This window comes from Rhinoraja longicauda, chromosome 5, assembly GCF_053455715.1.
Source record: "Rhinoraja longicauda isolate Sanriku21f chromosome 5, sRhiLon1.1, whole genome shotgun sequence".
NCBI lineage: Eukaryota > Metazoa > Chordata > Chondrichthyes > Rajiformes > Arhynchobatidae > Rhinoraja > Rhinoraja longicauda.
Window position 1 is genome coordinate 67918665 of NC_135957.1, and position 288358 is coordinate 68207022.

Consider the following 288358-nt stretch of genomic DNA (forward strand, 5'->3'; position numbering starts at 1 on the left):
CCCTTGACGTGTAAAGCAGTGATTCCAGACCTAAATCTATGCACCATTATTCTGTCTGCAAACAATCTTTTCAAAGCTGTAGCATCTTCCTTTCATAAATTATTTTAGGATGAATAAATGTTCGGTACCCATCCATTAAAACTGTTAGCATATATTTCAAACACAAGCAGATTGTAGAGAAATTACTTTTTCTTTGGCTAAACATTTGGCATCTGTGCTTTTGAGGTCAGCCACTATCCACTTCCTTGGTACAGTGGGTTCTCTTGAATGTTGCACTCAATGAAGCCTAAATTATATTTTTCCCTTGGTTTATCCATTACTGCTGATTATTCCCTCATTTACTTCCTTTTTTTAATCTGATAATTTTCTTATTGAAGGTGTTGACTTCTTGGTGTGGGTGGCAGTCTTGGCCTAACTATTGAGTATTCTTCCTGTGTGAGCTCAGGAGTGCAGTGTTAGTTAAGTTCATTCATTCTCAGGGAGCAGCGTACTGAGTCCAAATACCCACATAGTTTTGTGTTGTTTTAAGATTGAATATCAAAGTGAAAATCAGGGTATCGTGCCAGACACCAAAAAGTTTGAAAAATGTGAAATAACTTGATACAACAGGGAAAACTGATTAGATGCTGTTAAGTTTGAGTTTTAAAAGCTAGATTGTTTAAGGACCAACTGATGCAAAGATCTATTTTGGTTCAAAGTATTGGTAAAGATTGAGTTTAAGTCAGAAGCAGTGGATTTAGTTTTAATTTAACTGTGGCACGAAGGACCGCCCTGAAGTGATAAGTTGTATTTTAAAAGGTGTTGAATGTATGTCCTCTGACATCAGTCTGAAGAAGGGTCTCGACCCGAAAACTCACCCTTTCCTTTTCTCCAGAGATGCTGCTTGTTGCTGAGTTACTCCAGCATTTTGTGTCTACCTTTGAATGTATGTCCCCTGTTTTGAATGAGGGTTTCCATTAACTTAGTATGGCCTCAAAGCAGTTTTATGGTTTTTGAGGTGATGTTATTAAGGAAAATGAAGATTTCTTTACAGTTAAAGACATCAAATAAATGATAACAGCAGTACTTGAGCCACTGGACAGAATGATGGTCCTGAAATTGTGTTTTTTACTCTTGAGCTATAATGGATCCAACTTCACATGATATGACACTTTGCTCTCTATTGACTTTGAAGATTGAAAGTAACTCAATTTTTTGCCACACCAATCCACTTCCTTTTGCAACAAGAGAAGTTACTCTAATTCATCAAATAATTAATGTTTAACTAATATTAGGTTGGTAGCTTCTTTGTGAGGTAGAGTCATAGAGTTATTGAGCCATACAATGTGGAAACAGGCCCCTCGGCCCAACTTGCCCACATCGAACAACATATCCCATCTACACTAGTCCCCCTGCCAGCTTTTGGCCCATATCCCTCCAAAGCGAGCCTATGCATGTACCTGTCCAAATGCTTCTTAAATTTTGCGATAATACTTGCCTCAAACAATTACAAAGTTCTGGTTAAGCAATTTAAAAACGATATTGTCTTGAATACGTTTGCATTGATTTTCTGAAATTATTCATGCCCCTAAACGCTAATTTATGCTGAAGGGTGGAGCAAGATGTGTTGGTGCACAGATAACTACACAAGAGGAAATTGTGTAGTTTCAGTGCTTAGTCGGGAATGTGGGGATGGGGCTCCAATAAATGTAAGGGAGTTAGATGCTGAACCATCAGAATCTCTTACGGCGGTATAGTAGATTATGGTAGTCTATATGTTTGGAATAAGTAGGTCAGAGCAGGGTAATCACATTACCAGTTGCAGGAGATGGATCATTAAAGCAAGGTAGTGGAAGTTAGGTAGGCGTAGGTGCAATTCAGCATGCATGTTTACAAAGACAACCTCACATTCTTGGTCACTTCCACATCCTTGTTTCAACCTCACCTTCCCTGGACCTGTCTCCATATAACCATATAACCATATAACAATTACAGCACGGAAACAGGCCCGTTCGGCCCTACCAGTCCATGCCGACCACTTTCTCTGACCTAGTCTCATCTACCTTTCTCTGACCTGTCTCACCCTCAGTCCTTCTCATCCATGAATCACATCTCTTTGAGGTCTCTTGCTCTTCCTGTCTCCTCACCCCCTCAATGATCTGTATTCACCAGGCAGTGATAATTGACGTTATATAAAATTTGGGTGCATTTCCTCTACAATTGCGTTACACAGGAAAGACGAGGTTTGAAATTGGGCAATGTAAGAAAGGACAATAGTTTCGTTTTTTCCTCAGTTTTGCGGAATTTAGCTGCAGGAAATTGTTTTTTGTAAAGATTAAACTGAATGAATTTAGCTCAATAGTAAAGGGAAGTGTCATGCTGAAGATTTGGCTAATCAGATATTGGGATATCCCCAAGAGAAGCAAGAAATTATCATGTAGCATACAATGTGTATACATTTACATTATAGTGTTCTACCAAGTATCACTGAGAGCAAGTCTAATGAGAATCATCGCTAATGTTTGTGGTCTGAGTCTGAAGTTCTGGCCAGCACAAGTGTCTTTGAAGAAGTTATGCGTTCCTTTTAATTTCCTTGATAATATAAGAAACCAATGACCAAAAGTATTCATTCATAAAATCTATCTAGTTTTGTGCACGCTATATGACATATTAGTCTCTCCTGCTATATGTCTGGTTATTATTTGAACGGGTTAATTCATGCCATATGAAGCTAGTTTTTAGCCAAGCAGAGGCACACCTTATAGAGAGCGACCTACCAACCAAATGGATGGACCAATACCAGAAAACAGGCGTTTTATTTTAATATAAAACAGAAACACATCATTTTATTCTTGGAGATCATTAAATCAGGAAAATAAGTTAAGACAAAGTTAGAATACTAATGGGGGAAAGTGAATAAAGGAAAACAGAAGACACAGGAGCAGAAGGTGATTTTATTTTATTTTAATTAAGATTAAATGTTTACTTTGGTTGTTAAAATCAGAAAGAACAAAGAGATCCCTGCCAGTGGATACTTTGATACTTTAAGTCAGTGGCCTGGAATTCCTTGGAAACTTTTGACAGTTTAGCAGCATGAGAATTCATTTTGTCAATTTTATGCACAAAGAAAGGAAATTCACACTGAAGTGATGTGTTGATTTTTATTTAACATCCAAATTATAACAGACCTTGGTATTTATTTAATAAAATCTCTATAAACCCCTCTACCTCTGATTAAGATAATCCGTACACCATGCATGAAACAGAATACTAGAGATTTCTGTGATAGTTCTACACATGTTGGGAGCCACGACCGCCCAGACGTGCAGCGGCAGCGTCTTCGCCCGCCCCGGATCGCGGGGCTTGGGTCGGCCCGCTGCGAACCTTTCACCGTCCGGCGCGGCCTGGAACCTGGCAACTTCAACAGCCTGACCACGGGAGAAGACGGCAGGGGAAGAGAAAATACATTCTGGCCTTCCATCACAGTGAGGAGGTGACTGGAGGAGACTCACTGTGATGGATGTGTTCTTTTATTGTTTTGTGTTGGTTTGTGGCTGTGTGTGTAATTGCTTATTTTATTGCTCTTACTGTTGGACTGTGGGTGACGAAATCTTGTCCAAAAGACTTGGGGTTTTTTGGATGACAATAAAGATGATTCTAATTCTAATTCTAATTCTAATTCTGTAAATATAGACACAAACGTTTGACTACAGCAATAGAAAATACTATATTTCTGTTTATTTTAGGCCAATTTCTTAAAAGTTTTATTTCATAACTCCTCACAAACCAATTGCATTTTGAATTTTTTATGAAATGTGTACTTAAGTTAATCCGATGAGTCCAAAAGAATGTTAAGAGGGAATATGATCTTATTTGCAACTTTCTGTTGATCCTGGCTGGTTTACATTGACTTCAGTTTGTTTTTATGCACCAATATGTTTGAATCAGGTTCAAAGGAATTTCTTGGCTTTTATACCAGACAGTAAGAGTGATATATATGTTGGAATAAATTTTAGCAGTACTTTCTGGATACAGACTTCAACAAATTTCTGGATCATGGATCACAACTCATTAGTGTATGCTTCACTGGGTTGAAAATATCTAGACCAGGACAACATTCACACTAATAATTGCAAAATAACGCTCCCAGTGCACAAGTTTCAGGCAATAATCGTTTTCAAAAAGAATTGAGTCAGCTGAGCCAATTCACAAAAACATTACCATTGCCAAGCTCTCTAAACATCTCTAAGCCTCTTGGTCCTTATCGTTCACCTTCAACATACCTGGAGGAAACACATAAATACTGTACCTACAAGAGGAGGTAAGTAACTGGGCATTATGTTGTAAAAATGAATCATCCCTTGACTCAACAATATCTTTCATAAGTTCATACGTTATAGGAGCAGATTTAGGCCATTCGGTCTGACAAGTCTACTCCACCATTCAATCATGGTTGATCTATCTATCTTTCTATCTCAACTCCATTCTCCTGTCTTCTCCCCATAACCCTGACACCTGTATTAATCAAGAATCTATCAATCTCTGCCTTAAAAATATCCAATGACCTGGCCTCCGCAACCTCAGTGCAAAGAATTCCACGGATTCACCACCTTCTGACTAAACAAATTCCTCCTCATCTCCTTCCTGAAAGTACGTACTTTTATTCTGAGGCTATGGCCTCTGGTCCTAGACACTTCCGCTAGTGGAAACATCCCCTCCACATCTACTCCATCCAGGCCATCATTATTTAGTAAGTTTCAATGAGGTCTCCCCTCATCCTTCTAAACTCCAGTGAGTACAGGCCCAGTGTCATCAATCGCTCATCATATGTTAACCCACTCATTCCTGGGATCGTTCTCGTAAACCTCCTCTGGACCCTTTCCAATGCCAGGACATCCTTCCTCAGATATGGGGCACAGAACTGTTCACAATACTACAAATGCGGTGTAACCAGTGCCTTATAAAGCCCCGGCATTACATCCCTGTTTTTATATACTAGCCCTCGCAAAATAAATGGTAACATTGCAATTGCCTTCCTTACTACCACTTCGACTTGCAAATTAACTTTGTGTGAATGCCACACCAGCACGCCCAAGTCCCTTTGCACCTCCTGCGATCTTTCTTCCATCTAAAAAGCATAGCAGAAGTGTCATGGAATGCCATCATTATTATTATTATTATTATTATTATTATTTCTTCCTCCCTCTTCCTCTTCCTCTTCCTCTTCCTCTTCCTCTTCCTCTTCCTCTTCCTCTTCCTCTTCCTCTTCCTCTTCCTCTTCCTCTTCCTCTTCCTCTTCTTCCTCCTCTTCCTCTTCTTCATCCTCTTCCTCTTCCTCTTCTTCCTCTTCTTCATCCTCTTTTCCTCCTCCTCCTTTCCTCCTCCTCCTCCTCCTCCTCCTCCTCCTCCTCCTCCTCCTCCTCCTCCTCCTCCTCCTCCTCCTCCTCCTCCTCCTCCTCCTCCTCCTCCTCCTCCTCCTCCTCTTCCTCTTCCTCTTCCTCTTCCTCTTGATCAAGATGGCCGCGCCGTTGTGTTTGGCTGCCTGTCGTCGCTCACCTGGAGATCGTAGTGTTCTTCGAGCCACTTTAGTTTACGACCGCCGAACCCTCCTGTTGATCCGACCCTCCGTCGTCGACTTCTTCAGTCCAGGTCCCGGACAAAGTTTCTTCCAGCGATCGCTCCTCGATCAACTCCCGGTAGATGTGTGGGCCCACCCTTACATCCACCGCCGCACGCACCGCGCTAGGAGGCGGGGTAATCGCGCGGGAACTTTCGAAAATTTAAAAAACCTCGCCCGCGCTCATCCAACAGCGGCCTACCTCGCCCAGCGCTGCGAAGTCGGACCTGGTCGACCTTACAGCTCCATCCACCGGCGCTCCCTCGAGCTCAGGTATGCCGCTCTTCGACCGATCATCCCGGTCCCTGGACTGCCGGCCCGTGGGCTCCCAGCAAGGCCATCTGTGAAGCGCAGCGGCGTGGTCTCCCTGAACCTCCGCCCGCTGGCGTGGGAGCCGCTACCGGACCGAAGCTCACCTGTTGTCCCTACTGTCCCTACTAAAGTGGCCCTGATCAACGTAAGATCCCTCCAAAACAAGACTTTCATCCTCAACGACTTCTTCATCACCCGTGGATTGGACTTCCTACTGCTCACAGAATCCTGGCTTAACCCTGGTGAGCTTGCTCCACTCGTGGAACTCTGTCCTGATAACTGTCACTTCTTCACCTCGCCTAGGCTCTCCGGACGCGGTGGGGGCTTAGCCACTGTGTTTAAGAAACATTTCAACTGCCGCCTCCTGAACGCTGATCATTTCTCCAGTTTCGAGGTGCAACTAATTAAAGTAGGCCTAGCCTACCCCCTCTTAATTGTTCTTGTGTATCGCCCTCCAAAAATGCATAAGGACTTCATCACCCAATTTGCTGATCTGATTTCTAGCATTTTGCCCAAATTTGACCGGATCATGATTCTTGGTGACTTTAATATTCATGTTTGCTGTCCCACTAAGCCTCTTGTGAGTGAATTTATGCACCTGGTTGAGTCCTTCAATCTGACTCTTCACACCACGGGACCCACTCACAAGTTAGGCCATACTCTCGACCTAGTGTTATCGTCCGGATTCCCAATCAACAACATTGAAACTACTGAAGCCTGTCTATCGGACCACAGCGCTATCATTTTTGACGCATCTCTGCCTTTATCTCCCACAAAATCTCATCTCCCTGTTCGCTACTCCCGCGACATAAATTCATTGACTGCCAGTAAATTCTCCGAGGCTCTCACAGCTGCCCCCAACATCTGCACTATTGAGGCCTCTCCCCCCCATCTCAGCACTGAGGATCTCGCCTCTTTATTTAATATCACTTGCTCTTCCATCCTGGATTCTATCGCTCCCCTTAAAATGAAAAAGCCTAAGCCCAAAGGTCGGCCGTGGCTCAATGACACCACCAAAGCCCTAAGAAGGGAGTGCAGAAAATCAGAAAGGAGATGGAAATGTGACAAGCTTCAAATTTCCTTCGAAATTCTGAGAAACAATCTTCTCAAATACCAGGAAGCAGTAAAGTCTGCTAGAGCACAATACTTCTCCGACCTTATTTCGAAAAACTCTCATAACTCCAAGGTCCTATTTAGAACAATTACCTCTGTCATATGTCCCGCCCCCAGTACCAGCTTAGTTGGGTCCCCTGCTAAGTGCGAAGAATTCGCTAAATTTTTCACCAACAAAGTTGAGAATATTAGAATGAACATTTCCCCTCCCACCCGTGACCTAGCTGTCTCACTAGTCTGTTCATCTAAATTGGACTGCTTCCAACCCGTCACTCTATCCTCCCTTGCAAAGCTTGTCTCCACTATGAAACCTGCAACCTGCCCCCTTGATCCTGCCCCCACTGCCCTTCTGAAGGATGTCATTGCAATAGCTGGTCCCAGCATCCTCTCTATTATCAACAGTTCTCTGGCCACTGGCACTGTTCCAACCAGTTTCAAGCACGCGGTGGTCCAGCCCCTACTGAAAAAACCTAACCTAGACCCCACCTTGCCTAGCAACTACAGACCCATTTCCAAACTGCCATTCCTGTCAAAAGTCATTGAAAAGGCAATCCTTAACCAATTAGTGCCCTACCTGCACCAAAACACCATCCTGGAAAGTTTCCAGTCAGGTTTCAGAGCCCACCACAGCACAGAGTCTGCCTTGTTGAAGGTACACAACGACCTGCTTCTCGCCATCGACACCGGCGACTGTGCAATCCTGCTCCTTCTCGACCTCAGCGCAGCATTCGATACAGTGGACCACACCATCCTTATTGACCGTCTCCGGTACGCGGTTGGCATTGATGGCACTGCCCTGAGCTGGTTCGCTTCGTACCTCAAAGATAGGAGTTTCGCCATCAACATAGGCAGTTATTCCTCTGCTCCAGCTAGCCTCTCCTGCGGAGTTCCACAAGGCTCCATCCTAGGCCCCATTCTCTTCTCTCTATACATGCTCCCCCTTGGCCAAATCATTCAAAGGCACGGCATTTCTTTCCACTGCTATGCCGATGACACTCAGCTTTACCTCCCCCTGAAACCCAACAACCAGTCAAATTTAAACAGCCTCTCACACTGCCTTGAGGACATAAAATGTTGGATGGCACAGAACTTCCTCCAATTAAATGAGAGCAAGTCTGAGGTCATCCTATTCGGCCCCCCCGACTCCATCAAATTGATAACAGGCAGTCTTGGAAGCCTATCCTGCCTAGTCAAACCGCATGTCAAAAACCTCGGCATGATATTTGACTCTGCATTAAAATTTGATAAGCAAGTCAACGCTGTGGTAAAAGCCAGCTTCTTCCAACTTCGAACCATAGCTAAAATCAAACCTTTCCTCAAATTCGACGACACAGAAAAAATCATTCACGCTTTCATTTCCTCCCGCCTAGACTACTGCAACTCCCTATACACTGGGATCAGCCAATCTTCCCTGTCCCGCCTGCAACTGGTCCAAAACGCCGCAGCGAGACTCCTGACGGGTACCCGTAAAAGGGACCACATCACCCCGATTCTGGCCTCTCTCCACTGGCTCCCTGTACGGTACAGAATCAACTTCAAGCTCCTCCTATTCACGTATAAAGCCCTAAATGGACACTCCCCCCCCTACATCAAAAATCTTCTAACCCCCCTCTCTAACTCCAGGTCCCTCAGATCGGCCGACTTGGGGCTATTCACTATCCCGCGGTCTAGGCTTAAACTCAGGGGTGACCGCGCTTTTGCGGTTGCAGCTCCTAGACTGTGGAACAGCATCCCTCTCCCGATCAGAACTGCCCCCTCCATCGACTCCTTTAAGTCCAGGCTCAAAACATATTTCTACTCCCTAGCGTTTGAGGCTCATTGAGGAGGCGCTGTGAACTGTTTGCGTGCTACTGTATGTTTTCATTTTTTTTCTATTGGAACCTAATCAAATGTACAGCACTTTGGTCAACGTGGGTTGTTTTTAAATGTGCTATACAAATAAAATTGACTTGACTTGACTTGACTCTTCCTCCTCCTCCTCTCCCCTCCCCTTTGGTATGATAAAGACTTACATCCACACTGGTTTCATGGGAGAATAATTTGTAAGATATGGAAATGGGGGACTCTTCCAGGGATAGGGCAATTGGTTGCTGATGGAGGAGGCGGGTGGGTAGTTTGCAGGGTGGTCTTTTCATTACTGCTCTCAATGCAGAGTCTCAAGTATCTCAATCTTGTAGGTGACTGGACCTTCTCTACCATGGGCCTGATATTCACAGAGGGTTGAAGCACATCTTTCAATCTGGTCCTCCGCTTGCTTAGGAATCTCTTCACATTGCAGAATTCGATATAGAGTGCCTGCTTTGTTAATGGAGCACAAATAAATATCCCTTTCCAATGCATATGATTAAGTGTAATTAGGATCCTGATACTAGGGACGCTGGCCTCAGCGAGGATACCTCAGCGTTGGTTCACTTGCCCCCTGTGGCCAGACTTGAGGATCGGGGACATGGTTAGCTTTTTGGCTGTTAGGTCTTATTGAATTGGTTTGGTGTGTAGCTGGAGCTAGGTGTTTGGATGTGGTTAGTTATGCTGTTGCCGATGGTGCTTGGAAATGTGGTTAGATGCAAGGTGCCAACCAGGGACTGAGAAAGGGGCATGAGGCTCGGGACATGGAAACTGGATTGTAATTGGGACTGTGGGAAGAAAATGTGGGTGAGACGCGAGGACAGAGGCTATGGCCAAGGGCCCCTGTGCCTGGATCCACATGTGTGGACTTGAGTCAGTAAATGTGCACCTGGCTTGGCAGCACCTGTACTTGTGCCAGGTGCCTGAGCATTGGAATCCATACAGAAGTGTCTCCAGTTGTCTTGGTCTCTCTTACCACTCAGTGAAGTCCATCGTAGCAAAAGAGTGCATACATTACCACATGCAAAAGGAACGCAGGGAACTTGATAAGTGCAGTTCTGTGACACACATGAAGCTTAATCTCATCCTTTATAAAGCAATCCACTCAAATGACACCCCATCCAACATGTTAACGATGACTTCCCCGTACAGGGTGCCAGGGGTTATGGGGAGAATGCTGGAGAATGGGGTTAAGATGGAAAGATAATTCAGACATGATTGAACGGTGGAGTAGACTTGATGAGCCGAATGGCCTAATTCTGCTCTTATCACTTATGTACCACTGGCACACTTTAGCCACAACACATGCTTCCTGCACAATGACTTATTGGGAGCGGCACAGTGCACAGTGGTAGAGTTGCTGCTTTACCGAACCAGACACCTGCGTTTGATCCTGACTACAGGTGATGTCTGTATAGAGTTTGTATGTTCTCCCTGTGACCACATGGGATTCCTCTGGGTGTTCTGGTTTCCTCCCACACTTCAAAGACACACGGGTTGATAGGTTAATTGGCTTTGGAAAAAATTGTAAATTGTCCCTTGTGCGCAGGATAGTGCTAGGTGCACAGGGGTGATTGCTGGTCGGCATGGACGCGGTGGGCCAAAGGGTCTGTTTCCACACTGTATCGCTAAAGTCTAAAGTCTAACGTATAACGATCGAGTTTCTTCAGCAGCACCTGGAACGCCCACAATCTCTCTCAGCTTACCGTCACCCACTATCCCAACGTGGAAATATTTCACCAAACCTTCATTGTTGCTGAGTCCACAAGGTCTGGAATTCCCTCCTGAGTAACATTAATGGAATAATCTCAACCAAAGATACTAGAGGAACAAGATAGACCACTTGACCCTAAAAAACGTAGTACGTCATGCCGCCATTTTAGTAGGCAGGAACCTGCAGAAACATTTAAAGAGAAAAATAACAAAAATCTGTGAATTGATAGATGAGATATTTTCTGCATTTTAATGGTATCATCACACATACTGTTCCCCCAAAACACTGATTACACTGCGAGAGGCACAGTGTGTTTTGCCTACTAAAATGGCGGACGTTACGCTCCTTTGCGTACTACACTTCAGTGTAGGCGATTTCAATGGAGTGGTCCATCTTGTTCCTCTGGTATCTTTGATCTCAACACACGGACTGCTGTGATTCACAGAAGTGGCTCAGCACCATGTTCCGACGACCAGTAAAGAGTGTACAATAAATGTTACACTTTCCAGTAATGCAGAAGAACTAAAAAGGTAAATTAAATGAAACAGCTGAAAAACCCCCAAAATATTGAGATTGCAAGTGCATAACTACTCGTAGATTTTTTAGGAGGCAATTAAATCCCATGGCTTATAAAAATCAAATGGTTCTAAATCTACTAGTATTTTGTCTTTGGCCAAACAAGGGGTAGGGGGACAGAAACTATAAATGTGGAATTATATGCTTTTATATTTATATGAGAAGTGTTCTCTTGTAACCTTTATGAAAAAGTTCTAAATTAATATAATGAGACTCAGCTCACCTCCTGAGGAGGTAATTTCTTTTTAAAGGAGGTACGGATAGTTTGGATGCATAATGGCGAACATTTACCTGGTAGACAAAGCAGGGAAGGGTTTTCAGTTTAAATCAGACATTGGAACATGCAAGTTAGTTTGCTGAGCCTGTATTACTGATGCTGAGCTAGGTACTGGTCAGAGTCCGTCTACCCTGCTGGGATGGTTTAGAATAAGACCCAGGCTGTCCTTTATTCAAATGGAGACTCACACAGCAGGAGAGCTGAAATTCTGTCTCAGCCTCAGGCACAACATATGCTACTTCCCATCACTTTAATAGAAATTTGTTCCAGAGGAAGAACTAGACTAATGTATGTTATGCAAAATCACCTTAATATAAATGCAATGGACTGCAAAAGGACCATCTTATAATGACAGAAATAAATATGTTTATGGAGTGAAACAAACATTTATCTAATAGTCATCAAATAGAAAATGATTATTAGCATTTATTTCACATTTTTTAGATGATATAGGATTTAAAGCAAATTTTCAAGATCTATGAAGGAGGCAGGATTAATAATCAGTATTAGGAAATTTATTTATTTTAATCCATTATTGTGAATACTTTCAAAAATAAAATACAAAGGAGAGACTTCAACACTCTGTCCGATGTATACTAAACTATTCTGAAACAATGCCCAGGGATTGACAAAATACACATGTATAATAAGCTAAGAACGGCAAGACACTGCAGAAGCTTGAATCTTGAACAAAATAAAACAAACTGCTGGAGGAAATCAACGGATTGGGCAGCATCTGTGGAGGGAAATGTACAGGTCCATCTTGTTCCTCTAGTATCTTTGATCTCAACACACGGACTGCTGTGATTCACAGAAGTGGCTCAGGACCCTTCTTCTGACTGATGGAGTGGAAGGGTCAGAGCTGGTGGGGAAAAAGGTGCGGGGAAGGATGGGCTAGAGGTGGCGAGTGATAGATGGATCCAGATAAGGAAGAGTTCATTGGCAGATGAGTCAGGTGGGGGAGAGAAGGACGGAGGTACAGGTGGGGGAGAGAAGGATGGAAATAGTATCCAAGGATGGAGATGAAGTGGAGACGGGATGCAAATGGTGGAATCTGCTAAGAATGGAAGGTGGGGAGTGAAATATTGAACCAGATGTCAGGATGGTGGGATGAAGAAAAATGGGGCACTTGGAGGAGGGCACGATGGGTGATGAGATGATGAAGGAGGAGAAGGGGTTGAGGGAAGTTTTGTGTTTGTGTGTGTGTGCGTACATGCGTGCGCCTGTGGGTGTGAGCGGTGCCGAAATAGATCAGAAGGTGGATTACTTGAAATCGGAGGACTCAATGTTCATCATCATATATATACAGCCAGAAACAGGCCTTTTTTCGGCCCTCCAAGTCCGTGCCGCCCAGTGATCCCCGTACATTAACACTATCCTACACCCACTAGGGACAATTTTTACATTTACCCAGCCAATTAACCTACATACCTGTACGTCTTTGGAGTGTGGGAGGAAACCGAAGATCTCGGAGTAAACCCACGCAGGTCACGGGGAGAACGTACAAACTCCTTACAGTGTAGCACCCGTAGTCAGGATCGAACCTGAGTCTCCGGCGCTGCATTCGCTGTAAAGCAGCAACTCTACCGCTGCGCTACCATGTTCATGCCATTGGGCTAGATTATGAAGTGCTGTTCATACAATTTGCATGTGTGGCCTCACTCTGGCAGAGGAGGATGCCCAGGACAGAAAGATGGTTTTGGGAATGGGAAGGGAAATTGAAATGGCTATTAACTGGAAGCTTGAGATTGCCTCGGTGGACAGACCACATGTATTCGGTGAAGTGGTCAACTAGTCTACCCTTGGTCTCACTTATGTAGAGAAGGCCATATCGACAGCACCCAATGCAATAGATGAGTTTGGAGGAGATGTATGTAAACCTCTGTTTCAGCCGGAAAGGCTGTTTAGGTCCCTGAATGGAAGTGAGGCAGGAGGTGTGGGGGCAGGGTATTGCGCCTCCTGTGGTTGCAGGGGAATGTCCCTGGGGAGGCAGAGGTGAGTAATCCAAGGCGTAACAGAGAGAGTAGTCTCTGCGGAAAGTAGAGACGGGAACAACTGTCAGTTGGATTGCATTGAACCTGGCAGGAATGTCAGGGAAAGATGTGTTTCATGCTGAGGCTGTTGGGCCGAAAGGTGAGGACGCGGGGACTATATCCTTGTTCAATCTGGAGGGAGGGAGGGAGGGACGAGAGCAGCATTGCAGGAAATGGAGGGAACATGGATGTGGCCTCTCTCCACAACTGCAGGGGGAAAACATGGTTCGTGAAGAAAGGGGGCATCTCTGAAGTTCCACAGAAGTGAAGACATCCCTGCAAGAGACAGGGTAGGAAGCGATGTGGTCAAGGTAGCTGTAGTCATCAGTGGATTTGTAGTGGAGGTCTGTGGATAATCTATCTCGGCAGATGGAGAGAGATCTAGAAATGGGAGAAAGGTGTCGGAGTTTGTCCAAGTGAAATTGAGGGCAGTGTGGAAGATGGTGATGAATTTGATGAAATTAGTGACTTCCGCGTGGGTGCTGAAGGCAGCCCCAATGCAATTGTCAATGTAGCAAAGAGAGAGTTGGTGAAAGGTGCCAGGGTATATTTGGAGCAGAGTGTTCAATGTAGCCAATGAAAAAAACAGGTGTAGCTGAGGCCCATGTGAGCGTTTGTTGATTTGGAAAAAAAAAAAGGAATCAAATGAAACGTTGTTGAGGGTGAGGCCAAGTACCACCAGATGGAGAAGAGAATTAGTTGTTGGTACATGTGGCATGGGAATGAAATAGCCTTTGGAAACATTATTACTTTGCTTCATCTAACATACATAGTGGAACATATATTGGTACAGATTTTGCAACAAAAAAATAATGCTGAGGCAAATGGCATTTTGTATTATTAATGAACAAATCTGTTCGCATGTTCCAACGACCATTTATGGCCAATTGTTATGTGAGTTACCGTGCTGTGCATGAGGATTCGCGGTAACAATATCCTATTGAAAGTTTCTGTATTAAAACATATCAAAAGTGATATTTGCACAGTAACCACTCCTGGAAAGAGCTGAAACTCCTGGAAAGAGCTGATCCTTCCAAGTATCAGTGATTTTTAATTTACTTCCAAAAACCTCTCTGTCACCATAATTTGGTCTTTGTCCTGTAAATTTTAGTTATTCCTTGGAAATTTAAAAACAATAATGGCACAATTAAAAATAAACATTTTCCTTTGGCTCTCCTAATCCCTTTCCAACTTTCTTTCCATCTCTTCAAAATAATTTGTCAGTATATTAATTGTAATTTACATTTTCTGTCCCAAATAATTTGCGATCCATTTAAAAATCCTCATTTATATTGATTTAGGAAATGCATACTTCCTTTTCCTACTCAGATAGATTCCTGGATTACTTGTGGAGGATCCTGTACTTTTTAGAACATCTCTTGATTGCAAATTCCAATACAGAAGACCACTGGCACTCTGAGGTCAACTACAGGTTATATTAATGGCTTCCATAATTTGTTTCCTGTTATCCTTAAATTCAAGACTTTTCACTACACTGTTTTAACATTTTAAGCCAAATGTTCATTTATGTCATTTTTTAGGACAGAGATGATTGTCATAATGACACAATTATTTGGGAAATTAAGAAATAAAAATGCACACAGGAATGCACATGTGCTTTCCTTTGCAATGATGTCAGCATGGTCGATATTCCCTGCTCCGCCCACAAAAACGATGTACGAAGTTTTATGCAATGTTGTGGACAAACAAGAGAAAGCAGCGTAACGCTAGAGCTGCTGCCTTACAGCGGCAGAGACCTGGGTTCGATCCTGACTACGGGTGCTGTCTGCACGGAGTTTGTAAATTCTCCCTGTGATCGGATGCTCCGGTTGTCTTCCACATTCCAAACATGGACAGGTTTGTAGGTTAATTGAGTTTGGTAAAATTGTAAATTGTCAGTAGTGTGTAAAATACTATTAGTGTATGGGGTCATTGCTGGTCAGTGCAGGTCCGGTGGGTGAATCCAAATAGATTTCACCTCTGCTGCTGTTGTACAGGGCATTGGTGAGACCACACCTGGAGTATTGCGTACAGTTTTGGTCTCCTAATCTGAGGAAAGACATTCTTGCCATAGAGGGAGCACAGAGAAGGTTCACCAGATTGATTCCTGGGATGGCAGGACTTTCATATGAAGAAAGACTGGATAGACTCGGCTTGTACTCACTGGAATTTAGAAGATTGAGGGGGGATCTTATAGAAACTTACAAAATTCTTAAGGGGTTGGACAGGCTAGATGCAGGAAGATTGTTCCCGATGTTGGGGAAGTCCAGAACAAGGGGTCACAGTTTAAGGATAAGGGGGAAGTCTTTTAGGACCGAGATGAGAAAGTTTTTTTTCACACAGAGAGTGGTGAATCTGTGGAATTCTCTGCCACAGAAGGTAGTTGAGGCCAGTTCATTGGCTATATTTAAGAGGGAGTTAGATGTGGCCCTTGTGGCTAAAGGGATCAGGGGGTATGGAGAGAAGGCAGGTGGGAGGAGTTGGCTGTGCCTAACGGCTGCGGCTCTCTGGCAGTCTGTTTGTCTTTTTTTCTTCTTTTTTGGTTTGTGTCGGTGTTGGGATGGTTTTTGTTTCTGTTTTTGGTTGTGTATGTGTGGTGGGGGGGTGGGGTGTGGGTGTGGGGTGTGGGGGTGGGGTGGGGCGGGGGAAACCTTTCTTTTATTAGGTCTCTTCCCCGGGGCGCAGCTCACCCGCGGGGCCTTCCATCGCCGGCGCGGCTCGGCTGCGGGACTTAACATCGCCAGCGCGGCTCGGCCGCGGGACGTTTCAGTGCCCTGTGCGGCTCGGCCGCTGGACTTAACATCGACAGCGCGGCTCGGCCGCGGGACGTTTCGGTGCCCGGCGCGGCTTGGCCGCTGGACTTAACATCGCCAGCGCGGCTCGGCCGCGGGACATTTCAGTGCCCGTTGCAGCTCGGCAGCTGGACTTAACATCGCCCGGTGCGGCTCGGCCGCGGGACGTTTCAGTGCCCGGTGCGACTCGGCCGCGGGACGTTTCAGTGCCCGGTGCGGCTCGGCCGCGGGACGTTTCGGTGCCCGGTGCGGCTCGGCCGCGGGACATTTCGGTGCCCGGTGCGGCTCGGCCGCTGGACTTAACATCGCCCGGTGCGGCCGCGGGACGTTTCGGTGCCCAGGGCGGCTCGGCCGCGGGGCCTTGCGGGGGCTGTGCGTGTCGTTTGCCTCGGTAGGGGTCGAGCTGCCTGTCCGTGGGTGCGGGGGGAAGAGAGGGGAAGTTTTGTTGCCTCCATCACAGTGAGGGGGTGTTTGGAGTCACTGTGATGGATGTTTGTGTTGGGGTCGGGTGTCCTGTGTTCTTTTCTTTTTTGCTGTGTTTTGTGTGACTGCTGAAATTTTGTTCGGTGTAAAAAGCCGAGTGACAATAAAGTGTTGTTATGTTATGTTATGTTATGGGATACTGAGTTGGATGATCAGCCATGATCATATTGAATGGCGGTGCAGGTTCGAAGGGCTGAATGGCCTACTCCTGCACCTATTTTCTATGTTTCTATGTTTCTATGTCTATAGCTGAAACCCTCTAATCTGGTAATTCTGGTAAACCTCATTCTGATAAACCTCCATTGCACTCTCCCAAAATCTGAAATATTAAGAAAGAGTGCTGGAAATACTCAGTGGATCCTAAAGACACCTGGATGTTTTGCCTCTTCATGTGCTGATTCCAACTCATTTTTTGCATAAAATTAAGATGACAGAAATAGGTTTACAGAGCTGCTTAGTGAACAAGGGTCCTAATAATCACATTGATTCTCTGTTATTGTTAAATTAAATTTTAACGGAGTCAAGTTTCACTAACAGTTTAGTAAGCAGAAAAGGTAGATAATGAATTATTACTCACCTGATTTTTAGATTTGCAAAAGATGTGTAGCCTGTCCCATCTGCTTGTTATCCAAATAAAATTCAAACTCAAGCTGCTTTCCCTGTATTTCACCATGGTATTTCCTCATTTGTCTTCCATCATATTCTGAAAGTGTTTAATCTTTTCGCAGTTCTCTTTAATTTATTTTGGCAGTTGGCTGCCATATGTCCCAACTGATTACGTATATGATCATAAAAGGAAAATTGTATTCAAAATATTTGACATTGGAGATGAACAAAGTTTGATCCTGTCATCACTAAAATCAGTCGAAATGCATTTTCTGGCAATTGAAACCAGTAGCTGAAAGTGTGGTAGATGTTTTCCTTCTTCAGAGTTGGAGGCAGTAATAACTTCTCCATCCTTTGCCACAGAAGGCTGTGGAGGCTAAGTCAAAGCTTTTCTTTTAAGGCGGAGATTGACAAATTCGTGATTAGTTCAGTTTAGTTTAGTTAAGAAATACAAAGCCGAAACAAGCCCTTCGGCCCAGCAATCCCCACACATTAACACTATCCACATTAATACTAGGGACAATTTACATTTGTACCAACCCAATTACCCTACAAACCTGTATGTCTTTGCTGTGAGGGAGGAAACCGAAGATCTCGGAGAAAACCCACGTGGTCATGGGGAGAACGTACAAACTCTGCACAAGCGGCACCCACAGTGGGGACCGAACTCGGGTCTCGAGCGCTGCAAGTGCTGTAGGGCAGCAACTCTACCGCTGCGTCTGTGCCGCCCATAGTACGGGTGCCAGGGATTATGGGGAGAAGGCAGGAGAATGGGGTTGAGAGGGAAAGATACATCAGCCGTGATTGAACGGTGGAGTAGACTTGATCGGCCAAATGGCCTAATTCTGCTCCTTTCACTTATGAATTTATGAAACTAGCACCACCAAAGAAAAATAAAGCAGCAATGTTGTGGGAAAACCAATACTCAGAGATTGCAGGCACAGCCACAGGTATTGTGTATCACCACTTCCTTATCGAGTTAGAATCATATATATATATATATATATATATATATCCTGTCACTTATAGTAATGACAGAAGGCCATTCAGCCCATTGGATCAATGCCAGTCAACTCCCTACCAACTGTCTTCAGTTCTCCTGCTACCCACCAACACCAGGGGTAATTTATCATGGACAATTAACCCTCCCAGCATTTGGGAGAAAAATTCTGAAAAAACTCATGCAGTCACAGAAAAACATGCAACCTCCACAGAAACAGCACCGGAGGCCAGGAATGAACCCTAACTGCTGGAGCTATGCAGCAGCATTCTATCTGCTACACCATTGTACTGCCTTAATCATGAATCATCAAAGAATGAAAGGCCTGGACATTCAATGTGGACATTTAAAGGATGTTTCCAGTGGTGGGAGGGTCTAGGACCAGAGGGCACAACCTCAGAGTAAAAGTGTGCACCTTTTAAATGCAGATGAGGAGGGATTTCTTTAACTAGAAGATGGTGAATCTGTGGAATTCATTGCCGCAGACGTCTTTGAAGGCCAAATCACTGGATATTTTTAAAGGGGAGAATGATCGCTTCTTGATGAGTAAGGGTTTCAAAGGTTATGGTGAGAAGGCAGGAAAATAGGGTTGAGAGAGAAAAATAGATCTTCTTCTTGCGTTTGAGGCAGCAGAAATTATGTAACACCCTCCAGGTGCTGTAGCCAGTGCAATGTGCTGTTGTCAAGGGCCGTGAGGTTTACCCCTCCACCAGGGGGACGGAGGACAGTGCAGTCGAAAATGACGTGCTGCGCTGCTTGCTGGTCTGCTCTACACACGCAGGCTGCTGATGGACGATCAGCAATCAGAAAATAGATCAGCAATGATCGAATAGCAGAGCAGATTCAATGGACTGAATGGCCTAATTCTGCTCCTATATCTTATGGTCTGACTCCCAATAACTTGCACCGTTGTGAGAACACCTTCACCATGATGACAGCAGATGTTCAAGAAGAAGGCCTGGTTTCAGCCCCACAGAGTAGGGATGAACAGAAAATGTGGGCCTGCCAACATTGTTTATATTTCAATAGCTAATAGTGGTTGAAACTGATCTTCCTCAGTACCTTTTGGTTAGTTGTGGTGAGGAAACACGGAGTCTTGAATCTGCTCGGGTGGGCTTTTTAATTAAAATGATTTAATGTTTCTATCATATCTTACAAATGTGAAAAGCAAAAAAACACTTAACCGTTTCCCAGTAAAAGCTGAAACAAAGTACCTTTGGACAATAAAACAGCATTAACCTCCATAAAAGTTCAGCTTAAAAGGATATGAAAGTGGATGAGGGTCACTAATACAGCAAATTATATTAAGAGGACCATAACATGCTGTCTAAGCATGATTCTGATGACAGACCAGTATTACCTTTTTGTAACGCACTGCTGAAAAAACAAACTCCCACTTGAACCTTGTATTTTAAAAGGAAATCCCATGCTGGGCAGAGCTCAATCAGAGGAAGTTCTAATAATTTTCTCCTGGATCCCTGCCCACCATAATCAGGCTAATTAAAACCAGAAACCACATTGGCATGGAACAGTGTTTGGCTTCTTAAAAACAAATGGCTCGCAAAGTGGAGGTACTTGTAATGAGCGTGGGTAAAGTATTTATTCTTGGCCACTTTCTTTGTGTCAATTTCTAGGAAGCCAGATTTCAGCCAGCACTCATGCTGAGGAATTGAAGTAACATTTTAACAGTACAAATTAATCTGCTGCTATCCAAGGGCAGGGAAGGTTCACACAATACAACTCAGCAGCAGATGAGCTTGTTACAGGTTAGAGTTATATCTTAATTCTACAAATATTTGAATAGAACTTTGGATTGAATGGGAAGATCGTTTTTTTCCCATCTTTTTATTCTACAAAACAGTTTCATTACCCAATTTGCGAAATAGTTTAAGCCTGCTGTTAACAACATGCCTTTTATTTTGTACAGCATGATTAATGCAATGAAATTTCCAAAGGTGTTTTTGCACGAGGTTTATTTTAGCATTACGCATTGTATAACATGTTTTATTGAGCACTTTATTTTCCATTGCTGTAAAGTATTTGGAGAAGTTCTGGATAGGTGTAAAATGTCCTGAGACCATTTTTTCAATCATTCCATCCTACTAAAATTATACACTTCTTTTTCATGATAAATGTGACTGGTTTGTGTCATAGAGTCATAGAGTCTTACAATGCCCAAACAGGCCCTTTGGCCCAAATTGGCCACACCGACCAAGATGCCCCATCTATGCTCGTCTCACCTGTCTGCGTTTTGGCCCATATCCCTCAAAACCTGTCCTTTCCATGTACCTGTCTAAATGTGTCTCAAACATTGCTATAGTACCTGCCTCAACTACCTCCTCTGGCAGCTTGTTCCATATACTCACCACCCTTCGTATGAAAAAGTTACCGCTCAGGTTACTATTAAATCTTTCCCCCTCACATTAAACCTCACCATGATTTGTTTCATGGATACTTTTTCGTGAGAGATGGTGTCACTTGGGGATGAGCATTCTCTACTGATGGTGATGACGTAGCCTGGAATAGTGATCATCATTTGGAAGCATGGAAGCAGAAAAATTGGCCAGTGAGAAAGAACAGTTGCCTTAATATACACATACGCCTAGAACAGAGCAGCTAATTTTGCACCTAGCTTCTAAGTGCCTATATTATCCATTCATTGTGTTTTAAAACATTTAATCAATAGTGCTTCTGCTTATGAGCAACAGTCTGCATTGACACGATGATGGTTACATTTCACGGCTAGAACGGTGGAAAGAGCTCCATGATATTTAGCATCTTAAATAACATACAGGGGTCCTGCAGAGTCATGACATGATTGAGAAACAATTTGAAAATCATTTGCATCAGTAAACAGTATCTCTCCACATCTTTTTTATTCAATGTGTTACTTATGCAATCCAGTTAAAACCAAAGAAGTTGGAAGGACTGTGCAGCATGTGCTTAGCACATTTGCATTTACTCAGCATTGGCATGAACCTTTCCACAGACACTAATTAATACTGGCAATATTTAAACTAAATGACTAAAACAGAAGCATACTTGATAACTATTAAACAGCAGCGACTCAACCGACTCCAGATAAGGTCAAATCTAATCAGAATGTAATTTGAATTCAAGATCCTACTGTTCCATTCTATTTCATTTTGATGCCATTGAATTGGATTCCCAAACCAAGCATGAAATGGTTCACATTTATGCTTTTTTTTAATGCTCAGTACACTATAATTAACTTCTGGCTAAGTTTCGTCTGGAGGCAAAAGTAAACTTTAGTGGTCAAATAACTTTTCTTCAAGAAATATTCCTCAGATGTTGTCAATATTTAGTTAAGTTGAAATGTTAACTTATTGGTTTCTTCTGTGAACACTTATTAATAATGGAATGAATTCAATGTTCATGCCATTGCGCTGTGTAGATGTTGGTTTACACCACAGATTGACACAAAATGCTGGAGTAACACAGCGGGACAGGCAGCATCTCTGGAGAGAAGGAATGGGTGATGTTTCAGGTCAAGACCCTTCAACAGCCATTGGGCTGTTGGCTACCTAAATGGAGTATGAGGTGCTGACACGAGAAATTGGAGATGCTGGAATCTTGAGCAAAACAGCAGGTCAGGCAGCATCTGTGGAAGTGGTGGACAGACAAAGTTTTGACCCTTCTTAACCCTTTTTCAGTCTGGAGTATGAAATGCTTCTCTTCTTGTTTGCATTGGGCCTCACCATGGCAGCGGAGAAGGCTGGGGATAAACAGTTCGATGTGGGATTGGGAAGAGAAGCTGAAATTAAATGTGACCAAAAGCTCAGTATTTCCAATGCAGATGCAGCCCATTTGCTCCGCAAAATGGTTGCCTGAATGAAATAAACCAATGTGGAAGAGGTGTACATGAATCTTTGCCTCACCTGGAAGGACTGTTCAGGCCCCATGATATTGGTAAGGGAGAAGGAGCAGGGTCAAGTGGTTATAGGGGGGATGTACCTATCACATACCAGCCTTTGTCTCATCGTTCCATCTTACTTCCATATACCAGCTTTCATGCCTCTAACATTTCCCATCCTGAATCCAATCAAGGCCAAGTCAATGGACATCTGTAAGGTGGAGATTGACAGATTTGTAAGGGTGTCAAGGGTTATGGGCTGAAGACAGCAGATTGAGGTTGAGAGGGAAAGATAGATCAGCCATGATTGAATGGCGGAGTAGACTTGATGGCCCCAATGGCCTAATTCTGAACCTAGAACTTATGTAGACCAATTGTGTAGATGGAGGGACTGTCGTATGAGGAAAGATTGGAAAGACCAGGCTTGTATTCACTGAAGTTTAGAAGGATGAGATGGGATCTTAGAAACATAGACATAGAAACATAGAAAATAGGTGCAGGAGTAGGCCATTCGGCCCTTCGAGCCTGCACCGCCATTCAATATGATCATGGCTGATCATCCAACTCAGTATCCTGTACCTGCCTTCTCTCCATACCCCCTGATCCCTTTAACCACAAGGGCCACATCTAACTCCCTCTTAAATGTAGCCAATGAACTGGCCTCAACTACTTTCTGTGGCAAAGAACCTTATAGAGACATATAAAATTAAAAGAGGACTAGACAAGCTAGATGCAGGAAAAATGTTCCCAATGTTGGGGGAGTCCAGAACCAGGGGACACAGTCTAAGAATAAAGGGGAGGCCATTTAAAACTGAGGTGAGAAGAATTTTTTTTCTCCCAGAGAGTTGTGAATTTGTGGAATTCTCTGCTACAGATGGCAGTGGAAGGCAATTCACTGGATGAATTTAAAAGAGAGTTAGATAGAGCTCTAGGGACTAGTGGAATCAAGGGATATGGGGAGAAGGCAGGCACAGGTTACTGATTGCAGATGATCAGCCATGATCACAATGAATGGCAGTGCTGGCTCGAAGGGCCAAATGGCCTCCTCCTGCACCTATTTTCTATGTTTCTATGTTTCTATGTTAATTAGATAACAATATATTCTGGCTTTACCCGTGATGAGCAAATACAATAAATTGTTGAAAAAAAAATCTTCTTGATAATTTCTATTGACAGCACTTGATGCCGTACTTTAAAAAAATAAAATAATTTTATTCTTTGAAATGTTTCTTTGTCTGCCTCAGTCAAATTTTGTTTGATGTTGCTCCTGTAAAGCATGTTAGTATAGTTTAGTATGCCTATTGTTCTATTAAAACTGCAAGTCATTGCTATGTGGATGAAATGCTCATTTGCAATATATATCAGTCCTGACCAAATAGTTGGCATGGCATGCAGATGCCAGGTGCAGCTTGCTGCAGAGAAGCAGAAGGGAAGCATTTATTGCTGGGGAACTCAGGGAACTTTGGTGTTTAAGCAGGATTACGTCGGAGAAACACGAGGGAGTAGAGATATGAGAAATTGGAGATGAAATAATGTTTCCCTCCCCCTGTCCACTGGTTCAATGTTTCAATGCTACTTTATCATCACATGTACATAATTACAGTGAAATTCCATTGTTGCATACAGTTCAGTGAAAATCTGGCTATATGTAGGCACAATCAAGGAAGGACAATAGTAGATAACACTGAGAGTACACAGGATCACCACTTTTCCAGTGTTATTTCATGTGGTTCAAGTCCAAAGTTGTTAAAAATGTAGAGTCGTAACTTGGCAATAAAGGCCTGTTGTCCCGGCGGCTGTACTGGGTCGGAGTTGTTGTTCTCCAAAGCAATATCATTGGAACCGAGGTGCACACTACAGCTAATTCTTGTTGAAAATGGCAGAGTTGTGAATCTGTGGATTTCTCTGTCACAGAAGGCAGTGGAGGCCAATTCACTGGATGTTTTTAAGAGAGAGTTAGATATGGCTCTTAGGGCTTATGGAATCAAGAGATATGGGGACAAAGCAGGAACAGGGTACTAATTCTGGGTGATCAGCCATGATCATATTGAATGGTGGTGCTGGCTCGAAGGGCCAAATGGCCTACTCCTGCACCTACTTTCTATGTTTCTATGATCCTAAATACTGTTTCAAACACTGGGAAATAAATCACTTTGACTGATAGAGCAAAGTTAATTGGCTAACTCTAAACATGCATTTTGGTATTTGTCCTATGACCTATTAGAATAAAAAAATGAGAGAGACCTGGCAGCCGCCTGAATTGGAATCATTTATTGAAAGCATGTTGATTAATGTAGCATTGTTCAAGGCAAAGACAGGACTCCGAAAATTGCTTACTAACCACCAAGATGAGAATGATCAGAATATTATTTGCGGTCAGATCTCAAAGCGATATTGGTCCTAATAACAAGTGAACTTTCTAAACTTCTGTACATTGCTGTAAGATTTTTAACATAACTCTCAATCGGCAGACAAGATCTATGTTTGGAAATTCCTCCATAGAATACCAACCCTAACAATACAACTGTGTCAACTAATTATCAGCTCAAACCCTATGCAGAACAAGAGGTCATAACATTTGACCCAGCAGGGTCTATAGCATGAGATAAACCAACCAAATGTTCAAATGGAACAATAAAGCCTAATATCGGATCAAAGTTTTTCATGTGTTTAATGCTTAGAAAATGTGTTACCTGCACTGATATATAGACCTGTCCTGTAAGTGAGAGATACATCTTTTCAATTTTGAGAACGACTTGAAATTCAAGAACAACTTGAATAAAACCTATATGTCTAACACAACGAATGCCAGCGATGCCAGTACAGACACAGATGTGATGCCAAACTTTAAATATTATAGAGCTGCAGTTTCCTGAGCAATTAATATACGAGGGTTTTAAAATCCCAGTAGCATGTGGCCGAGCTAGAGCACAGGATGGCATTCATGTCGCTGCCTCACAGAAACAGGAACTAACTTTTGTGCCGTTCAAAGCAGGAGATTCAATTTGATGTCTCAGGGGGATCCACTCTTGTAATTTGTAAATAGATTTAATGTTTTGCAGTTCAAAAAATAATTTTAAAACTCCTTGTTAAAAAGGTGTGAGTGTATGAACAACAGTGCAGTCACAGGAGTTGCACTGGGTTTTCTTAAACTTTTATTTGCGTTATGCTTTATTCTAATCTTGCTTTGTTTAGTGCTTTATTTAGCTGAAGTGTACTGGCAGTTGTTGCCTGTTCTGAAGGGAACAGCCAGTGTGCAGCTATTCCTACACAAATACTGTCTGAATTTGGACGTGCCCACCATGAGTGCAGGACTTGCAGAATGACAGACGTTATCACATCTGCTACTGTGCACTGTTGGATTCATGGTGGAGTTCTGTCTTGCTGAGATTCTTCCGCATGCATGTGGGAAATCCATCTCTTTGTTCCTATGTCATTCAGACCTGGCATAGAATGAAAGATACCTTTCAGTTCAAGGGAATTCTCATCCTGGAAGATCAGGATAGAGTTTATTTAATAATGAAATAACATATGTTATATAAATTCCCATTTACATTCCCACGCTATTCCCTTTATCATGTATCTGTACACTATGGATGGCTCAATTGTAATCATGTATTCTCTTTCCGCTGACTGATTAGCGTTTTTCCGCTGTACAATAAACTAAACTGAAATTCAGACTCAATAAATTTGTATATATTTTGGTATATGTTTTAATTTGTTTATTTTTAACAAAATAATTTAAACACTTCAGTAATTTTCATTACTTTTAGCAGCTTTTAAACACTGGTTAGTCTGCAGCTGGAATGTTGTGCATAACTCTGCTCACCTCAGTGCATTAATAACTTGGATGAAGGGATTAAAAGTACCATTAGCAAATTTGCAGATGGTACAAAGCTGGGTGGTAGTGTGAACTGTGAGGAAGATGCTATGAGGTTGCAGGGTGACTTGGACAGGTTGTGTGAGTGGGCGGATGCATGGCAGATGCAGTTTAATGTGGATAAGTGTGAGGCTATCCACTTTGGTGGTAAGAATAGGAAGGCAGATTATTATCTGAATGGTGTCAAGTTAGGAAAAGGGGACGTACAACGAGATCTAGGTGTCCTAGTGCATCAGTCACTGAAAGGAAGCATGCAGGTACAGCAGGCAGTGAAGAAAGCCAATGGAATGTTGGCCTTCATAACAAGAGAAGTTGAGTATAGGAGCAAAGAGGTCCTTCTGCAGTTGTACAGGGCCCTAGTGAGACCGCACCTGGAGTACTGTGTGCAGTTTTGGTCTCCAAACTTGAGGAAGGATATTCTGGCTATTGAGGGCATGCAGCGTAGGTTTACTAGGTTAATTCCCGGAATGGCGGGACTGTCATATATTGAAAGACTGGAGCGACTAGGCTTGTATACACTGGAATTTAGAAGGATGAGAGGGGATCTTATCAAAACATATAAGATTATTAAGGGGTTGGACACGTTAGAGGCAAGAAACGTTGGGGGAGACCAGAACCAGGGGCCACAGTTTAAGAATAAGGGGTATGCCATTTAGAAGGGAGATGAGGAAAAGCTTTTTCAGTCAGAGAGTTGTAAATCTGTGGAATTCTCTGCCTCAGAAGGCAGTGGAGGCCAATTCTCTGAATGCATTCAAGAGAGAGCTAGATAGAGCTCTTAAGGATAGCGGAGTCAGGGGGTATGGGGAGAAGGCAGGAACAGGGTACTGATTGAGAATGATCAGCCATGATCACATTGAATGGTGGTGCTGGCTCGAAGGGCCGAATGGCCTCCTCCTGCACCTATTGTTTATTGTCTATTGTCAACAGGATGTGGGATAAGGAGTGCAGATTACATTCATCAGGATGTTGCCCAGAATGGTGGACTTTGATATAAGAAGAGATTGGATAAGCTACGTTTGTTATCACTGCAACAAAAGAGGCAGAAGGGTCACCTTATAGGTTATGAGGACATAGATAGGGTAAATGGTCAATTCGTTACCTAGGATGAGGAAGTCTAAAACTAGAGGTGTTGGTTTAATGTGAGAGGGGAGAAATCAAAAGTGGCCTGATTTTCAGACAGTGTGGTAGACAAATGGGATACGTTGCCAGAGGAAGTGCTGGAAGCAGATACAATTACAATGTTTAAAAGGCATTTTGACAAATACTTGGTGTCAGGGGTTATGGGGAGAAGGCAGGAGAATGGGGTGGATTGGGAAAGATATATTAGGTATGATTGAATGGCGGAGTAGTCTTGATGGGCCGAATGGCCTAATTCTGCTCCTATACCTTATGAACTTATGAACATGAAATACTTTGATGGGAAAGGAGTACAGGGATATCAGCCCAATATTGGCGAATTAAATTAATGTAGATCAGCACTTGGTTGGCACAGACAAGTTTGGCCAATGGGCTTAATCTATGCTAAGCTACTCTATGATTCTGTGATGAGAACAGGTATCCTAGACAGTGAAGATGGTTATCAAGACTAACAGCAAGATCTTGATCTGATGAGCAAGTGGTCCAAGGAATGGCATAGAGTTTAATTCAGTTAAGTGTGAGGTGTTGCATTTTGGGAAGTCAAACAAGGGTAGGAACTCTATAGTAGGGCCCTGGAGAGTGTTGTAGAACAGAGGGATCCAGGAGCACAAGTGCATAGTTCCCTGAAAGTGGCGTAGCAGCTGGATATGGTGGTGAAGAAAGCTTTTGGCTCGCTGACCTTCATTGGTCAGGGAAATGAGTATAGAAGTTGGGTTGATATGTTACAGTTGTACAGGATGCTGGTTAGATTGCACTTAAATCTGAAGAAGAGACCCCAGCTGAAACATTGCCCATTTATTTTCTCCAGAGATGCTGCGTGATCCGTTCAGTTACTCCAGCACTTTGAGTCCTTTTGTGTAAACCAGCATCTGCAGTTCCTTGTTACTGCACTCGGAGTATTGTGCTCAATTTTGGTCACCCATAGGAATCCAGGAAAAAGTGCTCGAAGAATTACAAGGATGGCGCCAGAACTTGAGGGCCTGAGTTATAGGGATAGGAAGCTGAGGATTGGTCTTGCAGAGGTGTATAACATAGTGTGGGGAATAGATAGGTAAATGCACCGAGTCTTTTATTTTCAGGCTAGGGGAATCATGAACTTGAAGGAAGATAGACATAAAAAGCTGGAGTAACTCAGCAGGACAGGCAGCATCTCTGGAGAGAAGGAATGGGTGACGTTTCGGGTTGAGACCCTTCTTCAGACTAGAAGGCATTGGTTTATGGTGAGAGGGGAAATATTTAATAGAACCTGACGAGCAACTTTCCACATGGAGGGTGGTGGGTATGTGGAATGAACTGCCAGAGGAGATAGTTGAAGTGGGTACAATAACACCATTTAAAAGACATTTGGACAGGTACATGGATAGGAAAGGTTTAGAGGGATATGGATCAAATGTAGGCAAATGGGACTAGTGTAGATGGGGCATCTGGGTTGGCATGGACAAGTTGGGCCATTAGGCCTATTCCCATGCCATATGACTCTATGTCTCAAAGATGCTATGACTCTATATTACTCCAGTGATTCCCTTGTAAACCAAAGGAACAGCACCCCATCTTCCAACTGGGCAAGTTACAATTCTTATGGCACTTGTTGTATGTGAAATAGACCATTCATTTACCTTGTGTATCCACAGGTAATTCACAATAGGATATGCCACAATTAGCTATCGGTCTGAAGAAGGGTCTCGACCCAAGACGTCACCCATTCCTTTTCTCCCAAGATGCTGCCTGACCCGCTGAGTTACTCCAGCATTTTGTGTCTACCTTCGATTTAAACCAGCATCTGCAGGTTTTTTTCCTAGCTATTTGTTATATTGGCTTTAATGTTTACAAGTTCCTTTCTTAATTTTTGACTGAAAAGCCAGACTTGAGGCTCTAATCGCTGCTAAAGGTGCCTCAACAAAGTACCGAATAAAGGGTCTGGATACTTATGTAAATGTGATATTTCAGTTATTTCTTTTTAATTACTTTGCAAAAGTTTCTGAACACCAGTTTTTGCCTTTTTATTATGGGGTATTGCGTGTAGATTGATAACAAAAAAATAATAATTTAATCCATTTTAAAATAAGGCTGTAACATAGCAAAATGTGGAAAACGTGAAGCGGTCTGAATACTTTCTGAATGCACTGTAAGTCATAGAGTCATAGAGGTTTAGACTTTAGACTTCAGAGATACATTGTGGAAACAGGTCCTTCGGTCCACCGAGTCCAGCAATCACCCCATACCCTAACACTATCCTACAGACAAGGGACAATTTACAGAAGCCAATTAACCTCCAAACATGTACATCAACATGGAAACCAGAGCACCTGGAGAAAACCTATGCTGCCACAGGGAGAACATGCAAACTCTATACAGGCAATACCCATTTACCAGCTGCTCCACTGTGCTGCCCTTGTTGTCATTTCACTGTTGTTTGGTATGCTACTGATATAGAAAGACATGAAAGAGCAGTTCCAAAAGTCCTGCAGGCTGCCCAACACTTTCCAAATTTACAGAGGGAAACAAAGATAACGAAGTGTGCTAGCTCCAGCATTTTGCCTCTGAGATGCTCATTCAATGGGTGTCCAGTAGTGAGTTGTCATTGTAGACCCGACTGGTCACACAGGGTGGGGGTGGCCAGAGACTTAGGGAAACAGGCAAAGGCATGGTCATCCACAAGGAAGCTACTGCCACAGTCTCCAGAGACCTTACATGGACCTCCCTGATGAGCAATGTAATTCTGTGCTTCTATTGTTATGGAGAGATGTAAGATTCTATTGGAATTTCTTAGACATGGATACATAGCTAAACTGCGCTCTCCTTGGAGACTGAGATCACATTGTCTCAATTTCCCACCATAGTATCATTACAAGCATATGCACACTATTTCTATGCATCTCTCAACTGTTCACCATTGCACCAGAGAGTCCAGCTGGGGCCTTTATTTGTGAAGAACCGATTTCAATTATTTCGATTTTAGTGAGTAACAGATGGCATCTCAAGCACAGTGGATTTGTTAGCACAGCTGGCTTCCCATGAGTACAGACAGCCATTGACTCTACTCCTGTACCTACAAGGACTCCCATTAATAACTCACCTGGGCCCGCGCGTAGTTATGGATCACAAGGAAAAATATATATTTCTGAATTTATTAATGTTTTATTTCGAGGAAAGACACAACTTTGGCATCCTGTGGCAGTCTGCACTGCTGATAATTTTTAGTTACCAGGACTCATTCCAACTTACAATTCACAACCTCATTAACAACTATGCAAAACGGAAAATACCATTGGATACCTGAAGGTGAGATTTCACTACCTTCATCAGTCTAGGGCCACTCTTAAAATACCCACCAAATGTATGCAGACACCGTTATCAGGTGAGGCATGTTGCACTATCTGGTCAACCGGAATGGTACACAAATTGCATTGCTTTACAATTGTTCAACCAAAAAGCTAACAAACGTGAAAATACCTGCTTCTACCATACCCTCATACAGTCCATTGCAGTTATCGACCCTTCTTTGGGTGAAAAATATATGACCATGTCCGCCATCAGTCTCCTACCCCTTTCTTCTCTGAATATGGCACACAAATTGCCAGGGGATATGCAAATTGTATGAAGTCCCATCAAAATTCAGGCAACTTCCGTTTTATTCCTTGGTTCTGGGTGTGAATCACGCAAATGCAGCTTCAAGCTGAACTTTGTAATTTTTTTGAGGCAGATGTCATTGGACATGATTGTTAAAAGCAATCAAGTGTTAGTGCAACAAAACAATTTCTGGGCAGATGCTACATTATATTCGTAACATGTCCAAATTTACCTATTGTTCAATGGTGCTCAAAACAGAATGCATTGCCCTAAAACTTTGCTAAATATTAAAATATTAAAATATCAGGTCGTTGCTTAGGCTAGATCAAGGACTTCACTGGCATTTCTATAGCTCTATAGCTCTGAAAGGCGGCACTGAACGGCACCTTTGTTTTGAGGTTTATTAATGACACTATTTTGGACAAATATCTAACCATCCAAATATGTGTATTCAATCAGCACTGTTAAGTCATTGGGCAATAGTTACTGGTGCCACGCACCAGCATTGGTCATTCAGAGATGTGGCACTTTGAGGATGACCAAAATGAGAGTTGTGTTGCTGTGGTCACATTAGAAAGAAGATTTTTTTTTTAGATTTAGAGAGATACAGCGCGGAAACAGGCCCTTCGGCCCACCGAGTCCGCGCTGCCCAGCGATCCCCGCACATTAACACTATCCTACACACACTAGGGACAATTTTTACATTTACCCAGTCAATTAACCTACATACCTGTATGTCTTTGGAGTGTGGGAGGAAACCGAAGATCTTGGAGAAAACCCACGCAGGTCACGGGGAGAACGTACAAACTCCGTACAGACGGCGCCCGTAGTCAGGATCGAACCTGAGACTCCGGCGCTGCATTAGGTTATCAAATCAGATTGAGTAAGACCCAAGTACTTGAACTTGAACATTTACCTGGTTAATTGTATTTCTTGTCGAGACTTCATCAGACGGCAGAAGGGTCTCAACCCAAAACGTCACCTATTCCTTTTCTCCAGGGATGCTGCCTGACCCATTGAGCTATTCCAGCATTTTGTGTCTATCTTTGGTGCAAAACAGCATCTGCAGTTACTTCCTAGACTAATTGTATTTCTTGCTATGCTGCCTGGAAATGAGTTGTGTATTCTTAACTTCTTGATTATTTAAAACCAAAGTAACAAGAAAAAGTGATTCTTGAATATTTCTGCCTGGGTGATGCAGTGGAGCGTTAGAGTTACTGCCTTACAGCACCAGAGACTTGGGTTCAATCCTGACTACAGGTGCTGTCTTTCCAGAGTTTGTACGTTTTCCCTGTGACCGTGTGGGATTTCCCCGGGTGCTCTGGTTTCCCCCACATTCCAAAGATGTATAAGTTTGTAGGTTAATTGGCTTCTGTAAATTGTAAATTGTCCCAAGTGTATTAGATTGTGCTAGTGTACGCAACGATCACTGGTCGTCATGGAGTCAGCGGGCCGAAAGGCCTGTTTCCACATTGTATCTCTAGAGTCTCTAAAGACAGGAGAATTATTAGGTTTTAAGATTATATTTATTATTGTCACGTGTGCCTAGGTACAATGAAAAGTGTTTTTTTGCTAACTAACCAAATCAGATGACATAGAAACATAGAAACATAGAAAACAGGTGCAGGAGTAGGCCATTTGGTCCTTTGAGCCAGCACCGCCATTCAATATGATCATGGCTGATCATCCAAAATCAGTACCCCGATCCTGTTACCTCCCCATATCCCTTGATTCCGTTAGTCCTAAGAGCTATATCTAACTCTCACTTTCCACCATAACAGTATATATAAAAACCATCATGAAAGGATGTTTCTCTCATGATACGTTGCTGAGATACAAAATGATCTTGTTTAGGAAGGAAAGGGTGGAAGGAATGAAAGGGAGCATTTATAAATCTCTCCATGCATCATATAATTTATTCACATACAGGCCAAATCTCTGGTTAATTTGTTCTGCCAACACAAGTCTGGTGGAGTGGGATTGAAGGCAACGTCTCTTGTGAAGATTGCTGGCACCATTCTGGAAGTTGGTCAGGATAAGCATCTCATGCCTGTAAGTGCACTGCTCCCAACAAAGACCAGAATGTTCACCTTCCTTGATGTAACAGATGTGGGCAGGAAGACGACAGCAATACATGCTGATCCCAATAGTTCAGCTCACCAAAAAGACATTGGCTCATGTTCCCAATTCTCCTCCTTTTCAACTGTTTGGAGCTGCCTTCAGGACTGATAATCTGCTTCCTCTGGCAGGTTTCTCTCTCTGAGTCCTTGCAATAGGCTTTGCAAATTTAGTTTATAAAACTGTCTTTCCCTAATCCACTGCCAAATTACTTTGCAATTCTGCTGAGTAAACATCTGTCTTTGCCTTCCCCATGCTATTTCAGGATCTAACTGACTCCTAATTGCAGTTTACAAGCAATTAAGAGGATCAGTATCTTCCCTTTCATCATATGGTACACCGTGCAGGAGAGAACTCCCATAGTTTTGCTCACACACTGTAAACAGAGTACTGTGAGCTTTTAATATCCCAACTTAAACCACAAATAGTCTGGAAGTAAACTTTTTGGAGTATCATGATTGCATTAAGGCAGATTATTTATCAAATGCATGCACAGAGTATTAACTGTTTAGACATTAGGCCCATTTATTAAATGAAGACCATATATGGTAATGCACAGAAATGGTATTTACACATCTTTAATTTAAGAATGAGAGTAGCAAAGATTTATGCATGAACTTGACAAAAAACTCTGAAACAAACACCAATTGCACTCACTTCCAATTTTAATGCAGGTGTAGCAATCCACTCTCAGGAAACAGGTTAGTCATTTAAATATTATGTGAAGACTGCCTGCCTTGACTCTATTAGTTATTCTATTCACAAACATCAGCGGTTGTGTTTCTGAATGCCTCACAATCTCAAGAGCTGGAGATTATGATTAATGGCGGCACAGTCACGCAGCGGTAGAGTTGCTTACAGCGAATGCAGCGCCGGAGACCCGGGTTCAATCCTGACTACGGGTGCTGTCTGTGTGGAGTTTGTATGTTCTCCCCGTGACCTACGTGGGATTTTTTCCAAGATCTTCAGTTTCCTCCCGCACTCCAAAGACGTACAGGTTTGTAGGTTAATTGGCTTGATAAATGTAAAAATTGTCCCTTGTGGGTGTAGGATAGTGTTAATATGCGGGGATCACTGGTCGGTGCAGACCCGGTGGGCCGAAGGGCCTGTTTCCACGCTGTATCTCTAAACTAAACTAAACTAAACTAAAATTATTTACCAAGGAGGTGATGAAGTGTTTCTTTCAGACATAGCGAGCTACCTATGGACACTGTGTCCCGCACCATCATTCATACTTACTCTTCACAAATCAACGGCAATAGCAAAACACTCTACAATTCAACGTCCAGAACCAACTTCACCTGCGGAGGCTGTGGGAGGATCTGCCTGTCAAGGATAGGCCTAGGCAGCCGTAGCTGAACATGTAACCACAGATTAATTATTCCCCTCTCCAAACAGGACAAAGTCAAAGCCGTACCATCACCTCTCACAGATACATGGATACCAATCCCACTCGCCACCCAAATATCATCTGCCTTTCCGACCCCGTCTTTGCTGTTTGGTAACCCAAAATACAATTGGGAAATATTATAATTGGCCAACTATTTCAACCGGCTTTGGAATTGTGATCCCCCTTCTGGAATTAGGACCATTCCCATGTTGTTATCAATTCTGATAATGGTTAACCTTACCAATACTCCCAACTACAATCATACTCACCCATCCCTACCTGTTCTCTCAAGAGATCGCCATCTGTTTTCTACATGAAAATTCATTAGCCAGTCAATCGTTTTGTCCGAGGACAGGATCTGCAATCCTTTGAGGACAAATGTTATATTGTATTTCCCACTACCTCACCCTATCCACCCTTCATCAAATCCTCCCCCACCCGCTTCCCCATTACTCACCTGTGCCACCATGCAGAACCCATTTCCAGGTAAACTTTTGGGCCAGTATTTTGATATATATCATAATTAAGCAATATTTATCTTTTTAGCATTGAATTGTTTTTCTCTTGACACCAGTATAATACAACTGATATATTTTTAAACCTCTGGCAGTGAAACATTGATATTTAAAGGATAATGAATGGAAACAGAACTGCAGATTGTGAAGAGGAGATTTTTTTCCGACTAGAAGCAGCTCGGAACATGGTTGAAGAACCCAAATATTTAACTGTTAAAAAAATCATTGGCTTATAATTGCCTAATAATCATTGTTTCCCACAATAATTTTAACTACAGAACAGAAGGTGCACAATTAAAGATTCTTGGGCTCATTGCCCATATCAGCAAGAACAGCTGGTCAGCTACCCCTGTCATTCTTTGCCTTTGCAGGAGAACCAAGGATGATCAGGCTGCATTAATTATGGTATAAATGCACTTGGCAAACAATCACGTAGATAGAGAAGTAACCACAGCCACCACTTTGCTTTTAGTATTCTAGCCAGGCAACGTATTGGTAGGAATATTTCAACAATGAAATGCGTTTGTTTTGATTATATATGAAAAGTGCAATTGGTGCCAACTGCAGAGATGGTTTAGGAAAAAAAACTGGAGATGCTGGTTTAAATCGAAGGTAGACACAAAATGCTGGAGTAACTCAGCGGGTCAGGCAGCATCTCAGGAGAGAAAGAATAGGTGATGTTTCGGGTCGAGATTCTCCTTCGGACTGATGTCAGGGGAGGGAGCGGGACAAAGATAGGATGTAGTCAGAGAGAGGAAGACTGGCAGGAGAACTGGGAAGAGGAGGAGCTAGAGAGGGGAAGCAGGGACTATCAGAAGTGGGAGAAGTCAATGTTCAAGCCGCTGGGGTGTAAACTGCCCAAGCGAAATATGAGGTGCTGTTCCTCCAATTTGTGCTGGGCGTCACTCTGACAATGGTGGAGGCCCAGGACAGGAAGGTCAGATTGGGAATGGGAGGGGGAGTTGATGTGCTGAGCCACCAGGAGATTAGGTTGGTTGAGACGGACTGAGCGGAGGTGTTGAGCGAAACGATTGCCGAGCCTGCGCCTTGTGTCGCCAATGTAGAGACGTTGACATCTGGAACAGCGGATACAATTGATGAGGTTGGAGGAGGTGCAGGTGAACCTCTGCCTCACTTAGACAGATTGTTTGGGTCCTTGGATGGAGTCGAGGGGGGAGGTAAAGGGACAGGTGTTGCATCTCCTGCAGTTGCTGGGGAAAGTACCTGGGGAGGGGGCGGTTTGGGCGGGAAGGGACGAGTAGACTAGGGAGTTACGGAGGGAACGGTCTCTGCGGAAAGTAGAAAGGGGTGGAGATGGGAAGATGTGGCCAGTGGTGGGATCCCGTTGGAGGTGGAGGATAATTTGTTGTATCCGACGGCTGATGGGGTGTAAGGTGAGGACAAGGGGGACTCTATCCTTGTTACGAATAGGGGAGGGGGAGCAAGAGTGGAGCTGAGAGATATTGAGGAGATCCTAGTGAGAGCCTCATCTATAATGGAAGAGGGGAACTCCTGTTTCCTAAAGAATGAGGACGTCTTCGATGCCCCAGTATGGAACACCTCATCCTGGGCGCAGATGCGGCGTAAGTGGAGGAATTGGGAGTAGGGGATAGAGTTTTTACAGAAAACAGGGTGGGAAGAAGTGTGGTCAAGATAGCTATGGGAGTCAGTGGGTTTGTAGTAGATGTCGGTCACTAGTCTGTCTCCTGTGATGGAGATGGTCAGATCCAGAAACGGTAGGGAGATGTCGGAGATGATCAAGTATATTTAAGAGCAGGATGGAAATTAGTGGTGAAATTAATGAAGTCAGTGAGTTCTGCATGGGTACAAGAGGTGGCACTAATGCAGTCGTCAATGTAGAGTTCGGGGATAGGGCCAGTGTACGTCTGGAACAGGGATTGTTCGATGTACCCTACAAAGAGGCAGGCATAGCTGGGGCCCATGCGAGTGCCCATAGTTATGCCATGGGTTTGGAGGAAGTGGGAGGAGTCAAATAAGTTGTTGAGGGTAAGACCCAGCTCTGCTTGGTGGAGCAGAGTATTGGTAGATGGAAATTGGCTGGTTCTGCGGCCGAGGAAGAAACAGAGGCTTCAAGACCATCCTGGTGGGGGATGGTGTAGAGTGACTGGACATCCATAGTAAAAGTGAGGGAGTGGGTGTTGTGATATTGCTGGGACTACTTTGTGTATCCAAGGACTACTTTGTATGCCTGTGTATATAAATGATTGGTGTGATTAGGCGGTCACTCTGGATCCAGGCGGCCTTGGAATGAACAGCCTGGAGTAAAGCTCCACCATGATAACATCATAAACATGTGTACTCGTGGTCCGTCCAGAGTCACAACAAAGGTACAACAGGTACCGGACCACGAAGAACAACATGGTGGCAGCGGCTTGGTGATTCGCCTAGGGAGGGAATGAAGCATGCCCGAGCAGAAAAGGTTAAAAAGAAGAAAAAAAAGCAAAACAAAAGAAATGTTTCCAGCTCGGTACGGGACGTTTGGAGTGCATCCCGACAGAGCCAGTGTGAGTTGGTATAGTTACCTGCTCAGTAGTCGGCGCCGAGTTGCCGACGTGACGCTGCAAGCTGCTGGGGGCGGTGCGTGTAGGCCCACATCGCGCCCCAGCACCTGTGTAGGCCCGAGATTAGAAGCCTGCGACTGCTTCGCGGGGGAGAGACCGGGAGACCCGACACACACGGAGATGTGCGGTGACCGGGGAAGACCGACACCCATGGAGGTGTGCGGCAACAGGGGAAGACCGGGAGACCCGACACACACGGAGATGTGCGGTGACCGGGGAAGACCGGGAGACCCGACACACACGGATATGTGCGGTGACCGGGGAAGACCGGGAGACCCGACACACACGGAGATGTGCGGTGACCGGGGAAGACCGACACCCATGGAGGTGTGCGGCAACCGGAGGAGACCGGGAGACCCGACACACACGGAGATGTGCGGTGACCGGGGAAGACCGACACCCATGGAGGTGTGCGGCGACCGGGAGAGCCCCGGGGGAGGCTGACATCCACGGAGGTGTGCGGCGACCGGGAGACCCGACACCCACGATGTGCGGTGACCGGAAAGACTGGGAGACCCGACACCCACGGAGGTGTGCGGTGACCGGGGAAGACCGACACCCATGGAGGTGTGCGGCGACCGGTAAGACCGACACCCACGGAGGTGTGCGGCGACCGGGGGAGGCTGACACCCACGGAGGTGTGCGGCGACCGGGAGAGCCCCGGAGGAGACCGACACCCACGGAGGTGTGCGGCGACCGGAGGGGGTCGGCGACCGGAGGGACCGACCACCCGCGGAGGTGCGGCGGCCGGTAAGGCCGAGGCACTAAATACTCACCCAGGCGCGTCGACCGTAGAGTCGGGACGGCCCTGGGCCCGAGGCAGCGGCAGCGCGTTGGAATTGCGCGGCAGCTGCCAGGAGCACCTGTGGGCGGAGCTGGGGAGCACCTGTGGGCGGGGCCAGCGGCAGCGCGTTCGAAAAGTTGAGCGACAGCTGCCGGGGAGCACCTGTGGGCGGGGCCAGAGCGCATTGCAGCGGAGGCGCGATCGCACCGCAATTACAGCAGTGCCAGCCCAGCAGTGCCAACCCAGCAGTGGGAGCCCAGCAGTGGGAGCCCAGCAGTGCCAGCCCAGCAGTGCCAGCCCAGCAGTGGGAGCCCAGCAGTGCCAGCCCAGCAGTGCCAGCCCAGCAGTGCCAACCCAGCAGTGGGAGCCCAGCAGTGCCAGCCCAGCAGTGGGAGCCCAGCAGTGCCAACCCAGCAGTGGGAGCCCAGCAGTGGGAGCCCAGCAGTGCCAACCCAGCAGTGGGAGCCCAGCAGTGCCAGCCCAGCAGTGGGAGGCCAGCAGTGGCAGGCAAATCATTGGTGGTGGAGCATCTAGAGCCTACACTACGTATGATCTACACTGCACGTCTTCTTGAGGGGAAGATATGGAACAAAATGAATATTTTGTGTTTAATGACCTGTGTAGTGATCTGTGTACTGCAAGCTTAATGTATTATATTTGATGCTTTTTGTATATATGTATATATCTGTGGAGTGACCACACGGAGATGAGTGACCACCCGGAGTGAGTGACCACACGGAGTGAGTGACCACACGGAGATGGTGACCACCCGGCGATGAGTGAAATTCCGCAGAGGAGTGACCACTGTAAGGGGTTTCTGCGCCGAGCTTTCGCCCGACCTTAGGTCCCCGTGCCTTGCTCTGATCCCTTGACCAGGCCGCGCACACTGGTTCCCCGTGAGTGGTTCGACCCACTCACCCCCTACGGTTCTAGACACTGGACTTAGATGCAGGAGCGTTTATAGTGCAGAAAAATTCAACCAGACCAGATTTGAAGACCAGGGTTTAAATGGAAAAGGCTTTTATTGAGCGCTTGGGACTATTGTCCATGAATACTTATACACATTTCTAAACGACATATAATAATAATAATAATATTCATTTATTGTCATTGCAACGAGTACAACGAAATTTAAAAATAGCCAATCCTGACGGTGCGTACAAACATATATGCAATAAATGCAAAAACAAATAAATACATAAATACAATTATATTAAGTACAAGATTTTTTAACGGTGTTGCCTAGTGCAAAGGTAGTGTTCAGTTCTCGTATGGCCCTGGGGTAAAAACTGTTCTTAAGTCTGTTTGTTCGGGATTTGATCGACCTGAAACGTCGACCAGAGGGCAGATGAACAAACAGACGGTGGCCGGGGTGGGATGGATCTTTTATTATTTTGCCTGCTCTACTGAGGCAGCGTAGGCTGAACAGGTGCTCCAGGGAGGGCAGTGAGCAGCCGATGATCTTCTGGGCCATCGTGATGGCCCTCTGAAGGGCCATCCTGTCCTTTTCTGAGCAGCTGCATCACTACACGAATACTTAGACACAGTTCTAAACGACATATGCATCACTACACGAATACTTAGACACAGTTCTACTAGACATTTCTTGGCTGTAAGATGGGGAACGTACGACACATCGCAAAATTGACCAACACATATTCATGTACACACCCACGTTTATTCAAACCACCCTCCCCTCTACACTAAACTATGTCCAGGATAGGCAGGATCGGGGTACATGCTCACCATGGGGGCTATTACTGGGGTTACTGGCTGTCCGTGCTGCTTCTCCGCTGCTTTCCGTGAGGGTCGTGCTTGTCCCCTGAGTTTCTTCCTTCCGTTTCTTGCGTTCCTTGCAGGTTTTCTTGCAGTATTTCTTCTCGAGTTGCGTGCTGGTTCCTCTCTCTTGCACTTCGCTTCTTCTTGCCTGTCTTTTCTTCCTCCTGCATCCGTTTGACTTCCAGTATTTCTTCTTGAAGTATTTCTTCTTGCCTTTAAAACCCAAAAGTCGTGGCCAGTTATACTATTCTGACCCGTCCTATCTCCCGCCAGATCTCGGGATCTCTTTGTTTAAAAGATATGTATTGAGTTTTCCCTTTGATCTGCGCTTATGTCCGGGGGTACCGGGGATGGCCAGACGGTGTTAATTGGTATTTCGTTGCGAGGTGATGGGTTTAACTGGTTTCCCATCACCTACCAGGTAGTTTTCTATGGGCTATTGTGCCCCCTCAACGAGATTAACTGTGTAGGTCGGCTTGGGGCATTGTGAGTATGCTGATGTCAGTGCCCCAGTGTCTGGACTTCGACCTGGTTTCGCAGGTTTCTGCATGGCCAATATCCATCCATTGTTCTGGCCGTGGCTTTGCAGAAACCTAGAGACTGGGCTGTAAGGTTTTTGCTTTTTGTGGCTGGTCACGAGGTCCTGCTGCCATCTTAGGACCCATGGATTGTGACATCCCCTGGTAAACTGACCGCAGCCTTTCTCCGCTATCAGCCCCAGTCTCCCGTTTAAAATGTCCAAACTGCAGCTCTTTGGTTTGGTGTTGCTTGCAGAATGAGGGAAAACTTCTCAAATCTTACACCACCATGATGGCGGGAAAAAAAAGCAATTGTGTTTAGTTGTGCTATTGGTTTTGTTTGCAAAAAGCAATGGTGTTTTGGTTTTGTTTGTTAAATATATTTTAGCCCTCGAATGGTAAAGAATTTTTAAAATATAAGACAAGGGGGATGTTGTAATATATAAGACAAGGGGGATGTTGTGATATTGCTGGGACTACTTTGTGTATCCAAGGACTACTTTGTATGCCTGTGCATATAAGTGATTGGTGTGATTAGGCGGTCACTCTGGATGCAGGTGGCCACGGAATAAACAGCCTGGAGAGGAGCTCCAGCAATGTAACCTTTTACACAAGTGTACTTGTGGTCCTTCCAGAGTCACCAAAGGTACAACAGGTACCGGACCACGAAGTACAACAGTGGGGGCCTGGAAAACGGAAGTTATTGAGGAGCATGTGAGGTGTCTTGGACATAGGTAGGGAGGGATCAGACCAGGGGGAATAGGATGGAGTTGAGGTAGGTGGAAATTAATTCGGTGGGACATGAACAGGCAGAAACAATGGGTCTGCCAGGGCAGTTCTGTTTGTGGATTTTGGGGAGAAGGTAAAAATGGGCTGGGCGGGGCTGGGAACTATAAGGTTGGAGGCTTTAGGGGGCAGAGAGCTGGAAGAGATGAGATCAGTAATGGTGTTGGAGATTAAGGCCTGATGCTCGTGTTTGGGGTCATGGCCCAAGGATAAGTAGGAGGATTCTGAGAGTTGTCCTCTGGCCTCAGTCCGGTAGAGGTCAGCGCACCAGACTACCACGGCACCTCCCTTGTCGGCGGGTTCGATAACTAAGTCACGGTTGCTGCAGAGTGAGCGGAGAGGTGTATGTTCAGGAAGGGAGAGGTTAGAGTAAGTCAGGAGAGTGGAGAATTTGAGGCGGTTGATGTCCTGCCGGCAGTTAGTAATGAAAAGGTTTAATGAAGGTAGAGGGCCAGCCGGGGGAGTCTAAGAGGAGGGGTTCCGCTGGAGACGGGAGAAGGGGTTATCACTGGGTGGCGAGGACTCCTTCCCATGGAAAAAGGGCGGAAGAAGAGCTCTATATCATGGCGGACCCGGAACTCGTTGAGGCAGAGATGGTTTGTTGGTGTTAAATATTAAACATGGAAAATATGACTGGCAATGCTGCTGTCTGAAACCTTGACTTTAAGATTTCATTCACGTTTAATGTTAGTTTATCTTCTGTTTAAACCTATGCCTCAATCTTTCAATTTTAGAAGTGAATTGTGTTCAATTACTGAAGAAACAAAGATCTTGCTGGAATCTTGAGCAAAACACAAAGTGCTTGAGTAACTCAACGGGTCAGGCCGCATCGCAGGGGAACATGCCAACGTGAGTCTGAAGAAGGGTCTTGACCCAAAACTTTGCCTATCCACGTGCTCGCCCCTAATAAACATCTTATTTCAGACAATAACCATTAATTCTTTTGTATTATAATCTTGAATTCTTTCATACTATGATCTCGATATCAGTTAAAAAATACAAATGTTCTTACAACAAAAGCCTTTGCTGTAAGAAGACAATACATTAATTTTACGAATACCTTTATTTAAGGATTGATGTAATAAGACTATGGCAGGGGAAGGTGCTAGGTGTGTTTTTGTTAGAAATTTAAGCATTGCTGTGCTCAGAGTTTCAACTGTGGTTTGTGATCACAGAATTATAGTGGAATTGCATCATATGGTTTTCAGAGAGTTGGGTGGCATGACAATAATGTGCAGAGTAGGCAGTACTGGAATCCTTATGCAATATCTGCTTAATGCCTGCCTTGAACCATGGGAACACATCCATCCTGCTCACACACTGAAAACCACACACAGCAAAACTGATTGGAGCAACAGGAATTGTTGTTCCCCTCCCCTACCCACTCCAAAATGACTGCCTACACTGCTTTACAAGATCCTCAATTACAACAGTGTCCTCATTTACTAGATAGTTTATGGAATGGTGGGCAAGAGGCCATCTTTTTTTTTCCAGACCGATTTACATTCTTCCATAGAAATTATAATTTATAATTTATAATTTGTGAGAAAAACATTTTCTTACATAGCCTGTAAAAATTATAGATCTTACTAATGTCCATCTTCTGATCACGATCGCCACCTTCACCGTCTGCAATATCACCTATTTTAGAGTCATCTGAAAACGTCCTAATCGTGCCTTGTACATTCTCATCCAAATCTCACTGATCGCTGAGGCACAGCACTAGTCACGGGCTCGTGCTCGCCAATTTGTGCTCGGCAAATTCCCCCAACAACAATGCAATGATGACAAGATGATCAGTTTTCCTGATACTAATTCTGGAATCAGGTTGGGACACCAGGGATAATCTCCTGCTCTTAGAAATAGTGCGTCGTGATGTTTTACGTCCAATCTGACAGAGGAGAAGGGATCATATTGTAATGCCTAATTCAAAAGGAACTGTGAAGATATACATTTTAGAGGGAAAAAGTAAGTAAAACAATACAATCTAAATAGTATAATTTTAAATGAGATGTGGGAATTGGGAAATCTGGAATGTAGATGCATAAATCACTGAAGATGGCAAGAGACTTGGGAAGGCTGGCTGTTAAACTGCATATGGGGATCTCTGGTTTTATCAGTGGATGAACAGAATATAAAAATAATAAAATGTTATGTGTAGACTTTATCAAAGATTGGTTAAGTTTCACAGAGAATGATGCACTCAATGTGGATGTTACTGAGGAAATTTAGAAAGTATGTTTGGGATTTACTAGAATAGGAAGATAAAGAACCACATGGAGAAGCTGTATTGGTTGTGATTGCTTTCTTAAAGCAGAGTTCAAGAACTTAAATGATAGATTATTCAAAAATAATGAACTGTTTTTTTTGTTGAGCAAATGAGAAATTGTTCCTGATGGCAGATGATGTGGGTTACAGCCGACCAAAATTTAAGGTGATTGATGAAAGAAACACGGGTAATGTGAGAAAAACATTTTCTTACATAGCCTGTCCATTGCTTCCAGAGATGCTGCCTGACCTGCTGAGTTCCTCCAGCACACTGTGTTTTGCTCAAGATTCCCGAATCTCCCAGTTCTTTATTTGCTTCTTGCACAGTGTGGTGAAGCCATATTCAATCTCAACATTTAAAAGAGAACTGGGCTGGTACTGAAGAGAAATTGCAGCACAGAACACCACAGGGGATCTTTTTTTCCCTGTGGCTTTCACACTGTACAACTCCTCCCCCTTCTGTTGTGGGGTAGACTGAACCCCCCCCCAATCTTTGCACATTGCCTATCCTGGACTTTCCATTCATTATTTTAATTTCATGTTTCATGCATCTTGTTGTGCTTTATGACTGTTGGCAGACCAATTTCCCCCCTGGGATAAATAAAGTTATATCGTATCGTATCGTATTATATCATAAATTACATAGGAGTAAGTGGAAACCTGTGAAGTGGGATTAATTGGACAGCTCTACCTAACAAGAACATTAGGCTAAAAAATGATTTTTGATGGTGCTGTGGTTCTATGATTTGAACGTGTATTGTATATAGCTAATTTAAGTTCAAAATATTGTACCATGTCCTTTCATTTTGGGTGAGAGGAACAATATTCAAAAGTATGTGATTTGGATTGATGAAATTACCTGTATATACTGTTATCCTTTTGTAACCAAGTAATAGTCAAGCAAAGATTACTATTCAAGGCCTCATATGTAACACCTCAGGAAACCCAGATGAGTAAATACTTCTCTGGTACACTAAAGAGTCATTAGAACAGTAAACACACTTACAAGATTACAAGAGCAATACATGAATGCATGTTCTTTATTCTGCCAATTGCAACCAAGTACAATTATTATTGGATACTAATAAAGTCAGAAGTAATAGGAGCAGAATTGGGCCATTCAGCCAGTCTACTCTACCATTCAATTCAACGTATAAGATTATTAAGGGGTTGGACACGTTAGAGGCAGGAAACATGTTCCCAATGTTGGGGGAGTCCAGAACAAGGGGCCACAGTTTAAGAATAAGGGGTAGGCCATTTAGAACTGAGATGAGGAAAAACTTTTTCAGTCAGAGAGTTGTGAATCTGTGGAATTCTCTGCCTCAGAAGGCAGTGGAGGCCAATTCTCTGAATGCATTCAAGAGAGAGCTAGATAGAGCTCTTAAGGATAGCGGAGTCAGGGGGTATGGGGAGAAGGCAGGAACGGGGTACTGATTGAGAATGATCAGCCATAATCACATTGAATGGCGGTGCTGGCTTGAAGGGCTGAATGGCCTCCTCCTGCACCTATTGTCTATTGTCTATAGCTGATCCATCTTTCCCTCCTAACCCCTTTCTCCAAAAAGGAGAATAATGTGATCTTCTATAATGTCATCCATATTTCAAAGAGGAAACAACGAATAAGATAGAGAGATGTAAATGTTTATTATAATAAATCATATAATCCACCTCGTCCACTTTTATATGGATTCCTCATACTAACTCATGCAAAATTTAGTTTGTTGGACCCTGAGGCAGTGTAGTGAGTGAGCCAGAATACTCACTGCCAGCACTGTGGACAAGCACTCCTGAATCATGAGGAGTTTACAAGAATCTCTTTTCTCAGCAATCTTCTTGGATCCAAAACATTAAAAGCACAATCCTTCACTGTTCGCTGGTTGCATTTTGTTCTTTTCATACCAGGCTGCTCTCTATTGGACTTGCATTGCATAGCATGCATTACCTGTACATTATTATGTACAAAGAAGTACATCTTCTCTGGAGCAGTCTTTTGTTTCTTTTCACGCTCTATTATATTAGAAGATAAGAAATAGCAGCAGGAGTAGATCCATGGATCTGTGTGCTTGCTCCACCAAGCAATACACTCATAGCAGATCTTTTCCCTCAGTGCCCCTCTGCTTTATTACCCCCATAACTCTTGATTCCCTTAGTCCATCTTTCACTCAGAGGGTCGCACGTTTATGGAACGAACTGCCAGAGGAAGCAGTTGAGGCAGGTACAATAACAACATTTCAACAGGTACCGGGGTTATGAAAGGTTTGGATGGATGTGCACCAGGCAATGGGCAAATGTCTTAGCCTAGATGGAGCATCCTGGATGACATAGACGAGTTGCCCAAAGTTTTATCTGGAAACCATAAATCAACGAAATCTTTCACGGTCAAATAGTTTGCCAACATTTAAAATGATGAAGGTTTGCTTTTATGATCTAATGTATTTAATCTATAATTTATTAAATGACAGCTAATGACATATCATTAATAATCACTTGCTTAGCTACAATAGCTGGGGAGTGCTCAGTACTTCTCTCTTACATCAATCATAGATACATTATCATACAGTCATATCTTTGATCAGACTTTACTGGCCTTATCTTGCACCAAACGTTATTCCCTTATCATATAACTGTACAATGTGAATGGCTCGATTGTAATCATGTTTTGCCTTTCCGCTGACTGATTAGCACACAACAAAAGCTTTTCACTGTACCTCGGTACACATGACAATAAACTGAACTAAACTACCTTCAATGAAGGAAGACATAAAATTAATACAGAACCAAATGTAGTTCCAATTAAGGATGGTAAGAACTGGAAGTAAATAAAGTTCACTTTCTACACTGAATGTTAAGAAATTGCTATGATGCCAGCAATTTGCTCAGTGCAAGACCATAACCCGAATTACAGGGTTGCTGGGAAGCTGCAGATTAAAAGGTCCACTGCATCAGTGATAATTTGATCCAATTAGATGTTTGACTACTTCACCTATACATATAGAACTCCCTGGGGTCTTGAATAAAGAGTGTCCTATAAATGTCAGCTGTAAACCAGAATTTAGCAGCATCATTTCATGGCTCGTATTCATGATCTTTAAGTACCATGTGCAACTCCCCTTCTATCAGCACATGCGATTAATGAACAGGGAATGTGTAACAGTGGCTTTGAGGAAAAGTTAATGGTTTCGAATGGTCAGGTCCCTTTAAAAAGTATTTGTCAGCAGGTTTTGCTGATGGTTCTGGTTGATTATTGAGGAGCTGAACTAATAGGCACTCTCAAAATATGCCTTCATTAGCAGTTCCATCTTTACACATGAAAGATGGCCAATAACGTGGAAATACGTTAATCTTTACTAAATGCTGTGAGGTAACTTTTCGCTTTAAGTAGCTTTACATTGGGCAGGGACACAGAAACTGAAGGCAAAATATTTTAGTAGCGTCACCTAACTGAAAACTGTGCTGAAGTAAGGGATTTCAGTCATGTACAGTCTAGAGAATTAACTTCCTTGACACTTTTCTCAAGAACTTTCTTTCCAGCTTTAGAGATACAGTGTGGAAACAGGCCCTTCAGCCCACTGATCACACACACTAGTTCTATCCTACTGGGGACGATTTACAGAGGCCAATTAACTTTCAAACCTGCAGGTTTTTGGAATGTGGGAGGAAACAGGAGCACTCGGAGAAAATCCACGTGGTCACAGGGAGAATGTGCAAACTCCATTCAGATGGTACCCGTAGTCAGGATCGAACCCGGGTCTCTGGCGCTGTAAGGCAGCAACTCTACCACTGCAGTACTGTGCCGCTCTGGGTCATGAAGGACATACTTGTGACTGGCCTCCCTGCCTGCTGTAAACGTTCTGTGATCCTGTGATCTCTTCTGATGATCTAAGACCTTACTGCAGCATTCGACACAAGGTTCCATTGTATAATGGCTATTTGAGACAGTTGGTGGATATGAAACCATGCACACTTGCAAGTGTATATATCTAAAAATAGTAAAGCAATGTAGTGAACATTTATTTATTGATAATCAGATCATCTGCCTTTTTGATGATATTGAGGAAGCGATCAGTATAGGCCAGAAGAATCAAAGAAGGCCCACGGCAGAAGCAACACCATATTCTCAAAATCTCTGTAAAGCGTCTTTGAGTATATGAAAAGCGCTATATAAATAAAATGCATTATTATTATTATTATTATTATATTGAGCCAAATTTCAAGGAGGAAGCAACAAATAGACAATAGACAATAGGTGCAGGAGCAGGCCATTTGGCCTTTTGAGCCAGCACCGCCATTCAATGTGATCATGGCTGATCATGCACAATCAGTACCCCGTTTCTGCCTTCTCCCCATACCCCCTGACTCCGCTATCCTTAAGAGCTCTATCTAGCTCTCTCTTGAATGCATTCAGAGAATTGGCCTCCACTGCCTTCTGAGGCAGAGAATTCCACAGAATCACAACTCTCTGACTGAAAAGGTTTTTCCTCATCTCTGTTCTAAATGGCCTACCCCTTATTCTTAAACTGTAGCCCCTGGTTCTGGACTCCCCCAACATTGGGAACATGTTTCCTGCCTCTAACGTGTCCAACCCCTTAATAATCTTATATGTTTCGATAAGATAAGATCCCCTAAGAGATTAGAGAGAGATGTAAGTGTTTATTATTATTATTCAATTGTATAATCCACCTCGTCCACTTTTATATGGACTACCCATACTAAGTCATGCAAACGCTGGTTAGTTGGACCCTGAGGCAGTGGAGTTAGTGAGCCCGATTACTTACCACCAACACTGTGGTTTACATGAACCTCTTTTCTCAGCAATCTTTTTGGATCCGAAACATTAAAAGCGCAATCCTTTACTGTTGCATCTTGTACTTTTCAGACCAGGCTGCTCCCTGTTGGACTTGCAAGAATCAAAGAAGACCCACAGCAGAATAAACACCATATTGAGCCAAATTGGTGATTGAGCCACACCTCGTGCAATGTGGATATATCTGGTGAGATGAAGTGAGATCCGATGGTGAATAAACCTGAGGCCATAATCTGCAACTCCCCACCAGCCATTGGCAGTTCCTGTCTCCAGATAAAACATTTGATGTAGCTTTGTCAAATGTTTTTATGTCCTTGAAACTCAGAGGCATTGAAAGACTCCCAGAAGATGGGGTGGCACAGTGACAGAGTTGGTAAAGCGACTGCATCACAGCACTGGAGATCCAGGTTTGATCCTGACCTCATGATTGATGGTCAGTATGGATTTGCTGGGCTGAAGGTCCTGTTTCCATGCTATCGCTAAACCAAACTCATCTGAACTAAAAAGAATATGTGAAAGTAATTTTAAAAAGTTTCTTAACCACGTAAAAAGGAATATTCTTCTGTCGAAAGAGAAATACAAATAATGGAGACACAAAAGACTGCTAATGCTCGAATCGGGACAGAAAACAACTGTCCAGATGAAGGGTCTCCACTCCAAACATTGACTGTCCATTTCCCTCCAGAGTTGCTCCTGACACGCTGAGTCCAACATTGTTAATGTTTCAGATCAAAGATCCTTAGTCGGTTAGAAAATAGAACATACAACACAAGAACATGCCCTTCGACCCACGATGTCTGTGCTTGAACATGATGACAAGACCAATTCATATCTGCCTGCGAGTAATCCATATCCCTCCATTCCCATACATCCATATGTTTATATTTCTATCCAAAGCTCTCTTAAATGTAGTCTGTTCAGGCACTCACCACCCACAGTGCAAATCAAAACATTAGCAAAATATGTAAAAAATGAAATGACAAATCACCTTTCCCCCCAGCAAAAACCAAGTTCCAACATTTAACTCTGCATAGAATCCAGCGACAGAGTTGCACCGCTCTGTCCGTAAGTTTGAGACGTATCGCAAGCGTGTACAAGACTGAGATCTACTTGCTGAACCCTTCTGCTGTTTCCTTGTCTCTCACACTGCCAGGCTCACTCAACACAGTTCAATACCATTTGTAATTATTATATATACATATGGTCTGCAAGTATGACTTTTTGGCACGTTAAATTTTGTTTAAATGGTCATAGGTATTCTTTATAAATATAATTATTTCATTGTGGTGTTATCATTAGTTGACTGCATTAGTTAACTTAGTTTTAGTTTGTGGGAGGGAACCGGACCACCCTGAGAAAACCCACACGGTCCCAGGGAATACCTACAAACCATACAGAAAGCATCCGTAGTTAGGATTGATTCCAGTCTCTGGTGCTGTAAGGCAACAACTCTTCTGCTGCGTTACTGTGCCGCCCAATCTATGCATGAGCAGCAGCAAAAGCCAATTTCAGATATCTTTCGTATGAACTCTTGTTATTTTAATGACCTACTGCAACCGCACGAGATGCAACACCTGTCCCTTTACCTCCCCCCTCAACTCCATCCAAGGACCCAAACAGTCTTTCCACGTGAGACAGAGGTTTACCTGCAACCTCAAAAATATTCTTACCTCCTCCAACCTCATCTATTGCATCCTCTGCTCCAGATGTCAACTTATTTACATCGGCGAAACCAAACGCAGGCTCGGCGATCGCTTCGCTCAACACCTGCGCTCAGTCCGCGTTAACCAATCTGATCTCCCGGTGGCTGAGCACTTCAACTACTCCTCCCATTCCCAGTCTGACCTTTCTGTCATGGGCCTCCTCCAGTGCTATAGTGAGTCCCACCAGAAATTGGAGGAACAGCACCTCATATCTCGCCTGGGCAGCTTGCAGCCCAGTGGTATGAACATTGACTTCTCCAACTTTAGATAGTTCCTCTGTCCCTCTCCCTCCCCCTTCCCAGTTCTCCCACTGTCTTCCTGTCTCCACCTATATCCTTCCTTTGTCCCGCCCCCCTGACATCAGTCTGAAGAAGGGTCTCGACCCGAAACGTCGCCCATTCCTTCTCTCCTGAGATGCTGCCTGACCGGCTGAGTTACTCCAGCATTTTGTAAATAAATACCTTCGATTTGTACCAGCATCTGCAGTTATTTTCTTACTGGACTGGTTGCGCTGATAGTCAACTGGGGATATGCATCTCCACTGTCAGTGTTTCTTTTGAAGATTTTTCAATGAAGTTCACCAGTAGAAATTAAAAAAAATCTTTCCTTCATATACGTATAACACTCTGCGATGTATCATATTTCTTCATAATGGAAAGCTGTTCTGCGTGTCTGGGAAACATTATTTGATGATTTCCATATCCATTTGAGTTTGATCACAATATATTGGAATTGACTAAAACATTTGACCTTTGGTAATGTCAGCACCAAAGGTTACAATACCAAAGTTACAGAGATTAAACACTCTTCTGATGTGATCTTTTGATTCCTAACCTGAGATATTCCAGATGGAATAAAACAAGTGGTTACGCAAGACAAGAGCTTTAGCAATGTTTTGGTATTCACTGCTGTGAGTGAGTGTCATGCTCATATCATTTTGTACTCATAAAACATATTTATTTAAAATCATGGACAAATAATTGTATTTGAAGATGAGTGCAATGGCATTCAGGATAATATTTCAGGAATTGATTCTATGGGTCACAGGTCTGAATTGTAACACTTCCTGATATTCACATGCAGTAGTGGAACAATGGGTGACATTTCCTTCTGAAACTTTAATCACTAATAATTTCCAGGGCATCGGCGTAGCCTTATTTTAAGGATGATCCAATCCTATGAACATCACAACTGATTTTTCACTGTCTAAACAGGACTGGACTTGTGGGGTGAATTTCCGTACAGATTCCCTCCCCTGTTGTAACATGAACTGAAGAGTTTCAAGTAACCTGGGTAATATATGGAAGTGGAGCAGATATTATTTTAAGCCAAAATAAGACACAAAGCGTTGGAGCAACTCAGTGGGTCAGGCGGCATCTCCGAAGATCATCAATAGGTGACGTGTTTGGATTGGGATCCTTCTTCCGACTGATTATACCAGGGGGAGTGAAAGCTGGAGGAGAGGTAGGGTTAGGACAAAGCTAAGCAAGTGATAGATGGACACAGGTGAGGGGGAATTATTTGGAGATGGACAGAGATGAAAAGAAGACAAAAGGCTGTGAGATAAGTAGAGAAACGACATGACTTGTGAAGCCGGAGGAAAGGATATATATGGAAAAGGAGAAGGGCAGGACAAAGGCGACACAAGGGTACTGGGAGAAGTGGGTATGCATCCAAGTGCGGCACAGGGAACAGAGGAAAAAAGTGGGTGGGCTTGGCTTGTTACCTAAAATTGGAGAATTCATTGTTCATACCATTGGATTGTAAACTATCCAAGGAGAATATGAGTGTAAGAAAATAACTGCAGATGCTGGTACAAATCGAAGGTATTTATTCACAAAGTGCTGGAGTAACTCAGCAGGTCAAGCAGCATCTCAGGAGAGAAGGAATGGGTGCCGTTTCGGGTCGAGACCCTTCTTCAGACTGATGTCAGGGGGGCGGGACAAAGGAAGGATATAGGTGGATAAAGGAAGATAGTGGGAGATCCGGGAAGGGGGAGGGGAAGAGAGGGACAGAGGAACTATCTAAAGTTGGAGAAGTCAATGTTCATACTACTGGGCTGCAAGCTGCCCAGGCGAAATATGAGGTGCTTTTCCTCCAATTTCCGGTGGGCCTCACTATGGCACTGGAGGAGGCCCATGACAGAAAGGTCATACTGGGAATGGGAGGGGGAGTTGAAGTGCTCAGCCACCGGTAGATCAAGTTGGTTAAGGCGGACTGAGCGAAGGTATTGGGCGAAGCGATCGCCGAGCCTTCGTTTGGTTTCGCCGATGTAAAGAAGTTGACATCTAGAGCAGCGGATGCAATAGATGAGGTTGGAGGAGGTGCAGGTGAACCTCTGTCTCACCTGGAAAGACTGTTTAGGTCCTTGGATGGAGTTGAGGGGGGAGGTAAAGGGACAGGTGTTGCATCTCCTGCGGTTGCAGGGGAAAGTGCCCGGGGATGGGGTGGTTTGCGTAGGAAGGGACGAGTGGACCAGGGAGTTACGGAGGGAACGATCTCTGCTGTTATTCCTGTTGTCCCTTCTTCTGGCGTCACATTTCACAACTTTTCTCACAGCCTTTTATCTCCTTTTCATCTGTGGCCTTTGTCCATCCATCTGTTATTCAAGCCCCTCTCACCTGCATCTACCTATTGTTTTATTCACAAAATGCTGGAGTAACTCAGCAGGTCAGGCAGCATCTCGGGAGAGAAGGAATGGGTGATGTTTCGGGTCAAGACCCTTCTTCAGACTGATATGAGAAGCTGCAGCTTTATTGTCCTGCTCTGCAGAAAAAAAACGCAACCGGTGCTCAGATGCCGTAAAAATCCTTTAATTGGTATTAGTTTATTATTTTAGTTTATTTCAGAGATACAGCATGGAAACAGGCCCTTCGGCCCACTGAGTCCACACCGACCACGATCTCCGCACATAAATACTAGCCCACGCACACACTAGGGACAATTTACACTTACACCAAGTCAATTAATCTACAAACCTGTGCATCTTTGGAGTGTGGGAGGAAACCGAAGATCTCGGAGAAAACATTTGCGGTCGCGGGGTGAACGTGCAAACTCTGTTCAGACAGTACCCATTGTCGGGATCAAACCTGGGTCTCTGGCGCTGTAAGCTCTGTAAGGCAGCAACTCTACTGCTGTGCCACCATTGCCACATGTACTGAGATACAATTTTCCAACCTATCAAGGTAAATCATACCCACACATAAGTGCTACGGGTAATGCAAAGAAGGAAATAAACAAAGTTCAGAGTACGGTGTTTGCAGCTACAGAGTAAGTGCAGATAATAAAAAGGTGCAAGTACCACAACTAGGTAGATTGGAAGATCGGGAATTCATCCCTAGCATAGGAGAAGTGTTTTCAAGAGTCCGATAACACCCAGGAAGAGGCCCTTATGCCTTATATACATTGGCTATGGGAAAAGCTGTTCTTGAGGCCCTTATGCCTTATATACATCTGCTTTGGGATAGGTCCTCCTATCTACACTTTTTATGACCATTGTTTTGTATACCTCCTACAGGATTACCTTCATCTGTCCTCAGATACCTCCTACAGGATCTGTCCTCAGATCCAGCTCAACCAGTCCTTCATAAATGAAACGTTCTATACCAGGCAACACCCTGGTAAACATTTGCATCCTTTGCAACCTCTCCAGTGAAATCTGGTCCTTCCTATTGTGTGGTAACTATGCACAGTGCTCCAGGTGTGAAGTTACAAAGTTGCACCATAACCTTGCTGCTTTTACATGCCCAAGCAGGCAAATGAATGCAAATATCTTGTCCATCTTCTTCACCACCTTATTGCACTGCACAGCCAATTTCAGGAATTCTTATATTTTCACATTGATATCCCACTGTTTCCCAACACTCTCAAAGACCCTTTCATTCACTGTGTGTGACCTACCCTTATTAATCCCTCCCAAAATGCATCTTCTTGCCCAATTGAATTCATCTGCCATTGCTCTGGCATCTCACAAAATCAATAACATCCTGTCGCCTATGGCTAACTTCTCGCAACCAACATCACAACAGTCTGAAGAAGGGTCTCGACCATTCTCATCACCCATTCTTTCTCTCCAGAGATGCTGCCTGTCCCGTTGAGTTACTCCTGCAATTTGTGTCTATCTTCAGTGTAGACCAGTATCTGCAGTTCGTCCCTACACATTACTGATTGTTGCCTTAACTCAAGCGTTCTCCTCTTGCTCATCTCTAGAGTTCATTGCTCTGGCTTTGGTTTAACTGGCTAGACCTTCTTTCTGGAGTTGTTCCTAAACCTATCCACTTCATTGACTCTCATTTCTCCTTCCCTGTTTGCTTAGCCTTTGGTGATCTACCCTTATTTCTGGTTCTTAGATTAATGTCAAAGTTTGTTTGATATTGGTTCAGTGGAGTACCTTGGGCATTTAGCTGTTGTTGAATTAAAGGCCGCTATCATGGTAGTTACGATTCATTCATTTTGCAAGGGATCATAATCAAAATTACTTGAAAACAATCTAATGACTAGGAGGATGGCTGTAGGCACATCAGTACAATCCATTGCCTCCTTGAAGAACTTGAGATCAGAAGGAATATAATGAAGCATGTACTGATGTTTAGCATTATTTATTTTACAGAACTTAGCGTCAACATTCTCCAAAGCTTCAGACATTCTGAGCAATGCCACAAATTCTGCTATCAATTGGAAAAAAAGCTATTCCAAATTAAGCTGTGAATAATTTTAGTCTGAATAGGAGTTTTTAATGTGAAGCATAACATAAACGTCATCCATAAATTGCAAAAAGAATCAGTAATCAGTCGACGTCTATCAAATAACCTTTCAAAATCAGGTTTCTCAGGGATGTTTGTGGCATTTAACACATGACACACTCCTTTCACATACTCCAACCAAATAAAGCATCACTCTCCTTACTCTTTATGATGCATCAGAACCATTGAATCCAGCAGTATTTCATACTATATACATTAATTTGGCAGTGTACCGTATACTATTCAGCGATGCAGCATTATTATGTGATGATACGGTTTTTTATTATGCGATGATTGTAAATCAATCCTTGTAAATATGCCATATTAGATTGTTGCTGCTATTTGGGTTTGATAGATTAAATGTAAAGGCTAGCACACCAGCTGGGGATGAGACAAGAATTAACTGCTACAGTTATATCATTGTCAATAATATATTGAGTAAGTACTTCAGGTGATCCTTTTTCAATCTAAAGAGGGTAAGATGGTGGCACTGACAACCTCAGGGAGTGAGCAATGGACTGGAAAGGAATAGAAGTATATTCTAAAAATAAAAACAGGAGAGTAGACGCTAGATGGGTAGAAATAAAAAATATGAAAATGCAGAAAAAACAACAAATCGGGAAGTATCTCTGGAAAGGGAAGTACTGTAGTGATTAAAGTGCAGGAAGGAATTACAGATGCTGGTTTACACCCAAGATGTTACATCTTAACAGCAGGGGGACAAACATTCTGGCAGGCAGGTTTGCTAGTGTGACACCTGTGGCTTTAAACTAAGTAGTGGGGGAGAGGGGTTGACAAATTGTGAATATGAAGATGAGGTAAAAAAAAGGGAATACAGGAGATATTGCAAAAGACTCTCGGAAGAATGGGAACAGAAGTTCTAGAGGGGAAAAGAAATGAAGGGCAGGGCCAATTGTGACCGATGTGAGAGGGGAGGTGAATACAGAAGTTAAAGTGTTGTACTTAAATGCGCGTAGTATAAAAAATAAAGTGGATGAGCTTGAGGCTCAGTTAGTCATGGGCAAGTATGATGTTGTAGGGATCACTGAGACATGGCTACAAGAGGACCAGGGCTGGGAACTGAATATTCAGGGGTACACAACGTATAGAAAAGACAGACAGGTGGGCAGAGGGGGTGGGGTTGCTCTGATGGTAAGGAATGATATTCATTCCCTTGCAAGGGGTGACATAGAATCAGGAGATGTTGAATCAGTATGGATAGAAATGAGAAATTGAAAGGGTAAAAAGACCCTAATGGGAGTTATCTATAGGCCCCCAAACAGTAGCCTCGACATAGGGTGCAAGTTGAATCAGGAGAAAAAATTGGCGTGTCAAAAATGTAATGCTACGGTGGTTATGGGAGATTTCAACATGCAGGTAGACTGGGAAAATCAGGTTGGAAATGGACCCCAGGAAAGAGAGTTTGTAGAGTGCCTTCGAGATGGATTCTTAGAACAGCTTGTACTGGAGCCTACCAGGGAGAAGGCAATTCTGGATTTAGTGTTGTGTAATGATCCTGATCTGATAAGGGGACTAGAGGTAAAAGAGCCATTAGGAGGCAGTGATCACAACATGATAAGTTTTACTCTGCAAATGGAAAGGCAGAAGGGAAAATCGGAAGTGTCAGTATTACAGTATAGCAAAGGGGATTACAGAGGCATGAGGCGGGAGCTGGCCAAAATTGACTGGAAGGAGGCCCTAGCAGGGAAGACGGTAGAACAGCAATGGCAGGTATTCCTGGGAATAATGCAGAGGTTGCAGGATCAATTTATTCCAAAGAGGTGGAAAGACTAAGGGGAGTAAGAGACACCTGTGGCTGACGAGGGAAGTCAGGGACAGCATAAACATTAAGGAGAGGAAGTATAACATAGCAAAGAAGAGTGGGAAGACAGAGGATTGGGACTCTTTTAAAGAGCAACAAAAGTTAACTAAAAAGGCAATACGGGGAGAAAAGATGAGGTACGAGGGTAAACTAGCCAATAATATAAAGGAGGATAGCAAAAGTTTTTTTAGGTACGTGAAGAGGAAAAAAATAGTCAAGGCAAATGTGGGTCCCTTGAAGACAGAAACAGGGGAATTTATTATGGGGAACAAAGAAATGGCAGACGAGTTAAACCGTTACTTTGGATCTGTCTTCACTGAGGAAGATACACACAATCTCCCAAATGTTCTAGGGGCCGGAGAACCTAGGGTGATGGAGGAACTGAAGGAAATCCACATTAGGCAGGAAATGGTTTTGGGTAGACTGATGGGACTGAAGGCTGATAAATCCCCAGGGCCTGATGGTCTGCATCCCAGGGTACTTAAGGAGGTGGCTCTAGAAATAGTGGAAGCATTGGAGATCATTTTTCAATGTTCTATAGATTCAGGATCAGTTCCTGTGGATTGGAGGATAGCAAATGTTATCCCACTTTTTAAGAAAGGAGGGAGAGAGAAAACGGGTAATTATAGACCAGTTAGTCTGACATCAGTGGTGGGGAAGATGCTGGAGTCAATTATAAAAGACGAAATTGCTGAGCATTTGAATAGCAGTAACGGGATCATTCCGAGTCAGCATGGATTTACGAAGGGGAAATCATGCTTGACAAATCTACTAGAATTTTTTGAGGATGTAACTAGGAAAATTGACAGGGGAGAGTCAGTGGATGTGGTGTACCTCGACTTTCAGAAAGCCTTCGACAAGGTCCCACATAGGGGATTAGTGGGCAAAATTAGGGCACATAGTATTGGGGGTAGGGTACTGACATGGATAGAAAATTGGTTGACAGACAGAAAGCAAAGAGTGGGGATAAATGGGGCCTTTTCGGAATGGCAGGCAGTGACCAGTGGGGTACCACAAGGTTCGGTGCTGGGACCCCAGCTATTTACAATATACTCTAATGACTTAGACGAAGGGATTAAAAGTACCATTAGCAAATTTGCAGATGATACTAAGTTGGGGGGTAGTGTGAATTGTGAGGAAGATGCAATAAGGCTGCAGGGTGACTTGGACAGGTTGTGTGAGTGGGCGGATACATGGCAGATGCAGTTTAATGTAGATAAGTGTGAGGTTATTCACTTTGGAAGTAAGAATAGAAAGGCAGATTATTATCTGAATGGTGTCAAGTTAGGAGGAGGGGGAGTTCAACGAGATCTGGGTGTCCTAGTGCATCAGTCAATGAAAGGAAGCATGCAGGTACAGCAGGCAGTGAAGAAAGCCAATGGAATGTTGGCCTTCATAACAAGAGGAGTTGAGTATAGGAGCAAAGAGGTCCTTCTACAGTTGTACCGGGCCCTGGTGAGACCGCACCTGGAGTACTGTGTGCAGTTTTGGTCTCCAAATTTGAGGAAGGATATTCTTGCTATGGAGGGCGTGCAGCATAGGTTCACTAGGTTAATTCCCGGAATGGCGGGACTGTCGTATGTTGAAAGGCTGGAGCGATTGGGCTTGTATACACTGGAATTTAGAAGGATGAGGGGGAATCTTATTGAAACATATAAGATAATTAGGGGATTGGACACATTAAAGGCAGGAAACATGTTCCCAATGTTGGGGGAGTCCAGAACAAGGGGCCACAGTTTAAGAATAAGGGGTAGGCCATTTAGAACGGAGATGAGGCAGAACGTTTTCAGTCAGAGAGTGGTGAAGTGTGGAATTCTCTGCCTCAGAAGGCAGTGGAGGCCAGTTCGTTGGATGCTTTCAAGAGAGAGCTGGATAGAGCTCTTAAGGAAAGCGGAGTGAGGGGGTATGGGGAGAAGGCAGGAACGGGGTACTGATTGAGAGTGATCAGCCATGATCGCATTGAATGGCGGTGCTGGCTCGAAGGGCTGAATGGCCTACTCCTGCACCTATTGTCTATTGTCTATTGTCTATTGAAATGCTGGAGTAACTCAGCGGGTCAGGCAGCATCTCTGGATAGAAGTAATGAGTGATGTTTCGGGTGGAGACCCTTCTTCAAATTAAAATAAATTGCATTTTATTTGGTTCATCCAAGGCAACACTCGATTGGTTTTGGTAGGAGCCCATTCCTCCACACATTTTCTTATGAAGTTATTATAAATGTTCAAATTATAACAATTCATAATTTTGTTTATTATTTTTTAAAATAATTTAAATCCAATTCAAAACAATTGTTGCCCGAACCTTTCACGATCTACCTGTCTCAGACCTGGTCGGACTCATTTTCTGTATTGTGGAGGGCTGCAGGCCGCAGAATGGTGGCCTCTGTTAAATGGATTCCATGGTACTGCTCCAAATGAGTGAAGCCATGGGATTAACCTTGGAGACTGAGTAAGTGTAGCAGGTTGTATTGAGCATGATGTGGCTCATTATAAATGCAGCTAAATGTGTCAGCTGCCATATAGGGCTTGAAGCTTGATAAAGGCTCGCGCCTCAAAGCAGTTGCATTTGAAATTGTTATTTTGATAGTCAAAGTCTTTGCTGTTGACACTTTTTAATCATTTGGCTGTGCAGGTTGGCATGGTACTTTGTGCCAGGGCAAAATGCTTAAGCTGTGGTGCAATGAGATTGATGTCACTCCCCAGGTATCATTTTTATTAAGAAATAAAAATTAATCCAGCAGTGTATGGGGATTTTTCAAAATTATCAAACCTGTCAAGGACAAAAATATGAGGGAAGGTAATCTGCAAATCATCATGAAATCTGTAGGAGTCATGAGAATTAAATCCACGTACTTAAATGATTTTTTACAAATTTACATTTTCTTTCATTTCCTTCTAATTTTATACTTAGCCCTTTGGGGACAAAAGAGCATTTGAAAACCAAAATTATTTCTTTTTGGAAATTAAATAAAAAAATCTCTCCAAATGCCATGAAATAAAAATTGTTTTATGGCATTTAAGTAGCTTAATTTTATTTTGCAATATTAAAATTACAAATGTATAGAAAAAGTGTGAGGTATGTTGGGTTTATAATGTTTTGATATGACTCATGCAGCAAACATGTTGGAATTCAAACAATCTATGATAGTCTTTCCAAAACCAATTTATGCTGATGTTTTCTGAAAATATCATTAACATATGAAAGAACCTCTAACAGCTATCATAAACTATCTAAAAATCTATGTAAACGAGCAAGGGGGAAGAAGTCTCCATGACTCTATGACTGGAGATTGTATTTTAGTGTTATCCTTACTATCTTAATGATACTGTGAAAAAGTTTGAAATTTTCTGACTATTTCTCATTTAAAAAGATACTCTGAAAGATGCTTCTTTTCTTCATAATGTGACAAATTCTGACGTCACTAAGAGAAAATCAAAAATATACAGTTCAGGTCTCAGCTGGGAGAATTTAAAAAGTATTTGTTGTAATATCCTCAGACACATTAGCATCCATCTCTACAATTCATTGTGCTCATTCAGAATGGATGAAAAGGAAGGAAATTCCTAAACTGTTTTTTGCATGGTGAAAATGTGACCATCTCAATGGGCTAGACACAAGGAATTACAGATGCTAGTTTCCAAAAAAAGGCACAGACTGCTAGCGTAACACAGCAGATCAGGCAGCATTCATGGAGAACATAGGAAGACGATGTTTTGGGCTGCGACCCTTCTTCAGACTGATTGTGGTGGGGGGTAAAATACTGGAATGATCTAACTGGATGCCGCAAATATAACTCAGGAACCAAGCAAATTATCAAAGGAAGTGTGTGTTGGTGTAAAGTAGGCATGGAACACCTACATAGAGTCAGAGAGTCATAGAATCATAGAGTGATACAGCATGGAAACATGCCCTTTGGCCCAACTTGCCCAAACCGGCCAACATTTCCCAGCTACACTAGTCCCACCTGCCTGCATTTGGCCGGTATCCCCCAAAAAGTGTCCTATCCAAGTACCTGCCTAACTGTTTCATAAATGTTGGGATAGTCCCAGCCTCAACTACTTTCCCTGCCAGCTTGTTCCATATCCCCACCAGCCTTTGTGTGAAAAAGGTACCCCTCAGATTCCTATTAAATCTTTTCCCCTTTACCTTAAACCTGTGTCCTCTTGTCCTCGATTCGCCTACTCTGGACAAGAGACTCTGTGCATCCACCCAATCTATTACTCTCATGATTTTATACACATTGAATATTCTTTGAGAAAGCTTTACCAGTTGTGAAGCATTGGCATTGCTGCAATGAACATGATAAGAAAATCCATGTTGGGGAAAGACCAACCAATAGATAAAGCATTAGATTTCTTCCTCTGAATCGAAAGGATTGCAGACTCGGGAGGCAGGATTTTCCATTTGCTTACACTGTATCAACAATTACTCTTAATAGTTCTGCTGATGTGGTCACATCACATTATCAAGGTGTATTTTCCTTGATTTCACAGAGAATGCTGGCAGTTCTGTGTTTGAACATGGCATTTCCCACTTAAGTGCCACCAAGTTTTGGTTGCCTGCATATGTGCATATGTGAATATATATGTCTTGAGCTCGAAGTTTACTCCTTGCAAGTGTCTTCTTGACTAGGCTCTGCAGTTGGAATAGCTCTGACAGATAAAACCATTAATTTGAAATAGTGGAGAGTTTCTAATTAGCATCATAGAATCATAGACACAAAGAGTCTCCTAAAACCCCTAAACCCCCTCCCTGCTCTCCCCCTCTCCCCACTCTAGTTCAGGTGCAACCTGTCCTTCTTGTGCAGGGCGCCTCTGCTTCAAAAGAGATCCCATGATTCCAAAAATCTAAATCCCCACCCTCTGCACCAACTCCTCATCCACACATTCACCTGTCCTATCTTCCTGTACTTGCCCTCACTGGCATGTGGCATTCAGAGTAGTCCAGAGTTCGCTATCCTTGAGGTCCTGCTTTTTGAACTTTTGCCTAATTCCTTATATTCACGTTGCAGGACCACCTCTATGTCCTTTGTGCCAATGTGCACAACATCTTCTGGCTGCTCACCATCCCCTTTGAGAATATTCTGCAGCTATTCCGAGGTACCAGGGAGGCAACACACCATTCCCGAGTCTTGTTTGCTACCACAGAATCTCCTATACCCCCCCCCCACTGCCTATCGAGTTTTCTATCATTATAGCCCTGTCTAATTTCATCCTACACTACTGAGTCTCAGAACCAAGCCAACAGACGATTCTATGTTAATTAGAACTTCCGGGGATAAGCGTGGGATTAGCCATTTTCAAAAATTACTTCAACCATCCAAATTGAGTAGCCCAAATGGAGAAATGGCTTTCTGTGTGATATCTGTGACTCCACTACTCTGAATTCAATTGTATGACATTAAATAGATAATGAAAATCTCACCTCATGCTCATGTCCATGGGAGATTTTATGGTCAGAAGATTAAATATGTATTTCATTCCAGCAGAACCAAATTAAACTTGTTTTCCATGTCTCTGTTTATTGATGGAACCAGATGTTAAATCCATTTTAAAACAGGACACAAAAATATATGAAATTATACCAAATTGTCTTTAATTTGAAATTGGTTAGGAAGATAACAGCAGATGCTGGTACAAATCACAGGTATCACAAAATGCTAGAGTAACTCAGCAGGTCAGGCAGCATCTAGGAGAGAGGGAATGGGTGACGTTTCGGGTCGAGACGCTTCTTTAGACTGAAGAAGAGTCTCGACCCGAAACGTCACCCATTCCCACTCTCCTAGATGCTGCCTTATCTGCTGAGTTGCTCCAGCATTTTGTGATACCTTAATTGAAATTGGTGTATTTTAGCATTTATTATAGATATAATTCTACCCATAAAGGTAGCCGCAAGTAACACAAACAATATGAATGTTACACATAGATGTCACAGTGTTAATCCCAAAATATTGTATTATGACTGGTTGATTTTGAGAAGGAATTTACCAGTGATAGATTGCTAATTTGGTGCCTTAAAAGTTTGAGTCAAATGAAATACTTGCCCTCAAGACTTTTCGTTTCAAGTTTACTTAATGTTTTGAAATATCTTTGTACAGGTGGATAAACAAAGTTTAACATACTTGGCTAAAATTTCATGAGAATTAATCTGACATGTGTTGAATATGAAATTTGTTTTATACAAAACACATAGCTACTTAACTCCAAGAAAGTGGCAACAAGAAGAACCAGTTTTAAGCAGCCACATAGTTTTTATAATCCTTGTAGGCTTGCTGAATATAAATCTGTTCACTTTATAGCAGTGTTGGATGCATGTATAAAATGGGAGCTGTGTTCTTCCTACATTTCTGGAATGTTTTTATTTGCTGCTCATTTTAATAACAACTTTAGTGTAGTTTAAAGACACTGCCCTTCAGTATCTTTCAAGGAAAGATGCCCTTTCAAGCAAACAGGCCCTTCATCTCACTGAGTCCTTGGTGATCATTGATCATTCGATCACCCTAGGTCTATGCTATCCCACATTCTCATCCACTCCTTATACATTAGGGGTAATTTGCAGAGGCCAATTATCCTACAGTCCCGCACGTCTTTGGAATGTGGTAGGATACCGGAGCACTCTGATGAAATTCACGTGGTCACAGGGAGAACGTGCAAACTCCACACTGAGAGCACTTGAGAATCAAACCTGGGTCTCTGGTGCTGTGAGGCAGTAGTTCTATCAGCTGCATCACTGTGCCGCCCACCTTTTGACAAATCTGAGACTGTTCATTACAAGAAGGCATGGGTTTCATCAATATTTAAATTATCCATTCATTTTATTCCTTGATGTTGCTAGCAAATCTAGCATTTATTTTCTATCCAAAATTGCCCTTGGAAAGGTGATGGTGATCCACTTTCTTGAGTCCTTCCGGTAAACATTGCTGTTCAGTAATAGAGTTCCAGAATTCAGAATTAGTGCCTTTGAAATGACAGTGAAACACGTACAAGTCAATGTAGTGGGCACATTGAAGAGGAACCTGGAGGTGCTGGCATTCTCGGGTCCCTGATGACCTTGTTTGTTAGGGTGAGAGAGGACGTGGGTTTGTGAGGTCCCTTTGGAGCTGCCTCAGTGAGTAACTGCAAAGCATCTTGTAGCTTGTACTATCCACAGAATGACTCTGGCTCCCAGTATCCCATTAGTCTCAATCTTCAACCTACTCCCTCTCCAACCTCTCTTTCTTTAGCCTCCAATACTTTTCCAATGAAGCCCAAGGTAAGCTGAAGAAACAGCTCCTGATCTTTCTTTAATTTGGACTTACAGGATACAGCGCGGAAACAGTGCCTTCAGCCCATCGAGTCCTAGCCGACCATCGATCACCCCGTACACTAATTACACACGCTGGGGACACTTTTGTAACTTTCCAGAGCTAGTTAACCCACAAACCTATTCATTTCTGTAGTGTGGGAGGAAACCGGAGCTCCCGGAGAAAATTCATGCGGTCATGGAGAGAATGTACAAAAATGTACAGACGGTACCCGTAGTCAGGATCGAACATGGGTCTCTGGTGTTGTAAGGCAGCAACTCTACGCTGCACCACTGTGCCACCCTAAACTTGGCATATTGTAGCCGTCTGGAATTAACTCAGTTAATCAACCAATTCTGTTTTGTATCACCCATTTCCAGCATTCAGTGATCGCTTTTCTTCAGATTTAATTTTTCTGCTAGTTTCTCTTCCACCTGTACCAGCCTCTTTTGGCTGGCGGCACCACATTTCACGCTATTTAATCATTCCTGGTCTTCAATCTATTACAAGCATTTTTTTTTTTTTTGTCTCTACACATTTCCCTTTTCAGTAATTTAACACTTGTTTAAATTCTAACCTTTTCTTGTTTCAATGAAAGGTCGTCAACCTGAAATGTTAAATCTGTTTCTCTCTCCACAGGCAAACCTACCGACTTGCTATGCATTTTAAGTATTCTCTTTCTTTATTCCATGTAGTCTAACATTTCTATTATTTTTTTTATATGTGACAAATGATAACAAGGAGCAATGTGCTCAGACGATATCCAGGTAAGTTTATATATTAAGTTTCATGTTTTGATGCATTGACGCGAGTTTTGATTCCTCTTGCAAACTTAAACTGCAAAAAGTGGAACTCAGAAGGAAGATAAGGAATGTCCTCCAATTTTCAGATGAAAACCTTGGGGCTTTCCAGTCCTAGTTTCCACTTCCTCTTCCATGACCACAATTGTCCCATCCATTCCATTCTCCCACACAGAGCTGTGGTTCTCACTGACCACAGGTAGCAATTCTCACCGCCTACTGGTGCAGGTAGGGCTGAATCAATTAAATGAGGCCCATGAGTAAACATTTTCCAGGCATCACAGTGTGACTGCACACTCTGTGTCTCCCCATAAGACCATAAGATGTAGTCACAAAATATAATCTTAGTCCTTTTTTGGGCTTTTTGCATTCATTTTGCATTTGCCACTCCAATTCTCCATCTCTGCTAAGAATGGCACAGTGGTGCAAGTGTGGCAGAGTGACGCAGCGGTAGAGTTGCTGCCTTAGAGCGCCCAGAGTCCCGCATTTGATCCTGACTATGGGTGCATATCTGTACGGAGTTTGTGCATTCTCCCTGTGAACCATGTGGGTTTTCTCCGGGTGCTCCGGTTTCCTCCCACACTCCAAAGACGTACAGATTTGTAGGTTAATTGACTACAATGAGTTGTAAAATTGTCACTAATGTGTATAGGTTAGTGTACAGTGTAATCGCTGGTCGCTGGCCGGGGCGAACTTGGTGGGCCAAAGGGTCTGCTTCCATGCTGCATCTCTGAAGGCTAAAGTCAAGCTCCTACTTATTTCATGTTATTGGTGGTAATAATACTGGGAAGCTACTGTAGATAGCTAGTGAAAGCAGACTGGGAAGCATTGGGTCATTTCAAGAGGGATCTACCAGTTGTCCTAGAAACATAGAAAACACGTGCAGGAGGAGGCCACTTGGCCCTTCGAGCCAGCACTGCCATTCATTGTGATCATGGCTGATCATCCACAATCAGTAACCTGTGCCTGCCTTCTCTCCAATCCCTTGATTCCACTAGTCCCTCGAGCTCTATCTAACTCTCTTTTAAATTCATCCAGTGAATTTGTCTCCACTGCCTTCTATGGCAGAGAATTCCACAAATTCACAACTCTCTGCGAGAAAAAGTTTCTTCTCTCCTCAGCTTTAAATGGCCTCCCCTTTATTCTTAGACTGTGTCCCCTGGTTCTGGACTCCCCCAACATTGGGAACATTTTTCCTGCATCTAGCTTGTCTAGTCCTTTTACGATTTTATACGTCTCTATAAGATCCCCTCTCATCCTTCTAACTCCAGTGTATACAGGCCTGATGATCATTCCACAGCAGAGGCCAAAATCTATGTTTTAAGTGAACCTTTCAACGGAGAAAGTGCCAAGTTTATTGCTGGGCAGCATCCTTCCTAATACAGACACAAAAAGCTGGAGTAACTCAACGGGTCAGGCAGCATCTCGGGAGAAAAGGTAAAGGTGACCCGAAGAAGGATCTCGATCCAAAATATCACCTATTCCTTTTCTCCAGAGATACTGCCTGACCCGCTGAGTTACACCAGCTTTTTGTGTCTATCTTCAGTGTAAACCAGCATCTGCAGTTTCTTCCTACATCCTTCCTAAAAAAACCATGGTAGGATGTCCCTATTACAGGATCACCCTTTAGTCTGAGCTCTGCTGTTTATTTCCAGTGGTTTGGCCAATCAAGGAGAATCAATTCATGGGTCACGACAGCAAGAAAATGAAATGAAAATCAAAATAACCCACAAATGCTGGAAATCAGAAATTAAAATGGAAAATTCTGGAAACACTCCACAGGTCAATCTGTAGCTACGGAAAGAGAAACAGAGTTTATATTGCACGGCAAAGACTCTTTGCTAAAAAAATGAATGGTGGCAATGACTAGACAGAAAAAAACATTACTTATTGTGGCATTTCTATCCACTAACAATCAAAAACAAATTCTGTCCTTATCCAGCATAGGCGACACATCTTCCATTCTCATTCATGAATTTGACTAGAAACAGGATGCTAAACAATATTAACCTGAGCAGCATATCAAGTACACTTGTAACCCTTAAACTGCTCCTTCTTCTCCATTTGTGAGTAGTTTTGAGCCTCATATCTGAGGAGTGAGTAATCTGGTGGCATTGAAGAGGGTCCAGAAGAGGTTTACCTATGATAAGTGTTTGATGGCACCGGGCCAATACTCGCTGGTGTGAAGAAGGATGAGGGGGGATCTCATTAAAACTTACTGAATAGTGAAAGGCCTGGATAGATGTATGCAGAGAGAATGTTTCCACTAGTGGGAAAGTGTAGGTCCAGAGGATACTTGGGATAAAAGGACGTACCTTTAGAAAGGAGACGAGAAGGAATTTCTTTAGTTGGAGGGTGGTGACTCTGAGGAATTCATTGTCACAGGCCGCAATGGAGGCCATGTCATTGGACATTTTAAAAGCGGAAATTGACAAATTCTTGATTAGTAAGGGTGTCAACTGTTATGGGGAGAAGGCCAGAGAATGGGGTTGTGAAGGAAAGATAGATCAGCCACGATTGAATGGCGGAGAAGACTCGATGGGCCGAATGGCCCAATTCTGCTCCCATGACTCATAAGTTCTGTACTTATTTGATAAAATCAGCAGATGGTCATGTTCAAATTGGGGATCTTTCTCATCAGCATGACTCCGCAGTCTGCCAAGTAATTCACGTCTCTCCCGAGCCATTAGTAGTTTGCGCTGATTAATTTCCATCAGCGTTGGAATTTTATGTGATTTCTCCAGTAGCTTTTGTGAGAGATAAGGGTGTAACTGGCAATTTTATCGTTAGTTATTAACCCCCTGCCCATGGTATTTCAGGTCCAATACAAGGTGGTTCCTAGTAAAACCCGTACATTAAAAGGTAAATTTTTAATTAATAGCTCATAAAAATTGTTTATTCTACTGTACAGACACATGGATAATCTTCTTCATTGAAACACTCAGAAGCTTAATTACAAAAGTATTTACCATATATTTATTTCATATTCACCACATTGAGGTTGATAAAGCTCATCTCGTTTTTAATGTTTACTAGACCAAGTGGACCCGTTGGGCCCAAACCTCTCCTGCATTGGTGCAGCACCCTCTCCTTCCCCCACCCCCTCCCCTCTCCACCACACCCCCTCCCCTCTCTCCCCCCTCCTCCCTCCCCCTCCCTCCTTCCCTCCCCCACCCCTCCCCTCCTCCCTCCACCCTCCCCCTCAACCCCCCTCCCTCCCTCCTACCCTCCCCTTCCCCCCTCACCATCCCCTCCCCTTCCCCTCCCCCCTTCACCCCCTCCCTCCCCCTCCCTCCCCCCTTTCCCCCCCATCCCTTCCCCTCCCCCTCACCATTCCCCTCAACTCCCCTTATCCTCCCTCCTCCCCCTTCCTCCCTCCCCCCTCCCTTCACCACCCCCCCCCCTCCCTCCCTCCTTCCCTCCCTCCCTCCCTCCCTCCCTAGGAGATAGATTTAAACTTTAAAATGTGAATAACTAAAAATATAACAACAATTTCAATGAAACTTCTTCCATTAGCACCTCAGGGATGAAGGTGAGTAAGGTGGGCCTAAAATTGTTGCGCTATTGTGTAACATTTTGGCTGTAGTTCAGGAACAAACAAACGAGAGTTTTAGTATATAGATGACTCAGGTTAAAATACCACGTTACATCCTATATTTTATGAACATTGAAGCTTTATGCTGACTTCAATCCAAATAATGCTTGATTTAAAATGCAATGGCATTGTAAAATAGTTCAACGCACAATAGAAGGTGTGCCCAATAGCTGTCTCTCAGTGCACATCATAACTGAAGAATGTTCCCAAAAAATAAATACAACTTGGGCCAACCTTTTATTACTCTGTTCATTAAAGCTATTGATTTGTTCTGCAATACTCCAGTGACCAAGGTTTGTGAAATTAAAGCTATTGTACATGGAATTGCAAATAATTTACACCTCATAAATAGGCCATTTCCTTAACCATTCTATGACAGGGCTTATATTTCTAAAACAACTTTATTTCCAGTCCATTTGTTTAACTGATTGGCATAGCCTTTTGATGCTTTCTTCCTGATCCGACTTTCCTTTAAATGTACCTTTAGTGTTTGCATCAGCACTTTACCGTGGGAAATTTATGACACCTCAGCCCATTGTGTCCAAGTCATGAAAATGTACCTTCAAACCTAATTCAACCTTCCAGCATGTACAGGAAGGAATTGCAGATGCTGGTTTATACTGAAGATAGACTCAAAAAGCTGGAGTAGCTCAGCAAAAAGGAATAGGTAACGTTTTGGGTCGGAACCCTTCATCAGACATCCAGACTTCATTTGGCCTGAATAACTGTATCCCAGACTCTTAGTTATAACTAATACTTTCAATTTCTATACATTTGTTGGTGGAAGCCTCGAGGACACCTCATACTGTTGAATAGGAAGAAAGGAATAGACTGAATAATTTTGGAGAAGTCAACATAACATTTACATTGATGAAATTACTGGAAATATTTCCGAGCGGCAGCATAAATCCATGTTTAGAGTTAATCAATGATATTCAGCAAGGATTTATTTGGCTTAGGTTAAAATTGTAAATTGTCCCTAATGTGTAGTGTGTGCTAATGTAACAGGGATCTCTGGTCTGCGCTGACTCGGTGAGTCGAAGGACCATTGTGTTGTATCTCTAAACTCAAAATGGTCTGGCTTGGCGAATTATTTCACGTGAGCAAGAACTGACTATGCTGGGATTGATATTTGTGAAACAAAGCAGACTAAAATGGTGACTTATTTCTCTCGGAGAAATGTGCTCAGCTTGGAACATATTTTTAAGTTAACCAGTGGAAGAATTAAAGGGGTTTGAGTAAAGAATTTGCTTAACCTAAGTGATAGTGGTATTCTGCAGTTGGAACATTAGTTTGTGCAGAGTGCCAGAAGTTGACTGCTTCTATCGATCAAACCACAGCTAGAAATTCAGCCCTACACAGCAGGTTTTAAAAAAATTAGTTAAAATGTACCCTTTTTGTTCAAATTGCTGATTAGTTTTCCAATGGTTTAGGGAGAGGGAAGTTGAGACAGGGTCTCATTGAGGAAGGGTCTCGACCCGAAACGTCACCCATTCCTTCTCTCCAGAGATGCTGCCTGTCCCGCTGAGTTACTCCAGCATTTTGTGTCTACCTTCGAAGTTGAGACAGGCCCTGAATTTACACTTGAAGAGTTGTGACTACAAGGTTATCAAACGAGATAACTGGAAAGTGAGAGTGACCTGAAGTGTACCATTTCTGTCCAGTATATAGTTGATGGGCCAAATACAATGGCTTCCTATGATGCCATGAATCCTAATGATTCCATTATGCAAAGAGTTGGAACTGGACCTGAGATCTGGTGATGTATATATTTTTTCCACACTGGTTAATCCATATACAACACTTAGTATCCAACAAGGACAGATTCCCCCTTGTCCTTACTTTCCACCCCATCAGCAGTCACAGCTTTACTCCAAGATATCCCACATCGCTGCTCTTGCTCCCCCTTCCCCCTCCGTCGCATGCAGCATATAATCCTCCAACTCTTTCACCACCTCCAAAGGGATCCCCCACTACTGGCCACTTCTTCCCATCTCCACCCCTTTCTGCTTTCCACAGAGACCATTCCCTCCCTGGTCAACTCATCCCTTCCCACCCAAATCAACCCCTCCCGTGGTACTTTCCCCTGCAACCGCTGGAGATGCAACACCTGTCCCATTTACCTCCCCCCTCGACTCCATCCAAGGACCTCAACAGTCTTTTTAGATGAGGCAGAGGTTCACTTGCACCTCCTCCAACCTCATCTACTGTATCCGCTGTTCCAGGTGTCAACGTCTGTACATCGGCGAGGCCAAGCGTAGGCTCGGCGATCGTTTCGCTGAACACCTCCGCTCAGTCCACTTTAACCTACCTGATCTCCCGTTTGCTCAGCATTTTAACTCCCCCTCCCATTCCCAATCTGACATTTTTGTCCTGGGCCTCCTCCATTGTCAGAGTGAGGACCAGCGCAAATTGGAGGAACAGCACCTTATATTTCGCTTGGGTAGCCTACACCCCAGTGGTATGAACATTGACTTCTCTAACTTCAAATAGTCCTTGCGTTCCCTCTCTCTCCATCCCCTCCCCCTTCCCAGTTCTCCCGCCAGTCTTATTGTCTCCGACTACATTCTATCTCTGTTCCACCCACTCCCCTGATATCAGTCTGAAAAAGGGTCTCGATCCGAAAAGTCACCCATTCCTTTTCTCCAGAGATGCTGCCTGTCCCGCTGAGTTACTCCAGCATTTTGTGTCTACCTTTGATTTAAACCAGCGTCTGCAGTTCTTTCCAACACTTAGTTCTAGATATCAATCACCAAATTCGCCAGCTGTTACCATGGATGCAAGCCCATGCGGCACAGAGTATGAAAAATCATTTAATTCCAGAAATTAAAATAATAGACTATGTATCTGACCTATTTGTGGTTCACTGGTGGAATGAAATCAAATCGGGCCTGTTTGGTGCCACATTAAACACCTTAATAGATGCATTGTAATCCAATACTGTTGTTGGGTATGAAGCAGTAAACTCCTGGCCTGTGCACATTGAATTGTTATGGATGGCTCACTGCTTGCTAAACAAGGACCTGCAGATTCCATTCATCCATGGGAAGCAAGTTAGTCCATTATATTGTGCTGCTACCAAAGCATCTTTCCCTGGATGATTAATGTAAATGGTAACTGAAGATTTTTCTTGAGGCTAAACATTACTGGGCAGCTTTAACATTGGTAAACACTGTCAGGGTGCACACACAATACCAGAAATAGAATGATCCAGCAGGTCCATTGTACTTCCGTTTCTGTGAGACAGTGTTTTTGCACTGCAACACTGTGCAAAGGATGTGTCATTATATTGGAAGACAATCAATTTAAGGAATGACTTGAATTTCGGCAAGAGGTGCAGGATCATTTCACTAAAGTTGGCTTGAGCAATTTGGTTGCTGTAGTTTAACTGAAATCATTCAAACTGTAGCAACCAAGCCCCTAGGCTGAATAACAGACTGCATTTAAATTTTCAAAAGCAAAATACTGCAGACTCTTGCAAACTGAAATAAAATGTTAATGTTCGTAAAAAAAGCTAATATATATTGGGTAGGTGGACAGATTCGTATATGCATGTTTAAGAGGTCATGTCAATACGGATCTGCCAATGTGACTCAGGCCTTCAAGCACATACACCTTTAAAGCAATTATCAGTATCAACTTCCACCGATAAAAAACACACACACGGGATGATCAGAACTGGTTTGACATGCATTATTAATAGAAAAAAGAGCTGCTACTAATGCAGTCGCGAAAATGCTTCTGAACCTTAGCATGTGCAGCCTGAATGACACGATGCAAATGCAAATGAAACAAGATGATGAATGCATTTAGTTCCACTCCCCCTCACCCCCCTCACCTCCCACCGCCCCCCCCCCCTCACACACACACACACAAACCTTCACCTCATTCTCTCCACAACCAGCTTCAAAAGGACATGTATTGGTACATTGTTTTGGTTTTGTGGATACACTTTGTCAACGGCTTTGAAATGAGTAATAGATTAATCAATTACTTGGGATTAAATGTGGTGATGAAACATAAAGACTCCACAAGCGGACTTTTTTTTTCATTTTTGTGAGAAACATTATAATTATTGTTTGAAAGTCAAGCATCCTCATCATCCACAAAGTGTATGAATCATCAAGTCACTTCAAATCCTATCTAATCTGAATGGCAGGGCGTGAAATATAATCTTTCTTTTGTCAGTAGAGCTTTTTGATGCGGTAAAACAACAACGCCCTTTGCAAATAGCTTCCTTAACAACAAGGCCTTCATTTCTCAAGCATAAAAGATAGATTTGCACAGTGCCAAAAATATTTGCTTTGTACACGGCGCAGTTACTTGGCATACAAATTATTGGGTTCCAGAAATCACGCGAGAGGGATTTGTCAAAAACTGTACTGGCCCTACCCTTGAAGAATCATTAAAGATGAGCAACAGGTACTTGTGCAAAGATATTATTCACCCATTCAACCTCAAACACGTCAATACCTGGCACGTTTGGCATTCACAGTATGGCCAGACATTCCGATCTGACCAGATTCTGGCTTTGCTTCAAAGGCACAAAGTATTGCATCGCTGAAAACCACAGATGATGGATGCATAGAGCACTGATTCTTCCTTATGATATTCTAAATGCAATGGGGTACTTGTTACCAGTGTGCACTGTGGACGGCTCGAATGTAATCATGTGCAGTCTTTCCGTTGACTGGTTAACACGCAACAAAAGCTCTTCACTCTACCTCGATACACGTGACAATAAGCTAAACTAAACTTAAAAAAATGTCAACTCTGGATGTAGTAGGAGACAGGAAGACTAGTGGGAGAACTGGGAAGGGGAGGGGAAAGAGAGGGACAGAGGAACTATCTGAAGTTAGAGAAGTCAATGTTCATACCGCTGGGGTGTAAACTGCCCAAGCGAAATATGAGATGCTGTTCCTCCAATTTGCGCTGGGCCTCACTATGACAATGGAGGAGGCCCAGGACAGAAAGGTCAGATTGGGAATGGGAGGGGGAGTTGAAGTGCTGTGCCACCAGGAGATCAGGTTGGTTAAGGCGGACTGAGCAGAGGTGTTGAGCGAAGATTTGTGCTGGAAACCACTGCTGTTTGTAATAGATATACAAATGGCTTGGACATCAATGCAGATAGGTTGGTTAATAAGTTTGCAGATATTGGCAAAGTTGGTGGAGTTGCAGACAGTGAGGAGAGGTGTCAAAGTGTACAGCTGGATATAGATCAGCAACCAAAATGGGTGGCGATATGGCAGATGGAATTTAATCTGAGCAAATGTGAGGTGTTGCACTTTGAGAGGTCATATGTGAGGTGAAAGTGTACGATTAATGGCAAGACCCTGAACTGCAATGATATATAGATGGTTCTCGGGGTACAATTCCCTGGCTAGCTGAAAGTGGTAACAAAATATAGAGTGGTAAAGAGGTCATATGGTATGCTTGACATTATTGGTCCGTGTATTGAGTACAGGAGTCAGGAAGTTATGTTGCAGCTTTGTGCCAATTTGGTTAGGCTGCAATTGAGGCATTGTGTACAATTCTGGTCACCCCCATTACAGGAAGAATGTGAAGGCTTTGGAGAGGGTACAGAAGAGGTTAACCGGAATGATGCCTGATTTAAAGGGTATTATCTATCAGGGGAGTTTGGAAAACTTGAATTTATTTCTTTGGAACACCTTAGGGTGAGGGGAGGCCTGATTGAAGTGTAAAGAAGTATGAGAGTCATGGATACAATAAAGAGTCAGAACCTCTTTCCCAGTGTGGAAATGTCAAGGACTAGAAAACCTCACTTTAAGGTGAGAGGGGCAAAGTATAAAGGAAATGTGTGGTGCAAGCTTTATACCCAGAGGGAGGTGGGTGCTTGGAATGCTCTGCCAGGGGTGGTGGTGGAGACCGATATAATGGTAGCATTTAAGAGGCTTTTAGATAGGCACATTGATATGCAGAGAATGGAGGGAGATGGAGCACGTGCCAAGAAAGGGGATTGGTTTATAGACAATAGACAATAGACAATAGGTGCAGGAGTAGGCCATTCGGCCTCTCGAGCCAGCACCGCCATTCAATATGATCATGGCTGATCATTCTCAATCAGTACCCCGTTCCTGCCTTCTCCCCATACCCCTTGACTCTGCGATCCTTAAGAGCTCTATCTAGCTCTCTCTTGAATGCATTCAGAGAATTGGCCTCCACTGCCTTCTGAGGCAGAGAATTCCACAGATTCACAACTCTCTGACTGAAAAAGTTTTTCCTCATCTCCGTTCTAAATGGCCTACCCCTTATTCTTAAACTGTGGCCCCTTGTTCTGGACTCCACCAACATTGGGAACATGTTTCCTGCCTCTAACATGTCCAACCCCTTAATAATCCTATTTTTGTCGATAAGATCCCCTCTCATCCTTCTAAATTCCAGTGTATACAAGCCTAGTCGCTCCAGTCTTTCAACATATGACAGTCCCGCCATTCCGGGAATTAACCTAGTAAACCTACGCTGCACGCCCTCAATAGCAAGAATATCCTTCCTCAAATTTGGAGACCAAAACTGCACACAATGCTCCAGGTGCGGTCTCACTAGGGCCCTGTACACCTGCAGAAGGACCTCTTTGCTCCTATACTCAACTCCTCTTGTTATGAAGGCCAACATTCCATTGGCTTTCTTCACTTTAAATTGGTCATGGACATTGTAGACCAGAGGGGCTATAGTTGTGTAGGAAAGAACTGCAGATGCTCGTTTAAATCGAAGGTAGATACAAAACGCTGGAGTAATTCAGCGGGACAGGCAGAATCTCTGGAGCGAAGGAATGGGTGATGTTTCGGGTCGAGACCCTTCTTCAGACCTATAGTAATGCTGTACTGTTCTATGTTCTATGTTCTAAGATGATTTTAAATTGTTGACATGATTGCCGAGTCTATGCTTGATCTCACCGACGTAGAGGAGGCCACATCACAGATATGCTATTTTCCCGGGGAAGAACAAGCTCTTCATGGGTGACGTTTCGGGTTGGAAGGGTGACCCGAAACATCACCCATTCCTTCTCTCCAGAGATGCTGCCTGTCCCGCTGAGTTACTCCAGCACTTTGTGTATCTTCGGTTTAAACTTGCATCTGCTGTTCCATCCTACACAAAAGACTCACCATTCTTTGTGACGATACCACAGAAGGCCAAGAGATCAACTGGAGGAAAACATGGTCATTTAAATACTGATCTTTAGTCAGAGGATGGATTTCATTGCCACAAAAGGCATAGATAGATAGATTGTTGATTAGTACAGCTGTCAGTGGTTATGGGGGAAAGGCAGAAGAATGGGGTTGAGAGGGAGAGATAGATCAGCCACGATTGAATAGCGGAATAGACTGGATGGGCCGAATGACCTAATTCTGCACCTATCACTTATGAACCTATGGTACCCAAGGTGAGTATGAACCTTTGTGACAGAATTCAGAACTCTCATAGCAGGAATCAGCCATCCGGTGTTGCGTTGGACGCTGAGGTACTGCATGATGGCTAAATGAAGCAGGTGATGCCTCCCCACAGTGGGAAGGTTGAGTTCTTCATTCCAGGTAGCAAGTTGGACTCCTGGAAAATCAAAGCAACCACTTTAGTCTGGTGTGTCACTGCCACAACTAGTGGATATTCACTCTTTACACATTAGAGATAGTGTGGAAACAGGCCTTTCAGTCCAGCGAGTCCGCACAGACCAGCAATCGGCTCATGCACACACAAAGGACAATTTACAATTTTTACCAAAGTCAATTAATCTACCAACCTGTACTTCTTTGGAATGTGGGAGGAAAGCGGAGCTTTTGAAGAAAACCCATGCCGTCACGGGGAGAACGTACAAACTGCATACAGACAGCACCCGTAGTCAGGATCGAACCAGGGTATCTGGCGCTGTAAGGCACCAAGTCTACTGCTGCCCCACTGTGCCACCCACTCTATTAAAATATTAATTAGAGCAGTTACCACACTTCAAAAGGATTGCATTGTTTGGATAATACCCTGGGACATCATGCGTAATTGCAAATAGTTCTTTTTTCTTACCTAAGTTCATGGATAAGAACATGGTTAGGAAAAGTTTAAAAGGATCTGGGCCAAACGCAAATAGATGGAGCTCATGTAGATGGGGCATCTTGGTTTACATGGACAAGTTGGGCACTCCCCCCACTCCATCCTCTCCCCCCCCTCCCTCCTCTTCCCCCCTCCTTCCTCTCCCCCCTCCCTCTACCCCTCCCTCCCCACCTCCTCCTCCCTGCACCCCTCTCCCCTCCCTAGGAGATAGATTTAAACTTTAAAATGTGAATAACTTTTAAAAATACAACACCTATTTCAATGAAACTTCTTCCAATAAGACCACGGGACAACGGTAAGGTGGACCTAAAATTGTTGCGCTATCGTGTACCGTTTTGGCTGTAGTTGAGGAACAAACAAGCAAACAAGAGTTTTTGTATAAAGACTTTATTTGCTGCTGATCTGCTAAAGATAACCACCCTTAAAAACTCCCCCAAACCTCCCCTGCATTAACTGAAATTGAGTTAAAGTTGTTTTAAAGAACCCCACTCATGCACTCCATGCCCCCTCCACCCCCTTTATCCCCCATCCCTTCACCTGATCAATATCTATCTCTTTTTAACATCATTTCAAGAGAGAGGAAGACCACTGAGGTCATGCAGACCTCTGAACCCGTCCGAATTTGGCAGAAAGCTTCCGCCTTCTTATTTCATTTCCGCCATTCCGATTTCGCCTCACATTTTTCCGGAAAACACATGCCTTGACACTTGCCCCACCGCTCGCCCCACCCCGCCTCGCCCAGCCTCTTGCCTGGCCTTGCCGCTCGCCCGGCGTCGCCAGTCCAGGCCGGGCCTCACCGTTCACCGGGCCTCTCCTCGCCGCTACGCTCGCTAGGCCGGGCCTCGAAGCTGGCCGGGCCTCGGCTCACCTCGCCGCTTGCCGGGCCCCGCGTCGCCACTTGCCGGGTCTCGCCTCGCCGCCCGCTGGGCCTCGCCGTCCGCCGGGCCTCGCCTCGCCACGCGCCAGGCCTCTCCGCTCAGCGGGCCTCACCTCGGCTCGCCGGGCCTCGCCTCGCCGCCTGCTGGGCCTCAGCACTTGCCGGGCCTTACCTCGCCGCTCACCGGGACTCGCCTCGCCGCCCGCTGGGCCTCGCTGTCCGCTGGGCCTCGCCTCGCCTCGCCACGCGCCAGGCCTCTCCGCTCAGCGGGCCTCACCTCGGCTCGCCGGGCCTCGCCTCGCCGCCCGCTGGGCCTCAGCACTTGCCGGGCCTTACCTTGTCGCTCACCGGGACTCGCCTTGCCGCTCGCCGGGACTCGCCTCGCCGGGCCTCGCCTCTCGCTGGGCCTCGCCTCGCCGGGCCTCGCCTAGCCGCTCCCCAGGCCTCGCCTCGCCGCTCCCCGGGCCTCGCCTCGCCGCCCCCGGGCCTTGCCTCGTCGCTCCCCGAGCCTCGCCTCGCCTCGCTGGGCCTCGCCTCGCTGCTACCCGGGCCTCGCCTCGCCGCTTCCTGGGCCTTGACTCGCCACTCCCCGGGCCTCGCTTCGCCGCTCCCCGGGCATCGCCTCGCCTCACCGCCCGCCGGGTCTCGCCTCGCTGTCCGCCGGGCTATTGTGATTTGCTGTTGAAGACCAATGAAGCAAGTATGTCTTAAATGAAATTTGGTAAGTGCAGTTTTAAATGAAACTCTTTCTTCATAACTTAGTCATACATTTTATGATCATTGTTCTTTTGTTCAATATCAAGAGAATTGGGATGTGTACGGAAAAACGAAAATAGAAAAACCAAAACAAAACAATTTTTTCTTTGTTGTAAAAAGTATTTCTGTTCAATAACCTTTCTATAAATACCAGAATATACTCATGATAGGCCTGACATTGTACATGTAGTCCAAGAGCTACAGACTGTTGGAAATAATAGTCGTTTTTCACACATGAATGTAGCGCAACGCGTATGCGCATTTGGCGTGCATACTTATTTTTGCTGAAAATTTGCATTACGTGCAGTTTGATGTAAAATTCTGAATTTTGGACATCAAAATGATGAATTTGTAAAACCAAATGTTGGGAGGTCTGTTCATGAACCATACTGTGACCACACCTCTCCATGTTGGAAGAATGGAAGAAGCAGAAAGAGATTCCCAATGCCGTTTATCGAAAGCACAAGGTGTGGAGATGAGTCACATCCTCTGTACAGGAGACAATCTCCGGATATGGGAGGATTTCAGGGACATCAAGAAGGACATCGGGATCAACCTATTACTTCTGAATGGGTGGTGCCCTGCAATGCTCAACTCTTGAAGTTGTTCAAATGTCAAATCAACGTAGATATATGCTCCTCTGTAAAGAAAGAAAAAAGTGTGATTCTTTTTTAAATAAAAAAGTGTGATTTTCCCCCACATCACAATGGCAACCCAATGAGGTGGGCCCAACTGGTCCACTTGGTCTAGTGTTATATTAAAACAAAATTTCACTTTTTAATCTTTCAAAATCACTTAAAAAAAAAAAAATTCTCTCCCTTTGGCCGTCACCGCCTTTGCGGTGGTGCAAACGACAGGGACCCGTAGCGAGCCGCCACTCATTTCCGGACATGTGATCGCGCGTTTTCAATGCATTTAGACTTACGTGTGCAGAATCCAACGGCTCCAAACGGGATGGGGTGGATAAGTGGGGAGGAGGAGGGGAGGGGGGGGGCTGTATGGGGGGAGTGGGAGGGGGTGGGGGGAGTATGGGGGAGGGGGAGTGGGGGGATGGGAAGAGTGGGTTGGGGGAGTGGGGGACAAGTGGGGGTTGGAGGGAGGGGAGGGGGAGTGGGGGTGGGTGGGAGCGGGGAGGGGAAGGGTGGGGGAAGTGGGTGTGGGAGTGGGGATGGGGTGGAGTCGGGGTGGGGGTAGGGTGCTAGACCAATGCAGGAGAGACTTTGGGTCCACGGCTCACTCTGTCTGCAGCACTGGCAGCATGGGGCCAAGGTGAGTGGCACCCTCTCCCCTTCCCTGTCTCCCCTCGCCCGCCCAGGAGAGGCCCGCAGGGGAGATTTGGTCCCAATGGGTCCACTTGGTCTAGTATATTTCAAATGTCACTGTCATATCTGCTTCCACCAGTTTCTCAGGCAGTGGGTAGCGCAGCGGTAGAGTTGCTGCTTTACAGCGAATGCAGCGCCGGAGACTCAGGTTCGATCCTGACTACGGGTGCTGCACTGTAAGGAGTTTGTACGTTCTCCCCGTGACCTGCGTGGGTTTACTCCGAGATCTTCGGTTTCCTCCCACACTCCAAAGACGTACAGGTATGTAGGTTAATTGGCTGGGTAAATGTAAAAATTGTCCCTAGTGGGTGTAGGATAGTGTTAATGTACGGGGATCACTGGGCGGCACGGACTTGGAGGGCCGTAATGGCCTGTTTCCGGCTGTATGTATATGATATGATATGATATTTCAGGCAGCTACCAATCTCTGTATAAAAAACTTGCCTCACATATCTTTCCCCCTCTCACCATAAAGCTATGTCCTCTAGTATTTGACACTTCCACCATGGGAAAAAAATGACTCTCTACCCTCTCTAAGTCTTCCTGAAATTTATAAACTCAGCCTCCATCACTCCAGAGTAAACAACCCGAGTTTGCCCAAGTTTGTTGGAAAATGACCACGTATTTTTTAATTTATTATTTGTATTTATCTGACTTTATTCATATATTCATTTTGTTTAGCATTTATTGTGGTCCTATCACAAGAGTTAAAAGGTATATGGGCTGATCTTATTAGAACATTGCAATAAGCTATACAGTAAGATCTTGAAATCCACACCCTAAGATCCCAAAGGAGCATAGCAGGATGCATGTTTCTGGTAGCGGGAGAACCTCGAACGAAAGGATATACTTACAAAATTAAAGATGGTCATTTAAACTTGAGATGTGTAGGAATTTTTACACAGGAGGTCGTGAATCTTTCAAATACTCTAATCTGAAGGTTATTGGAGGGAGCATAATTGACCGAGAAGAAAGATTAGGGAATTGCAGACTTGGGGAACAAGCAAAGAAGAAGACATGAATCTTGGGGTAGATTAGCTGTGATCACATTTAGAGGGACTGCGTGAAGGGCCAAAATGAAGAAACTTTATTCCTCTTTTAGTCTAAACCTTGAAATGTAATCTGTTCATTACCTCCACAGATGCTGCCAGACTCGGTGAGATCCTGCAGCACTTTGTGTTTTGCTCAAGTTCCCAGCATCTGCAGTTTCTTGTGTCTCTGATTTTTTTTAAAGTTCTGTGTTAAAGCTGACTGCATACAATTGCCCAGTTGGAAGGCAAACATTAAAATATCAAAACAAGGCATCCTTTTTCTCCAGAGATGCTGCCTGACCCACTGAGTTACTCCAGCACTTTGTGTCTATCAAAATAAACTGGTTGTTCTAGCAATGTATCTCGGAACTTATTATTTGAAATTATCTGATCCCGTTCATTTATTCATTTTATGCAACATCCTCTGTTGGTGGGTACATATGTATAAACTTCCTGCTGTCATTGCCTTTGGATATGACGATGATGCCATTGCTGGGAGTGAAGAAAGCCTTGTGGCTGCATCATTCTTCCAATCCTTTAGAATGGTCTTGGTAAGAAATCTCCTGCAATCCCCTTCAAGCATTTTGCAACAGGAGAACAGCTAAGTCTCTTGGGCAAATGAAGTCTTTTAAAGAGAATTCCATGCAACTATTTATAAATGTGCATTATTTTTGAGTCGCAAATCGCTCAGTAATGATGTCAGCGCCTTTGTTTGATCATCTGTTAAATGTGCATTTAGGCTTGGAAGGCTACACATGAAAGGTATTTCCTCTGTGGAAATGAGATGATCTCATTTAAAAGTATAAAATTCTTGAGGTCTTCAAAGTGTGGAAGTTGAAGGATTTTCTTTGGCTGGAGAGTCTAGAACTAAAGGGGAAAACCTAAGGATGCTGATTTCGCACTGGGATAGAATAAATTTATTTGATTAGAAACCAATGAATCTTTGGCGCACTCTACCCTGGAGCATCTTGAATACTCAACCAAGACTCTTTGCTATAAGCATTGCTAAAAGTAATGGGTAGACTGTCCTGTTAAATAATTATGTAACTCAAATGGAGGCACAAGCAGAAATACACACTGGAAAATATTTCCACCTCATTTACAACGTGCAAGAGGAAATAACAATTCGGAAGAACAATAGTAGATATTATTTTTGGACATTGCCACAATCTTCAAAGGGTTAAAAATGTGTGCCCAATAAATACATTTCTACAGGTCTAATAGAAATATCTATAAAAGCAATGGGAGCAGAAATTAGCTCTCCTCAATAGAGATTAACAAACAGATGCTGAGTCGATGTGACACATCTGTCACTGCAGAGCTAAGGAAAACAGGTCAAGGTTATTAGGAGCAGAGTACAGCACCGGCTTATCCCCGCAGGCAACTGTATACGTGGACGCAGTCCCTTCACTACACTAATATTTTTCTGGTAATATTGTTAGCTTGACTGTTGTGATGTTACTGCATTTTGGATGAAATTTATCTGTACATATTCTATTATTTATGTCTGTATTTATTTCTTTAAATATACTGTTTTTCAGGACAGCCTATTAAAACTGAATGCATGTCAATCACATCTTTTCACTCAGAAACGAATAATTCATTAAAGCATGTGATTAATCCAGAATTTTGGATTTAAATTCTGCATGGTTGAATTTTCAACGTGTTTTTTTTTCTGCACAATTCGTTTAAACAATGTTGGGAGCTGGTCAAACATCAATACAAGTCAAATTTGATGAGCTGTTGGATTTCAAGGCATATTGATTTGGTAAATTGCAGATGCAGTAGGATCCAAGCAATAAATAAGATCAACAAGATAAAACATATAGGGGTACTGCATTGTAAATGTAATATTTTAACCAGTTGGGGAGAAGAAATACTGCTCCAAGTTCATTAAAATGAATATCAAAAATAGGTAGAAAAAAATTGTTTTGTTTTATTATAACTGTAGAGTGTTAGTGTCATAGAGAGTCATATGTTCTTACAGCGTGGAAACAGGCCCTTCAGCCCAACTTGTCCCAACAACTCTAGTCCCACTTGCCCGCATTTGGCGCACATCTCTCTAGACCTGTCCAATCCACGTACCACAGTTTAAGAATAAGGGGTAGGCCATTTAGAACTGAGATGAGGAAAAACTTTTTCAGTCAGAGAGTTGTGAATCTGTGGAATTCTCTGCCTCAGAAGGCAGTGGAGGCCAATTCTCTGAATGCATTCAAGAGAGAGCTGGATAGAGCTCTTAAGGATAGCGGAGTCAGGGGGTATGGGGAGAAGGCAGGAATGGGGTACTGATTGGGAATGATCAGCCATGATCACATTGAATGGCGGTGCTGGCTTGAAGGGCCGAATGGCCTCCTCCTGCGCCTATTGTCTATTGTCTATTGTCTAAATGATTCTTAAATTTTGAGATAGTATCTGCATCAACTACCTCTTCTGGCAGCTCATTCCATACACCTACCGCCCTTTGCATGAAAAAGTAACCCCTCAGAATCTTATTAAATGTTTCTCCCCTCGCCTTAAACCTATGTCCTCTGGTTCTCAATTCCCCAACTTTGGGCAAGAAACTCTATGTGCCCACCTGGTCTACTCCTCTCATGATTTTATACACTTCTCTGAAGCAGATACATAGAAATTGGGCAAATTATATATATATTCTGGAAATCAAATCAAAAGCACAAACCTATGAGAATGCAGTTAAGGACAGTCAAGACCTGAAGACAAAAGTCGCAATCTTTTCCACCTGATAACAGAATAAAAATGGATAGTGTAAAACCCTGCACCATTGACAATAGTGTTGTTGATTCATTCCAAACATCAGGTGGGGCTATAATGACATTATTAGAATCATGAAGCATGGAAACAGGCCATTCGGCCCAACTTGTTCATGCCGACCTTGATGCCCCATCCATGCTAGTCCCATTTGCCCTCGTTTGCACATATCCCTCTAAACCGTTCCTATCCATGTACTTGTCCCAGGGTCTTTTAAATGCCATTATAGTATCTGCCTTAACTATCTCCTCTGGCAGCTCATTCCATCTACCACCCTCTGGATGAAGAAGTTGCTCTCAGGTTTATATTAAGTCTTGGCCCTCTTACCTTACCAGAACATATGTGTTCCTTTGGTAGACACAAAATGCTGGGGTAAATCAGCGAGACAGGCAGCATCTCTGGAGAGAAGGAATGGGTAACATGTCGGGTCGAGACCCTTCTTCAGTTATGTCTTCCTTTTTTTGATTCCCCCACCCTGGGTAAAAGAATCTGTGCATTCATCCTCATGATTTTATACACCTCTATTAGATCAAATATCAGCCTCTTGCGCTTAATGAAATAAAGTCCTAGCCTGCCCAATCTCTCCCTGTAGCTCAGGCCCTCAAGTCCTGGCAACATCATTGTAAACCTTCTGTGCACTCTTTCCAGTTTAAAGACATCATTGTTGTTATGACATTATTATTGGTATAAATAGCAATTTCCACCTTTACTGGCATCAATTGAAACCTAAGGCAACAATGTACACTTATTATGAAGAAGCTCAGAGGAACCAATGTACATCATATTTATTTATACATTTCTTCCCTATCAGAAGGGACCCAATACTTATAAAAACAGAGGGTCTGGAGTTTTGGAAGTGAGAAGAACATTCTCAGATGTCTTTGCTAGTTAGTGTTTTGTTTTGCCAAATATATATCTGTTAATATGTAATGGGTGCATCAGGGATGTTGGTTTGGCAACAGCTAATTTTTCATCTTCCTCGGTGAGGCATGGCAGATTGGTATCCAAGCTAGCTGCTGCCACGGCAAGTCGTGTAGGAAAAAAACTGCAGATGCTGGTACAAATCAAAGGTATCACAAAATGCTGGAGTAACTCAGTGGGTCAGGCAACATCTCAGGAGAGAAGAAATGGGTGATGTTTCGGGTCGAGACCCTTCTTCAGACTGATGTCAGGGGAGGGGGCGGGACAAAGATAGGATGTAGTTGGAGACAGGAAAACAGTGGGAGAACTGGAAAGGGGGAGGGGAAAGAGAGGGACAGAGGAACTATCTAACTATCTGAAGTTAGAGAAGTCAATGTTCATACCGCAGGGGTGTAAGCTGCCTAAGCAAAATATGAGATGCTGTTGCTCCAATTTGCAGTGGGCCTCAATATGACAATGGAGGAGACCCATGACAGAAAGGTCAGACTTGGAGTGGGAGGGGGAGTTGAAGTGCTCAGCCACTGGGACATCAGGTTGGTTAAGGCGGACTGAGCGAAGGAGTCGAGCGAAACGATCGCCGAGCCTGCGTTTGGTCTAGCCGATGTAGAGAAGTTGCTGCCACAGCAAGGTCACTTACCTCTGGACAACAAAAAGACCTGATGTCCTTGGATTCAGCTCAGTTCAGTTTATTGTCACGTCTGTACAGTGAAAAGTTAAAGGGTCAGTTCCTGTGCTGTACTGTTCTATGTTCTATCCCTTTGGCTTCACAAATGGTGCCTGACCAGTTGAGTTCTTCCAGCAACTTGTTGTTTGATGTTGTTCAAGGATACCCACTAGTTCTGTTTTTGAAACTGTGTCATTAAATATGCTTTGCAGGATATATTTTTAACCGCATTAGAGAGAGATTTCTAACACCATTCCAATGCTGAAAAAAAACGGTGCAGATAAATTTCTTGGACAGAGTGTCAGTTTATAATCCCACCCGAGGAATGTGCAGTATTGAAATTGCAACCGAGATTCATACTCAAATCCCTGAAATGAGTCGGAAAGAATCGAAAGTCTTCTTACAGACATGGCCCAATGTGGCATAATTTGACGCAGGGTCTCGACCCAAAAAATCAACAATACCTTTCTCCTCTCAGATTCTACTCAACCTGCTGAGTTCCTCCCTTTTTTTGGTTCCAGATTCTAGCATTAACTGCGTCTTATGTCTCCTGTGGCATAATTTGTCTGTGGACACCCTTGTCTAGACACTTATATTTCTATGAACATGATGATACGTTTTTATGTGGTTTCCCTACTATATTGCTCTGTGTTCTCATGGGCTTTAATCTGAAGCATAGAAAGTATTGAATTCCAAGAGGAGGAAACAGTGAACTCATATTTTATTGACAGCACTGTTCTTGTTTGTATTATTTTGTGTTGGCGGCAAAACCTTTGATATCCTGATAACTTTTATAAAACCACAGCTGGGTTATCATTGATTGCAGTTCTCCAGAATTCTGCAACCTTTGGTCTTCAAAGTGGACTTGTCCAGGCTAACCAAGATGTCTCCCTGAACGTGTCCAATTTGATTGCATTTGCCCCATATCCATGTAAACTCTCCTATCCATGTAGATGTCTAAATGTCTTTTCAAGTGCTTTCCAATCTCAGGACATTATATTAAGTATAATGCTATCACATCTGTTGTGATAGCACATTGTACAGTGAAAACAGAGAGTAAAACTATCACTGAGAAAATTGAGGGTTCAGGTGGTGTTGATATATCTTACATTTGGTCATTGCAGATAACGACCTGGATCCATTAGTTTGAGTAGGGAATTGAAAGAAACATAGAAAATAGGTGCAGGAGTAGAACATTTGGCTTTCAAGCCAGCACTGTCATTCAATATGATCATGGCTGATCATCCAAAATCAGTACCCCATTCCTGCTTTTTTCCCATATCCCTTGATTCCATTAGCCCTAAAAGCTAAATCTAACTCTCTCTTGAAACCATCCAGTGAATTGGCCTCCACTGCCTTCTGTGGCAGAGATTTCCACAGATTCACAACTCTCTGGGTGAAAAAGTTTTTCCTCATCTCAGTCCTAAATGGCCGACCTCTTATTCTTAAACTGTGACTCCTGGTTCTGGACTCACCAAACATCGGGAACAAAAGAAGACCTCATAGTTGCATTTACCAGGTTTGATTGCCCGTGTTGGGGTTCTCAACAATATTCCAGGTCTTTTACCTCTGAGGTTTTACTATTACCGAACAAAGCCAATGTCAAAATTTAGCATTGGTAAAATACATTGGAGCACTGTGCGAAATGGGCAAACACAATACAGAATCCACATAGTTTTTTTTCAAGATAAGGGAATCAAGAACTAGATGGCATATATTTAAAGTGGGAGGGAAAAGATTGAATTGTAATCTGAGGGGCAGCTTTATCACACAGGGAGTTGTGGGTATATGGAACAAACTATCAGAAGACGTAGTTGTGGCAGGTACAATAACGAGATTTAAAAGACATTTAGACAAGTGCGTGGATATGATAGGTTTAGATGAGTAAGGGCCAAACAAGGGGAAATAGGACGAGCTGAGATAGGATCAAAGGCCCTGTTTCAATGCAATATGACTGTGGCTCTATGACAGTTAAGTGTAGTTCCGATGCAATTAATCTACCGTATTTTTTTTTAAGGTGTGGTGTAGTTGTTAGGGTTGGGAAAGGGATGCTGAGCAGAATTTATATTTGAATCCTCAGTGATATGACTTTCTATTTAGTTACTCACCATTGAAATAGGTAGAGCCGAAAACAAATAGGACAACAATAGATCAGGAGCCTTGCGATATTCGTAAGTATAATAATAATTTTAGAGATGTGCCAATCAATGTGAAGCCGAAAGGTATGTAGCTTGTACTTATAGTGTAAGAAAATAACTGCAGATGCTGGTACAAATCGAAGGTATTTATTCACAAAATGCTGGAGTAACTCAGCAGATCAGGCAGCATCTCAGGAGAGAAGAAATGGGCGATGTTTCAGGTGGAGACCCTTCTTCAGACTTTCTGAGTCACAGTCATCTTTCTGAGGGTTAAGTCCATGAGTCCCGATGAGCCCATACCAGGTCCCATTCTCCCTAGTGAACATTAACAACACAGGTTACAACTCCTATTAGTATGGGTGAAAATTCTCACAGGAACACAAAGTTCATCCTCTAATATAGAAACATAGAAAATAGGTGCAGGAGTAGGCCATTCGGCCCTTCGAGCCTGCACCGCCATTCAATATGATCATGGCTGATCATCCAGCTCAGTAACCTGTACCTGCCTTCTCTCCATACCCCCTGATCCCTTTAGCCACAAGGGCCACATCTAACTCCCTCTTAAATAAAGCCAATGAACTGGCCTCAACTACCTTCTGTGGCAGAGAATTCCACAGACTCACCACTCTCTGTGTGAAGAAATGTTTTCTCATCTCGGTCCTAAAAGACTTCCCCCTTATCCTTAAGCTGTGACCCCTGGTTCTGGACTTCCCCAACATCAATAGACAATAGACAATAGACAATAGGTGCAGGAGTAGGCCATTCAGCCCTTCGAGCCAGCACCGCCATTCAATGCGATCATGGCTGATCACTCTCAATCAGTACCCCGTTCCTGCCTTCTCCCCATACCCCCTCACTCCGCTATCCTTAAGAGCTCTATCCAGCTCTCTCCTGAAAGCATCCAACGAACTGGCCTCCACTGCCTTCTGAGGCAGAGAATTCCACACCTTCACCACCCTCTGACTGAAAAAGTTCTTCCTCATCTCCGTTCTAAATGGCCTACCCCTTATTCTCAAACTGTGGCCCCTTGTTCTGGACTCCCCCAACATTGGGAACATGTTATCTGCCTCTAATGTGTCCAATCCCCTAATTATCTTATATGTTTCAATAAGATCCCCCCTCATCCTTCTAAATTCCAGTGTATACAAGCCCAATCGCTCCAGCCTTTCAACATACGACAGTCCCGCCATTCCGGGAATTAACCTAGTGAACCTACGCTGCACGCCCTCCATAACAAGAATATCCTTCCTCAAATTCGGAGACCAAAACTGCACACAGTACTCCAGGTGCGGTCTCACCAGGGCCCGGTACAACTGCAGAAGGACCTCTTTGCTCCTATACTCAACTCCTCTTGTTACGAAGGCCAACATTCCATTGGCTTTCTTCACTGCCTGCTGAACCTGCATGCTTCCTTTCATTGACTGATGCACTAGGACACCCAGATCTCGTTGAACTCCCCTTCCTCCTAACTTGACACCATTCAGATAATAATCTGCCTTTCTATTCTTACTTCCAAAGTGAATAACCTCACACTTATCTACATTAAACTGCATCTGCCATGTATCCGCCCACTCACACAACCTGTCCAAGTCACCCTGCAGCCTTATTGCATCTTCCTCACAATTCACACTACTCCCCAACTTAGTATCATCTGCAAATTTGCTAATGGTACTTTTAATCCCTTCGTCTAAGTCATTAATGTATATCGTAAATAGCTGGGGTCCCAGCACCGAACCTTGCGGTACCCCACTGGTCACTGCCTGCCATTCCGAAAGGGACCCATTTATCCCCACTCTTTGCTTTCTGTCTGTCAACCAATTTTCTATCCATGTCAGTACCCTACCCCCAATACCATGTGCCCTAATTTTGCCCACTAATCTCCTATGTGGGACCTTGTCGAAGGCTTTCTGAAAGTCGAGGTACACCACATCCACTGACTCTCCCTTGTCAATTTTCCTAGTTACATCCTCAAAAAATTCCAGTAGATTTGTCAAGCATGATTTCCCCTTCGTAAATCCATGCTGACTCGGAATGATCCCGTTACTGCTATCCAAATGCTCAGCAATTTCGTCTTTTATAATTGACTCCAGCATCTTCCCCACCACTGATGTCAGACTAACTGGTCTATAATTACCCGTTTTCTCTCTCCCTCCTTTCTTAAAAAGTGGGATAACATTTGCTATTCTCCAATCCACAGGAACTGATCCTGAATCTATAGAACATTGAAAAATGATCTCCAATGCTTCCACTATTTCTAGAGCCACCTCCTTAAGTACTCTGGGATGCAGACCATCAGGCCCTGGGGATTTATCAGCCTTCAGTCCCATCAGTCTACCCAAAACCATTTCCTGCCTAATGTGGATTTCCTTCAGTTCCTCCATCACCCTAGGTTCTCCGGCCCCTAGAACATTTGGGAGATTGTGTGTATCTTCCTCAGTGAAGACAGATCCAAAGTAACGGTTTAACTCGTCTGCCATTTCTTTGTTCCCCATAATAAATTCCCCTGCTTCTGTCTTCAAGGGACCCACATTTGCCGCATCTAGCCTCTCCAACCCCTCAAGAATTTTATATGTTTCTATAAGATCCCCCCTCAATCTTCTAAATTCCAGCGAGTATAAGCCTAGTCTATCCAGTCTTTCTTCATATGAAAGTCCTGCCATCCCAGGGATCAATCTGGTGAACCTTCTCTGTACTCCCTCTAAGGCTATAATGTCTTTCCTCAGATTAGGAGACCAAAACTGTACACAATACTCCAGGTGCGGTCTCACCAAGGCCCTGTACAACTGCAGCAGAACCTCCCTGCTCCTATACTCAAATCCTCTTGCTATGAATGCTAATATGTAACATGGCCATGGAAATAGCACCATTTGTTAGAAGAATTGGAAGAAATGAGAAGGGACATACCATCAAAGCAAGTAAGGGGATTAAAGAAGGGGGAAATGAAAGCTGCAAAATGAAGTTGTGGAAAATGTAGGAAATATAAATTTATGGTGTGGGAAGGGGAAGAGAATGTCTTTGACCTGATCAAGTAGCACGTTGGGGCGATCAAACACAAGTGAAAAGTATGCAGTAAGTGGCAAGGGTCTTCAGAGTAATGATGTACGGAGGAATCTTGGAGTGCAATTCCATAGCTCATTAAAAGTGGCAACACAAGTTATCAGGATGATAAACAAGGTGTGAGTATGCTTGCCTTCAATTTTGGGGGTAGTTAGTATAGAAGTTAGCAAATCGTATTGCGGCTGCATAAAACTTTGGTTGGGTTACATTTGGAGTAGTGTGTGCAGTTCTGGTTGCCACACTAATGGGAGGATTTGGGGAAGATGCAGAAAACACACATCAGAATGTTGCCTGGATTAGTGTATTAACAATAAGGTGAGGATTGTTTCATCTGGACCTTAGGAGATTGAGTTATGACATCGCCGAAGTTTATAAATATATAAGAGGCGTAGATATGGTAGATATATATTTTTAACATGGTGGAAATGTCAAGTAGTAGAGAGTAAACGTTTAAGGTGAAAGAAGAAAAGTTTAAAGATGTGCATGGTAAGTTTTTTTTACATAAAGTTGTAGTTGTCACAAATACTCTGCAAGGGGAAGTGGTAGAAGCTGATACATTGTTTAAAAGGCATTTAGATAGTCAAATGGCCAGGCTGGAAATAAAGGAATACAGGTCATAAGGTCATGTGATAGGAGCAGAATTAGGCCATTTGGCCCATCAAGTCTTCTCCGCCATTCAATCATGGCTGATGTATCTCTCCCTGTGAACCCCATTGTCCTGCCTTCTCCCCATAACCCCCTGACACCTGTATTAACCAAGAATCTATCTATCATTGCCTTAAAAAAATATCTATTGACTTGGCCTCCATAGCCTTCTGTGGCAAAAAAATCCACAGATTCACCACATGAATATAGATCATGTGCAGATCGAATGGATTTGATAGATTGGACATGGTGGGTCAAAGTTAACAGTTTCTGTGCTGTACTGTTTTCTGTTCTATGTTCTTTGTTAGTAAAGCTGGGTACAACAGGTAGCATGGGCCTGATGGGCTGAACAGTCAGTTTCAGTATATCAAGGGGTGAAGAGTCAGTTATCCAGAGAACCTCAAAGTGCTTGGTGCAAGGAAATGAAGGAACAAGATTGACATTTTACAAATTAATTATTTTTCTTTAGGTTAACCAAAGTGCAGGTGATTTATATTTAAAAAGTCAAAATCACTTTTCCAGGGTGATAAACTATTCTTAGTTTTGACTGACTGCTAATATTGTAGCAATAGGCTGAAGAAGACCTTATGTTTTTTGAATAGTCGACCTGATTGCATTCTTGTGCTGCCTGAGATGAGGAAAATATATTGAGGGAATAGGGAGGTGAAAGAAAAATGTGTGACCTGTGGTGGGGAGAGATGGCAGAAGAGGTGGGAGAAGGAGGAGGTGGAAGAGGGGAAAGGAATGAGTTGATGGGGTGCGTGGAGTTGAAAAAAAGGTGTGCATGGACAGTGAGAGAAAAGCTGGCTGGATGAGAAGGGGAGGGGTGGTGCTCTGAAGTCAGAGAATTCCATGTTCATGCCATAGAGTCATAGCTTCACACATCACAGAAATGGGCCCTTTGGCCCAACTTGCCCATGTCGATCAAGATGCCCCATCTACACTACTCCCCACTCCCACCTGCCCGCATTTGGATCATATCCCTCTAAATTTTCCCTATTCATGAATCTATTCAAATGTCTTTTGAATGTTGTTATATTACCTGCCTTAACTACCTTCTATCGTAGCTCGTTCCATATACCCACCACCCGCTGTGTGGAAAAAGCTGCTCCTCAGGTTCCTATTGAATCTTTCCCCTCTAATCTTATACCTATGTCCTCTGGTTCATGATTCTTCCACTCTGGGTAAAATGCTCTGTGCATTCAACCTATCTATTCCCCTCATGATTTTCAACCACCTCATTGACCCACCTGCCCGTATTTGAATCATATCCCTCTAAATGTTCCCTATTCATGAATCTGTTCAAATGTCTTTTGAATGTTGTTATAATACCTGCCTTAACTACCTCCTATGGTAGCTCGTTCCATATACCCACCACCCGCCGTGTGGAAAAAGCTGCTCCTCAGGTTCCTATTGAATCTTTCCCCTCTAATCTTATACCTATGTCCCCTGGTTCATGATTCTTCTACTCTGGGTAAAATACTCTGTGCATTCAACCTATCTATTCCCCTCATGATTTTCAACCACCTCATTGGCCTACCCTCCCAGGAATAATGATCTAGCTTGCAAAACCTCTCCTTAGAGCTCAGTCCCTCAAAGCTTGGCAATATCCACATAAATCTTCTTTGTACTCTCTCCAGCTTAACAACAATCTTCCAATAACAAGGTAACCGAAACTGAACGCAATACTCCTAATGCAGCCTCATCAACATAAGGTAGTGGGCAACCCCAGTGAAATATATGAATTCCAGTTTGCATGTGGCCTCCCTCTGGTGAAGGACAAAAGGACACAAAGTGCTAAAGTAACTTAGCCGTTCAGGCAGCATCTCCGGAGAACATGGATAGGTAACATTTTGGGTCATGCCCTTTTATTTTTGTCCACAGCAATGATAACAAAAAAATACATTTAGTTACAAAATTAAATTCCTACATAATTTTACATTCGTTCGGTTTAAAATATAACAAATATGCTAATTTTGCTGCACATCTATATGCTCAATATCATTTCAGTGTGATGTCTAGTCTTTTGCTGAAAGACCTGGCAGCTTGATATAGCATGATTTAATAAAATGATTGTATGAAACTTCTGAAAGAGTTTAAAATGAAATCCACGGGATCAATTGAATTATTATCTCATGAAACGAATGTAGCAAAATTGGTTTGAGCTAAACCAACATTACTTTGTTGTGAGGATAAGCAGATTATGTGGGAAGGGAAAACAGTTTTAGCTAGTTAGGCGTATTCATGAAACCAACAAAAACATACAGAATCAATAAATTCTAGTGTGAAAATAATCTGATTGCAAAGTACTTAGAAAACATCACACAGAACATCATGTAAAACATTGAGAAGGCAATAATCTGTCATGGCTCAATCCTTGAAATCAACAAGAAAGTAAAACATAGACAAGTACTGATGTGGGGGGGGGGGGGAGGATAGAGGCTGGGAGCTGATGGTGTCTTGATGTGCGCATGCAGTCATACAGTCAGATCCATAGAGTCATACAGCATGGAAACAAGCCCTTCATCCTAACTCACCCACACTGGCCAACATGTTCCATCTACACTAGCCCCACCTGTCTGCATTTGGCCCTTACCTCTTTAAACCTGTCCTATCCATGTACCTGTCCAAATGTTTCTTAAACATTGCTGTAGCACCTGCCTCAACTACCTCCTCCGGCAGCTCGTTCCATACACCAACCACGTTTTGTGTGAAAAAGATACCCCTCAGGTTCCTATTAAATCTTTCCCCCCCTCATCTTAAACATACTCTGGTCTTGAATCCTCTACTCTGGGCAAGAGACTCTATGCGTCTATTCGATCTATTCCTCCCATGATTTTGTACACATTGGCAGTCTGCCATCCACCAAAACATTAACAAATTGTGTCCATTCTGTTCTTTTAATATACTTCAAAGTAAATGTTTAATAGATGCTGCCTTTAAAGGGTCTACTTTCATTTTTTCAATGAACATATTTGATACTTTTTGTTTAATTTTGCAATTATTTTTTCTCATAGACAATTAGCTTTAACAATTATTGCCAGAAATTTAGAAGCTCTTTTGTTAATTAATACCAGGAAAGAGGTTTCACATTGCTTTCACATATCTGTGAAAACTAAATGGACACCAGTCCAAAAAGCTTATATCAGTGGAAGTGAAAAAGTAAAGTACAAAAGCAATGGTCTTAACTGTACTTCTAAAGGCAAGGAAGGAAATGGAGGGCAGTTGAGTTAGAAACATAGAAACATAAAAATAGGTGTAGGAGTAGGCCATTCGGCTCTTCGAGGCAGCACCGCCATTTGATATGATCATGGCTGATCATCCAAAATTCCTGCTTTCTCCCCATATCCCTTGATTCCATTAGCCCTAAGAGCAACATATAACTCTCTCTTGAAAACATCCAGTGAATTGACCACTGCCTTCTGTGGCAGAGAATTCCATAGATTCACAACTCTCTGGGTAAAAAAGTTTTTCCTCATCTCAATGGCCTCCCCCTTATTCTTCAGGGCCTGTCCCACTTTAGGCGATTTTAGGGTGACTGCCGGCGACTGTCAAAGTCGTAGCAGATCGCCAAACTTTTCTTTTACCCGATGACAATGACCACGACAATGCCGAGTCAGGTCGAGATTACAGCGTCCTCGGAAACATCGCGAAATTCCCACGCTGTCAATGGTTCTCCAGCGTTCTAATTTTCGCTGAAATCACTGACAAGTCGGTAAGTACTTGAGAGTTTTGAACTATAACATCTTGTATGGGTTACTTAAAAACCAAGCTTCACTGTAACAAGGCATAAACTGGATTTATTTCCAGTTTATTAATAGCAGTATTAAAAAAATTAGTGGTTAAGTGGATTTTTGTGAAAAGAGTGTGGGCATTCTTTGAAAATGTACGGGAGATGTATATCTGGTTTCTGGGTTGCATATCTGGGTTGGGAGCCCACTTTAAATGTAATGGCTGAGGGCCATAAACATCGTGAAAATTCACATGCTTACCTGACCGTCAAACTGTCGCCTCCAATCTACCTGTCAAATGTCCTGAAGGTAAATAAATTGGTTAAACACAAGCATTTTATGGTATTTGAAAATGACTTTACTTATTTTAATATAATGTGCTTCTAAATGCATCTAAGAGAACCTAGCAAACCTGGGGACAGCATGCGACAGCGCCCGCAATAAGCAACGATACCTGGCGACAAGCCAGCTGTCGCTGAGAAATTTCACTCCGGATGATTTCTCAGCGATGCGCTGAGATCCACTACGATTCTTGGAAGATTCCTCATGATCATGCCCGTGACACCCCGGCGAACTGTCGGTGACAGCCTAGTCGCTGGCAGTTGCCTTAAAATCGCCTAAAGTGGGACAGGCCCTTTAAACTGTGATCCCTGGTTCTGGACACCCCCAACATTGGGAACATTTTTCCTACATCTAGCCTGTCCAATTCCTTAAGAATATTATATGTTTCTATATGATCCCCTCTCATCCTTCTAAATTCCAGAGAATTCCAGAGTTACAGGATGTTTAGACAATAGACAATAGGTGCAGGAGGAGGCCATTCGGCCCTTCGAGCCAGCACCGCCATTCAATGTGATCATGGCTGATCATTCTGAATCAGTACCCCGTTCCTGCCTTCTCCCCATACCCCCTGACTCCGCTATCCTTAAGAGCTCTATCCAGCTCTCTCTTGAATGCATTCAGAGAATTGGCCTCCGCTGCCTTCTGAGGCAGAGAATTCCACAGATTCACAACTCTCTGACTGAAAAAGTTTTTCCTCATCTCAGTTCTAAATGGCCTACCCATTACTCTTAAACTGTGGCCCCTTGTTCTGGACTCCCCCAACATTGGGAACATGTTTCTTGCCTCTAACGTGTCCAACCCCTTAATAATCTTATACGTTGCGATAAGATCTCCTCTCATCCTTCTAAATTCCAGTGTATACAAGCCTAATCGCTCCAGTCTTTCAACATATGACAGTCCCGCCATTCCGGGAATTAACCTAGTAAACCTACGCTGCACGCCCTCAATAGCAAGAATATCCTTCCTCAAATTTGGAGACCAAAACTGCGCACAGTACTCCAGGCACGGTCTCACTAGGGCCCTGTACAACTGCAGAAGGACCTCTTTGCTCCTATACTCAACTCCTCTTGTTATGAAGGCCAACATTCCATTGGCTTTCTTCACTGCCTGCAGAGGCAGAGTAAGAAGAGAAGAATCACAGCAGAAGCGGTCAGGTGAATTGAGTGGATGAGAAGGGTTGTGGTACTGATGGGGGTTACTAAGATAGGAAGAAGTCACAGAGCATGCTGTTTTGGAGACTGGAAACCAACAGTTTTCAGGCAAGAAAGGTTAATAGGTTGGTACAATTAGGTGAAGAAATAGAAGGAACTTGTTGTATTGAATGTGCTAACATTTTGTAATGTGGATATTTGGATGCTGGATGGAAAAGATAAACAGTTGACTGCTGATGTTGGAATCTGGTGCGAAAAAATAAACTGCCGGAAGTACTTAGTGGGTCAAGCAGCATCTGTGGAGACAAAGTGATGGTGGATGGTTCAGGTCAAGACTTTGCATTAGATGCTGATTGACCCATTGAGTTCTTCCAGCAGTTTATTTTTTTGCTGAATATTTCAAGAGTGCGGGTGAAGGTGGCAAAACTTAGTTAAAATTTACAAGGTCATCTGTAGAGGGAGAACTAACCAGGTACCAGATAGACAATAATTGGAGTCAAAAGATCAGCTCAGGATTGAATAAAATGTTACGCATGTAAATAGTTGTGTTCAGGTTTGCACAGTGGTAGGAATGGAATGGATTTGATAATGGATGTGTAGAGCTTGTGGTAGGGATTGTTTTGGTCATCCTAAAATTTCAATGTAGGAAAATCAAGCTTTCCCAAATCTCCATGTCAGAGAAAATTCAGGCAGCATTGAAACAAATCTGAGCAAGTCATAGAGTCGTAGAGTCATGCAGCATGGAAACAAGCCCTTCGGCCCAACTTGTCCACACCGACCAACATGTCCCATCTGCACAAGCTCCATCTGCCTGGGTTTGACCTATATCCCTCTAAACCTACCCTATCCATGTTTCTTAAACATTGCAAAAGTATCTGCCTCAATTACCTCCTCTGGCAGCCTCTTCCAACCTCTTCCAGCCTCTTCCTTTGTGTAAAGAAAGTTCCTATTAAATCTTTCCCTCCTCACCTTAAACCTATATCCCCTGGTTCTCGATTTCCCCTACTTTGGGCAAGAGACTCTGTGTGTTTACCCGATCTATTCCTCTCATGATTTTGTACACCTGTATAAGATTTCCCCTCATCCCCTCAGAATTAGGCCATTTGGCTCATCAAGTCCACTCTGCCATTCAATCAGAGCTGATCTATGTTTCCCTCCCAAATCCATTCTCCTGCCTTCTCCCGATAACCCCCTCAGCCTTACTAATTCAAGCATGGATTGCCTTCAGCAAGCAGAGGAGAGATATGACCTATTCCCCCTTGCTCTACCAGGTCAATATCCCCAGCAGTGAGATCTTAATCGTCCTCACTTGGCTCAAATTGTCTGGTCACATTGTTCACACGACACTCAAACCATTAAAAAAGGCACAAAGTGATTCAGGCAGCATCTGTGGAAGGGAAAGGACAGTCAATGTTTGAGGTTCAGACCATTCATCTGGTCTGAAAGAAGGGAGAGGAAATAGCAAGTAAGAGGTTTCAGCCTGGGCTTGGGGAAATAGGGTAGTTTATAAGGTTATAGACCAGTTCTCATTTGGGATCTTGGATGAGACTACAGACTACAGACAATGGCTGATGGAAATGCTTGACATGTTGTTGTGCCTTTCTGAAAGCAGGCATCTGAAAGCAAAGTACCATTTCACAGACAGTAGTTTAGTTTTGTTTAGAAGTACATGTGGAAACCGGTCCTTCAGCCCACTGAGTCCGCACCGACCAGCGATCCCCCCACGTTAACAATACCCTACACACACTAGGGACAATTTTACAGTTATACCAAGCCAATAAACCTGCTTTGGAGTGTTGGAGTAATCCAAAGATCTCGCAGAAAACCCACGCAGATCACAGGGAGAGCGTACAGACTCTGTATGTCAGCACCCATAGTCAGGATCAAATTTGGGTCTCTGGTGCAGTAAGGCAGCAACTCTACCGCTACGCAACTGTGCCATACGTAAAGATATTTATCTGATTCCATTGATAGTGAGTTTATAAAATTATGTCTCCTTTATATTAGCAGAAATGCTTGCACTCACAAATGCAGCATTGCATTATATGGGCAAGTCAATTCATGTCGGGATAATTGAGAATGCAGGTACAATGAAAAATCTTGTTTGCAGCAGCAGCACAGGCTTAGAAAAAGGCAAAAAATCAAATTGTATATAAATTATTCATAAATCACACCTAATCCTTTCAGAATGCCAGAATGATTCAAAGTTCCTTTGAAATGTTAAACAAAAATGTAGATTCTATAATTACTCAGCAAGTTGTGTAATTACTCAGCAAGGACCTGTTGTTTTCAGGCCCAACAGCCTTCTTAGCAGAGAGGAGGGGCCAGAGAAGCAGGTACAGATTTCCTTTGATTAAGAAGGAAAAGAGGGATAATCCAGGAAATTACAGGAAGAATAGTGACATATAAGTGGTAGGGAAACAATTAATATTCTTAAAGATTGGATTTGTTCACATTTGAAAATGAATGAGCTAGTTAGGAACAGCCACTGTTTCTAATGCAAGGCAGGTCATGTCTTACAAACTTGACCTTTTTTGAAAAGATGACAAAGATAATTGGTGAGTTTAGGACAGTAGATGTTGTCTGCATGGACTTTAGTAGCACAATTGGTAGAGGACTAACGTGCATGGGATCCATGGAGTCTTGGTTGTTTGGACTCAGAACTGACACCCACAGAAGACAGACAGTAATGGTGGAAGGGTGTTATTCTGGCTGGAGACCTGAGACTGGTGGTGTTCTGAAGGGATTAGTGCTGTGATCTCTATTGCTTGTGATTTATATTCTTGACATGGGCAAAAATGCAATGGTTTGGTCAGTAACTTGCATATGATTAATTAAAGGCTCAATTCGACCAAGCGGATGTTGGGTGACCGTGTTAGGGTGTGACTACAAGCCAAAATCAGGGGGCATTCTCTAGCAATGACGTATCTCTTCCAGATGAGCTCAATGCCTTTTACGCTTACAATAGACAATAGACAATAGACAATAGGTGCAGGAGGAGGCCATTCGGCCCTTTGAGCCAGCACCGCCATTCAATGTGATCATGGCTGATCAGTCTCAATCAGTACCCCATTCCTGCCTTCTCCCCATACCCCCTGACTCCGCTATCCTTAAGAGCTCTATCTAGCTCTCTCTTGAATGCATTTACGTTGAAAAGGCAAACAAAGTTCCATGTAGGTGTGCCCCGCATTGCCCACAGGCTCTTGGTGGCAGAAGTCAACTCTAACTCTCAGAGACCAGCCTGGTCGAATGGAGACTCTGGATGAGTTTTGAAATCGGGCACCAATCAACTGGCCACAGTCTTCACCAACAGCCTTCACTTTAACAGTCTTCTCTGTGCCCATCTGCTTCAAGCAAACATACCTACAACACACCCACACACACACACAAACAAGTGCGTGTAGGCGCACAGGCACAGCAAACTTAACCACTGCCTCATCTTCTCACTTCTTAATCTGTCCACACTCTGCAAGAAAAATAAAGAGACCTGTTTTAATAATTACTGTCCGATATCTCCACATTGACCACAATGAAGTGCTTTGAAAGACTGGTAATCCCCCACATCTGCACCAGTCTTTTGGAAAATCTCGATCTCCTGCAACTTGCACACAAGAAAAATGGAGGACCCATCTGCCTTGCATTATGTTTGACTCTGGATCACCTTGACAATAAGAACACTTATGTCAGGATGCTAGTCACTGACCACACATCAGTCTTCGACATCATCACACTGAAAAAGCTGAATCCTAAACCTCTGGACCTTTTGTCTTGGGCCATCAATCTGCAACTGTCTTCTGGGCTTCCTGACCGGCAGACCTTAGTTGCTTAGAATTGGTTGTAACATTTACTCCAGCCTGACCCTCAACATTAGAGCTGCTCAAGATATCTACTCATTACGTTGGTCTACTGCATGTACATCCATTGCTATGTGGCCAAATGCAATGCTAACTTGATCTTTAAGTTCACCAATGATACCGCTGTTGTCAGTTGGGCCAACAACAATAATGAGATGAAGTACAGAAAAGAGATTGAGAATCTTGTGTCATGGCATCAGGCCAACAATCTAACCCTTAACATCAGCAAGGCTTAAGATGGTTAAGACCCCTGTCCTCATCAATGGGACTCCGATAGAGATGGTTGACAGTTCCTTGGCATCAATATCATCCGTAACCTAACCTAATCCCTTTACACTGATGCGATGATCAAGAAACCGTGACAGCATATTTATCATCTTCGGCCTCTTAGAAAATTTGATGTATCGATCAGGAATCTCGAAATTTTATAGAGGCCCTTTAGCAAGTATTCTGATGGGATGCATCTCCCCCATCAGGGAAAGGCAAGTGCTCTATTGTTGACTGCCTGAAGCTGCAGACAGTGGTGAACATAGCAAGGCCCTACACGGACATCTCACTTCCTTCCATCTTCACGTTGCATTGCATCAGGAAGTGTGGAAGTATCATCAAGGATGCCTGCCGCCCTGGCCAGATGCAGGAGCTTGAAAGCTCAGATGTCCATATTGAGAAGTTTCTACCCTACTGCAATCAGACTCCTGAAAAAATCATCTCTTTCAAAACCCTTCTCCAAGAGCTGCCACGTAATTCTTTAACATTTGGTTATTCTGTTTTTGCACTTCGGTATATTGTTTTACACTCCTTCAGATTGCACTAAAATCTTGCATCATTCTGTTGCTTTGAATTCGTCGTATTTTTAATTGTTGTATTTATCATCACTGTGTGAATACTGTTTATTCTGTGAGCTTCAAGTGAACAAGAAATTTAATTGAACCTTCCTGTATATGACAATAAACGAAACTGAACTGAATCCAATCTAATTTCTTTATTTGTCTAATAAACACCAGCCTTTTTTTTTCAAAGATGAGGAAAGATAGATGCTGGTATATAAATACCACCACACTGCAGTCTGCGATGAACTAATATAATTTGCCCTGTTCTGAATCAGACTTCACACATCCCTGCAGATCTTCTTCAAACTGTAACTGTTGACACCCTGCAGGCCTCTGTGCCATTGTGTATGTCAGTCTAGTTTGGTAGATCGTCCTTCTTATTCCCAGGGAGTAATTCTGCTATCCAGCAGACTGTACACTAGATTTCCATGTACCTCAGCCAGAGAGATATATTGTTTCCACATGAAGGAATGTCACCCTCATGTGGAGAATTGGAAACATATTCAGAAAATATCAGCTGATATTGCTTTGGTCAGAGGTAGCAGTTTAAAAATCAAATATAGAAAATGAATGTTCTACATTAAAAATATATATTTTAGCGTCTTATAGGATATTAGGTGCTAAAACAACATTAAGCATATTAAGTACTATAATAAAATTTAAAAGACCTTTGGACAGCTACAGGGATAGGTGGGGTTTAGAGGGTTGTGAGCCAAATGCGGGCAGGTGGGATTACTGTGGATAGGGAATATTGGTCAGTATGGGCAAGTTGGGTGGAAGGGCCTGTTTCCGTGCTGTATGATTCTATGATGCTATTCCTGGTGATCAGATTGCAAAGATAAATAACTCTGCACACATTTTGTTAGATTAGATAATGAGTTTAGGAAAAATAAATCATTGCTTATTCTGTCAAGTAGATGTGCTCTATCTGTTTTGTTGTGGCCTTGCCTAAAAATATAGCTTGCAAAGAGAGGAACATAACGCAAACTCGGGGTGAAGTCATCAAGTGCAGGTGAACGTGCAATCTCTGCTTCGGCAGCTCCACAGGATTGAGAAGGAGTTGCTTCCACTCTGGTTTTGTGGGTTCTGGGGTGCAAATGAGGCTAATGTTGAACCCCCAGCGTCTTTCATAGATGGGTTTAGTTTAGTTTGGTTTATTGTCATGTGTAGTGAGGTACAGAGAAAAGCTTTTTATTGCGTGCTATCTAGTCAGCGAAAATACTATACTTGATTACAATCGAGCTGTTCACAGTGTATAGATACAGGATAAAGGGAATAACATTTAGTGCAAGATAAGTCCAGTAAAATCCGATTAAGGATGGTCCGAGGGACTCCAATGAGGTAGATGATCGCTCAGGACTGCTCTCTAGTTGGTGATAGGATGGTTCAGTTGCCTGATAACAGCTGGGAAGAAACTGCCCCTGAATCTGGTGGTGTGTGTTTTCACACTTCTGTACCTCTTGCCTGATGGGAGAGAGGAGAAGAGGGTGAGACTGGTCCTTGATTCTGCTGGTGGCCTTGCCGATGGGAGAGTATATAGATTGCGAGGTGAACTGCTCCTTCTCCCAATAACATAGGGCATCGCCGATGCAAGGCTACGAGGTCTCAATATTATCTCAAATGTTGCTTCTCCAATGAGATGAGGAAAAACTTTTTTAGTCAGAGAGTTGTGAATCTGTGGAATTCTCTGCCTCAGAGGGCAGTGGAGGCCAATTCTCTGAATACATTCAAGAGAGAGCTAGATAGAGCTCTTAAGGATAGCGGAGTCAGGGGGTATGGGGAGAAAGCAGGAACGGGGTACTGATTGAGAATGATCAGCCATGATCACATTGAATGGCGGTGCTGGCTCGAAGGGTCGAATGGCCTACTCTTGCACCTATTGTCTATTGTCTATTGTCTATTGAGTGGATCATGGGTCACTAATTAAGGCAAGAAGTAGCTAATATAGGCCAAGATTTCGAATAACCAACATTAAAAAAAAAGTTTTAATTCAGACAAGGTTCATGTAATTTTATTTCAACATCAGAACAGATATGAATATAAGGACAGAGAAAAATAGGAATTAGAAGCAAGAGTAGACTGTTCAATCCCTCCCTTGGTCTTCCATTCAATAAGATTACGGACCCCCTACCTCAATTCTCTTCAATTCCTTCGGGAATTCAAACATCTATTGATCTCAGTCCTGAATGCACTCATCAACTGAAGGATTACAGCCCTGTGGGTTAGAAAATTCCAAACATTCCCAACTCTTCTGATGAATGAAATTTCTCCTCATCTCAGTCATAAATATCTGGTCCCTTCATCCAGGGACCATACTCAAGTTCACAGGTTATAGGAGTAGAATTAGACCATAAATATCTGGTCCCTTTATCCAGGGACCGTACTCAAGTTCACAAGTTATTGGAGTAGAATTAGGCCATTCGGCCCATCAAGTCTACTCTGCCATTCTATCATGGCTGATCTCTGCCTCCTAATCCTGTTTTCCTGCTTTCTGCCCATAACCCTTGACACCTGTACTCTTTAGTTCCAGAATCTCTGTCCACGTGTAGAATATCATTTCATTGTCTCATTGTCAGTTTTTGTGTATTCCTGCTGATAAATCGGTGATTTATCCTCCTCAGTAGCAGGTTCTTCACGAACTGAAGCTCTTATTGTAAGCATTCGGTAAAATTTGTTCTTGAAGCCTTGGGGCTTTTGTTCATTCCATTGGGTTGGTCATTTGTCTCAGTACGCTGTGATAAATTTAAATCCTCAGTTGCATTTGCTTGCTTGCCATTAACTTATACAAAGTTATATTCTTCATTTATAAATTGTCACACATTTTGCTGAAATTACCCATGGACTAATTCTTGCTGCCTTTTTGTTACAATACCTCTTTTAATTTATTTGTTTCAAAATGTGAATTTTAATTTACCTTTATTTCAATGTACTATTATTTGGGGAAAAAAGGGAAATAAAAGTAATCACATACCAAGAGGAACTTAGCATTAGTTCATGAAACCTTCCGTATGGCTGATATAAAAACAGAAAATGCTGGAAATGCTCAACAGTTTAGGCTGCATCCTTGGGAGGTCAGACAGGGATAACATTTTAGATTGAAGGTGTTCATCAGAAGAATATGGCTATTCCACACTTTCCACATTGTAGAACTGCATCAGAATCTATCTATCTATCTAAATATCTATCTATCTAAATATCTATCTATCTATTTATCTATTTATCTATTTATCTATTTATCTATTTATCTATTTATCTATTTATCTATTTATCTATTTATCTATTTATCTATCTATCTATCTATCTATCTATCTATCTATCTATCTATCTATCTATCTATCTATCTATCTATCTATCTATCTATCTATCTATCTATCTATCTATCTATCTATCTATCTATCTATCTATCTATCTATCTATCTATCTATCTATCTATCTATCTATCTATCTATCTATCTACCTATCTACCTATCTACCTATCTATCTATCTATCTATCTATCTATCTATCTATCTATCTATCTATCTATCTATCTATCTATCTATCTATCTATCTATCTATCTATCTATCTATCTATCTATCTATCTATCTATCTATCTATCTATCTAGTGCAGCGGTAGAGTTGCTGCCTTTCAGCACTTGCAACGCTTGCAGCGCTGGAGTCCCGGGTTCCATCCCAACTATGGGTGCTGTCCGTACGGAGTTTGTACGTTCTCCCCGTGACCGCGTGGCTTTTATCCGAGATATTCAGTTTCCTCTCACACTACAAAGACGTACAGGTTTGGAGGTTAATTGGCTTGGTATAAATGTAAAATTGCCCCTTGTATGTGTAGGATAGTGTTAATGTGCGGGGATTGGACTCAGTGTGACGAAGGGCCTGTTCTGCGCCATTTCTCTAAAAACTAAAACTTATCAATACTGCCACTGACTATCAGCTAAAAATGAACCCTACTCCCACTGGACATCTGCTTCACATCTGTGGGGAAATGTATTAACTGCAGGTTCAGCCCAATAGTCCGACAAAATCCACTTCAAAGCAAGGAAAATGACCTCAAATATATACAGAGAAACATATATATGAACGTCTATTCTAAAATAAAGGCTATTCTATATATATAGCTGAAAAAGCGTCTCGACCCGAAACGTCACCCATTCCTTCTCTCCAGAGATGCTGCCTGACCCGCTGAGTTACTCCAGCTTTTTGTGTCTATCTTCGGTTTAAACCAGCATCTGCAGTTCCTTCTCACATATATATAGCTGGAGCTGACACGTAGCATGGAATCACTGCCAATGGCCCCTGTTTGTTCACTCGTACCTGGACCGATGTACGGCTGATTTTTGCAGCCCTCTGCACCTATGAGTTCTGAGATCTAAACGATGATGATGTCTCAGGCAGATCCCAAAGGTCTTGGTTCATGACCCTGGGGGCAGAGCTTCGCCTTGTGTCAAAGCTATCACATTTATGATATTCAGATGCATAAAGTAAAATACAGCACAAAAACAGTCCTTTAGGCCCAACTCAGCAATACAGACAATATGCCCATCTAAGCTAGTCCCATTTGCGTGTGTTTAGCCCATATTCCATGTACCACGATAAAGCTATTACAACTGAAGCAAATAATTTTAAAGTAAAATGTATAAAAATATGCATAAAATCATGCAGGAATAATTAAAACATTTAACTGAAGCAAGAGATTCAACAACGTAATTTAGGTCCCTGTTTGTTCTGAACCTGCAGGGTTAGATTCTTCACTGAAATGAGTGAATATTCAGATCCAATGTCTTGGTGATGGATCTGAGAATAAGTTCCAACATGATGCTGAAGAATTGTAACAAAATTGGGGAATCTGCCTCTGGACTCCTTTGGGAGCCTGGAATGTACTTCACTTTGTTTAAAAACAGATGTGTGAGCACTGATGCATCACTTGTACCTCTTCTAACTTTGTCTATTGTATTTATGCTCATGAAGTGGTCTCCTCCGCATTGGACACCAAGTGCAGACTAGGTGACTACTTTACCGAGCACCTGCACTCTGAATGCCATGGGGACAATGAGCTCTCAGGTTCCAAGCCATTTTAATTCCCATTCCCATTTCCACACCGACCTGCCTGTTCCATGGCCTCCTCCACTGCCAGAGTGAGACCAAACGCAAACTAGATGAACAGCACCTTGTGTTTCACCTGGGCAGTCTGCAAACTAACTGCAACCCAATTTCATGCTCCTCTCTCCCTAATTATCTGTTTTAACCAGGCCCTCACACAAATACCCTTCTTTGCATCCCGAACGACCAGTTTCTTCTCACCCAATTCCTTTCCCCCCTCCCACGCACACTACCTGTCCATCGCCCACTCACTTCTTACACTGGGTCAATCCCCCAACAGTCCCCATCAGCAAACTCTACCTCCCTGACAGAGACAAAAAGCTGGAGTAACTCAGTGGGTCAGGCAGCATCTCTGGAGAGAAGGAATGGGTGATGTTTCGGGTCGAGACGCTTTTTCAGCTATATATATAGAATAGCCTTTATTTTAGAATAGACGTTTCGGGTCGAGGCAATTCTTCAGACTGGTTAGGGATAAGGGAAACAAGAGATATAGACGATGATGTAGAGCGATAAAGAGATGATGTAGAGAGTAGAAAAACCTACCTCCCTGATTTAGTTCCAGGCTTCACCTTCCTTTCATATCAGGCTTCATCATCTGCAGCTCTTTAGTTGCCCAGCATATCGCCTCCCAGTCTCTGTTGCGATTTCCACCTTTCCCTCACCTGGATTAACCTACTGTTTGCCAGCTCTTATCCCACCTCTGCTCCTCAAATCTTTATTCTGGCTATCTCCTCTTTACTGTTTCAGCACAAAAGAAGGGTGCCTACCTCAAAAGGTGGGCTGTCTATTCCCCCCCCCCCCCCACCCCCCCCATCCCCCCCCACACCCCCCCCCTTATAGATATTTCCTGACTTTAGACATAGACTTTAGAGAAATAGCGTGGAAACAAACCTTTCAGCCCACCGAGTCTGCGCCGAACACCAATCACTCCATACACCAGCACTAGCACACTAGGGACAATTTACTTTTTTTTACAGAAGCCAATTAACCTACAAACCTCTATGTCTTTGAAGTGTGGGAGGAAACCGGAGCACTGGGAGAAAGCTCACACAGTCAGGGAGAGCGTACAAACTCCATATAGACAGCACCATAGTCATGATCAAACCCGGGTCTCTGTAAGGCAGCAACTCTACCTTTGCACTGGCTGCCTCGCCTACAGTCTGTCTGTTCTTTCTTTTATTTTTTGTTATTTTAAGTATGTGTTAAAGAGTATATTATAGTGTTCCTTGTTTTTTTAATGTGGCGGTGGGGGGTGGCTGGGGGACTTACCATCGTGGAGTTTGCGATCCCTTTGCTGGGGATCGACTGTGGAGAGCTCCAACCGTGGGCCTGTGGACTTTAACATCGTGGAGCCCGCGGTCCCTGGTTAGAGACCGATTCGGGAGCTCCAAGCCATGGAGAGTTTCAACCGTCCCGACGAGAGGATTTCGATCACCCCGACACGAGGGCTTCGGATCGCCAGCTGCAGGAGCTTTGATGGCCCCGACTGCGGATGGTTCGACAGCCCCGACCGCGGGAGAATAAAGAGGAAGGAGATTGAACTTTATTACCTTCCATCACAGTGAGGAATGTGGGGAGCTGCTGTGGTGGATGTTTATGTTAACTTTTATTTTATGTGGCTGTGTGTCTTGTTGCTTTTCACTTAGTATGGCTGTATGGTAACTCAAATTTCACTGTACCTTAATTGGTACATGTGACAATAAACTGACCTTGAAAGCTTGAAACCAATGCCGACCTGTTGAGTTCCGAGAGCAGATTATTTATTCCCAGTACTATTTACTGAACTCTCAATTATCGCTGACCACAGTCTCTGTGGCAACTGTCTAATATTGGTTGGCATTATCTCCCCAAACCCACTGAGCCAATTACCACAATTTTCCACCAATCCATTGTGAAGATGATAACTGTGTGCCAACTGCTCCTATAAGAATGTGGGAACATATTAGTGAATCTGTTGCAATATGGGAGAGGGCCCTTTTGGTTTGAACAGCTAGGAAATTGTAAGATGTGAGTGCGTGTTGATGTGACTATCTTTAATCAGACTTTACTGGACTTTATCTTGCACTAAACACTATTCCCTTTATCCTGCATCTGCACACTGTGGACAGCCTAATTGTAATCATGTATAGTCTTTTTGCTGGCTGGATAGCATGCGACAAATAGCTTTTCACTGTACATGTGCCAAAATTAAACTAAAGTAAAGCAAACTAAACTAAACTAAATAGTAAGTGTGTGATAGTGTGGTGGGGAACATTGATGTTAGATATAAATTGTGATTGACAGAGGTTGTTTTAAGATTAGTGATGGGGTTGTAATGCTTGCATTTGAACAAGAGTTATATAATGCAGTTATTGTAACGTGAAGTTTGTTGATGTGCTCAATGACGACATTTTATGTTATAGAACATTTGTCAGCATTATAATAAAGAGCACAACTGATGGTGGGGAGGGCACTTTCATCGGGATATTGAGGAGGAAGCAAGAAATTTAGCTGAGCGTTGCATTGGATGCAAATGGTGCAGATTAGCTGAGTATCGTGATTTCAATGCATATTTTCCAGCATTTTTTTTTACATCTTCTTAAGCTCTTAGCTAGATATGAAAACAAGATTTTATGATTAGTATATGTCACTGCCAGAGACCAAAACTATTTCAGAAATGTTTTTCAGGTTTTCACCTGAATACAAAATGTAGTCTTAATTTCAAACAAAATATTACTTTATTCATCCGTTAAAAAATGTCCTACATGCTAAATCATTATTATTTGCTTTCTAAAATCAACATAGTTTCCTGTAAGGCATATTTTGCTTTGAAGACCAATGGTATTTATGCTAAATATTTGTCATTGCTCCAGTATTTAAGATGTCTCAAGTTCCAGAATTCCAGAACCGTCAGTGTTGAAAATCCTTACTTTCAGTGAACAATGCACTTGCTAAGATTCCGTACTTTAAGAGGTGGAAGAAGTCAGGATAATCAGATTTTAAGTGTCTGAGACAAAACACAAAACACAATTTTTAATAGACCAGGATCACTGCTTAGATGTCCAGAAAGGACAAAGCTACACCATTTCCAAACACCCGACATCTTAAAGAATGTGCGGTTCCAAAACAGATAGACTTCCATATGGTAGCCAGCCAAGACAGTAATATTGTTAAATATTTCTCTGCGCTTGTTTGGATATAATTTACTTCCTAAATTTACTAAAGAGTAAACGTCACTGAAGAGAGTCACAGAGAAAATTGAAAAAATAAGACAATGTGATCCTGGAATCCTGCCCAACTAGGGAAAGTAAATGTGGAGCAACAATGCTTTAGTGTATTATGGGGATATTCTTTGTAACACTGTCTAGTTTGGCTTCACAAATCAGAGATGATGAAATCATGAAGAAATGTGTCCAAATTATTGGCAGGCAGTTTTGTAATATTAGAAACTGCTGCACTGACTTTGTAAGAATTCAAAAGTGTTGAATGACACAGAATGAAAAGCCGTGAAATTCTAAACCGTCTGGTCGTGGTTGTTTTGTTTTCATTTCCAGGATTAATGTGTGGCTGAAAAATATCTCTAATTGACATCAGCAGTAAACCTTCTTAAGTTTTTATAGATAATCAGATTTTGGAAGATTTTTTTGTTTGCATGTGTTTGGAGTTTAATAAATTTTAATATTCCAATTAATATCTTTCCAAGAGAGCAGTATTGTCTGACATGATGTGAGAAACAAAACAAATCAAAAGGAAAAGTGGTGATGTAGATAGATTTACCAGGCAATTTCAGGACACACATTGACCATATCACCCCTATATCAATGGGGGAACTGAACTAGGGCGGCACGGTAGCGCAGCGGTAGAGTTGCTGCTTTACAGCGAATGCAGCGCCGGAGACTCAGGTTCGATCCTGACTACGGGTGCTGCACTGTAAGGAGTTTGTACGTTCTCCCCGTGACCTGCGTGGGTTTTCTCCGAGATCTTCGGTTTCCTCCCACACTCCAAAGACGTACAGGTTAATTGGCTGGGTAAATGTAAAAATTGTCCCTAGTGGGTGTAGGATAGTGTTAATGTACAGGGATCACTGGGCCTGTTTCCGGCTGTATATATATGATATGATATGATATGAAGTTATGTTCCCAATGATTCAGTGGAAACCAATGGTAAGAGCAGAACTTCTCTGGTTGATTGATTGTTTAATGATGTTATTATCTTAAAACTAATTGCACTTTTTAGAGGAAAGATGCAGCCGGCAATTGAAGGTGCACAAGTATAAAATAATGAAGGTGTAAATCCAAAATTAAACAGAAAATATCGTGGGGAAAGTTTAGTTTAATTTAGTTTAGTTTAGCTTAGTTTAGAGATACAGCATGGAAACAGGCCCTTTGGCCCACCGAGTCCACACTGACCAGCGATCCCCGCACATTAACACTGTTCTACACACACTAGGGACATGTTTTTTTTAACATTTGCACCAAGCCAATTAACCTACAAACCTGTACATCTTTGGAGTGTGGGTGGAAACCGAAGATCTTGGAGAAAACCCACGCAGGTCACAGGGAGAATGTATAAATTCGGTACAGACAAGCACCCGTAGACAGGATTGAACCCGGGTCTCTAGCGCTGTAAGGCAGTAGCTCTACCGCTACACCACCGTGCCGCCCGTCAGAAACAGTGTCAACTGCCTAGAAATTCTTCCTCAACATATAGCACTTTATAGAAGTGCTAATGTTTAGCACTTTATGCCACTATTTAGAGCTTTTAGCACTAACAACAGAGGATGTTTCCCAGGAAATATTCGGTTCAGTGACCTTTCTGGTGAAAATATTGAGGAGGAAGTCATTGATCTGGAATATTAATTCCTTTTCTCATTTCACAGATATTTGCTGAACTACTATTTCCAACATTTCAAAATGTTCTGTTTTCATCATTGAAATGGTACATTAGTTCTGTTATAATTAATATTTGAAATATTTATAACCGTAAATAACACTTTGGATTATTAAAATGACTTTAACTAAATAGCTGCCTGAAAAGTCCAATTTGTTGGATGCAGAACTGATAAACAAGCTCTTTCATATGTAGGCAATTTTCCTAATAGATGCATTAGGATGATGCGTAATTGTGATAGGATGCTGGTTAATGGTTCAGCTGAGGATAACCAATTGCATTTAAACTAATACATTTGCAACTCAGGCCCATGGAGTCTAATAAAGGCCCTGCAGGAAGTGAAATGTTGCATCTCATTGGTCTGTTTTGGTTAGCTACTAACAAAGTCAAAAGTATACTCAAAGCTTGAATTTATTGAACCTGAGGAAAATCACGACAGATGATGCTGACCTAGAATCTTCTAAAAAAGTTACGAAAGACATCTGCACCCAGAGATGTTTTTCCCCTAGGGCAAGGAGTTGGATGCATTGTGCTCTTCCATTAAGAGTAAATGTGAGCTCATTTTGACTTGAACTTATTGATGGCATTACGTTAAAAATGCTGGTGAATTGACTCAGAAAGATTGCTCCTGACTTGTGAGCATGATAATAGATTCGATATTAGATTTTTAGATTTTTTTTAGATTTAGAGATACAGCGCAGAAACAGGCCCTTCAGCCCACCGGGTCCACACCGCCCAGCGATCCCCACACACTAACACTATCCTACACCCACTAGGGACAATTTAAATTTTTTTTTTTTTTTTTTTACATTTGCCCAGCCAATTAACCTACATACCTGTACGTCTTTGGAGCATGGAAGGAAACCGAAGATCTCAGAGAAAACCCACACAGGTCACGGTGAGAACGTACAAACTCCGTACAGATGACACCCGTACTCAGGATCGAACCTGAGTCTCCGGCGCTGCATTCGCTGTTAGGCAGCAACTCTACCGCTGCGCCACCGTGCCGCCCACCCATGCGACTAAATAAATTAAACTAAATAAATAAATTAAACATTGTCTTCAAAAATATTGGTGGTTTTCATAAAAGTAATCTGAAGGAAGCAGTTTAAAGCTGTAGTTTCCTTACAAACATTTTTTTTTAGATGAATAGTTAAATGTTATTATTCCCATTAATACAGCTGATGTCAATTTGAATTATGTTGCAAGGTGTCATTATATAGAGTCTGGGTGATGTGATGTGTCAGCGTGTTCAAACATCCAGACATTCACTGGGATGTAATGAAGTATCCACGCTGTCGCAGCTCCTCGCCAGTTTCTGCCACCAAATTACTGCACAGCTCTCAGCCAAGTTGGATTGGGTGGAGTTGAGTTTAGTGTAGAGATACAGCATGTAAACCGGCCCGTCAGCCCACCGAGTCCACCCAGAACAATGATCACCCGTGCGCTGGTTCTATCCTACAAACTAGGGACAATGAACTGAAGCCAATTAACCGACAAACCTTTGGAATGTGGGAAGAACCCAGGGAAAACACACACGGTCACGAGGAGTACGTACAAACTACGTCGAGACGGAGGCAAGCAGACGTTTAGAGGAATATGGACCAAGCGCAGGCGGGTGGGACTAGTGTAGCTGGGACATGTTGGCCAGTGTGGGCAAGTTGGGCGGAAGAGCCAACACTATGTCACTCTATGACTCTATGACACTACGAGACAGCACCCATAGTCAGGATCGAACCAGCGTCTCTGGAGCTGTAAAGCATTAACTCTACTGTTGCGCCACTGTGCTGGTGGGGTGTGGGGTAGGGGAGGGTTGTCGGTGATGGAAGCTGAGGAAGGCAAATGAAGTTAGTCACTCAGAGTGGTGATTACATTCCATCTGCTGTTGCTGTCCCAATTTACTCAGTGATAGATATCATTATATCGCTAAGATACCTTCCTCACTATCAACTTCACCACCTGTTTTCATGTCAATTCATTATTACAGCCTATTTTCAGGTCAAATATAATGTGTTTCCATAAAAATCACTCCACATTTAAATTTCTGTGCATGGTCTGAATTACCGAATTGAGGTGGAAAAGTTACATGAGCAAAGGGAAAATACTTAGAGAAGGGCCACACATACTGCTTACTGCTTGGATAAAGACTGCATTTCTATAAAGTGGTCTCTTGGTGAGTTAAGGAAGAAAGTGTAGAAACATAGAAACATTAAAATAGGTGCAGGAGTAGGCCAATCAGCCCTTTGAGCCATGCCTGATCATCTAAAATCAGTACCCCGTTCCTGCTTTCCCCCCAAATCCTAGATTCCTTTAGCCCTAAGAGCTAAATCTAACTCTCTTAAAAACATCCAGTGAATTGGTCTCCACTGCCTTCTGTGGCAGAGAATTCCACAGATTCACAACTCTCTGGGTGAAAGAGTTTTTCCTCATCTCAGCGGCCTACCCCTGATTCTTAAACTGTGACAGCAATCTAAAATCAATATAAGAGAAAATATATTTTAGGAGGATCATGGTCAAATTTATTTCTGATTTTTAAAACAATTTAAAGAACAATTTTTTTCATTTAAAATTGTAATGTACTGATAAACACTTCCTGATTATTAAGTTACATTGCTTTAATTTCTGGGGAATATAGGATTTTTCTTTCTGAGATTTTTTTTCCATCTACTTCTATTTTTTTTTTCTCTGGATGTAAGCTAAGACACAGTGACATGAAGAAGAAAGCAGATCCTTTGTGCAATCTCCATAATTTATACAGCAGCAAAATCATTTTCTTTAACTTTCAAAAAACGAACTTGACCTCATGTTCTTCACAACATTCTGCTCTTTTTATATTGACTATTTTCTTGCTTCAGAAACGTTTTCAAAAATGCTGACACTTTGACAGCTAACAAAGTTTATACGTTCTCCCCGTGACCTGCGTGGGTTTTCTCCGAGATCTTCGGTTTCCTCCAACACTCCAAAGACGTACAGGTTTGTAGGTTAATTGGCTTGGTGTAAATGTAAAAATTGGCCCCTAGTGTGTTGTGTGTGTAGGATAGTGTTAATTGCGGGGATCGTTGGTCAGCACAGACCCGGTGGTCCGAAGGGCCTGTTTCCGCGCTGTATCTAAAAACTAAAGCAAAGAAGAGGGTAGTACATAGTGCAGTCTATTTAGTACAAAGAACATGGGACATTGAACCATTCAGCAGAGCAACTGGCCCTTCGGTCCACAATGCCAGTGCCAATCCTGATGCCGACCAACTCACATCTTCCTGCACATAATCCATACACCTTCATTCCCTGAATATCCATGTGCCTATCCAAAAATCTCTTAAGCACCACTATTGCACCTGTCTCCATCACCACCCCTGGCCACATGTTCCAGGCAATCACAACCTTCTCTGTTAAATTACTTGCCCTGCACATCTCCTTTAAACTTTACCCCTTCTCACCTTAAAGCTCTGCTCTTCAGGATTTGACATTTCTACCGTGGGAAATTTAAATTGGTGGTGTTGCTGGCTCTCTGGGCTTTTTGGTATGTTTTGAGCATGTGTTTTGCATCTGATGAGGCCTGGCCACCACTCTCTGAGCAGCTTGAGAGAGACTATGTCCTATGACATTAGGCCTGTGCAAGATAGGTCTTGTGCACCCACATTATGTATGATCAGGTGAGGAGTGGACATGGGCACCAACTGTGGGTAGTTGACTGGTTATAGCAAAGCATGGATTAATTAAAATTAGGATCAAGATACCAATAACAGTGGTGGTCACAAAAATCACATTCTTGTAAACCGAATGTGTTGATTGGTGCACTAACAGCTGTAACAGCGCCACCTTTGGTTGGAGGATAGTAAATGATTGAATAAACCACAGTACAGCTGTGCAGTCATGTTCCGGTCAGCAGAGAGTTAACTTGTTATTCTGTGTCTGAGCTCAAGATATCACAAATTGGCGACGAGAGTGGGATCGTCGATTGTGTAGATAAGGAATTCTACAGAGGCACAGAGAAGGTTGTATAACTTTTGGTGTCAAGGAAAGCTGGAAATCGGGTCACAAAGTTGAATTCTGTGAGACTGTTAAAAAAAATTTTTTTTAATCCAAAATGGCGGTGACCAGTGGATATATCGGAAGATTGGATGAGTTCCAGCAAAGCCGGGAAACGTTCAGTGCATACATCGAACGTTTAGAGATGTTTTTTGCTGCAAATAACATCACTGAAGTAGAAGTTTCTGATGCAGAATCAAGACGGTTGAATGAAGCAACTCAAACTAGGAAAAGAGCAATTTTTCTCACTGAAATGGGTCCCGATGTTTATGATACAGTAAAGAATTTATTAGCTCCAGCCAAACCAAAGGACACACCTTTGAAGGATATTCTGAAGAAGTTAACAGAACATTATGACCCTAAGCCCTTAGAAATAGCTGAAAGCTATCGTTTTGGAAAGAGATGCCAACTTCCAGAGGAGGATATTAGTAATTTTATCGTGACACTCAAGAGGTTATCAATTCATTATAATTTTGGAAATTTCCAAGACCAGGCACTAAGAGACCGTTTCGTGTGTGGACTGAGAAGTGAGCGGATCCGAAGTAAGCTGATGACGGTGTATGACCTGACCTTTGAAACAGCTTGTAAAACTGCTTTGTCAATGGATATGGCAGAAAGGGGTTCTAGAGAAGTCAGGACAACTTCTAAACAACCAGCGGAAGAGTTGAACAAGCTGCAATCCAGCAAACTAAAGACGGATAAGTCGACAAAGACGTCAGAGAATCGTTATCCATGGAAGGGTAGCAAGACGACTGCAAAGTCATGCTATCGCTGTTTGGGCTCACATCTAGCACAGTCTTATCCGTTCTTCAAGGCAGAGTGTTATGCGTGTCACAAGATGGGACACCTAGCGAAGGCTTGTCGAAAGGCTAAGCAGAAAAAAGGTTCAACAACAAGTAAGCTGCAATCTGTGGATCAACTGCAGGCAGAGGAAGAGCTTCTCGATATATACACCATCTGCAGCAATGAGCTAGTAAACCGGAAGACAAAGAATGTGTCCGTGCAAGTCCAGTTGAATGGAGCTCATGTTAGCATGGAAGTCGACACAGGAGCATCTGTGAGTGTGATTCCAGAATTTGTGTATCGGGAGAAGCTGAGTCAAATTCCTTTGGAAACGAAGCGAATCGACGAGTCAGATAATTGGGTTACCACTCAAGTACAAGTACCAGATGAACCAGAAATGATAAAAGAAGGTACAAAAGTTAGTGAGAGTTTGAATCAGCCTGAAAATGGAGGTTCAAGTGGGGTTGACAGTCAAACAAAATTGACTGATGGACTGGAATCTATGAATGTTGGTTAAAAGGAAGGCTTGACTCGATTAAAAATGAGTCCAGGTGGTTCTAAACAGTCAGAATCTTTTGGTCAGGGAAGATATCCAGAAAGAAGGAGAAACCCAGTGGTTAGGTTAAATTTGTGAAGTTATTTCCTGAAATGCACATATCATTGTATAACAGGTATAACAGGTATAACAGCTTTATTTGTCGTTCGGCACCGAAGTACCGAACGAAACTACATAGCAGTCATAGAAAAAAAGAACACAAGACACATAACCCCAACACAAACGTCCATCACAGTGACTCCAAACACCCCCTCACTGTGATGGAGGCAACAAAACTTCCACTCTCTTCCCCACGCCCACGGACAGACAGCTCGTCCCCGACCGACCCGCACAGTCCCCGCACCGGGCGCTGAAACGTCCCGCGGCCGAACCGGGCGATGAAAGGCCCGCGACCAAGCCTTGCGCAGCTAAGTCCAGTGGCCGAGCCGCACCGGGCGATGTAAAGTCCCGTGGTCGAGCCGCACCAGCGATGAAAAGACCCGCAGCCGAGCCGCACCGGGCGATGTTAAGTCCAGTGGCCGAGCCGCACCGGGCGATGTTAAGTCCCGCAGTCGAGCCGCACCAGCGATGAAAAGACCCGCAGCCGAGCCGCACCAGGCGATGTTAAGTCCCGCAGCCGAGCTGCACCGGGCGATGTTAAGTCCCGCAGTCGAGCCGCACCAGCGATGTAAAGTCCCGCAGTCGAGCCGCACCAGCGATGTAAAGTCCCGCGGCCAAGCCGCACCGGGCACTGTTAAGTCCAGCGGCCAAGCCGCACCGGGCGATGTAAAGTCCAGCGGCCAAGCCGCACCGGGCGATGTTAGGCCCCGCAGCCGAGCCGCACCCCGCGCCGTGAGGAAGAGAAAAGTCCCCCCCCCCCCCCCCCACACCACCACCCCCTCCCACACATACACAACCAAAAAAATATATAAAAACCATCCCAACACCGACACACAACAAAAAAAAAAGGAAAAAAGACGAACAGACTGCTGGTCAGCCGCTGCCGTTAGGAGCCGCCACTTCCGGATCAAATATGCATGATGCCCTCATTTTATTCAGGTTATATAAAAGTAACCTATCAGACAAGATTGTAATAATTTCATACCGTTGGTTATATTCAAAACAAAATGTTCACAAGGAAATATTTTTTTTATAATTAGGGTGGAAGGAGTTGTAGTAGCGCCACCTTTGGTTGGAGGATTGTAAATGCTGTTAAGCATTGTTAAGCTGTGCAGTCATGTTCCGGTCAGCAGTGAGTTAACTTGTTATTCTGTGTCTGAGCTCAAGATATCACAACAGCAACCTCTAGTAGCACGAATTGAGCCATTCGACCTTTCATTAGTTGTGCTAGCCAAAAAGAGAATTATTTTTCCCAATTCTTAGTTGAAACCTTGTAGTTACAGCTCTTCGGGTGGTCTTTCCAATACTTTTTAAATATGGTAAGAGCATTGGTCTCCACCAAACCACAGCTACCTGTAAGTGAAAGAATTTTCTCAAGTTCCTTCTAACCTTTTTCCAATGTAATTAAATTTACATCCCCAAGTCATTGACCTCCCTGCTGAGAGAAATAGATTTTTCCTTTTCATCTTGTCAAGTTAAATGCTCTCTCAGTCTCCTCTGCTAAAACAAATGGCCTAGATACTCTCCCCTCATAAGAATAACTCTCCATTTCTGGCAATGATCCCATCCTTTGCACTTATGTAGTGCTGTTGCATCCTGCAGTGTCGTGACCACAGCTCTATTCTAGCTGCGGTCTAACCTATTTTATATGTCGTGGTATGATTTCAATCTTCTTGTATTCAATGCAAAATCTGTTTGGGTTTATATTAGAACAGAGAACTGTTCATTAGCTGATTTCTCTAGAAGCCAAAAACACCCGTTTCCTATAGTGGGTCGTATTGTCTAAGTGCAATTGCTATAATTCTTTAATCTTCTTGACTAATCAACCCCTAAAACATAATTAAACTAATGGAATGTAGACTACATCAGTCATTAATTAATGCATGAAACATTTTATTATTATTACTATCTTAAAAAATGCTTTAAATAAATATGAGAACATTTGCGTAAAGTCGGATTTTTGTATGTCAGGCTACTTTTAATCCAGGGAGCCCATGTGTTTGCATCTGCTTTCACAGCAACCTTATCTATTTGGTTTCGGCCTTCATGGATCTGCGGACATGCATTCCAAGACCTATCTGTTCCTCTATACTTTTTGGTCTACTGTTTATCATAAGTTATCTAAGTTGGTTTTCCCTCCTCAAGTACATGACCTCACTGTAGTGTAAACTCGAGACTGCAGAAATACAACAAGGAAACACACCTTTCGGCCCACCAAGTCCACGCCGACCAGTGATCAACCATACACGAGCTCTATCCGACACACTAGGGACAATTTTCAAAGCCAATTAACCTACAAAGCTGTAAGCCTTTGGAGTGTGGGAGATAACAGGAACACCTGGAGAAAACCTATGCAGGTCATGGGGCGAACGGACAAACTCCATACAGACAGCACCCGTAGTCAGGATTGAACCCGGGCCTCTAGCAGTGTAAGGCAGCAACTCTACCGCTGTGCCACTGTGCCACTCTAGGAGTACATTTGCTGCTTTTATGCCTTCCATTTATATCCTTTTGCAAACTACTCATTTTGATCGATTGGGGACAATGAGGAACTGGCACAGAAGATGAGTTGGGGCTTGGGGTACACAACCATGAACATATTGAAGGGTCGGGCACTGCATGTAAGGTCAGGTGGTTAACTTCTGCTCCTCGTTTCTAATATTCTTGTTTTCATTTTACACCTTTCAGATTATTCACCACACAGCCAGTTTTGGTATTATCTGAAAACTTAAATATGGCTTCTAAATGTAAGTGCAATGTATTGACATAGTTTAGAGATACAGAACAGGAACAGGCCCTTCGGCCCACTGAGTCCACACCATCCGTCAATCACCCGTTCACACAGGGGGGCGAGTTTTACAGAAGCCAATTAACCTACAAACCTGTACGTCTTTGGGGTGTGGTGGGAAACCAGAGCAGCCAGAGAAAGCCCACACGGTCACGTACAAACTCCGCACAGACAGCATCATATCATATCATATCATATATATACAGCCGGAAACAGGCCTTTTCGGCCCTCCAAGTCCGTGCCGCCCAGCGATCCCCGCACATTAACACTATCCTACACCCACTAGGGACAATTTTTACATTTACCCAGCCAATTAACCTACATACCTGTATGTCTTTGGAGTGTGGGAGGAAACCGAAGATCTCGGAGAAAACCCACGCAGGTCACGGGGAGAATGTACAAAATTACAGCTATATTACAGTACACCTAGTACAATACAGTAGTTAGTCAGATCCTATGCTATTTCCTCACTTATTTCTTGCAAGGGGTTGGGATACATTTCATCTCATGCTGATAATTTATCCACACCCTCACTATGTTCACATGTCCTCTCTATGTTTTCATTACTCCACACTATTCCTCCTAAGGTCACTGTCTTTACTCTGAAGTTAGACACAAAGTCTTCCTCTCAACACTGACATTTTAGTTTATACTAGACCAAGTGGACCCGTTGGGCCCAAACCTCTCCTGCATTGGTGCAGCACCCTCTCCTCCCTCCCTCCCCCCTCCTCTCCCCCCTCCCCCTTCCCTCCTCCCTCCCCTCCCTCTCCCCCCTCCCCTCCTTACTCCCTAGGAGATAGATTTAAACTTTAAAACGTGAATAACTTTAAAAATATAACACCGATTTCAATGAAACTTCTTCCATTAGCACCAAAGGGGTAAGGTGGGCTGGAAATTGTCACACTATCGTGTACCATTTTGGCTGTAGTTCGGGACCAAACAAACAAACGAGAGCTTTGGTATATAGATCACGACTTCTTTTTTCCTTTGCTATCCTCTTTCCCTTCAAATACTTATAAATCCCAAAAGTTTTTTTTGATTTTTAGCAATTATTAAATTTTCATAGACTGCTATTATCTCCCTAATTTCCCTTTCAATTTCATCGTTGGATCCACTGTATTCCTCTTTGAGTTTCTGCAGTGTTGAGCTCTCAATTAACTGACCATTTAACACTGATACTTTGGAACCAATAATCATTTCACGATAATACGGCTCTTAGATAATTACATTGGTAATGTACAGCTTCTTTGCTATCAAGCATCACAAGCTTTTTCATTCATGGAAGCAAGATTGCAGTTGACTCACGACACGATACAGGCATCACTCAGAATATTACTTTTTGTGCAGAATAGGGGATAGGATGGTGTTCCAGGATGGCACTGGTTTCTGCATTCTGAGGTGGAAAAAAGAGCATGAAAGAAAACTTGCGGGGAATATAAAAACTGACTCTGAAAGCTTCTTTAGATATGTAAAAAGGAAAAGATTAGTGAAGACAAATATAGGTCCCTTACAATCAGAGACAGGTGAATTTATAATGGGAAACAAAGAAATGGCAGAATAGTTAAATGAGTACTTTGGTTCTATCTTCACTAAGGAAGACACAAACAATCTCCCAGAAATACTAGGGGACGAAGGATCTAGTGGGAGGGAGGAAATGAAGGGAATTCACATTAGTTAGGAAATGATGTTAGGTAAACTTTTGGGACTGAAGGCAGATAAATCCCCAGGGCCTGATGGTCTGCATCCCAGAGTACTCAAGGAGGTGGCCCTAGAAATCGTGGATGCATTGGTGATCATTTTCCAATGTTCTCTCGACTCTCGATGCTGGGTCCCCAGTTATTTACAATATATATTAACGATCTAGACGAGAGAATTAAATGTGACATCTCCAAGTTTGCGGATGACACAAAGCTGGTTGGCAGTGTGAGCTGCATTGAGGATGCTATGAGGATGCAGGATAACTTGGATAGGTTGGGTGAGTGGGCAGATGCATGGCAGATGCAGGATAATGTGGATAAATGTGAGGTTCTCCACTTTGGTGGCAAGAAAAGAAAGGCAGATTATTAACTGAATGGTGTCAGATTAGTAAAAGGGGAGGTGCTATGATTTCTGGGTGTGCTTATACATCAGTCACTGAAAGTAAGCATGCAGGTAGAGCAGGCATTGAAGAAAGCTAATGGCATGTTGGCTTTCACTGCGAGAGGATTTGAGTTTAGGAGCAAAGAGGTTCTACTGTAGTTGTACAGGGCCCTGGTGAGACAGCAGCTGGAGTATTATGTGCAATTTTGGTCTCCTAATTTGAGGAAGGACATTCTTGCTATTGAGGGAGTGCAGCTTAGGTTCACGAGGTTAATTCCAGGGATGGCGGGAATGTCATATGATGAAAGAATGGAGCAACTGGACTTGTATTCACTGGAATTTAGGATAAGAAGGATCTTATAGAAACATAAGTTTCATATAAGAAACATATAAACAAAATTATTATGGGATTGGACACGCTAAATGCAGGAAAAATGTTCCCGATGTTGGGGGAGTCCAGAACCAGGGGTCACAGTTTAAGAATAAGGGGTAGGCCATTTAGGACTGAGATGAGGAAAAACATCTTCCCCCAGAGAATTGTGAATGTGTGGAATTCTCTGCCACAGAAGGAAATGGAGGCCAATTCATTGGATGTTTTCAAGAGAGAGTTAAATTTAGTTCTTAGTAATAAAGGAATCAAAGGGAAAAATCAGGAACGGGGTACTGATCTTAGATGATCAGCATGAAGGGCCGAAGGGCTGAATGGCCTACTCCTGCACCTATTTTTCTCTGTTTCTATGTTTCTATGTTTCTATCAAGGAAAGGTGGAGCCCACAATGTCCATTGTGGGCTAGGTGGTAACGAGTTATGCAGACAGTGAAACTCAACAGGACGACAGTGAAACTAGTACGATGACTAGGGTGGGGGAGGGACGGAGTGAGAGAGGAATGCAAGGGTTACTTGAAGTTAGAAAAAATCAATATTCAGGAGATCATGACATTTGGTTATGAATTTTAACACAAATGTTTCTTTCCCATTTCATTACATTATTTGTGATTTTTAATATCCTGCTGCTGGGTCAAAGTGCCCCCTCTGTGATTTCAGTCCAGCTGTTGGAAGACTGCTCACTTTCCTATTGATTCCACACAGATGTCTTTGTTGATCTACGTGGCATGTCTTGCCCAAAATGGAGTGACTTCAGATTGGCGTCCAGGCTCGATTGAAGAAGCAATCTGGAATGGCTGCATGGAGGACATGGTTGAGTGTGTTGCTGGAGACTCGGACACTATTGAGTGTGAACATCAATGTCTTGAACTTGCCCACCAATTGACCTCTTCAGGACCGGGGAGTTGAGATGGTTCATTAATCTGTTCTCACTTAGATCGGTCCACTATTGTTTTATCTTTCAAAACCAGAGGTGACAAATGGGTCATGAGGCCAAGTGTCAGGGGTTATGGAGAGAAGGCAGGAGAATTAGTTAGGAGGGAGAGATAGATCAGCCACGATTGAATGGCGGAGTAGACTTGATGGGCCGAATGGCCTAATTCTGCCCCTCTCACTAATGAAGTGTCCAGTCACGAGTGTCACATTCCTGCTACCTTCAATGTTTTGCGCACAGTCAGTCGTCTGTGTGATCTGTATAGGATACCGGTTCTGATGAGGAGCGGTGGTGAGAGTGAGGGGACAGATAAATGTCCCTGCTCCTGCGCTCCATGTATCAGTTGCGGTAGCATAGTGATCTGTTTATGCAAAACACTTATCTGCTCTCTGAACACAACAGAATGTGGCTGACGTGTAGCAATTATTTAGCCCTGATCACTCATGATCTGCTCATGGGTGATCAGGGTTTTGCTGGGGCCAAAACGGGCCGCCACATGTGTACTGCCTAGGTGAGGACCACTGCATGATTTCACCAGGTTTAGGTTAGTTTAGTTTAAAAATGCAGCGCGGAAACAGGCCATTTGGCCCCGCGAGTCCGTTGCCGACCAGTGATTCCCACGCATGTATACGATCCTACACACATTAGACAATAGACAACAGACAATAGGTGCAGGAGTAGGCCATTCGGCCCTTCGAGCCAGCACCGCCATTCAATGTGATCATGGCTGATCATTCTCAATCAGTACCCCATTCCTGCCTTCTCCCCATACCCCCTGACTCCGTTATCCTTAAGAGCTCTATCTAGCTCTCTCTTGAATGCATTCAGATAATTGGCCTCCACTGCCTTCTGAGGCAGAGAATTCCACAGATTCACAACTCTCTGACTGAAAAAATAGGGACGTCCTTACGTGGCAAATATTTGCAAGCAAAATATTTCACTGAGACTTGTCACATGTGACAATAAAGTATTCAATTCAATTCCATTCAAATAAATTTATAATTTTACCAAGTTATTTAACTTACAAACCTGTACATCTTTGTAGTTCAAAGTTTCAAAGGTTGAAAGGTCTGTTTAGTGTCACGTGTATCAATTAGGGTACAGTAAAACTCGATTTACCATACAGCCATACTAAAAAAAAGCAACAAGACACACAACTACATAAAATTTAACATAAACATCCACCACAGCGCATTCCCCACATTCCTCACTGTGATGGAAGGCAATAAAGTCTAATCTTCTTCCTCGTTACTCTCCCATGATCGGGGCAGTCGAACCATCCGCAGTTGGGGCGATCGACGCTCCCGCAGCAGGCAATTGAAGCCCCCACATCGTGGCGGTCGAAGCCCCCCATGTCAGTGCGATCGAAGCTCCCATGTCGGGGCGATCGAAGATCCTGCGACAGGGTGGTTGAAGCTCCTGAGGCCTGGAGCTCCCGAAGTCGGTCCCTAACCAGGGACTGCGAGCTCCATGATGTTAAAGACCGCAGGCTCCCACAGTTAGAGTTCTGAGGTCGATCTCTGACAGGGATCGCCAGGTCCCCGATGTTAAGTCTGCAAGCACCCGCGGTTGGAGCTTCCGAAGTCAGTCCCCAGCAAGAGACCGCCAACTCCACTATGTTAGGCGGCCGGAGATACGATACGGAAATAAATTGCATCTCCGTCGAGGTAAGAGATTAAAAAAGTTTCCCCCAACCTCCCCCCCACCACAAAAAGAGGCCCTTCTGCCCACCGAGTCCGTGCTAACCAATCACCCTCGATGATAATACACTAGTTGTATCCCACACACAAGGGACAATTTACAATTTTACCAAGTCAATTATCCGACAAAACCTGCGCGACTTTGGAATGTGTGAGGAAACCGGAGCACCCGGAGAAAACCCACACAGTCACAGTGAGAGCATCCAAGCTCTGCACAACTAGCACTCGTGGTCATGATCCAACCCGGGTGTCTGGCGGTGTGAGGGAGTAACTCTACCGCTGCGCCACTGTGGCGCCCGAACTGCCGCCTGACCCAGTGGGTACTCTGTGATGGATTATCACCAACGGCTAGCAAGCGTGTACATTTGACATCGATAGCTGAGGACAAGGTGTCCAGGGTACATTAACCACCTGTGAGAGCTTGGGAATGGTACACGGCCTGTCATCTCCTAAATATACTTGGACCATGTCCGACATCTCCCTAACATTTCTGGATCTCACCATCTCCATCCAAGGAGACAGACTAGTGTCTGACATCTACTACAAACATACTGACTCCCACAGCTATCTTGACTACATTTCTTCCCACCCTGTGCCATGTAAAAGATCTATCCCCTACCCCCAATTCCTCTGTCTACGCCGCATCTCCGCCCAGGATGAGGTGTTCCACACTAGGGCATCAGAGATGTCCTCATTCTTTAGGAAACAGGGCTTCCCCTCTTCCATTATAGATGAGGCTCTCACAAGGGCCTCCTCTAAATCCTGCAGCTCCGCTCTTGCTCCCCCTCCCCCCATTCGTAACAAGGACAGAATCCCCCTTGTCCTCACCTTCCACCCCATCAGCCAGCGTATCCAACAAATTATCCTCCAACATTTCCGTCACCTCCAACAGGATCCCACTACTGGCCACATCTTCCCATCTCCTCCCCTTTCTGCTTTCTGCAGAGACCGTTCCCTCCATAACTCCCTGGTCTACTTGTCCCTTCCCACCCAAACCACTACCTCCTCAGGTACTTTCCCCTGCAACCGCAGGAGATGCAACACCTGTAAGGGGTTTCTGCGCCGAGCTTTCGCCCGACCTAAGGTCCCCGTGCCTTGCTCTGATCCTTTGACCAGGCCGTGCACACTGGTTCCCCGTGAGTGGTTCGACCCACTCACCCCTTACGGTTCTAGACACTGGACTTAGGTGCAGGAGCTCTTATAGTGCAGAAAAAATTCAACCAGACCAGATTTCAAAACCAGGGTTTAAATGAAAAGGCTTTTATTCAGCATTTGGGACTATTGTCCATGAATACTTATACAGTTCCATAATACCTGTCTATGAAACACATACCGAATCACACGAATACTTATAACTACGAATTATTAAACACACACAGTTCCACAGGACAGATACCCGAATACCTTTCTCGAATACTTATAACTATGAATCATTAAACACACACAGTTCCACAGGACAGATACCCGAATGCCTTTCTCGCTGATTTCTTGAAACACACAGTTCCACAAAACATATACACGAATACCCTTTTACTTATGAATTCTTAGACACACTTCTGCAAGACACATACACGACTGTAAGATGGGGAACGTACGACGCATCGCAACCTTGACCAACACATATTTTAATACACACCCAACGTTTATTCACAACCACCCTCCCCTCTACACTAAACTATGTCCAGGATATGTAGGATTTGGAGTGCATGCTCACCATGGGGCTATTACTGGGGTTACTGGCTGTTCGTTTTGCAGTATTTCTTCTCGAGTTGCGTGCCTGTTCTTCTCTCTTGCATCCGTTCTTCTTTCCGACTTTCTTCTTGACTTCAGTTGACTTCGAACCCGGTTTTCTCTGCGCTTCTTGCCTCTGTCCGTCTTAACTTCTTGACTTGCCTGCTTGCGTTCCCTGCAGGTTTTCTTCTCGAGTTGACTTAACTTTTTCACCCAAAAGTAGTGGCCAGTTATACTGTTTCTGACCCGTCCTATCTCCCGCCAGATCTTGGAATCTCGTTGTTCAAAAAGATATGTATGAGGTTTTCTTCTGATCTGCGCTTATGTTCGGGGATACCGGGGATGGCCAGACGGTGTTAATTGGGATTTCGTTGTGAGGTGATGGGTGTTAACTGGTTTCCCATCACCTACCAGGTAGTTTTCTATGGGCTATTGTGCCCCCTCACTGAGATGAACTGTTTAGGTCGGCTTGGGGCATTGTGAGTATGCTGATGTCAGCGCCCCAGTGTCTGGACTCCGACCTGGTTTCGTAGGTTTCTGCATGGCCAATACCCATCCTTTGTTCTGGCCGTGGCTTTGCAGAAACCTAGAGACTGGGTTGTAAGGTTTTTTACCTTTTGTGGCTGGTCACGAGGTCCTGCAGCCACTTTAGGACCCACAGATTGTGACATCCTTTGGTAAACTGACTGCAGCCTTTCTCCGCTATCAGCCCCAGTCTCCCGTTTAAAATGTCCAAACTGCAGCTCTTTGGTTTTGTGTTGATTTCAGAATGAGGGAAAACTTCTCAAATCTTACACACCTTTCCCCTCGACTTCATCCAAGGACCCAAACAGTCTTTCCAGATGAGGCAGAGGTTCAGCTGCACCTCCTCCAACCTCATTTATTGTATCCGCTGTTCCAGATGTCAACTTCTCTACATCGACGAGACCAAGCAAAGGCTCGGCGATCGTTTCGCTCAACACCTTCGTTGTGCGCCTTAACCAACCTGATCTCCCGGTGGCTCAGCACTTCAACTCCCCCTCCCACAGTCTGACCTTTGTGTCATCGGCCTCCTCCATGGTCATAGTGAGGCCCACCGGAAATTGGAGAAACAGCATCCCAGCGGTATGAACATTGATTACTATAACTTCAGATAGTTCCTCTGTCCCTCTCTTTCCCCTCCCCCTTCCCAGTTCTCCCACTGTCTTCCTGTCGCCAACTACATCCTATCTTTGTCCTGCCCCCTTCCCTGATATTAGTCTGAAGAAGGGTCTCGACCCGAAACGTCACCCATTCCTTCTCTTCTGAGATGCTGCCTGACCCGCTGAGTTACTCCAGCATTTTGTGATATCCTAAATATGGTGTTCTCTAACCATCTCACTGAGCAACCTTATCATGGAAACATCCTCACCCTTGTCCACTGGAGCATTGGACATGTTTCATTTCTTTCCACCCTCACCACCACAACAAGTGCCTGCAATTCCCTTTGCTTGTTGCCGGAATAAAACTAGCTAGTTTGCAGTGTAACACCCTGTGACGTGAATCCCCAATCAATCATATCTTCTCGGGGGGTGTTCCTCTCTCAGATAATGCTGAGTTGCATTTGCAGAACCTGGCAGGAGACAGTGGTGATGGTGTCAGCCGTGCATGTAAAATAACCTTTGCTTTAACTTCTGTTTTCTGCAACAGATTTCAATACCATGTTCTAGTCATAGACTCATACAGCATGGAAACAGGCCTTCGGCCCAACTTGCCCACACCGACCAACATGCCCCATCTACACTACTCAACCCAGCCTACGTTTGATCCATCTATATACTAAAACTTTCATTCGTTTGTTTGTTTGTTCCTGAACTACAGCCAAAACAGTACACAATAGCGCAACAATTTTAGGCCCACCTTACTCACCGTTGTCCCTTTGGTGCTATTGAAATAGGTGTTACATTTTTAAAAGTTATTCACATTTTAAAGTTTAAATCTATCTCCTAGGGAGGGAGGGGGTGGAGGGAGGGGGGGAGGGAGGATAAGGGGGGTTGAGGGGGATGGAGTGGGGGTGGAAGGGAAGGGGGAGGGGAGGGGGAGAGGGGGAGGGGGGAGGGGGGAAGGAGAGAGTGCTGCACCAATGCAGGAGAGGTTTGGGCCCAACTTGGTCTAGTATCCTTCTTAACCTTTCCTATCCATGGAACTGTACCATGTACTTGTCACATGAGCTGTTGACCTCTCTCCCTTTCCCCCATAGCTTCCCACTTCTCCATGGCAACCGATTTATGTTGTGGCAAGAACCGATTTATGTTGTGGTCTGAAGAAGGGTCTCGACCCGAAAAGTCACCCATTCCTTCTCTCCAAACGTGCTGCCTAGCCCGCTGAGTTACTCCAGCATTTTTTGTCTACCTCTGTTTTGGCAAGAGTGATCTTCAGGACACAATATGCAACAACAGCTTAGTGCTGCAAAGAAGGGCGAATCCTATTTCTGGACTTTACTTCCTCCAGAGCTGGATAGAGCTCTTAAGGATAGCGGAGTCAGGGGGTATGGGGAGAAGGCAGGAACGGGGTACTGATTGAGAATGATCAGCCATGATCTCATTGAATGGTGGTGCTGGCTCGAAGGGCCGAATGGGCTACTCCTACACCTATTGTCTATTGTCTGTTGTCAGAGGCAAAAATGCCTTCTCATTTATATTGTTATCTTGCCAACAGTTTGAAGTTCTGCGTTGAGAGCAAATTAGCAAAACAAATCAGCATTACACACATGACAGCATAATTTCAAACGGCATAAATTAAATTATGAAAAGCAATTAATTTCTGGGTTAACTAATTCTGTTAAGTATACTATCAAATTATTTGCAATTCAAGTGTTACAATCCATACACACACATCAAACTTAAACAGTATGTTAGTGATCCATTTTCTCATCTTCACAAATGCTAATCTGCTCCATTTTCTTATAAGTGGGTCAATTTAATCTCTCATTATTCATTCAATCCACTCAGTATGAAAAGTCAGATATTTAAATTGTTTGTATTATCCTAACACTTCTGGTCATTGTAAATAGGATACTGGGTTTTCTGATTCTTGTGATGGGACAACTGAGATCACAAATTTCCTTATGAAGCCACACAGCACGGAAACAGGCCCTTCGGCCCGGCTTGCCCATGCTGACCAAGGTCCCCTATAGAAACATAGAAAATAGGTGCAGGAGTAGGCCATTCGGCCCTTCGAGCCTGCACCGCCATTCAATATGATCATGGCTGATCATTCAGCTCAGTAGCCTGTACCTGCCTTCTCTCCATACCCCCTGATCCCTTTAGCAAAAAGGGCCACATCTAACTCCCTCTTAAATATAGCCAATGAACTGGCCTCAACTACCTTCTGTGGCAGAGAATTCCACAGACTCACCACTCTCTGTGTGAAGAAATGTTTTCTCATCTCGGTCCTAAAAGACTTCCCCCTTATCCTTAAGCTGTGACCCCTGGTTCTGGACTCCCCCAACATCGGGAACAATCTTCCCGCATCTAGCCTCTCCAACCCCTTAAGAATTTTATATGTTTCACACTAGCTCAGGCCCTTAAGTCCTGGCAACATCCTCATACATCGTCTCTACACTCTTTCCAGCTTAACAACATCCCTCCTATGGAAGGATGACCAGAACTGAACACAATACTCCAAATGCAGACTCACCAATGTCTTGTACAACTAAAACATGACCTCCAAACTTCGATACTCAATATCCTGACTGATGAAGGCGAATGCACCAAAGGTCACCTTGACCATCCTATCCACCTGTGATGCCACTTTCGAGGAACTATGTACCTGCACTCCTAGATCTCTCTGCTTTACTATACTCTCGGGGCCCTGCCATTCTCTGTGAACTTTATTGCATGCAACTTTTATCACTGAAAAGGAAGGCAAGTTATATCATCAAAGAGGCGGAGTTACACAACACACGAACAGTGCCTTCGGCCCAACTCTTCTCTGTCAACCAAGTTGTCTAACTAAGATAGTCAGCACGAGGCCCAAATCCACCCAAAACTACAGTTTTTAAATGCTGTAGTTGGAGCTGCCTCTACCACTTCCTCTGACAGCTTGTTTACTGCACACACCACCCGCTGTGTGAAAACATTGCCCCTCATGTCCCTTTCAAATCTTTCCTCTCTCTCATAGCTATAATTTTAGTTTTAGACTCCACCACCCCAGCGGAAAAGACCTCACCTATTTACCTTATCTCTGCCACTCTTCAGCCTCCTATGCTCCATGTAGCGATCTTTACCATCGCCAGTGAATGGTCATTTATCATTCTGCTGTACATTGGAATCTGGAAAGCAACTCGTTTTGCTGGTTGAGATAGTCTTGAACAGTTTCAACTAACATTTTGATAGATGTTGTATGTACAGATGCAGTTTGGTGGAAATTGAACCTTTCCTTCTTAGTGGTAGCTCAACACCTTTACAGCCAGAAAACTGTCTAAAGTGTTTCTGCAAATCAGGAAATCACCCTTTTTGCTTCCTAATAACAGTAGTTGAGAACACAAGTGAGAAGTTGCTGCGGTCCTTTAATGTGTTATTTATAATGTGTTCACAATATGTTTATAGCATTCCTGTTTGACTTCCTCTCCCTTTTTATAATGCAGGTGCCCTAATAACATCATGAAACAGAACTTACTAGCTTGTAACTTCACAAAATTATTCTACATGTGTGCCATTGCAACCCAGCAGTCTGAATGGGGAGCATCGAGATAAGTACTCTGCTACTTTGGTGTGTAATAACAAATATCCATCTTATTTACAGGAAGAATGAGCTCAGACCAGGATATGAATTAACCAGTTATTTGAAGAGAGATTTCCCATGCACCTTCAATTAAGAGCAGCCGGTAATGAGGATACTAATTGCCTAGGAAATGTGTTAAAACTAACATAAATGGAACAGTTTGTCTCAGCTTAATTGCCTTTCACTCTTTTGTGTCAGAGCTGCTGCTGTGAAGTTTGGCAGCAGCAGAAATTAAGTTTGTTAAAACGTAGATAGTAAAGTAAACCAAATAGATTCCGGGACCTTCTTAAACTGAAGCCACTCAGATACCCTGTGCAATAGGTCCACGCACCTTTGACATTTCTCCCAAGCTATACTCCTTCCACCCATCCACGCGTGTATTTCTGAATTTTCACCCCATAAATAATGGCTGATTATCACCACAAAACATCTTTACTTTTGTTTTCTGTCCAGGTGCCAGAATAATGCTGGCTAATAGTGCAGTCAGCCAAATTCTGCTGTTTTGTTTGGTCAGCTGATTCAAGTTATTGTTAATAGCTGTCTGTACCTTATGTAAGAACAAACGTAACAGCTGAGTTGGAAACTCTGGCTAGTAAATTGAACTTAAAAAGGTTTGCATACAATAAAGGTAAATAGATGCACAGAGAAGCATTGTGTATGCAGGTATGTGTGAACCAATACAATACCCAAGGGATTGAAGGATGACAAAATGAATCCAGACACAAGAACTGCCAACCTCATGGAGATGCTGAAATCTTGAGTAAATACACTCATGATTTGGAGGATCCCAACAGGTCGGGCAGCATCTGTGGAGGGAATGGATAGGCAATATTTCAGGCCGCGAACTTTCGTTTGACTGATTGAATTATTGATGGCAACATGAATGTCCACTTGTAGGAGGTGGTGCAAGGACGGTCCACCATGACCCTGCACAGAACCTGGAATAGCTGCAGCAAAAGATGGAAAGTGTTTGGGAATTTGCCAAGGAAAGATTGGCTTATTAACATGCAACATTTTGATGCCCCATGACATACGTCATCAAGTTTTACTTGTGAACCTTTTGCAGATCGCCTAGAATCATGGAGCCATCTGGCACAGAAACAGGCCATTGTTTCATCTCGGGAATGTCGTCCACAATGTCCCATCAAAGTTAGTTCCTTTTGTACATATCCCTCTAACATTTCCTATCCCTGTACCTATCCATGTTTCTTTTTCAATGTTGTTATAGAACCTGTCTCACTTACTTACTCTGGCAGTTTATTCCATATACCCACCATCCTCTGAGTAAAAATGTTGCCCCTCAGGTTTGTATTAAACCTTGCCCTTCTCACCTTAAACCTATGTCCTTTTGTTCTTGATTCCCTTACCCTCATGATTTTATTCTCCTATTAAGATTATCACAGCCACCTGTGCTGTCCAATCTTTGCCTATAGTTCAGGCCCTTATGTCTTGCCAATTCATAAATCTCTGCACCCTTTCCAGCTTAATGTTATCCTTCGTATAGCTGTGTGACCAAAACTGAATACTGTATTCAAATTGTGGTCTCAGCAGCATCTTGTACAACTGTAATATGTCCCAACTTCTATATTCAATACTCTAACTGATGAAGGCCAATGTACTTAAAGCCCTCTTTACCACCCTGTCTACCTGTGATGCCACTCTCAGGGAACTATGTACCTGTACTCTGAGATTCCTCTACAACACTCCCAGGGCCTTACCAATTACTGTGAAGATTCAGCAGATAGACACAAAATGCTGAAGTAACTCAGCGGGACAGGCAGCATCTCTGGAGAGAAGGAATGGTCGACTTTTCGGGTCGAGACCCTCTTTAGAAGGGTCTTGACCCGAAACATCACCCATTCCACCCGGGTTTGATAATGACCACGAGAGCATTTTGTGTCTATCTTCGGTTTAAACCAGCATCTGCAGTTCCTTCCTACACTGTGAAGGTCCAGCCCTGGTTTGATTTCCCAAACTGTTACACCTTGCACTTTTCTCATTAAACTCTATTAACTATTCCTCGGCCCACTTTCCCAGCTGATCAAGATCCTGCTATAACGTGCGGGGATCGCTGGTCGGCGCGGACTCGGTTTGTTTCTCTAAAACTAAAAAATACTAAAAACTAAATATTTTTGTTATTTTCACTGTATCTCAAGCATTCCTATATTGCAATATGGCATATATTGCAGATTCGATATTCAATAATAAGACTTGCCTCATACATTTAGTTAAGCCAATATACCTCAAAAGATTGTGGTATATGTTAAATAAGACATGTCAATTATTCCCACCTAAGATGGCATGCAGATTGTGCACAGAAAGTGTTTCAAGTGCTCACAGTACAAGACTGCTAAGCTAGAGCATATGGCAAATTAAAAAGTCATTCTGGCACCATATAGCTTGTAAAGCGGCTGTTCTCTGAAGGTGTGGGTTTTGACAACTCGTTATGGTGAGTTCTGCGATCATTTGATCCATACTGTACACTTGACAGGGCAAGGAAAAATATTTATCTGTTTAGGAATGTTGTCATCACAACCATCAGGCAGAGGGCATTTTTCCCCCGAAAATCCTTCATTTAATCACAACGGTAATTATTATAAATTAAACAAATGGTGAATCTTATCATAAACGTTCTTTCATACGATTGCCAGCTCTGTGGGAAATGTACCGATTTCAGTACTTCAGCTGAGATTTTTTAGATTTTTAGATTTAGGGATACAGCGCGGAAACAGGCCCTTCGGCCCACCAGGTCCGCGCCGCCCAGCGATCCCCGCACATTAACACTATCCTACACACCCTAGGGGGAATTTTTACATTTGCCCAGCCAATTAACCTACATACCTGTATGTCTTTGGAGTGTGGGAGGAAACCGAAGATCTCGGAGAAAACCCACGCAGGTCACGGGGAGAACGTACAAACTCCGTACAGACGGCGCCCGTAGTCAGCATCGAACCTGAGTCTCCGGTGCTGCATTCGCTGTAAGGCAGCAACTCTACCGCTGCGCCATGTTTGTTAAAGACTTAAGAATCAGCAGTATAAGAAAGAATCAATCAATATTTTCAATTATTTTATTTTGTTACATACCTTTTATACTCATGGTTTTAACATTTGTAATTTAGCTGCATGCAATCCTGCATGTCACTTGTAATGATGTTTATAGAAGTGGACTGCTGCCACAATACTGTAGAATAGACTCCTTCAGCAAACAGACTAAGATTAATAACACAGTAAATTTAATGGGCAAGGAAAGGAGTTTGATGCAGTCAATCCATGACATAAACAACAAGTTGATTACCTACAACATCATATAGATCCTGACCTGATAGGTGATTTTGTTTCCCGTTAATGGATATCTGAAGGCATTAAGTACAAACAATCAAAACTGTGTTTGCCATAATCTAGTGGGAGAAAGTTCTATTCAACCACCCTTATTCAATCAATGACCCATGGCTTGATGGTCTGCAGTTCTAATTACTTATAAAGCTTCAATGCCTTATCCACAATCCACTCCCATAATGGTTTCCTGTTTCCTCCACTTTCCCAATGATAACACACAAGTCCATTCTCTCTTGGGTAATAATTTTCTTTGCGTGGGCAGTGCAATTATTCGATAACATATCGGAAGGTTAAGCTGTGGCTCCTGGAAAAGATTTTTCAATGGACGTTTAAAAATCTTTTTCAAGAATGCCAGAGCTTTGAGTCTTGTATGATATTTACGTACCTCAACGAAAATATGGAGGAAGTGTGCTGTTGAGCCCTAATCTACCTATTTTACAAAGGACATTTTCCCTCCATTCAGCTGCGTTAAATGTCATCAGTTTTGTATCAGTATCAGTTTAGTTTATTGCCACATGTACCGAGCGAGGTACAGTGAAAAGCTTTTGTTTCGTGCTAACCAGTCAGCAGAAAGACAATACATGATTACAATCGATCCAATTACAGGGTACAGAAACATGATAAGCGAATAACATTTAGAATGAACATTCTAATTTGTTTATAAAAATGACAAAGCAATGTATCAGAAGGGTGTCAAAGCATTGAGCAATATAAATCTAGATATAGTGATAATGGCGTGTTTGAGTTTTCAGAATCTGAAGGGCAAATTGAGGCCAATAAAGAACTTTGCAATCGTGAGTTGTCAACAAAAAAATTGAATCAAAGACAATGCGATGTTTTGATTTATACCATTATGTTTATTTTATTTAACAATCTATGTTGCCTAGACATAGAACTAAGGCATTACTAATATAAGAAAATAACTGCAGATGCTGGTACAAATCGATTTATTCACAAAATACTGGAGTAACTCAGCAGGTCAGGCAGCATCTCGGGAGAGAAGGAATGGGTGACGTTTCGGGTCGAGACCCTTCTTCAGTCTGAATACTGCTGAGTTACTCCAGTATTTTGTGAATAAGGCATTACTAAATTTGTCATGAACAAAAAATATAAGATATAGAGTCAGGAGTAGGCTTCTGGGTCCTTCCAACTGATGAACCATTTCATAAGAATCTAATGAGGCCAATCTTTTACCTCAGTGCCATTTCCATACCAAAACCCACATTCTTTGATTGCAAAATAAAATGTAGATTTAAGAGGCATTTAGATAAGCACATGGATATGCAGGTTATGGAGGGGTCTGGATCATGTGCCGGCAGATTATATTAGTTTCGCTTGTCATCAGTATGGGCCGAAGGTCCTGTTTCTGAGTTATACTTTGCTATGTTCTATGTAGGAAGGAACTGCAGATGCTGGTTTAAACCGAAGATAGACACAAAATGCTGGAGTAACTCAACGGGACAGGCAACATCACTGGAGAGAAAGAATGGGTGATGTTTCAGGTCGAGCCCCTTCTTAAGATCTGAAGATGAGTCTCGACCCAAAACGTTACCCATTCCTTCACTCCGGAGATGCTGCCTGTCCGCTGAATTACAACAGCGTTTTGTGTCTTTCTATGTTCTATGGATATATCCTGTATCTGACTCTCAACAGTTGTCATGGGTAGTGAATTCCAATGACTCACTATCCTCTGTGTGTAGAACTTTGCTGCCTCACAGGACTCAATATGTTGATAACCATTCAGGATCAAGATGAGAGGGAAATTCTCAAAACCCTGGCTAAGAAAACATGAGCCTTGCATCTACCCTGATAAACTCTGATAAAAATTAGAATAGTTTTAATTTTTCTAAATTCAAGAGAATACAGTTTTTGTCTGCTTAATCATGAAAGATGGACCAAGAGAATCTGCAAATGGCAATGGAGGAATCACTCTAAAATTGCTGAACTCGCACAATAATGGGGCTCCTCAAAACTGAGATTCTGTTATTCGAGATAATAAGATTTATTGGAGTCATGTTAAAGAATTCAGCCAGAGTCAATGTGTAATAGGAGAGAAAGTTAATGTGATCGGTTGCTAGCCTATCACCATAAATGGAGATGTAGGTGTGGAAGGGAAGTGTTGGTGATTTACGATTTGAAGAGATGCAGAGTGTGGAAACTGGCAGTTAAGTTGATGACATTTGCTAATTTAGTGTGCGAGCAGAACACAGCACTGATAAATTCACCAATGTATGGAAAGTAAAGGTAAGGAGGGATGCTGAGCAGGACTGGAAGAAACATTACTCCACTCATCTAACCATGGGACAACAATAAGCCAAGCCCAGACATCTTCATGTATCAAAACCTTCTGTTTAAAGGAAGTGGAGTCAAGTGAACAAGTTCGACTTGGAAGATAAAGATGGCAAAGGGGCACTGTTTCATTCTCAGTTCAAAGAAGTAAGGATCATTGGACCATCGTGCGGGCATGGACCTTCTCTGGTAAAATGGAAATGAATACACGCAGGACTGGGGAACATCAGGTTTGTGCAGGTGACAGGATACTTGAAAAGAGGTGAAATAAATTGGATAGTGATATGTAAAAATAAAGTCATGGTGCAAGAACAATTTAAACCATGACCAAAAACATAGGGGAATAGACAGGGTGACTGCACACAGTCTTTTATCAAGGGTAGGGGAATCAATAACAAGAGGCCAATGTTTAAGGTAAGAGGGGCAAAATTTAACACAAACCTGAGGGGCAACTTTTTTACTCAGAGGGTGGTAGGTATATGGAACAACCTGCCAGAGGAGGTAGTTGAGGCAGAAACAATAGCACCAATTAAAAGACACTTGGACACATACATGGATGGGGAAAGTTTAGAGGGATACGGGCCAGACACGGGCAAATGGGATTAGCTTTCATGAGGCATTTTGGGTTGGGCCAAAGGGATTGTTTTTGTGTTGTATGACTTGATGATTCTAAAACAATGGATCTCCCAGAAAAGTCACACTTGTGGATGTTAGCAACTTTGGGTGGGTTTGGGAATGTCCAGATTGTTGGATGTGGAGTTAAACTCTCCAGTTGATGCCTCTGTAGGATTGCCAGCCTCTGTATCCACTTTATGTTGTTCTTGGAGTGGGTTCTTACAATGCGTGCACCAGGATTGCCATTTGTTTCACGTTGGCATAATTACTGGGTCAATTTATCTTCAAAATTCTTACCTGACATTGAATTTCTTTAATATCAATTTTCTGCACAGACATTCATACATTCATAAGTTCATATTTTTCCATGGTATTTTTCATGAGTTTGGTGTATTATTCTGACTGCCATCAAATCACATTTGGTGAAAATTATTCATTTAAATCTCCTCAAAGATTTTTTTTTTTCAGACTGAACATTGGCCATTGTAAAGTTCAAGAAGATGTCTTTCACATTTGAAGTCACATTGGCTCAGTTGTATTTTTTTAAATATCGCACCAATATTCTAAAATCATTAAAAAAAAAGGGTGCAAGTTCTGGGTGAAAATGTTGTTATTATCATTGTATATCAATGATTTGTGGCCACGTTTGCAGATGATGTGAAGATGGGTGGAGGGGCAGATAGTATAGAGAAAGCAGGGACTCTGCAGAGGGACTTGGACAGGTTGGCAGAGTGGGCTCAGAAGTGGCAGATGGAATATAGCGTAGCAAAGTATGGAGACATGCATTTTGGTAGTAGGAATAAAGGCGTAGACTATTTTCTAAATGGGGAGACAATGCAGAAATAGGAGGTGCAAAGGGACTTGGGAGTGCTGGTGCAAGATTCCCAAAAAACGTTCAAGTCGAATCAATAATAAAGTTTTGGGCCCCATATCTGAGGAAGGGTGTGTGGCGTTGGAGAGGGTCTAGAGGAGGTTTACAAGAATGATCCCAGGAATGAGTAGGTTAACATATGATGAGCATTTGATGGCACTGGGCCAGTACTCACTGGAGTTTTGAAGGATGAAGAGGGACCTCATTGAAACTTACCGAATAATGAAAGGCCTGGATAGAGTGGATGTGAAGAGGATGGTTCCACTCGTGGGAGAATCTAGGACCAGAGCCATAGGCTCTGAATAAAAGGATGTACCTTAGAAAGGAGATGAGGAGAAATTTCTTTGGTCAGAGGGTGGTGAGTCTGTGGAATATGTTGCCACTGAAGGCTGTGGAGGGCAAGTCAATGGATATTTTTAAGGCGGAGATTGATAAGTTCTTGAGGGTGTCAAGGGTTATGGGGAAAAGGCAGGAAAATGGGGTTGAGAGGGAAGGATAGTTCAGCCATGAGTGAATGGTGGAGTAGACTTTTAGATTTAGATTTAGAGATACAGCGCGGAAACAGGCCCTTCGGCCCACCGAGTCCACGCCGCCCAGCGATCCCCGCACACTAACACTATCCTACACACACTAGGGACAATTTTTACCCAGTCAATTAACCTACATACCTGTACGTCTTTGGAGTGTGGGAGGAAACCGAAGATCTCGGAGAAAACCCACGCAGGTCACGGGGAGAACGTACAAACTCCGTACAGATGGTGCCCGTAGTCAGGATCGAACCTGAGTCTCCGGCACTGCATTCGCTGTAAGGCAGAAACTCTACCGCTGCGCCACCATGCCGAATGGGATAATTCTGCTCCAACAACCTATGAACTCATGAATTTTACAATGCTATCAGACCTACCAGATTGTGTCATCCATAAAGTTGCCATTTTCCAGATAGCTGATGCAAGGAATACTCTTGTCTGTACAGTGAGCAGGAAAGCCCTTCTCTTTGCTGTTAATGATTCCTGCATGTCCTTTTCAATCATTCTACTTTTACATTTCACTTTTGTGCTACTTTTTGGTCTTATTTCCCATTGTGTTGTTTCCCAGGCAAAGCCAATGTGCACAGTTAAAGAATAATTATAAGCTATGTCTTTCTGTCACCCAACGTTGTGAAAATTTCTCTTAATCCCTGCCATTGATCTTCTCTTCCCAAAGCCTGTAAATTGCACTTTTTTTCTCTTAAAATGTGTCTTTTTTCTTATTTTCACACAGATGAATCAAATTTTACCTGTGGTATAAATAGTAATTTAAAAAAATTTTGAAGACTCTTTCGGGATTTGTCCTCATATGTACGTGATGAGATATTTACTCTCAGTGGAGAGAATCTGGGGGAGTTTTAACAAGATAATACAATTCCTACAGATACCTGTCCATCTGTAGGAATATTCTCACAATGGAAAGAATAATGTTTAAAAAATATATATATTTTTTAAAAAGCAGGCTGATGAAGTTTTTACTTGCCCAGTTATTGACTGAAGTATATTCAGCATTTTCATTTCTAGATGGAAGATTTTGTGACTCTGCACTTTGGTGCAATAGAGAGTAAAGCCTCAGAGTGCATACATAAAATTATAACAAGAAGGGGTCTCATTAAAATTCATCTCAGGGCCTTGGCTACTTTACTTCAGAATCTAAGTTTCATCTTGTATTCATCCTTACAGCAGTTTTACTTATCCAATTTCAGCTTAAGCCAGGGCCATTTTCAAACGTTTTATTGCTTGTTTGCCTTTAGGAACATGGGGTCATGTTGAGATCTCAATTGACTTAAGTTTTGAGGCATGAGAAAAGGATAACACATTTTCCTGTAGAGTTGTTTATATATTTCAAGTAGGTATAGTGATGGGGGATTTGCTGGTAAATACCAGTGATTCTGAGCAGGACTGCCTTCATTTACCTGCTTAAACAGAGATCAGTGTTGCTAACGTTCCCCATCATTTGCCCTCAGGATTGGACTCTTGCATCTTGCTGCAGAACCTTGTACAGATTCCGTCATCACTTTGATTTCAATAAGGATAGTAAGCTGTGGATATAAAGCAAAATTTAACAATTTAATTATTTTACTTTAGTTAATTTTTAAAATATTTTCTCAACTTTCTTTTGTTTTTTTTTAATGTAATCACATCATAAATAAACATCAATCATTTTAATTAAAGAAATGTTTAATTAAAATGTAATAATTTTTGTTTCAGTTTCAGCGACAGTCTATTTTATTCATTGTTCAGATTAAGCCAATGATACAATGATAGTTCAGCTCAGTTATAAAGGCAGTTTGCAACTTCACATCTCCCTGTGCTTTTCATAGACACAGGGAAATCTTGAGTATCAATTCCAGGTGAGGCAGAGTGGTGCAGCGGGATTACACAGAAGCCCTGTGCTAATAGCAACAGGAATGAACCACCTCAATACCTAATCATGTACATGACCCACCAGGCACCTTCTTCTCCAGCTGTGGAAGTGCATAATTCCTACATTGGCCTCATCAGTCACTTCAGAACCTACAAAAACCAGAGTGCAAGTGTTACCTTCAATCCAGAGTGGATGTGGAGAAGATGTTCCCACTTGTGGTAAAGTCTAGGACCAGAGGACATAGCCCCAGAATAAAAGGACATACCTTTAGAAAGGAGATGAGAAGCAATTTCTTTAGTCAGAGCATGGTGAATCTGTGGAATTAAGTCAATGGATATTTTTGAGCCGGAGATTGATAGATTCTTGATTAGTACGGGTGTCAAGGGTTATGAGGAAAAGGCAGGAGAATGGGGCTGAGGGAAAGATGAATCAGCCATGATTGAATGGTGGAGTAGACTTGATGGGCCAAATGGACTCATTCTGCTCCAATAACTTATGAATTTATGAACTTATTCATGATGATGAAATGATCACTCTTCTGCTGCCATTTCTCATTCCCTTCATGGCCATGAATATCCATGGCCTCTGCCGCTTCTTGCTTCAGCGGATCTGAGAAAAAAAACTGAGTGTGCAAACAAAGTGTGACAAAAGTTTGCTCAACCTCACCTGGGATTGAGGAGAAAAATAATAAGACAGAACCATGCAACGTCAGCAGGGGTAATGTCATATTATTATGTGTACAATAACCTGAACCCCTGAACTTACTGTTTTCCACAGCTGGACTGCTATGCCTTCCCAGTGGCACTCTGGCCTGTTGTTGGCAAAGGGATGAGCTCATTACGGTCAGAAATATCCCTGTCTTTCTTGTTCTTTGTGAGCCGTTTCTCCAGAAATAGGAGGAGTGAATTAGGTGAAGTCTCAGCATTCAAAACTGCCCCCCAGGTGATATAGAAATATTGAACATAGGAAGCAGAAACAGTCGGCTCTTGCCATGTTTAAGGACGTGATTAAGCTAGACAGGGTGCAGAAAAGATTCACAAGGATGTTGCCAGGACTGGAGGGTTCGAGTTATAACAAGAGGCTGGATAGGCTGAGACTATTTCCCCTGGAGCAAAGGAAACTGAGGGGTGACCTTATAAAAGTTGATTAAAGCATGAGAGGTATGCATAGAGAGGTATGAGATGGTCACAGTCTTTTCCCCAAGGTCGGGTCATTAGTATAAGGTGAGAAGGAAAAGATTTAAAAGGGACCTGCGAGACATAACTTTCACACAGAGGGTGGTGGAATGAGCTGCCGGAAGAAGTGGTGGAGATGGGTACAATTACAATATTTATTCTTGGATATGTTCATGGATTGACAAGGGTTAAAGTGATGTGGGCAAATGCACATAGATGGGACAAAATCAGGAAGGCACATTGGTCGGCTTGGATAGGTTGGGTTGAAGGGTACATTGCCCATGGATGGACAAGGATTAAAGCTATGTGGGTAAATGCACAAGATCAGGAAAGCATTTTGGTCGGTATGGATAAGTTGGGCTGAAGGGCCTCATTTCCATTATGACTACATGACATGGCTGATTCTGCCCATGAATAACACCTAGCTGCTTGATACTGAACTCTTCTTATTCACTCAGTCTGCAGCCTCATGTTCACGGCTGAGGCCATTCCCAGGAATGTCAGCCTTGTACCTACTCAACAATGAGAAGCTATAATTCTCTGAGGTAAATAATTTCACAAATTTACAATCCTGTAAACATTTTGTTTTCCCTCAGGTTTTTTTTCGTCACTCCTTATTCAGCGACTATAACTCTTATTTCTAGATTCTTTAACATGAGAAGACACCTGTTCAGTAACTACCATGCCAATCTTTCTCACAAACCTAGCAGTTCCATGAAGTCATGGGTGACTTACATTCTGAGTTGACTAGTGAACCATAGGCGGATGCGGTAGAGATTGGCACAGGTGAGAGAAATGGAGCATGAGAGGATGGAGGGTAGATTGATGAGAGGGTGGAGGGTAGGTCGAGTTGTGTTCTTGCCCGCACCTTCCACTTGACTTGCACTTGGCCTCCATGTGCTCTTGTCGGAGAGATATGGAAATTATCAGTGCATTCCAGGATGCTCCTTCACCAAAGATACACAAAATGCTGGAGTAACTCAACGGGTCAGGCAGTATCTTTGGAGAAAAGGAATAGGTGACGTTTCGGGTCGAGACCCTTCATCAGACTGAGAGTCAGGGAGGGGGAAACTAGAGGTATGGGAAGGTACAGAACAAAGCAGAACCTGCATCATTGACTCAGGAAAGATGGAGTCAACAATGGTCCATTGTTGGCTGGGGATGAGTTGACAGCGAAGGAATACAAAGGTGAAATTAGCAAGAAGACTAGGGTAGGGGAGGGACGGAGAAAGAGGAAGTGCAAGGGTTACTTGAAGTTAGACAAATCAATATTCATGCGCTGGGGTGTAAGCTGCCCAAGCGAAATATGAGGCTCTGTTCCTCCAATTTGTGTGTGGCCTCACTCTGACAGTGGAGGAGGCCCAGGACTGAAAGGTCAGTGTGGGAATGGGAAGGGGAGTTAAAATGTTTAGCAAAGGGGAGATTGGGAGAATCGGGAGCTCCTTCATCACATAGATTGGTCATAGGCCAGACGTTGCCAGTCAAAGTCAGTCAGTCTAAAGGCCAGTCAGTCTGAAGAAGGGTCCAGACACAAAACATTTTCCTGTTAACCAGAGATGCTGCCTAACCTGCTGAGTCACTCCAATACTTTGTGTCCTTTTGCATATTAACCAACATCTGCAGTTCGTTTTTTCTACATTTAAACATTGCCATGAGTTGATGCAGTGTTTCCTTTTTATCCAGGAGGTTTACAGGACGTCTTTGAACTTTGAAGTCCTGTTATACTGGAAATTGTTTGCTATGATTAAGGTTGTGAGTAAAGTGCATATTTAGGGAGATTGATATCAGACATAGATGATGTGGCCTGATCTTTAAGGCTGATGGAAAGCGATCAGAGAGATTGGATGTGCATGCTTCGAGGAGGATATTACGATATGATACGATAGAACTTTATTTATCCCAGAAGGAAAATTGATCAGGGATAAATAAAGTTCTATCGTATCGTATCATAATATCCTCCTCTAAACATGCACGTCCAGTCTCCGATCGCTTTCCATCACCCTCAAAGATCAGGCCGCATCATCTATGCTTGATCTCAATCAATTCAGGAGTACTTCAGGATTAAATGTCGTTCACAGGTCATGGACTGTGGCTGCGATCTCCTACACAGCAGAAGACGCCCACAGTCTTGCAGCAGTCAGCAAATCCAACCCTCGGGTTTTCCAAATGCTACCTACAGGCTGTAAATAAGTTGGATTATTATTAGCTGGAGAGGTCCTGTATACAGGAGGCCTGAAATCATTGTTGTTCAGTGACCTGCTGGGTTCTGTATGCTTTAATTTGATGATTTTTTTTTCAGTCCTCCACATTCTTGCAAATGCAGCTCAATTTTACTGAAGCTCTTCTCAAATGACAACCTCCTTTTTCCTAGGTTTTCCCAGGCTCATACCACTTCCCCTCAATCACAGTTGCACAGAGCTGATGTAGTGGGTGATGACAGTGGGAGAATGCAGCCCTATCACCCTCTCTGGCACTGGAAGCTTTTATTAAAGGGTGCAGCATTATTTCAGGCACTCCAACCAAAATGTTCCTCTTTCACATCGGATTTCAATGGACATCTTCCCATGAAAATATAAACGCATTGATCCACAGATCTTTGACAGTTTCACTTCTATTGAGCATCAGCTCGGTTAGTCACTGCAAATTCACTGCACTGTTTAGAATCTCGGGGCCCTTGTTTCTTTCTTCAGCTCTCTCAGTGCATTTAAGATCATTAGAGTCCTTCACGTATATCAGAGTTTTCACTTTAATAGTTCTTTGCCGCTATTCAGGACATTAACGTTTTAAAGCGGCTTCTAAAAATTACGCATCTGGAATGTAGTAATGAATAAATACTCAAATCCAGTAGAGTGAAAAGGAGGAAATAGCCACAAACAGTGATATCCTGAAGGGATGTTGCTAATTAAAGGCTATTTCCTGCCTTCTGACCATTTGCAAATATTTTCTGCTACAGGAGGTCTAACTCGCCAGTTTATTTCACTAAGATACTCCCTCAGGCCTGAAAGGACACAGTCAGTATTACCGAAACCAGGGGAAAAGCACCAACAGTTCTCCATCATGTGATTAATTTCTTCCAGTCGGCATTCAGAATGAGTCAACAAACATCCAAACTATCTTGAGCAAACCAAACCATTATATACACAATGTGGTATGAATGTGTACACACATGCATGGGGTACACACATCTGTTTACATCTAACCTTCCCACAGCAATAGACACATGTTAGAGCGATTACAAACATGTTATATTTCTAGCAAAAAATAGTATCAGCTTCTTAGCTGTATTCCAAAGTTTCTCTCCAAAGTGCAATTGCTATCTCCTATGTAAAATAGTTTCATATTCCAATAGATTAAATGAACATTAAATGATCACTGTGGTATTTAGAAAATAGAAATCTCAATGAAAATTGTCTGAGAATTCTAAATTTATGCTTTGAAATAGATAATAGTTTTTTAAATTTTAATACCGGGCAATCATTTCAATACTATGTTTTGTAACTCAGTTCCTGCATCTGTATCACATAATCCGATGCCTAATAGCAATGAAATGTCATTACATGTGAAACCTGTGAGATGTTTCTTACAGGGATAAAATATAGTTGTGGTTATTTTTACTTTGTATGCCTGAATCAATGGAATTCCTCAGAATTAAATGTATATCCTTTGAACAACTGGTATTATACAAGGGTGTGTGTATGTGTGTGTGTGTGTATATGTATGTGTGTGTCCGTCTGTCTGTGTTAGTGTGTGTGTGTGTGTGTGTGTATATGTGTGTGTGCATTTGTCTGTGTGTGTGTCTGTCTCGGGTTATGTGTGAGTGTGTGTGTGATTGTGTGTATATGTGTGTGTTTGTCTGTTGTGTGTGTACATATGTGCACATGTGTGTGTTCTTGTCTGTGTCCATGTGCATGTGTGTGTGCATGTTGGTGTGCGCATGTCTGTGGATATGCATACCAAACACAAAATGCAGGAGTAACTCAGCGGGACAGGCAGCATCGCTGGAGAAAAAGGATAGATGACGTTTCGGGTCGAGACCCTTCTTCAGACTGAGTCAGGGCAACAAGCAACCAGCATATTAACCAGCGTCTGCCGTTCTTTCCTGCATAATCTCTGTATATGCACGTCGTGTCTCTGTGTGTGTGTGTATATGTGTGTGTGTACGCGTATGTGCGTGTGTGTATGCGTATCTGTGTCTGTGTGTGCTGGGGAAGTGCGGGATACTGTGAATGATGTTCCATTCTTACATGCAGCACATACGAGCAAGTGATGTCAAATGGATATAGATTCGGTGTGACGGCCGCACAGCCAATAATCTGAGAAGCCCTGATTGGTTATGACTGCCTTGCAGTTTGCCATGATGCATACAGTATGCGAAATTCCCATCTGCCCCTACGTCTGCCCACCAGTCATCCTGCCACATTGGCAAAATAAGACCCAGTGGCGAGCGGAAGATGAACAGAGGTGCGGATGCCTTTGCCTGAGACCAAATATCTTCTGACAATGTTCACGTTCAGTTAGGGTCCAGAGTGCTTGTAGCTGTCACTTGTGATAAATGATAGAAATCCCATGTCTGAAGAGGAAAAATGCCACAGGATAAAATGCCACAGCTCTTTCTTTTAAAAGGAAATGAGATTTTTGTAAAAAATTGACTACAGGAAGATTTTTTTTTCTCTCTCCTATTGACTTGCACAGTTCAAGATAATTTTGGTAACAGTCAATCCCCGTTAACTAAATAACATGTCCGTCCTCCAGATTTTAGTCATTCCTCAGGAATATTTGCTCAGTATATTTTCATTTAAATGTTAGCACAGTGCACTGTACAATTCAATGCTATTCAAACTTATACTTACAGAATTTTGCCAAGATAATTAGGGATCAAATTAAACAGCTATAAACACCAATAGAGTTATCTGAAAATCTTCATTCATCTTACGGTTTGTCGAATTTAAATAATGTTAATAATAGAATACACAAGTAAAATTTGGAAAGCGTAGGTTATAAGATGATCTTTAGTGACTAAAGCACAAATTTACATCCCATTGTATGGCCTTCCAAAATCTGATGCAATGTGCCTGTGTGATATAATCTGGATATGCCTGCAAACCTCTCTCATATTGGACACATTACTGGTTTGCATTTCATGCAAAATTAAGGGATTAGTGGAGTGTCTGGTCAGTGTTCCAGATGGGCTGAAAGAGTTTCTCTGGGTTTGCAGAAAGTTAAAGACCAACGAGGGCAAATTAAGAGCATCTTATGGATGGAGGTGGGGAAATTTTTAATGGGAATAGAGAAATCTCGGGGAAATTAAACAGATTTCCATGTCTTCAAGAAGGAAGACACAACACGTTTTTTGGCAGAGATACTACAGAACTGAAAAAGATAAACAGGAAAAAAAATAGTTTTAAAAGCAATGTGGCACTGGAGAAGCCTGTGACACTGAAATGCAATAAATCTCAAGGAGTTTATGATCTACATTCTGGAATTTTGAAAGAAGTCGCAATAGATTTAGTGTATAAAAAGATAACAAATTTAAAAAAAATTATAGACCCTGGAATAGTTTCAGTAAATTGAAGGTAGCAAATATGTCCTCACTATTTAAGAACAGAAGATAAAACAGAAACTATAATCCTATTAACCTAACCTTAAGAGTAGGAAAAATTCTGAAATCCATAATAGAAACACAGAACTGCAGATTCTGGTTTACAAAAGATGACACAGAGTGCTGGAGTAACTTATGGAGTAATGGACCAGGCAGCATCTCAGGAAAACATGGATCGGCAATCTTCCTCAGCACTGAAACCAATGATGATGTGAAAACAGAACATTAAAAAAAGACTAATATAACTGAGCAGAGCCCGTATTAACATATGTAAGGGAAATATTTTTTCGACTAATCTTATACTGTTTTGAGGACGTGACTGTTGGAATAAATAAAACAGGATTTTCAGTAAGCTTTTCATAAGTTCATAAGTTTATGTGATAACAACAGAATTAGGCCATTTGGCCCATCAAGTCTACTCCGCCATGGCTAATCTATCATTTCTTCTTAACCTCATTCTCCTGCCTTCACTCGATAACCCCTGACACTCCTCCTAGTCATAAGGTCCCACACAAGAGACTGGTCACACAGTGAGAATACATGGTACTGGACTTAATATAATGGAATGGAGTAAGAATTGGTTAGCAGACAGAAAAAAGAGTGGAAAACAGCCAGTGTTTCTCTGAGGCTGGCAGGCTTAAACAAACAGGGGTAATGCAGGAAACAATGCATGAACTTTAGCTCTTTACTATGATTTGTTTGGTAGAGGAGTGGGTGGGGTAGGGAGAGGGGGGGGGAACGATAGGCATTTTCCATGTTTGTTGATGATAAAAACACAGGACTAGATTGTGGGATTGTGAATTGAAAGAAGAATGTAAAGAGGCTTCAAGAAGACGAAGGCAAGTTGAGTGAGTAAAGAAATACATTGAATATAAGGAGGAAACAGTGAGATCATCCACTTTGGTGCAATAAATAAAAAGCAGTGTGTTTTTAAATGGTTACAGACAGAAGATGTTGATACTTAATCGGACCACGTATACTCATACAAAAGCAACTTAATGTTAAACAGCAGGAAGGCAAATGGTACATTTGCTTTTATTACGACACGGCCCAGTGGGGTAGCGGTAAAGATGATGTCTGTACGGAGTTTGTACGTGCCCCCCGTGAACTGCGTGGGTTTTCTCTGAGTACTTTGGTTTCCTCCCACACTCTAAAGACATACGTTTGAAGGTTAACTGGCTTGGTATAAATGTAAAAATTGTCCCTAGTGTGTGTAGGATAATGTTAATATGTGGGGATCGCTGGTTGGAGTGTACTCGGTGGGCCGAAGGCCCTGTTTCCACGCTGTATCTCTAAACTAAACTAAATGAGCGGATTTAACAAGAAGAAAGAAGTCTTACCGAAATTTTTTTTCGGGTTTTGGTGAGACTTCATCTGGAGTATTATGTGGAGTTTAGTCTTTGACCTCAGAATGGATATATTTGCCATTGACTGGGCACAATGAAAATGCAACAGACCAATTCCTGGGATAATGGATGGTCTCTTTAATCTCTATTTTGTATGAAGGGAGTATAAAGAGGCTTGTGTTGTATTCCATAAAGTTTATCATATCATATCACCATCATCATATCATATATATACAGGCCTTTTCGGCCCACCAAGTCCGTGCCGCCCAGCGATCCCCGTACATTAACACTATCCTACACCCACTAGGGACAATTTTTACATTTACCCAGCCAATTAACCTACATACCTTTAGAAGAATGAGTTGTGACCTGATTGAAATTTACAATGTTTTTGTAGGGCTAAAGAGGGTAGATGCAGGGAGAATATGTTCCCTTACCGAGGAGACTAAGAATAGGGGTCACATTCTCAAAAGAAGATGAAGACCTGAGATAAGAAGAAACTTCTTCAGAAAACAGCGAATCTTTGTCATTCTCAACCTTGGAGAGTTGTTGAGGGCTGCCATTGAGTTCAGTCAAATCAGAGATAGATTGATTTTTAGATATTAGGAGAAACAAGAGATAAAGGAATTTTGTGATGGCGTAGGAAAATATAGCTGATTGAAAGGATTGGCCAAGAATAGCAGAATAAGAGTCCAATGGACTATTTCTGATCCTGGTTCATATTTTTACATTCTTAGATTTAAATAAACTGGGCAGGGGATGGGAAGGCTTTTTCCAAATGTTGGGTACTTGATCTTTGAGGAGATGAGTTTTCTGTCAATGCATGCCAAGATTATTTGTAGTTCTTTTAATGCTGCTTTGCTTTTTATCTTATTTTATGCAGATAACCTGCTTCTGTTTTGCAAGATGACAGTTTTCTGCAAATTTTCCGAACAAATATTTGCATTTGTTTTTCCACCACTATTATCACTGAATGCTTTTTGAATAATTGGTGAATCTGGCCATCTTCTTTCGAAATTATGTTGGAGTGCATTTGAGAGTTATTAGGAGTATTAGGAGTTTGTACGTTCTCCCTGTGACCCCCATGGGTTTTCTCCGGGTGCTCCGGTTTCCCGCCACACTTCAAAGATGTACAGGTTTGTAGGTTGATTGGCTTCAGTAAAAAAATTGTAAATTGTCCAAGGTGTGTAGGATAGTGCTAGTGTATGGGGTGATCACCGGTTGGCATGGACTCGGTGGGCCAAAGAGCCTGTTTTTGCACTGTATCTCTAAAGTCTAAAGTCTAAAGGCATAAATCAAAAGTCAAATGTGAAGTTGATTTAAAAGCTTCTTTTAATCCATATGCATAATGATGTATTAAATAATACTGAATGAGAGACTTTGAAGACTGCTATAGAATCAAGCACCCTTCAACGTCACTGAAAAGCATTCTTACAACAAAGTCTCTTGTTGATGGATGTTAAGATAACCAGGAAACTGTATGCCAATCTTTTATAGACATATAAAATATACACATATATTTTATACACATATAAAAGATCAGTCAGGTCACCAATGCTGTGTCGGTTCAAAGATATACACAGTCTGTACTTTAAAGGAGGCTTGTTGTGATTTAGGCAAAAGAAATCATGTAGCAACCAGGGAGAAGCCAACTTGACCAAGAGCCAAAAGACATAATTGACGCTCGGCCAAAGTCCTTCATAAACTCACCTGCACGCTTAATTTACTTTATGTCTGGTTCTTTGAAAAAGCAGCAGTCATTGGAATATGTTCAACAAACTCTATCCAAGTTTAGCACCATCCACAAATCCTTGGATCTGGACCTGTGAATACTTTAGCAGTTTCCCGTATTGCCTCATGGTAATTGAAATCTAACAACTTCGAAATCTGATGATGCTAAGACACACTTTGCCAAATTTTGCACTGCGTCTTTCATCCGGCTTTCCAATCCATGACATAACATGACAAAGATCACCCATTTCCTAACCAGGGACTCTATTTTCCCAGTAAGAGGGAGAAATGAAGTGGATGATTGATGAACTTAAATTACTTCTTCTTGTGTGGCATTCTGTGCTCCTGTGCTGGGCCGGACATTTGGAGATGTGGATAAAGCTGATGACATGAAACTCAGTGGGTTATTGGATTTAAGGGAATGTAGACAAGCTAAGTGACTGAACAGCAACATGACAGTTGTAGTACAACATGGCAAAATGTGAAGTTATCCATAAAATAGCAGCTTGTAAACATGCCTTTGGTTCCTCATCTCTTTGCCAACCTATAAGAAAAAATCTATACTAATTGGATTCCTTGGGATCTTGACTGATGCTGCCTGACCCATTCAGTTACTCCAGCACTTTGTATCCTTTTTTGTGAACTTTTATTTCTTAACTGACCTGAGCTATCACATCACCCACTGTACCTATATCATATTATACGTTGTCCATGTCTTCAAGAAGGAAGACACAACACGTTTTTTGGCAGAGATACTACAGAACTGAAAAAGATAAACAGGAAAAAAAATAGTTTTAAAAGCAATGTGGCACTGGAGAAGCCTGTGACACTGAAATGCAATAAATCTCAAGGGTTTATGATCTACATTCTGGAATTTTGAAAGAAGTCGCAATAGATTTAGTGTATAAAAAGATAACAAATTTAAAAAAAATTATAGACCCTGGAATAGTTTCAGTAAATTGAAGGTAGCAAATATGTCCTCACTATTTAAGAACAGAAGATAAAACAGAAACTATAATCCTATTAACCTAACCTTAAGAGTAGGAAAAATTCTGAAATCCTTAATAGAAACACAGAACTGCAGATTCTGGTTTACAAAAGATGACACAGAGTGCTGGAGTAACTTATGGAGTAATGGACCAGGTAGCATCTCAGGAAAACATGGATCGGCAATCTTCCTCAGCACTGAAACCAATGATGATGTGAAAACAGAACATTAAAAAAAGACTAATATAACTGAGCAGAGCCCGTATTAACATATGTAAGGGAAATATTTTTTCGACTAATCTTATACTGCTTTGAGGACGTGACTATTGGAATAAATAAAACAGGATTTTCAGTAAGCTTTTCATAAGTTCATAAGTTTATGTGATAACAACAGAATTAGGCCATTTGGCCCATCAAGTCTACTCCACCATGGCTAATCTATCATTTCTTCTTAACCTCATTCTCCTGCCTTCACTCGATAACCCCTGACACTCCTCCTAGTCATAAGGTCCCACACAAGAGACTGGTCACACAGTGAGAATACATGGTACTGGACTTAATATAATGGAATGGAGTAAGAATTGGTTAGCAGACAGAAAAAAGAGTGGAAAACAGCCAGTGTTTCTCTGAGGCTGGCAGGCTTAAACAAACAGGGGTAATGCAGGAAATAATGCATGAACTTTAGCTCTTTACTATGATTTGTTTGGTAGAGGAGTGGGTGGGGAAGGGAGAGGGGGGGGGAACGATAGGCATTTTCCATGTTTGTTGATGATAAAAACACAGGACTAGATTGTGGGATTGTGAATTGAAAGAAGAATGTAAAGAGGCTTCAAGAAGACGAAGGCAAGTTGAGTGAGTAAAGAAATACATTGAATATAAGGAGGAAACAGTGAGATCATCCACTCTGGTGCAATAAATAAAAAGCAGTGTGTTTTTAAATGGTTACAGACAGAAGATGTTGATACTTAATCGGACCACGTATACTCATACAAAAGCAACTTAATGTTAAACAGCAGGAAGGCAAATGGTACATTTGCTTTTATTACGACACGGCCCAGTGGGGTAGCGGTAAAGATGATGTCTGTACGGAGTTTGTACGTGCCCCCCGTGAACTGCGTGGGTTTTCTCTGAGCACTTTGGTTTCCTCCCACACTCTAAAGACATACGTTTGAAGGTTAACTGGCTTGGTATAAATGTAAAAATTGTCCCTAGTGTGTGTAGGATAATGTTAATACGTGGGGATCGCTGGTTGGTGTGTACTCGGTGGGCCGAAGGCCCTGTTTCCACGCTGTATCTCTAAACTAAACTAAATGAGCGGATTTAACAAGAAGAAAGAAGTCTTATCGAAAAAAAAATTCGGGTTTTGGTGAGACTTCATCTGGAGTATTATGTGGAGTTTAGTCTTTGACCTCAGAATGGATATATTTGCCATTGACTGAGCACAATGAAAATGCAACAGACCAATTCCTGGGATAATGGATGGTCTCTTTAATCTCTATTTTGTATGAAGGGAGTATAAAGAGGCTTGTGTTGTATTCCATAAAGTTTATCATATCATATCACCATCATCATATCATATATATACAGGCCTTTTCGGCCCACCAAGTCCGTGCCGCCCAGCGATCCCCGTACATTAACACTATCCTACACCCACTAGGGACAATTTTTACATTTACCCAGCCAATTAACCTACATACCTTTAGAAGAATGAGTTGTGACCTGATTGAAATTTACAATGTTTTTGTAGGGCTAAAGAGGGTAGATGCAGGGAGAATATGTTCCCTTACCGAGGAGACTAAGAATAGGGGTCACATTCTCAAAAGAAGATGAAGACCTGAGATAAGAAGAAACTTCTTCAGAAAACAGCGAATCTTTGTCATTCTCAACCTTGGAGAGTTGTTGAGGGCTGCCATTGAGTTCAGTCAAATCAGAGATAGATTGATTTTTAGATATTAGGAGAAACAAGAGATAAAGGAATTTTGTGATGGCGTAGGAAAATATAGCTGATTGAAAGGATTGGCCAAGAATAGCAGAATAAGAGTCCAATGGACTATTTCTGATCCTGGTTCATATTTTTACATTCTTAGATTTAAATAAACTGGGCAGAGGATGGGAAGGCTTTTTCCAAATGTTGGGTACTTGATCTTTGAGGAGATGAGTTTTCTGTCAATGCATGCCAAGATTATTTGTAGTTCTTTTAATGCTGCTTTGCTTTTTATCTTATTTTATGCAGATAACCTGCTTCTGTTTTGCAAGATGACAGTTTTCTGCAAATTTTCCGAACAAATATTTGCATTTGTTTTTCCACCACTATTATCACTGAATGCTTTTTGAATAATTGGTGAATCTGGCCATCTTCTTTCGAAATTATGTTGGAGTGCATTTGAGAGTTATTAGGAGTATTAGGAGTTTGTACGTTCTCCCTGTGACCCCCATGGGTTTTCTCCGGGTGCTCCGGTTTCCCGCCACACTTCAAAGATGTACAGGTTTGTAGGTTGATTGGCTTCAGTAAAAAAATTGTAAATTGTCCAAGGTGTGTAGAATAGTGCTAGTGTATGGGGTGATCACCGGTTGGCATGGACTCGGTGGGCCAAAGAGCCTGTTTTTGCACTGTATCTCTAACTGACCTGAGCTATCACATCACCCACTGTACCTATATCATATTATTCCATCCTATTTCACAAATCACATAAACTTAGGTTCCTGTGTATTACTTTCAGTTCTGAAGGCAGGTACATATTAGCCAATATATTTATGTGCTTTCAGATTGCCCTTTTTTTGGTTCAGATTTCTAAAATCTGTAAGCATTTGCTTTTAATGGTGATTTTTTTCTTTTTGTATTTCCAAAAGCAAACTCTTTATTGAGGTTTTTGAAGAAAAATGTATCGTTTGTTGGGATAGGCTGTGTGGCTTGATGTTTCTCTCATTTTCAGGCTGTTAGGCTGATGCAATGAGTTCCATTTACTATTCCATTCACTTTACATTTGAGTGTTAACTATTCATTTCAGATACATCACACAGACAGAGGCTAAAAACAGGAGTACATTGACACTTATAAAAGTCTAAGCACAAACTGCTTATTTCTGCATTAATCGAACAAGTGCTTTTTGTTCTTCAAAAGTATACCACAAACAGTAATAAATATTTATTTTAATGCATTATATTGCACTTTGTAGACTTACACAGGCTGCACGTTGGCACAATTTTAGAGGTGCTGCCTTCCACAACCTGGGTTCGATCCTGACCATGGGTGTTGTCTCTATGGAGTTTGTACATTCTCTCTGTGACTGCGTGGGTTTTCAAAGGGTGCCTTAGTTTCCTCCCACACTCCAAAGGCATACAGGTTTTATAGATTAATTGGCTTCGGTAAAATTGTAAATTGTCCCTAGTGTGCAGGATAGTACTACTGTATGTGGTGTCGGAAAATAACTGCAGATGTTGGTACAAATCGAAGGTATCACAAAATGCTGGAGATACCTTTGTGATATCTACTGTATGTGGTGATCGCTGGTTGACACAGACTCCGTGGGCCGAAGGACCTGTATCTCTAAAGTGTAAATCTCCACTTAGTTTTAAAGACCGTGTCCCCAAGTTGACAATAAAACTATCAGGGATTTACGCCAGGACCTGCACTTAGTAGTCTTGGGCATCTGGTCTCGTTTCTTGATGACCTTCATGCACTGCTCAAGTGATTCTATACTGAATATTCTAAAGTCTGAAGGAACTGTTAATTAATTTACCTAATTAACATTGCCCAGCAAATTTTAAAAGGACTTCCATATTAAAATAATCATTCTTTCACATCAGTAGACCAAAAGTATCATCCTTTGGGTTTTTGTGGAGAATACTGTTGGCTTGTCCCTAGATAGTAAACTTTGAGAATCACAACAACTTAAGGTCAAAGACTAGAAACATAGAAAATATGTGCAGGAATAGGCCATTCGGCCCTTCAAGCCAGCACGGCCATTCAATATGATCATGGCTGATCATCTAAAATCAGTACCCCATTCCTGCTTTCTCCCCATATCCGTTGATTCCTTCAGCCCTGAGAGCTAAATCTAACTCTCTCTTAAATATATCCAGTGAATTGGCCTCCACTGCCTTCCGTGGCAGAGAATTCCACAGATTCACAACTCTCTGGGTGAAAAGGTTTTTTCTCATCTCAGTCCCAAATAGCCCAGAGTAAGGAGATCATGGAATATCGTTGGAAGATGAACAGTTGTCAGAAACCATCTTCATCCAACTCCAGGACACATGGAGCAGAAGATGCCAGAGGTGACAGATGATTTGGTGTTCTAAATAGGAAAACAGCAAAATGATGGTCAATGATCTGATTAAAAAAGGATGGAATATGCATGCATGCGAAATTACAGCTGTATTTTAATTCTTCTTGCTGGCGAGAGTTGATTTGATTGTTCATCGCTAATTGTCCTTGAGTCACTTTCTTGAATCACTGCAATCTAGATTAGGAAATAGTTTCGTTAACAGTAAGCATTCAAAACGCTTTGACTATATGTTTTCAATTCTAGTAGTTTAATCAGTAGCAGTAAATGCTGGCAGTCATGTAATGTTCAGGGCATGTCTTTGTGCTCTTTTATTGTGGACCCAAGTTTGTTGTACAACCTTCATTAAGGCTTCTCTGTAGCTCCTCATAAGTTACGGTTTCTGACTAAACTGAATGAGAATCAGGGCCGATGTTCGTTTTCAGCAATAATTGAGCTTCACTGGTCTCTTGCTTCTTTTTCACATTGCTTTACTTGCACTACTTAATGAAAACGATATTCTCCTCCTACTGCCGCAAGTGACTGATCAAAGGAATTGACAGAAGTTCCTTAATGTAGTAATTGTTCTTCTTCATGATTAATTACCTGACTGCATTATTTAGAAGAGATTGCACATTCCCTTCATCATTGCCAAAGGGATTCAGGACAAATGTACTGTACTGCTAACAACAGAGAGGGTTCTTAATTTCCCAATTAGCTTTAAAGAGTTTCCTCTAACTGTTAGTAAATGATTTAAAACATATTCCAGCTTACTTAATAAAGAGTGCCAGCAGAATGCCAAAAAACAAAACTAATGTTAAGGCTGGAGAACTGCGGTTGCATTTTGTGAGAGTGGATTTTAATTGAGCCGTTCAGCTGAACACATAGTGGAGTTGAAATTTTCCAGATTATTTTATGCCAGTATGCACCCAAACCAAAAAACAAGACCAGAAATGAGGCACAGACAATGTATTTTGAATGAACTGCTGTTTTTTTAATCTCACAAAAGCAAGTCACAGTGGCCCCTAGAAGAGAGAAAGGTCATTGAGGGTTCAAGTACAGTTTTGGGACTAATGCTAAAACAGGTGGACTCAGTGTTAGATCAGAAATTCCACATAGATCAGAGAAGCGACTTTGCAACCCTTCATGCCTCGGAAGCAGAGGTCCAAATGGTCTCCAAACCTGACAGCTCATATTGTTCCTCAGTTTTAGGCTGGTTTTTGTTTGGGCACGTACTGTCAAAAGATGGGCCGGAAAATTAACTGGGCTCAGTTCTGATATCCCAATTTACAGTAAAAGAACTACCCAGAACCAAATATCTTGCCTTATATAGTGAATAATGGTCATTTTGAATCAATGACACCAAGCAAAACAATGGGACTAGACTAAGGGTCTCGACCGGAAACACCCATTCCTTCTCTCCAGAGATGCTGCCTGTCCCGCTGAGTTACTCCAGCTTTTTGTGTCTATCTTCTGTCTAAAACAATGGGACTAGTCAGGTAATCACTCCCAACAGGGAACAAAAAAACATGGAGAGACAAATAGATAGTAAAACTTCAGTAAATATTCATTTCAGAAGCAAAGGAGAAATATCAAATCAAACCAGTGGAACGGTATAACAATTAGATTAATAAAGTCTCATATGCTGTTAGATTCCAAGGCGATTCATGGCAAAACTACATGGCTAATCTCAAATATATAACTGCGTACACAATCTACAGGATGGTTGCTTCAAGTTCGAACTTTAATCTGGAGCTAAAATAAAAGTTACAATAAAGAAAATCAGGTCTCGCCTTTATAGCATTTGGTCCAGCAGGCGCTTTGAACTTAACTCATAATTTCTGTCCTAATTTGCTACTGACAGATCTGGCAGGCAGTGCTGAATACTTCAACACACAAAAACTTGCATCCACAAGTATAAAGGAATGTGAATGTTTGCCTTCAGGTTAAATAGACACAACTGTCACTCACTTGAAAGGAGAAGAGTGGAGTTGCATCATCAAATGGCAGATTCAGATGCAGCAGCATGTCAGTGACCTTAATGTGCTCAGTTTGTCATTTATTTTTCCTCCAGACTCAGGGAAAAGTTTGGAAAAAAACCCCCCCGCAATCGGAAAGGCTGAAAAACAGCAAGCCGGCAAAATAAATCCTGTTAGCTGTAAGTCGGCAGTTGTGCTAAGCTTGGCTGATTAATTATTGCTCATAATTTGCGTTAGGATTAATTAACTAATTAGAGACGAATGTCTGAAGGCAAAGTTATGGCTCTGCTTGTCAAACCCAGGGCTTTAATTATTTTGATATTTTTTCATTTTAATCACCCACTGAATCAGCAGCACACTGTCAGGTGTTGCAGCTGCAGCAGGCATAAGGAATTAAATGATTGTGGGTAACGTGCTCCCACTCTACCCGGGATAGCTATTAAAGAAAGAAAATTTTCAGCAAAATCAGCCATTATTAGTATGGTGATAAGAGAACCAGAGTAATCATGCCACTTGCTGTGCCATGAATAAGCCATTGCTTAGAAGTTGATGGATTGCTGATTAAGCAGCTCTCGTGGTGTTTATCTGTAGCTCCGCATCCATGGCCTGTTTGTGCTGACCCCCAGAACAACAATTCCAGTCAGATGTTGGGACTTGCTGCATTAACAGTCTCCCTATACCTTGCATGGAGCGTGGCAAAAGATGGGCGCTTTGCATTGCTCTTGCACACGCAGAAAGACTTGAAGCTGTGCTCACTGTCACAAAAGCAAGCAATAGTTACTCCATCAGTTAGATGATTCCAGGAGACCACTCTGCTCGTATCAATTTTCACCCATGGAGGCAAAGGGAAACTTGCAGGGTCATTGCTCAGGGTTGCAGATTTTCCAGTACATTTTTCAGCCTCAGAAAGGAATGGCTTGACAGGTCTTTCATTTGTCATAACCTGGCAATAGGGTGATGGGAATATGGATTGAGTTATCAATTTACTCTTCCACCCCTAAATGAAGAAGCTCGTGTCCCTTCCACCTCCCTCAAGAGAGATGCAACAAGGCAGGGAAATAAGATTAATATTTGCAGTTCTCATTCTATTCAGCTCATTTCAAAACTTGTTTTCCTCTGATATTAAATGCACTAATTGGAAAGAGCCCTGTACCTCCGCCACTCCCTCACAGAATCAGTCTGAGGAATGGTCTCGGCCTGAAACATCACCCATTCCCTTTCTCCTAGATGCTGCCTGACCTGCTGAGTTACTCCAGCATTTTGTGATACCTTCGATTTGTACCAGCATCTGCAGTTATTTTCCTACTGTGACCTCCACCACTCCCTCACAGGCAGTTGAAAACATACAAAATCCAACTTGTGACCTCCAAGTTGGACAGCCCATATACATAATTGCTTGGAATAAGCAAGAAAATAAGAATATGTAAATATAAAATAAGAAAATAAATATTTAACTAATGATAGACAGAAAATGCTGGAGTAACTCAGCAGAACAGACAGCATCTCTGGAGCGAAGGAATGGGTGACTAATTATCCCCTTATTGTATAGCTCATTGGTAAATTCTATTTTTTTCCACTGTTTCCGAGTCGTCTTCTATTTTACTCATTGTATTATTAGGTTGATGTTTAAGTTTAGGATTATTATTGTCATGTGTATTGAGGTGCTGTGAAAAGTTTGCATGCTATCCAAACAGATCAGATATACATAACTGCAAACTAGTCAAACTCAAGTACAATAGATGGAGATAAATACATTTTATGACAATAAGCCACAGGTTAGCCATGATCTCTTTGAATGGTGGGACAGGCTCGAGCAGATAAATGGCCCATTATTGCTCAGCATTACTCACAGTTCTCCAGGTGTTCTCTAACACGGTTTTGTATAGATGAGATATAAGCAGATGGAAGGCCCATAGCAGAAGCATCCACGTCGCGGGGCTGGAAACTGGAAGTGTCCTGAGCTAAATTCTGCTACCACCATCATCTATTGTACAAGTGATGGCTCCCACTGATTGTCGCCAGAAGCTTGCATCCTTTTCAGGACGGACGATGACAGTGATGTGACATTTGGAACACGAAAGAAGAAGAAGGGGGATTGTAAATTCAATCACGTGACCACATTTATTTTGGTATTATGCAATTAAAGTTGAACATTGACTTTACTCAGAATTAAGATGTGATAACGACCATTTCTGTGTCACTTCCCAGGGTTATTTCCCCATGTGTGACAGATGGTTTTTCACCATTAGTCAGGCAAGGAATGACAGGAAAGCTCCTTTTCAAATCTAATGAAAGAAATTGGACAGAAGGCTGCCTAAATGCCACAGAAGACTGTGGAGGCCAAGTCAATGGATATTTTTAAGGCGGAGATTGATATATTAGTACGTGTGTCGGGGGTTATGGGGAGAAAGCAGAAGAATGGGGTTGAGAGGGGGCGATTGATCAGCCATGATTGAGTGGTGGAGGAGACACGATCGGCCGACTGACAAAATTCTGCTCCTATAACACATGAACTTATGAAGACCATGTCTCAGTGGGCCACCAGTGCTTTAAACAGGTAAACTAGGTTTCAATAAAATCCTTTTAGGTTGTTTTCTTGTGCATCATTGAGGCTTTGAGATGCTGCCTTGAGATGCTGCCTGACGCAGTGAGTTACTCCAGCACTATGTATATTTTAATATAAAACAGCATCTGCACTTCTTTTGTTTCTCTACGAAGGCTTGGCCTTAATTCTCTGGTCCCCATCTCCATACACAATACCTCCCTGAAACACCACTACAACAATCTTTCCCCTCCCCCACCCCAACCTCCCGCTCCCACTGAGTCCTCTATTGTGGTCCTGATGCACAACACCGCCCTCTTGTCCCAACTATTTACTTAGTTAATCCCAGCCCCCAACTCTTCTTGCAGACCAACATTCAACCTATTCCTGATAACTTGCCTAGCTCTAATTTCTGATTGGATCTATAATAATACTTCTTCTCTCTCCCAAATTGCCAATCCCAATCTTGGGATTTGGATGCGAGAGAGAAAACAAATGTCTAGTATAAACACAACAAGGGACTAAAAATATGCAATGCCCATTCAATAGTGCCCAAAATGTTAGATGCCCCCAAATTTCTAGGCAATTTCCCATCTCTGTGTGTATTTAAAGTTTAAAGTTTATTCTTTTGTTTTTATAATTTTCGATAATTTTCCTTGATCTTGCAAGGCTGCCTGGAGCCCACTGCTCACACCATTCCGTTGAGAAGTACTCACCACTATCTTTTTTGTGTCCCAAACCTCAGATTTTCCTACATTATAATATGTCTACCATAATTTTGATTCATCGATTACTATCTCTTTGTGGTTCAATACTTCAGGATAAATACATTTTTTACTGTGGCCAATTAACCTACAATACCCTATGCCTTTAGGATGTGGGAGGAAACCAGAACACCTGGAGAAAACCCATGCCATCACAGGGAGAAAGTGCAAACTCCACATAGACAGCACCCTAGGTCATGATTGAACCTGGACCCCTCTGGAGCTGTGAAGCAGTGATATTATTATTATTATTATTATTATTATTATTATTATTATTATTATTATTATTATTATTATTATTATTATTATTATTATTATTATTATTATTATTATTATTATTATTATTATTATTATTATTATTATTATTATTATTATTATTATTATTATTATTATTATTATTATTATTATTGTTATTATTATTATTATTATTATTATTGTTTTTGTTTATTGTTATCACGCGTACCAAGGTACAGTGAGAATTTTTTTGTTGTGTGCTACCCAGTCAGCGAAAAGACTACCTGATAACAATCAAATCATCCGCAATGTACAGATGCAGGATAAAGGGTACAATGTTTAGTGCAAGATAAGGTCCAATAAAGTCCGATAAAGATAGTATTCCGATTAAATATCGTAGCAGTGCCACTGTGCCGCCCTGTGCAATGATTATTGTTATTTAAGTACATGGTAGCGATCTTGTTGCAAAGTTCGGGTCCCATTGCAGAGTAACAACTACATAGGGCAAGATCCTCTGCTGACCAGCGAGATGCCCAAGCTCATCAACCTCATACCCCGGACCTCACAGTTTGCCACTGAGTCTCTCCAAGTATGAGAGACCAATTTTGCTTCCAAATTGGTTTTGGCAGCCAGCAATGCCCTAAAACCAGCCGGCAACGAAATTCACAAACATCTGCACTCTATTAGAATAATTTTAATATCTCATTGATATGAAATAACGACATAAAAATATACACATGCATTTAAGGATAATGTAAACTAATTGAATTAAACAGTCATTTCCTCCCATTCATTTCAATGAGGCCACAGCTCGTTTTGCTTATTCACTCCGGAAGTGGGGTTTGTCACTAACTCTGTCCCATCTCTATCCCGAATTGTCCCTGATTTGCACAGCCTGTCTTGAGATGGAACACACTAGCAAGCCTGAACTGAGATGTCGGCCAAACTGAGTAAGGATGGCAGATTTCCTCCCCAGAAGGATATTAGTGAATCAGATGGGTTTTTATAACACACTAATAGCTTCACGGTTGCTGTTGCTAGCATTTGTTTTTAAAATCTGGATTTTTTTTTAATATCCCCCAGCTGGCAGGGTGGATTGGGCCTCATGTCTCTGGATCAATAATCTGCAACTCTGACTCTGATGCAGATCACTGACATCTACACTATCACATTCACAGAGGGTTAACCTGGTGTAGGGTCAGTGGACAGGATTTCACAGCCTAACAATCTAAGGGTGTCTGCACCGCCTCAATCAACTTCAGTATAGTTGTCTTGGGCAAGCATACCACTGGCTAATGTGCAGTCTATGGAAAACAAGCTGCATGAACTTAAAGCTAGACTGACCTATCTTAGAGAACTGAGAGACTGCTGTTCGCTCCGTTTCACAGAGACATGGCTCACCTCTGACATATCAGACTGTGCCATTCAGCCCGAGGGCTTCTCCCTTCACCAGATGGACTGTACGGCGTCTTTGGTCAAGATTGGAGGCGGTGGGCTCTGCTTTCTAATCAATACCTCGTGGTGCTCTGACGTAGCACCTCATGAAAGCTCATGCTCCCTGGACCTGGAATATCTGACTGTGAAGTGCCGTCCCTACTACCTGCCGAGGAAATTCCCCTCAGCTATCCTGACAGCAGCCAGCATCTTGCCCCATGCAGATGTCAAGCTTGCTCTGAATGAACTGTTCTCCACTATCAATAGCCTTAAGACAAAACACTCCGAAGCTCTGGTCATTGCAGCCGGAAACTTCTATCAAGCCAACCTCTGGCTATTCTACCAAAGTACTATCAGCATGCCCATGGTCCCACCAGGGGCCAGAACACCCTCGGCCACTACTACACATCCATACAAATGTGGGGCAAGAGGTTTAGGACTCAGATGATGAGAGAATTCTGCATTTAAAAGATGGTGAACATGTGGAATGTGCTAAGGTTAGGTTTAGGTTTATTACAGTCACATGCACCAAGGTACAGAGAAAAGCTTTGGTTTGCATGCATGCCACATCAATCAGATATGCCATGCGTAGATACAATCAGTTATTCCTCTTGCTGCTTTTTGCTATGTTTCTTTGATTATCTTAAATTGAGCAGTTGCACGGGATCAGCCTTGACTGTGACTCAGATCACAACAAGCAGAAACGATTCTCAGCCTGGCGTTCAGTCTTCCACATATCCATTGTGTTTCAGTACCAGTGGAATGGAAAATGTAACCTTTCATCCCTGAAAGGTTTTAACTCACATAGTTTAAACTTAATCATTATCCATTTCCCAACCCACCCCCTCCTCACCGTAGTCCAAAATCAACTTTAATTTGAGTTTAGAAGGTATCAAGCCCAAAACACAGCTATATTTTGTAGATAACTGGATTAGCTTGGATGTTAATAATGAGTCGGTCAATTTGCCCCTGGCAGTTGTTTAACACCAGAAGAGCGTTAATCCTCAAAGCTTTGATGTCTTATACATTGCATTAGTGTGTGGCACACCCTATTTTATCCTTAAAATATCCACCTTTTTAAAGATCATATTGGGTCTTCATTAGTAGTACCTATTACCAAGGTGACTTCCTCATGCCTGAAATGCTTAAGAGGACAGCAAACATAAATAGCCATCTTCAAATTTGTTTCTTTGTACTACTGCCAATATCTAAAAAAGATATGAAATAAAGCCCTGTTATATGTTGTGATTCGACTCTTTTTTGGCAAAGCTTTTCTGGAGAAGTGTTTCTGATGAAGAGTTTGTTTAAAAAAAAATGCCACAGCCATTTAAAATGAGTGGATTAACAACAATGCACAATGCATTGCATTGGCAGGTAACCGCACTTTTGTGGTAGTGGACAGTGAATTTGAATGTCTGTAATTGTTAAAACAGTCATAGAACTCAGGACTCGGGTTAGTGATATCACGGCAAGTCAGAAAAAAACCTGTGATAGGCCTGAAAGTGTAGGAAGGAACTGCAGATGCTGGTTTAAACCGAAGATAGACACAAAAAGCTGGAGTAACTCAGTCAGTCAGACAGCATCTCTGGAGAAAAGGAATAAGTGACGTTTCCGGTTGAGACCCTTCTTCAGATTGAGTGTCAGGAGAAAGGGAAATGTGAGATCTAGATAGCTTTACATCACCGTTTATATCTTTCATTTCCCTTTCCCCAGACTCTCAGTCTGAAGAAGGGTCTCAACCCGAAACGTCATCTATTCCTTTCCTCCAGAGGTGCTGTATGACCTGCTGAGTTACTCCAGCTTTTTGTGTCTATCTATGATAAATCCGAGCAGCATACGACTGCAATGGTTTCGATTTATATTTTAATGAATGATAATATGATCTTTTTCATCCATTTAATTGTTTTAACATTAACAAGAAGCAAATAATCCATATCAATTTGCATTAACTGGACTGGATTACATTTTCACGGGACAGGGAAATGTGATACCTATGTCACAATTTAGTTCTACCAGACTAGCACCTGTGGTGTAATTGGCTCTTTAAAGTGTATATGCTTTATTTGCAATAGGTATTCAATTAAAAGCAATAGAGAAGAGCAAGTAAATGTAACAATGCCACATATCCAATTAGAAAATCTGAATATATTTGTGTGAAATTATACTGCCTTTTAGTAAAACATTAGATTATTCTAGGGTTGGTTTTATTCACAGAAAATATGAGTGAAGAGTATTTATTGTCATTTGTACCAAAGACAGAACAATTACAGGTAACCTGTAAACACAATACTCGTAGATAACAGAACAAACAAAAGAAAGTGCAATAAATTTTAAAAAGCAATATTCGTGCAAACAGAATCCCACAGACCCTAGTGCAACTAAACCAGTAGTAATATATAAACATAGCACAAAAAGTAAGGAAATTTGTGTTTGGTAGATTATTTCTTTGTTGTAACAATGCTTCTTGGCAATAAATCTTATACCATTGGAAAGCCTGTTTATTTCCCTTTTAAATGGTGCCACATTTGTAAGGAACATGCATTTGTGGGATGAGCAGCAGAGCTGAGTATGTGGGTTGCGCCCATGAAAAATCTGCCAAATCTTCTCTGCCAATGCCAAACAGCTTATTCTGCTGTTGCTATTGACTCTTGTTTTGAGCTTCTGGTACCCCCAGGTGCTGACAACCAGGTGCCTGATTGGCACCTGATTGGCAGCATCTGTGAGCATGGGCCCTGCTACAGTGGTCAGTAGGTGTCTGCTCCAAGAATCGGCATGCCATGTTTGACTGATCTGGATAGGGCCCGTGCGATAGGGCAACTTCAAGCTGGTGTTCCGCAAAACCAAGTTGTGGCATTATTTGGAGTGAGCCCTAGTACCTTCTCCAAAGTGAAGGCCAAGTTCCATATAACGGGGGATGTCAGAGACAGGCCGCGAAGTGGGCGTCCCAAGAAAACGACACCCGAAGAAGACCGTTTCCTCAGCCTGTCAGCACTTAGGAACCGTAGGCTGTCTTCTACAGATTTGCAGTCAAGGTTTGCAGGACGATATGGCCGACGGCTCTCTGCCCAGACAATTCGGAACAGACTGCACGCAGCCGATCTCCGGTCTCATAGGGCTGCCAGGAGGCCTGCCATGACTGCCCTTCACCGTCAGGCCCGTTTGCGCTGGTGTCGGCAACACGTGCACTGGAACCTGAACATGTGGAGGAACGTTATGTTCAGCGATGAGCCCAGATTCTGCCTCCGGAGGTTGGATCATAGGGTCAAAGTGTGGAGAAGACGCGGAGAACGCTATGCCGTTTGCTGCACCGATAGAGTAACATCTTTTGGTGGAGGCAGTGTGATGGTGTGGGGCGGCATCTCCCTCACTGGAAAAACGAGGCTTGTCATCATTGGAGGCAATCTCAATGCAGAGAGATATCGAGATGAGATTCTGCAACCAGTGGCAATCCCATATCTCCACAGTCTGGGACCGAACTCTATCCTCCAAGATGACAATGCTCGCCCCCACAGAGCAGGGTTTCTCAGAGACTACCTCCAGAATTTGGGAGTGGAGAGGATGGAATGGCCTGCCAGCAGTCCTGACCTCAACCCCATTGAACACTTGTGCGATCAGCTTGGGCGTGCTGTTCGTGCCAGAGTGACCAACACAACCACGTTGGCTGACTTGCGACAAATGCTGGTTGAAGAATGGGATGCCATCCCACAACAGTGTGTGACCAGGCTGGTGACCAGCATGAGGAGGAGGTGCCAGGCTGTTGTGGCTGTGAATGGTTCTTCCACGCGCTACTGAGGCTCCTGTTTATTAAATGAATAAATTGTTAAATTGCCAATATGTCTTGTTTCTTCAGACTTCAATCATCCAATCCACCAAACAACACCGAACAAGAGTCAATGGCAGAATAAGCTGTTTGGCATTGGCAGAGAAGATTTGGCAGATTTTTCATGGGCGCAACCCACATACTCAGCTCTGCTGCTCATCCCATAAATGCATGTTCCTTACAAATGTGGCACCATTTAAAAGGGAAATAAACAGGCTTTCCAACGGTATAAGATTTATTGCCAAGAAGCATTGTTACAACAAAGAAATAATCTACCAAACACAAATTTCCTTACTTTTTGTGCTATGTTTATATATATATCATAAATAAATTCAATTCAAACAAACCTATAATTTACTGTGTAGTTGGTTAGCAATTCTGCATGCAATTTCTTTTACTTACTATTTGAACTAAGTTATTAACTTAAAACATTGAACCTTTAGAAGCATTCTGGGATCTAATTGTATGTGGTTTATAGCTCATTATGTAACTGCAGAGTATTTTTTTTGTTTTGGAATCTGCAATTGCTTAACACAGACTAGCTGTAAAATGTTAAGAATTTTATCTGTCAAGTTACTCCAGCTAATGAAAAACAGCCCATCCTCCTTTTGTCTGTTTGTTCGTCAACTAATAACATGCAGTAAATCCTCTTCCCTTAACATAAAGTGTTATTAATTTGGTTCAATTTTCACTTTTATGCAATAGTGCACTTCAAACTATCCCATTACCTCAACAAATAATGTTCTCTGGACCAATCCAAATATGAAATCTGCAATTTAAGAATATATTGGAGGAAAAACTCAAAGCACAATATGCAGATGAAAATATATAGGTCACAATAAAGATCATGGGAGTAACGAAGAAGGGAACTTTACACTACAGATCTGTACCCATCACTAATATGAAGATGAGGAAGGCTAGATAGCTCCATTGTTCTGGCTATGAAACTAGGAATGTTGAAGTTCCTTTTGGTGTGTACTTTAGTTAAGACGTTGGTGATAGTGATGTTTAGTTGGGGGTGGTGCATCTGTGGAAATCATTGGCACAGATGGCTGTGGAGGCCACGTCAATGGATATTTTTAAGGCAGATGCTTGATTAGTACAGTGTCAGGCTTTATGGAGAGAAGGCAGGAGAACGGGGGATTGAGAGGGAATGATATATCAGCCATGATTGAATAGAAGAGTAGACATAATGGACCAAATATATGAACTTATGAGATTTGAATTAGGTCAGCTAACTTCTGTCAATTGGCCTTAGAAATTCTATCATATATGCAAGATTTATATATATATATCAATCAAATTTCAGAAGAAAGTATATATATATATCTATAATTTTTTCTGAAATTTGATTGCCACAAGTGAAATAAAATATATTGTATTGATTGTAAAATTTGAGGTTTTCCTTCCTGGTCCACTGTGTATATTGTATATTTATGCAAGAAGGCATCATGGTGTGCGATCCAGCAGATTGCCATGGACATCTGAGTACTCAAAGAATTTCATGGAAACGTAAAGGGAGTTTTTTTCGCTGATCAGGTAACAGCTTGTGGAGCTCAGTACTGGGCATTGGCTTCAGGGAGGTTCACTTTAAGATTAATAATTCACCAAATCTCATGTCTTCCCTGTTTTCTTGCTTTTGGTGCAGAAAATCCTTTGTGTGCATGCATGTAATAATATTGTACATGCACTGGCAAAATTTTGGTACAAAGAAAATTGAACTCCCATATGTTTAATACACCTTTCCCAGCGAAGGAAGAACTAAACTATGTTCTTTACTTCCAGAAATTTAGTACTTGGAGCAACTCTCCATGAGATTGAATTTGCAATAACCCAGTGGATTTCCCGATTGACCAACTGAGCTGATATCAGAAATCTTAAAGAACACCCTCCTTAAAAAGAATACAATTCACCTGCATATCAAAGGACTAAAGCAGTACATGTCGTAGATTGCAAATTTCCTTGATGCTTCAAACACTGCATGAAATAATTGTTCATGAAATTAAGTAAAGCAGTTTAGGCCACCTTGATGTCCTGGGATACCCACATTAGATAATGTTCTTGATAAAAGAGTGTTAAATATTTTAAGTAACTCCAGAAATTTTGCCTTTAACTGAGGGGTCAGATGATAGCTCACTAGAAAATTGATTTATGTCATGCTAGAAAGAATATTCGTCCAAAATCATCCTAAGTTTGTCAGAAGATTTTACTCTTCTTTTTGTCTCATTTTTAATTTGAACATTGCAAGATTCCAAACATGCTGCCACATGTACAAGAAACCTCTGTCATATAGAAATTATAGCAATGTTCCAAGCAATAAATCCTCCAACAGTTGATAACAGCTTGGCAAGTTAATCTCACAAGGATGATAAATAATTTTTGATTGTGACTGGGCTTGCTCTCCATCTCCAACTGAATGGATGAACAAACCTGCGATTCCTGGCAACAGATTAAAAATGGAGAGGGCGCAGAAAATTATAAGCATTGGCACTGATTGACAAAACAGTCTTGTTTAACTTTACCCCCAAGTGCTTTGAGCATTGGAAGGCTCTGAAATAAAGATATCGCAAATCCAGAGACCTGGGTTCAATCTTGACTATGGGCAGGGCCGTCTTAACGCATGGGCCTGATGGGCACTTGCCCGGGGGCCCACGAGCATAGGGGCCCCATGCTGATCTGTGTATGTTAAGTGACTTGCAATAAATAAATACTACTTTAAAAATGTAGGTTCAATAAGTGCTTTTTTCGCAACCTTTTCGGTCACTAAGTGCTTCTCACAGCGATCTGTAAGTGCTTTTCGCAACAATGTAGCACCCTAAGTCCATCGTTAAGTGCTTTTCGGTAAGTGCTTTTTGCCGGCACGACAGGGGGGGGCTGGTAGGGAAAGGGGGGTGGGGGAGAGTAACGGTAGGGGCCCCAGTACGCTGCTTTGCCCGGGGGCCCATAATGCCGTAAAAACGGCCCTGACTATGGGTGCTGTCTGTGCAGAGTTAGTGCATTCTCCCTGTGACCGTCTGGGTTTCCTCCGGGTGCTCCGGTTCCCTCCAACATTCCAAAGACATACATGTTTGTAGGTCAATTGGCTTCTGTAAATTGCCCCTTGTGTTTAGGATGCCAAAGTAGAACCGCTATATGGGTGATCAATGGTCAGAGGAGAGCTGAAGGGCCTGTTTTCATACTGCCTCTAATACCATAACTAAACTAAAACTAGATGAGTATATGAACTTGCACTAGCTGAACCAAAAGCACTCTCCAAAGCTTTACTCTCTAAACTTTATGTTTTCCATGAGCCTCTGTTAGCTGTATTAATGCAGTGTGTGAGGCACAAGCGTCATGCTTTAAAGAAAACAGGATGGCCTAAATAGAGGATTACTGAACATCAACAATGATTCTGCAATATTTATAACGGATTCGGGATAAACTGAGCAAGTGAGATCAAGATTGCTTATGAGGTAATTTAAGCATCATTAAAGTCTCAGAGTGATAAAGTGTAGCATTCTTTCCATCTCTACAGCCAAAGCTGGGGTAACTCAGCAGGACAGGCAGCATCTCTGGAGAGAAGGAATGGGTGATGTTTCGGGTCGAGACCCTTCTTCAGACTGGTTAGGGATAAGGGAAACGAGAGATATAAACGATGATGTAGAGGGATAAATAACAATGAATAAAAGATATGCACAAAAGTAACGATGATAAAGGAAACAGGCCATTGTTAGCTTTGTTGGGTGAAAATGAGAAGCTAGTGTGACTTGGGTGGGGGAGGGATAGAGAGCGAGGGAATGCCGGGGCTACCTGAAGTGAGAGAAATCAATATTCATACCACTGGGCTGTAAGCTGCCCAAGCGAAATGTGAGATGCTGTTCCTCCAATTTGCGTTTAGCCTCATTCTGACAATGGAAGAGACCTAGGAGAGAAAGGTCTATATGGGAATGGGAAGGAGAATTAAAGTGTTTAGCAACCGGATTTGAATTAGCCTCATTCTATTTTTCCTCCCCCAAAGCTTGACTTGATCATGAATGGGATTGACACTCATTCCCCTTGCCCCAAATCATTACTTTGTCAGGAAATGTTTTTAAGGGTTCTGAAGTGAGATCTGATTCCTCACCTATTTTATTCTTGTCAGCTGACAATAATATCATTCCAAGCAGCTTAGTGTAGAAGTCAGCATTAGGTTGTGTATATTAGGTCTACAAGTTAAAATTCACCTCACAATCCTGGGGACAGGAATGTTTGCAGCTACATTAATCATAAGGTCATTGGGTTATAGGTGATCGGAGCAGAATTAGGCCATTCTGCCCATCAAGTCTACGCTGCCATTGACTCATGGCTGATTGAATCTCCCTCCTAATTGGATTCTCCTGCCTTCTCCTCATAATCCCTGATGCCCGTACTAATCAAGAATCATCTATCTCTGCCTTAAAAATATCCATTGAGTTGGCCTCCACAGCCCACTGTGGCAAAGAATTCCACAGATTCACCACCCTCTGACTAAAGCAATTCCTCCTCATCTCCTTCCTAAAGGAATGTCCTTTAATTCCGAGGCTATTACCTCTCGTCCTCAACTCTCCCACTAGTGGAAATATCCTCTCCACATCCACTCTATCTAAGTCTTTCATTATTCGGCAAGTTTCAATGAGATTCTCCCTCATCCTTCTAAACTACAGCAAATATCATCAAACGCTCATCATATCAAAAACCCACTCATTCCTGGGATCATTCTTGTAAACCTCCCCAGGCCTCTCTCCAGAGCCAGTACATCTATCCTCAGGTATGGTACCCAAAATTACTTACAATACTCCAAATGCAGCCTGACCAGCGCCTTATAGAGCCTCAGCATTACATCCCTGTTTTTGTATTCTAGCCCACTTGAAATAAATGCTAGCATTACGTTTGCCTTCCTTACTACTGATTCGACTTGCAAATTAACTTTATGGGAATCCTGCACCAGCACTTCCAATCCACCATGCATTAAAATCAGCCCTTTTAATCCATGACACCATGGCTTGCCAAAGTATATATATCAGATAGCCAGAAGCCATAGTATTTGGTGGTTGATCTTATGTGCCTTTCTTCATAAAACGACAATAACATTTATTTTGTCCTTGCCTTAAATGGAAAAGTAAGCATTTGCTGAAAAATAATTGCTGACAAATGGCAGCAATGGCACTTCAAAGCTCACTTAAGTTGCTGCACAGTATTGTCAAATTGTAAATAGTAGAATGCAACTTTAAAAACAGTTGGATTAAAAATGTTGTTCTGAAGTTCACTATTTTTCTTCAGAGAATCACATAGGAAGTAAAAGTATGTTGGGGGCATGACTGACTTTCATGTAGACTCACCCCAGTGCCCCTCTGTAAATGTCTTCTGTAAACACGAGGAAAAATGAGCCCATGTTATTTATTCTAGATAGACCAGATAGCCATTGTAAGAAAGGAGTCCATTAGCGATCCACAAGCAAAGCTTGGCAAATTGAACAAATAAACGAATGAAAAACATCTAGTGATCTTACGGAGTAATACTGCATAGGCTGGGGTTTTTTATTAACCTTTTTATATTAACCCTTTATGTACAGATATCAATTTCTGAGTCCTTAAATTGAAGAGAATTAGTACTGCTTGTTTCATAGCAGAACTCTCGAAGATCCAGTTTCAGGCCAGTCTTTATACAAAGGACTGGTCATGTACAAGGACAAAGGTCATGTACTACAAAGGAAATTAAAGCAAACACCAATAATTTTGCATTTGAAAGAGAAAATACGCAATTTCTTAATGAAGTCCTTAAGCATGTATACCTGATCTGATATATGAATGTAAACGTATCAGGCAATGCCTCATTTTGTTTTCGATCTTTACATGATCTTGCCCGTGGTTTGCGCTCAAGTAGACTTACCAATGGTTCACGTATTTCCAGTCCTGCCACCAGCAATATTGTGCATGTGCAGGCATGTTTTTCCCATCGGTTGTGCTAGGGATCCTTAAAGTGCAAACCATTTGATGTTTATCTCTTGAGCTAGGAATAATTAAAATGCAGATTGTATTTAATACCATGTAGAGATATGTGCAAGTGTCAGCAGACCTGAGTGAATGGAGATATAGAGTGCTGAGCTGCTGAATTTCCAAGTAAAATCTACTATATTACTGCCCTAATCAGTTTTCACTGAATTAGCAAGAAAGTCATAGAGGTCATCCATATGTTATGAAAGTTTGAACTTTAGTTTCTTCATTCTGCATGTCCAACTGCTTCTGTCTGCAACTTTTGTTCTCATCTTTTTGTCACAATCTGTCTCAAATTCTTTTAGAGCTTCTCCAATAACAAATATGTAACCTGCAAAATCCATTACATTGCTTCATCCTTCAGGTCTATTTGAAACTTTACCGAAACTTAGAGGCACAATGCAGATGCTGGGATCCGCTGGAAAGGTATATGGAACAAGCTGCTGGAGGAGGTAGTTGAGGCAAGTTCTGTCACACCATTTAAAGAACATTTAGACAGGTACATGGATAAGATAGGTTTAGATGGGTATACGCCAAATGCAGGCAGGTGGGACTAGTGTGGAAGGGGCACCTTGATCGGCATGGGAAAGTTGGGTCGAAGGGCCTCTGTTTTCACACTGTATAACTTTATGACTCTATAACAGGGATGTGCAGCCTCTGTGAGCAGAAATAGGCAACAATATTGCTGGTGGCAGGACTGGAAATACGTGAACCATTGGTGAGTCTACTTGAGTGCAAACCACGGGCAAGATCATGTATTAAGATTTAAAAAAACCTTAAAGAGGTATTTTGAATAAACATCATAAAATATTTTTTTAAACAGCTACATGTTTTCTATTTGCAAATATGGGTCAAAGGAAATGGTCAATAAATTTATAGTTGGGCTAAAAGGAAATATTTGCAAACTTACGTAATGCAAGATTGCAGAGTATGCAAAAAATAATTTACTTAGAAGCTATTTGATATATGGGATTTAAACACTCAAGTTATTTGCCTGCATGGAAATAGTTCAAACAGGTTCAGTAGTTTTGCTCGGGGCGCAATTCCAAGGCAATAGCTGGGAATAAGCCCACAGAAATGTGAATGACTTTGCAGTCTTCTTCCTTATGGCCAACATTTATGGATGCTACAAATTACTTTGGTCCAAAGCAGCAAACTAAGTGAAAGCAAAAGGCATTACAATTTGTGTAAGTGGAGTGTGCCCTTGTAGTCTGGGAGTGAATGGGCCTCACAATACCTACTTAAACAGCCAGTAAAGATGGTCATCCCTGCTTGCCTCAGATGCAAAGGAGCAAGGACATGGAAGAGTTTCATGGGATTTCTATATTCATGACAGAATCAGATATAAAAGGAATTAGCCAGAAACACTTAATAGACCAAACAATATGTGTGAGACGAGATAGATACAAAATGCTGGAGTAACTCAGCGGGTCAGGCAGTACCTCTAGAGAAAAGGAATAGTCTGAAGATGTATTCTGACCCAATACTTCACCTATTCACTTTCTCCAGAGATGCTGCCTGACTTGTTGAGTTAATCCAGCATTTTGTGTCTGTCTTCGGTGTAAACCAGCAACTGCAGTTCCTTCCTACACATTGTGTGAGACAAGAAAAATAATTCAGGACAAAGCCCTTTATCTGGGGAAGATGTATACTTCAATCACCTCCTGGTGAAACAGAGTAGGATACAAATCAGGAAGGACACTTTGAGTTATGGTGAAGTGAATTGTTGGAGATAAATATAGCCAGTTCCATACCATATTATGTACCATACACATGAACCACTGATCATGGGGAAGATTTAATTGAGCTAGTTGGATTGTGTAATTTTCAGTATGCAATGGCAAGGAGATCCAGGAACATTGAACACTCAGGATGCACTGGCTCTGCTAAGAAGACCTCTGGTCAGATGGACTTGAGAAACACTAGGAAGTCTCCAGCTCACAGACACTGGTTGAACAGAATTATTGACTGCAGATTCAACAATAAACCTAATTTTGTGCTATCCTAAGTCACACCTGATCCCACCTCTTTGTTACTCCTGTCTTTGTTGGTATACATTGGCTTTTCTTTACCTTTACTCATCTTGATAACCTCTGGTTCTGAAACATCTCCAGTAATGTTGTGCCCACAATATCTAGCTGGCTTCATCTCACCCATTCCATGCACTCGTCTATTAGCCAATCTGCTTTTAGATATCAAGAGCAAGTTCTGGACTTTCCTTCCAGGAAATTTCTGTTTCCTCCCCATCCAGATATCTTTGAAAGTCGCCTCTGGTTTCGAAGTTACTGTTCGAGTAGCCTGGGCAAGTAATGCAGTGCATTTTGCAGATGGTTATACTGTCAGACAGTGGTGTAGGAAACAACTGTTTAGGGTGGTGGATGGACTAGCAATTAAACCAGTTGCTTTATCCTGGATAGGATTGAACTTCCTGAATGTTGTTAGATCTGCATTCATTCATGCAAACGGAAAATAATCCATCATTATTTATGTCCTGTAGATAATGGAACAGCTTTGGAGTTTTAGGAGGTGAGAAACTTGTCAAGGGATTGTCAGCCTCATACCTGTTTTTGCTGGACAACATCAATACACTTGGCTGGAGGTACAAGAAATGTGCATTTACGTGACTGGTAATGTTTTAGGTCAATGGGGAACCCCAGACTGACGTCAACAGGCTACGAGTGATGGTAATGTTGCTGCATATCTTGAGTACATTTTTGGACTTTATATTTTAGACTGATCTTTGCCTGGCTGCTCTGTGCATATTACCAAGATCTTATTACATGCAGCTATGGTCTACTCCATCCGAGGACCTAAAACGTGCAACTTATCCATCATTGTCCCATAGTAAGTCAGGAAGGACCGCAGCAGTAAAGGAGCAGAAAATTGCTGGGAGCTACTTTGTGATAGCCCCTTAAGTAACCCTACTTGTGGCTGAACCTAGAGTAGACATCTTGCTCATTTCATAGAACAAGCTAAAGATGCTGCAGAACTCAGCAGGTCAGCCAGTGTCTGCAGAGGAAAATGAACGGTTCATGTTTCGGGTCGACACCTTCATTTAAGAGAGGAGGAAAATGTCTTTAAAGGGGACATACCTTGAAGAGGCTTCACTATAGCACAATGCAATGGAGGTACAAGGGACTGTAATGCTGGGGAGAGGTAGCAGAGGAACTCAGTGTGTCAGGCTTCATATGAGGAGGGAAATGGATAATGGTTGATTTTATAGCACATTCCTTGTACCTACAGCCAAGTTGCTTTTGTCTAGTATACCCACAGTGTGGTATAACAGGGTACGTTTCCTCATAGGCTTGTACAGAGTCTGCAGCACATCCTGTCAGTCATTTAGGAACTTATTCACCATGGAATTTTAATTCTCCCTTTCCAGACATAAGACATAAGGAATTTGGCAAGTGATGTTGACCTCTGTACAAGTAGAAGATGATTGACTGATATTTGGCAGTATCTAGGAGTGATGACGATTTCAAGATACAAGATGCTTAAAAACTGTGTCTATATATAGATCATCCTTGTTGAAAACAGGCGTTTTAGCAGAAAGCAATGTAATACTTCTTGCTCCATCAATGTTGCCTTTTGACAGCAGCATTAACCATACTTGAAGATACTGTTCTGTTTCATTATTGTTGCACATAAACTGATAATATCAGTTGCAAAGTTTTGTTCAGTGTTATTCCTTTACCTTTCTCCAGAGACATGTTTATATCTGATTTACATGAGAATCTGTCATAATTGCTTTGGAAATAGATGGGTTGTGTCATTATGGCCATTTATGAGCGTCTGTGATTGCTATGATTTTTTTTTTGTTGTATTGCACACTGCTCTTGCATTTCATTTACATACCTTGACAATACCAAAGCGATTGTAGACTGATATACCATCCTTCAGTGTGCAATGAATGGAATCTGAAACGCAGAGCTCTAAATATTGGGATATTGGTTCGTTAGATTTGCTCTGTAAGACACAAACAAAACATCATGTGTTGTAGCACGTTTATGCTCAGAATTATCATTTTTCAATTTAATGGTTCTGATACAATGCTAAAATGGTTTACAAGACCGTAGGTTTCATCAGCTTTCCAGATGGAAATTATATTTGGTAGATTACCATTGCACAACTATTGTAAAACATATATATCATTACTATTTTATGCTGATATTCTGTTGAAATGTTTTGTGATTTTTTTCCTTCTCCCCAAAAAGCTTCTCCCTAAATTTAATGTGCCGCTTCCAAACAAGAATCAAGAGTGTTTTATTGTCATATGTTCCAGATAGAACAATGAAATTCTTACTTGCAGCAGCACAACAGAATATGTAAACATAGTACACTGTAAACAATATGATAAACGGGAAAAAAATGAGAAATAATAAATGAGAGTGTGTGTCTCTACGATGAGAAGGAACTTTTTTTTGGTTTTGTAGAAAAATAACTGCAGATGCTGGTACAAATCGAAGGTATCACAAAATGCTGGAGTAACTCAGCAGGTCAGGCAGCATCTAGGAGAGAGGAAATGGTTTTTATTCCCTTTCTCCTAGATGCTGCCTGACCTGCTGAGTTATTCCAGCATTTTGTGATACCTTTTTTATTGTTTTCAAACATATGACACTGTTTTTACAGTGGATAAACACAGATGCTTTTTTATTTATGTACAGGTATAACACTGTCATTTACTGTGCACATGAAAAACTTTATCTGTCAGAATACTTCAATGAATCATTGATGTGTTTTACTCACCCCAATATAAAATACATAGTTATGTCAAAATGAAAGACACATTTTGTGAAACTTGTGACAGGAAGTATGAGTTAAACACATGTAAGAGCTTATTAGATTTGTGTTAACAGATTGTAAGGTTAGTGAACCTTTAGTTCTACTAATGACTAATTCCTGCAGATTGCCTTGCTTTAAAGGACATTGTCACCCCAATTATATATCGCGAGATCCACCACAATCAGAATGATTTTATTTTACTGCTGTCCTATTGAGTAGGCCAGTTAGTGATGGAGGGTGATCATAACATGCCAAAACATTGTCTCTCTCATGGCTCTCCAAATAAATCCTTTGAGACTCCCTGAAGCCCAATACTCTTTGAGATTTGATGCCCAATGAGTTATAAATTGAAGACTAATCTTTTCACCATAACATTTTCTATTTGTCATTTTTGAGAGAAAAAACAAATTTGAATTTTTATACCTTGCATGACCACAGAATAGTCCAAAAAGCTTTGCAGCTAATGCAATATGTTTCAGGTGTTGCATACAAATGCACACAGCAAGATCCCACTGTTTTAGTTGTAATTTTTAACAGATAAATATAAAGATTCCTGGGTTAATTTTACATCCAGTGATGATATGTGGTGATGGGAATATATTTAAAATTGCCATCTTAAGTTATAAGTTAAGCAGAAGTTATAAAATAGTGATTTGATAAACTACACTTTTTTCTAGTTTGAGACTGGATGAAGGGTCTCAACCAGAAATGTCAAAACCCCTCCACAGGTCTTTCCAAAAAATTGTTTTTTGCTGTATTTTTTAAATTTCTTTGTTCAATAAATTCATTGCATAAAGCAAAACCCTGTCAAAGTGTTGTGTAATAAATTTAGTTTGGAGGCATAGGCAAACGCATGAGTTGTTTTGTGCAAAAACATCCACAAAACAGCTCGCTCAACACTTTAACTCCCCCTCCCATTCCCACACTGACCTTTCTGTCCTGGGCCTCCTCCATTGTCAGAGTGAGCCAGCACAAATTGGAGGAACAGCACCTCATATTTCGCTTTAAAAACATTTAATTTAGATTTAAAGATCGCATGGATGAACTTCAATAATTGTTCATCCCTGTCTGGCGAAAAAATAAAACAGGGAAGGCGGCTCAACCGTGGCTAACGAAGGAAATCAGGGATAGTGTTAAATCCAAGGAAAAGGCACAGAAATTGGCCAGAGGAAGCAGCAAAGCGGAGGACTGGGAGAAATTTAGAACAACAGAGGAGGACTAAGAGAGGCAAAAAAAATGCATGAAAGAAAGCTTGTGGGGAATATAAAAACTGACTCTAAAAGCTTCTTTAGATATGTAAAAAGGAAAAGATTAGTGAAGACAAATGTATGTCCCTTACAATCAGAGACAGGTGAATTTATAATGGGAAACAAAGAAATGGCAGAACAGTTAAATGAGTACTTTGGTTCTGGCTTCACTAAGGAAGACACAAACAATCCTAGAAATACTAGGGGACCGAAGATCTAGTGGGAGGGAGGAGCTGAAGGGAATCCACATGAGTCAGGAAATGGTGTTAGGTAAACTATTGGGACTGAAGGCAGATAAATCCCAGAGTACTCAAAAGGTGGCCCGAGAAACCGTGGATGCATTGGCGATCATTTTCCAAGGTTCTCTCGAATCTGGATCAGTTCCTGTGGACTGGAGGGTAGCCAATGTAACCCTACTTTTTAACAAAGGAGGGAGAGAGAAAACGGGGAATTATAGACCAGTTAGCCTGACATCGGTAGTGGGGAAGATGCTTGTGTCGATTGTTAAAGATGTTATAGCAGCACATTTGGAAAGCAGTGGCAGGATCGGTCAAAGTACGCATGGATTTATAAAGGGGAAATCATGCTTGACTAATCATTTGGAATTTTTTGAGGATGTAACAAGTAAAATGGATAAGGGAGAGCCAGTGGATGTGGTGTATCTGAACTTTCAAAAAGCCTTTGGCAAGGTCCCACACAAGAGATTACTGTGCAAAATTAGAGCACATGGTATTTGGGGTAGGGTATTGACATGGATAGAGAACTGGTTGGCAGACAGGAAGCAAAGAGTAGGAATTAACGGGTGCTTTTCTGAATGGCAGGCAGTGACTAGTGGGGTGCTGCAAGGCTCAGTGCTGGGACCCAGTTAGTTACAATATATATGAACGAGTTAGACGAGGGAATTAAATGTGACATCTCCATGTTTGCGGATGACCCAAAGCTGGGTGGCAGTGTGAGCTGCGATGAGGATGCTATGAGGCTGCAGGGTAACTTGAATAGGTTGGGTGAGTGGGCAGATGCATGGCAGATGCGGTATAATATGGATAAATGTGAGGCTATCCACTTTGGTGGCAAGAACTGCCTGAGCTGAGAGGTTTTCCAGTATGTACAAAGCCCACTCAAAACTGTGAATTAGAAGCAGAGAGAGTTAGGTAGAGCTCTGGGGGCTAGTGGAATCAAGGGATATGGGGAGAAGATAGGCACGGGTTATTGATTGTGGACAATCAGCCATGATCAGAATGAATGGCGGTGTTGGCTCGAAGGGCCGAATGGCCTCATCCTGCACCTATTTTCTATGTTTCTATGTAAAAGAAAAAAAAATGTTTATTTAAAATCTTATCCAAAATCCTTATATATTCAGACCAACACTCCATTTCAGTAGGCAAAATCAGGTGAAGTGATAAATGAGACATATCATTTATGTTCATCAATTAAACTAAGACACTTAATGTTCCTCTTCCCGTCCTGGATCCCCATGTATTTATAACAACTCCTACAGGAGGCACAGTACTGAAACATTCATAAAGTGTGTGCTGTGCTCCTGTGATAATTTTATTTTAGTTCAGATGCTGTGGATCCATTTTTCATATTATTTATTTTCATATTTCAGATACAGTGCGGAAACAGGCCTTTCGGCCCACCAAGTCCGCGCCGCCCAGCGATCCCCGCACATTAACACTATCCTACACACACTAGGGACAATTTTTACATTTAACCAGTCAATTAACCTACATACCTGTACGTCTTTGGAGAACATTTTAGAAAATGTTTTTAAATAGCTGGAAAATTACCGTGGCATACCCTTGAGAGTATTTTATTTTGGCTAGCACTTCAGTTCAATTTTTTCCAAAAAACCTTTCCCTTGGATTCTTATTTATCATAAATTTGTAAATTATACTCAAAAGACATCATGAATGTAAAAAAAAAAAATCCCTCCTACTCAAGTAAATTCAGCCACCCATATTAGCAAATGGAAAACATTACTATGAGAACAATGGTGAATGGCAAAACATATGCTGGCAGCATTGTGCTCACTTGCTTTTAATCTCTGGGATAGATCTACCTGGGAGTAGGCATGAATGTGCTTGGCAGAATTACAGTGTAGCCATCGAGTGGGTTGGGAAGGACAGTTGGGTTGATGGGGGTGGGGGGGAGGAATATAAATGTCTTCCCCTAAACGGGTTAAAAAATATCACAGCACGCATGTCACCAAAACTAACTACATTGTGCCTGAAGGAAGGTCTCCAAAACCACTCAACTGCATTCAGAGATGGAGCTGAGTTCTTCTTGCATATGAAAAGCGCGATCAAGCTTTCATGAGAGGGGGGAGGGGCAAAGGGGGGGGGGGTTCCAGTGGAGGAGAAAATCATCGGCATCGAATGCATTGGTTTTTTACTGGCTTTTCTGCTGGGTGACCTGGTCTTCATGTCAAATCACAGCAAAGTGCAGGGAGAGAGAAAGCTGGAGAGACAGAAAGAGGATGCATCGAAAATAGATGATTACACATCAGAGTCCTGGATAATGGAGGGAGCCTTTGTCCTGCTGCAGCTGAGCATTAATTGACAACAATTTAAACTGACTTATGCTGACACATTATTGATCTAAATCAAAGAATTGTTGTCATTTTATTTTGTTGTAGGATTAAATGTGGCAGAGTTAATTGAAAAGCAAGCCTCGGTTTTGGGTGTCCTACACTAGATGACAATCCTACTTTAAAAAGACAATACTGTAACTGTCAAATAGTGATTTCCTGTATTTAATAGTGCATGCACTCCAGTCACATTTGGTACTGTGTCGTGACTGCTAGGTAAGAGATGACAAATCGCTCGCCTTAGTGCACAGCACAGCTCATGTTGGTATAAATGTCATTCCCTGTACATGTACTTTTTGAGTGGGTAAACCATGTGCCCTACTATCACAGAAGTAGAGGGCAAACTGTGGCAGGATGAATGAAGCCACATTTATTTATGTGGCATTTCATTTAAGTACAGAAGCCTGAAGCCAAGTAGGTTTCATAACCGCTTTCTACATACATCTTGCATCTTGACCAAAAAGGAAACTGGACCAGCCTCATTAATACTGCAACAGCAAGAACACGTCAGAGGCTGGATACTTTGCGGTGAGTGAGTCACCTCCTAACACGTCAACACCTTTCCACCATCTACATGGCAGAAGCAGGTGCCATCTCTACCATTAAGAAACATTTTGACAGGTAACATGGATAGGGTAGGTTCAGAGGGATATGGGCCAAAAGCAGGCAGGTAGGACTAGTTTATATGAGATATGGTGGTCAGCATGGGCAAGTTTGGCTGAGGGGCCTGTTTCCACGCTGTATGACGATGACTTTAAGTCAAGAATACTGTAGGACATTCATAACTTGCTTCAATGAGTGCAGCTCTGATAATATTCAGGAAACAGTGTCACCACGGACAAAATGGTCCACTTAATTGTCACGCCGTCCTCCACTGTTGATATTCACTCTCCCCACCACTGGTTCAACACATCAATCATTGATCACCCGTTCACACTAGTTTTATGTTCTCCCACCCTCTCGTCCACACCCACGCCACTAGGTGCAACTCTGCAGAAGCCATTTAACCTACATGTCTCTGGGATATGAGAGGAAACCGGAGCACCTGGAGGAAACCCACATGGTCACAGGGAGAACATGAAAACTCCACACAGACACCACCTGAGGTCAGGATCGAATCGGCTCTCTGTGTCAATATGCTGAACATCACCATTTGTAAACCTTTGAGTTATACACCATGCTGACTTATAAAGGATATCACCATGCCTTCATCATTGCTGGGCCTCAGTCCTGGTACAGATCAAGAGCCAAATATTCAAAGAAAATCAGATGCTGGAAATCTGAAGTAAAGCAGCAAATGCAAGAAACCGTTCAGGCAGCATTGGTGGAAAGAGAAGGAGAGTTAATGTTTAAGGTTGAAAATCTCTTGTCAGAACTGAGAGAGTGAGAAAGCAAGACTGAGGAAGGAAGGACGTGGCAGGAAATAAACAAGGGAATGTTTAGAAGCAATGAAATGCAGGTCAATGTTGCTGAAACTCAAGGCTGAATGCTGGAACTGCTCAGCAGATCTGGCCATGCTTATATCTCTACTCTCATCTGTCAAAATGTGTTAGAAACATAGAAACATAGAAACATAGAAAATAGGTGCAGGAGTAGGCCATTCGGCCCTTCGAGCCTGCACCGCCATTCAATATGATCATGGCTGATCATTCAGCTCAGTAGCCTGTACCTGCCTTCTCTCCATACCCCCTGATCCCTTTAGCAAAAAGGGCCACATCTAACTCCCTCTTAAATATAGCCAATGAACTGGCCTCAACTACCTTCTGTGGCAGAGAATTCCACAGACTCACCACTCTCTGTGTGAAGAAATGTTTTCTCATCTCGGTCCTTAAGCTGTGACCCCTGGTTCTGGACTCCCCCAACATCGGGAACAATCTTCCCGCATCTAGCCTCTCCAACCCCTTAAGAATTTTATATGTTTCTATAAGATCCACCCTCAGTCTTCTAAATTCCAGCGAGTACAAGTCCAGTCTATCTAGTCTTTCCTCATATGTAAGTCCCGCCATCCCAGGGATCAATCTGGTGAACCTTCTCTGTACTCCCTCTAAGGCAAGAACGTCTTTCCTCAGGTTAGGAGACCAAAACTGCACACAATACTCCAGGTGCGGTCTCACTAAGGCCCTGTACAACTGCAGCAGAACCTCCCTGCTCCTAAACTCAAATCCTCTTGCTATGAATGCCAACATACCATTCGCTTTCTTCACTGCCTGCTGCACCTGCATGCTTGCTTTCAATGACTGGTGCACCATGACACCCAGGTCACGTTGCATCTCCCCTTCTCCCAATCGGTCAGTGACGTGTCGAATTTCTTTGAAAAGATTTAGGCAGCAGATCAGACCTGAATTTCACAGCTCCTAATGGTTTCATATCCTAATGTTTTTTTAATCTTCCTTGATCAGTCCCCATTAGTCTTCTAACAAAAGAGCTCTGTAAACATTGCAATCACTTCAGCGGCACTGCCACATCCTATCGGGGATATTCCCTATGTTCTACCCATCCTTCCACCATCCTCTCTGCAACTTAAAATTAACTTTTTTTCTCACCAACTTAGATCTGATGAAAGGTTTACGACTTGAAACGTGAACTCTGTTTATCCTTCCACACGTTCTGCCTGATTGTCCGACTGTTTCTATTAGTTTCTTGCTTTATTTCAGTGGTTCTAAAAGGGGCTTAATTCATCATCTTAAACTCAGTTAGGAATGGCCAAGAAATACTGGCTATGCCAGTTATTCTCTCACCCAAAGGGTTTTTTTTTTAAGCTCCATGTAACCTGACAAGATATTCTATTTTTGAATTTTAATATAAATCATTATATTGTTACTTAATACACTGACTAGCAAATTAAATGAGATGGAAGAAAGAATCCAAACCCATTCTGTATTCTACCTTCCCATTACATTGGCTGCATATTCAAAGTTGTGCAACTGACATGCAAATCGTTTGCATTTAGTTAATGCATCAAATGTTTTCAACAATGTGTAAAAATATAACCAAATCATTTCAAACTACGATTAATACCCCTTTTCCGAAATTGAGCGGCAATAGACAATAGACAATAGGTGCAGGAAGAGGCCATTCAGCCCTTCGAGCCAGCACTGCCATTCAATGTGATCATGGCACTGATATCTTTAATCTTTACTCCATAATATCATTGCACAATGTGGAGAATCACACACAGACTATATCACCACCTATATGAAGGTAGACACAAAATGCTGGAGTAACTCAGCGGGTCAGGCAGCATCTCAGGAGAGAAGGAATGTGTGACTTTTCGGGTCGAGACCCTTCTTTAGACCACCTATATGATATCTTTACTCAGTTTCTTCTTCCTGTTCCTTTTCCTTTTTTATGAATTGATGCATACTCCCAGTCTTTGTGTACTATTAGTTGTTAACTTCTATTTATACTGTTGCTTCTGTCCAACCCACCAAGACTAATATTCATGCAGATAATACTGTTTAGTTTAGTTTAGTTTAGAGATACAGCACGGAAACAGGCTTTTCAGCCTATTGGATCCTCGCTGACAAGCGATTCTGCACATTAACACTACCTTACACACACTAGGGACAATTTTATTATTATACTAAGCCAATTACCCTACAAATCAGGCAGAACGTGTGGAATTCTCTGCCGCAGAAGGTAGTTGAGGCCAGTTCATTGGCTATATTTAAGAAGGAGTTAGATGTGGCCCTTTTTGTTAAAGGGATCAGGGGGTATGGAGAGAAGGCAGGTACAGGTTACTGAGCTGGATGATCAGCCATGATCATATTGAATGGCGGTGCAGGCTCGAAGGGCCGAATGGCCTACTCCTGCACCTATTTTCTATGTTTCTATGTTTCTATGTTTCTAAACCTGTACATCTTTGGAGTGTGGGAGGAAACCGGAAATCTCAGAGAAAACCCACAGAGGTCACCGGGAGAACATACAAATTCCGTACAGACAGCACCCATAGTCAGGATCGAACCCAGGTCTCTGGCACTGTAAGGCAGTAGTTCTACCACTACTCCCGTGCTGTATTATGCATTTGGCAATTCAAATTCAGTCTCCAAGGATTGAAAACTCCTTCACTGACTGAAATATCTCACAGTAAACGGTAGGATCCTGGTGTATATTGAAGAACAGAGATACTGAGGGATGCAGGTACATAGTTCCACGAAAGTGGTGACACAGTTGGACAAGGTAGTGAAGAAGGCATTCGATATGCTTGCCTTGTATTGAATACTCCTGTACTTGTGTTACAGCTCCACAAGATGTTTGTAAGACTCTCCTTGGTACACTATGTACGGTTCTGGTCAACCTATGATAGGAAGGATGTCATTAAATTGGAAAGGGTGAAAAAAAGGGTCCCAACCCAAACATCACCCATTCTCTATGGGTCCAGAGATGCTGCCTGACCCTCTGAGTAACTCCAGCACTTTGTGTCTATCTTTGGTATAAACCAGCATCTGCAGTTCCTTGTTTCTTCAAAAAACTATTACTAAGTCTGGAAGGTTTGAGTTATGAGGAGAGGCTCACTAGACAGGATATTCCTGAGAGGTCCCATTCTCTCTCTGGTTACCCTTTTTCCCTTTGTGTACTTATGAAATCTCAGGTATATCCTGATTCGTGCTATCTGCCAGAACTATCTCCTATCCTCGTTTTGCCCGTCTGATTCTCTTAGCTTGCTCCTCTGTTTCTGAAACTCCTTCAGGGGTACACTTGATCCCAGCTGCTTATACCTGCCCTTTGCTTCCTTCTTACTTTTGACCAGAGCTTCAATTTCCCTCATTATCCAAGCTCCCTAAAGCTCACCTGCCTTGCCCTTCACTCTAACAGGAACATGTATGTCCTGGACTCTTGTCAGCACACTATTAAAAACATCCCACATTCCTGACGTTCATTTTCCTTCAAACAACGTGGTGTAATAAATTTGAGCAAGTTCCTGTCTTATACCTTCATAGTTGGCCTTGAGCAGTTTACAATTTTAAAGTTAAAGTGGTTTAGCAAACAGGAGAAGCAGTAGATCTTGGCGGACGGAGCGTAAGTCTTCAATGAAACAGTTGCTGAGTCTTTGCTTTGTCTCGCCAATATACAGGAGCCCACATTGGGAACATCGAATGCAGTAGATGAGGTGATTGTTTTACCTATTCACCATGCTTTTAGATTCAGCTTGATATCGCCTGTGGTGTAACAGGTGAGATCACTGTACAAAGGTACGATATTCATCGACCAGTGCCTTACTGGTTTCGTAGTGAGTTCAACAAGGTTCTTTTCATTTTTCAATGATTCAATGATTCAATGATACTTTAATGTCACGTGTACCTAGGTACAGTGAAATGCTTTGTTTTGGATACAACCCAGTAAAATAATGCAGCTGACCTCACCTAGGCAGTACACAAGAGTCATCACGTTTGTAGCGTGTCTTAAATTATTATTATTATTATTATTATTATTATTATTATTATTATTATTATTATTATTATTATTATTATTATTATTATTATTATTATTATTATTATTATTATTATTATTATTATTATTATTATTATTATTATTATTATTATTATTATTATTATTATTATTATTATTATTATTATTATTATTATTATTATTATTACTACAATACGATATAACTTTATTTATCCCAGGAGGGATAAATCTGTTCCTGAATGCCCTTGACCAGACATGGAAACCTGTAGTGAGCATGGTGAATGTTATTATCTGAGTCAACCTGTGTTCCCAATGAAAATTAAGAGGGAACGTTATCTTCTGTAATGATGGCAACTTTGTTTCATGTGAGATCGAAATTAAACTGTTGCATTCCATCCTCAAATAGTGTTTCAACATATGAATCAGAATAAGTTACATTCAGAAGTCTCAAACAATTGTCACGCCACAATCCCTGGCTTCTGATGGGAGGGGACTACAGGCCAGAGGGCAGCACTCATGTAATGTTGGCAGTACAGTCAAAGATAAAAGCCTGAGGTAAATCCCTCCGTACAGATTTAATAATCTTGTCTTCATCCAAAATCTTCATATAATTATTTAAGAGCTTAATTCGATAGAACAAAGGGAGTTTAAGTAGGGCTTGAATAACAAAGCAAAAATCATATGTTTCATTTTTAAGAGCAGATTTAAACTATCAATTGCCTTCCTCAGAAGAGGTATTAGCTGCAGAAAGGATTTGGGCAATTTCTTTTCAAAGCCCTTGTCAAGCCCTTGGTGGTGTGTCTATCTGCAGTGCTTTTGATGTACCTTGGCTAAAGGGAGACAATGTTGCAACGTGTTTTGTTTCAGTAGCTTCATCAGGTTGACAGGCTGTTCTCAAGCACAGTCCATTAAACGGACTTTAAATTAATACCGATCTTGTTTTCAGCAGCCAGGCTTCCTTTTGTTCTGCTGGGTGCTCAGGTGTGAATGCCTGTTATTCCATCCAGGTGTCTGTCTTGCTGATGGGTCCAACAGCCCAGTGTTCAGACACTGCCACTGAGGAGCTTATTGAATAGGTCACGGTCAAGAAAAAAGCCCCGACTGCTTAGGATGGCCAATGGGTGAGAGTGCATGGAGCAAGATGGCTCTGTCGGTAAGTGCCAGGGGCAGTATTCTCAAAAACTTGTTGTAATACAGCAAAACCCTACTGGGAATGCCACAGTAAAATCGAACAATATGACAAATTCTTCCCTTTCCTACTGTACGACAGGTTGCTGCCCAATCACCCTTGCAATAGTTTCAACTCTCATTCGCGTCTGTGCCTTGCCACGGACATTCTGTTCATTCCATCGTCGCCCACTCCAACAATCCTTCCTTTCCCCAGAGCCCCAGTAACCTACTCCACTATGCAGCGTTAAGATTACCTGTTTCCTCACGCTTACAGTTCCAGGGTCATTAATAGAGTCATAGAGTCTAACCGAGTGGAACCAGGCCCTTCAGCCCAACTTGCCCACACCGGCCAACGTGTCCCATCTACGCTAGTCCCACCTGCCTACGTTTGGCCCATATCCCTATAAACCTGTCCTATCCATGTACCTGTCTAATTGTTTCTCAAACGTTGCAATAGTCCCTCCCTCAACTACCTCATCTGCCAGCTCATTTCATACACCCACCACCCCGATATAGCTAATATCCTTGAATCCAAGCAACATTTTGGTAAATCTCTTCTGTACCTCCAAACCACCATATTCTTCCTGTAATGGGGCAAGTAAAGAGGATATTAGAGTGAACAAGAAAATGGTTGTTTCTGAAATATTTGAAAACAGCTGCAGTCTGAGAGACAGCAGTGGCACATTAGACCATTGTGAGCATCTTAAAAAATGTAGTCTGTGAAGTTGCCATCAGTGACATTTCTGTCAATAGTTAAGTCAAGAGTGCTCCATTGTCATATGTACCGACAATGGAATGATTGGGCCAATATTATCATGGACCGTTCAGACTTTGGTTATCCCTTCTTCACCCCTCTTCTATTAGGTATAAAATATAAAAGCTTGAAAGCACATGCCATCAGTTTCAAGAACTGCTTCTTATCCAATGTTGTCAGACTCTGGAACAGACATTTCATCTGCAAAATATGCATTTCCAATCATAGAAAATATCTCATAACAGTCCTTTTTTAATCTCTGTAGCTGTAACACTGCACTGCCTCTTTTCCCTTTTGTGCTACCTGATGTGCCGCATCTGGTATGGTTGTACTCATGTATGGTTTCATCTGCCTGGGTAGCACACAAAGCAAAGTTTTTTTACTCTATCTTGGTACATGACAATAATAAATCAACACCAATATTCTATGTCTCTTGGTATCAAGCCAAACTTGGATCAAATTTGCCAACTTACCCAAGCCTGTTACCAGGCTAACAAGATAGCAAGATATTTTCCGCCTCATATCTGGGGTATTCAAGCTTCATAAAACAATGATGTGAATGACACTGAAGGCAAAGTTTCCTCAGGGTTCCCCTGCTTATGCACTGTAATTTCTGTAGAAAATCGTAGAAATCCCAGAATAAAGACATGAAAAGCACTTGTACCATCCCTCAATGGCTCTAGCACAGGGGTTACATTATGGAGGCACAGGAGAAACTCTCAATGATATTCGCCCTTTTAAATTCAGTAACTGTGAATTTCCTTTACGTGAATTTCTGTGTTTTCTCTCTTCGCGATTACACCAGATATAAAAAAAGAGTAAAGTATGTAACCAAATAGTAAGAGTCAAACATGAATGACACAGTTTAAGCACACATTTGTTTATAAATTCCACAAGAAATCCTCATATACACATCCCTTTTCATTCATTATTGTTTATTCATAAAACCCCTTAGCTGGATGTTTTACAACTTTGCACGGTTTAAACAATAAAATGCCTGATTGTGTGTGTAGGGCCATCTGCGATGTTTATAAATGTACACATCTACCAAGTAAAAACTCAAGCTGTGTGATACTTATTTGACAAAAGCATCCCATAGAGTTATTGATTCTGCATCTGTGCTTTAGTTAGCAGGCTGTTTAATATCATATAATTTATTACAAGAGCAACCAAGCTTCGTAATTGTTGCCACTTAGGTTCAACAATTTGTTTTGAGAAATTGAGACTTACAATATGATACTTCCAAAATTTGGATCCTCTGTAATAAAGATTTTAGGCCATTGTCAAGAGATTATCTCCAAGGTCACAGGAGATGAGATATAATTCCCCATTATATTTCGGACACTGATGTATGCATCACTGATGTATGGCAAAGCCAACATATGAATCTACCATAAATATATCAAACGGATGAAATAGAACCAAAGTTTTATCATTCTTATGTTGCAAATCCTGGGCCATGGCTTTCTGAAGAACAAAGGGAAAACACTGGGAGCCGAACAGAACTAAATTGTTGCCAGCAACAATTTCAGGCCATGAACAAATAAACCTACTGGGGATTTTCCCATTACCAAAGTAAGAAGGCAATGAGCCTGCAATTAAACCATTTTTAGGTCAATTTGAAAATGATTAATGATAGCCATATTTAGAGCACTGCGGATCCAGACGGCTGATGCAAATCAGAGACATAAATTCAGAGTCTTGGACTGTAATTGTGAATCCTCCTTCGATATGCAAACTGTGCTGCAAATGAGGCAACACGAATGTAACACCTTTAAAGAAGAAATGGAAGAAACCTGTTGATTTGACATTGGCCAAAGACAGGCACATTGAATTAATAATATAACATCAAATTAGTGATAATTAGAAATGTGGGGATAATCAAGGAAAGTCAACATAGATTGGTTAAAGGGAAGGTCATACTTAGAACATTTGAATAAATTCATTTTGAAGTAGTGATCTGATCAATTAGGTAAATAAAGCACGATAATATGGATTTTCAGAAGTTGTTTAAGAAGGTCACGCACAGGAGACATTTCAGAATATGTCATATCTATATCATGAGATGTTGCCGCGAGTGGATAGAAATCTGTTTTGTGGATCAAAGAAAGGTTTGATGTGGTCGACCACAGAATTGCTAATAGGGTTCATTTTTGTTTCCTGAATATATAAATAGTTTGTGAAGAAATGTGAAATTTGTCTTGGCAAAGAAGTAAATCATTTGTCAAGTAGCACGCGGGGAAGAAAAATAGTGTGGAGAACACAGACAAAATAGAACAACGAGGAGACAGCTAGCAGGTGCAAATTAATGTATGAATTAATGCATTTTTGAGGAGGAAACAAACAAGGGATTGATGCTGACAGGTGTGGAGGAACAGAGAAATACATGTCTTCAAATTACAAGTGATGTGGCGAATGCCTTAAAAAATATTCTGGGTGACATAAATATAGCACAGGCCAATTTCCAGGTACAGTTAAGCTTTCAGTGAAATGCCATCATTTAAAACGCGTAGAAGGCATAGACAACGTAAACACATCAGCAAGATGCCAGAGATGAGAATCAGTCGTAATGAGAGATCCAATATTGCAGGACTAGTCCCATTGCAGCAGAGAAGCAGACAGTAAAATCATATTTTTTTCATTATGAAAGATTTTGAGAGCGAGTGCTGGAAGATTTGACTGTCACTATTTTTTGTTTGAAAATATGGACGTGTCCATAATTATGGCATGCCTTGCTATAGGAAACTACGTAACATCCCATATTCTAAGGGAAACGCGGCTAAAAAGAGGGAACTACAGCCTGGGAGCTGTGCGAGTGGATTGCATTGCAATAAGTTGGAAAAGTTGCCATGGGCTAAAAGGCTTCCTTGAATATTTGGTTTATACAATATATCCTGATTTCAACTTCCCTATAACTGAGCAAATTATGAATCTTCCTTTGTTTGCAGAAAAAAAATTGCCATATGAGATTATCATATTCTTAATGAATTGTTCAGCATTAGCTATAAAATGCAGATTTGGATGTATTTATGTATGATTTTGAAAGACTAACGCAGTTACAGCAGGTAATTGGAACAGTTAAGAGAACGTATTTTGCAAGAGGAATCAAGTACGAAAGTGGAAAATTCTGCTTCCGTTATTTGGGGAAATGGTGAGTCCACGTGGCATATTGGTCATCTTAATTATGGAAGAATGTAAGTAGTTTGAAAGCAGTTCAGATAAGATATTGTAGAGTGAAAGGGCAGTTGGCTTTTACAGGGTGATCAGGCATGGTTTGTACCAACTGATCTTGTTAATTTTACAGTAGGAAAAAAAAATCTGTTAAATTTACAGGGTAAATTTTTTAAGGATTTTTCGTCCTTTAGGAAAATCATGAAGCATGAGACACAGTAATAACAAAGGGAACTGAGTCTAATCTTTTCTCTCAGAGGGTCTCCAGTCTTTGGAAGTTCTTTCCTCAGAGTCTTTGAATATTTCAAAGGCAAAGATAGATCCTTGACAAACATAAAGGGTCACTGTAGAAGGTAGGACTGCATAATTGAAATTATAGTCCGATTATAACCATGAGTTTATTGAGCTGTGGAGCAAACTCCCAATTTATGAGATTATATATTCACTAATGGTCCACCTTTGTTGGATCTCCCTTGCCACACATTTTCTTTTGCATTGGGCATTCTATAATATTGAATAATTCAATCAGTTAACCCATTCAATTACAGAGCTGCCTTTAAAAGGACTTTGATATCAACATTGTGAAATATAAAAGGAACAGCCTTTCCATTCAATGTGGTCTAAAAGAACACTGACGTATATCTGCTTAGAAATTGATCATACAGTATGGTTCCTCATTGAATAAAGCAGCAATGTAAAGTAAGGATAATTGAAGTGAGATTTGCAAAGTTTATGATTTTTCTCTCCAGGTTGCTCCACGTCATGTTATTCTGAAAGGGTACTCCACTCACAACTAGTGGTATTTAACAATATGTATCTCCCATCTGGACTCAACATCCAGGGTGTTGATTTACTTTAGAATGGTCTGCATCATTCATAGATATTTCCAACAGAAGTAGGCGTCCAATGTTCTATACAATCAATTTCTGCGTAGCTTAGGGAAGACCTCTGTCAGCAGACTCTAGGCCAACTTTGGGAACCCAACTAAAGGTAGGTCCACTCACAACCCTCATTTGACCTAATTCCCTCACCCAGCAATCACTTAGCTGGATCACCCACCCACCAGTCACCCAACGCTTCCTCAACTAATGTTTGTAGGTTGACCACTTCACTGCTACGGATTGCTGACAACTGGCGGACCCTCGGCTCAGTAGTCTGCCCATGAAGGAGGGAAAATTAAGATTTAAATTAGGTATAACAGCATAAATACACCTATTGGGATAAAATGGGAATGAAAAGTGGGTATTTGTAACACTGGGAAAGAAGTTCATTTCAACCTCACTAATGGCTTGTAACCTCAATAGCTGTAGCTTCTCGTGTAAGGACTAAGAGATTAAAGATGTTTCACAAATGAAAATTTTGTTGGTTTGAATTCTACCCACAGAAGGAATCGTAAAGGATTATTTCTTTAAAGAATAAATATTTTCATTAATAAATGAATAGTTTGCTCAAAACTCTTGAACTTAAACATCTTTTTTTTTTTTAAGAAAGATTTCTCACTTAATGCTCTATACATTCTACAAGTCATACTTACCTGGTCTGAATTACTGGTGAAATGTACATTGTTTTTCAGTCATTACACATACAGATATAAATCTTTATGAAAAATGAAGATAAACTTCTTTTCCAGTGTTACAAATAACCATCTTTCATTACCACTTTAACATAATTGGTGTATTTTTGCTGTTAAACTTAATTCAAAAATTCAAAAAAATCACAAAAATATGTCTTCATCTTTTTTTTCAGAAAACTACTGCAATAAAGATACACTTTTCAATGTGATGCTATTGTACTGTAATAATAATATCGAGCTTCTATTTTTACTGAAAGTAAGGTAAACAAACAAATCTTGAAGCAATTGGGCAATGTTTTTACTTCTAGCTGAAATAATAACCAGATCCTGTTTTAAAACATGATGTTTCACTATCACAAAACTTCCTCTTCTTAACTGCAAGTACTTTCAACTCTCGGGATGATTCCAGTCTTCCATGCTGTGATTACGCTGATCCAGTCTCATCTACAATAATGTACTGAAGTAATCAAAGTCAACTGAGTTTAACAATGGGCTTTTATTCCCCTAAACTGCATACCCATTAAACTGCATACCCATTAAAGATACTCAGTGAAGAATCCAGTAGTCTTGTATTTCCCTTTGTGTGTGTGCAGCTTGGGAGGGTTTGATCTTATACAAAATTCTGGCTAAAAAAAGGGAAATGTGGATATAAACAGAGTATTTGAAAACCTTGATAGAACGCTACAATGCTGATAACTATAATCTGCTCTCTGAATCCCTCTCTGTTGTGGTTGAGTTTGAACTGATTGTATATATACATGGTATATAGACACAACATGCTGGAGTAACTCAGTGAGACAGGCAGCATCTCTGGACAGAGGAATGGGTGACGTTTCGGGTCGTGACCCTTCTTCAGACTAGTCAGGGGAAAGGGAAACGCGAAATATAGACGATGATGTAGAGAGATAAAGAACAACGAATGAAAGATTTTAAAAAGTAATTATGATAAAAGAAACAGGCCATTTTTAGCTGTTTGGTGAAAATGAGAAGCTGGTGCAACTTGGGTGGGGGAGGGATGGAGAGAGAGGGAGTGCCGGGGCTACGTGAAGAGAGATAAATCAAAATCATACCACTGGGCTGTAAGCTGCCCAAGCGAAATATGAGATGCTGTTCCTCCAATTTGTATGGTACATCTGATCTGTTTGGATAGCATGCTAAACAAAGGTTTTCCTGTACCTTGGTGCATGTGACAATAATAAACCTAAACCATTTTGTATTACTTTTCTCCACCGATGATCTCGCATTACTAAAGATAGACACAAAAAGCTGGAGTAACTCAGCAGGTCAGACAGCATCTCTGGAGAAAAGGAATAGTGATGCTGTCTGACCCGTTGAGTTACTCCAGCTTTTTGTGTCTATCTTCGGTTTAAACCAGCATCTACAGTTCCTTCCTAAGCAACTAGCACTACTATCCTGGTAATGTCTGTCATTCAAGCAGGTCATTCATGAGGTAAAAGATATCTGTGTGTCATGTGTGTTTTCCTTTTGAACAGATCAGAGCCAACCTGTTCATTACCCCAAAACTATCATTGATCACTGTCCGGATTGTTACAATCAGAGTGATTTGCAGAGATCCAGATCCACATTGACCAGATATATCTGTCATAAAGAAAGCCATATATGGAAACAACCCTACAATCGGCCAGGATGCAGATGGTTGGAGAATTCTTCCAGCAATTAAGCCTGGTATTTAAGTTGCTATTAAATGGCTGAGATTGAACGTTTGACAGTCATTTATACATAACTATCCTCTGGTCTCTGCATTCTTCTGGATAATTTATGCTGCACTTTGGACAAAGTTACTGCAGTTACTCTTTCTTATAATCTTTATATTATTTTTTTTCCGAATATATTGATTTTATTCAACGTATTAAAGACTGTTCATTGTGAGCCACTTACCCAGCCTTAACTGCTACTCCTTGTTTAACGCAATCTTGTCAGTAAAGACTCTGCATGAAGAAAAAATTAGAATTTTTTAGAGTTAGAGATTTCAAGAGAAAGTTAGATAGTTAGATTTAGTTCCCAGGGCTAAGGGAATCAAGGGATAACGTACAAACTCGGTACACGAGAGAATTAGATTTAGCTCTTAGGGCGAAGGGAATCAAGGGATATGGGGGGAAAAAAACGGAACGGGATACTGATTTTGGATGAGCAGCCATGATCATATTGAATGGCGGTGCTGGCTCGAAGGGCCGAATGGCCTACTCCTGCACCTATTTTCTATGTTTCTATGATATGGGGAAAAAGCCGGAACGGGGTATTGATTTTGGATGATCAGCCATGATCATATTGAATGACAGTGCTGAATATGGTCGAAGGGCCGAATGGCCAACTCCTGCACCTATTTTCTATGTTTCTAAGAAAGTGCAAGTACAAAGCCAGCATTAGACAATAGACAATAGACAATAGGTGCAGGAGTAGGCCATTCGGCCCTTCGAGCCAGCACCGCCATTCAATGTGATCATGGCTGATCATTCTCAATCAGTACCCCGTTCCTGCTTTCTCCCCATACCCCCTGACTCCGCTATCCTTAAGAGCTCTATCTAGCTCTCTCTTGAATGTATTCAGAGAATTGGTCTCCACTGCCCTCTGAGGCAGAGAATTCCACAGATTCACAACTCTCTGACTGAAAAAGTTTTTCCTCATCTCTGTTCTAAATGGCCTACCCCTTATTCTTAAACTGTGGCCCCTGGTTCTGGACTCCCCCAACATTGGGAACATGTTTCCTGCCTCTAATGTGTCCAACCCCTTAATAATCTTATACGTTTCGATAAGATCCCCTCTCATCCTTCTAAATTCCAAATATGGGCTGCATTTCCTCTCTCCCAGGTCTGTTCATAGAATCATAGAACCGTACAGCACAGAAACGGGCCCCTGTGGTTCACTAATCCATGCTGACTCTGATGTGTGGCACAGCGGTAGAGTTGCTGCCTGACAGCGCTTGCTGTGCCAGAGTCCTGGGTTCGATCCCAACTACCGGTGCTGTCTGTATGAAGTTTGTACGTTCTCCCCGTGACCTGCGTGGGTTTTCTCCGAGATCTACGGTTTCCTCCACACTCAAAGATGTACAGGTATGTAAGTTAATTGGCTTGGTAAATGTAAAAATTGTCCTTAGTGGGTGTAGGATAGTGTTAATAATAGTGTTGATATGGGGGGATTGCTGGTCAGTGCGGATCTGGTGGTCCGAAGGGCCTGTTTCCGAGCTGTATCTCTAAACTAAACTAAACTAAACTAATCCCATTTGCCCGCATTATGAAAATATCTCTCAGTGCCTTTCACATCAAAATACCTGTCCAAATATGTCTTAAACCTTGTAATTATATTAGCATCCATCTCTTCCTCCAAGGGTTTGTTCCTGGTACTCACCATCCTGGGTGAAAATTCTATCTTTCAGATTTCCTTTAAATTTCTCCTTTCCCTCTTTAAAACGTTGACTTCTCTGCCCTGGACCAAAAAAAAAGATTTTTACTATCTATCCTATTTATGTCCTCCATAATTTTATATACTTCCTTAAGGTCACCCTTCAGCTTCCTACATTCTTTGAGAATAAACCCAGATTAGTGTATCTTGACTTTCAGAAAGCCTTTGATAAGGTCCCACACAGGAGATTGGTGAGCACATGGTATTGGGGGTAGGGTATTGACATGGATAGAGAATTGGTTGGCAGACAGGAAGCAAAGAGTAGGAATAAACGGGTCCTTTTCAGAATGGCAGGCAGTGGCGAGTGGAGTGCCGCAAGGCTCGGTGTTGAGGCCGCAACTATTCACAATATATATTAATGATTTGGATGACAGAATTAGAAGTAACACTAGCAAGTTTGCAAATGACACAAAGCTGGGTGGCAGTGTGAACTGTGAAGAGGATGTTAGGAGGTTGCAGGGTGAATTGGACAGGTTGAGTTAGTGGGCAGAGGCATGGCAGATGCAGTATAATGTAGATAAATGTGAGGTTATCCGCTTTGGCGGCAAAAACAAGGAGGCAGATTATTATCTCAATGGTGTCAGATTAGGTTTAAAGGGAAGTGCAACGAGACCTGGGTGTCCTTGTACACCAGTCACTGAAAGTAAGCGTGCAGGTACAGCAGGCAGTGAAGAAAGCTAATGGCATGTTGGCCTTCATAACGAAAGGATTTGAGTATAGGAGTAAAGAGGTCCTTCTGCAGTTGTATGGGGCCCTGGTGAGACCACATCTGGTGTATTGTGTGCAGTTTTGGTCTCCTAATTTGAGGAAGGACATCCTTGCTATTGAGGCAGTGCAGCGTAGGTTCATGAGGTTAATCCCCGGGATGGCGGGACTGTCATATGAGGAAAGATTGGAAAGACTGGGCTTGTATTCACTGGAGTTTAGAAGGATGAGAAAGGATCTTATAGAAACGTCTAAATTTATAAAAGGACTAGCCAAGTTAGATGCAGGAAAAATGTTCCCAATGTTGGAGGAGTCCAGAACCACGGCCACAGTCTAAGAATAAAGGGGAGGCCATTTATAACTGAGGTGAGAAGAAACCTTTTCACCCAGAGAGTTGTGAATTTGTGGAATTCTCTGCCAATTCACTGGATGAACTTAATAGAGAGTTAGATAGAGCTCTCGGGGCTCGTGGAATCAAGGGATGGGGGAGAAGGCAGGCACAGGTTACTGATTGTGAAGGATCAGCCATGGCTCGTAGGGCAAAATGACCTCCTCCTGCACCTATTTTCTATGTTTCTATGTTTCTATTATCCAACCTTATAACTACCCCCCTCTATTCTAGGCAGCATTCTGGTGAATCTCCACTGCATTCTCTCAACAGTACGGCCCAGGAAAGGTCCTATGGTCCACAATATCTGTGCCGAACATGATGCCAACTTAAAACTGCAATGTGACGTCCCAACTCTTAATCCCTATGTCCCAGTCTGAAGGCAAGCAGCCCAAATGACCTTTTCACTACCGTGTGTACCTGTATTGCCACTTTCAGGGAGCTATGAACTTGAACCCAAGGACTTTCTTTGCATCAATACTTCTAAAGTCCCTGCAATTTACTCTCCCCTGTCCAACTAGAATTTAAGTGGTAAGGCATAGAGAGGACTAACATCTTATAGAATGGTACCACACATGCAACAGAGGAGACATCTTTACATCCTATAACACCACCTCCAAGTCCACAGCAAGAAAATATGGAGCTGTGTTCTCATCTAGCTGCTTGTGCCTCCCATCCCTTCATTTTATGCATCTTCTTGTTGATCTGCATTCTATTTAGCTTTGGAATTTTACATAATTGGTTGAGATGATTTGAAGGCTTTTTAAAAGCTATTGGAACATGTCTCAGTCTATCATGCAGCTAAATATTCCCATCCTTTAGATTTTACCACTATACGGTTTGTCAGTTCTACTGTGTAACTAAGGTAAATAAATCATTCCTGGCTGTATCTTTTATTATACTATGTAATGGAACTCTTCGCTGTTCTCAATACAGACAAATTATCTCAGTACCTAATTTTAATTGAAAATGAATAATCATTTGACCAGAATACTTGGACTAATTGATCAAATGATTATTATGTCTAAATGATTATATAAGCCATTTGCAATTAGTGAACTATGAACAATATAGCTCTTTAAGATTGTTGCCTTTTATGTAATCAACATATATTATAATTGCAATATATTTAACTATTATTTACAACTGCATTTAACAACTGCCGCAGGGACTTTATGGGAATCTTACAAGCATTCAAAGTAATGAAATTCTTAAATGCTCAAAATTTGAGGCTTCTGCTACTTGCTCTCTCCTGAGATTACTTCAGAGATATAAATTATTCCATTACTTTCCAATATCTTAAACATTCAGGAGATATGTCACTTTCATAAAACACGTGGGAGAAACTTGGTGCTGATTGGCAAATGGAACATGACAACATTTTGGTTGTTCAATTAAAAGTTGAATACAAAAGCATTCTTTAAAATGCTTATATTAGGAATGATGTTGGTGAAGCCATAGAATAACAATACAGTTTTAAGACTTGTTGGTCCCAATAAAATGAGAATATTCTCCATCTGCAACATGTAAGAATCTAATTTGGATATGTCTGTAATCTAGCTTGCAACTGGAACATATTTTTAGTTTGGTTTAGTTTTGTTTATTGTCACGAGTACTGAGGTAGGTTGAAAAGCTGTTATTGCGTGCGAACCAGTCAGCAGAAAAACAATGCACGATTACAATCGAGCCATTCACAGTGTACAGATATATGATAAAGTAAATAACGTGAATAATGTTTAGTATGATAAAGCCAGTAAAGTCCAATTAAAGATAGTCCGAACAACAAGATAGATAGTAGTTCGGGACTGCTCTCTAGTTGTTGGTAGGATGGTTCAGTTGTTTGATAACAGCTGGGAAGAAACTGTCTCTGAACCTGGAGGTGTGCGTTTTCACACCTATACATTTTGCCCGATGGGAGAGGGGAGAAGAGGGAGTGGCCAGGGTGCAACTCTTCCTTGATTATGCTGCCGGCCTAGCTGACGCAGCGTGATGTGTAAATGGAGTCGATTCATATGTGGGTTGGTATTAGTTTAAATCAAAATGATTCCAGTGTTCAATGGCTGAGTGTTTGCTGGAGGCAAGAATCTTCACTGGTGGTGTATGCTTAGAGAATCAGTCCTTAGATTTACAGTTACCCTCAGCAAGATAACGAAGAATGGAAAATGAAAATGTCACAAAGAAAAGAATGAGCTCATCTTTCATAACTGGAGGAAATGGTTTGAAATGGCATTTGGAAAAAAATCAGCTGGATCAAATTACACGCGAGAACACGCACACTGCCATGATCAAATGTGTATTTAAAACATTTCAGCATTCATTTGTGGAACGCTGCATTTATTAAATGTAATGCCTGCTGCAATTTATTATTAAAACAATTTGGTGTCCCACAAAAGAATAATGTACAAGTCATGTTTTAAACAAGAGAATTGACTAGCTCCCAAAGAAACAATAAATGTAAACTGAGTTCCCATTTAGTAATCACCTGCAGAATCCTAATAATATGTATTGCATTAAAAAAATGTTTGTCTTGGATTACTGCAGCACTTGTTGATTTGTCCTCAAAGAGCTAAACATGGATGCATTATGTAGTTATGTTGGAGCGAAAACAATGTGACATCCTTGGCTAGGAATTGAAAGGCTTGTTGAACTGCCTGACGAAGGGTCTCGACTCGAAACGTCACCTATTCCTTTTCTCCAGAGATGCTGCCTGACCCGTTGAGTTACTCCAGCATTTTGTGCCTATCTTTGGCTTGTTGAATAGTTTGCTTGTGGCAGGCTGAAAAACATTTTGAAGATAGACAAAAAATGCTGGTGTAACACAACAGGTCAAGCAGCATCACTGAAGAAAAAGTTTAGGTGACGCTTCTCGTCGGAACCTTTCTTCGGACTGACAACAGGTTTGTTAGAGTGTCCAAAATTGGGACAATCAACAGGATGTGAAGTTGCATTACAATCAGGCTCAACGTAGAAACATAGAAAATAGGTGCAGGAGTAGGCCATTCAGCCCTTCGAGCCAACACCGCCATTCAATTTGATCATTGCTGATCTGCTTTCTCCCCATATCCCTTGATTCCGTTAGCGCTAAGTGCTAAATCTAACTGCCTCTTGAAAAGATCCAGTGAGTTAGCCTCCATTGCCTTCTGTGGCAGAGAATTCCACAGATTCACAATTCTCTGGGTGAAAAAGTTTTTCTGCAAATGCAGTCCCAAATGCCCAAACCCCTTATTCTTAAACTATGACCACTGGTTCTGGACTCACCAAACATCGAGAACATTTTCCTTGCATCTAGCCTGTCCAATCCCTTAAGTATGTTATATGTTTCTATAAGATCCCCACTCATCCTTCTAAATTTCAATGAATATAAACCCAGTCAATCTATTCTTTCATCAGATTGTTTGTACAATCTACTAAAGGAGATGAAGTAACTGGGCCAGGAGCTGAGCTTGGTAGGATGGAGAGGGTTGTAGGAGTGAGAGGCCTTATGATGAGAGGTTGAGGCCAATACCAGTAATCTGAGGGATTGACAAAGGGATCAGAGAGGGTTGAGGTTCAGAGTGAGTATTGGCTGCCAAGATTGAGGCAAAAGGAATGAGGAGATGCCCGTCGTTAATGGGAAATCTGTACTCGAGGCAGGTGAGGGAAGGTGCCAGTGTCGGGAGTTGCCACTCAGTGGGGTTTGATCCAGGTTGTGAGATCGGTGGGAGGTGATGAGTTCCTACATTGGAACTGGATGTATGAGCTATGAAAGAAGAGGGGGAAGCAGGTGACAAGAAACCTGAGGAAAGGCTAAGGACAATTATTTAAATCATTTCTGAATCAGTCTGAAGACTGGAAACATCACATAAACAATCTCCAGAGATGCTCCCTGACCCGCTGAGTGCTCTCCAACTTTGTGCTCTTTTGCGTATTAACCAGCATCTGCAGTTCTTTGTGTCTAACATTAGATAAGAGGTGCGATTCAAATACTGGACAGAGACCTACTCAAGCAAATCCCCCTTAATAATAACTGAAGCAGGACTGACAAGCGGTGTGAAGCTCTGTTTCCACAGGTCCTTGGGTCATGCATTGGCAGTGAAAATCCTTAAAGCAGCAAAGACCTGCAAAGGAAAGTGTTGCTTTGCGTTTCTTGCAACGTTACTAATTTTCTATGATGTTATACCTCATACTGAAATGAAATTAAACAACGCATATAAATAAAGAATATTTATTATACGTTTCTTTAACTATGTCTGCAAAAGCTGAAGAGACCAGTTGCACGAGCAATTATTTTCTACTTTTTGTTTCATTGTGGATATCTTAAAAAGCCAACGTGCTTTAAAGAAACGTATTTTGCTATTAAAGTTTACCAATAAAGCAAAATGTTCTCAGCGATTAAGGATAACTCACCATCCCTGCACTTCAAAGTCTCTACATTTTGAAATGCAATCATCTGGCATAATATTGAAACAGTTAATGTCATGTGTTGATGACTGAACCTTAAAGAATTGCAGCGCATTGCCATCTATTTTTTGCACTTTCTCCTTCATTTTTGTACAGCCACACACTTAATAAAGTCAGAAATGCATTTGCAGTAATTTGCTTTTATGTTACTTAATCTCTTTCCTCTGTTTCAGCTCCAGCTGAAATTGGAGAGCTGGGATCTTTACGATCACTAGCAGTGGCTATACCTTTTCATCCGAGAGGAGGATTGCCCATCGGGGCTGAAGAAATGTCGGTTTTTCTAAAGACGTGAGATGCCACAATGTAAAATAGGAAGATGTGCCTTTAAAATCTTCTACCTGTACAGGCCAACAAAGGAGCCATGGCCGCTTTAAAAAATATATATCACTGCCAAACTAATTTGTGTGTCACGTTTCCCTCCAACTCTTCCACATTGTTCCTTTTTCTCCAGGAGAAAAATTGTTGAACTTTACCATGAAATAAGTCAAGGGAAAAATGAAGTACTAATTAAGAAAGATGGGGTTTATGCAAATCATTGTACGCCAAAGATATTCTAATGAATCTGCCCTGAGCGGATGTGTGTGCAGGAAGCTGACAGCTGGCTTCGAGGAAGGTCACACAAAATCAACAGCGTGGAGCATAATCCTTCAGATTGGCAGCTCTGCCCCTCGGTCACTGTTTGATTATCTACCAAATTGCTGTATTTCACAGAGATAATGATTTTTTATGGTCACAGACTCCAAGACAACTGCCATATCCTCAGGGTCATCAAGCAAGGAGACAGCAACTTCTCTGCAAAAGGCAGCCTTTCAGATTTTTTTTTCATCCCCTTCACTTCAGTCTATTGTGATATTTCATTTTTAATTTATTATCGGTTTTTTCCCCCCTCTCTCTGGTGAAATGTGAATATTCTTCCCATATTTCTCTCCTCCCCTGCCCCCTCACCCTCCTCTCCCCCATCCAACCTCCACTCTCCCCCTTGCCCCAACCCACTGTTGTCCCGGGCACGTTTAGTCAATTACGAACCGGACCACAGTCACGAAAGAAACTAATATTTTTTTTCACCGCCCCCTGCTCCACAATAATGCTACATTCTTCTGATCTCTCTGATCATACTGTACAGGCACCAGGGGCACACGAGATATAAGTTGCACCATTCCCCATGGGGTAGAGCGTTTCGGAATAAATTTAACCCTCCCCACCTTTCACAATGAGAAAAAAAGATGACAACCTCATAAGGGTTATCAGGCTCAGCACTGAGTGGAGGCGGAGGGAGGGAGGGAAGGAAGGAGGGGAGGGAGGGAGGGAGGAAAGGAGGAAAGAGGGAGGGAAGGAGGGAAGGAGGGAAGGAGGGAAGGAGGGAAGGAGGGAAGGAGGGAGGGAGGGAGGGAGGGAGGGAGGGAGGGAGGGAGGGAGGGAGGGAGGGAGGGAGGGAGGGAGGGAGGGAGGGAGGGAGGGAGGGAGGGAGGGAGGGAGGGAGGGAGGGAGGGAGGGAGAAGGGGATCAATGTATTCACGTCAGGTCATACATCAGCACCCCCTACTGGCTGGTCCTAGGTTAACAGAGACAAGTCCGCACAGATCTTTACTATCGATCCTTGTGCAGTGCATCTGACAGAGAATGAAAGGAATGCATGAAGAGAAATGGAATATTTACAATAAAACTCACCATTAAGAAAAAAAGTGTTCCTCTTCATTTAATTATCCCCCCATAGTTCTCTGTCGACTACATGAAGTGAATGCAAACCCCTACAAAGTGGCTGATTAAATGAGAAGGCAGCAGTGATGCAAAGTGGAAATTACTGCATGCATTTGAACAGCACCATTTGAAAGTAAAATATAAAATGCTGTAAGGCAGCAATGTGATCCTTTTGAGAGAAGGCTTCGGTGTTTTAAACAGCAAGGCATCGACTAGGCGACTGCAGTGAGTCTTAATATACTCAAAGTACTTAAAGTACAAACTGCAAGATAAATATGAGCAACACAGCTGCACTGGTGGAAGTGGACATCAACACTGGAGAAAATGCGTGGCATGGTGACAAACCAATACGATACAATACCAATAGTGCTTGCAACTGTGGATCATATTTCAGATTATGTGCTTCACAGACCAACCCCAGTGCACCCTATTGACAATGCAAACATTGCTTTGAATTTGTGTGCCGCTGGAGTCTTCATAGTGCAAGGATGCAGCATTATTTCCAGACATTGATTGAAAAAAAGTTTGGTTTCTTTCATGGGTATGGTCTGGTCCTTAATTGACTAACTGTGCACGAGGACAGTGGGAGGTGAGGAAGGGAGTGCGGTTGTGGAAAAGGGATATTGGAAGAAGGATTAACGATGTACGATACGATATGGTAGAACTTTATTTATCCCAGGAGGGAAATTGGTTTTAAGGAGAGAAACATGAGATATTCTAATGAACCATCAGCAGTCCCATGAAAACAAGATTATTTTTAATGAGCAAAAACAGCACCTGGTGAGGGGCATCACTTCCTGGCAAAGAGGTATACATTTTCTGAAGAAAGGTTGAATTGAGAGAATGATTGTAACCAGTGATACCTAGCATAAATGAGGAAATAGTAATGCAAAAATAGCGAACTTGCCATTTACAACACTTACAGTAGCAGACAAAATCCAAGTGGGCCTACTCTACCCAAATGACCAGATATAAACCAGCATATAGAAACAAGGAACTGCAGATGCTTGTTTACAAAAAAAGACACAAAGTGCTGGAGTAACTCAGCATGTCAGTCAAAATATTTGAGAACATGAATAGATGACGTTTTGGGTCGGGACTTTTCTTCAGACTCGGAGAACATAGACCAGGTGAAGATGGGCAGTCTGAAGAAGGATCCTGACACAAAATGTCACCTATCCATGTTCTCCAGGAATGCTGCCTGACCCGCTGAGTTACTCCAGCACTTTGTGTCTTTTTCTATTATAAACCAGCATATGTGCAAATGAATGCTAACAAAGGATACATGGAAGACAGTAGAAACAAGGAACAGCAGATGCTGGTTTACATAAAATGACACAAAGTGGTGGAATAAATCAGTAAATTAGTCGGTATGTCAGTCACCTGAAGAAGGGTCCAGACCCAAAAGATCACCCGTCCATGTTTTTCAGAGATGCAGAATTACTCCAGCACTTTGTGTCCATATCTGGAAGACTGTTTCTCTTTCTACAGACACTGCCTGACCAGCTGAGTGCCTCCACCATTTTTGGTTTTTATTTACTTTTGTAAATGAAGGACTGCTCCAACACTAAAGACCCAACACTAAATTGTTGTTCAGTGAAAATAGACTTGGGATTCCTCTATCTTCTAAAAAATATTAGCCCTTTACAAACAAAAGTTCCTTGTGGATCTAAGATCAGCAATGGCTGCCTCACCAACAGCCTGTCTGCCCTTTCCTTCTTTGTGTTTAAATTGTATGTGTTAAATGTATGTCTTTAGTGTTCTTTAGCTTGTTTTATGTGAGGGGGGGGGGGTTGGGAGAAACATTTTCTAATCTCTTGCATCGATGCAGTTGCGATTGTTTTTCCGTGTCGTATCTCCGTCCGCACTGCGGCCTAACATAGAGGAGTTGGCGGCCTTTGCTGGAGACTGACTTTTGAGAGCTCCACTGCGGGGAACCTACAGGACTTTAACATCGCAGAGCCCACGATCCCTTTGCCAGGGATCGACCTCGGAGCTCCAACCGTGGATGCCTGCGAACTTTACATCACGGAGCCCACACAGTCTCTGGTCAGAGGCCAAAATCGGGAACTCCAAGCTGTGGGAGGTTCGACTGCCCTGACGTGGGAGTTTTAACAACTCTGTACCCGATCAGCTAGGTGATCAGACTTCTCGAAATATGGCTGAGAAATGGAGTGGTAGGCATTTTTTATGGATGTGAAGTATCGGTCGAGGGTGTTCTGACCCCTGGTGGGACAAGTCATTCTAGTAGTACTTTGGTCATAAGGTCATAAGAAATAGGCGGAGAATTAGGCCATTCAGCCCATCAAATCTGCTCTGCCATTCAATCATGGCTGGGCTATCTCTCCCTGCTAACCCCATTCTCCTGCCTTCTCTCCGTAACCCCTGACACCCGTACTAATCAAGAATCTATCTATCACTGCCTTAAAAATATCCACTGACTTGGCCTCCACAGCCTTCTGTGGCAAATAATTCCACAGATTCACCACCCTCTGACTGAAGAAATTTCTCATCTTCCTAAAAGAACGTCCTGAGGCTATGACCTCTAGTCCTGGACTCTCGTACTAGTGGAAACATCCTACCAAATGTACTTTGGTAGTACATCCCTGAGGTTGGCTTGATTGATGTTTCCGGCTACAATGACCAGGACAATGGGGTGTTTTGTCTCAAGGTTATTGATAGCGGAGTACAGTCCATTCAGAGCAAGCTTGACATCCGCATGGAGAGGGATGTAGACTTCTGTCAGGATAGTTGAGGTGAATTTCCTCTGCAGGTAGTAGGGACGGCACTTCACAATCAGATATTCCAGGTCCAGGGGGCATGAGTTTGCCGGGAACGTCTGAGCACCACGAGGTATTGATTAGAAAGCAGACCCCACCACCTTGCCCAAAGACACCCATACGGCCCATTGGGTTAAGGGAGAAACCCTCGGGCTGACCCCTCTAAAACAACAGTGAGCAGCGAAGTGCAAATATGGCATAGATCAGCAAAGGATGCCTGCAGGGATGCTGAGGCAAGGTTTAACATTGTGATGATAAACCTGAATTTAAGATCATAAGATGAGGAAAAACCTTTTCACCCAGAGTTGTGAATCGGTGAAATTCTCTGCCACAGAAGGCAGTGGAGGCCAATTCGCTGGATGTTTTCAAGTTGAAAGTTAGATATAGCTCTTAAGACTAACGGAATGAAGGAATATGGGGAGAAAGCAGAAATGGGGTACTGATTTTGGATGATCAGCCATGATCATATTGAATGGCGGTGCTGTCTCGAAGGGGTGAATGGACTACTCCTGCACCTATTTTCTATGTTTCGATGTTTCTATGATCATAAGATCATAAGTGATAGGAGCAGAATTAGGTCATTCGGCTCTTCAAATCTACTCCGCCATTCAATCGTGGCTGATCTATCCCTCCCTCCAAATCCCATTCTCCTGCCTTCTCCCCATTACCTCTGACACCTTTGAGTGCAGCACAGGTTTGGACACCAGGCAATCTTGAGTTGCTGACAAACACAAGTGCCTGTGCAGCTCTCAGGTCAATGACGTTTTTTTTGTCGTATTGAATAAGAACACGGATGGTCTGATTTTGGTCAAGAGGGGAACAAAAGACAAGCCACCAAGGAAACACCTGGTTTTCTTCATGAAGTGCCATGGGATTTATTATACGTATCTAGACTGCTAGACTAGGCCATAGTTTAACATATCATCAGAACATTTTCATCAACAATAATGGACTTCTTCCAAAATTACACTGAAATGTGAGGCAAGATTATGCCCTCTGGCAGAGTTGAGAACGCCACCAAAGGCTGCTGTCTTACAGCACCAGAGACATGGGTACGAACCTGACCTCTTTTTTTTTTCTTTTTTTTTAATATATAAAAGTTTTATTCCAAAGAAAAACATACAAACATACTAAGCAAAATGTGATCAAACAAAAGCCGCCTGTATCGGCAGTTTACAAATTAAACAATTATCACATTAAAATCCCGCCATCTCTGTCAACAATACATTCAACCCCCCGCGGCGACCAGCATTCCCGGAAGGCCTCCAGAGTCCCCGTGGACACCGCGTGTGCGTGTTCCCACTCCAGGGACACGCGGGCACGGACGTAAGCCCGGAACAGGGGTAGGCAGCCGACTTCTGTGAGGCCGTCGACTGCCCGCTGCCTGGACCCGCGGATGGCCATCTTGGCCAGGCCCAGGAGCAGACCGACAGGGAGACCCCCTCCTCCCTCCTGACCCTCCCCCCTCTGTACCGAGTGCCCAAAAATTAAAAGCGTAGGGCTAAAATGGAGCCAGAACTTGAGGAGCAGCCCCTTCAGATACTGGAACAGGGGCTGTAACCTCACGCACTCTGTATACAAATGGTACACGGTCTCCTCCTCACCGCAGAAGCGACAGGCGGCAGACGAGACCATGAACCGGCTCAAGTACCTGTTACAGGCTATAGCCTTATGCAACACTCTCCACCCCAGGTCCCCGATGTAAAGCGGGAGGACCCCCTTATAGAGAGACCTCCACTGGGGACCGCTCCCGCCGTCAGGTGGTAACACGGACCGCCAGGGCGTGTCCGGACGGAAGACGAGAGCGAGGAAGTGGAGAGTGTGCAGGAGCAGCCTGTACAAAACGCGCCTCTCCGCATCACGGAACGGCACGCTGGGCATCTGGGAAAGGCGGCTCATATTGCGTGGGGCCGGCTCTCGGGAAGGGACCCGTGCCGTGGGCCCAATGAGCAATTCCGACGGAGCGGGGGTAAGCCCAGTCGGAATCGCTCCACGCACACGCCTCTCCTCGACACCCACCGTGACAGGGTGAGGACCGGCCCCCCTCACAACCACAGCACCCCCCTCCCCCTGAGGAGCAGCGCCCTGGCTGAAGGTGACCAAATTCCTGGCTCTCAGGAGATCACGGTAAAAACCAGGCAACTCCCGCCTAGCGCGCTGACTCATGCCCGCTACCGGGAGCCGTGATCCCTCCTGGAGGCAGCGCCCCTGGCAGAAAAAGTACGTGGCCAGCGAGTGCCATCTGGGAGGGCACTCGGAGTACACGTACCTCCGCAAGGTCCTGAGTCGGAGGGCTGCCACCTGAGTGCGGACGCAGACCAGCGCCTGACCGCCCTCCTCCAACGGGAGACTCAGAACCCCAGCAGAGACCCAGTGGTTCCTCTCACCCCAGAAGAAGTTAACTAACCTCCTCTGTATCATGGCGATGAAACGAGAGGACGGGACCAGAGTGGCCAGCCGGTACCACAGCAGAGAGGCCACCAGCTGGTTTATGACCAAAGCCCTACCCCGATATGATAACACACCAAGGAGGCCTGACCAGCGCCCCACACGGGCGACCACCTTCGCCTCCAGCTCCTGCCAATTCGCCTGCCAAGCCCCCTCAGTGGGACTCAGGTAGATCCCCAGATAGAGGAGGTGCGTGGTGCTCCACGCAAAAACTGCCATCTCCTCCGGCAGGGAGTCTCCCTGCCACTGACCCACCAAGAGCCCAGCACACTTCCCCCAGTTGATCCTGGCGGAGGATGCGGCTGAGAACACCCGCTGGCACTCACGCATCCTCCGCAGGTCAACCGGATCGGTGAACATTAGTAGCACATCGTCGGCGTAGGCCGAGAGAACCACCTCCACCCCTGGCCCCGGCAAATCCAAACCTGCCAGCCGCCTCCGTAGGAGGCACAGGAATGGCTCCACACAGAGGGAATAAAGCTGGCCGGACATGGGGCATCCCTGACGAACCCCCCTCCCAAAGTGAATGGGAGCCAACAAAGAGCCATTGACCTTGACCAGGCACTCTGCGGCAGCGTATAGGAGCCGGACCCGGGCCACAAAATGGGGTCCAAATCCAAACGCCCGCAGAGTCCCGAGAAGGTAGTCGTGTCCCACCCGGTCAAACGCTTTCTCCTGGTCAAGGGAGAGAAAGGCAACGGACTGACCAGCCCTCTGGCACAGATGGATCAGGTCCCGGACCAGATGGATATTGTCCTGGATGGACCGGCCCGGGACTGTGTAGGACTGGTCAGGGTGGATCACATGGGACAGCATGGGCCCCAGGCGATTGGCCAATGCCCGTGCAAAGACTTTGTAACCCGTACTGAGAAGAGAGACCGGGCGCCAGCTCTTCAAGAGGCGGAGATCGCCCTTCTTGGGCAGCAGGACGACGACTGCACTGCGCCACGAGAAGGGCATCTCCCCAGTCGCCAGGCTCTCCCCCAACACCTTCACATAGTCGCCCCCCAGGACACCCCAGAAGGCTCGAAGAAACTCCACAGTCAGCCCATCCAGCCCCGGAGACTTGCCCCTACTGAGCTGGTGCAGGGCACCAGTCAACTCCTCCAGAGTTAGGGGATCATCGAGGCGCTCAGACACCTCCCTGCACACTACGGGTAAGCCCTCCCACAGCACCCCTTGTGCCTCCCCACTAGATGTTCCCTCGGAGAACAGAGTGTCATAGAACGACCAAACTGAGGCACCGATCCTCTCTGGATCCGTGACGGGGGAGCCATCGTCCGCAAGCAACTCGACAAACTGCCTGCGGGCACCTCGGCACTTTTCCAGGGAGAAGAAAAAGGGGGAGGCGCGGTCCAGATCGTGCAACATCTGGACTCGCGACCTCACATACGCGCCCCGGGACCTCCTCAGCTGCAAGTCCCTCAGTGCCCCTTTCTTCTCCTGGTACTCCTCCCACTCACACGAGTCCCCCTCCGTCTGACCCAGGCGAGACTCCGAGTCGAGCAACTCTCTCTCAAGCCGTCCGATCTCGGAGTCCCGCCCCTTGGTCGACCCCCTCGTGTAGTCCTGGCAAAACAGACGGACGTAAGCCTTCCCTACATCCCACCACTGCCTTAGGGAAGGGAAACGCCCCTGCCTTTCCCTCCACTCCGCCCAGAACTGCTTGAATGAGTCCCGGAACCGGCGCTCCTCCAGCAGCCGGTTGTTGAAGTGCCAGTTCGCGGACCCTGCCCGTGTGCGCGTCGGGATAAAGTCCACTCGCACCAGGCAGTGGTCCGAGCACGGCTCAAACCGCATGGAGGCTGCCGAGACACAGGACACATAAGCCTTAGACACATATACACGGTCAATACGGGAACCACCCCCCTTAAACCTGTATGAGAAGGCGCCGGAGTTGGGATGGAAATTCCTCCAAGCATCTACTAGCTCAAAAGAATCCACCAACTCTCTTAATGTCTTGACTGCTGCCGGATCGCGCTGAATGCCAGAGCGATCTCTCACCTCAAGGGTACAATTAAAATCGCCCCCCAGGAAAACACACTCCCCCCGATCGATGGTGTTCAACAGCGCGATCACTTCTTGTGTTAACCGCGTCTGCATAGCACCGCTCTTGGGGGCGTACACATTAATAAAATGTAACGGCACGCCATCCAGGCGCACGGCCAGATACAACAACCGGCCTGGTACAATGTCCTGCACCTTGACAATCTCCGGCTGGAAAGATGGGGCCAACAGGAAGGCCACTCCACTCGAAATGGAGGTGAGATGGCTCATGTAGACCCCCCCTTCCCACTCCAGGAGCCAGGTGGGCTCGTCACTAGCCACAGTGTGTGTTTCCTGCAGGAAGCTCACCGCGTACCTCCCGTCCCTCAGCACCGAGAGATGGTGAAACCTACGGAGAGACTCCCTGGCTCCATTAATATTCAGGCTGGCTATAGTGAGCTTCATTTTGAAAGCGCACAAGAACTTTTACCAGCCCCCCTTGACGGAATGGAGCCTCCCCGAGCCCTCTGCCCTTTCTTTAGGGACTTAAAAAGCTCTTGGAGCTGGCGCCGCTCATTTTTCAATACACCTGCCAAGTTCCCCTCCTCCTGAAGGATGGCATAAATGGACTGCAAGGGTACCGTCAGGTCCGACCAGCGGTCGACAGCCAGATCTGCCTTATTCCTCTTCCCTCTGCTGTCCTTCAGAAACTTCCGGAGTTCCCAGATTTCAACAAGCCGAGACACGGGGCTGCGGGTGGGACAGTCCATCAACTCACTGTCGCTGGACTCCACGTCCCCCTCCTCCTCCCATTCAATGTCTGAGCCCGAGTCTGGATAGTTCTGACTCCCAGCCGCCTCGCTCACCCCTCCCTGTGAGGTGGGCGGGTCGGCCACATCACCCGGTCCCTCCTCCGTCACCATCCCACCCCCAGGATCAGTGACGGGGGCAGGTACCGGTACCTCTAACTGTGGCAAGCTGCCTGGTAAATGGCCAGGCTCCTGCACACCCCCACCGCCCTCTGTAACCGGATTGGGGGCAGTGATGTTGGAGGAAGTCTCCGGGGCGGGCAGTGAGAGAGCACGTCTGGAGTCCGACCGAAGGACACGATCCGAAACGACCATGTCCTCCTTCGCACCCAGGGCACCCGCCCCAGCACCATCACCCAGAGAGTCCCCGTCCCCCACCACCAGGGGAACCACCTCGCTCTGGCCTTCAGGGGGCGATGTTCCCGGAGTCTCCCCTGCTCCCTCAGCCGATGGGGCAGCACAACCCTCAATAGGACTCGTAGCCTCAATGGGGAGCATGGGCTGGGGACCCACCCCCACACTCAAGTCCCCCCCATCAATCTTCCCCTGGTCACCCTCTAAGCCAGCGGACGCAATCCCTGGGGGAACAGCCCCCTCGGGTAGTGTGTCACCACTCTCAGGTGGTCCCTGCACTACAGAGGCATCCTCCTGCCCACAGGTAGCGTGCACTGGGTACTCTGCCTCAACAGGGGAGAAACACCTCCCTTCAGGTCGCCCCTTACCTTCAGGGCCGTTCTCCGTGTCAGAGGACCCGTGCCTCCTCCTCTTATAACCACTAGCGTGCGGTGGTACAGTCAGCTCCATTGCTGAAGCCTGTTCCTCCGCCCCGCCATCTACCTGCTCATCCTCTCCAGCCTTCAGACCCTCAGGCTCAGAGGCGAGCTCGATAATATCTACTGCCGGGGGACCCTCATTAAGGTGACCTTCTGCCTGGCGTCCCGCTTGAACGTTCTTCTTCTTCCATTTAGCTTTCTTACTCTTCTGTCTCTCCCAGTGCCCCTCATCCACCCCCCACACTGCACCGGCATCCTCCGCCACAGGTACGGGACATGGGGGTGGTGGGGGAATGGAGGATGGGAGCAAGGGAACAAAATCATCACGGGCCACCGTGGTAGAACCAGCAGCCCCAGATGGGCCAGCACTGCCTTCCTGGGCCACCTTGGTAGAGCTGGCAGCCCGGTGCTTGGGACAATTCCTGCGGAAATGCCCCACCTCTTTGCATGCATGGCAGCGTGCTTGGCCCGTGTTACAAAACACCCGATAGCAGAATCCTTCCCATTCAACCTCAAAACTCCCCTCCATATCAATCCCCTGTGCCAGCTGTATGTACACGCGGCGATTGAACGTTAATACATGCTGCATTTCGGGATCATCCAACCTATGCAACAGTTTGGTGGGCCCAGATCGCACCTCCCCCAGCTTAGTTACATGTGGGAGCAGGAGCGCGTCCGGAACATAAGGGGGAACGTTGGACAGCATGACCGGCAGCACGGGCCGTCCCCATGGGTCCACCGCCATGTAAATCCCAGCCACCGTGATCCCCCTTTCCAATGCGGTAGCCACCGACTGCTCAGTCTTTAGGATGACAACAGCCTTCCCACTGACCACCGCGCCTGCGATTATGGCCTTCTTGCCAACAATCTCCCCCAGCGCGGTTAGCACAGCCTTGAAGGTAATGTTGCCCTGCAAGGTTACTTTCACCCCATGTATACGCCCCAACGACTCATGGCCCTTAGTCACGGAGACTGCCGACTGTACGGCAGCTGCATAATTCTTGGGGGCCGCCATCTTTAGGGCGTGGAGCAAAACAAAACGTCTCAGTATTTTATAAGTCAAAGCAGTCTTTCTGCTATTGCTGCACCTCCACGCATTTGCAGCAGTTTAAAGTCTTGTGAAGGCTTTCCTGGCAAAGCAACAGAAGCAGTCTCCTCCTGATAAGATAGGGAAAAGTCCGTGCCAATCCTCCCGTCGTAGAAAATGGAGCTTCCGGAGGCTTCTTCCCCAGGTCTCGGTCGCCCTCCCGGTTTCAACGAAAATCCAATGCACTATTGCCGTACTTACCCGGCACACCTGGACCGGGCAAAGTCGGTGTGGGAGGGAGCTTTCCGATGCTACAGGCCACAAACACCGCTCCAGACTCAGCTCCCACCAGTTCAAGTGCAACTTGGCCTTCCGCCAGTCACTGCCGCTCCTACGACTTTCAGAAAACACGAACAAATCCTCCCCAATTAGAGGACTCTTTCAACAAAGAGAGTCTCTGCTTTCCGACAGAAGTCCAAAAAGCAAATTCTGATTGCTTTCGCTTGTCCTCGCCAAACAAATCCTTCGAAAATAATCAAATCCTCACAGCCAGCGCCACACACCCACGTCCGATCCTGACCTCAGGTGCTGTCTGTACGTAGTTTTAACGTTCTCCCTTTGACCGCTCGGGTTTTCTCTGGGTGCGCCACCCTCCAAAGATGTACAAGTTTGTAGGTTAATTGGCTTCGGTAAATTGGCTTGTCCAGAGTGTGTAGGATAGTTCTAGACTACAGAGTGATCACTGGTCAGCGCAGACTCGGTGGGCCGAAGATTGTTTCCACACTGTATCTCTAAACTGAACTAAACTAAACAATGAACCAAGCTAATAGACAAAATAGAGGTGGAGATGGCTCAATGTTCAAAGGTTTCAAAGGTTTCGAAGGTCTTCTTTTGTACCAATTAAGGGACAGTGAAATGCGAATTACGATACAGCCATACTTAAAAAAAAGGAACATGAGACACAAATACATAAAAGTTAACATAAACATCCACTGGTTGGTGGACACGGATGGCATCCTCCGCAACTGGTTTGAGTCAGTGGACTGGTTCGTATTCAAGGATTCTGCAGCCAATCTGAATGAGGACGCCACTGCCGTGACAGACTTCATCAGCAAGTGCGTAGAGAAGTGTGTGCCGCCAAAAACAATCCGAGCGTTCCCCAACCGGGAACCAAGGATGGACCGTGAGGTAGATTCACAGGTGAAGGACAAGGTTTGCTTCAGACAAGTTTAACGATTCCAAGCGGTACAAGAAAGCTTGCTACGATCTTCACAAGTCAAGTCAAGTCTAGTCAATTTTATTTGTCTAGCACATTTAAACACAACCCACGTTGACCAAGGTACTGTACTTCAGTGCAGGTACACAAACCTAACAACACATACATAAACAGTTTACAGCGCCCCCTCAGAGGGCCTCAAACGCTAGGGAATAGAAGTAGATTTTGAGCCTGGACTTTTAAAGGAGTCGATGGAGGGGGCAGTTTTGATGGGGAGAGGGATGCTGTTCCACAGTCTAGGAGCTGCAACCGTAAAAGCGCGGTCACCCCTGAGCTTAAGCCTAGACCGCGGGACAGTCAGTAGCCCCTCTTGATAGTCAAAGCTATCAAGAGGGCCAAGAATCTTGAGCCCCAGTCTAATCATTCAGACACCTGCAGACTGTGGCAAGGTCTGAATATTATATAACTGGCTGCAAAGCAAAGTCAGGCAACATCGCTGGTGTTAGAGCAGCCCTACCTGATGAACAATACTTTTGATGCACATTTTCAGCAGAAGGCCAAGATCAGTCCCATCGGACTCAAATGTGCCCCTTCCCAGCCCAGACTCACTGTTGCAGTGTGTACGAGGGAACTACAGATACTGGTTTAAAGCGAAGATAGATACAAAAATCTGGAGTAACTCAGCGTGGCTTGCAGCATCTCTGGGGAGAAGGAATGGGTAGCATTTTGGGCCGAGACCCTTCTTCAGACTGGTTAGGAACAAGGGAAACGAGAGACATAGACGGTGAGCCCCACTCCCTCATCTTTACTATGGACATTCAGTCACTCTACACCTCCAACCCCCACCAGTAAAGCATTAAAGCCCTCCGTTTCTTCCTCGACCGCAGAACCATCCAATTTCTCTCTATTAACACTCTACTCCGCCTAGCAGAGCTGTTCCTCACCCTCAACAACTTCTCCTTTGACTCCTCCCACTTCCTCCCAAGTCCAAGGCGTAGCATTGGGCACTCGCATGGGCCCCAGCTATGCCTGCCTCTTTGTAGGGTACGTTGAACAATCCCTGTTCCAGGTGTACTCTGGCCCTATCCCCGAACTCCACCTCTGTTACATTGATGACTGCATCGGTGCTACCTCCTGCACCCATGCAGAACTCATGGACTTTATCAACTTCACCATCAATTTTCATCCTGCACTCAAATTTACTTGGACCATCTCCAACACCTCCCTCCCCTTCCTTGATCTCACAGTCTCCATCACAAGAAATAGAGTATTGACTTACGTCTTTTACAAACCCACTGACTCCCACAACTGTCTTGACTACATGCTGGAATTTAGAAGACTGAGGGGGGATCTTATTGAAAAATATAAAATTCTTAAGGGGTTGGAGAGGCTAGATGCGGGAAGATTGTTCCCGATGTTGGGGAAGTCCAGAACCAGGGGTCACAGCTTAAGGATAAGGGGAAAGTCTTTTAGGACCGAGATGAGAAAACATTTCTTCACACAGAGAGTGGTGAGTCTGTGGAATTCTCTGCCACAGAAGGTAGTTGAGGCCAGTTCATTGGCTATATTTAAGAGGGAGTTAGATGTGGCCCTTGTGGCTAAAGGGATCAGGGGGTATGGAGAGAAGGCAGGTACAGGTTACTGAGCTGGATGATCAGCCATGATCACATTGAATGGCGGTGCAGGCTCGAAGGGCCGAATGGCCTACTCCTGCACCTATTTTCTATGTTTCTATGTTTCTTCCCACCCTGCTCCCAATTCCTCTGTCTACTGTACGCCACATCTGTGCCCAAGATGAGGTGTTTCATACGAGAACATCCAAGACGTCCTCATTCTTAGGGAATGGGGGTTCCTCTCTCCCATCATAGATGAGGCCCTCACGTCTCTCCGGCAGCTCTTCCCTTGCTCCCCCTCCCCCTAGTCGCAACAGAGACAGAGTCCCCTAGTCCTTACCATCCACCCCATCAGCCGTCGCATACAACACATAATCCTCCAAAATGTCCGCCCCCTGCAACGGGATCCCCCACTAGCCACATTTTCCCATCCACTCCTTTCCACCTTCCACAGAGACCGTTCCCTCCGCAACTCCCTGGTTAACTCATCCCTTCCCACCCAAACCATTCCCTCCCCAGGAACCTTCCCCTGCAACCGCAGAAGATACATCACCTGTTACTATACCTCCTCCCCCGACTCTGTCCAGGGACCCCGACAGTTCTTTCAGTTTAGGCAGAGGTTCACGTGCACCTCCTCCAACCTCATCTATTGTATTCGTTGTTCAAGATGTGAACTCTTATACATCGACGAGACCAAACGCAGACTGGGCGATCGTTTCGCGGAACACCTTCATTCAGCCCACGTGAACCAACCTGATCTCCTGGTTGCTGGACATTTTAATACTCCTTCCCATTCCTACACAGACCTTTCTGACCTCGGTCTCCACCATTTTCAGAGTGAGAGGTTAAACGCAAATTGGACGAACAGCATCTCATATTTCGCTTGGGCTGCAAGCTGCCCAGTGATATGAATATTGATTTCTCTCACTCAGGGAGCCCCGGCATTCCCTCTCTCTCTATCCCTCCCCCACCCGTCGCACGCTTCTCATTTTCACCCTATAAACAACTTACAATGGCCTGTTTCCTTTATCGTCGTTGCATACCTTTCATTCATTGTTCTTTATCTCTCCACATCACCATTTATATCTCTTGTTTCCCTTATCCCTAACTAGTGTGAAGAAGGGTTTCGACCCATTCCTTTTGTCCAGAGCTGCTACCTATATCGCAGAGTTACGCCAGCTTTTTGTATCTATCTTTGGCCCAGATGGAGTCCTTGGGCGCGTTCTCAGGAACTGTGCGGACCAACTAGCGGGAGTGTTCACTTACATCTTTAACCTCTCCCTCGTTCATTCAGAGGTACCCACCTGTCTCAAGAAGACCACTATCACCCCAGTGTCGATGATAAGCAAAATCTCGTACCTTCATGACTACCGTCCAGTGGCCTTGACATCTACCATCATGAAGTGCTTTGAGGAGTTGGTTATGGAACGCATAAATCCAATCTACCAAGCAACCTTAACCCACTGCAGTTCGCCTACTGCTAGAACAAGTCTACGGCTGATGCCACCTCTCTGGCACTTCATTCATCCCTGGAACGCCTGAATAAGAGGGACACCTATGTCAGACTTCTATTCATAGACTACATTGACAGTGCCGCATTAGAGATAGTTGAATGCTTCATGTTCCTAGGAATAAATATCATAAGGTCATAACTAATAGGAGCAGAATTAGGCCATTCAGCCCATCGTCTACTCCGCCATTCAATCATGGCTGATCTATCGCTCCCTCCTAACCCCATTCTCCTGCCTTCTCCTCATAACCCCTGACACCCGTACTAATCAAGAATCGATCTATCTCTGCTTTAAAAATATCCATTGACAGCCTCCACAGCGTTCTGTGGCAAAGAATTCCACAGATTCACCATCCTCTGACTTAAGAAATTCCTTCTCACCTCCTTCCCAAAGGAACGTCCTTTAATTCAGTGGCTATGACCTTTAGTCCTAGATTCTCCCACTAGTGTAAACATCCTCTCCACATCCACTCTATCCAGGCCTTTCACTATTTGGTACGTTTCAATGAGGTCCCCCTTCATTCTTCTAAACTCCAGCAGGTACAGGCCCTGCCTTTACTTGCAGATGCTACCTGACCTGCTGAGTTCCTCCACCCTGGTCGTTCTCAGTTCAGTTTATTTGATTGTCACGTGTACAGAGGTACAGTGAAAAGCTTTATCACTTCTTCCCTCCGTTAGGCAGAAGATATAAGTTTGAAAGCGTGTACCATCCAGATTCAACTTCAGCTTCTCCAAGATCAGACTTTTCAATGGTCTTCCCACATGCTGAGGATAAATACAAACTCTACTTCATTGCAGCCTTTGCTCTTTTTAAAATTTGCGCTGTCACCGTAACTCTATATTTTACACTTTTTCCTCTTTCGCACTTCCTTATGTACTTATGTATGGCGTGACTTGCCCGAATATAACATATTACAAAGATTTAAAGCAATAAGCTTGTAGATTAACATTTCACCAACAACTTGTCCTGGACCAGCCATATTGAAGCAATGGCCAAGAAAGCACACCGACACCTCTACTTCCTTAGAAGTCTTCGGAAGTTCAGCATGTCCCAACAACTCTCACCAACTTCTACAGATGCAGCATTTTATCGGGATGCAACTCAAAATGGTTTGGGAACAGCTCCATCCAAGACTGCAAGAAATTGCAGAGAATTGTGGGCGCAGCCCAGACCATCATGCAAACCAACCTCCCTTCCATTAACTCCATCTACACTTCACGCTGCCTCAGCAAGGCCACAGCTTAATCAAGGAGGAGCCTTACCCCGGACACTCCCTTTTCTTCCCTTGTAGTGAGTCCAAAACGAGCGATGTTATCAAAAAGACTTTATTCTTGGTAAAAACCGTGACAAGACGCAACGCATTTACTTTGGACACACACAACTTAACTAGCTAATATAATCTAATCTCATCTCTCCAGTTTGGCGCCAGACACAACTATACCTCGCGCTCCCGCACCACGTGACCCGTTAGCCCAACCGAGGGTTCGAGACCCCCCCGCCAATCCGTATGTCCCTACATGACCCCCCCCCAGAACCCTCAAAACCATACCTCACGGGCGCCCGGACCTCCCTCCCGGAACGCGTACGGAGGGGAGAAACCGATACCGCCAATGTGACGGGAGGCGGGGAGGGCACCGCCGCCAGAGGCGATGGAGGGGGCACGGAAGCGGAGGGCGTAGGCGACGGAGAGCGCTTGATCGGGAACGGCGGCCCGGGCCTAACCATAGGCTGCGGGGGGCCGAGAGGTGGCAAACAAGGCGCCGCCGGCGGGACCAGTGGGACGGCCACAGGCCGGCCCCGGCGCGGAGGCTGGGCCACCGACACAGGGAGGTCCTGGTCCAAATGGGCCGGCTTGAGCCGGGATACCGAAACAAGCTCCTGGCGATTGCCCACCTGCAAGGTGAAGGTGACAGCCCCTCTTTTAAGCACCTGGAACGGGCCCTGGTAAACGGGCCGAAGAGGGGGGCGGTGGGAATCTTTCCGAAGGAACACGAAATCACAGTCCCGCAAGTCCGACGGGACGTGGACTGCCGTGCTTCCGTGCCTGGAGGTCGGGACTGGAGCCAGAGAACCCACCCGTGCCCGGAGGGAACCCAACACCGACGTGACGGGCGGCGGCAAGGCGGGGGCGGAAGGGAGAATGTCACCCGGCACCCGCAGGGGCGAACCGTAGACGAGCTCGGCCGAGGATGTGCCTAGCTCAGCCTTTGGGGCCGTACAAATGCCAAGGAGGACCCAAGGCAGCTGGTCAGCCCAATTGTGGCCAGTCAGTCGGGCACAAAGGGACGCCTTCAGCTGCTGATGGAACCGCTCCACCATCCCGTTGGATTGGGGATGGTAGGCGGTGGTCTGCTGTAAGCGAGACCCATACAACTGTGCCAGCGCGGCCCAGAGGGAGGAGGTGAACTGGGCTCCCCGATCTGTGGTGATGATAGCCGGTACGCCAAACCGGGCCACCCAATGCAACGCCAGGGCTCGTGCACAGGAGGCCGCCGAGGTGTCCGACAATAGGAGCGCCTCCGGCCAACGTGTAAACCGATCCACCACCGTCAGGAGATGAGTATAACCCCTGGAATAGGGCAATGGACCCACCAAATCCACGTGGATGTGGAAAAAACGGACTGGGGGAACCTCGAATCTCTGGTATGGGGGCTGGACATGGCGATGAACTTTGGAGGTTTGGCACGGAATACAGGCACGTGCCCAGGCCGCCACCTGCTTCCGCAGGCCGTGCCAGACAAACCGGGCGGCCACCATGGCTGAAGTCGCCCTGATGGACGGATGTGCCAGGCCATGAATGGCCTCAAAAACCTTACGCCGCAGGGCGGCAGGCACCACCGGGCGAGGGCGTGAAAGGGAAACATCACACCACAACTTGGTACCTGCGGGGCCACACGCCACCTGTTCCAAACGCAGTCCCGAGGCTGTGGAGGCATACACCCCGGCACTTCCTTCCAGGCGCTGAGCCTCCGCTAGCTCCTGGAAATCCACCTGTCCGCCTACCACGGCTACGGAGGGAATGGCCGGCCGGGACAGGGCATCAGCAACAGCATTAAGCCTACCCACAATATGACGGACATCGGTGGTAAATTCTGAAATCAGGGTGAGGTGCCGCTGCTGGCGAGCCGACCACGGATCAGAAACCTTAGCAAAAGCGAATGTCAGAGGTTTGTGATCCGTGTAGGCCACAAAAGAACGGCCTTCCAAAAAATAACGGAAGTGGTGGACTGCTAAATAGAGGGCCAGGAGCTCCCTATCAAACGCACTATATTTGAGCTCGGCTCGTGAGAGCTGCCGGCTGAAAAACGCCAGGGGCTGCCATTGACCTTCGACCTGCTGCTCCAAAACCCCACCCACCGCCACGTCTGAGGCGTCCACCGTCAGCACCGTGGGAGCGGAGGAGTGCGGGTGCACCAGCATGGTGGCGTTGGCGAGGGCCTGTTTGACCGCGACAAAAGCCGTCTCTGCAGATGCGGACCATACCAACTCAGCGGGGTTACCCGCGAGGCATTGAAAAAGGGGGCGCATGACCCGAGCTGCTGCAGGCACGAACCGGTGATAAAAGTTCACCATGCCCACGAATTCCTGCAAACCCTTGATGGTAGTAGGGCGTGGAAAAGAGCGTACCGCGTCCACCTTAGCTGGCAAAGGGGTGGCTCCGGCCGATGTAACCCGGTGACCCAAAAAATCTACCACCGACAGGCCGAATTGGCATTTGAACGGATGGAGAATCAGACCATGGTCCTGCAGCCTCTGGAATATAGTGCGGAGATGGACTAAGTGCTCCTGGACCGAACGGCTGGCAATCAAAATGTCATTGAGGTAAATAAACACGAACGGCAAACCTCGACCCACACGGTCCATGAGACGCTGAAATGCCTGAGCTGCGTTTTTAAGGCCGAAAGGCATGCGCAACCACTCAAACAACCCGAACGGAGTAATGGTAGCCGTCTTTGGAATGTCCAGCGGGTGGACCGGGATCTGATGATATCCCCGCACTAAATCGATCTTTGAAAAAATTGTAGCCCCTTCCAGGCTAGCTGAGAAGTCCTGAATGTGTGGAATCGGGTAGCGGTCCGGCCGTGTTGCCGCGTTAAGTCATCGGAAATCCCCACATGGTCTCCACCCCCCAGATTCTTTGGAAACCATATGCAAGGGGGAGGCCCACAGACTACTTGAAGGCTGCACAATTCCCAGCCTTTCCAAGTTCAAGAACTCCTCTCGAGCTATGGCCAGCTTGTCGGGTGGGAGGCGCCATGCCCGGGCAAAAACCGGCGGCCCCTCGGTCGGAATGAAATGCACGACCCCATGCTTCTCTGAAGGTGCATCGAACCGCTGAACGAGGAGCTGCGGGAAATCCGCTAGGACCACATCGAACTGACCGGGGGCCGTGATGGCCTGGATCGCTGAACTAGGTGGGGCGGCGCTTGGAGGGGCCGCAGGCCCCGTACTTCGGGGCCGTACGCCAGCCGAGGGCTGCAGGCCCCTACCGCGGACGTCTACGACCAACGAAAACGCCCATAGAAAATCCGTACCCAAAATGGCCTGGCCCACATCCGCCACGATGAAATCCCAACGGTAGGTCCTAGACCCAAAGGACAGGGACATAGCCCTTTTACCGTAAGTGCGGATGGGGCTACCGTTCACCGCAATGAGGGGCGGCCCCTTCCCCCCCGCTTGAACTTCACAGTCGTAGGGGGGCACAATACTCACAACCGTTCCTGTATCCACTAGAAAAACGATCCCGGCCAACACTAGCCTGACGTCCCGGGGTAGTTTCTCCCGAAAAGCCGCTTCAAAAACCATGCACGGCTGATGGTCGCCCACCAAGGTCAGCATCTCGGTCATCAACTCCGACGGCAGCCGCTGCCCCAGCTCTGGTAAATGGAGGAGCTTCAGAGCCCGTTGGTTCTGGCTCCAGCCGAAAGTCCTCAGTAGGAGCAGTTGTTGGTTTGGACATTCATGCAGATTCTTCTACCTTCCTGGAAAGTCAATGCTATTATCCACTCTCACTCGCCAATCCTCAGCGCTGTACCGTCTTCTCAACCCCGACCAACTCATTGCATCATCATAGCATATCAGCCCTCCTGAGTAACCTGAAGAGTGCTAGTTGTATTGTGGGTGCCCCTTAAGGGGATACTTCCTGAGGTTAGAGCTGAGAGGAAAGTTACTACTTACATGGAAAATACACCACCAAATCCCAGCAGATCCTCAAATAAACTGGTGTTACACAGCTTCTGGTACCCCCTGCCATCCGGTCCTGTTTGTAAACCAGAGGGAATGAATTATTTAGAGCCTTTCGAAACAGCACAATGGAGGTTGCTGTCTCCATTTTTCAATCTGGCAAAAGAGAACAGATGTATTTCTGCGCCATTAATTCTTACCCTCTTTCCATAGATGTTGCCTCACTTGATGAGCGTTTTCAGCATTATTTGTCTTCGTATTTGCTTACTCTTCCAATGGTACTCCGTAATTATGAGTAACTTGATAGTACTTCAAAGGTAATGCACTTGCTCCAGGGCCTGGGTCGTTCAGAAGATCTGGCAGGCTGCTACATAAACACTATTCCTTACTTTCTCTTTCTTGTTGAGTCGTTGCATGATGTATAGGGGAGCAGGGGTGGGAGGGAATGGAGTTAAGGATTTAAATGCATGGAGTGGCTCCAATGAGAATATTTCCTCTGAGAAGTAGGTTTTTTAATCTTGCAATCACTGCAAAGCAAGAGGGAAACTGTTTTGAGTATTATATGTATTCTATGCTTAAAATGTGTGCCGTACATAAAATCATTTTTTACAGCTGTGGCAAAATAAATCAAATTCAGCTCGTAATCTCAAACTGATTTTAAAGCAGGTTGTTTTTCAGCCCCAGGAAACAGGATACTCAGCATTTTAAAGTGATAATTTGTTTCTCACAAAACTGCATTAAATTCTTTGAACTATGATAGTCGATTGAAATCGTATTAAAATATTCCACTGTGTATTTGACAGCAAAATTACGGGTTTTATCGTATTTTCAAAGAAATTTGACAAAGAACGCTTTTTATAGCATTCATCTTTTTTTTACTGTATTTCAAAATGTATGTTACAAGGTGACTGATAGTCTGGAAGAAGCAAAAATGCTTCATTCTCAGATAGCATTCTGGGGCCCATTTCTCAAACTCCCCCCTGTCATATCTCGGTATGTACGGGTGATTATCATTTGGGATCCTAGCGATAAATATTCAAACTGACAATACTTTTCACAACAGAAGAATGTGCATTACCTGCTAATGAGTTTATTGTGAGTATAGTTTATTGTCACGTGTACCGAGGTACAGTGAAAAGCTTTTTTTGCGTGCTAACCAGTCAGCGGAATGACAATACATGATTACAATCGAGCCATCCGATAAAGGGAATAACGTGAACAATGTTTAGTGCAAGGTAAAGTCCAGTATAGTCCGATCAAAGATAGTCTGAGGGTCTCCAATGATGCAGATAGTAGCTCAGGACTGCTCTCTACTTGTTGGTAGGAAGGTTCAGTTGCTGGGAAGAAACTATGCAGGCTTGTTTAAAGATAACCCAAGTAGAGAACCTTCAACAAGGTAGCAATGCCCCCGACCAGTTAAATGACTTTTCATGTAAGAGTGCAGCCAAAGGGCATCTTACTCCTCAAGTGTGTAACATTTATATGAGATCACTTACAATCATACAAATGTTGCCAAATGCATCCCAGCCAAGTATGTCACTTCAATTCTATGAAGTCTCACTTGCCTGTTATGTCGTTCTTGATCAGTTGCTCTAGCTCTCCATTCCATGGTGCATTCATTTTCAAATATCGATCCTCATTTTCAAATAATTTCCCTGTCCAAATAAAGTGCATACACTTTGCTTCCACCCCCACCAATCTGAATATGCCTTCCTTCAAAAGCTTCCTTAATAGACAATAGACAATAGGTGCAGGAGTAGGCCATTCGGCCCCGAGCCAGCACCGCCATTTAAAGTGATCATGGCTGATCATTCTCAATCAATACCCCGTTCCTGCCTTCTCCCCATACCCCCTGACTCCGCTATCCTTAAGAGCTCTATCTAGCTCTCTCTTGAATGCATTCAGAGAATTGGCCTCCACTGCCTTCTGAGGCAGAGAATTCCACAGATTTACAACTCTCTGACTGAACTCCGTTCTAAATGGCCTACCCCTTAATCTTAAACTGTGGCCCCTGGTTCTGGACTCCCCCAACATTGGGAACATGTTTCCTGCCTCTAACGTGTCCAATCCCTGAATAATCTTATATGTTTTGATAAGATCCCCTCTCATCCTTCTAAATTCCAGTGTATACAAGCCCAGTCTAGCTGTTTGCTTGGGCCTTTGTTAACCATTCTACCAAATATCTATTTTCTTAACACTTTCTTCCTTTTCAGGTTATTTACACCTAGTTCCACTGACTAGATGATTTCCCAATGATGAGGCTTGTCTTTAATAAGTTGAGGCATTGAGATAAGTGTTATGGATTCAAACGTTTATATACAAGGTACTTATCCAGCACACCAGTGTGTTTATCCAGCATACTAGTATCTTTTTGTGATGTTTGTAATTGGTATGTTTAAAGCTCTGTTAATGGAGAAGCTTATTTGAGTCAATTTTCCATGTTGTAACCGAGGGATTCGATGTCTCAATGACTCTATCTGTATGTACACACCCCTCTTATCATGTACTCGATTGCAGAATACTCCACTCAGTGATGTGTTACTTTTGAGGCTATGTGGTGACTGATTCCTGCAACTGTTGTTTCCCATATGATAGCCTGCTGCCAGATGGAAAAGAGGAGATAAATATTAAAGTAATTGTTGACATTTAGATTGGCTGGTCTTGTGCAACCTTGTCCTTACAGGGTTTATTGTCTTCAGCTTCCTGAAAAATTTCCCACTCCAACTTGAGATCACAGGTAATTTTATAACTTTGTTCTTACCACAGACCAGTTACTAACATCAACCAAAACATCTCAGGTTAAAATGACACCTTTAATATAGTACTAGACCAAGTGGACCCGTTGGGCCCAAACCTCTCCTGCATTGGTGCAGCACCCTCTCCTCCCCCACTCCCCCCTCCCTCCCTCTCTCCTATCCCCTCCCCCTCTCCTCCCCACTCCCCCGTTCCTCCCTCACTCCGCCCCCTCCCTCCTCCCCCCATCCCCACCTTCCCCACCCCCCCTCAACCCCCCTTATCCTCCTTCCTCCACCCCCTCCCTCCCTCCCCTCCACTCCCGAGGAGATAGATTTAAACTTTAAAATGTGAATAACTTTAAAAATATAACACCGATTTCAATGAAACCTCTTCCATTAGCACCAAAGGGACGACGGTGAGTAAGGTGGGCCTAAAATTGCTGCACTATCGTGTGCCATTTTGGCTGTAGTTCAGGAACAAACAAACAAACAAACAAACAAACAAGAGTTTTATTATATAGATGACATACCCCATCATTTCATGGGAGTAATTTTAGGTATTGGGACAATCCAAAAGATACATTGGATGGTGAATTGTAGGGGACAGTTTAAAGGAAAAGTTTCGTCAGAGAGAAGGGGAAGAATAGGGAGATAGTCCCAGAGGCGAAGGTTAAAGCCAGCTAAAGCTATGTCCATCCATGGCGGAAGTATGGAATAATGAAACTTTGGGATGCAAAAAGCTTAAAATTGGAGGGAAAGGTAATCCACAGGGAGTCGTAAGACTGCTGTAAGTTGAGAAATAAAGAAAAGTGACATTTTGAAGTGGTTTGTTGGGAAAACATTATGAATTCTGCTGTGGAGCGCACACTATTTTCCAACTGTTTAAAACAATGTCAAATTTCAGGCAATTAAAATTGCTTCACGCTGTGGAACGGCTAATGCACATCCTTAGCAGGCAAGGAAGGATCTGCTGTGGGAGTGAAAATCAGAAAAATACCTTGTTTCAAAATCGGTAATTACATCTGTAAGTGCAAAATTATACATAGTTTTGTATGTGTAATAAATGATTCGAATGCCAATGGGAATCAACAGCATGGATTTTTTTGACATGTAAATCCAGCCTGCCAGCTCCCTTCAGGCAGGTTAAAATCCCAACATAAAAACAGGAGCATAATAAGAAGTTGCATCATTGTAGCCATTTAACCTGCAAGCAGCGATTGTAATTGAAGATTATTTATGTGAAATAATGAGTAAATCCAAATATTTGAATTTGTATCATTCAAATTGCTAATTACAAAAAGGTAAATCAGACCTTGATTACTTTGCATAAAACATAAGAAACAAAACATTAAAAAACAAACTTTGGATACTTCTTCATGTTTACAAATATCTTTTTGTATTGTTCGCGAGATTCTGCATGAAGAACATATTGGAAACCTGACAAAGGGTGTCGGATCTGAATCATTAACTCTGTTTCTCTTTCCAGAGGCATTACTAACCTGCTGGGTGTATCGAGCAATTCTGAGTTTTTTTTTGTGCAAATCGAGGTGAAAGCTGCCCTTGATTTTTTGACCATTTGGAAAAAGTTGCGGCAATTGCTTGTCATGTACATTTCTGATGGTCTAAGTTTAAAATATTCTTCTCGTTCTTTTTCTCTTCACATAAATTCTGCTGAGATGGTGTTTGATTATTGTAATGTAAATTTGGTAAATTTATGTTCCTATGTGGGGTGTATTGTGTCTCAAGCATAAATAAGGCATTAGAGTGCACACTCTCCTTTCTATTTGACAATTCATTGTACGAATGGAAAATATTGCACGAAAAGCTGTTTTTCTTTGCAAATTGTATCTGCACACCGTGAACGGCTCGTTTGTAATCATGTATTGTCTTTCCGCTAACTGGTTAGCACACAACAAAAACTTTTCATTGTACCTCGGTACACTTGACAATAAACTAAACTCAATACACAAGCTGGATTCCCAAGGTTCTGCGCCGAGAGTGTTCTCTCATAAGATGTTTTCCAATAAGTTTATAATTTGTTGTGAGTTAAATTGTTGCAGCTGATAGCCTTAAAACTGAGTAGGAATCTCGTTTTTAAAGCAGGGATGTCTCCCTGGGGGTTTCATGTCTAATTTAGGCTGATAATTTGATATTGGGTGCATTGCTCAATCAGATATTAAGCCAAAGCCTTGGTCGTCCATCTCAAATGGATATAGAAGGTTCTATATCTCCACTAGAACGCAGCAAAAACGTTCTCCAAACGTTTGGGGCAAAACGTATTCCACAACGAAGAGCACAAAACAAAGCAGACCATTTAGTTTAGTTTAGTTGAGAGATACAATGCTGAAACAGGCTCTTCGGCCCACTGTGTCTGCGCCAATCAGCGATCCCCACACACTAACACCATCCTACACACACAAGGGACAACTTACAATTTTACCAAGCCAATTAACCTGTACTTCTTTGGAGTGTGGGAGGAAACCCTCGCGGGTCACGGGGAGAATATACAAACTCCATACAGACAGCACCCGTGGTCAGGATCAAACTTGCTCTCTAACGTTGTAAGGCAGCAACTCTACCGCTGGACCATCATGCTGCCCAAACTAACTGGTCATTTAACACTGCAATCCGTGAGATCTTACTGAACACAAGTAGCCTGATGTGTTATAACAGTGACCACACCTCAAAATTCCTGTATTGATGGGGGAAATAGTTTAGTCCCTTCTCTCATCATGGAAAGCCCTGTGATTTTATTGTAATATAAAGGCCCTGGAGAATATATGTAACATTGTGAGATCGATTTAAATTAAATAAAATGGAACCCTTTTTGAGATTTTGCTGGTATTATTTCTCCATACTAAGATAAATTAAAAATAAAATCCAACCTTTCTGTTTTGTGAAACAAGGAATTGCAGATGCTGGTTTACAAAAAAAGAGACAAAGTGCTGCAGTACCTCAGTGGGTCGGACAGCATCTCCGGAGAAGATGGAGAGGTGACCCATCGGGCCAGGACCCTTCTTTAGAATGTGAAGTTTGAGGGAGGGTCCTGATGCAAAGAATCAAGTATTCATGTTTTCAGAGTTGCGGTCTGACCTGCTAAGATACCCCAACTTTTTTGTTGGTAATCTTTGAAGGTTAAGGCTCTGCTCCATTCCTCACCAAACTTCATTTCATATTGAAGCATCACTGTACCCTTGCAGCAAAATGTCAACAGTAAGAACCTCGTTGGCCGAATGCCCTTCTTTTCTGCGACAATAAGTACATTAAACAAGGAAGTACCCACCTACTCAACAGTTCAATCAATCACAGAATCATTGCTCGAACCCCACCATCAAAAACCTGGGGATAATGACCACTAATCATCCAGCTCAGGAACATGAACTCTATGCCACTTGGGGGCAATTTAAAGGCTGAGTGTTCTGTACTGTGGAACATGCCAGAAGTTGCTTCATTATTAACAGGTTAAAAATCAATGACATTCCTGTGCATTTGCCTTATCTACATAGAGTGCAGTGATTTAAGGAGGCACTTCAATATTACACATTCTAGAAGTGGACAGTACATCGCAATCTTAGAAGCGATGCCTCCTCTCCAAGAAGGAAACATTAAACAAAGGCACATTTTCTTTACATCAGTCTGAAAAAAGCATTCATTTCTCTTAACCCACGTTACCTCTTGGGTCGTCTGAGGATTTTAATGATGGCTTTTGTTCCTATTATACAATGTTATGATCTGCAATATCACCAATAATCATCAAAAGTTCAAATCCCCATAAAAGCACAGAATCCTTTCAGCATAGAGTGCCATCTGCCAAGAGAACCAATTTACTCCCTCTCATAAATGTGAATAACTTTGATCATATTTTCTTGTTTATTGTATAGTACCAGTGTCTCAAGAAATAAAATAAATAGTTGGGGAGTAAATGGAGAGGCTCATACCTCTTCAAAGGAAATCCTTTCAAATACAATTGCAGGTCGTAAAGGAACACCAGTCATTTCACAAAATGGATATTCATTGCACAAAATAACCCAAAATAAAACTATCAGATGAGAAAATATAAAAGGTTATTTTGAAGAGCTCAATAGCTTTTTCCAATATCTAAAAATCTAAATCAAACATTGAGTATTTTGTTGCTTTGCAACATCAACAGCGTTGATTTAAAGTCTTATGCTACTGCCAATACACCTTCCCTGAAGCTAGCTTAACAATTAACTTACCCTTTTCTTCTCAACAGGCACAAACAAATCCAGCCTTACTACTGCTATTTGGGGAATGGAATATGGTGATAGTTTGATACATTGATAAATACCAACGGTCCATTCAACTATGTCAGTAAAATTATCAAGCAACACCACGCAAACAATAAAAGTTAAACACGATGAAACAGATTTTGTTTTTATATGATATTTTACACTATCAAATCTCTAGCCTGTTTTTCAACTCTTTCCATATTTATTTCTTCCTATTTATTTGCACTGCAGTCAATGCAGGTAATATTATATTACGCTTGACTTTTCTTTTATTTGAACCAATACCATAAAATGTGCTTTGTTTAGTTTAGAGTATTATCTGAATGGTGGCCGATTAGGAAAAGGGGAGATGCAACGAGACCTGGGTGTCGTGGTACACCAGTCATTGAAAGTAGGCATGCAGGTGCAGCAGGCAGTAGAAGAAAGCGAATGGTATGTTGGCATTCATAGCAAGGGGATTTGAATATAGGAGCAGGGAGGTTCTGCTGCAGTTGTACAGGGCATTGGTGAGACCACACCTGGAGTATTGCGTACAGTTTTGGTCTCCTAATCTGAGCAAAGACATTCTTGCCATAGAGGGAGTACAGAGAAGGTTCAGCAGATTGATTCCTGGGATGGCAGGACTTTCATATGAAGAAAGACTGGATAGACTCGGCTTGTACTCGCTGGAATTTAGAAGATTGAGGGGGGATCTTATAGAAACGTACAAAATTCTTAAGGGGTTGGTCAGGCTAGATGCAGGAAGATTGTTCCCGATGTTGGGGAAGTCCAGAACAAGGGGTCACAGTTTAAGGATAAGTTAAGGATAAGGGGGAAGTCTTTTAGGACCGAGATGAGAATTTTTTTTTTTCACACAGAGAGTGGTGAATCTGTGGAATTCTCTGCCACAGAGGGTAGTTGAGGCCAGTTCATTGGCTATATTTAAGAGGGAGTTAGATGTGGCCCTTGTGGCTAAAGGGATCAGGGGGTATGGAGAGAAGGCAGGTACAGGATACTGAGTTGGATGATCAGCCATGATCATATTGAATGGCGGTGCAGGCTCGAAGGGCCAAATGGCCTACTCCTGCACCTATTTTCTATGTTTCTATGTTTCTATGTTACAACGTGGAAACAGGCCCATCGACCCACCGTCCGTGCCGACCAGCGATCCCCGCACACATTAACACCATCCCACACATACTAGGGACAATTTACACTTAAACCAAGTATACAAACCCAAGCCAATTAACCTGCACACCTGTACGTCTTTGGAGTGTGGGAGGATCTCAGAGAAAACCCACGCGGTCAAGGGGAGAATGTACAAACTCCATGCAGACAGCACCCATAGTCGGGATCAAACCCGTGTCTCATGCGCTGCAAGCGCTGTACGTAAGCCAATAACTCTACCGCTGCACCACCATGCACCCTTGCTTCTTTCGGAACTTTTGGTCCTTTGGAATCGTTAGCAATTTTTTTGTACTTTCAACAACAAATATTCTAGTTTCTAATTTCACCTAATGTTCGCCTAGCTCTGGCACTGTGGTAGCTTTGGGTAGTTTAGTTTAGAGATACAGCGTGGAAATAGGCCCTTCGGCCCATCGAATGTTGGGGGAGTCCAGAACAAGGGGCCGCAGTTTAAGAATAAGGGGTAGGCCATTTATAACGGAGATGAGGAAGAACTTTTTCAGTCAGAGAGTGGTGAAGGTGTGGAATTCTCTGCCTCAGAAGGCAGTGGAGGCCAGTTCGTTGGATGCTTTCAAGAGAGAGCTGGATAGAGCTCTTAAGGATAGCGGAGTGAGGGGGTATGGGGAGAAGGCAGGAACGGGGTACTGATTGAGAGTGATCAGCCATGATCCCACTTTTTAAGAAAGGAGGGAGAGAGAAAACGGGTAATTATAGACCAGTGGTGGGGAAGATGCTGGAGTCAATTATAAAAGACGAAATTGCTGAGCATTTGGATAGCAGTAACGGGATCATTCCGAGTCAGCATGGATTTACGAAGGGGAAATCATGCTTGACAAATCTACTGGAATTTTTTGAGGATGTAACTAGGAAAATTGACAAGGGAGAGTCAGTGGATGTGGTGTACCTCGACTTTCAGAAAGCCTTCGACAAGGTCCCACATAGGAGATTAGTGGGCAAAATTAGGGCACATGGTATTGGGGGTAGGGTACTGACATGGATAGAAAATTGGTTGACAGACAGAAAGCAAAGAGTGGGGATAAATGGGTCCCTTTCGGAATGGCAGGCAGTGACCAGTGGGGTACCGCAAGGTTCGGTGCTGGGACCCCAGCTATTTACGATATACATTAATGACTTAGACGAAGGGATTAAAAGTACCATTAGCAAATTTGCAGATGATACTAAGTTGGGGGGTAGTGTAAATAGTGAGGAAGATGCAATAAGGCTGCAGGGTGACTTGGACAGGTTGTGTGAGTGGGCGGATACATGGCAGATGCAGTTTAATGTAGATAAGTGTGAGGTTATTCACTTTGGAAGCAAGAATAGAAAGGCAGATTATTATCTGAATGGTGTCAAGTTAGGAGGAGGGGGAGTTCAACGAGATCTGGGTGTCCTAGTGCATCAGTCAATGAAAGGAAGCCTGCAGGTACAGCAGGCAGTGAAGAAAGCCAATGGAATGTTGGCCTTCGTAACAAGAGGAGTTGAGTATAGGAGCAAAGAGGTCCTTCTACAGTTGTACCGGGCCCTGGTGAGACCGCACCTGGAGTACTGTGTGCAGTTTTGGTCTCCAAATTTGAGGAAGGATATTCTTGCTATGGAGGGCGTGCAGCGTAGGTTCACTAGGTTAATTCCCGGAATGGCGGGACTGTCGTATGTTGAAAGGCTGGAGCGATTGGGCTTGTATACACTGGAATTTAGAAGGATGAGGGGGGATCTTATTGAAACATATAAGATAATTAGGGGATTGGACACATTAGAGGCAGATAACATGTTCCCAATGTTGGGGGAGTCCAGAACAAGGGGCCACAGTTTAAGAATAAGGGGTAGGCCATTTAGAACGGAGATGAGGAAGAACTTTTTCAGTCAGAGGGTGGTGAAGGTGTGGAATTCTCTGCCTCAGAAGGCAGTGGAGGCCAGTTCGTTGGATGCTTTCAAGAGAGAGCTGGATAGAGCTCTTAAGGATAGCGGAGTTAGGGGGTATGGGGAGAAGGCAGGAACGGGGTACTGATTGAGAGTGATCAGCCATGATCGCATTGAATGGCGGTGCTGGCTCGAAGGGCTGAATGGCCTACTCCTGCACCTATTGTCTATTGTCTATTGTCTATTGAATGGCGGTGCTGGCTCGAAGGGCTGAATGGCCTACTCCTGCACCTATTGTCTATTGTCTATTGAGTCCACACTAACCAACGATCACCCATACACTCATTCTATCCTACATTCTCGGGACAATTTACAGAACCATACAAACCTGCACGTCTTTGGAATGTGGGGGGAAACTGGAGCACCTGGAGAAAACTCATGCAGTCACAGGGAGAAAGTCCAAACTCCGTACAGACAGCACCCATAGTCAGGATTGAAACAGGGTCGCTGGCACTGTAAGGCAGCAACTTTACACTGCGCCACTGTGCCACTGTGCCCTTTCCCATCATTCCCTTTATCATGCATCTGTACACTATGGATGGTTCAATTGTAATCAGGTATTGTCTTTCCACTGACTAGTTAGCAGGCAACAAAAGCTTTTCAACAAGAGCTTTCCTCAGCACACGTGACAATAAACTAAACCCAAACTCAAACTTTGTCGGCCGGCAGGAATAATAGAATTTTAATTTAGTCATGATGAAGTAACATAGATAGATAGGAGGGTTGGGTGATTATTTGTGCTCACACGGCCCTAATGACATTGTACTTCCTGGAATTTAAGTTGACATTTTGGGAAGTGCTTTCAATGAATCATTGCTAATCTATAGCAGTGCATTATGAAGGTCATAAACACGGCAGTAAGGGAACTTTGAAGATGATTCACCCTGAAGGACATTTAATCAGGTAGACTGCATGGACTTAGATGGTAGAAACAAGGAACTGTAGCTATTGGTTCATTAAAAAGGACACAAAGTGCCGGAGTAACTCAACAGGTCAGGCAGCATTTCTGGAGAAGATGGATTGGTGATGTTTCACGACAGGACCTTTCTGCAGTCCTAGATGGTGTTGAGTTGCTTGTTTCCAGCAATATGCACCCATCAGAGCAAGCCTTCTGTTATACTCGGATATGTGTTTTGTGGGTGGAAAGCAGGCCTTGGGCAGTTTAGTTTAGTTTAGAGATACAGCATGGAAACAGGCCCTTCGGCTCACTGAGTCCCCGCCGACCAGCGATCCCCACACATAAACCCTATCCTACACACACTAAGGACAATTTTTACATTTACCAAGCCAATTAACCTACATACCTGTACATCTTTGGAGTGAGGGAGGAAACCGAAGATCTCGGAGAAAACCCACGCCGGTGACGGGGAGCACGTACAAACGTACAGAAAAGCACCCGAGGTCAGGATTGAACCAGGGTGTCCGGCGCTGCAAGTGCTGTAAGGCAGCAACCCTACCACTGCGCCACCGTGCCAGTTAACGAATAAAACAATACAAGAAGATTTACAGTTATATAACGTCTTTCATAACAAGGAAGACTCAAGCACTTTATAATCAGTAATGTACCCTTGAAGTATAGTCACTGTTAGGATGCAGGATATTGTAGTCACTTGCCACAGGATATTCCGCCCTCCTAACTCTTTTCAGGAACTATGCCAACCATTCATACCTGATGCAGTGAATTTCAGGTGCATGATTAACCCCTCCCCCCTAAACATTGAACACAAGTATGAAAGAAATAGAATCAGGATTAAGCAATTTGGCCCTTCAACCCTACTCTATCATGTAATACGATTATGACTGACCTTTTAATTCAGTGGCACTTTACCACCCTGACCTTGTATCCCGTAATATCAACATATTTATCAATATCTGTCATGGATATTCTCAGTGACGGTTATTACAAGTGAACAAAAATGAACAATGCAAAACTTTAGATTTCAAAGATTCACGCAATGCTTCTTTCATTTAAAAAAAAAATCTACCATATGATCTTATAGTGTTGTACAAAATCATGAGAGGAATAAATCGGGTAGACGCACAGAGTCTCTTGCCCAGATTATGGGAATCAAGAACCGGAGGACATAGTTTTAAGGTGAGGGAGGAATGATTTAATAAGAACCTGAGGGGTAACTTTTTCACACAAAAGGTGGTGGGTGTATGGAACAAGTTGCCGGAGGAGGTAGTAGAGGCAGGTACTACTGCAATGTTTAAGAAACATTTAGACAGGTACATGGATAAGACATGTTTAGAGGGATATGGGCAAAACTCAGGCATGCGGGACTAGTGTAGCTGGGGCATGTTGGCCAGTATGGGCATGTTGGGCCAAAGGGCCTGTTTCCATGCTGTGTGACTCTATGACTCTATAATGAAGCTGTTGGAGCTGCATCTTGTTACATTACCATGCCATATTGTACCTTTCTATCCAGGGAAATGCTTTATGATTATTAACAGAGTGCATATGTAGTTTTGATCATGTTTTATGGTGCTTGATCCTTAAAGGCATAAGGCTTGGACAGTGACTTTAGACTTTTAGACTTTAGACTTTAGAGATACAATGTCGAAAGAGGCCCTTCGGCTCACTGAGTCCACACCGACCAGCGATCACCCAGTAAACGAGCACTATCCTACACACTAGGGACAATTTACAGAAGCCAATTAACCTCCAAACCTGTACGTCTTTGGAGTGTGGGAGGAAACCGGAACACCTGGTGAAAACCCAGGTGGTCACAGGGAGAATGTACAAACTCCGTACAGACGGCACCCATAGTCAGGATCGAACCCGGTCTTTGGAGCTGTAAGGCAGTGATGTAATAAGAAGCATGAAAATCTATAGGAAGGAACTACAGATGGTGGTTTACACCGAAGATAGACATAAATACGGGATACAAGGGCGGCACGGTAGCGCAGCGGTAGAGTTGCTGCTTTACAGTGAATGCAGCGCCGGAGACTCAGGTTCGATCCTGACTACGGGTGCTGCACTGTAAGGAGTTTGTACGTTCTCCCCGTGACCTGCGTGGGTTTTCTCCGAGATCTTCGGTTTCCTCCCACACTCCAAAGACGTACAGGTATGTAGGTTAATTGGCTGGGTAAATGTAAAAATTGTCCCTAGTGGGTGTAGGATAGTGTTAATGTGCGGGGATCGCTGGGCGGCACGGACTTGGTGGGCCGAAAAGGCCTGTTTCCGGCTGTATATATATGATATGATGATATGATAAAATGCTGGAGTAACTCAGTGGGTCAGACAGCATCTCTGGAGAAAAGGAATAGAAAATATTTCAGGTCGAGACCCTACCAAGGCATGTTCAAATGTGTTTCAAATTTACCTAGGTACATTAACAACTGTGCTGGTAAACATGCAAGCTTGGATAGGATTGTGTAGCACCTGGTTTTGCAATTTGGTGCCAATGCAAACTGTTTGTTTTCAAAGTATACACATTGTCATCCAAGGCCAACATGGTTGGCACACAGTACTTTGCTAATACATTGCACAGTACTAATACATTGCCAAACTAAATATCACATGTGAAAATAATAAATACATTCAGACCAAATGCAACTTTTGAGAAGTTACCTGTAATACAGAATTCATGCATTGAAAACTGTTGCACTTTTGTTTGGAGAAGCATATAAAGTGTAGAAATGGTGCCAAGAAACTTAGATGTGTGTTTCCCTGAAGTTTAGAGGAAGAGGGACTGATACATGTAAGATTCAAAAGGGACATGACAAGCTGTTGAGAGGTTTCCATTGTGGGAGAATTTTGAATGAGGGGACATAATTACAGCTTAAGGAGATGGTCATTAAAAACAGAGATGTGTAGGAATCTTTTCTCACAGAGGGTCATGAATTTCTGGAATTCCCTCCCCTGGAGGATTGTAGAGGCTCAATCGCTGGAGGTTTTGGTTTAGTTTAGTTTAGTTTCGAGATACAGTGTGGAGACAGGCGCTTCGGCCCACCGAGACCGCGCCGACCAGCGATCCATGCACACTAACATTATCCTACACACCAAGGACAAATTACAACTTTACCAAGCCAATTAGTCTTAAAACCTGTACGTCTTTCGAGTGTGGGGAGAAACCGGAGCACCCGGAGAAAACCCACGCAGGTCGCAGGGAGAGTGTACAAATTCTGTACAAAGAGCGCCTGTAGTCAGGATCGAATCTGGGTCTCTGTCGCTGCAGGGCAGAAACTCTGGTCAGGATCGAACCCGTGGGTCCCTGGCGCTGTAGGGCAGCAACTTTGCCGCTGCGCAACTGTGTCACCCCAAAAATATTTATTTAAAGAGGAAGTAGATAAATTAAATTGTGGAGAAAAAATAGATTGGGGAGAGTGTACTCTGTGGAACTGGCACAGGAGAGGTATAAGAAGATAACTGCAGATGCTGGTACAAATCGAAGGTATTTATTCACACAATGCTGGAGTAACTCAGCAGGTCAGGCAGCATCTCGGGAGAGAAGGAATGGGTGACGTTTCGGGTCAAGACCCTTCTTCAGACTGATGTCAGGGGGGCGGGACAAAGGAAGGATATAGGTGGAGACAGGAAGATAGAGGGAGATCTGGGAAGGGGGAGGGGAAAAGAGGGAGAGAGGAACTATCTAAAGTTGGAGAAGTCGATGTTCATACCACTGGGCTGCAAACTGCCCAGGAGAAATATGAGGTGCTGTTCCTCCAATTTCCGGTGGGCCTCACTATGGGCACTGGAGGAGGCCCATGACAGAAAGGTCAGACTGGGAATGGGAGGGGGAGTTGAAGTGCTAACAGGAGAGGTGATGAGACCTGAGATAAGTCAGCCATGATTATATTGAATGAAGAGCAGGTTGGTGGGGTCCATTCCTCAACCCATTTCTTGTGGCTCAAATACATTTTAAATATAAATGGACAGTAACTGGACCATCTCCTCCTTAGTTTAGAGAGTTGCTGTGGAAAAGTAAGATTTAAGGCGTGGGAACAATAATGCACATTTAAAACAATGAATTCAAAGAGCTCTTGCTTGCTCATACAAATCTCCTTGCACTATGATTCTCAGGGAAAACAAGATCATTTATGCTGCACATTTGCAAAGTGCGTTTCTTCCATCCCTTCAAGGTTAAGCTGTGATATCTGCCAGCAAAATCAATTGCCATTGTAATCTGCAGGCTACCAAACACCCAACATGTGTTGTGATTTATAACTATGCCACTGGAACCTATGCTGAGAATGATAACCAATGACAGATGAATAACACTCGCATGAAATTTCACCTTTGATCAACTTAGCTAAATATCCCAGAGACTGGGTGCTATGGGTTCCACTCAGATCTGAATTTCAGCTCCTTTGAAATTAATTGGAGTGAGAATCAGAACCCGAGTAAAATTCACAGCTACTATTGGACTGCGCATTTTGCTTTGCTGATCAGTGGTGGATTGCTGGCCAACTGATTCTCAACATTGATAATAATTAGCCAAATCTCGACAAAGATCAATGTGAGGGAATTTTACTTAAGTTCATAAGATTGTGAAGTATACTGATTCTCTAATAAATCTAGTACCAATGCAGAGCCAAAATAAAATTACGCTGCAAAAATCCGACGAGGGCTTAAAGTGATAATGCAAAATAACCAAAAAAATCAAGAGGTCCCACAATGTTCAAAGTCGGCCTTTTATAATATAATTAATATCCTAAGGAATAAAAGACTTCCCACCTCCCAGTAAGATGGTATGAGCAGCAAAACTGCATCGACTGAAATATAGGACCTAAAAAAATGTCATGGAAATATTTGCAGACAAGTGAAATATTGTCCAGATTGACTTCTTTCTTTCTGCTACGTAAGTCCCCCATAAAATTCCCTTAGAACTTACTTATTCTGGAAATCATGGCAAACCTTTTATTTCTTCCTCCCAGGAATTCACTTTGATCCATGGAATAGATGCAGAGTGAAAAATTCAACTAGTATATAATTGCTTTCTCTGCGACTGATAATACCGCATAGCAAATTTGGGGTTTGAATGGGAAAAAAAAAAAAAATCAGCAGTTGGCCCCTGACAATTACATTCAAATATTCCTTTGAGGATACAGAAATCCGACCAGGCTTGGGGGCATGAGTGATGGTCAGAAGACAGTTAAATCCTGTCAGCGCTTTCACAGCGAACAGTGAGTAATCCTCGAGGGGGAAGCCATGCACAATTTTGATGAGTATATCCTTAGGGTACGGCAAATATTTAAATATTTAACCAATAAGGAGAGACCTAATAACACAACTACAAAGTTGCATTTATGGTGTCCCCACCCACCATTCCCACACCACCCCCCCCTCCACCCCCCCGCCCCCCCCTCCCAACATGAACAATTCATACATGGTTTTTTTTCCTAGACAGGATTCATTGCCTGAACTACTTCATACAACCGGAAAGGTGAAGTAGTCAAGGTTGTAGAGATCCGATGATGCATTCAAAAGTGTCTCTGCAAATAAAGACACACGTACAGTGGAGAGAGCTAAGCAGAACACCACAGCAGGAAGAAGTGGATTACGACAGTGTGTGTGTGTGTGTGTGTGTGTGTGTGTGTGTGTGTGTGTGTGTGTGTGTGTGTGTGTGTGTGTGTGTGTGTGTGTGTGTGTGTGTGTGTGTGTGTGTGTGTGTGTGTGTGTGTGTGTGTGCCTCTCTTCCTGCGATCCATTTCACCAGTGCCTTTTAGTGCCAAGCGGCTAAGTGTGCCATTCCCCCACTGCCCAAGGGTGCTTGAACACTCCCAAATCAACCACTTCTAGTGTTCTCTCAGCTTCCATTCAAAACAAAGTGTTTCCTGACTGGCTGGAGACAAGAGAGAGAAATTCATTAAAAGAAGCATGAGGATAAAACGGCATTCACAACAGTCCTTAGAGGTTTACATGAAGACAATTAATGTCATTTAATAGTGCAGAGTTTTACAAGGATATTGCCAGGACTCGAGAGTCTGAGCTATAGGGAGAGTTTGGGCAGGCTAAGATTTTATTCCTTGGAACCCAGAAAAAGCTGTGGGGTGATCTTATGGAGGTTTATAAAATCTTAAGGGGAATAGATAAGGTGAATGCACTTTCTTTTACCCAGGGAAGGAGAATCAAGAATCAGAGGATGTAGTTTTAAGGTGAGATGGTCAAGATTTAATAGGAACCCAAGCAGCAATTTTTTCATTCAAAGGGTGATTGGTAAAACGAGCTGCTTGCTAGAGGAGGTAGATGAGACAGGTACAGTAACAACTTTAAAAAGGCACAAGTACATGAGTAGGAAATGTTTAGGCATGGGCAAATGGAATGAGCTTTGATGGGGCATTTTAGTTGACATGGGCAAGTTGGGATGATGGGACTGTGTTGTACGACTTTGACTCTGTTACTTTGACTCTAATTATATATGCAATGCAATGCAATATATGCAATATATCTTTATTGTGATTGTACAAGTACAAGGAGATTAAGAATGCCACTTCCATATCGATGCTATCAAATAAATAAAACATGGCGAAAACACAAAACAACAAAAAGAAGGGAGAAAAGAAAAGAAACAAGGTAAAGTGCAAATAGGTTCATGCAGGGTCAGTTGTGGCAGATGACCACGGGAGCAGAGACAGATCATGGGGGGCACTCAGCAGGTCCGATTCAGAGCAGCTATAGCTCTAGGAATAAAGCTGTTTCTTAGTCTGGAGGTGCGTGCGTAGAAGGCCTTGTAACATCTGCCAGATGGAAGTAGTTCAAACAGGCGATGGCATGGGTGTGTGGAGTCCTTGTAGATGCTGGTGGCTTACCTGAGGCAGTGTGCGTTGTAGATGTCCTCCAGGGCTGGTAGCTGTATCCCAATGATCCTCTGCGCTCTGCAGACGACCCGCTGAAGAGCTCTCCTATCCGCTGCCGTGCAGCTGAGATACCACACATAGTATGTCAGTATGCTCTCTGTGGTGCAGTGGTAGAAGGTCATCAGCAACTGTTGGGGCAGACCAGCCTTTTTCAGCGTCCTCAGGAAAAACAGCCATTACTGTCCTTTCTTGACCAGCGCAGTGGTGTTGGTGGACCATGTGAGGTCCTTGAAATGTGTGTGCCCAGAAACCTGAAGCTGGACTCTCTCTCCACTCTGTCCCCATTGATGAAGACTGGAGCGTATTCCTCATTCTGTGGCCTTCTACAGTTGATGATTAGCTCCTTGGTCTTAGTTGTGTTTAGGGACAGGTTGTTCTCTGAGCACCAGCTCACCAGGTTCTGCACCTCCGCTCTGTAGGCTGATTCATCGGCGTTGGAGATCAGCCCGATCACCGTTGTGTCATCCGCAAATTTGACGATGGTGTTGGTGGCGAATGCAGGAACACAGTCGTGTGAGAAGAGGGAGTAGAGGATGGGGCTCAATACATAACCCTGTGGTGTGCCAGTACTCAGAGTGGTAATGGAGGACAGGTGGAGGCCCAGTCTCACTGCCTGAGGGTGCTCCGACAGGAAATTCAGGATCCAATTGCATAGTGACGAGCTGAGGCCTAGCTGGTGGAGTTTGGAGGTGAGCTTGGTAGGGATGACAGTATTGAAGGCAGAGCTATAGTCACGTATGTGCCTTGTCTCTCCAGGTGAGCCAGGACGGTATGAAGAGCCAGAGAGATGGCGTCCTCTGGGGATCTATTAGCTCTGTAAGCGAACTGATACGAGTCCAGCGAGGCAGGGATGATGGCTTTAACTTTTAACTTATACAAATAGAAGTGAAATATTTCATAAATATGTATTTGGTTTTGGTGCTAATATTTATAGGGGAGTAAGGGCAAGACTCTTAATACTGAAGTGGAGGGCAACAAGCAGATGATTGTTGTGGGAAGAGCGGTGAAATGAAGTGTATGCCTGTTGATGAAATCTGATGATAGATCAGGAAGAAGGATATGTCAGGCAGAGCAATCTCCAATGAGCTATTCCTGTAAGATCAGACCGCTAAGAGCAAGAGAGGTGGATGAATTTGTTATTCCTCATTCTCTTCATCTTCTAGATCCTGCCCTTTCCTTGCACTCTAAGTTTAGTTTATTGTCTCGTGTACCGAGGTACAGTGAAAAGCCTTTGTTGCTTTTCACTTATCACAAAGCAACTTATCACTTATCACAGCTCTTGCTGCCTCAGTGGTGATGAGCGGACACTTCACGATGACCAAGTTATTAAACATGCAGCAGGCAATTTAAATAAAACTGAAAAAATGTTCAGGCTTGTAATGCAGTTTTTTGAAAAGCATTTCAATATACTGAATGATTATGTTTTCCATTCCACAAAGCTCACACAACAACCTTTGCCGGGATACATACTGGGTACAAACTGGAGTTATATATGTGTCGGAAGGAACTGCAGATGCAGGTTTAAACCGAAAATAGACACAAAAAGCTGGAGTAACTCAGCAAGACATGCAGCATCACTGGAGATCTCTCCAGAGATGCTGCCAGTCCCGCTGAGTTACTCCAGTTTTTTTGTTGTCTGTCTGGAGTTATATATCATGTCTGGATGGTTAGGAAAAAAACCCTGCAGATGCTGGTTTAAATCGAAGGTAGACACAAAATGCTGGAGTAACTCAGCGGGTCAGGCAGCATCTCGGGAGAGAAAGAATGGGTGACGTTTCGGGTCGAAACCCTTCTTCAGACTGATGTCAGGGGAGGGGGCAGGACAAAGATAGGATGTAGTAGAAGACTAGTGCGAGAACTGGGAAGGGGGAGGGGAAAGAGAGGGACAGAGGAACAACCTGAAGTTGTGTCTATCTTCATGTCCGGATGGAATCTACCTGGTCACAGAGCAACCATGCCAGGTACCATGATGGGAACCTAAAGATGTTACCTCCATGCTGCTATCCAATCACTTTGTTTCTTTATATTCCCTTGAAGCCTTTTTTAACGATACAATAGAACTTTATTTATTCCAGGAGGGAAATTAATTTGCCAACAGTCATAATAACCACAAAATACATGAAACATGAAACATGAAAATAAAATGACGAATGATAAGGCTTTGGGGATGTGCAAAGATTGAGGAGATGGGGAGTGGGGGGGGGGTCAGTCTCAGTCTCAGCCTACCCCACGACAGAAGAGGGAGGAGTTGTAAGGTTTAATAGCCACAGGGAAGAAGGATCTCCTGTGGCGTTCTGTCCTGCATCTCGGTGGAACCAGTCAGTTGCCGAAGATACTCCTCAGGTTGACCAGTGTGTCATGGAGGGGGTGAGCTGTATTGTCCAGGATGCTTTGCAGGTTGAGGAACATCCTCCCCTCCAAGACTACCTCCCAAGAATCCATCTCCGCCCCCAGGACAGAGCCAGCCTTCCTGATGAGTTTGCTGATCCTATTGGCCTCCACAGCCTTGGCCCTGCTGCCCCAGCACACGGCAGCAAAGACGATGGCACTGGCTACCACCGATTGGTAGAACATCTGCAGCATCTCACTGCAGACGATGAAGGAGCGGAGCCTTCTCAAAAAGTGCAGCCAGCTCTGTCCCTTCTTGTACAGGGCCTCAGCGTTCCTGGACCAGTCCAGTTTACTGTCCAGGTACACTCCCGTTTAGAAACATAGAAACATAGAAACATAGAAACATAGAAACATAGAAAATAGGTGCAGGAGTAGGCCATTCGGCCCTTCGAGCCTGCACCGCCATTCAATATGATCATGGCTGATCATTCAGCTCAGTAGCCTGTACCTGCCTTCTCTCCATCCCTCCTGATCCCTTTAGCAAAAAGGGCCACATCTAACTCCCACTTAAATATAGCCAATGAACTGGCTTCAACTACCTTCTGTGGCAGAGAATTCCACAGACTCACCACTCTCTGTGTGAAGAAATGTTTTCTCATCTCGGTCCTAAAAGACTTCCCCCTTATCCTTAAGCTGTGACCCCTGGTTCTGGACTTCCCCAACATCGGGAACAATCTTCCCGCATCTAGCCTCTCCAACCCCTTAAGAATTTTATATGTTTCTATAAGATCCCCCCTCAGTCTTCTAAATTCCAGCGAGTACAAGCCCAGTCTATCCAGTCTTTCCTCATATGTAAGTCCCGCCATCCCAGGGATCAATCTGGTGAGCCTTCTCTGTACTCCTTGGTAAACTGCACATCCACACCATTGATGGGGACAGGGGACAGGTGTGTTCCTCTCCTCCAAAAGTCCACCACTAACCCCTTAGTCTTGTCGGTGTTGAGCTGCAGGTGATTCAGCCCACACCACTCAACAAAGTTGTTGACTACACCTCTGTGTTCAGCTTCCCTCCCCTCACTGATGCAGCCCACAATTGCAGAGTCATCTGAAGGCAGCAGGAGGTGGAATTGTATCTGAAGTCTGAGGTGTAGATAGTAAACAGGAAGGGAGAGAAGACCGTCCGTCCCCTGTGGAGCCCCTGTGTTGCTCACCACCATGTCCGAGACACAATTCTGTAGCCTGACATATTGTGGTCATCCACTCAGGTAGTTGGTGATCCAGGACACCAGTGGAGCATCCATCCGCATCTTCGTCAGTTTGCTCCCTAGCAGTGCAGGCCTGATTGTGTTAAAAGTACTGGAAGAGGGGAGAAGAAGGAAGACCGACGTAAGAATGGTCCTTGATTATGTTGGTTGCTTTCAGAATGACGAAGACGCCCTGACCCGACCCGAAACGTCACCCATCCTTTTTCTCCAGAGATGCTGCCTGCAGTTACTCCAGCACTTTTTGCTTGTCTTTGGTTATTTGGATAGGTACGAGTGACTGGGATGTTGTTGCCATGACTGAAACCTGGTTAAGGGAGGGGCACGACTGGCAGCTCAATGTTCTGGGGTACAGGAGCTTCAGGAGACAGGGAAAAAGAGGATGGGGGTTTGCATTGGTGGTTAAGGAGGATGTCATGGCAGTGATCAGAGGTGACATTACGGATGGTTCGTCTAGTGAGGCTATATGGGTGGAGCTGAGAAACAAGAAAGGAATGATCACCTTGTTGGGGGTGTACTACAGACCCCCGTATAGTCAACAGGAATTAGAAGAACAAATGTGCCAGGAGATTGCAGACAGCTGCAGGTCAATAAGGTTGTTGTAGTAGGGGATTTTAATTTTCCCAATGTAGACTGGGAAACTCATAGTATGAAGGGTTTAAATGGGGTGCAATTCCTCAAAAGTGTTCAGGAGAGTTTTCTTAAGCAGCATGTAGAGGCCTCCACACGTGAGAGGGCAACACTGGATCTAGTTTTGGGAAATTGGGAGGGACATGTTAATGAAGTGTTTGTGGAGGAGCCTTTTGGGACCAGTGACCACAGTTTGATGAGGTTTAAGATAGTTATGGATAGGGACGGAGAGGGTCCACATGCTAAAATGCTCAACTGGGTTACGGCCAACTTTGAGGGTATGAGAGAAGGTCTCGCTCAAGTTGACTGGAGTAAGTTATTTGAGGGGAAAGGAAGTGTAGGAAAATAACTGCAGATGCTGGTTCAAATCGAAGGTAGGCACAAAATGCTGGAGTAACTCAGCGGGCCAGGCAGCATCAGTCTGAAGAAGGGTCTCGACCCGAAACGTCACCCATTCCTTCTCTCCTGAGATGCTGCCTGGCCCGCTGAGTTACTCCAGCATTTTGTGTCTACCTTCGAGGGGAAAGGAACATCAGCCAAGTGGGACGTTTTCAAAAGTGTGCTGATGAAAGCTCAGGATATGTACATCCCCATTAGAGTGATGGGGAAAGCAGGCAAACGCAAGGAAGCTTGGCCGACGAGGGAAATTGAGGCGAGGGCCAAAAACAAGAAGGATGCATGGGACAGGTGTAGGCAGCTTGGATCAACTAGAGGAGTTTCGGGAACTGAGGAGTAAACTGAAAAAGGAGATCAGGGCAAAAATGGGCCAGGAGATAGCTCTGGCTAGTAGCATTAAGGACAATCCCAAAAGATTTTATAAATACATAAGGGGGAAAAGGCTAACTAGAGAGAGACTGGGCCCTCTCAGGAATCAAAGCGGTCACCTCTGTGTGGAGCCACAGGAGATGGGCAAGGTCCTCAATGAGTATTTCTCCTCTGTATTTACCGAGGAGAAAGACAGTTGGTCGGAGGGACTTGGGGGAGTCAATGGAAGTGGGTTGAGAACAGTTAGTGTTACCATCGAAGATGTATTGAAGGTACAGTCGTGTATGAAGGTAGACACATCTCCAGGACCAGATCAGATATATCCGAGGACATTGTGGGGAACTAGAGAGGAAATTGCGGGAGATCTGGTTGAAATTTACGTCATCCTTAAATACAGGAGAGGTGCCGGAAGACTGGAGGGTGGCAAATGTTGTGCCTCTTTTCAAGAAGGGCTGCAGGGAAAATGCTGGGAACTATAGGCTGGTAACGTTAACATCTGTAGTTGGAAAGTTACTGGAGAGTATTCTGAGGGATAGGTTATACAGACATTTGGATGGGCAAGGGCTGATTAGGGATAGTCAGCATGGTTTTGTATGTGGGAGGTCGGGTCTCACAAATCTGATTGATTATTTTGAAAACGTAACCAAAAATGTTAATGAGGGGAGAGCTGTAGATGTTGTGTACATGGACTTTGTAAGGCATTCGACAAGGTTCCACATGGTAGGCTGCTCTGGAAGGTTAGATCGCATGGGATCCAAGGAGAGATAGCTGAATGGATGGCAAATTGGCTCTTTGGAAGGAAGCAGAGGGTGATGGTGGAAGGTTGCTTCTCGGGCTGGAGGCCTGTGACTAGTGGTGTGCCTCAGGGTTCGGTGCTGGGGCCCGTTACTGTTTGTCATCTACATCAATGATTTGGATGAGAACGTCAGGGCGAGATTAGCAAGTTTGCTGATGATACAAAAGTTAGTGGTTTTGCAGATGGTGAAGATGATTGTGAAAGATTGCAGCAGGATCTGGATCAATTGGCCAGGTGGGCGGAGGAATGGTTGATGGAATTTAAATACAGAAAAGTGTGAGGTGTTGCATTTTGGGACGTCGAACAAAGGCAGGACCTACAAAGTGAATGGTAGGCCTCTGGGTAGTGTTGTAGAGCAGAGGGATCTAGGAGTACAGGTGCATGGTTCCTTGAGGGTCGAGTTGCAGGTAAATAAGGTGGTCAAAAAGGCTTTTGGCACTTTGGCCTTCATCAGTCAGAGTATTGAGCATAGAAGTTGGGAGGTAATGTTGCAGTTGTATAAGACATTGATGAGACTGCATTTAGAACATTGTGTTCAGTTCTGGGCAGCATGTTATAGGGAAGATATTGTCAAGCTTGAAAAGGTTCAGAAAAGATTTACGAGGATGTTGCCAAGACTAGAGAGTATGAGCTTTCGGGAGAGGTTGAGTCGGCTGGGTCTCTATTCCATGGAGCGCAGGAGGATGAGGGGAGATCTTATAGCGGTACACAAAATCATGAGAGGAATAGATCATATAGATGGAGAGTCTCTTGCCCAGACTAGGGGAATCGAGGCTCAGAGGACATAGGTTCAAGGTGAAGGGGAAAAGACTTAATAGGAATCCAAGGGGTAACTTTTTCACACAAAGGGTGGTGGGTATAATGGACAAGCTGCCAGAGGAGGTAGTTGAGGCTGGGACTATCCCATCATTTAAAAAACAGTTAGACAGATACACGGATAGGACAGGTTTGGAGGGATATGGACCAAGCACAGGCAAGTGGGACTAGTGTAGCTGGGACATTGTTGGCCGGTGTGGGCGAGTTGGGCCGAAGGACCTGTTTCCACGCTGTATCATTCTATGACTCCATGATTCTATGCAGCTCCTTGCTTCTACAAAGATCCAGGGATAATTGATTACTCATGTCAGGAGGGATTGAGAAGACTGCGACTGTATTCTCTAGATGTTAGAAGAATAAGAAGAGCCCTTATCAAAGCTTACAAAATGGCAAAAGAGCTGCCGAGATAGAGACACGAGATAGAGACTAGGAAGTTTAGGTGCAGCAGGAAAGGGGGTGGGGATGGGGTTGGGTGTGGGGTAGTAAGTTGGAGGAGATGGGCCATTGATTGAGAATAAGGGTAAGTTGCTCATCACTGGGATAAGCAGATGCAGCGTGATGAATGTTTAGAATTCTTCACCCTGCAGATTCAATTATGTTCATTCATCCGGGTTTGATCCTGACTACGAGTGCTGTCGTTACGGAGTTTGTATGTTCTCCCCGTGACCTCATGGGATTTCTCCGGGCGCTACCGGATTCCTCCCACACTCCAAAGACGTACAGGTTTGTAGGTTAATTGGCATCGGTAAAATTGTAAATTGTCCCTTGTGTGTAGGATAGTGCCAGTGTACAGGGATCGCTGGTTGGTGTGGTCTTGGAAGACCGAAGGGTCTTCACAACACTCCATGATTCTTGGCCTACACTGACAACTTGATGGTCTCCATAGATTTGTTTTAACTACTAATATTCTAATTCATACTGATCCTTGCTTACTCCTGACACCAGGCTCACTGACCTCTATGGGACAAAGACCCAGCTAACCTCTTGCTATCTTTGTAGCATCCTCTTGTTCTGTGTTTCTCTGAGATTAATATGCTTCTCAGTACTTGGTCATCAATGGCTGTAACCTTCACATATCCAGGACTTCAGATCAGGATTTTTTTTTTTCCAATTATCCCTTTTTCCCTCTTCTCTTCAAAAAATCCACCTCAATGAACACTTTTAAAAAATGATCTCTTCTAAATATGCTTTATACAGGCTGGTGTCAGACCTCATTTGATAAAGTTCTCACAAAGAACTTTGAGTGTGTATTTAGTTACAGGTGTCATGGTTGTACAATGATGAACAGTAAATGTTTACAATCCACTACAACTATTGTAAAATGATAATAAATATGACACAACAGCATGCCAATACATTGGGCATTGTTATTGTACCAATACGGTATATGACATTAATTTAAACTATTAATATTTACAAATTCTACGTTATATTTCCGGCTATATTCAGCAAATAGATCAATATGTATACACTGGAATTTAGAAGGATGAGAGGAGATCTTATTGAAACGTATAAGATTATTAAGGGGTTGGACACGTTAGAGGCAGGAAACATGTTCCCAATGTTGGGGGAGTCCAGAACAATGGGCCACAGTTTAAGAATAAGGGGTAGGCCATTTAGAACTGAGATGAGGAAAAACGTTTTCAGTCGGAGAGTTGTGAATCTGTGGAATTCTCTGCCTCAGAAGGCAGTGGAGGCCAATTCTCTGAATGCATTCAAGAGAGAGCTAGATAGAGCGCTTAAGGATAGCGGAGTCAGGGGGTATGGGGAGAAGGCAGGAACGGGGTACTGATTGAGAATGATCAGCCATGATCACATTGAATGGCGGTGCTGGCTCGAAGGGCCGAATGGCCTCCTCCTGCACCTATTGTCTATTGTCTATTAATGTGGTGTACACCAATGATAGATGACAACATGTTCATATTAAAATAATCTGATAATGAAAATTAATTATGAAAATTATTTGAATTTCAGAAATAAATTAGAGTTTGCATGTTTGCATGTTTGCATGTTTGCATGTTTGAGCCAAAACAATCCCATAGCATTTCAGATGCTGGTGGGTTTATTGGGTATTTTCAGCTGCTTGTGTTTTCATCTTGCAACAGTGAATAAGATCTCTTCAAGTGACTGCTGCCAATGAAGTCACTTGTTTCCTCACCAATCTTTATATTTGTCCTGAAAATAGACACACAAAATGATGGAGTAACTCAGCGGGTCAGGCAGCATCTCTGGAGAAAAGGAATAGGTGACATTCTGGGTCAAGACCCTTTGTCAGACTGAGAGTCAGGGGAGAGGGAAACTAGAGGTATGAAAAGGTACAGAACAAATCAGAGCTGACACCGATGGCCCAGGAAAGGTGGAGCCCACAATGGTTCATTGTTGGCTGTGGAAGAGGTGATGTGAACAGTGAAACCAGCAGGACAACTAGTGTGACTAGAGGTATAAGAAAATAACTGCAGATGCTGGTACAAATCGATTTATTCACAAAATGCTGGAGTAACTCAGCAGGTCAGGCAGCATCTCGGGAGAGAAGGAATGGGTGACGTTTCGGGTCGAGACCCTTCTTCAGACTGATGTCGGGGGTGGGACAAAGGAAGGATATAGGTGGAGACAGGAAGATAGAGGGAGATCTGGGAAGGAGGAGGGGAAGGGAGGGACAGAGGAGCTATCTGAAGTTGGAGAAGTCAACGTTCATACCACCGGGCCGCAAACTGCCCAGGCGAAATATGAGGTGCTGCTCCTCCAATTTCCGGCGGGCCTCACTATGGCACTGGAGGAGGCCCATGACAGAGAGGTCAGACTGGGAATGGGAGGGGGAGTTGAAGTGCTGGGCCACCGGGAGATCAGTGGCGTTAATGCGGACCGAGCGCAGGTGTTCCCCCATTACATCAATGTTCTCCTCCTTTGGTGTCTCCATGTCTTAATTGAGGAAAATGTTAGGAAGCATTCCACAAACCATAACCTTACAGGACACTGAGGCCTGTTTAGGAGTTGCAGTCATTGCCTAAGGACATAGTTCCTCATTCACTGAGGTTCTCGATAATGTGGCACTTCGGTTCAGCTCTTGAGCATGAGTTTCAGTGTGGATTTTTGACATGTGCAGTAAATTGAGCAGTTTTCACTTCAAGCACCCAGCCTCTCATTTGTTGAAAAAAATAAGCAGCATAAAAGCATCATTGCCCTATCATCAGAAAGTTAGACATGCAGCTATTAAAACACTACTGGTGATCTCACATCAATTGTGTATTGCTGGAAAAGCTCTTGATGACAGAAGAGGTCACACAAAGAAGCTGGCAAGGAAATATGCTCAGTGCAGTCTGGGATTCATGTCAATCTTGTCATATGTTCAAACTCTGCACCCCTAACCTGTGGCATTTTTATTTGCGCAAGTAAAATGCAGAGGAAATTATTGGAAGGAGAATTGGTCAAAGTTGCAAAGACTTTGTATCTCCTTCTTCTTTGACAGTCCCTTAGAATGGAGATAACTGGCTTCTATGGTGGATGAAGCCTATATCATCGAAGGGACAGGAAGATGTTGTGGAGGCAGGTGGTCAGTACTTATAGGTGCTGTTCAGTCTTGCTGCTTCTGTTGTGGGGGTCTTGATGCTACTTCGCCATTTTGATTAGTCACATGCTGTAGATCAATAAGGATGTTACTTTTTTTCAAGGAGGCTTTGAGAACATCATTAAGAGCGTTTTATCTGTCTTCCGGCTAATTTGAAGTTATGAAGAAGTCGAGTGTCAAGCACGTTAACACTTTGGCTTCTCTCTGGAAAGCTGACTGAGTGCAATCAGAGCCTGGGCATTATCTCTCGAAGGTGCATCCTCAGTCAGGCGCCAAGAACAAAGAGGGACCCGTCAGGCAGGGGGCGCCAAAGCGGGGAGCCGAGAACAATGAGGGACCAACATGACTCTGATGAGTACTTATGTAACTTTGTCAACACCATGACGACTCTTCTGTGCATTTTGTGTACAACATGTGGAAATGAAGAATTTCACTGTATCTTGGTACATGTGACAATAAATTATCATTGAATAGATGTTGAAAATATTTTGGTAGGAAGGAACTGCAGATACTGGTTCTTCTTCTTTCTTTCGTATGTCAACTACAACAATCAAAAGTACCGTAGTTGACGCTTTGCTGCAAATGTTGCCAGTTCCGTAGAACTACCCAGGGTGGACGATGAGGACGTAGAGCAACTCCCACCCCGCAGATACTGGTTTACACCAAAGGAATGGGTGTCGTTTCAGGGGTGGCCCTTTCCTCAGACTGAGAATATTTGCCTATATATATGAGTGTGCCATATCTTTGAATTGAACAACCCATGTTTACCAGTGATACAGGATGCAACACTTAGAACGTTTATGGCCTAAAGAGCCCTGCTTCTCATTTCTTCATTCATTTATGAGATTTTCCAGTTTCTGCAGTGAATTGTTGCTGCCAGAGTTGCAGTCTGTCCAAAAACAAGAACAAATTGATAAGGGGTAAACCAACATTTGGTTTTGCAGGCACTTTTAATCCGGTTATCGTCTAGGTGTAAATGGAAAAGTGATCAGTCCCAGTGAATTACATGTTGGAATTATAGACACATGGGAAATTTTAAAAGGGATTTTCAAAATGGGATGTCAAACAATTGATCTTAATGCAAAATATACTTTGGTTCATTTGCATTATTGCTTTGCATAGAAACATGCTTATATTATGTGGTATAAAGGATAAATAAATCTAGATAATTATTAACACTTTACCTATTTCAGACATAAAACCTGATTTGTAACAAATTAGTAAGAATTTCATTGTTCCATCATTGGTACATATGCCAATTAAACACAAAAAGACTCAAAGTGCTGGAGTAAGGGGTTTGTCCCACTTAGGCGTTTTTTTAGGCAACTTCCGGCGACTGCAATAGTCATATCACTGGACCCCCCCCCCCCCCATGACAATGTCTACGACAACTTACCACCTAGTCGACGTCAAGCTACAGCAAGCTACCAACAACCGGCGACCCAATCATCGCGACTTAGGACGTCCACCTACGACCGCACCTACAACAACCTACGACCACACAGGCGGCAACCTACGACAACCGATGTCTACCTACCCACGACAAGCTACGATCGTTTCGGCAACAACTGAAGACAACTGAAGACAATTCACGTCATTTTGGCCTCCGGTTTTGACGCCGATACCTGTCGCCGGTTGACGTAGGTTGACGTAGGTAGTCGCCAATGGAATTCACCGAAGTCAGCACCGGCGACAACCTACATCACCTGGCGACAACCTGGCGACAACCTACGACAGCGCCTACCTCAGGAGACGTCAAGCTACGATCATTGGCATCAAACCAACAGTCGCCGAAAATTTTGAAACATTTCAAAATCCAGCGGCGACCTGAAAAAAGCTACAATTCTTTGGAGACTACTCACGACTATACAGGCGACACCCCGGCGACCGTGTGGTGACAGCCTAGTCGCCTGTAGTCGCCTAAAAAATTGCCTAAGTGGGACAGGCAGCATTTCTGGAGAACATGGACAGGTATCGTTTTGGGTGGGGACCTTCTACAGATTGGCGGGGGGGAGTGCGGGGGGGGGAGGGATGTGGAAAGCTTTAAGTGAGGTGGTGGGTGGGACAAAGATTGGTGAGTGGTAGGTGGATACAAGTGAGCGCGTGGTTTTTGCCTGAGTTATCAGACCCTATTCGATAGATCATAGATCAGCAGATTAATGTTATTTCATTTTGAACATGCTTTCATACTTTCTACTGATGACTTAGTGCAGCATTGAAATGTTGCTGGACCTCTGCAGGTCTGAATAACATGGCAACATTCATTTCCAAAAGAATCGACCACTAAGGTCGTGGGGAGGTAAAAGTCAGGTCCAGCATTTCTCCAAGTTTCTCAGTTCATTGTTTGAGTCCCTGGCTCTCTGGTATAAAGGACACACAGTATCACAGGGCATTATTCTGGATAAATATGGGCAGCAGAATCTAAAGGTAACAACCAGTGTATTACGGAGATAATCAGCTCTCGAATGACTGCTAAATTATTTAAGGGTCATTGCAAAAACATAGAATAAGTCCAAAAACTCACTTGCAACTGGCTTCTTTGAACTTATCACAAACAAATATAATCATCACTGAAGGTGCTTGTTGGTTTTACAGTAAATTGATCTGTGGGTTCCGCAGCACATTGATCAAAATACGCCAAATCTAATAATCTCTTTATCCCTGCAGTCAAGACCATTCTGTCACTGAGAAATGGTAAAAGTTACCTGAGAAAACCTATTATCTGATAAGTAAGCAGGACCCATTGACCCAAACATTTTTTGTCCTTGACAAATTATGCGTCAGTTTTTTTTTTGTTGCTTGCTGTCACAGTGCTATCTCACATATCTCACATTTTTTATGCCATCAACACACTGATGGATGATCAGCAGAACCTGTCACTCTCAACCCATCAATGCTGTAAAATGTTTTTCAAATCACATTTATAATTGACAACCTTTGAGCAAAGATGCAGACAGAGTTCCCTAACACAAAGGTCTTGGCCTGAGGAGAAAAATTCCTTCTTCAGAAAAAAAACCTGACACAAGGCAGGCTGCTTTGGTAACCCGGGGCATCAAAAATTCAAGCTTATTACTTGGCTGTCCAGCAGAGACTCAGATTGAATTTAAGGAGCATTATCCTTCCTATTTACAGTAAAACCAGCTTCAGATCGCGTGAGGCAAGATTGATCAGCTTACAACTTTCCAATGCAATAACGAGCTATAAAAAAAACATTCTTGTTTTGCCTCAAATAAAAGATATTACTCTCAGAAAATGCCTGCTAATTCTGTACAATAGTTTTCCAAGATGAATATAAGGTTCAATGCCATAGAATAAGCACATATTTCAACCACTAACAAGCGACATTGAGGGCAGACAGGCCACAGAGTGTCTCTCAGTGAGGATGGGTGAGTAATAAGTACAATTGATTAATGCACTAAATCTAGACAGACAAAAAGCAAAATCATGGAGCAACTCAATGAATCAGACAGCATCTGCGGAGGGAAATGGACAGATGACCTTTCTTCAGACTGATGGAGTGGGGGGACAAATCTGGAAAGAAGAGGCAGGAAAGACACAAAATGCTGGAGTAACTAAGCGGGTCATGGAGCATCCCTGGAGATCAAGGATAAGTGATGTGTTGAGTTTGGGCCCTTCTTCAGACTGGGATGGAGGCAAAGCCTGACAAGTGGTGGGTGTATTAGATGAGGAGATTTTTTTTTGGGGGGGGAGGGGTTATTGACAGATGGGTCAAGATAGTGACAAGGGCTGGAGCTGAAATGGAGATTAAAAGATGTCAAATAAGGAAAGAAGAGGAGTGAAATGTGAAACCTGAGGGAGGTATAACCTGAGGGAGGGAAAAATGGACAGAAGGGAAGGGAAAGAGTGGGAAAGAGTGGGGAAAAAGGTGGGCAGGGATGAGCAAACCAAGGAGTTGCGAGGAGAGTGGCCTTTCACAAAACGGAAACTGCATAGTTTTGCTAATCCTCCCAATCTACACATCCCACTGACACTTTGCCCTGCAAACACAAGAGATGTAACACCTGTTCCTTCACCTCCTCTCTCACTTCCATCCAGGGACCTCAGCAGCCCTTCAGAAATAGATCTATCAATCTCAGGTTAAATATGCTGAAATAATGAGATTCCATATATACAAATTTCCCGGGTGAGGACATGCAAGTGAAAAAGTGTGCTTCTGGAAGAGTAAAGTGATTGCACATTCAGCCAAAGAAATCATGACTTTCAGATATTAGTCTGGGGCCTTCCTGGAATATGTTACAAATCTAACATGACATCTGTGCAAAGGACACATGGGATAATATCATTCCCTTTGCGAGACATCTTTTAGAGGATAGGACAAAAAATTTGACCATGGTTTCCTGGGAGAGAGATGTGGTGGTGGGGAGCTACAGAGGGGTTCATGTTGTGTAGCACTACTGAGCCAACATAATTTTAATCTTGGAATAGAGTCATAGAGTTATACTGTGTGGAAGCAGGCCCTTCAGCCCAACTTGCCCACGCTGACCAACACGCCCCATCTACACTAGCCCCACCTGCCTGTGTTAGGCCCAAATCCTAAATCTACCTTATCCATGTACTTGTCTAAATATTTATTAAACATTGCAATATTACCTGCCTCAACTACCTTCTCCTGCAGCTTGTTCCGTACATCCACCACCATTTGTGTAAAAAAGTCATCCCTCTGGTTCCCAATGAATCTTTCCGGCCTCACCTTAAACCGGTGTCCTCTAGTTCTCAATTCCCCTACTCTGGACAAAAGACTCCTGCGTTCCAAGGAACCAAAGTCCTAGCCTGCTTGACCTTTCCCTATAGCACGGTCAGTAGACAATAGACAATAGACAATAGGTGCACGAGTAGGCCATTCAGCCCTTCGAGCCAGCACCGCCATTCAATGCGATCATGGCTGATCACTTTCAATCAGTACCCCGTTCCTGCCTTCTCCCCATACCCCCTCACTCTGCTATCCTTAAGAGCTCTATCCAGCTCTCTCTTGAAAGCATCCAACGAACTGGCCTCCACTGCCTTCTGAGGCAGAGAATTCCACACCTTCACCACTCTCTGACTGAAAAAGTTCTTCCTCATCTCCGTTCTAAATGGCCTACCCCTTATTCTTAAACTGTGGCCCCTTGTTCTGGACTCCCCCAACATTGGGGACATGTTTCCTGCCTCTAATGTGTCCAATCCCCTAATTATCTTATATGTTTCAATAAGATCCCCCCTCATCCTTCTAAATTCCAGTGTATACAAGCCCAATCGCTCCAGTCTTTCAACATACGACAGTCCCGCCATTCCGGGAATTAACCTAGTGAACCTACGCTGCACGCCCTCCATAGCAAGAATATCCTTCCTCAAATTTGGAGACCAAAACTGCACACAGTATTCCAGGTGCGGTCTCACCAGGGCCCGGTACAACTGTAGAAGGACCTCTTTGCTCCTATACTCAACTCCTCTTGTTACGAGGTCCCATGAGTCCTGCCAACATCCTGGCAAATCTCCTCTGAACTCTTTCAAGCTTGACAACATTTTTCCTATAACATCTATATACTAAAACTCTCATTTGTTTGTTTGTTTGTTCCTGAACTACAGCCAAAACAGTACACGATAGCACAACAAGTTTAGGCCCACCTTATTCACTGTTGTCCCTTTGGTGCTAATGGAAGAAGTTTCATTGAAATCGGTGTTATATTTTTAAAGTTATTCACATTTTAAAGTTTAAATCTATCTCCTAGGGAGGGAGGGAGGGAGGGGGTGGAGGATGGGGGGGAGGGAGGAGGGAGGAGGGAGGATAAGGGGGGTTGAGGGGGATGGAGTGGGAGGGGAGGGGAAGGGGAAGGTGAGGGGGAGGGGGAGGGGCGGGGATGAGGGGTTGGGGAGGGAGGGGGAGGGCGAGGGGGAGGGGGAGGGGGAGGGGGAGGGGAGCGGGGAGGGGGGGGAGGGGGGAGAGGGGAGGGGGGAGGAGAGGGTGCTGCACCAATGTAGGAGAGGTTTGGGCCCAACGGGTCCACTTGATCTAGTAATGACTAAAACAGAACAAAGTACTCTAAATGTGAGCTCACCACCACCTTTGTAACCTCCCAACTTCTATACTCAATATTCTGACTGATGATAGCCAATGTGCCAAAAGCCGTCCTGACCACCCTATCCACCTGTGATGCCACTTTCAAGGAACCATGCACCTACATCCCACATCTCCACAACACTCCCCAGACCCCTACCATTCAGTGTAGGTTTTGCCCCTGTTAGACTTCCCAAAATGCAGCACCTCACATTTCTCTGTATTAATGTACCATTCCCCAGCCCACCTGCCCATCCGATCAAGATCCTGCTGTAATCTTTGACAACCATCTTCACTATTTACAATACCACCCACTTTAGTGTCATCTGCAAATTTGCTAATCATGCCAGGTACGTTCTTATCCAAATCTTTGATATAGATGACAAACAGCAATGGACCCAGCACTGAACCCCAAGGCACACCATTAGTTACAGGCCTCCAGTCCAAAAAACATCCTTCCACCATCATCCTCTGCTTCCTTCCATGAAGCCAATTTTCTATCCATTCAGCTATCTCTCCTTGGATCCCCTGCAATCTAACTCAGATCTAACTCATCTATTGCTGAGTCACTACAATATTTCCCAGAATTCTTGGGCCTTCCACCTCCTCTCTGCATGGACACCCTGACTCTCTAAGCAGATATCCCCACATTTCTTGATGCACAACCCATCTCCTGCCACTTTCACCAAAACCCCTGAAAACTTCACCCTTGACCACACGGATGACTACTCCAATGCCTCATCCCAACCAGTCTGTGACCTACTTACCAGCCACTGGCCGCCACAGAGCGTCCCATTTCTGCTAAACATCAAGCCGCCAATGACACGAGGTAAAGTTCAAGCTCATTCCCTCCCACAACCAGGCTTCAGGCCAATCCCCCAAGTTGAATGTCAGAAGAGAAGGACGAAAGGGCACATTTCTGAATTGTGTGCAATGCATGGTTGATTGTGTTGAGACATTGGGCTTCATTTGCCTGTGAATCCTGATTCGAAAATGACCGCTGTTCACTCATCACCGTTCCAGTGAATCTTTTACAAAAAGTGTTGGAGTAACTCAGCAGGTCAGGCAGCATCTCTGGATGACATGGATAGGTGACAATTCAGGACAGAACCTTTCTTCACACTGCAGATTTTGTTTGTGAACCAGCATCTGCAGTTCCTTGTATCTTCAGCAAACTTTAAGTTCACTTTCACTTGATAGATTTTACATCTGCCGAAAATTGGTTGAATATCACCACAGAGCATCTATTAGCTTTTAAAGAATACGGAAATTAAAATCAAATTCACCTTTGGTCACAGGCACTATTTTTTTGTGAGCATCAGCTTCCGCATGTTCTCAGCCCCATTCATGGAGGTTCATTGGTCTGCAGAGGAAGGGATTACATGCACATTAGGAGTTTGTATATTAATTTCTCACTTCAGAAGCTCTGCCACTGTACAGCTATGACATGAGGGCCACAGAGGGAGGGGAAAGTAGGAAGTTGAAGAAAGAGCCCTGGCATTGTTCAATGAGCTGATTGGTCTTCTTATGCATTGCAACCTCTATGCTTCCTGCTATAATTTGTGCTATTTTTATGCAGGCATTAACTTGTTTAAATGGGTTAACACCTGTATAAAAATAGTGCACAGTGGGATCTGTTACAAACACATTAAGCGCTTGTACATGAACTTCGTTGATCGGAAACTCTACCCTATAATGACATAATGCCCTGCTGGACCATGGGGAAATCAATGCTTAATGACCCATTTAACTGTCAGCAGAATCAACTTTGGCAGCAGCTCTGTAAGGTAAATGAGGTAGCCTGGTGCCTCCTGAGACTTCCAGACCCACTTAAAGAAGTAGTTTATGCCTTCACCTTTGGTGACAGCACCACCAGAATATCAGCATTACCTCTAGGGCAGAGGCTACCATTCCTCCTGGGTGTGTGGGCTAAAATCAGTACGATTCATACATTAAAGCTGGAAAGAGAGACGCATATTTCAGTCGGCCATTAGGGAAACAAGACTGCGCACTGTGATTTATAAACAATGGTGGCGCAGGAATCTTAATCGTTTAACAATAAATTGAAGTGGGCATTCTACCTAATTGCTGTGACTCAGGAATTCCTGGTTCAGACACCTATGATGACACAAACTCTGAGATTGTGAAATTGGTATTCCAAGGCAGGACTACATTAATATTTCATAGCCTTATTTATACTGATGCTATATTCAGCATCAATGGTATCCCACATTTACATTTTTTTTTCATGTGGGACCATGTTAAATAAGCATTTGAACAAAATCTTTTCATTCCATTTTTTTTGGGAAACTTTTAACTTTTTGACAGTGTTATCATCCATTTCTCACCAGCAGGAAGTTGTACCTTAAAGGGCAATCATGGAACTACAACCATAAGGTACAAATGTGAATCTCAATACTATCAGTGCACCAACTAGTGTTTCAACTGCTAACTTAAATTTAAAAAAATCATTGTTGTTTAATCTCCAAGTAAAATCAATACATAAGCTTTTGATTCACACAAATCCCCCCTTACAGATGAAGGAATGAAACATATAACTTTGTAACGCAGGAAAAATGTTCCCAGTGTTGGGGGAGTCCAGAACCAGGACTAGAATAAAGGGGAGGCCATTTAAAACTGAGGTGAGAAGGAACTTTTTCACCCAGAGAGTTGTGAATGTGTGGAATTCTCTGCCACAGGGGGCAGTGGAGGCCAAATCGCTGGATGAATTTAAGAGAGAGTTAGATAGAGCTATGGGGGCTAGTGGAATCAAGGGATATGGGGAGAAGTTGGGCACAGGTTAGTGATTGTGAACGATCAGCCATGATCTCAATGAATGGCGGTGCTGGCTCGATGGGACGAATGGCCTCCTCCTGTACCTATTTTCTATGTTTCAATGTTTCTATGTTTAGAACCAAGGCGTGGCAAGCATAATCTAAGAGAAGTTTACATTTCTTTGTTGAGGTGGTGAACTTTCCTTATAGCAGGAGAAACATTTATAAATTGAGTTTACCAAACTTTTAAAGGCCTGGAGTTTATCTCAAATATGACTCCATTGTGGTGGAAGATAGCAGCTTTCTTGTAAACCACAATGGAATGTTACATTCCAAGGGCTGCACAGTGGAGCAGTGGCAGAGTTGCTGCCTTCCAGCGACAGAGATCCGGGTTCAATCTTGACTGCCAGTGCTGCTTGTACGAAGTTTTTACGTTCTCCCTGTGACCACGTGGGCTTTCTCCGAGTGACAATAGACAATAGACAATAGACAACAGGTGCAGGAGTAGGCCATTCAGCCTTTCGAGCCAGCACCGCCATTCAATGCGATCATGGCTGATCACTCTCAATCAGTACCCCGTTCCTGCCTTCTCCCCATACCCCCTCACTCCGCTATCCTTAAGAGCTCTATCCAGCTCTCTCTTGAAAGCATCCAACGAACTGGCCTCCACTGCCTTCTGAGGCAGAGAATTCCACACCTTCACCACTCTCTGACTGAAAAAGTTCTTCCTCATCTCCGTTCTAAATGGCCTACCCCTTATTCTTAAACTGTGGCCCCTTGTTCTGGACTCCCCCAACATTGGGAACATGTTTCCTGCGTCTAATGTGTCCAATCCCCTAATTATCTTATATGTTTCAATAAGATCCCCCCTCATCCTTCTAAATTCCAGTGTATACAAGCCCAATCGCTCCAGCCTTTCAACATACGACAGTCCCGCCATTCCGGGAATTAACCTAGTGAACCTACGCTGCACGCCCTCCAGTGCTCCGGTTTCTTCCCACGTTACAAAAATGTGCTGGTTTGTAGGTTGATAGAAAATTCTGGAGTAACTCAGCGGGATAGCCAGCATCTCTGGAGAGAAGGAATGGGTGACTTTTCGGGTTGAGGCCCTGGTTTGTAGGCTAATTGGCTTCTATACATTGTCTCTATTAGAGTCATAGAGTGATCCAGTGTGGAAACAGGCCCTTCGGCCCAACTTGCCCACACCAGCCAATATTGTTCCAGCTACACTAGTCCCACCAGCCTGCACTTGGTTCATATCCCTCCAAACCTGTCCTATCCATGTACCTGTCTAACTGTTTCTTAAACAATGGGATAGCCTCAACTACCTCCTTTGGCAGTTTGTTCCATAAACCCACCACCCGTGTAGGTAAGGACTAGTGTTCGGTGATTGTCAGTCAGTGCGGACTCGGTGGGCTGTTGGGCCTGTTTCCACGCTGTCTCTAAAGAAATCTGAATTAATCTAATATCACCAAACTGTCGGTTGAATTGATAATATCTCCTTGTCAATGGAGCAACTTTCAATTGAAGTTAATAGGTAATTACCATCAAGGGAGTTTAAATGAACTGGCCGGGTTTAATCCAGAATTTCAATGTGTGTGGTGTTCAGCTCCATTTGATTTGACATTTTTGCTTATTGGCCGAGATTTTATTTACTTTCTGAAGATTAAATTGAAACATATGATGAAAGCACCAAGAACAAAACAGATCAAAGAAAACATTTCAAAAGGAGTTAATTTTTAAAAGCGACATGCCAAAATAAAATATTATTTACTGAATATTGGATGACGGAGTGAGAACAGCACACTGAGCCGTACTGTATAAGTGAGGTGATGAAAGGTCCCTGGAGCACCTCCAAGCACATGGGGAGAAAATCAAAAGGAAGGCTTTCCCCGGCACTTCTTGGCATTCCTGATGGATTGACAGTAAGAGGCATTGGTGACAGATCAGGAAGACACTGTGCTAATCAGCTTGATCCTATTGCACAGGCGAGGCCAAGTATGGGAAGTGTGTAGGATGGACTGAAGAAGGGTCTCGATCTGAAATGCCGCCCATTCCTTCTCTCCAGAGATGCTGCGTGTCCCGCTGAGTTACTCCAGCATTTTGTGTCTATCTAAAAGTATAGGAAGTATCCAGAAAATTAAGAGCTAATTTGGCCCACAAATGTAAGTAAACTTATATATAAGAAAATAACTGCAGATGCTGGTACAAATCGATTTATTCACAAAATGCTGGAGTAACTCAGCAGATCAGGCAGCATCTCGGGAGAGAAGGAATGGGTGATGTTTCGGGTCGAGACCCTTCTTCAGTAAACTTGTTAGCTTCAATCAGCATGTCAATTTTCTCATTCATGCAAAACATAACTGTCGAGCCGTTAATGTCACAGTATTATGTGTAGAAGGCTAAGTTAAACTCCATACCCATTGCAGCCAACACTTAATGCAGAAATTGCATTTATTGAATGCTGGAATCCTACAAGTAAATTGTGCAGAAATTAAAAATAGCTCAAGAGTAACTTCTTCAGCATTATTTCATTCCAACGTGAAAGTGGCATTGCATGACTCTCAAACACTGTTTAGAAAGCTTTTAAAGTATTATGGGATTCCAAGCATGGTTTAAGGAAGTACGTTATGGTGCTTCTGCAGGTGTTATTGAGAAACTTTAACTGAATATCTTGCAGCTGTTGGCACTTAGCCATGCAGTCATGTATCTTCATTCAGCCCTTTAACGTGCAAGTGTATGGCCTCAACAGCACTCTTCCAATTACTAGAGAGTGATGAAATAAGGAACTGCAGGTGCTGTTTACAAAAAAAAGACACAAAGTGCTGGAGTAACTATGTGTGGCAGGAAGCATCTCTGAAGAAAAAAGAGATGTGACGTTCAGATGGGGCCCCTTCTTCAGACTGATTGGTCTGAATCAATCTGAAGAAGGGACCCGATACCACACCGACCAGCGATCCCCGCACATTAAAGGGCCTGTCCCACTTTAGGCGATTTTAAGGCGAGTGCTGCCGCCGACAGTTCGCCGGGCTGTCGCGAGCATGGTCATGAGGAGTCTTCCAAGAATCGTAGTGGATCTCAGCGCGTCGCTGAGAAATCATCCGGAGTGAAATTTCTCGGCGATAGCTGGCTTGTCGCCAAGTATCGTTGCTTATTGCGGGCGCTGTCGCATGCTGTCCCCAGGTTTGCTAGGTTCTCTTAGATGCATTTAGAAGCACATACTATTAAAATAAGTAAAGTCATTTCAAAATACCATAAAATGCTTGTGTTTAACCAATTTATTTACTGTCAGGACATTTGACAGGTAGATTGGAGGCGACAGTTTGACGGTCAGATAAGCGTGGGAATTTTCGCAATGTTTATGGCCATCAGCCATTACATTTAAAGTGGGCTCCCAACCCAGATATGCAACCAGAAACCAGATATGCATCTCCCGTACATTTTCAAAGAATGCCCACATACTTTTCACAAAAATCCACTTAAGAATTTTTAAAATTATATTTTTGAATACAGCTATTAGTAAACTGGAAGTAAATCCAGTTTATGCCTTGTTACAGTGAAGCTTGGTTTTTAAGTAACCCATACAAGATGTTATAGTTCAAAACTCTCAAGTACTTACCAACTTGTCAGTGATTTCAGTGAAAATTAGGACGCCGGAGAAGCATTGATAGCGTGGGCATTTTGCGATGTTTCCGAAGACGGTGTAATCTCGACCTGACTCGGCATTGTCGTGGTCATTGTCGTCGGGTAAAAGAAAATTTAGGCGATCTGCTACGACTTTGACAGTTGCCGGCAGTCGCCTTAAAATCGCCTTAAAATCGCCTAAGTGGGACAGGCCCTTAAGACTATCCTACACACACTAGGGACAATTTACACTTATTCCAAGTTAATCAACCTACAAACCTGTACATCTTTGGGGTGTGGGAGGAAACCGAAGATCTCAGAGAAAACCTATGCGGTCACGGGGAGAATGTACAAACTCCATACAGACAGCACCCATAGTCGGGATCGAACCCGGGTCTCCGGCGCTGCAAGCACTGTAAGGCAGCAACTCTACTTCTGCGCAACTTCCATTGTGTCACATCTTGTTATTTCTAGACTTCTGTTGATTAATCATATTTTACATTGCATTTATTTTGGCCTTGTGCTGCCAAGAGCAAAAAGGTGTTATTTCTGTACAGAATGCAGTGCACTGAAGGGTGATGCAGCACAACAAATATAAGTAGTTGTTAATACTAGTTACCTATAATGACATGGCAGTCTGAAGAAGGGTCTCGACCCGAAACATCACCCATTCCTTCTCTCCTGAGATGCTGCCTGACCTGCTGAGTTACTCCAGCATTTTGTGAATAAATACCTTCGATTTGTACCAGCATCTGCAGTTATTTTCTTACACTATAATGGCATAGATATCCATTGATTCCTAAAATAATGTTACATGCCTCCTGATCCATTAATACTGAATCTTTGAATGCCTTGTTTATCTCCCAAAAGAAATCTCTTGATAGGCCATTTATTTATAATCCTCCATAAACATGAAATCATTCAATATGTTGCTGCCTGTGTCTTCGCCCACACCAAGTTCTGCTCACTAAACTCATCTGTTGCTGAAGTATAATGGTTTCGGTTCTGGAAGTCCATTTAAAAAAATATCCTGGAACTTGTGTTCTTTGCAATCCTCCAATTCTGTTCTTTTGTGTATTATACATTTTTTCCTTGCATAATTACAGGCTGTAACACCAGCTGCATAGATATTTAGTTCTGGGATTATCGATACAAATCCCTTTATCTCTTAACCTTCCCTAAATGTTTCATTAAAACTACCTCTTTGACCTTTTTTTAATGTCTTAATAATAAGTGGCTCCCAGTCAGCTGTTTTTACTTCTCTGAAGTAACCTGGGGGCATTTTGGTTCCTTAAAGGTGCTAAATAGGTACAAATTGTTGCTGTTTTATTGTTTCACCTGAGGGGAAAACAAAACTTACTCGCCTAATAAGCCTCAGGTTAAGAAGATAGTCGCGGCATATTTATCCCATCAGCGTGGGGCGGCGCAGTGGCGCAGGGATAGATTTGCTGCCTTACAGTGCCAGAAACCCGAGTTCAATCCTGACTACGGGTGCTGTCTGTATGGAGCTTGTACGTTCTCCCCATGGACTGTGTGGGTTTTCTCTGGGTGCTCCGATTTCCTCCCACACTCCAAAGACATACAGGTTTATAGATTAATTGGCTTTGGTAAAAATTGCAAATTTTGTCCCTAGTGTGTAGAATGGTACTGGTGTACGAGGATCGTTGGTCGACGCGGACTCGGTGGGCCGAAATGCCTGTTTCTGCGCTGTATCTCTAACTAAACTAAACTATGTTTTGGTAGGCGGGCACTGCACCAAAAAAATAAAATTGCTCCATGTCAAATTAAGTGGGGGAAAAACTAAATAGATTCCCCATTCAGCTTCTTTGCATTCCTTCAGAAGCCAGCCTGACTGGGTGGGGTGGTAGCACTGGGGTGGGTGGAGTTAAAATCAAAGCCCATATCAAAGCCCTCTCCTTCGACAAACACATCAAACACATCACAAAGACAGCCTTCTTCCACCTCAAAAACATTGCCCGTCTCCGTCCATGCCTCTCCTCCACAGCTGCAGAAACCCTCATCCACGCCTTCATCACCTCCCGTCTGGACTACTGCAACAGCCTCCTCTATGGCGCACCCTCAAAAATCATCAGTAAACTTCAATACATTCAAAACTCCGCTGCCCGTCTGCTCACCCACACCCCGATCCGTGACCATATCACCCCCGTCCTTTACAAACTCCACTGGCTCCCCATCCCCCAGAGAATCCAGCACAAAATCCTCCTCATGACCTACAAAGCCCTCCATAACCTGGTCCCATCCTACCTGACCGACCTCCTCCACAGGCACACTCCCACCTGCACCCTCCGCTCTGCTACTGCCAATCTCCTATCCCCCCACATCCGGACCAAACTCAGATCCTGGGGGGACAGGGCTTTCTCCATCGCTGCTCCCACCCTATGGAACTCACTACCTCAAACCGTCAGAGACTCCTCCACACTCACCACATTCAAAACATCACTGAAGTCTCACCTATTCAGTACTGCCTTCAACCACTGAAGGTCACCCCACCTTCTGTCTCCTTTCTCTGTTCGTTTACTTATTTATCTATTTATTCACTTCCCTATGTTCTCCAAATCCCTGTAAAGCGTCTTTGAGTATATGAAAAGCGCTATATAAATGTAATGTATTATTATTATTATTATTATTATATTTCTGGAGTAATACTCTCGTTTATGACAGCACTATCGGACTACTGTTTGAAGGAAGGTATATGGTTTGAAGAAGAGATAGTGGTGGAGTGGTGAGTGCAATGTAGTTTGAGACTACGATACTGAAAGCAGGATTGATATTTTATGTAGGGTTCATTTTTTTTTGTGAACTGTTCGTTTGCACCTTCAGCAGTCAATTCCAGAAAAGGGACACAAAATCTAGCAGCAATAATTAAAAAAAATAATGGTGGTGCAGCAGCCCTTCATTGATGTAAGGTGCCTGACCTTCTAGCTCCTATTGCTCTTGGCAATTCCACTGTGTCATTAACTTATTTTAATGGGAAATCAGATTCCTACTCAGATTCAAAGGACTTGATTATCTACTGACTGACAGCAGTCAAAAGAAAAAGCCAAATAAAAATCAGTTCAAGGCTGGACAAATCAACTCTTTCAAGCCATTAATTCATAACTGGATCCCCAACCCCTATGTCACTGTTCTCTGTATCTTTCCCAATCCCAAGCGTATTATCAACACCGAGAACTCAAATATGGTTATAACCTGTAGAGCAGCAAACTATTCCAAGTTGTTTCTGTTGCTAATTTAAAGAATCAAACATGATGCTTAACTTCATGAAGAGATCTTAGGATAATCAAAACAAAATCAAAGAGACAGGTTTTACAGAATAACTTAAAGCAAAATTTAAAAAACAGAGATATGGGATGGAGTGTGGGGGGTGATTTCCAATATCAGGGTGATGGTGATGGAGGGCCACAATTATATTTAGGGATGAGCAAATGGCTACACTAGTTAAAACCCTTTGTATCAAGATACAGTCCAAACTTTTGTTTTCGTGCTACCCGGCAACTCATTCCATTCCGAAGTACATCAAGGTAGTGCGAGAGTGAAACAGAAACAGAATGCAGAATATTGTGTTAAAGCTGTAGAAAAAGTGTAGGTGCCGAGCTTGATCGAGTTTCATCTGTAAGTAGAAAGGAACGGTCAATGTTTTGGGTTGAAACTCTGCTTCAGAATCTGAACATAGATAGCAGAAGGATTGAAGGCAGAGGGAGAAAACTGAATGAAGGGGTTCAGCTCTGGGAAAGCACAGTACATGTGAGGGAGCTGACATGGGCACTGGGTTGCAAAGATCATGGCTGAATTGTTGATAAGAAAGTTGACAGTGGCAGATTTGAAGGAGTGAGGTGTAGTATATGAACTTTTAAAAATAGCGGCAAAAATAAGACAAGGAAAGGGATTTGGATGGTATGAAATACAAAGGGGAAAAAGAGCAGGGGAAGAGGAAGTGAGGCTCAAGAACATGGTGAGTTTAGAGAGGGTCTGAGGGGAAATAGAAGAGAAACCAAAGAAAGTAGCAAGTTTTGGTGTCAAAGCCAAGAGAAACTGATCTTGTTGTTCTGAGTACCCTGAGGATATTTTTCATTCCAGTAGCTCTTCAACAGATTTTCTGTTGAACATACCAATGTCATGATTTGACATCTGCTCCATAAATTAATTCAGGAACGGAATGTTAAAGTTCACAATATCCCAAAACCAAAATACTGCAGATGCTGGAAATTGGAAGTAAAAGAGAATGCTACTGTAAGTGGCACAGTGACTTAGCAGTTCATGCTGCTCTCTTACAGCTTCAGGGACCGGGTTCAATCACAACTAAGGATGCTACCTGTGTGGAGTTTGTTTATTCTCTCTATAATTATGTTCCATCTGGGTGCTTTGGTTTCCTCCATATTGCAAATTACTATTTGGACTTTAGATTTTAGAGATACAGCATGAAATCAGACCCTTTGACCCACAGTCTGCAATCACCCCATATATTAGCAGTATCCTACACACTAGGAACAATTTACAATTTCACCGAAGCCAATTAACCTACAAACCTGTATGTCTTTGGAGTGTGCGAGGAAAACAGAGCACCCAGAGAAAACAGGGAGAAGGTACAAACTCCATACAGACAGCACCCGTAGTCAGGATCGAACCTGGGTCTCTGGCGCTGTAAAGCAGTAACTCTACCGCTGGGCCACTGTGCTGCCCTTTAGTTTCGGTTACTGGCAAAATAGAAATCAAATGGGAAATGCAAGAGAATAAGATACAGATAATGCAAGGGGGATTAGTCCCCTGGGATCTGGTATGGTTCTAATGGAGCCAATAGCCTCCGTCTGTGCCGTTTTAAGTATATACATGATCTTAGCTAAATAGTCCATATGTGACGTTTCAAGCATTATCCATGCATCAGAACCATTTCATCACGTGAACGAATACCTTACAAAATAGAAATATAGAAGTTCAAATCCTATCTAAATCACTCAGTCACCATTCAATAATTAAAATTATTTAATGTGGTGGTGAAGAAAACATTCAGCACACTTGTCTTCAATGGGCAGGTATTTAGTACCGTAGTTAGGACATTATGTTGCAGCTGTACATGACATTGGTCAAGCTGCATTTAGAGCACTGCATACAGTTCTGGTAGCCCCGCAGTCACTAACTGGGATTTTACATATTCTGTCTTTCTGAGAGAATAATTTTCAACACAAACACTTTTGCAGTTTACTCCTTTTCAATCATTGTGTCAACTCCTGTTGCTCTCTGTTGTAATGGGAAATATCAACGCTTGTGGCAGTATAGTTATCCTGTGGTCCTCAGCTGGCCATTATCATTGCTAGATAGTTTGTTTTTAGAGAACTTGCTGTCTTGCTCTCTCCACTGTAAAGCAAAGTAATTGCCTATTTGACTGGGTTTCCTGTTAAAACATACTAGCATCGCTTTCAAAGTATCATCATCATATCATATATATACAGCCGGAAACAGGCCTTTTCGGCCCACCAAGTCCGTGCCGCCCAGCGATCCCCGTACATTAACACTATCCTACACCCACTAGGGACAATTTTTACATTTACCCAGCCAATTAACCTACATACCTGTACGTCTTTGGAGTGTGGGAGGAAACCGAAGATCTCGGAGAAAACCCACGCAGGTCGCGGGGAGAATGTACAAACTCCTTACAGTACAGCACCCGTAGTCAGGATCGAACCTGAGTCTCCGGCGCTGCATTCGCTGTAAAGCAGCAACTCTACCGCTGCGCTACCGTGCCGCCCAAAGTGTATTTATTTTTTCTGCTACTTTTGAAGATTTTGGATGCTTGGTCATTTGGAGTTGCGGAGTTGCTTCCTTGAATTTATTTTATTTTTTCAGAATGTATCTCCTGCAAAATGATTGGTATGGATGGGTTCGAATTGGTTTTGATCGTTGATTATGGTGGTTATCATAGGAAATTCAATTTGTTTCATAAATCTATTGATGAAACTAACATTCCATATACATAATCCTTACCTAAATTCTGGATCGAATAAAGTCCTTCTGGATGTGAATCCAGTGACACTCATGGCCCTAAGTTATAACAATATCTCTGTTGGTACATGAGTAATCCCTACATCAAGATTGGGCACCATGCCACATTGGCCATCTGAATCATTGCAACAGAAACAGAATAATGGTCCTATAAAATGTAAGGGATGTAATTGGAAAAATTACAAGGCCATTTAAATTTTCCTTACTAGTAAACATTAAACATTAAAATGATTTGTGATGGGTTGGTTCAGATTATTTGATTTTGTTTGCTTCGTTGAAGGGGAAATGTTTATTTATGCCATGTCATGATCATTTCTCATGACTCCTATTACTTTGGACCATTTGTATTTATTTGAACCTGTTTTTCGGTGAGTGCAAAAGGGGCCCATTCTGTGCTACAAGTTTTCTTGCTTGTCAGTGATACTGCATATCTCAACTTGTACATCCCAATTAGCTTGGGGGGGGGTTACCCAAATGCTGTTATAATTTTTGTGGAGGACTTGCAAGAAGGTTTTACCATCCATTGAAGCTGTGATTAAAAGCAGTCTTTGAACTGAAGCTCCAAGTCACATTATTTTGGTGCTGGCACTGGAGCAAAATGTGCTGCCATTTCTCTGAACTAGGCAAAGTGTGAAGTTAATTCAAAGGAGAGGATGCATGCAGAAGCCAAAAAATGAACCGTGCACAAGGTTGGCATTCAATAAGATATGGACAATAGACAATAGACAATAGGTGCAGGAGTAGGCCATTCAGCCCTTCGAGCCAGCACCGCCATTCAATGCGATCATGGCTGATCACTCTCAATCAGTACCCCGTTCCTGCCTTCTCCCCATACCCCCTCACTCCGCTATCCTTAAGAGCTCTATCCAGCTCTCTCTTGAAAGCATCCAACGAACTGGCCTCCACTGCCTTCTGAGGCAGAGAATTCCACACCTTCACCACCCTCTGACTGAAAAAGTTCTTCCTCATCTCCGTTCTAAATGGCCTATCCCTTATTCTCAAACTGTGGCCCCTTGTTCTGGACTCCCCCAAAATTGGGAACATGTTATCTGCCTCTAATGTGTCCAATCCCCTAATTATCTTATATGTTTCAATAAGATCCCCCCTCATCCTTCTAAATTCCAGTGTATACAAGCCCAATCGCTCCAGCCTTTCAACATACGACAGTCCCGCCATTCCGGGAATTAACCTAGTGAACCTACGCTGCACGCCCTCCATAGCAAGAATATCCTTCCTCAAATTTGGAGACCAAAACTGCACACAGTACTCCAGGTGCGGTCTCACCAGGGCCCGGTACAACTGTAGAAGGACCTCTTTGCTCCTATACTCAACTCCTCTTGTTACGAAGGCCAACATTCCATTGGCTTTCTTCACTGCCTGCTGAACCTGCATGCTTCCTTTCATTGACTGATGCACTAGGACACCCAGATCTCGTTGAACTCCCCCTCCTCCTAACTTGACACCATTCAGATAATAATCTGCCTTTCTATTCTTACTTCCAAAGTGAATAACCTCACACTTATCTACATTAAACTGCATCTGCCATGTATCCGCCCACTCACACAACCTGTCCAAGTCACCCTGCAGCCTTATTGCATCTTCCTCACAATTCACACTACCCCCCAACTTAGTATCATCTGCAAATTTGCTAATGGTACTTTTAATGGAAAGTTGGCAATATAAATATCTGCAGTTCCACTATTTTATTTGCATTGAATAATTGCATATTAGATTGGAATACACAAAGAGCAAGCCATCACTATGATTGCAGTTGAATAGGTGGGAACCAGGCAGGAGATAGTATTGACTTAAACTCTACACCTAAAGCCTAACCATGCCATCATCTCACCCATGGAGTGGGAAGGGCAAGGACTCCATTGTGACAGGGTTCCTGGCTGTTTAGTGATTGGTTGCTGAATGCATTGCGATGTCATTTGAAGACAGGTTTATCCTAGTTACTGAAAATGGACAAAAACATGTTGATTTAGACTTTAGAGATGCAGCGCGGAAACAGGCCCTTCGGCTCACCGAGTCCACGACCACCAGCGATCTCCAGGCACTAGCACAGTCCAACACACTAGGGACAATTTACAATTTTACCAAAGCCAATTAACCTACAAATCTGTCCGTCTTTGGAGTGTGAGCGAAAACCCACATGGTCACGGGGAGAATGTGTAAACTCCGCACAGACAACACTTGTAGTCAGGATCGAACTGGGCTCTCTGGTGCTGTAAGGCAGCAGCTCCATCATTGTGCCACCATGCCACCCTGGTGATGTTGGAAAATGAAACAATAAAAGCAGAAAATGCTGGAAATAGTCAGCAGGTCAGACAGCATTAAACTTTAATCATCTTGGATTAGATCTTCTAATTGTAACTCACCTTGGAGAACCAAAATATGCGACTAGATCTGCATTGGTTGGATGAATTCAATTCTAAAGACACTCAAGAAGCTTGACATCATCCAGAAATAAATAGCCCATTTAACTGGTCCCATCTCATACATTCATATCCCCTGCCAGGGCAACACAATGGTTAGACACAAGGAACTGCTGACACTGGAATCTTGACCAAAACTTACAAAGTGCTGCAGAAACTCGACAGGCCAGGCAGCATCTCTGGAGGGCATGGTAGGTGACCTGACCAAAAATTTGGCTTGTCCATGTCCTCCAGAGATGATGCGTGATCCGTTGAGTTACTCCAGCACTTTGTGTTTTTTTGGAACAGAATGGCTGTTGTGTATACAAAATGCATTGTAGTTGCTCATCTAGGTTACCCCAAAACATCACCTCCCAAAAACATGGCATACAACTGGGCAGGGGAAGGGCAGGAGATATATGGAAACACCACTAACGGCAGGTTCCTTTCCAAATCATCCATTAATTTGACATGAAGATACATTTCCATTCTTTAATTGTCACTAGATCTACACCATGGAACTCAAAATCCAACAGTACTGTGAGGATAGCTTCTCCTGCACGGTTTACAATGGATACACAATCCCCAACGTTTCTATCAATAAGCTTAGCAATTTGCATTTCTTTATCCTTTTGGCTCACACCTGTCTCTTCATCTCTGACGAGATAATTGTTCGCTGATTTTCAGATAAATAGAAAGAACCATTATATTCACTATTCATTTTGCAGCAAATCCTGAGCTAACATTTTTTTTGCAAATGACAACTCTGAACTTGTCATCATCAGGATATCAATCATTTCATGAGGCAGACACCAAGGATAAGTATCAGGTTAATTTTCATTAGTGCTGATAAGCAGGATCATTGTATATCTGGTGAGAGTTTTCTATCGACTTTGCAGTGAGATTCTCTAAGGTGAGTTCCAGATAATCTCTGCACTCTTTAGACTTAATTCTTTAGAGATACAGCGTGGAAACAAGCCCTTCGGCCCACCGTGTCCGCACCAACCTGCAATCAACCCATACACTAGCACTATCCTACACACTAGGGACAACTGATAATTTTTACCTAAGCCAATTAACCTACAAACCTGTATGTCTTTGGAGCGTGGGAGGAAAAAATATAGAAAAGACAGACAGGTGGGCAGAGGGGGTGGGGTTGCTCTGCTGGTAAGGAATGATATTCATTCCCTTGCAAGGGGTGACATAGAATCAGGAGATGTTGAATCAGTATGGATAGAAATGAGGAATTGTAAGGGTAAAAAGACCCTAATGGGAGTTATCTATAGGCCCCCAAACAGTAGCCTGTTGGCCAAAATTGACTGGAAGGAGGCCCTAGCAGGGAAGACGGTAGAACAGCAATGGCAGGTATTCCTGGGAATAATGCAGAGGTTGCAGGATCAATTTATCCCAAAGAGGCGGAAAGACTCTAAGGGGAGTAAGAGACACCTGTGGCTGACAAGGGAAGTCAAGGACAGCATAAAAATGCCCGGTTATATAGTGCTCAACAGTTTAGTGAGAGTTTGCCATGTACCAACACTGAGGCATAATACTTGCTTATCAACTCATTGTGTCGCCTTAAAATGCCATTCATACTATCTCCCAAGGTGTGACTCTGAACATGGTATTACCTCTTACCAGACATGTTGACCTGGTGCCCTCACGTTGAATAGCCCAGTCTGCATGCATGACATGTGACAGCATCAGTTTAGCAGCAACTAAATATGGAGTTTGAGTGTACTGTTGTTCAAAACTTTCACTTACTTCCAGGATGAGCATAAGAAAATAGCAACAGAGGGGTAGGAATGGGCTACTCAGCTCTTTAAGCCTGGTCTGCCATTCAATCTAATTATGGTTGATCTGCCCAGGTCTTAAATCCTTTTCTGTGTCAGTTTTCCATAGATCTCAGTTCCCTAAACTTTCAAAAAGATGTCTTCTCTTTCAATACATCCAGTGATCTGGCCTCCACAACACTTAAAGTAGAGAATTCCACAGATTCAAGCCGTGAGTAGAAATTCCTTTGCACCTCAGTTTTATATGACTGCCCTCGAATCTTGTAACCATATCGCCTCGTTTGAGATTCTCCCACTAGTGGAAATTTTCAGAATTCTAACCTGTAATGCCCTTTAGGGACTTCTACCTTTCAGTAAGACCTCTCTTCATTCTATAACATATAACAACATATAACATATAACAACTACAGCATGGAAACAGGCCTGTCCGGCCCTACCAGTCCACGCCGACCATTCTCCCTGACCTAGTCTCATCTACCTGCACTCAGACCATAACCCTCCAATCCCCTCCTATCCATATACCTATCCAATTTACTCTTAAATAATAAAATCGAGCCAGCCTCCACCACTTCCACCGGAAGTCCATTCCATACAGCCACAACCCTCTGAGTAAAGAAGTTCCCCCTCATGTTACCCCTAAACCTTTGTCCCTCAATTCTGAAGCTATGTCCCCTTGTTGGAATCTTCCCCACTCTCAAAGGGAAAAGCCTATATTTACGTAGATTTAAATTTTACAACACAAAATGGTCATTCAGCCCAATAGATCAATACTGGGTATTTATATTTTGCAAAAGTCTTCTCCTACTTTAGTTGAGCTGATCTCATCATTATATCTTCCATTCCTCTCTCCCACATAATTAACCAATTCTCCTTAAATGCATCAATGCTGTTTACTGTTAACCATTCCATCTAGCAGTGAATTCCACATTTATTAGGTAATTCAAACTATGTGTAAAGTAAGCAGATTTATATCGCTAGTTTATATAAACTTACTAATTAATAAATCTGAGCAAACTTTGAACATGAAGTCAAATGGTGTGCTTCTGAACTGAGAAAAAAAATATTATTGAATGCTTGAAACATTTGAAACATGATTTCTTATATTCCCTCAAATGTGGTAAATAACAAGAGCTTCAAATTAATGATTAATCTATTCATTTTGACTGAGCTCATTAATTCCAAAAAAAAAATCATGTTTGCTAAGTAGGCTAAAAAAAATAATGGAAAGCTGGTCACAGCCAAATGCAAATGTCAAAGCCTATTTTGTCTTCAGAGAACCTTGAAACGTTCCGCAAACCATCAGCAAGCTAATCTGCGCTAAGTCAGGCTTTTGGGAGTGTTGTTTGGTATTTGCTGGGCCCAAGCTGTGTGCCCTGAAGGTGCGACCTTCTAATCATTATCTGTCTGTGTTATTACCCAACCAAACGGGTTCCAGTTTTAAATAAAATATGCAAAGGTTTCTTAAATTATCACCTGAGGCAAAGCAGATTGCCTTCCTTGCTGTTACATGTTGTTAATCTGTGAAATGCAAATTCCTATCATCTTATAGTTTGGCTTTATTAACTTTTCTGAATTTAAAATTCTGGGAACAATGAGTTCTGTCATTTCTGAAATTATATTTTCTTTCTTTCTCTCTCTCTTCCTGTGAAAGCCAGTTTAAAGCATGAAATTATCATGGGAAATAAAAAGGGGGTTTCATCTCCTTTCTATGCCATTTTAATTGGCTGCCGCACCAAAGTCTTTATTTCGTTATTCAGGCAATAATATTTGTTTATTTGTGTGGAATCACAAACATAGCGTAAATCAGACAGGCTTGAATCTGATCTTGATTTGGCCCAATGCTGGTTCCTACACAAGCAACAAATTTTATGTTCTATTGCATGCAAGTCGAAAGATTAAAGTTCATTTCGTTTTAGCACCCAGAAAGCGTTTTGCATATTTCCTGGGAAGGTGTGTTCTGGATGTCATTTAGCGCAGAAGTTCATATTAACAATTCATTTCTTATTCTTCCAAATGAAAGCCAGCAATTAACTTGGGTTTGGGAAATATTAAAGTCAACTTATGTTCAGAACATGCTGTTGGTTGAATTGAGATGCAATGTATTTTACAAGTCTTAAATGAGCGGAAGAAATGTAACACTGTATATTAACACTAAACCAGTAATTGCCACACAGTTGGAACTTGTCTGGCAAACTGGACACAAAGTGGACGACTTCCTCTTTTTATGAATCAATACCAAAAATCACTTGTGCATAAAACTGGTGTAATATGGGGAGACAGTGGGAATGTGTTAATCATCTGCACTCTGGACATTCCTTCTTCCTGCGAGCAGGTGGTGGAAAAGTTTATGACAATGTGCTGCTGCGGGCGAGGGTGATGAGGGAAGGGGATGAGGTGGAGGGGGGTTTTAGCGCAAGTGGATTTGTGGAAAGACTCCTGAATATGCCACGGACTTATTAAAAGTCCTACGTCTGCTAGTTGCGAAAGCAGCATTGCACAGCCACACAGCCAGGGCGAGAGCTGCCTATTTCATGGAAGCTCAGAGCTGGAGTTAAGGATTACGAGCACAAAGAGTTGTGAGTAGCAGAAGGGCTGCGATTTGTTTCAGAGCTCCGTGCCTGCAGGCGTCGGTGTAGCAGTCATTTCTGGACATATGCAGTGCAAGATGAAAAGAACTTGGAGCACCGTGAGCCTTAAAACTCACAGTAGGTCGGCACCATCTCATCATGTAGTGGGCCTATTACAGTAGTGAATGAAGAGGCTAAATCATACCAGGGAGATATGATCAAAGTAAGCCACCTGCTCCTGAAGAAGATGCAGACGAAATTAGCTAGCTGTAATGAACTAATACTGGTAAGGAATGGTCTTCACCTTTGAAGAAGGGTCTCGACCTGAAACGTCACCTATTCATTCTCTCCAGAGATGCTGCCTGTCCTGCTGAGTTACTCCAGCTCTTTGTGTCTATCTTCGGTCTTCACCTTCAACCCTGAAGAACTTTCCAAGCTCCCAAAAGTATTCTATTAAGAAGCTAATTGAAATCACCAAGCAGGACGCATTGGTGAGGAAGGGCAGGGAGGGGTACGAGTTCTCCTGTTTGAATTGGAAATCCATCTTCCCTGACACTTCAACTCCTGCTTGGTCCTGATTTGCTGCACTGAGACTTTTCGAGATGCACCATCCACCCAACATCACTCCAATTTCAAAGTAGGGAACTTTAAAGGGGTAAAAATGTGTAACTCCATCACCACACATAGCTGGTAAATGTTCAGGCACTTACCACTCTCTGTGTAAAAGAAAACTCACACCACATTTTAAGTCCAGGCTCAAAACTTATTTCTACTCCCTAGCGTTTGAGGCCCATTGAGGAGGCGCTGTGAACTGTTTTGTATGTGCTGTTATGTTTGTGTGCTACTGTATGTTTCATTTTTTCCTTAGTACCTAAACAGATGTACAGCACTTTGGTCAACATGGGTTGTTTTTAAATGTGCTATACAAATAAAATTGACTTGACTTGATTTGACTATAAACATTACCCCTCTCACCTTAAACCTATGCCCTCTGGGTTTTGGACATTTCCAGTCTGGGGAAATAGCGTATGACTGTTGTGACAGTGCCCCCTCCCTTGGATGCCATTCTGATCCTTATCGCTGGCTGACTGGCCAGGAGAGGCCAATCCCCAGCATTATTGGTAACAGCTGGGTCCAATGAGCTGATGTTGGTTTGGCCACCTAAACCTTCTCAGCCTATTCTCGATAAACCCCAGGCGGTCGAGTCAGAGGGGAGAAGAAAGAAGGGAGAAGAATGAAGAGAGGAAGGGAGAAGAATGAAGAGAGGAAGAGAGAAGATTGAAGGGAGGAAGGGGGGAAGAGAGAGAATGAAGCGAGGGAGAAGAATGAAGAGAGGAAGAGAGGAAGAGAGGAAGAGAGGAAGAGAGAAGAATGAAGAGAGGAAGAGAGAGATTGAAGAGAGGAAGGGAGAAGAATTAAGAGAGGTAGAAGAATGATGAGAGGTAGGGAGAAGAATGAAAAAGAATGAAGAGAGGAAGGGAGAATGATGAGAGTGGAAGGGAGAATGATGAGAGTGGAAGGGAGAATGATGAGAGTCGAAGGGTGAAGGGAGAGAAAGTGGGGCACCTCCCTGCCAGCTGTGTTTTCTTGTCACAGGTTCAAGGAAGTCTGAGCCACAAGAACAAACCTTAGACCACCAGTGCCACTGTGTGGTCAAGACTGAGCAGCTGGGAAGAAGCTCTAGGCAGCCAGTGCCTCGACTGAGGATAAGACTGTAGCCGGGCAAAGCCCAAGATGCCAGTGCCTCTTCCTGCCCATGGACGATAAGGGACTGTGCTCACAAAGAGAGGCAAAGACTGAGCCACCAGAATAACAGCCAATGCTGCCTCTTCAAGACCAAAGCTGAGTTGCCAGGATAAACCTGAGACCATCTGTGCCTCCTCTCAGTGCAAGGGTGAACTTCCCATAAAAGGGAGTAGGTTAAACATTTTTCAAATGGCTTAATTGCCTAAAAATGTTCAGCTTAACAATCTCCAAGATTTTGGCAATCCTCAACTTTGGATTGTTTATGCAACATTGATTTACAATGCCTTACCAATGGTATGTGCGCCTCACAGCTTAAACCCCTGTCCCACTTAGGTGATTTTTTAGGCGACTATAGGTTGCCACACGGTCGCCGGGGTGTTGCCTCTTTGGTCGTGAATCATCTCCAAAGAGTCGTAGCGTCTTTCTGGTCGCCGCTGGATTTTCAGAATGTTGACATTTTTTTGGTGACAGTGGGTTTGACGCCAATGAGCGTGGCTTGACGTACCCTGACGTAGGTGCTGTCGTAGGTTGTCGCCAGGTGACCTAGGTTGTTGCCAGTGCTGACCGGTGAATTCCATTGGTGACTGCCTACGTCAACCTACATCAATGGAGTCAAGTATGTTGAGCTTTCTTATCAGAGCCACATATGACGTCCTTCCCTCTCCCACAAACCTAAACCTTTGGCTGGGAGAGGATCCAGCCTGCCCCCTGTGTGCAATTCCAGTAAACCTCAAGCACATCCTGGTCGTAAGACCAGCCTAACACAAGGCAGATACACCTGGCGACACAACCAGGTGCTGAGGTATTTGACAGCTGAACTCGAGTGCAAGAGAGTTACCACCAATGCCATGCCTATCAATGCCCAGATAACATTCCCGCAAATACCATCCTTCATCCGGGAAGGAGAGAAACGGAGAACTAATCCCTCGCCTCTCAACTCATAACAGGTATAACAGAGCTTTATTTGTCGTTCGGTACCGAAGTACCGAACGAAACTACATAGCAGTCATAGAAAAAAAAAAAAAATACAAGACACATAACCCCAACACAAACATCCATCACAGTGACTCCAAACACCCCCTCACTGTGATGGAGGCAACAAAACTTCCACTCTCTTCCCCACGCCCACGGACAGACAGCTCGTCCCCGACCGACCCGCACAGTCCCCGCACCGGGCGCTGAAACGTCTCGCGGCCGAACCGGGCGATGAAAGGCCCGCGACCAAGCCTTGCGCAGCTAAGTCCCGTGGTCGAGCTGCACCGGGCGATGTCAAGTCCCGCAGTCGAGCCGCACCAGCGGTGAAAAGTCCCGCAGCCGAGCCGCACCGGGCGATGTAAAGCCCCGCGGCCGAGCCGCTCCAGCGATGTAAAGCCCCGCAGCCGAGCTGCACCGGGCGATGTTAAGCCCCGCAGCCGAGCTGCACCGGGCGATGTTAAGTCCCGCAGCCGAGCTGCACCGGGCGATGTAAAGCCCCGCAGCCGAGTTGCACCGGGCGGTGTTAAGCCCCGCAGCCGAGCTGCACCGGGCGGTGTTAAGTCCAGCAGCCAAGCCGCACCGGGCACTGTTAAGTCCAGCGGCCAAGCCGCACCGGGCACTGTTAAGTCCAGCGGCCAAGCCGCACCGGGGGATGTAAAGTCCAGCGGCCGAGCCGCACCGGGGGATGTTAGGCCCCGCGCCATGAGGAAGAGAAAAGTCCCCCCCCCCCCCCACACCCACCCACACCACCATCCCCTCCCACACATACACAACCAAAAAAAATATATAAAAACCATCCCAACACCGACACACAACAAAAAAAAAGACGGACAGACTGCTAGTCAGCCGCTGCCGTTAGGCGCCGCCATCATGCCCACTGAACGCAGCCAGAGACTGGGAAATGCGTGTTGACATAGGCCAGAGGCTTTCCTTCCCAGCTGAAATCGCAGCTACCAACCTGCGACCAGACCTCTTCCTCTGGTCCAACTCCTGTCGGCGTGTTTTTATCATTGAGCTGACGGTCCCCTGGGAGGAAGCTGTGGACGGGGCATATGAAAGGAAAAGGCTGAGATATTCCAACCTTGCAGTAGAGGCAGAGGAGCGAGGGTGGAGTGTAAGGGTGCGTCCAGTGGAGGTGGGGTGCAGGGGCTTTGTAGCCTGTTCCACCGCAAGGCTCCTGAGGGAAGTAGGAGTCAGAGGGCAGGCCCAATCAAAAAACTTGCCAATGCCGCCGAACGGAGCAGTCACTGGCTGTGGTTGAAAAGAAGAGATGCTGTCTGGGCTGCCACGTGACCATCTAGAGGTTAAGCATAAGACACACACCCAGGGCTGATCACCCTGCCGTGGGCCTGCCTCGACTGAGGGTTTCTTGTGATAAAAGGCCAAAATACCCAGTGACGTTGAGGTACACAACTGAAGATGTGTCGGAATGGTAGCACCTAGTGGTCATCCCCAAGAACAACACCAGTCAATTGTAGTGCAGATTGTAACATCCAGTCCTACTAATCAAACCGGCGACAGGTACCGGCGTCAAGATAAGTCAAGTTGAGACAGGCATTGGGAAAACCCATGTCAACAGAAGTCCACAGAAGTCAAGCCAGTCGCGATGCTGATGAATGATGTCCATGTACGCCTATAACGGCGACAATCTACGACAATGTACGACCATACCGACGATAAGGTACGACCATACCGGCGACAATGTATGACCATACCGGCGACAACCTACGACAACCTACGGCAAACTATGACAGCTGGCTTCCTGATGGTCTTGAAAGTTTGTAAAAACACATTTATTTCCTTCCAGTTTTACAAGAAGAAGCCACTGCCCAGTACGTCGAGTGAAAAGGAGTTTGATCCACTTGAGGGAACATCTGGATCCACCCCTTCCGCCAGTCAGCAGCACAGCAAGAGGAGCAGGACCACTGCCATCTCCACTGCAGGCTCCTCCACAACAGAAAAGCAGGTAGAGGAGAGAGAGAGAGAGGCAAATCCACAGGAACTGATCAAGGCGGTAAGTACTTACAGGGAAATTTTTGGCAGAGTTCTCTTCTCATCCATCCATCCATCCATCCATCCATCCATCCATCCATCCATCCATCCATCCATCCATCCATCCATCCATCCATCCATCCATCCATCCATCCATCCATCCATCCATCCATCCATCCATCCATCCATCCATCCATCCATCCATCCATCCCTCCATCCATCCCTCCCTCCATCCATCCATCCATCCATCCATCCATCCATCCATCCATCCATCCATCCATCCATCCATCCATCCATCCATCCATCCATCCATCCATCCATCCATCCATCCATCCATCCATCCATCCATTCATCCATCCATCCATCCATCCATCCATCCCTCCATCCATCCCTCCATCCATCCATCCATCCATCCATCCATCCATCCATCCATCCATCCATCCATCCATCCATCCATCCATCCATCCATCCATCCATCCCTCCATCCATCCATCCATCCATCCATCCATCCATCCATCCATCCATCCATCCATCCATCCATCCATCCATCCATCCATCCACCTTCTTTTTTCCCCCCAAATTTACTTACCTGTATCATACTCATTTATGTTGCAGCTCATGCAACAGGCAACAGAGGCCAGGGAGGCCAGATAGGGCATGACACAGCCCCCAGACACCACATGAGAGGGCTGTTGACACCTTCCTGGGATTCTTACGGAATGAGCTGCTGAAGGTTCCAGAGAACGTGTGGTTCAACTACACCATCGCTGCCACGACGATGGCTCATAATTTCTCCCAGGCGGTAAATATTTTAAGTGATTTTTGTGGAATTTTGGGGACATTTGACTTTAATATTTGACCTTAAAATTTTTATTTGGGTATGAGATATTCACAATGAATTCATGTGTGTTGCGGAATCTGCTGTAGATGGGACACGTGGGACAGCAACAGATGGGACAGCAACAGATGGGACTGATGGGACCACCACAACAGATGCCACTGATGGGACCACCACATCGGCAGGCTCACCAGGTATCTAATTTTATAATGCTTTTTGTGAATTGGACTTGAAATTCTTTGTCACACACAGCTTGTTAAAAGTTTTCATTTATTTGCCTTTCACTTAGTATTGATATGTATCTGTGTTGCAGCCACAGTCACTGATGGGACCACCGCTGATGCCACCACCAGTGATGTCATATTGCTCACAGATGCAGCAGTGGCAGGCGACATTAACACCATCGCAGCAGACATACACTGCCTTGCAGCCTGCATGAGATAGTAGCTTCTCTGCGCACTCAGCTGCATTCACAAACTACCCCAGCCTTGACACACCCACACCCACACCTGCACCAGTGACACCCAGAACAGACCCAGGACGCAAGTGGGGATTTGAGTTTGAATTTTTAATATGATCTCCCATCAGTGTAATGTGTCCATAAATGACGTTAGGTTTTGTATGTTTTTGTACTTGTATTTTGTTTGAAGTTTGAATTTTAAAGTTTGAAGTTTGAAGTTTATTGAAATTTATTGAAGTTTATTACAATATTTTTGTATGCACCGTTGTATGTTCTTATCAACCTTTAAAAACAATTTGTTTGTTTCAATATTAATAAAGGAAATTCTTGACATTTTGACAGAAAATTGATGTATGAAGTTATTGTGTTTCAGAGTAGTTTCTCATGACATCACTTTCAAATAGTCACGGTGCAGAATTATTGGAAACCCTACCATGCACCCCCTTTTATAGGGAAACTGGGTGATTCCATTGTTTTGGAGGCCAGAATGATGTGAATTGTTTTCAGTTGTCTTCAGGGTCATAGCTTGGCGTAGCTTGTGGACGTAGGTTGACTTCGGTTGTCGTAGGTTGTTGCCTGTGTGGTTGTAGGTGTTGTCCTAGGTTGTCGTAGGTGTGGTCGTAGGTGGACGTCCTAGTCGCGACGATTGGGCCGCCGGTTGTCGGTTGCTTGCCGTAGCTTGATGTCGACTAGGTGGTATGTTGTTGTAGCTTGTCGTAGACATTGTCGTAGGGGGGTCCAGTCCCCGGTTTTTCGGCGACCTGCTATGACTATTACAGTCGCCGGCAGTCGCCTAAAGAATCGCCTAAGTGGGACAGGCCCTTTAAATCTCACATTTGAGAATCCTCGAGATTCTGGAAGTCTTTCATTGTTACATTTTATGGTTTTCCACCCAAATGTAGATTCTTAATGTGATACAATGCAGAAAGTCATAATTTGGACAATTACTTCTCATGGAGCTCTTTCAGCGAGTAATCCAGTTAGTTCCACATATCCATTCCACGTCCCATTTTCAAAATGAATATTTATGGAATTCATTTTGGAGACTTACTGTTGAATCTGTCTAAACCACCACATCAAGCATCAAATCCTAACCACTCACTGCATAAAAATAATTTCCTCATATTCCCTTCAGTTCCTCTGCCAACTACCTTAAATCTGTATCCTCTGGCTATGACCTTTCTATCACAGGAAACAGTTCACAATTTATTGCACCTCAAGCCTCATGATTTTAAAGACATCTATTCAATCTCCTTTTGGGTTATCTCTAACCAAGAGTAATTCTAGCTTCTCCTGTCCATCCACGTAATTTTAATCCCTTATCCTTGAAACCATTCTTGTCATTATTTTCTGTAATGAACCTCAAACTCTTCTTAAAGTGTAATTACCTGAACATCTCACGATGGGGCTCTGTGAGTACTTTGAAAATCTTTGAAACACTTGAGATATTTTATAACATCGCAGGTGCTATTTTAGCAGCAGCTTGTTCTTGTTATATTCATATTTTAAGATGACAATATGCAAGGACACACAACAAGACAGGTGGAAGGGAACAGGGAACTACAAACAGATGCACCTGTAGACATTGTTGATAGACAATAGACAATAGACAATAGACAATAGGTGCAGGAGTAGGCCATTCAGACCTTCGAGCCAGCACCGCCATTCAATACGATCATGGCTGATCACTCTCAATCAGTACCCCGTTCCTGCCTTCTCCCCATACCCCCTCACTCCGCTATCCTTAAGAGCTCTATCCAGCTCTCTCTTGAAAGCATCCAACGAACTGGCCTCCACTGCCTTCTGAGGCAGAGAATTCAACACCTTCACCACTCTCTGACTGAAAAAGTTCTTCCTCATCTCCGTTCTAAATGGCCTACCCCTTATTCTTAAACTGTGGCCCCTTGTTCTGGACTCCCCCAACATTGGGAACATGTTTCCTGCCTCTAATGTGTCCAATCCCCTAATTATCTTATATGTTTCAATAAGATCCCCCCTCATCCTTCTAAATTCCAGTGTATACAAGCCTAATTGCTCCAGCCTTTCAACATACGACAGTCCCGCCATTCCGGGAATTAACCTAGTGAACCTACGCTGCACGCCCTCAATAGCAAAAATATCCTTCCTCAAATTTGGAGACCAAAACTGCACACAGTACTCCAGGTGCGGTCTCACCAGGGCCCGGTACAACTGTAGAAGGACCTCTTTGCTCCTATACTCAACTCCTCTTGTTATGAAGGCCAACATTCCATTGGCTTTCTTCACTGCCTGCTGTACCTGCATGCTTCCTTTCAGTGACTGATGCACTAGGACACCCAGATCTCGTTGAACATCCCCTCCTCCTAACTTGACACCATTCAGATAATAATCTGCCTTTCTATTCTTACTTCCAAAGTGAATAACCTCACACTTATCTACATTAAACTGCATCTGCCATGTATCCGCCACTGCCACTCGCACAACCTGTCCAAGTCACCCTGCAGCCTTATTGCATCTTCCTCACAATTCACAATACCCCCCAGCTTAGTATCATCTGCAAATTTGCTAATGGTACTTTTAATCCCTTCATCTAAGTCATTAATGTATATCGTAAATAGCTGGGGTCCCAGCACCGAACCTTGCGGTACCCCACTGGTCACTGCCTGCCATTCCGAAAGGGACCCATTTATCCCCACTCTTTGCTTTCTGTCTGTCAACCAATTTTCTATCCATGTCAGTACCCTACCCCCAATACCATGTGCTCTAATTTTGCCCACTAATCTCCTATGTGGGACCTTGTCGAAGGCTTTCTGAAAGTCGAGGTACACCACATCCATCGACTCTCCCCAGTCAATTTTCCTAGTTACATCCTCAAAAAATTCCAGTAGATTTGTCAAGCATGATTTCCCCTTCGTAAATCCATGCTGACTCGGAATGATCCTGTTACTGCTATCCAAATGCTCAGCAATTTCGTCTTTTATAATTGACTCCAGCATCTTCCCCACCACTGATGTCAGACTAACTGGTCTATAATTACCCGTTTTCTCTCTCCCTCCTTTCTTAAAAAGTGGGATAACTTTTGCTATCCTCCAATCCACAGGAACTGATCCTGAATCTATAGAACATTGAAAAATGATCTCCAATGCTTCCACTATTTCTAGAGCCACCTCCTTAAGTACCCTGGGATGCAGACCATCAGGCCCTGGGGATTTATCAGCCTTCAGTCCCATCAGTCTACCCAAAACCATTTCCTGCCTAATGTGGATTTCCTTCAGTTCCTCCATCACCCTAGGTTCTCCGGCCCCTAGAACATTTGGGAGATTGTGTGTATCTTCCTCAGTGAAGACAGATCCAAAGTAACAGTTTAACTCGTCTGCCATTTCTTTGTTCCCCATAATAAATTCCCCTGCTTCTGTCTTCAAGTGACCTACATTTGCCTTGACTATTTTTTTCCTCTTCACGTACCTAAAAAAACTTTTGCTATCCTCCTTTATATTATTGGCTAGTTTACCCTCGTACCTCATCTTTTCTCCCCGTATTGCCTTTTTAGTTAACTTTTGTTGCTCTTTAAAAGAGTCCCAATCCTCTGTCTTCCCACTCTTCTTTACTATGTTATACTTCCTCTCCTTAATTTTTATGCTGTCCCTGACTTCCCTTGTCAGCCACAGGTGTCTCTTACTCCCCTTAGAGTCTTTCCGCCTCTTTGGGATAAATTGATCCTGCAACCTCTGCATTATTCCCAGGAATACCTGCCATTGCTGTTCTACCGCCTTCCCTGCTAGGGCCTCCTTCCAGTCAATTTTGGCCAACTCCCACCTCATGCCTCTGTAATCCCCTTTGCTATACTGTAATACTGACACTTCCGATTTTCCCTTCTGCCTTTCCATTTGCAGAGTAGAACTTATCATGTTGTGACCACTGCCTCCTAATGGCTCTTTTACCTCTAGTCCCCTTATCAGATCAGGATCATTACACAACACTAAATCCAGAATTGCCTTCTCCCTGGTAGGCTCCAGTACAAGCTGTTCTAAGAATCCATCTCGAAGGCACTCTACAAACTCTCTTTCCTGGGGTCCATTTCCAACCTGATTTTCCCAGTCTACCTGCATGTTGAAATCTCCCATAACCAGCGTAGCATTACATTTGTGACACGCCAATTTTATCTCCTGATTCAACTTGCACCCTATGTCAAGGCTACTGTTTGGGGGCCTATAGATAACTCCCATTAGGGTCTTTTTACCCTTACAATTTCTCATTTCTATCCATACTGATTCAACATCTCCTGATTCTATGTCACCCCTTGCAAGGGAATGAATATCATTCCTTACCAGCAGAGCAACCCCACCCCCTCTGCCCACCTGTCTGTCTTTTCTATACGTTGTGTACCCCTGAATATTCAGTTCCCAGCCCTGGTCCTCTTGTAGCCATGTCTCAGTGATCCCTACAACATCATACTTGCCCATGACTAACTGAGCCTCAAGCTCATCCACTTTATTTTTTATACTACGCGCATTTAAGTACAACACTTTAACTTCTGTATTTACCTCCCCTCTCACATCGGTCACAAATGGCCCTGCCCTTAATCTCTTAGACAATAGACAATAGACAATAGACAATAGGTGCAGGAGTAGGCCATTCAGCCCTTCGAGCCAGCACCGCCATTCAATGCGATCATGGCTGATCTCTTTTCCCCTCTAGAACTTCTGTTCCCATTCTTCCGAGTGTCTTCTGCAATATCTCCTGTATTACCTTTAACCTCATCTTCACAATTGATAAACCAGAGTAGATAGACTTCCGCGTGAGACATTTGCGGTTGGAATGATAAAATCAGAATAATTAAGCAATGGTGATAATTGAGTAGTTGATATGACAGAAGCTGATTAGGTCTTCATTTACACAAATCACAAAAAAGGTAATGCGTGAGAACAAAATGTAATGAATAAGTGGAATGTTGGTACCCATTACAAAACAGTTTATTGTATATATATATATATAGGAGAGGAAGCTATTCTTCTGTGCGGCCCCATCAGGAACAACAGCCAAAAATCAATTTGCGCTTAGCTTTTATTTGATACGCTATGCAGAAAAATATATTTTGAGCATGTTTTGAAATATTTATGCCCACTTCTTGTTGAAGTCTCATCATTTTGGAAATTGAAACATGGAAGTTCTGTGTGTGATTCACCCTGATGGTGGTATAATTCCCCATGTTATTCCTCACATGTTACTATGTTATCAATATCCGCATTGGCCATTATGCATTCAGTGACAGAGGTTGATTAAGAGGTTGAGACTCCAACTGATGATTCTACAAGGAGTTTACATTTATAACAACCTTGTCCCGGGATATAGATAGCATATATACACAAATATAATCTGTAATATTTAAAAAATAACCTATAAACATTATATATCATGGATACAATATGTTATAGATTTGTAGATTTGTCTACCTTTGTATATTTATAGATTATATATAAATTATGGATATTATATGTCATATAAATATTATATTTCAAACATTGTATTATATATAATTGTGTTGTGTTGTGTGGTGTGGATGAACCTTTCTATGAGATGAGATAGGGCGGCATAGATAGTCCTATGAGATAGGGCGGCACGGTAGCGCAGCGGTAGAGTTGCTGCTTTACAGCGAATGCAGCGCCGGACACTCAGGTTCGATCCTGACTACGGGTGCTGCACTGTAAGGAGTTTGTACGTTCTCCCCGTGACCTGCGTGGGTTTTCTCCGAGATCTTCGGTTTCCTCCCACACTCCAAAGACGTACAGGTTTGTAGGTTAATTGGCTGGGTAAATGTAAAAATTGTCCCTAGTGGGTGTAGGATAGTGTTAATGTACGGTGATCGCTGGGCGGCGCGGACTTGGTGGGCCGAAGGGCCTGTTTCCGCGCTGTATATATATGATATGATATGATATGATACCTGTGGACACATTATTCTCCATACATAACCCAATTCTGACGACAGGACTCTCAGGAAGACCTGAGGCCTTAGGGTGCTCCATGCTCCAGGGAGATCTACCCCTGGGAGACCCGTTGCTCCCCACTTCCCAACCATCATATTCCCTCTACCCATTCCCTTGTTTTGATGACCCCACTACCACCAACTTTGGTGAGTCCATGTAAGGAGCACTGACCGATTTCACAAGTCAGCAGGTCTATGAAAGGTCGATTTTTGGTCACACACAAGCTGGTGGAACAGCACCTTGTATTCCATTTGGGTAGCTTTCAGGCCAACGGTGTGACCATTGAATTCTCTAATTTTGCTTAACACCCCCTTCCCCTCTTTTCCCTTTGGACTACCATGATGTGCACCTCTTTCTCCCACTTTCCTGCCCCATTCCCCTCATGTCCTTCCACCTGTATCCCTCAATCTGACTTCAGATTTAACTCTTGGCTCCTTTTCTCACATCCTTTTGTCTCCTTTTCACCTCTAACCTTTTGCCTACCCATCTGCCAAATAAAACCTCCCTCACCTCTATCCACCTATCACTTGAGAAGACAGTGGTGGAGTAGCTCAATGGGTCAGGTGGCATCTCAGGAGAACATGGATAGGCCAAAACACTACTTGGAAGATGAAATCTCCAGCTATCATTTGCCAGGTTTTGTTTCCCCTCCCCTCACACCTCTTTTCCAGCTTTCTCCCCCCCCCCCCATTACAAGAGTCCCAACCTGAAACATTGCCTGCCTTTGTCCTCTAGAGATGCTGCCTGACCCATTGAATTACTCTAGTACTTCTTGTTTTTATTTGTTGGAAGCGACATCAGGGCACGAGGATGACA